The 288358-nt window shown below is 36.1% G+C and overlaps 3 protein-coding genes, 4 long non-coding RNA genes and 1 pseudogene across 72 annotated transcripts; 3 read left to right on the top strand and 5 right to left on the bottom strand.

The window, feature by feature from the left end:
• Positions 1-53631: 53631 nt before the first annotated feature.
• On the bottom strand, positions 53632-68280 carry LOC125779618 (uncharacterized). Its single transcript, XR_007423406.1, has 2 exons — positions 61935-68280; positions 53632-54196 (listed from the first exon to the last, which is right to left on the bottom strand). It is a non-coding gene; the product is annotated as an uncharacterized LOC125779618 (long non-coding RNA).
• Positions 68281-68306: 26 nt separating this feature from the next.
• Positions 68307-196781, bottom strand: LOC125779607 (uncharacterized). 3 transcript variants are annotated; one of them, XR_007423391.1, is made up of 5 exons: positions 196247-196781; positions 74997-75133; positions 74854-74926; positions 72228-74369; positions 68307-72174 (listed from the first exon to the last, which is right to left on the bottom strand). It is a non-coding gene; the product is annotated as an uncharacterized LOC125779607 (long non-coding RNA). The 3 variants fall into 3 exon arrangements; XR_007423390.1 differs by having other exon boundaries at positions 68307-74369; XR_007423392.1 differs by lacking the exons at positions 68307-72174; positions 72228-74369 and adding an exon at positions 74376-74775.
• Positions 76260-86005, bottom strand: LOC109579422 (uncharacterized). 4 transcript variants are annotated; one of them, XM_049460800.1, is made up of 7 exons: positions 85817-86005; positions 83827-83896; positions 83698-83757; positions 83585-83632; positions 83212-83492; positions 82994-83141; positions 82482-82912 (listed from the first exon to the last, which is right to left on the bottom strand). In XM_049460800.1, exons 1-7 carry the CDS (start codon positions 85823-85825, stop codon positions 82785-82787), a joined length of 744 nt encoding a protein of 247 aa, XP_049316757.1. In that variant the 5' UTR covers positions 85826-86005; the 3' UTR covers positions 82482-82784. The 4 variants fall into 4 exon arrangements, with proteins under 4 accessions (XP_049316756.1, XP_049316755.1, XP_049316754.1 ...); XM_049460799.1 differs by lacking the exons at positions 82482-82912; positions 85817-86005 and adding an exon at positions 76260-76714 and having other exon boundaries at positions 83827-83966; XM_049460798.1 differs by lacking the exons at positions 82482-82912; positions 82994-83141; positions 85817-86005 and adding exons at positions 76260-76714; positions 76796-76943 and having other exon boundaries at positions 83827-83966.
• On the bottom strand, positions 76994-79735 carry LOC125779569 (uncharacterized). Of its 2 annotated transcripts, XR_007423334.1 has the most exons (5): positions 79595-79735; positions 77596-77669; positions 77471-77530; positions 77358-77405; positions 76995-77265 (listed from the first exon to the last, which is right to left on the bottom strand). It is a non-coding gene; the product is annotated as an uncharacterized LOC125779569 (long non-coding RNA). The 2 variants fall into 2 exon arrangements; XR_007423333.1 differs by having other exon boundaries at positions 76994-77265; positions 77358-77530; positions 77600-77669.
• LOC125779593 (uncharacterized) lies at positions 80884-89321 on the top strand. Of its 3 annotated transcripts, none has more exons than XR_007423370.1 (3): positions 80884-81011; positions 81080-81197; positions 89142-89321. It is a non-coding gene; the product is annotated as an uncharacterized LOC125779593 (long non-coding RNA). The 3 variants fall into 3 exon arrangements; XR_007423371.1 differs by lacking the exon at positions 81080-81197 and adding an exon at positions 87300-87417 and having other exon boundaries at positions 89142-89315; XR_007423369.1 differs by lacking the exons at positions 80884-81011; positions 81080-81197 and adding exons at positions 87104-87231; positions 87300-87417 and having other exon boundaries at positions 89142-89314.
• LOC105230782 (bone morphogenetic protein 6) lies at positions 100121-117273 on the top strand. 9 transcript variants are annotated; one of them, XM_049460417.1, is made up of 6 exons: positions 102053-102155; positions 102229-102399; positions 106541-106812; positions 106901-108197; positions 114197-114630; positions 116428-117273. In XM_049460417.1, exons 4-6 carry the CDS (start codon positions 106904-106906, stop codon positions 116794-116796), a joined length of 2097 nt encoding a protein of 698 aa, XP_049316374.1. In that variant the 5' UTR covers positions 102053-102155; positions 102229-102399; positions 106541-106812; positions 106901-106903; the 3' UTR covers positions 116797-117273. The 9 variants fall into 9 exon arrangements, with proteins under 9 accessions (XP_049316377.1, XP_049316376.1, XP_049316375.1 ...); XM_049460420.1 differs by lacking the exons at positions 102053-102155; positions 102229-102399 and adding an exon at positions 100121-100138; XM_049460419.1 differs by lacking the exons at positions 102053-102155; positions 102229-102399 and adding an exon at positions 102023-102040.
• On the top strand, positions 123466-276428 carry LOC105230773 (twitchin). 50 transcript variants are annotated; one of them, XM_049459911.1, is made up of 48 exons: positions 123499-123607; positions 126928-126952; positions 127051-127500; positions 129780-129810; positions 129908-130070; positions 130631-130772; positions 144167-144302; positions 144980-145180; positions 146679-146980; positions 149408-149628; positions 155915-156317; positions 156412-157064; positions 157446-157766; positions 158326-158385; positions 159469-159582; positions 160374-160436; positions 160658-160756; positions 162513-162830; positions 163009-163134; positions 166286-166450; positions 166789-167016; positions 190294-190455; positions 191106-191141; positions 196497-196529; positions 197556-197597; positions 202754-202901; positions 206793-207166; positions 209025-209102; positions 212004-212129; positions 213253-213952; positions 214440-214793; positions 216214-217926; positions 221858-222757; positions 227287-228050; positions 228113-228248; positions 228439-229329; positions 229421-232093; positions 232154-232435; positions 232510-232809; positions 232896-242363; positions 244172-245150; positions 269348-269689; positions 270281-271323; positions 271789-271845; positions 273417-273562; positions 274473-274599; positions 274657-274959; positions 275269-276428. In XM_049459911.1, exons 3-48 carry the CDS (start codon positions 127188-127190, stop codon positions 275886-275888), a joined length of 26856 nt encoding a protein of 8951 aa, XP_049315868.1. In that variant the 5' UTR covers positions 123499-123607; positions 126928-126952; positions 127051-127187; the 3' UTR covers positions 275889-276428. The 50 variants fall into 50 exon arrangements, with proteins under 50 accessions (XP_049315886.1, XP_049315881.1, XP_049315879.1 ...); XM_049459913.1 differs by lacking the exon at positions 129780-129810 and adding an exon at positions 128664-128685; XM_049459906.1 differs by adding an exon at positions 123673-123752 and having other exon boundaries at positions 123592-123607; positions 126928-127500.
• On the bottom strand, positions 257463-257592 carry LOC125779846 (small nucleolar RNA U3; annotated as a pseudogene).
• Positions 276429-288358: the final 11930 nt, after the last annotated feature.

The following is a 288358-nucleotide window of genomic DNA, read 5'->3' as shown; positions in this document are numbered from 1 at the left end:
CTTCTCTTATTTGCAGCGATCTCTTCTTTTAAGCAATTAGTTTCTCAAGATTTTTACTTCTATGTACTGCAACATCTATCCCCGTAGCATGGAGGAGTTGCTCTTCTGTTACAGTTAAAACCTTTTCCTCGTACTGACCACCACCAGTCTTTTGTTTCGAGGCTTTTTTGAAAGAAAATTTCTTTTTTATATTGAGCTTTTGATTAGCAAATACCTATTTTTGTGTTTTATTAATATTTTTAATAATTTTATTCATCATTTCGTCAAAATTTAACATCTTTCATCGGTGGCCCGGCAGCATTAAGTTTTAGCGTCAATATAGCCCATAGCTTATTTAATGCAACTTTGCCTTGCCCACAATTAGGCAAAATATTATTTGCTAAGTTCTGATGCTGTAGCATAAAATTACTCATCAAATTTTTTTGATGCATATTTGTCCTTAATATTCGTCCTTAAATCATTACTTATAATTATAATACATGTGAAATAAACTCAATAAAAGAAAAATAACTTACATTTCACTTCCGATTATTTTTAACTGTTATATTCAATTTTTTTTTTTTAATTTGTACTATAACGTTTCTCAAATAGCTAACGAGTGAGATTTCGATTCTTTCGTACAAACGAGAACACGTTATCGAATGAGGAAATTTCAAATTTCGAAAGTGCGTATTCGATAGCGAGTACAACGATCCGAAAACAAAAAAATTTCATAAATTTCGCTCGTTAACGTGTGCCACGATTCGGGCCCTGGTTGGTGGCTTTTCGATCCGGAGACAGCCAGGTGGCTTGGTGAATTATAAATGGTCTGCAAACATGTCTTCCGTCTATCACCACATGATCGATCTGGTTGGTAGCTTTTCGATCCGGAGACAGCCAGGTGGCTTGGTGAATTTTTCGATGCTGGAATCTAGTACTACAGATAATCATATGTCAGGCCCCGGTGAAATCGGTCAGCCTCAACGCATTTGGATTACTTGGTCAAAGACCGGAAGTCGTGAGCTGCTTGAGCTAAACTGCTTATATAAGATTTAAGAAAGACCAAAATCATTATACAGAATCAGCCGGATATTTAAAAATGCTGTTAATGGTCATATGGAAGCTTGGTGAAGTTTCTCCCCAATTGTATTCATTTTAGGCACATTGATATACATTGATTTCATTGAAATAACTTAAATAGTGACGGATATATCCAGCATAAAGTCACCAGGAAATTCGAAAATCTTTATAATTAATATACGGGTGCTCAGGAGAGTATTTATCCGATTCCACCCATTTCAGATACACAAAATTACTACTGCAGGGGAAGGATTCTTTCTGAATTTCTATTGCATGTCTCACACATTGGCCAATATTTTCGAACAAACGTCAACTATAGGCACCGGGGTCCACATATTCGATACCTAGGGTCTGGAACAATTTTAGTTGGATTTGAATAATTTTTGGTCATAAAGTGGCATACACTAAAGAAATTATTCGTGCAAAGTTTATTGACATGATATTAATTGTTTCTTGATTTCTGTACTGAAAACTGAACGAATCAAGTGAAATTTAAAAATGTGCTACATGAAAGGTAGGCGTGGTTATTATCCGATTTCACATATCTTCATCGGTCAGTCGGGTCCCGAGATATGGGATTTCACCAAAAAGGGGGTGATGCCACGCTCATCGTCCAATTTTAACACGTTCCTTATAAATCCTTGTCATACCAACCCTGGCAGTGAGCTGGGTTTTCGTCCGATTTCGTCCACTTTACACCAGCGGTAGGAGTTTTTGTAATATTCGTGCTGAGCAAATTTGGTTGTTGTAGCTTTAGTGGTTCAGGAGATATGCACGTTAATCATATTACGGGGCGGGGCCACGTCCACTTTTTCAAAAGTTTTTATCCGCAGGTGCCCCTTTTTACTGCGATCTCCTGTCCCAAATTACAGTTTTATGTCTTAATTAAGTGCTTAGTTATGGCACTTTACAGGTTTTCGGTTAATGGCGATTTGTGCCTGTGGCAGTGGACCGATTACGCCCATCTACGAACTCGATTTTATTTGTACTAAGAAGCCTACATACCAAATAAAATATTATGTAATACTCTGTAGCAACTGGTTGCAAGAGTTTAAAAAAGGCAAAGAAAGAAATGTCAAAACAATACACAGCGACAAGGCGATTTAAATTGAGTTGAAACGAAAAATTAAAAAACTTGGATGATGCAAATGGTGAGAGGGGTGAAAAAAATTTCAAAACGTAAACAAGTATATGAAGCAACCATTCGCACCAATAGTAAAAAGGTAATCACAATAAGAAAAGTGGTTTCAGCCGTACGTTTCATGTTCGAGATGTCGCAGTTGATAAAGCAGAACGTGTCCTATATTGGGTGGACTATCACGTACAAAAGAGAATTCCTGTGGAAACCGAAACTATAAAAGCGAAGAAGCAGCAGTTTTAGATAACAATAAAAAATAAGAAAAGTCATCTCATTTTCATGCCAGAAATGGCTGGTTAAGAAACTTTCTGCGAAGTTATTCACTACATAAGGTGAAAATTAGTGAAGAGGGAGTCTCAGCAGGTGAAGATGCTGCAAGAAAGTTTCCCGAAGTATTCCTGGAAATAATAACGTTTAACAAAAATCTGAACCCTATGGCTTTAAAAGATTAGTAAGAATGTTTTTTTGTAATACTGTTATGTATTTTTAATTGGATAATCTGTTCCTCAGCTATCAACGAAACCAAGCATCCGGTGAACTAGATGGAAAATAAAAAGGCTTGGGTCACACCTTCATTTTCCAATTATGATTCTTAAATCATTTTGTGCCTGAGGTGGTAGAGTATCTGCGTTGAAGCCAAATTGATTTCAAAGTTTTGATGCTAATCTACAACACTCCTGGTACTCCAAATATTATTCACGAAAATGTAAAGTTAACGTTTTTTCCTCAGAATACGCCATCATTAATGGGTCAGGGAATCATTGCTGCATCTAAAAGTGATTATGCGAAACATTCGTTTCAACACATATCAAACGAAATTGACACAAATAACGAAAATACTGGAATTTGTGAGTGGTAAGCGATTTAAAGATGTCGTGGTAATGGAGACAGAAAATGATTCAATTGGTTCCAAGCGAAGCTAAGTCTTTCTCCATCTGGTCCTTCCTTACGGAGTGGAGGTCTTCCTCTTCCTCTGCTTCCCCGGCGGGTACTGCGTCGAATACTTTCAGAGCTGGAGTATTTTCGTCCATTTGGACAACATGACCTAGCCAGCGTAGCCGCTGTCTTTTAGTTCGCTGAACTATGTCAATGTCGTCGTATATCGCGTACAGCTCATCGTTCCATCGAATGCGATATTCGCCGTGGCCAACGCGCTAAGGACCATAAATCTTTCGCAGAACTTTTCTCTCGAAAACTCGTAACGTCGACTCATCGGTTGTTGTCATCGGCCAAGCCTCTACACCATATAGCAGGACGGGAATTATGAGCGACTTTCACGGGTCGGTTGTTGATTTGCCAAGTCTAAAGCCACATTGATAAGGTCCAATCAGTTTGTTGACGGTGGGCTTTAATTTTTCACACAATACGCTCGATAGAACCTTATACGCGTTGGAGCAATTTGTGGATTGGGCAGAGCACACTTCAATCGTTGAGCATGCTTTCGTTCGACCATATTTTACAAAGAAGCTGATGCATGCTCCTTATTAGTTCTTCGCCGCCGTGTTTTAATAGCTCGGACGGCAATCCATCGGCCCCGCGGTTTTTGCTATTCAGACGGGTAATTGCTATTTGAACTTCTTCATGGACGGGCAATGAAAGGTTTGCATCCATCTATCCCATCCCGCACGCAGTTTCCTTTCTCTCCGCTGCAACGCGGCACTCCTCGAGGTACCAGCTGTTCTTTTGCATTTCCCGAAAAATAATGATTTCGGTTGCAACTGGACGTAAGATCTTCAAATGCCGCCCCACAATTTCCTTATACCGAGTTGTTGACGAGTGCTCTCAGAAAGCAGGAGTGCAAGCCGAGTAGAGAATCGTTCGGCAATCTGTTGTGATTGCAGTTGCCGACGTCGAACCTTTCTTGTGTATGTTGTCGTGCGTTCTTTGCTGCACAGAGGCGGTTGCGAATCTGCAACAAGATAGTAGTCGGAGTCGATGTTAAGACCTCGGAGCGTACGCACGTTTACAACACTGGAGACGTGTCTTTCGTCTATCCCAACATTATCAACTGAGCAGCACCATAAGCAACTGAGCAGCACCATAAGCAGAGCTTACAAAAAACTAAAGCAGGAGAGAACGGCAGTCAACAACGGCACGCAGCAAACATGATCACACCAACTAAACAGGTACCAGCAAGTACGCAGGCAGCGAAGAACAACATAAAGCAAGGTGAGAATGTACCAATAAAAAAAGGCCAGTCTGTACAAACTGGCATTGACCGCTACATTAACATAAAAAGGAAATTAAGTCCTTCAAAGTCAGCGGTCAATCCCAAGAAATTTCAAGCCGGTACACCATTTAAGAATAAACCGGAAGTTTTAAATGGCAATAGGTTTGCCTTACTAAGCAATGGAACAGACGACGATGCCAAGGGTACCACCACAGTCGTTAATGCCAAACCACCCCAATATATTTGCGCGAACGTAGCAGTAATGCTCTCGTTGCTGAAATAAGTAAAATTGTAGGTACTAACAATTTCCATATAGTGCCTTTGAAAAAAGGCAATATAGATGAAACAAAAATTCAGTCCTACACTGAAAAAAGTTTTATGGACATAGTTAAATTTTTGTCAAATAAAAACAAAAATTATTATTCGTATCAACTGAAGAGCTCTAAGGGCCTAGTTGTTGTAATCAAGGGTATAGAGTCCGCCGTGGACTCTAGTGAAGTCAAAGAAGCATTGGAAGAATGTGGTTTTGGAATTAAAACAGTTGTAAATATATTTAATAGAAACAAAATACCACAGCCAATGTTTAAAATTGAATTGTTGCCGAATTCGAATCAACTTAAAAAAAATGAGACCCATCCCATTTATAATTTGAAATATTTGCTGCATCGTAGAGTAACTGTGGAAGAACCACATAAAAGAAACGGTCCGGTACAATGTACTAACTGCCAAGAATATGGGCATACTAAATCATACTGCACTCTACGCAGTGTTTGTGTGGTATGTGGTGATTTACATCCCACTTCTAAATGTACTCTTAAAAAAGAAGAGTTAAATAAAAAATGCAGCAATTGCGGAGGGAATCACACTGCTAACTACAGAGGTTGCCCTGTATATAAAGATCTGAAATCTAAGTTGTCACAGGGAATTCAAGCACGTCGTAACCAAATGTTACAAACGCCCCGTAATGAAATTATAGCAACCTCAGAAAAAAGTACAAATCCTATTACTTCTAACAATAATAATATGCAAGGAAGCTATGCAAATGTGGTGAAAGGCAACACTGTGCAAATGCAACTGCCGCAAAATCCTCCAAATGGAGGTATTGAAACTATGATTATAAATCTTACACAGTGTATGACACAATTTATGTCTACCATGCAAAACATGATCCAAGATTTAATAAAATCACAAAATCAAATGCTGCAAAATTTATTAAGTAAAAAATGAGCTTACTAAATATCTGCATATGGAATGCTAACGGTGTTAACCAACATAAATTAGAGATTATCAGATTTCTGTCTGAAAAGAATATAGATGTAATGCTTATTTCAGAAACTCATCTAACAAATAAAAATAATTTCAACATACCGGGATTTAGACTATATGTTACAAATCATCCGGATGGAAAAGCGCATGGTGGCACGGCAGTGTTGATTAGAAATCGTTTAAACCACTATGCTCTAGAATCTTATGCTACACCACAGTTGCAAGCTACAACAATATCACTAAAAAATCGGGGTTGTGACTTAAACCTTACGGCTATATACTGTCCACCTCGTTTTAAAATTACAGAAAGCGAATTTAAAGACTTTTTTGGAACACTAGGTCAAAGATTTCTAGCAGGTGGAGATTACAACGCAAAACACACGTACTGGGGCTCACGTCTTATTAATCCGAAAGGACGACAGCTGTATCAAACTGTTATAAATAGGCACAATAACCTTGAAATAATATCTCCTGGTAAGCCGACATATTGGCCTAGTGATCGGAAGAAAATACCAGATTTAATTGATTTTGCTGTAATCAAAAATATAGATAAATCGCACATAATAGCAGATACATGTACTGATCTATCTTCTGATCACTCTCCGGTGCTAATAAAATTATGTGAACAACCCATATTCGTTAATCCAAAAGTGGGTCTAACTTCTTATAAAACAAATTGGCTAAAATATAAAAAATACGTCAGTAGCCACATTAATATTGAGTATAAAATAAATACAGGAAGAGATATTGACGAAAGTATAAGAGAAGTCAATGATATAATAACCTGCGCAGCTGTCTTAGCAACACCAAACAAAAGCTATAAGCCGCTTGGTTTCAGAAAAATCTCTAATAGAGAAATAGAAATGCTTGTAAATGTAAAAAGGCGTGCAAGACGTGAATGGCAGATAAATCGTTCCCCTTCCACTCAGCTTCAATTAAAATCTGCTGTACGTAGATTAAAAAACGCGCTTAAACGTGAGGAAGAATTGAACACCGAAATGTATATAAAGAAGCTGTGTCCGAATTCAAACAAGCAAAATTCCCTTTGGAAAGCCCAAAAGTCCATGAAGCCACCAACTGACTCCAACATGCCCATACGAGACTTGGGAGGAAATTGGGCTCGAAGTGACGAGGAAAAGGCTAATTGCTTTGCAAATCACCTAGAAAAGGTATTTCAACCCAATTTGCCAAAGAACAACTTTAAGTTGTCAATCTTACCCAACACAGCTAAAGAGTCGCTCGAGCCTCTTATGACTTCACCTTCTGAAATCATTGGTATCATCAAAGAACTTAATCCAAAAAAATCGCCGGGACATGATAAAATTTCCCCAAAAATGCTAATTGAGTTACCAATTATTGCTGTAGAGGTGCTCTCTTTGCTCTTTAATGCAATTCTTAGTTTCGGATACTATCCAATTTCATGGAAAAAGTCGCAGATTATCTTGATAGATAAACCTGGGAAAGACTTAACACAGCCGTCTTCATACAGACCAATCAGTCTTCTACCCTGTCTTTCAAAAGTATTTGAAAAAGTATTACTATCAAAGATGTCTCCTTTCCTCCACGAAAATAACACAATACCAATGCATCAATTCGGATTTCGTGCGAAACATGGCACAATAGAGCAAGTCAATAGAATTACTAACGAGATAAGAAAAGCATTTGAGCACAGGGAGTACTGTTCAGCAATATTTCTAGATGTAGCTCAGGCGTTTGATAAGGTGTGGCACGAAGGTCTTTTATATAAGATTAAAAAAATTCTACCTTTAGAATTGTATAGAACCTTGGAGTCTTATTTAAAAAATAGAAAATTTATGGTAAAAGTGGGAGATTTCATATCTGATGAACGTCAGATAAGGGCTGGTGTTCCCCAGGGCAGTGTTTTAGGCCCAACACTATACATCATATATACAGCAGATCTTCCAACAGCTAACAATGTATTAACTTCAACTTTTGCGGACGATACAGCAATAGTGAGCCGTAACAAATGCCACATTGTAGCATCAAGAATATTAACGGAGCATTTAAGTTCTGTCGAAGAATGGCTAGCGAACTGGCGTATAAATGTGAATGAACAGAAGTGTAAGCACATTACATTCTCGCTAAGACCAAAGATGTGCCCGGCAGTAAAAATAAACAATATCTTAGTACCCCAAGCGAACGAAGTAACATATCTTGGAATTCACCTAGATAGAAGGCTCACGTGGAGAAAACACGTATCTAGTAAAATAACATGTATGAAGATTAGAGCTGCAAATTTAAATTGGCTTTTAAATAAAAACTCCAAACTTAGCCTAGACAACAAAGTGCTCTTATATAATGCGGTCATAAAGCCGATTTGGATGTATGGCATTCAACTGTGGGGTACGACCTGTGCAACTAATATTGATCTAATACAAAGGTTCCAATCAAAAATGCTTAGAACAATCACGTGTTCACCATGGTACATGCGTAACGAAAATATCCATAAAGACCTTGGTATTCCTATGGTAAAAAAAGAAGTAGAAGACAGCAGAATTAAATATATATCTAAACTCCGAGATCACCCAAACCCTTTGGCTAATGCTTTGGTACATTCCAGCGATCAAACACGACTTAAAAGAAGAGATATGCCTGCGTATTAAAGAGCGACGTAACACCAAAACAGCTCAATCACTTGCTTGAGTCTGTATAGTTTTTAAATAGATTTAAGATTTCATTACTTATTGTTAGGCTTTAAGAATACAATAAATAAATTAATTTTGAAAAAAAAAAAAAAAAATTATCGATCTGGCTGGTCGATCCGGAGACCGCCAGGTAGCTTGATGAATTTTTCTATGCTGAAATCTAGTCTAAATTGAGAATTTTGTTTTGGATTTCGGTTTTAAACTTATTTTTATATTTTTGAATAGTTTTCTGTTGTTTTTTAATATAGTTTGTGATATTTAATATTTTGTTTTCTATGGAATTCCCCAGATAATTCATTTCGTTTAGGGAGGTCATTGTTTCAGTCTTACTTTTTTCTAGAGTTTAAATTTTGTCCATAATTTCTTTTTCGTCATCACTATCCATTGTCCCTACTATAAATTTAAGTCCTTTCCCTATTGCGTTTATTAGTCCTCGTTTCTGTCTAAAATTTAATTTTTGTCCTACATATGTCCATGCTTTTGTTAACGCTTTCTAATAGAGGAGTAACATTTGTATATGTGTCCGAAAGTTTATGTATATTGTCTTGTAAAATATTTACTGTTTCAAAGTATTGAGTAGTGTTAATAATATGTATTATTCTTAAGTAGTTTTCAATAATTTCCGTGTCCTTCAGCTTAATTGGTATATAACCGTGGTTGTCTGTCAAGTCTTCAACTTCTAAGTATTGTGCTCCTGTGTCGAGTAGCACTGATGCGTAAAGTAATACAAGACAAATCATCTGAAAAGGTGATATGTTAAGAGTTTTGAGGTATTACGTTATTTAAAATTTGAAATTTTTTATTTCTTTTAATGTGTGATTTGTAATATTTATGTCCTCGATCTGTTATAACGTGCTCATTATTTAATCCGGTGACGGTTATTTTTCGAAATTTAGAATGGTTTTTACCTCCTCCAATTTCTTTATATTTCCTACTATTGATAAATACTGCGTTAGGGCTAATTTAAATTCTATCCAAGATCTATTTTTAATTTTAATTGCCTGCGCAAATTTCGAGAATTTGTCGATAAACGTTAAAAATAGTGTTTTCTGTAAACTATAAAAAACATCTACGTGAATAATTTCTCCAGGTTTCTCAGAAGTTTCAGTTATTTTTTATTCTTGTTTGATTGGGTGCCTGTCATATTTTTCCTTGTTACAAATATCGCAGTTATTTATATATTGGGTTATTCGTATTCTTAGTTGGGGGTGATAGATTATTGTTTTCAATTCAGCAAAGTTTTCATTTATTCCTCTGTGATTATTTCGTTTGTGTTCTTTTTCAGTTTTTTCTGTTAACTGATTTTCATCTGCGATACCTTCTAGTAGCTTTTTACATCTAATGATTTTGAATTGCCTATTTTCGTTAAAATATTTTTTGACTGTTTCATTGAAAATATTAAATAAAGATTCCTCTGTAATTACTATGGCATTAGTCTTATTAGGATTAAAATGGTTTTTTATTATGGTGAAAAGTGTTTGTTCGTCGAATATTTTTGCAGTTATTGTTTTGCTTTTATTTTTAAAAATATTTTTGTTTTTTATTTTTAATGATCCCGATACAGTTTTATTAAAAATTATTTGCCGTCGATAGAAATTTATTGGGTAATTAGTTTCTAAAATGGTATTTTCATTCTGAGTCATCTCGGCAGTTTCATCCATTTCAGTATTTTGGGTTTCTTCATTAATATTTATTTCAACTCTTGATAAGGCATCTGCATTACCATTTAAAACTCCTTTTTTATATTTTATTTCATAATCATATTCTTGTAAACGAAGTCTCCATCGGACCAATTTAGAATTCGGCTCTTTAATAGAAAATAGCCACGTTATGGGTCTATGATCCGTTTCTATCAGAAATCGCCTGCCGAACAAACATGGTCTCAATTGTTGAGTAGCCCATACAATTGCTAGTAATTCTTTTTCTATAATACTACAGTTTTGCTCATCATCACTAAGTGTTCTACTAGCAAAACAAATAGGATGTCCATCTTGGGACAGCACTGCTCCCACTGCAAAGTTGCTTGCATCCGTTTGCAAAACAAACTTTTTATTGAAGTCTGGATATGCCAAGACAGAGGAATCAGTTAATAATTTTTTAGAGTGTCAAAACTTTCTTTATAATCAGGATCCTTAATATCGGTTTTAGCGTCTTTCTTTAAATACTTTGTGATTGGTCGTGCAATTTTCGAGTAGTCTTTAATAAATTTGCGGTAATGGAAATTTTTGTATGCATAAAATTTTATCTGGGTTTGGTTTTATTCCTGATTCAGTTACTATATGCCCTTAAAAACTAGTTTCTCTTTTCATAAATTCGCTTTTATCTAACTGGATCTTTAAATTTACTTCTTTCAAACGATTAAATACTTTTGTTATAGATTCAAAATGTTCCTGAAGTGAGGTTGAGAATATTATTATGTCATCGCGGTCAAAATCGCGGTAATGTCCTGCGAGACCTTAGAATTGCTTAATTTGTTTTTGGGTTGTTGGTAATGGAAATTTTTGTACGCATAAAATTTTATCTGGGTTTGGTTTTATTCCTGATTCAGTTATTGTATGCCCTAAAAAACTAGTTTCTCTTTTCATAAATTCGCTTTTATCTAACTGGATCTTTAAATTTACTTCTTTCAAACGATTAAATACTTTTGTTATAGATTCCAAATGTTCCTGAAGTGATACGAGACAAATTTTATTAATAAAATCACCTAGGACATTATTCATCAGCCTTTGAAAAGTGGCTGGTGCTGTTTTTAGTCCGAACGGCATACGAAGGAACTCGTAGTGGCCGCCTTCTACGTTAAATGCGGTTTTTGGAATGCCTTTTCCATTTATTTCAATCTGATGGAAGCCTTTAGCAAGATAAAGGGTCGTAAAATATTGACACCTTCCCAATTTCTCAAAAATTTCTTCGATGGATGGGTGGCCGATTCATCTCGCGTGCCGCGCTGCGATGTAGCAGCGTGTGATGCGGCTTGTGGCATATTTGGCACAACCCTCGTGAGTCACACTCCGGAGTTAGATGTGTAGGTGACAGGCAGTTATGGCAATGCCCGTGTGCCTGTGCAACTTGTTGGCGTTGCACGGGTCGCATACCCCTAAATATCCCACAATGATGCAGGCGATGCGGGCGTCGACAGATAAGGCACCTTAGGGTCGGTGAAATCTATGATGGGTTTGGTGTTGGTCGAGTGCCACCACGTGGAGCGGAGGGAAGGACCGCTGCAGGCGGTACAGGTGGCGGCGTTGTTGCCGGTGCAGCGGCCGATGCTGCTTCAACTATCGTCCGGGGCGCTGGTGTAGGCCCGTTGCGTGGCACATTCGTAGCCGCGCGAGCGGTTGACGTATTTGCGGCTGGCGTATCTATATCCATGATAATATGTATAGAGAAGATTATTGATTATAAATTGCTTTCAGATAAGCAGACATGGTGAACGTGCCACGATATGTGGCATGAACGTGTCATCGTTTTGATCGACAATTTTTTGGCTAAGATTCTTGGTTATTTTATACGGCGTCTTAATTCGAACGGTTTATTACTTTTCAGCGGTTTGTTATTGGCATACTTCCCGTTTTAGTGTTAAATTGGGTGACTGTATTATATCGCGACATTATCGGTTTGGTTTTTTCGATTTTCAGATTCGCGGTCGTCGGTGGTTGGTAAAAAGCACAGCTTCACGAGCGGTCTAGTTAGTGTTCCGTTTTGCGTACGGAGATCCACGACCCGGATGTGACCGTCCGAGCCATAATGAAGCTTTTCGATTTAATAGAGATAGCGACTCCACGCCTGGCCCAGGAATGGCCAGGATGGGTGCTCCTTTTAGAAAATGCCCTGGAGTTAAGACGGTGAAATCTGAGGGGTCTTGCGATAGTACTGTATGTGGCCGTGAATTGAGAACGGCTTCAATTCGATTTAATAACGTCGTGAACTCTTCGTAATTGAATTTATAATTTCCAGCTATCCGTTTAAAATGGGATTTGAAGCTTTTTACAGCGGATTCCCATAAACCGCCCATATGAGGAGCGCTTGGGGGTATAAATTGCCAGTTGATACCTTGAGGGGCGTACTTTTGTACGATGTCGGGTGACACTTGTTTTAAATCCACAAATTGCTTTTCAGTGGCTCGTTGAGCTCCGATAAAGGTTTTGCCATTATCGCTCATGATTTTTGATGGGTAGCCACGTCGAGCGACGAAGCGAGCAAATGCCGCGAGAAAAGCCTCCGTCGTCAGATTACTACACAGCTCAAGGTGTACTGCCTTTGTCGAGAAACATACAAAGACAGCCACATAGCCTTTCATGAGAGTTGGATACCTTAACATGGACGCCTTTACCTGGAAAGGCCCAGCAAAATCAACACCTGTTGTGGTGAAAGGCAGAGCGAAATTGCAGCGCTCAGGTGGAAGTGCTGCCATAATCTGCGTTCGCATCTTCTGCTTGTGCATAGTGCAAATCTTGCACGTGAAGATGCACTTCTTGATTTGCGGCTTAACACGGGGGAGATAATACTCCTGGCGTACCATCTGTTGCAAGAGACGATGTTAGGCGTGTAGCATTAAGATGTGGATGTAGTGGAGGAACAGTGTGGCAAATGGTGACCTCTCTGGGATTATTATGGGATGGCGTTCGTTATATGTTAGGCTCGAATTAGCAAGCCGACCATTGGCACGAAGCAGACCTTTCGTGTCCAGAAATGGGTTGAGGACTAAGAGTGAGCTCTTTTTATCAATCGGCTTCGATTCTCTTAGTAGTGATATATCGCGGCTGAAATAGCGCGTTTGTGTATATGTTATTAGTGCGACCTTTGCCTTTTGTAACTCTAGGTGCGTCACTGTGTTGCATGGGATATTATGTGATCCCTTAACTTTGCTTTTGAGTTGTTCTATGAATTTGAACATATAAGCGACTACTCTGAGCGCTTTTGGAAACGAGGAAAATCGTTCAAGGATGTCGGCATCATCCAATAATGTGTGAAAGGTGGCGATTTTTCGACCTTCTGGGGCGATAATGTTGCGCATGGGGGATTGTGGCCAAGAATCAGGAGATTCTATCAACCATCGGGGGCCATTCCACCAGAGGGTGGTAGTGGCAAGGTGCAGTGGCTTGCACCCTCTTGTACCTAGATCGGCAGGATTGTCAGCACTAGCTACGTGACGCCAAGTGGCTGATCCCACTAGGTCAAGAATTTGAGACGTTCGGTTAGAAATATACGTCTTCCATGCATGTGGTGGTTTTTCCAACCAGGCTAGTACAATTTCTGAATCGGACCACATATATAGTTTGCATTTTGTCATATTTTAATGCATTTGCACCATGGCTACTAATTTTGAAAGTAGTAATGCGCCACATAACTCAAGTCGTGGGAGACTTATAGTTTTTAAAGTTGCCACCTTTGCTTTTGCTACTAATAAGTGGCTTGTGGTCGTGGTATCACTTTGCGTGCGCACATAGATAGTAGCGCAGTATGCCTTTTCTGAGGCGTCACAAAAGCCATGTAATTCGACTTTGTGTTCGGGGGAGTAGTTTACCCATCGTAGAATTTGTATCTGAGAAATATCATTCAGATTGTTTGCGAACTGGGACCATTTTTCTAAGCGAAGCGGTTTCACTTGTTCGTCCCAGTCGGTTCCATCTAGCCATAATTTTTGTATTAAGATTTTCGCTTGGATAATAATTGGCGAAAGCCATCCTGCTGGGTCGAAAAGTTTTGCCACCGAGGATAAAATCTGTCTTTTCGTTATGGCTGATAATGCGGATATGGACTCTGTCGTGTATGAGAACTGGTCCGATATCGCATTCCATTGGATGCCTAATGTTTTTGTTGTACTTTCCTTTTCGAAAATAATGAAATTAGTGTCCAACAAATTTTCTTTTGGTATATTTTTTAATATACTTGGGTGATTTGCCGTAATCTTTTTTAATGGAAACCCTGCGGATGTGAGGGCTTGGATTACTTGTGATAACGATTCGTATGCTTGTGGAAGAGTGTGACTTCCAGACAAAATATCGTCTACATACGTTTGAGTTTTCAACACTTCAGTTGCCAGAGGAAATTCTGACTTTGTGTTGTCTGCCAATTCGTGGAGTGTTTGAATGGCTAAATATGGTGCACAGTTAACGCCAAATGTAACTGTTTTTAATTTTAAGTCGCGTAAAGAATTAGTGGGGGATCTTCGGAACATAATACGTTGAAAATCTTGGTCGTCTTTATGTACGCCTATTTGCCGATACATTTTTTCAACGTCCCCATTGAACACGTATTTGTATATACGCCAATTTAATATCAGAAGCATTAAATCTGGTTGGAGTGTGGGTCCCGTAAATAGGATATCATTTAGGGAATTCCCTGAACTAGTGGTTCTCGAAGCATTAAAAACAACTCTTACTTTTGTTGCTTTTTTGTCTGGCTTTACTTCTACGTGATGTGGCAGGTAAAAGGAGTAGTATTTGCCGTTGACGATTTTCTCCCCTGGGTTTGCTTCCTTCATGTGATCTAAATGGAGGTATTCTTCTAACACACCATCATATTCAGATTTGAGTTCGCCTTTTTTAAGTAGGTTTCTTTCCATACTTAGAAACTGTTGAATTGCAGAGGTGCGAGAGTGACCTAAGGCGAGTGTGTTAGAAAATTGTTGCTTAAGTGGTAGTCGTACGACGTACCGACCATTTTCTGATCTAGTAGTTGTGGCTTTGTAAAAATCCTCACAATACTGATCTTCAGGGGTTGTGACTGATATGGGGGGGAGTTCTTCTAGTTCCCAAAATTTTCTCAATTGTGAATTGAGGTACTCATTTGAGACTTCCTCAACTTGAGTTGTCAATGTTGTAACTGGTTCCGCAACTAGTCCGCTTAGGACCCATCCGAAAATGGTATTTTGCGCCAGAAGTGTTTTGGTAATTTTCTCAATACCTTCGAGAATAATTTGTGGTATGAGATCGCTGCTCTATTTGTGCGAGGGTGTTGCAGTTTGGGTCTGCTAGCTTTAGGTGTGAAACCTTTTGCCAATGCTTGCTATTTATGTGATAGCTAGGTAACATGTTGGTTAATTGCGGTAGGGCAATAGCTTCTGCTTGTATGCGCTTATCCGCTTTGGGGGAAAAGAGGGTAATGGGGCAGATTTTATTTGAGTTTTGAACAACTCTTCCGCCCATTCCCGTGATTTCAAAGTTGGCCAGTTTTGTTGGTAACTGTAGCCTGTTTTGTGCCCTAGACGCTATAAATGATCGTTGTGATCCTTGGTCTATTAAGGCTCTGAGTTTAAACAGTTCTCCTCGGTGTTCGATGGAGACAACTGCTGCGGTAATAGTACCCTACTGTGATTTTCGCCATGTAGCGGTTGGGTTTTCAACGCCTTTGAACAGCATGGTTCTTCTTGGCAGTTTTCAGAATTTGTTGTGGCAACTAATCCTGTTGCTCGTTTTACGTTTGCATTGTTTGGGGGTGAGCTGGAATAATTTGTTATATGTAACATTGAATAATGTCTTTTATGGCAGTAAACGCAATTAAATTTGCTTTCGCAATCTTTAAGCGTATGCGCATGTGACAGACAGTTGGTAGATAATTTTTTCGTTCTTACGAAATTGTTTCGATCGCTAACATTCATTTTTTTGAATTTTTCGCATAATTTTAGTTTGTGACCTCCTCTACAAAGTTCGCATGACGTTTGTTTATATTGTTGGGATGTGAACGATTGATTTTTAAAAAAGCTTCTATTTAAATTATTGTGACTACTTGCTTGGGGTCTATTGAAGCATCTATTGAGGTCGTTATGAACGTTTTTCGTTCTGACTAGTTTTTTATCTACCCTTTCTGCAATTTCGTATTGGGTAGTAAGAAATTCTTTCATTTGCTGCACGTTGGGCACTTTCTTCGCGATAAAAGCGATTGCTCCCACAAAAGTAATGATTTTTCTGGTAATGCAGCTGTGCATATATTTAATCCCCAATTATCTGTGGGAATATTTTGCGTCGATAAAATCGACAGATAATTGGAAACAGTGGATTGAAGCTTTATGAACTCTTCACTTTTTTCTTTCTGAATTTTTGGTAAATTCACCTGTTTGTCAACCAATATTCTTTCGTTTTCATAACGTTCTTTTAGAGCTTCCGAAGCAAAATTAAAATTTTCGTCATTGAGAGCGAACTGTTTCACTATTACGCCTGCCTGACCTTCGGTTTTGTATCTGAGGTGATACAATTTCTGCGCTTGTGACAATTTGGGATGGTTTATGTACACAGCTGTAAACATGTCCCGGAAGGACGGCCACTGTTCATAACCACCATGAAATATATCTGTGTCGCATACTGGCACTTTTAGGTGAATGCCTGAACTTGCCTCTTGGGCTTGTCTTTGTGGTAGCTCTACTCTCGGTTGTGGAGTAGATGCAATTGCTCTTAATAGCTTTAGTCAGATCAGAAATCATTGCCTTTGTGTCTTCGAACTGGTCTAGGCAGTGCTCATACTTGGTGTATGCCGAGGATTTAAAATTTTCCGGTAGATCTGAGTCGTCAGATTCTACGATTGCGTCATATGCCGCTTGGAGACGTGTCCAGAAATTGTCTAAATTATCTTTTTTGATTTCTAAGACCTATTCAGAATTGTTTTGAATCGGTGAAGATGAGAATCGAGTGCAGTATCGTATCAAACTGTCACTCTCAGCAATGAATTTTGTATAAGAAATATCTTTATCCCTCTTTAGTTTTGTACCACCTTGCTTTGAGCGTGTAGCTTCAGCCGGTGTACACGGACTTTTTTGTCTGAAATCATTTTTGGAACTTTTAGCAACTGAGTTGTTTTAGATTCCTTTGAGTCTGAGCTCATTTAAAAGATGTATATGTATAATAAATCGAAACGTCTTAGTGAAAACTAGACTTGTAGCTGTTTAGAAAAAGTTTCGTATATAAGATGTTGAATAGAAGACTCTTTTGTATGAGAGTTTCAAACAAATAAATAAAACCAATGGCTTTTTTGATAAACCGAGATTTTAAAAATATTTTCGTATATATTTGTATTTATATATACGATCAGACGAGAACTCTTTTAAGTAAATAAGAGTTTTGAACGAAATTGATATAAATAACGCTTTACGTATTTGATAATATGTGTAATCGCGAACTCTTTTACGTTAATAAGAGTTTCCAAATGAAATAAATAATTAATCGCTTAAATTTGATTTAATTATTTATTAACGACCGGAAATATTTTATGTATTTTGATTTTCTATGTATATTTCTTTTATATATGCTTTATGTCCCAATGTCCTATAGGGTATACCTATAGGTGGATATTTTATTTGTTATGTGCTAATGAGCGCTCGCTGTAGAGATCACTGCACTTTGTACATATGCATGTATGTACATACTCGTACATATATATTACGCTTTGGTTTTTTACGCAATCCTGCTTGGTTTTGTTAGTCAAAATCCAAGGGGTGTCGCGGAACATATGGCAATGTGGACTTTGAAGCAATAAGCGTATCTACATACATATGTGACAGTACACTTTTGTACAAATATTTAATTATGAAAAGTTGTTATAAAAACCTTTTTTGTTATATAATTTGTTTGTAATTTGTCAATTGGGTATTTGTTCCAGTATATATTGACTATATTTATGTGCGCCCGTATGTGCATATATAACTATATACGCGTGTATATATATACCTACGTATATATTTTTTTACGAAAAACACCGAAAAGAGAATTAACCGATTGTAGGTAATTTTCTCAAGCTCGCTCGTTTTTAAGTATGTATGTATATATTTTTATACCTACGCCGCATATATGTATATGTATATGTATATACCACTGTTAATAAGCCGCGAAAAGAAAATTTAATAATCTTTGAATTTGATATATATGTATGTATATGTATTTGAAAAATATTGATGTGAATATGAGTAAATATACGTATCAAGTTGGTTAGAATAATAAGTGAGCAAGTTATGCTCTTTGGATGTTATAGAAATGTAGATATGACATATATGTATGTATGTATGGGATAAAATTTAATTCGCTAATACGCTTTTTTTTTGTTATATTGCCGTAGCTTTTTTTAAGCAATCCTGCTTATACTTGGTTAAGTATAAGGGGTCTTGTTGGAAATTTCGCAAGTAAATACTTGAATTTTTATATATATATTTTTTCGGGGTAGTTGTGTGTTATAACTAGTGATGAGCGATATTTCACTACCGGTGATTTTTTCACTGTGATTGAAAAATCGCAAATCGCAACTGCGATCACTTTTTATAAATAGCAGTTCGCGATCGCAATCGCAGTTCGAAACTGTGATCGCAGTTCGAACAAGTGATTGCGAACACAGTTCGAAACTGTGATCGCAGTTCGAACCAGTGATCGCAGTTCGAACCTGTGATTTACGATAGCAGTTCGAACCTGTGAATTACGATCACAATAGCAAATAGCAGAAAAGTAACAACTTTCTTCAGGGTATTGTATATGTACATATATCGTATATGCTATTTTGCGTCATAGCGGTTTGAATATTTGAGTGTAACGTTCTTATAATTTTTTATAATGGCAGGAAATGTATCAAGGAAAAGAAGTGAAGTGTGATATTTGAAGTGGTAGATGAAATATAATCAAAATGGAATATTTTAATTTGTTTTAATAAAATTTTTAATTTTACTTATTGTAAAAACAAAATTTGAAAGCTTTTTGTGTTGAAAACAAGAATTGTAACTAATTAATTTCAGAAAAAATATGGAATAAAAAAATTAGGGGTTTTTAATATTTTCCCAAAGATTAGGAAACTCCCGTTATTAATTTGGTCTTGAAAATATTATTAGCGGGTATTCAAAACATTCTGATGGATTATGGAGTTTATAGTTTTTCTTTGAAAATATTAAAAGCGGATCATAACCAACATACAAATGAACTATGCAATAAGCTCTAAGTTTCAGGTAGCCGAACCGCTCCAACATTTGCGAAAATGTAGTGAACAGAAAGGCGTAAAAACTTGACTCGAGTTACAGGAACCAGAAGAGAATTTACCGCCAATAACGACAAAAGGTTCAGTCGTTCCCACGACAGTCGGATGTACGTAACTGGACGGGACCCGGACTTGTATTCGGCCAAACACTGTCAAATCGGCAGAATCTGCCGCTACAACAACAACAACAAAAGGTCTCCGTTTTAACGTCGACTTAGTTGCGATCGCAATAGCAATATAAAATCACAGTGATTTAAAAATTGCAATCACTGAAATCACAGTGATTTAAAAATCGCAATATCGCTCATCTCTAGTTATAACACAACGGTAAAAATTTACCGGCAATCACTAATCTGTTATCTACAGTACCAAACTGCTTTGTTAGCGGTTTTCGGTTTTTACCGAAAAATAAACCGAACACCGAAAACAGCTTGGTAACGGTTTTCAATTATTTTTCGACCTGAATTTTGGTCTGAACCGTAAATTTAAATTTTAGTTTTTAAACCATACATATGTATATGAATGTGATATATAACAAGTAAGGAAGGGCTAAGCTCGGGTGTCAACGAACATTTTATACTCTCGCACGATAAAGTGATAATCGAGATTTCATTATCCGTCATTTACATATTTTTTTATTTTGCTGTAAAATTAATTAGAATTAAATTCTGAGAGATTTACCGATATTTTCGGTGAAAAATTAGGTTAGGTTAGGTTGGGCACAGAGTTCTTCGTGTTCGATATCAGGGACCTTGAAAAGTTATAGTCCGATCACAACAATTTTTCCACAAGGGATACCTCAGCTCACATACCGTATTTGAGTAAAGTTTTATTCCGCTATGATCATTGGTTTCTAATGTGTATATTATACAGAGAAGGCATTAGATGGAATTCAAAATAGCGTTATATTGGAAGAATGCGTGGTTGAGAACCGATTTCACCCATATTTATTATATGTCATCAGGGTGTTAAAAAATATTATATACCGAATTTCATTGAAATTGGTTGAGTAGTTCTTGAGTTATGGTTTTTGGTCCATAAGTGGGCGACGCCACGCCCATTTTTAATTTAAAAAAAAAAGCCTGGGTGCAGCTTCCTTCTGCTATTTTTTCCGTAAAATTTTGTGTTTCTGACGTTTTTTGTTAGTCGGTTAACGCACTTTTAGTGATTTTCAACATAACCTTTGTATGGGAGGTGGGCGTGGTTATTATCCGATTTCTTCCATTTTTGAACTGTATATGGAAATGCTTGAAGGAAACGGCTCTATTGAGTTTGGTTGACATAGCTATAGTAGTTTCCGAGATATGTACAAAAACCTTAGTAGGGGGCGGGGCCACGCCTACTTTTCCAAAAAAATTACTTCCAAATATGCTCCTCCCTAATGCGATCCTTTGTGCCAAATTTCACTTTAATATCCCCATTTATGGCTTAGTTATGACACTTTATAGGTTTTTGGTTTCCGCCATTTTGTGGGCGTGGCAGTGGACCGATTTTGCCCATCTTCGAACTTGACCTTCTTATGGAGCCAAGAAATACGTGTACCAAGTTTCATCATGATATCTCAATTTTTACTCAAGTTACAGCTTGCACAGACGGACGGACGGACAGACAGACATCCGGATTTCACCTCTACTCGTCACCCTGATCACTTTGGTATATATAACCCTATATCTGACTCTTTTAGTTTTAGGACTTACAAACAACCGTTATGTGAACAAAACTATAATACTCTCTTTAGCAACTTTGTTGCGAGAGTATAAAAATTTAAAGGAACGATACAACTCACTTTGGTTTCCGCCAGGGGCTTTTGGGGATAATATGAGTGTATGTGCCTGTGCTTTTGCCTGTGCTTCTGCTTGCGCTTGTGCCTGTGCTTGTGCCTGTGCGTCTTCCTCCAATCCTTGTGCTGGTGGTTATTGCTGTGATTTCCTTATGCTTTTTTTTCCGTTTGTGAGTTATTTTTCACTGCACCTGACTAACTATGCCTTTATTAACTTTGTTCTATTTTCTCTCTTTTTTTTCACAGCGCAATTTTTTCACCTCACTTAAGCACACTTAAGGTTTTTTTTTGTTATGTTTTCGGTCACTTTAGCCACTCCACGATCTCTCTTTAATTTATATATGCATACAAGTTAATGTTGCCCACCAATAATATCAACATGCACCTTTGCTGCTGGCAAAAATTGAACTCTCTTTATTCAACAAATTTACTTAGTTTTTATAATCAAATTTTGCTTACTTACTAAAAATTTACATATGTACGAGTTCTTACTAGCTAGAACTGATTTCTATACATCAAATAATCATAACGTAAGCTAAAACCAGTGCGAACCTCAGTTTGGTTGTGAAACGGCTCACATTGCGGCGGCACGGTTTCCGCTTCGGTTTCCGCTTGTTATAGTGCCGACGAAATGTGTTTTTGTTATTGCAATTTTTGGAAATTAATTTTATTTGATTTAATTTTACTTGAGCAATGCAAAATATTGCTGAATTAGATTTTACTTACAAAATTGTCTGTATATTTTATATGTATATGTGCTAACTTATATGTATGTGTATATCATACATTTTTTTTTCTTTTTCCACCGCACTTTCCTCCTTTTTTTTGGTTTTTTGCACTTTGCACGTTTGTTCACTGCTTTTTTTTCGCACTTTGCACTTTGCACGTTTCTTCACTGTTTTATATGTAATGAATTTTTATACATGTATGTAAAAATTTTTTGTCGTTTTTGCTAACTTTTGTCACCATTCGTTTATCTATATATATAAAAATGAAATGGTGTATAGTTGTAACGCTAAAACTCGAAAACGGCTGAACCAAATGAAATACTTCCTTTGGGGGATTTGTTTGTTATTACCACGCGCAGGTCATGTCTTAAAATCAGAATAAAATATTAAGGGGGCGTGGCACCTCCCATACAAATTGAATTTTTGAAGTCGAATATCTTCAAAAGTGTTTAAGGTAGGAACATGAAAATTGGTACAGAGCTACAGGATAACAACACCACTCTCACCTATAAAACCGGGGGCTATCGAATAAGGGGTCGTGGTACCTCTCATACAAACTAAATTTTTTAAGCAGAATATCTGTGAAAGGGTTCAAGGTAGGGACCTGAACATTGGTATAGACCTATATGGTATCAAAAGCCTTCTTACACATAAAAGAAAGGATAATCGGAAAAGGGGGCGTGGCACCTCCCATACAAACTGAACTTTTCAAGGTGAATATCTTCAAAAGTGTTTAAGGTAGGAACATGAAAATTGGTATAGAGCTATAGGAAACAACACCATTCTCACCCATAAAGCTTGGCGTTATCGAAAAGGGGGACGTGGTACCTCCCTTACAATCTTTAATTATTTTGGTTGTTAATCCACCATATATTTATCTCATTTTCCACCTAGCACGACATTTTGGTTGTTCTTGCTGCAGCGGTTATATGGTAATTTTGGTTGTGTTACGTGCTATTTTTGGTTTATGAAAATGGCAGTTTTATGAAACAAACACAAATTAAATTAAACGTCAATTTTGCTTTGCAATCGAACACGCAAAATTAAGAGGTCAATAAAAATGCGCCTTGCTTTACTGATATATTGATATATTTTGTTTTAAAAAGTGAAAGTGATTTAGCGTGTTGGCGAATACCGATTTATGTACATTGGAATTTATCATTCAATTGATCTGCTTCCTTAGTTTAATTCATTCATTTTTGGAGTTTTCAAAGGTAAGTTATTGGTCCGTAAAACCTTATATGAACTTTATGCAAATGAATGATCATTTCCAATTAGATATTTGTTAGGATGTCAAGAATCAGTACGTATGGTAACACTTCTCGGAGTTCCCAGGCCGCAAGGAGAACACGAAATAGCAGAGCACGTCAAAGGGAAAGTGTTATTGAGAGGGTATCACCACGAAATAGACTGCTGGAGAGTAGCACGCACCAGTTAGAAGATGTCAACCAAACATACAATCAGCAAGAACGATTGAGAAGAAGGGAAGTTCACAATCAGCAACAACGATCGAGAAGAAGGGAAGTTCGTGCTCGCCAAAGTGATGAAGTAAGATCACAACAAGCGATTATTCGACGACAACAGCGGCAACATCTTTCTTTTGTGAACTTTGAACGGGCAGGTTTTCGATATGATCCAAACATTCAATATAGCGCATCTGTTCAAATCGGTCAGATGTCAGTAGTTTGTCAATATTGCAATGCAGTCAAATTTAAAAATGAACCGTTGCCAGAATTGCTTCCACCACCACAGCCATTGTTCCAGCTGCTTTACGGTGAATCTCCTCACTCGAGCTATTTCTTAAAGCACACTAAAATGTACAGCGATTGTTTTCAAATGACGCCGTTTGGCGGTGAAATTGTAAATGAACAAAACTACAATCCAACGTTTAAGGTATTTTTGCCAAACAATATTCGACAGAAACTACAGAGCATTCCTCCAATTATACACGTTCATGGGCAAATGTTTCATCTCGCTGGATCGTGGTTGCCGCATCCAGATCAAGAACACAAATATCTCCAAATTTACTTTCTGGGAGGTTCACATGATGAAGTAAATCGGCGTTGTGCTATCTTCAATACAACGAAAAGAGAAATAATCGAACAATTGCAGCAAATGTTACACGAACACATTGGCCTCATTAAACTGTTTACGATTTCGTTGGAACGTATGCCAACAGATGATCATTGTATAATCATACAAGCGGACAAAAGACCAACAGGGACACATGAAAGACAATATAATGCACCTAAAGTTAGCGAAATATCAGTTGTTGTTGTTGGAGAAAATTTGCAGTCGCGTGATATTGTTATCAAACGTAGATATCTAAACGCACTAAAACGGATAAGTGAGACACATCTGTCTTACGACGCAATGCAATATCCGCTCATGTTCTGCCGTAGAGAAGACGGATATCACTTAGGATATAAGATGATAAATCCGGTGAAGACGGATATCACTTAGGATATAAGATGATAAATCCGGTGAATGGTTAGTAAAAAAAAATTTTGTTTGCTACTTCATATAGGTAATTTAAGCTTTTAGGTGTCGAGACAAATAAAAAAGTCAGTTCAATGAAGTTTTACGCATATCGAATGATGATTCGCTAAAACTATGACGACCATTTACTGAGATATGGACGGTTATTTCAACAGTATGCAGTTGACATGTATGTTAAAGTTGAGACAGAACGACTTAATTACATGCAATACAATCAGTCGAAGTTGCGATCTGAAGAGTATATTCACTTAAGAGATGCAATGAATAGTGATGCGGATATTACAGATATTGGTCGACTTTATATTTTGACATCGATATACATTGGCAGTCCTAGACACATGCATGAGTACTCCCAGGATGCGATGAGTTACGTGCGCAATTATGGACGGCCGGATTTGTTTGTTAGATTTACTTGCAATCCAAAATGGCCAGACATTACGAATCTATTGCATCCCGGTCAATCACCAAGCGATCGCCACGATGCTACAGCACGCGTGTTTAAACAAAAACTCAGATGTTTGATGGACTTTATTACGAAACAACGTGTATATGGCACTGTTCGATGCTGGATGTACTCATTGGAGTGGCAGAAGAGAGGTTTGCCCCACGCACACATTCTTCTTTGGATGGTGGAGAAAATTACACCTGACCAAATTGATGACATCATTTCCGCCGAAATTCCTGATGTTCAAATAGATCCAGAGTTGCACGAAGTGGTGATGGCCAATATAGTTCATGGGCCATGCGGAGAACACGATCCATCTTCGGTTTGTATGTCGGACAGTAAATGCAAAAAACGCTGTCCCCGTGCTTTTATTTCGGAAACTCAAACTGGAAACGACGGATACCCTCTCTATCGGCGTCGCCCACCCGCTGACAATGGCAGAACATTCATCACTCAATTGAAAGGAAAGAATTTCGTGGCTGATAACACATGGATCGTTCCATATTCGCCAATTTTGTCTAAGGCATTCAAAACACATATAAATGTTGAGTATTGCAGTTCAATAAAATCAATTAAGTATGTTTGCAAATATGTCACCAAAGGAAGCGATATGGCGGTTGATGGCGTTGAACGAGATGAAATTAACAAATTTCAAATGGGCAGATATGTGAACTGCAATGAAGCAATCTGGAGAATATTTTCGTTTGCAATTCATGAACGCCATCCTACTGTTGTGCATCTGTCAGCTCATTTGGAGAATGGCAAGCGAGTTTATTTCAACGCAGAGAACATAGTACAGCGAACGGAAATACCGCCAGCAACCACTTTAACAAGTTTCTTTGCAACTTGCGCCAGTGATCCGTTCGCGAGAACATTGCTTTACTCGGAGATGCCTCGGTATTATACATGGAATGCATCGTCTTTCCCCCGGCGCAACATAACCCTGGCGATTCATTTTTAAATTTGACTGCATTGCAATATTGACAAACTACTGACATCTGACCGATTTGAACAGATGCGATATATTGAATGTTTGGATCATATCGAAAACCTGCCCGTTCAATGTTTACAAAAGAAAGATTTGTAAAAATTTTGTTAAAGTATACACAATGAAATTAGGAAAAATCGTTCATATTCTATTAAAACCAATACCGGTGTAATTTTTGAAATGAAAAAAAAAATCTATTTTGGGCAGAACGAAGTTTGCCGGGTCAGCTAGTTTATTTATATATTTTTTTTCAAAAGATTTGTCACTGCCGATTTATTTCTTTTCTTCCCGTTTTGCCACCAACAGGTTTTTTTTGTCCCACTTTTTCACTACCGTTTTTTCCTTTAGTTTAGTTTTAATTAGTGTGTTTATAATTTTGTTGTCGCCGTGATTAATTTGTTACCGCGTGACCGTGATTATTTTATTATTTTATTATCGCGTGACCGTAATATTTTTTTTTTCACCACTTTGTGCCATCCGGTACGGCTCGAAGGACCATGTAAAAGTTCATAAAAGCATAAATGGAGGCACTCACCTTTAATGCCATAGCGTAGAAAAAAAGAAAAGACAAGTCGGTTGTAGATGCGAGCACGGATCGATCGAGTAAGAGACTGGGCGCCGTCGGCCAGTCCCTTTTGTTGATTGTGTTTGGTGTCCTCGTGTGTTGTGTGAAAGGTGTGGTGTAGATGATGATGAGTTGGTGTGTGTGGGATGAAAGATGACGTGTTGAATATAGTGTGTATGTGTGGGGTGTAGATGTGGTATATTAAAAGGGGGGCGCAGAAGCTCATTTAACCAGCAACATTTAAGACTTATAAAGAAATGAGTGAAAAACAGACTGATAAGAAAATAAAAATTTTGAGAAGCGATAATGGTAGGGAATACCTAAGTGATGAATTCGAAAAATATTTGCGTGAATACGGTATTCGGCGGCAATTGACAGTGCCGGATACACCGCAACAAAATGGTGTGGATTGCCAAACGCACGTTGGTTGAGATGGTACGAGTCTTTTTGGGCGGAGGCAGTGTCAACAGCGGTATATCTACGCAATAGAGCTGCAACAAAAACACTCGTTGATAAAACACCCTATGAAGAGTTTGTGGGTAAGAAACCAAGTGTTGCACATTTTAGAGTATTTGGTTCGTTGGCGATTGCTCTAAATAAAACAATTTCAAAAAAGTTTCGTGCAAAAGGAAAAGAAATGATAATGGTTGGTTATTCAGATATGGCTAAAGCGTATAGGTTGATGGATCCAGACACACATAAGGTGATAGTGAGCAGAGACGTTATATTTTTAGAAGATAAATATTTATAAAGGCAGTAATGAAACCAGTCATGACATTGTTGTGTTTGATGTTGGGGAAATTTTGCCAGATGCAGACAAAGCGAACATCAGTGATGAAATCGGCGAGGATGAGCAAAGCGAAGATAACGTTGAAGTAAGCAGCAATAAGGAGTCAATAACGTATGGTCGGGGTAGACCTAGAGTAGTTCGCAGTGGTAATAGTGGTCGTCCTCGAAAAGAGCGACATGCATTGAATTTCACCAAAAACATCGACGTCAAGATCCCACAATCAGTAAATGAGGCGCTTAATGATGACTACGCGAAACATTGGCGGGCATCTATGCAGAAGGAGTACGATGCATTGGTCAAGAACAAAACTTGGTCATTAGTAGAGTTACCATCAAACGAGAAGGCAATCAATTGCAAGTGGGTTTCGATATCAAGCGAAACGCAGATGGCAGTGTTGAGCGATTTAAGAGTCGTTTAGTGGCGAAAGGTTGTAGTCAACAGTATGGTATAAATTTCACCGAAACGTTCTCTCCAGTTGTAAGGTATGCGACAGTGCGTATGTTGTTAGCACTAGCATGCGAATATAAGCTACATTTGCATCAAATGGACGTATCAACGGCTTATTTAAATAACGATTTGCACTAAGTAGTCTACATGAAGGCTTTGTGGATAAGAAGTTTCCTCAGCGGGTTTTAAAATTAAATAAAGCCCTGTATGGTCTAAAACAAAGCGGCCGTGAATGAAATATGAAGCTTGATGAAGTCCTGAAGTCATTCGGGTTTACACCGTGCATCAGTGATCCTTGTGTTTACACACGAAATGTTAATGATAACTATAATATAATCATGGTCTATGTTGATGATTTAATTATAGGTTGCTCGAAGCTGGATGAAGTTGTTACGATTAAAGAGAAAATTTCTAGCGTGTTTGACGTAGTGGATGGCGGTCCGCTCAGGTATTTCCTTGGCATGGAAATTGAGCTCGAAGGTGAGACGGGAGCGATCACGATATGTCAGAAAAAATACATCACCGAACTGCTTTCTCAGTATAAGATGCAAGATTGCAAGGCTGCAGTTACTCCGTTGGTTGCTGGTTTTCAAGTCAGCTGTAATAGTTTAGACTGCAGGCGCGTAAATTCAAACAATTACCAGTCATTGATCGGAAGTTTAATGTACCTGGCTGTATCCACAAGACCAGACATTCTGCACTCTGTATGTAAGTTATCGCAGCAGAATATAGAATCGCATTCTAAGCACGAAGCTGGTGCAAAACATATTTTGCGTAATTTAAATGGGACAATCGATCTTCACTACAAATGGACGGGTGAAGCAATTAAGTGCTATGTAGATGCCGATTGGGGTTCCGATGCAGGCGACAGGAAGTCATACACCGGCAGTGCATTTATAGCAGCAAGCAGAGTTTTTTCATGGGAATCAAAGAAGCAAAGTGTTGTAGCGTTACGCAGCACTGAGGCAGAATATATTGCTTTGTCAACAGCCGCAAAAGAAGCGGCCTACGTTCGAAAGTTAACAAATGAAATGGGCTTTCGAGTCATTGAGCCTACTGTTATCAATAGCGATAATCAGGGTGCCATGCATTTAGTTAAGAATCCAGTGTACCATGCTAGGAGTAAACATATTGACTTAAAGTATCATCATGTTCGAGATATGTACAAAAACAATGAAATTAATTTGAATTATATTTGTACAGAAGAAATGTTTTCAGATATTTTTACAAAGAATTTGCAAAAAACTAAACATTGTAAATTTCGAAATAATATGGGTTTATATTAAATTAATTAAATGAAATATTTAGGGTATTCACAACACTGTTGTTGTTTCACATGCAAAATTAAAATATGACTGGTGTGGGTATGGTATGTTTCTTGAGTTCGCTATTCTATCAGCTGTATTTGTTTACTTTCTTATTAGTGGCGTTTAAGTGTTTGAAAATAATAAATTTCGTTATTAATATGGAAGGAAACCACGATATTCAGATAAATTAAGTTGAATATAAATGAAATATGAAAATATTTTGATGTTTATGTGGTTGCAAATCATTTTATTGCAGTGTAAACCAAAACGCCGCCATTTCAATCCGGTACATAAGTGGAATACGGCAGAAGAAAAAGCGCTAGTGGAGTTCCTAATGGAAAATAGAAGTTTCGAGGTTTGTCAATTTAATTTAAAAAAACAAAATAAAGTCAAATAATTTTCTTTTTTTTTAAAGAAACCAACGGCTCAAAGCTTTTATGGTCGTTTCATCGAAGACATGCAGCTGACGGTAGGATGGAAAGTAGTGCGCGCAAAAGTAGGCAATCTGCGCACTAATTATAACAAAGCAAAGGAGTGGGAAGGGTCGACAGGCGCAGGAAGTGTGGAAGGCGACACAATAAAAAGTAAATTCTTTTAAGGAAATCTCTTTTTTTTTTAATTGTGACCATTATTTTTTTCTATAGATACTTTAAGAAAAATGTGTTTTTTCTATGAAGAGTTGGACCATATTTTCGGCTGCAGATTAAATTAGTTTAGTTGAAGGTGAAGAATTACAAAGTCCTGCGTTGATCGACAATGTGTGCACTCGAAGGCAGAAAGGAATATATTCCAAAACTGCCTTGTCAAATATTTTGCAGGTTCATGGCGAGATCGCAAAAATAAGGAAGCAAAAGCTTAAGATGGATGTTGCAGCAAGGTAAAGGGAAATGTCAATCAAAGAAAAAGAATTAGAGTTTAAAGAAAAAGAAGTAGAATTGAAAAAAGAAAAATTAATGACAAATTAGAAATTGAAAAAATGAAATTACAAATGCAGTAGAGGTTTGCAATGGAAGAGCTTAGGCTAAAATATAAATAATCTTACAATGCACTTCATTTTTAGTTCACTTTTGTTATGAATTTATTTTTATTATTATGTGTTTTTTATGTTTTAAATGAAGTTTTTATGTTATAAATTTTGTTGTGATATTAACAGTTAGTGCCTTTTGAAGAATGCGAAAATGAAATGATAAATGTACCTAACCCAAAATGAAAGAACCAAAATCAAAAATATAGTTGGATTATAATTAAGCAAAATAATCATGCATTTTTATAAATTTGTATGATTAAAGAACAAATGCATATACATATGTGTATAGGTATTAAATATTTTGATTTTGTATATAACGAAGCAAGAAATTTCTCATATTATTTTCTGATGATAAAGGGAATTGAGGCATCAAAACTTCATTGCTGTTTTCATTATTTATATCGAACCTGAATAACATGTTGTGAAGAATACAATACACCATAATTCAGTCTTTGCATTGCTTCTTGACGTTGCATTATGGGTCAAACGAATGGTTTTTGAGGCAAGAAATCACAGGAAGCAGCTAGAGCTTCAAAATTTTGTACAGGTGACTACGATGGGCATCTTACTCTTCGATAAAAATCTCAAGTCGATCCGCCCTAACCACGCACACTTCTAGTAACTATATTGTTTACCACGTTAAAAATATTATAATGCCCACTTGCATTGACCGGAAAAGTAAGCTTAGCAATGGGAGAGTTAATAGAAAACACGGTCCTTGGATAATGGAGCATTCTGCTAGAAATAACATTAAATAAGTCTTCTTTTGCTAGTGATCGGCTTACAAATTAATTTGTGCTTCCAATGCCATCAAGATTTAATGCCACTAAAAAGAGAACATTAAATTTTATAAATGTTGGTATATTATAAATAACTCTTACTTCAAAATTGTCCGCTGTTTCATCAACTTCTAACTCTATATTAAAAAGAGATAGATCCTCTGCCTCCCATTCGAAATCAGAAAAAATTTCATTTGCGATGACATTTGACGTAGTCGGCAATTGATATTCAGGAACATCTGGAATCTTTAAAAGAGAAATAACTTCTCTTGGAAGTTGCAAATTTTTTTTTGCTGAATGACGGTTCTTTAGACAAATACTGGATAAGAATGGGTCAGAAGAATCCATGGCTCTGTTAAAAACATCAGATATATTGTGTTCTCTCGAGTCTTTTCGTGCATGCTCAATGCGGTCCTTTTTATAAAATTTGTTTCTCGCCTCAGAAGCACTTTCTCCAGCGCATCCAAGAGGCACGATTGAGGCTTGTACTATTTGTGGAGAATGTGCTAAAATTTTATGCAACGTAGCTGACATTGGGTACCATTCGTAATATTGAAAATATATTTCGGCAGTTCTATAACAAAAACTCTTCAAGTTTTCGACATTTAACTCAAAATTACAAGAAATTGCAATTAGTATGACTTGTAAGTGTTTTAAAAACTCGATTTTAACGTTTGTTATTGAAGCAAATAATTAATAAATAAATTAATTAATAAAGAAATAATAATGGACCAATAATTTGGTATCGTGACCCTGTACGGACGATACTTCGGAAGCAAGTTTTCGTTTTTGCCTCGCACTACCCTCGCTGTATCCAACATGAGGGCGACCTCTTTTGTTTGCGACATCACTCTCAGAAATTTTAAATTCAGTCACATTTGATAGCCATATACTTTCGTTGTTCTCAAATCTCTTCGCACATCTTTGGTTCTTGTTCCACTTTTGGGTAGCATTTGCACAAAAATTGTTAATTTTCTTTGATGCCATATATTCGTCATCCACACTTCTATTAAATTTCTAGAAAATCCAGTTGACAACAATCGTAGCATTTCGGTTATTATCTAACCAAAATTTAACATATCCGTATTTTTTATTTTTACGCAATCTTAAAAGGAAAATATAAATAATTTAGAGCAGTTGGGCTGCAGTTGAAATTACAACCACATGAAAGTACACATCATTACCTTTCCCCACATATATATTGTTCAACAAATACGTCCCAATAAACAAAGTACTACTCCAAGAAACACGAGGTCAATAACCAAAACTCCACAGTAAATACGACACACTTTGATGCAACAAAAAATTTACAACAACAACATTTTTATGAAACTTATTAATAATATTTTCTTTAAATACCTGAATTAATATTTTCCATTTTATAAAAATTGTATACAATTATAATATTTTGTTAAACAATGGATTAAATGTTAGGCACTATAAAGGTGAATGTCAGAAAACAAAACAAACCAAAAAAAACTACAACTTTGATAGCTTGGCTTTAAAACATGGGTTGCCACCTGCCTCTAATTTTTGTATTTTTGGGTATTTCAAAATGTTTATTTAAAAATTGATTTTTTGCGACCCACTGTGATGTCGACAAGAATCGTTCCGGACGCTTTGCTAGTAAACAATTTTAAAATATTTTCGCGTCATGTACACTGCCTGAGTAACCAATCGTCACCTGTCTTATGCGCAATTTATAGTCACAAATCGCTTGTAGTTTTACAGAATATTGAAGTTTACGCGAATAGTAAATTTCATGCTGCATAACTGGTGCTTTAGATAATTTTATTTCGGAACCATCGATGTAACCCACACACCCTGGCATTTCTTTCGCAGTTGCGGACACAATTTTCAGTCTTTCTCTTTCATTGGGCCAGTATAAAAACTCATTTTTTAATCGCAATATGGCTTTAAAAATTTGTTGCTTTACATTTTTAATAGTGCCTCCATCACCCACACCAAATAATAATAATACCCAACGGTTACCCTCCTCCCGCCCAACCGCCGCGAGGGGCGCAATCCGCGAACGAGCGGAATTAGCCGAGTCATAAAAGGCAAGAGAGTTTTAGGCGTTGCGATCTTAAGCTGCTCAGCTACAGAAACAAAAATTTCAACAGCCAAAATGAAGAATTAAATTAAAGTTTATAATTTTTAAATGTTACTTGTTAAGAGTAGATAAAATATTTTTTTAATTGTAAAGAGTGAGTCTGTTAAATCAAATGTGCTGGAATGAGAATTGAAATCATGACATATACGGCGGAATGGTTCGTTTAACTCAAAATTTGTTCTAGAAAATTATAAAAGTAAGTGTCTAAACTGCCTGGTAGAGCGAGCGGGAACGCTAAAATTAATATCAGATAAGAGAGACTGGCTACAGACTGACCCATTTATGAGTTTTACAATAAATATTATACCAACCATCTCCGTACGACTAGCGAGTGTCGGGAGATTTATAAGTTCTAAACGCTTAGTGTAAGGGAGAAGATTTATGCTGGAATCCCAATGCAAATGATTTAAGGCAAAAAGTAAAAATTGTTTTTGAACGGACTTATCCGAATGGACTTGGCAACTAGGGTTCCAAACCACAGATGCATACTCTAATATAGGCCTCACTAGAGATGTAAGAAGAACTTTTGTGGTAAGCGGATCTCTAAATTCTTTAGACCACCGTTTAACAAAACTAAGAGCGCCTTTAGCTTTAAAAACCGTGGAAGATGTGTGAAGATTAAAATTGAGTTTGGGGTCCATAGTTACTCCCAGATCAACAAAACTGCATACTTGCTGCAACCTAAAGTTTTGTATTGCGTATGAAGTAGGGTCTACCGATCTACGTGAAAAGCACATTGTTTTACATTTTTTAAGGTTCAATGGCATGTCATTTCTATCACACCAAGAAACTAGGTTGTTTAAGTCTGTTTGCAACTGGCATCTTTCGTTATTTGAAGTATACGTTTTAAAAAGTTTTACATCGTCAGCATATAATAAGACTTTTGAAAACTTAACAACAGATGATATGTCATTAATAAATAACAAGAACAGAATTGGACCAAGATGGCTACCTTGTGGAACGCCTGAAGGAACGTTGATTATGTCAGAAAAAGTATCATTAAATAAGACTTGTTGAATTCTATTGCTAAGATAAGAAGCAACCCATTTTAGAAATATTGGTTGAAAACCAAGAAGATCAAGTTTATTCAAAAGAATTGTTTGGTTTACTTTATCAAAGGCTTTGCTAAAATCTGTGTATAAGTTATCGCGGGTTGGTGGCTTCAGCTAAGTTAGGGATAATTATAAGTTTCACTTTATACTTGACAACTAAGCCGAGATGACGGCAAATAAAGTAATTTTGAATTAAACATTACATTTGAATAACTGGCGCCTAACGTGGGGCCCGCGAGTGAAAAGTTTAATAGAAAAATATAAAGTTCTTAACTCGACTCGTGTAACTACGACAGCTGGCTACTTAAAATCAACAACAATCAACTACTTGGACTCAACGTGGACTTAAAGAAAAGGCAACCTTTGGCCCGATCAACTAACCGGAAGAACCTGAACCTAATCTTAATCTATTCAAATCCAATGGAAGGGTAAGTGAGATGCTCGTTTCCTGGAATAAATATAGCAATAATTGTGAATAAAATAAAAGAAAGTGACAGAACAAAAATTAATGAGTGAAGGTCTGGAAGACCTTTTTAGAAATTTAAAGTTAGGAAGTCAGAAAGCAAATATGAACACAGAACAAATAAGCGAGTTAATTAAGGCGGAAGTTAGAAGTGCTTTGGCAGCACAAAGGTTGGAGTTCGATAGGAAGTTAGGAGCAATCCAAAACCAGGTGACGGGCAGCAGGCCAAAGGTAGAAAAATATCTAAAGGTATCTGTAAATCCAATAGTGACATGTGACATAACGCTTGATGCGATCAAATCACTTCCCGAATTTCATGGTCACATAGGCACATATGTGTCATGGCGCGAGGCGGCGCATAACGCTTATGAACTGTTCAAAAGGTACGATGGCAGTGAACGACACTACCAAGCAGTTACCATTTTGAGGAACAAAATAAGAGGGGCTGCCGATGTGGTCCTCTCATCATTTAGTACAGTTCTGAATTTTAATGCCATTATAGCACGTTTAGATTTTACGTACGCGGACAAACGTCCCGTATATCTTATAGAGCAGGAATTATCTACCTTAAGACAGGGTTCTAGGTCCTGTCTGGAATTCTACGATGAGGTAGAAAAGAAGCTAACGTTACTAGCTAATAAGACTATAATGTTTTACGAGAGTAGCGTGGCAGAAATTATAAACGAGAAATATAGGGCAGATGCCCTAAGAGTTTTCAGTTCCGGCTTAAGGAAGCCCTTATGCGATATTCTTTTCGCTTCACGGCCGTCTGACCTTCCGTCTGCTCTTACTTTAGCACAGGAGGTAGACTCAAACCATGAGCGGTATGCGTTCGCGGCCAATTTTGCTGCCAGGAACGTCGAGGGCAACCACATTAAAAAAATAATAATATAATTGCAAGCCAGAACAACCATAGGACAAACACTTACGATCCACCCTCAGCTCATAAGAGCCCACACTACTATAGTAATAGGCAGTACAAACCCGGACATGCACCTCATTTTACGGAAAATCAAAGGGTAAATAACGGACGTGACAGCGACAGACTAGTTAGAGCGGAATCAATGGACGTTGATCCATCCTTATCAAAATTTAAACACCAATCGTTTGACAGAGACCGAGGTGCCTATCAAGGAAACAGTAATAGAACGCAACAGGGCTATCAACAAAAACGTCACCAAATTCTGGACGTTACACAGGACCAAAGATCCAACGTGTTAATCATCTGGAGGAGGAAGTTGAGCTACAGAGTGAATCATTGTACGGTGCAGAAGCCGAACAAGCGGCGGATGACGTAAGTTTAGATCAACTTAATTTTTTAGGGGAAGGTCTCTCCTACCCTGGATTTCAAAGTCCCTAGGGGGGAAGGAAGTGAAACTCCTTATCGATACCGGTGCGTCGAGGAGTTATATGAAACCAACACCGGCTTTAAGGACACAACATTTCAGGGACACATTCTCTGTAAAATCTATTCACGGGGTTACTTCTATCATGGAAAAATTCTACATAAAAATATTTGGCGTAGTGGCAGAATTTTTCATCTTACCGGACTTAACATCATTTGATGGCGTGTTTGGGCTCGACATACTAAACAGGGTCCATGCGAACATTGACCTTAAATCGAACACAATAAATCATGATTTTGGTGAGGAGGAAATCTTCTTCATTTCCAGTCATGACGTAAGCCATCTTAGGCTTCAAACAAATCTAGTACCAACAGACGTTAGGGAAGATTTTTCTAGGATGATCAAAAGGATGAATGGGGTTTTTGCTGACCCCAATGAGGCACCACCATACAATACAAAAGTGATAGCAACAATTCGCATGGAGGACGAAACACCAGTTTACTCAAGATTATACCCGTACCCACTGAGTGTAGCGGATTTCGTGGACAAAGAAATCAAGGACTTGTTAGCAAATGGAGTTATCCGGCCATCAAGATCACCGTTTAACAACCCTATATGGGTGGTAAAGAAAAAGGGGGTAGACGAAAACGGACAGGCGAAGCAGAGATTAGTTATTGATTTTCGGAAGCTGAATGAAAAAACTATCGGTGATAAATACCCAATTCCTGACATAACAGGAATTCTTTCCAATTTGGGTGGTAGTAAATACTTCACCACTTTAGACTTAAAATCTGGTTTCCATCAGATTAAACTATTGGAGCGTGATAGGGGAAAAACAGCTTTCTTTGTCAAGAATGGCAAGTATGAATTTTGCCGGTTACCTTTTGGATTAAAAAACGCGCGGAGCATCTTTCAACGCGCCATAGACGACGTATTAAGAGAGCATATTGGGAAAAGCTGTTTTGTTTATGTAGACGATGTTATTATTTTTTCGGAAAACAGACAGCAGCATCTGAAAGTTATAGAATCAATTTTAAATGAATTATTTAGGGCCAACATGAGAGTGTCGGTTGAAAAATCCAAATTTTTTAGGACTGAGGTCGAATACCTGGGGTTCTTGGTTTCACAAGGAGGAATAAAAACGTGTCCAGACAAAGTCGACACAATACGAAGTTTCCCTGAGCCCACCACTCTAAGGGGACTCAGATCATTCCTAGGTTTAGCGGGTTATTATAGATGTTTTATAAGGGATTTCGCTAGAATATCAAAACCATTGTCGAGCATCATGAGGGGCGAAAACGGTCGAGTTACTGCGTCCCAATCAAAAAAAAATCAGAATTGATTTGACGGATGAACAGAAAAAGACCTTCGAAACAATTAACCCAGGAGGGACTGACGTTACCGTGTGGTAACACATAACATGAATTTGAAAAAAACGTCTGTTTGTGGCATTCAAGTTTTCCCAGTAGAAACCAAAGCTTTTATTAGAAACTTAAAGCTCCAAATTTGAAATTCGCAACGATTGCTGTTCCGTTGTTAAACGCAATTTATTGTGAGAGATCGTTCAGAAGTGCATTTTTATTTACGGAGCAAAAAGTTACAAAATGGCATCTGGGAGAAAGTAAGTTTCATTGCTATGTATTTATTTGTAAATATATTCCATAAATAATCACAAAAATCGGAAGTCAAATTACCACAGTTCACTCTCAGTAATTAGTTTTAAAGATTTCTGCACTTTTTGTATTATTTTTTGGTGGTTTAATAAATGTGTTACCATATGGTCATGTCAGGACCTACAGGGTACAGGTTTGCAAATGAGTTTCAAATCAAGTGTACTACTGATTCGATATTAATTTTGAGAAAAATTTTGAATAATTCGCCATTTTGTTGTAGAAAATCCACGCTCAAAGGTATTGCAGACTATTTGGATGAGTTAGACGACGATTACATATCATTTGGCCAACAAATAGACGGAATTTTTATTGAGCCACCTAATAAAGATGGAGAACTAAGTGGCGAAGACGATGCTAACGAAGATGACGGTGGAATTATTGACAATGTGTGTCGAAATCAATTGAACGAAGGGTGTGAACTTGAGCTTATAAATGGTGCGCATGTAGATTCTGCTTCAATGGTGGACTCATGTGACGTAGTGGGAAATATTGAAGCAGCTCTAGCGGATCTATTAGGTGATGGATCTCATAATGTAGAACAGCAGTTTTACGAGTATGTGAAATCAACCTGCCCACAGTCCATAAGCGCACAGACCACCAAGGAAAGTGCAGAAGGAAAACAATGACAGCTATCAGATGAAAATATTCCCATAGCGCCTCTATCCAGCAGGTTAAGAAGAGTAGAAGGTACCCCGTCTGAAAAACCTCTTCCGTTAGTAAATAAGGACACTGTGCTTAATTGATCGAAGGATTGTAGAAATGATCCAATACCTTTATTTCCGGAAGCAAACTACTTGTTTGAATTTTTTTTGATGACGATTTATTAGAGCATATCGTGCAATGTTCATCATTATATGCCACAAAGAAATTTGAAAAGCCTGTGTTGAATATCAATATTCGTGGTGAGTTAGTAACTTTATTCACTTTTTCCTCTTGACTTTTAATACATATTTATATTTTTACAGAATTGCGTACATTCATTGGTATACTCTTAATAACCGGCTACAACACCGCTGCTAATGTGAAGATGCATTGGAACAGCTCAGAGGACTTACGCAACGAACTAATTGTACAAGCCATGCGTCGAGACCGTTTTAAAGAAATTTGTAGGTGCTTACATTTTGAACCTACCCTGGTTGCGCCTAATGATAATGAAGACAAATTTTGGAAGTTGAGACCTATGACAGACCATTTAATGGCCAATATATTGAAGCACTTCCATCCATGCCACCAACTGTCTTTCGATGAGAGTATGATTGAGTACTACGGGCGCCATGGATGCAAGCAGTTTCAAAAAGGCAAACCTATCCGTTTCGGCTACAAAGTTTGGTCTTTATGCACTCCGTCCGGATACCTAGTCAATTTCGACATATATGTATGTACCAATGAAGAAATCCACGTTCAATACGAACGTATACGAACAGTGCTTTGGAAAGTGTGCAGCAACTCTCATAAACATTATAAATGATTTTGACGAAAACAACCTTTTTACAAGTTTTCCATTACTGACTTATCTGAAGACGATGGGGTACAATGGAACAGGAACGGTAAGAGAAAATCGAATTCCTTCCAGCTGCCCTTTGAAAACAAAAGTGGTAATGAAAAAGTTTAATAGATATTCATTCCAAACTGCTACAATAGAAAATATTGGAATAAAGCTGACTAAGTGGGTTGATAACTCTGTTGTGTGTGCCGCTTCAACTTGTTACGGTAGCTCGCCAATTTCATTAGCTTCGCGATACTGCAAAAAAAGCTGGGAAAAAGATCGCCATTCCACGTCCATGCGTGATAACGGAGTATAATAAATACATGTGCGGTGTTGATAGGCTCGATCAAAACGTAAATATGTACCGAATAGCATACCGGGGAAAGATGTGGTGGTCTTCAATATTTACTTGGCTTATTGACGTTGCAGTATCCAATGCTTGGCACCTTCAATAGAGTTCGAGCAAATAAGCGAGTTAATTAAGGCGGAAGTTAGAAGTGCTTTGGCAGCACAAAGGTTGGAGTTCGATAGGAAGTTAGGAGCAATCCAAAACCAGGTGACGGGCAGCAGGCCAAAGGTAGAAAAATATCTAAAGGTATCTGTAAATCCAATAGTGACATGTGACATAACGCTTGATGCGATCAAATCACTTCCCGAATTTCATGGTCACATAGGCACATATGTGTCATGGCGCGAGGCGGCGCATAACGCTTATGAACTGTTCAAAAGGTACGATGGCAGTGAACGACACTACCAAGCAGTTACCATTTTGAGGAACAAAATAAGAGGGGCTGCCGATGTGGTCCTCTCATCATTTAGTACAGTTCTGAATTTTAATGCCATTATAGCACGTTTAGATTTTACGTACGCGGACAAACGTCCCGTATATCTTATAGAGCAGGAATTATCTACCTTAAGACAGGGTTCTAGGTCCTGTCTGGAATTCTACGTTGAGGTAGAAAAGAAGCTAACGTTACTAGCTAATAAGACTATAATGTTTTACGAGAGTAGCGTGGCAGAAATTATAAACGAGAAATATAGGGCAGATGCCCTAAGAGTTTTCAGTTCCGGCTTAAGGAAGCCCTTATGCGATATTCTTTTCGCTTCACGGCCGTCTGACCTTCCGTCTGCTCTTACTTTAGCACAGAAGGTAGACTCAAACCATGAGCGGTATGCGTTCGCGGCCAATTTTGCTGCCAGGAACGTCGAGGGCAACCACATTAAAAAAATAATAATATAATTGCAAGCCAGAACAACCATAGGACAAACACTTACGATCCACCCTCAGCTCATAAGAGCCCACACTACTATAGTAATAGGCAGTACAAACCCGGAGATGCACCTCATTTTACGGAAAATCAAAGGGTAAATAACGGACGTGACAGCGACAGACTAGTTAGAGCGGAATCAATGGACGTTGATCCATCCTTATCAAAATTTAAACACCAATCGTTTGACAGAGACCGAGGTGCCTATCAAGGAAACAGTAATAAAGGGTGATTTTTTAAGAGCTTGATAACTTTTTTTTAAAAAAAAACGCATAAAATTTGCAAAATCTCATCGGTTCTTTATTTGAAACGTTAGATTGGTTCATGACATTTACTTTTTGAAGATAATTTCATTTAAATGTTGACCGCGGCTGCGTCTTAGGTGGTCCATTCGGAAAGTCCAATTTTGGGCAACTTTTTCGAGCATTTCGGCCGGAATAGCCCGAATTTCTTCGGAAATGTTGTCTTCCAAAGCTGGAATAGTTGCTGGCTTATTTCTGTAGACTTTAGACTTGACGTAGCCCCACAAAAAATAGTCTAAAGGCGTTAAATCGCATGATCTTGGTGGCCAACTTACGGGTCCATTTCTTGAGATGAATTGTTGTCCGAAGTTTTCCCTCAAAATGGCCATAGAATCGCGAGCTGTGTGGCATGTAGCGCCATCTTGTTGAAACCACATGTCAACCAAGTTCAGTTCTTCCATTTTTGGCAACAAAAAGTTTGTTAGCATCGAACGATAGCGATCGCCATTCACCGTAACGTTGCGTCCAACAGCATCTTTGAAAAAATACGGTCCAATGATTCCACCAGCGTACAAACCACACCAAACAGTGCATTTTTCGGGATGCATGGGCAGTTCTTGAACGGCTTCTGGTTGCTCTTCACCCCAAATGCGGCAATTTTGCTTATTTACGTAGCCATTCAACCAGAAATGAGCCTCATCGCTGAACAAAATTTGTTGATAAAAAAGAAAAGAACCGAACACTGATTTTGGTAATAAAATTCAATGATTTGCAAGCGTTGCTCGTTAGTAAGTCTATTCATGATGAAATGTCAAAGCATACTGAGCATCTTTCTCTTTGACACCATGTCTGAAATCCCACGTGATCTGTCAAATACTAATGCATGAAAATCCTAACCTCAAAAAAATCACCCGTTAGAACGCAACAGGGCTATCAACAAAAACGTCACCAAATTCTGGACGTTACACAGGACCAAAGATCCAACGTGTTAATCATCTGGAGGAGGAAGTTGAGCTACAGAGTGAATCATTGTACGGTGCAGAAGCCGAACAAGCGGCGGATGACGTAAGTTTAGATCAACTTAATTTTTTAGGGGAAGGTCCCTCCTACCCTGGATTTCAAAGTCCCTAGGGGTGAAGGAAGTGAAACTCCTTATCGATACCGGTGCGTCGAGGAGTTATATGAAACCAACACCGGCTTTAAGGACACAACATTTCAGGGACACATTCTCTGTAAAATCTATTCACGGGGTTACTTCTATCATGGAAAAATTCTACATAAAAATATTTGGCGTAGTGGCAGAATTTTTCATCTTACCGGACTTAACATCATTTGATGGCGTGTTTGGGCTCGACATACTAAACAGGGTCCATGCGAACATTGACCTTAAATCGAACACAATAAATCATGATTTTGGTGAGGAGGAAATCTTCTTCATTTCCAGTCATGACGTAAGCCATCTTAGGCTTCAAACAAATCTAGTACCAACAGACGTTAGGGAAGATTTTTCTAGGATGATCAAAAGGATGAATGGGGTTTTTGCTGACCCCAATGAGGCACCACCATACAATACAAAAGTGATAGCAACAATTCGCATGGAGGACGAAACACCAGTTTACTCAAGATTATACCCGTACCCACTGAGTGTAGCGGATTTCGTGGACAAAGAAATCAAGGACTTGTTAGCAAATGGAGTTATCCGGCCATCAAGATCACCGTTTAACAACCCTATATGGGTGGTAAAGAAAAAGGGGGTAGACGAAAACGGACAGGCGAAGCAGAGATTAGTTATTGATTTTCGGAAGCTGAATGAAAAAACTATCGGTGATAAATACCCAATTCCTGACATAACAGGAATTCTTTCCAATTTGGGTGGTAGTAAATACTTCACCACTTTAGACTTAAAATCTGGTTTCCATCAGATTAAACTATTGGAGCGTGATAGGGGAAAAACAGCTTTCTTTGTCAAGAATGGCAAGTATGAATTTTGCCGGTTACCTTTTGGATTAAAAAACGCGCGGAGCATCTTTCAACGCGCCATAGACGACGTATTAAGAGAGCATATTGGGAAAAGCTGTTTTGTTTATGTAGACGATGTTATTATTTTTTCGGAAAACAGACAGCAGCATCTGAAAGTTATAGAATCAATTTTAAATGAATTATTTAGGGCCAACATGAGAGTGTCGGTTGAAAAATCCAAATTTTTTAGGACTGAGGTCGAATACCTGGGGTTCTTGGTTTCACAAGGAGGAATAAAAACGTGTCCAGACAAAGTCGACACAATACGAAGTTTCCCTGAGCCCACCACTCTAAGGGGACTCAGATCATTCCTAGGTTTAGCGGGTTATTATAGATGTTTTATAAGGGATTTCGCTAGAATATCAAAACCATTGTCGAGCATCATGAGGGGCGAAAACGGTCGAGTTACTGCGTCCCAATCAAAAAAAATCAGAATTGATTTGACGGATGAACAGAAAAAGACCTTCGAAACAATTAACCCAGGAGGGACTGACGTTACCGTGTGGTAACACATAACATGAATTTGAAAAAAACGTCTGTTTGTGGCATTCAAGTTTTCCCAGTAGAAACCAAAGCTTTTATTAGAAACTTAAAGCTCCAAATTTGAAATTCGCAACGATTGCTGTTCCGTTGTTAAACGCAATTTATTGTGAGAGATCGTTCAGAAGTGCATTTTTATTTACGGAGCAAAAAGTTACAAAATGGCATCTGGGAGAAAGTAAGTTTCATTGCTATGTATTTATTTGTAAATATATTCCATAAATAATCACAAAAATCGGAAGTCGAATTACCACAGTTCACTCTCAGTAATTAGTTTTAAAGATATCTGCACTTTTTGTATTCTTTTTTGGTGGTTTAATAAATGTGTTACCATATGGTCATGTCAGGACCTACAGGGTACAGGTTTGCAAATGAGTTTCAAATCAAGTGTACTACTGATTCGATATTAATTTTGAGAAAAATTTTGAATAATTCGCCATTTTGTTGTAGAAAATCCACGCTCAAAGGTATTGCAGACTATTTGGATGAGTTAGACGACGATTACATATCATTTGGCCAACAAATAGACGGAATTTTTATTGAGCCACCTAATAAAGATGGAGAACTAAGTGGCGAAGACGATGCTAACGAAGATGACGGTGGAATTATTGACAATGTGTGTCGAAATCAATTGAACGAAGGGTGTGAACTTGAGCTTATAAATGGTGCGCATGTAGATTCTGCTTCAATGGTGGACTCATGTGACGTAGTGGGAAATATTGAAGCAGCTCTAGCGGATCTATTAGGTGATGGATCTCATAATGTAGAACAGCAGTTTTACGAGTATGTGAAATCAACCTGCCCACAGTCCATAAGCGCACAGACCACCAAGGAAAGTGCAGAAGGAAAACAATGACAGCTATCAGATGAAAATATTCCCATAGCGCCTCTATCCAGCAGGTTAAGAAGAGTAGAAGGTACCCCGTCTGAAAAACCTCTTCCGTTAGTAAATAAGGACACTGTGCTTAATTGATCGAAGGATTGTAGAAATGATCCAATACCTTTATTTCCGGAAGCAAACTACTTGTTTGAATTTTTTTTGATGACGATTTATTAGAGCATATCGTGCAATGTTCATCATTGTATGCCACAAAGAAATTTGAAAAGCCTGTGTTGAATATCAACATTCGTGGTGAGTTAGTAACTTTATTCACTTTTTCCTCTTGACTTTTAATACATATTTACATTTTTACAGAATTGCGTACATTCATTGGTATACTCTTAATAACCGGCTACAACACCGCTGCTAATGTGAAGATGCATTGGAACAGCTCAGAGGACTTACGCAACGAACTAATTGTACAAGCCATGCGTCGAGACCGTTTTAAAGAAATTTGTAGGTGCTTACATTTTGAACCTACCCTGGTTGCGCCTAATGATAATGAAGACAAATTTTGGAAGTTGAGACCTATGACAGACCATTTAATGGCCAATATATTGAAGCACTTCCATCCATGCCACCAACTGTCTTTCGATGAGAGTATGATTGAGTACTACGGGCGCCATGGATGCAAGCAGTTTCAAAAAGGCAAACCTATCCGTTTCGGCTACAAAGTTTGGTCTTTATGCACTCCGTCCGGATACCTAGTCAATTTCGACATATATGTATGTACCAATGAAGAAATCCACGTTCAATACGAACGTATACGAACAGTGCTTTGGAAAGTGTGCAGCAACTCTCATAAACATTATAAATGATTTTGACGAAAACAACCTTTTTACAAGTTTTCCATTACTGACTTATCTGAAGACGATGGGGTACAATGGAACAGGAACGGTAAGAGAAAATCGAATTCCTTCCAGCTGCCCTTTGAAAACAAAAGTGGTAATGAAAAAGTTTAATAGATATTCATTCCAAACTGCTACAATAGAAAATATTGGAATAAAGCTGACTAAGTGGGTTGATAACTCTGTTGTGTGTGCCGCTTCAACTTGTTACGGTAGCTCGCCAATTTCATTAGCTTCGCGATACTGCAAAAAAAGCTGGGAAAAAGATCGCCATTCCACGTCCATGCGTGATAACGGAGTATAATAAATACATGTGCGGTGTTGATAGGCTCGATCAAAACGTAAATATGTACCGAATAGCATACCGGGGAAAGATGTGGTGGTCTTCAATATTTACTTGGCTTATTGACGTTGCAGTATCCAATGCTTGGCACCTTCAATAGAGTTCGAAGATGCTTTCGCAATTAGAGTTTAGACGTGAAATTGCAGTATTTTATTGCAAACATTACGGCGAACCGCCGGTTCAACCTGGTCCGAAACGACCCTGGCTGCACGATGGCGTATATAGAAACATCCGCTTTCATCACACTGATCATTTTATTGAACCAATCATAATTAGACGTAGCTGCTTAGGTGAAACTTGTAAAAGTGTTGTGAGAACTCGATGCATTAAACGCAATGTACTTATGTTTATGCGTCAAGTGCTTCGCTCAGTACCAGATTGACGACGAAAACCAAAAATAGATATGTTTTTTTTAACTATTTCAATAAAGTTCATTATTTTATTCACATTACTTGGCTTAATTAACTTATTTTCTTATAGCACATTACATTTTTAAGGTAAATGTAAACCTGTACCCTGTAGGTCCTAGCGTTACCATATGGTCACAGGTCATTGTACCGTTATCTGATAAAGTATGACCACAAAAATTAATTTTTTAATACATTCTAACAACATTAACAAGCCCTCAAAATTTCATCTTCCTACTAAAAAAAAATAGTTATCGTCCCTGCTGGGTTAAAGAAATTTTAGCGTCAGAGGATGTAACCCTGACGTATCCAGATTTTAACAAACCATTTGACCTAACTACTGACGCGTCGGCTCATGCTATAGGCGCCGTCCTCTCTCAGGAGGGCAAACCGATAACCATGATTTCTCGCACTTTGTCCGGGAGCGAGGAGCATTACGCTACCAATGAACGGGAATTGTTAGCTATTGTATGGGCATTGAAAGCTCTTAGAAACTACATATATGGCGTAACAAAACTTAATGTCTATACTGGCCACCAGCCGCGGTTTCGGATAGTGTAGCAGCAATGCACTCACCTTTTTTAATGGTTTTCCACTTCACTAAAAGATTCAAAAAAAGCGCACTCAATAATTGAAAGGGGGTTTATGCCTTATTTAAGCGAATTATGTCAAAAATGAAAAGTAACTATGTGGTTGGTTTCACAAACGGGAGGGCGCGGATAGAGTTGACCGATCGCTGATTATGTCGCAAACGAACTGAACTTGAATCTGATCATCGATCCTTCTTTATCCCCGTTGGCGCTGAATAGGATGGTATGACTGTGTAGGATGGTATACGTGTGTGTGTAGGTGTGCTGCTCTCGTGTAGGATGTAAGCTTTAATCGATGTGATGTGGTGTAGTGAATGTTGCGTGTTAGTGATGTAAGTGTTAATCGATGTGGTGTGGTAATATGGTGTGTGTGTTGAGGCCGGGGGAGGATGCTCATTTGTACATCCTGGCCCCCCTAGGCGAGTGTCTAGCCTAGTAGCCTCTGAAGCCGTTGTAACGTGGCTACCACGTTGCTGAGGCCGGTGGAACGGCGCGATTGTGGCCTTGGCTGGCGCCTCGGGTTCGGTGTAGGAGAGCGGTGACGCCAGAAACGGGAGTTCTCCGTAGAGTAGGCCGGCCTGCGTGGTTGCGATCGCTGGGGTCCTCTGATGGCATTACGGCTGCGAGGAGCATTATGACGTCCGCCATCGAGTACGCCGGTGCGGTGTAGCAGCGTATGGTGGTGACCCATGCATACTTGGCACTGGTAGCCCGTTGTGCACTCCTGCGTACGATGGGTGGGCGCCAGACAGTTCAGACAATGCCCATGTGCCTGAGCGATCTGCTGGCGCTGCTGAGGGGTCATCCCCTTAAAGATGCCACAGCGAGGCAACCGATGACGACGGCGACATAGGGCGCATTCGAGTTGAGGTGGTTCCGGAGCCGTTGATCGCGTGTCGTTTTGTGGAGCCGTTGAAACTGCTCGGGGAGCTGCGGGGGCGATGGTGGTTCGCGGCGCTGCGACTGGTGCAGTCTTCGAGCGCGGAACAGTAACTGCCGAACGTATTGTGGGCGTGGGCGCAGTTGGCATCTCGGCATCCATTGTTATCTGTTAAAAGATTTTATTTTAGTTAACATATACATACATATATATTCATATAGGCATTGGTGCCACGAAATGTGGCACGAGTGAGTCGTCATGTGGATCGACTCTCTTTTCTTGGTTTTTGTTGCTAGTTATTGATATTGTAGCATTTTAGCATTATTTATTTTTCGTTTCTTTGTTTATTAATTACGGTTACGTTATTTTCGGTTTACTTTTCGGTTTTATCGGCGGTTGGCAAAAAGCATAGCTTGACGAGCGGCCTGGTTAGTGTTCCCGTTTGAGTGCGGAGATCGACTACGCGAATATGACGGTCGGAGCCGTAGTAGAGCTTCTCTATGCGGCCAAGCCGCCATTCGGTGGGGGGGAGACAATCGTCATTGATCAAGACACAATCTCCAAGCTTAGGCGCATTTTCTGTTGTTTTCCATCGGTACCTTCTGTGGAGGTCCTTTAAATAATCATCTTTCCATCGACGACTGAAGTCATGATGGAGAATTTTAATTCTTTCCCAACGGTTTAATAAAGAAAGCGACTCCACGCCTGGCTCAGGTGTGGCCAGAATGGGCGCTCCTTTAAGAAAATGCCCTGGCGTGAGGGCAGTAAAGTCTGAGGGATCTTGCGAGAGTGCAGCGAGAGGCCGTGAATTAAGAACGGCTTCAATTCTAATTAAGAGGGTCGTGAATTCTTCGTAATTAAATTTGTGGTTGCCAGCTATCTTTTTAAAAAGAGATTTGAAGCTTTTTACGGCAGACTCCCATAAGCCACCCATATGTGGAGCGCTTGGGGGGATAAACTGCCAATTGATACCTTGGGGTGCGTAGTTTTGTACGATGTCAGGTGATACTTGTTTAGAGAAATCGACAAACTGTTTCTCTGTGGCTCGTTGAGCTCCAATGAATGTTTTGCCATTATCGCTCATGATTTTGGATGGAAAGCCACGTCTTCCGACGAAGCGAGCAAATGCCGCGAGAAAAGCCTCCGTTGTCAGACTGGTACATAGCTCAAGGTGTACTGCTTTTGTCGTAAAACAGACAAAGACAGCCACATAGCCTTTCATGAGGGTAGGAGACCTTAGCATGGATGCCTTAATCATAAAAGGCCCAGCAAAATCTACACCTGCAGTGGTGAAAGGCAGAGCAAAATTGCAGCGTTCAGGTGGAAGTGCTGCCATAATCTGCGATCGCATTTTCTGCTTATGCATAGTGCAGATTTTGCACATGAAAATGCACTTTTTTATTTGGGGCTTCAGTCGGGGTATGTACAGCTCTTGGCGGACCATATGTTGCATGAGGCGATGTTCGGCATGGAGCATTAGTGTGTGGATATATCTAATAAACAACGTGGCAAACGGACACCTCTCTGGTATGATTATAGGGTGGCGTTCATTGTACGTTAGGCTTGAATTAGCAAGCCGACCATTCGCACGAAGTAAACCCTTCGAATCTAGAAATGGGTTTAGGACTAAGAGTGAGCTCTTTTTATCGATAGGCTTCGATTCTCTTAGTAATTCTACATCGCGGCTGAAGTAGCGCGTTTGGGTTGCAGTGATAAGAGCGACCTTTGCTTTTTGTAAGTCTTGGTGCGTCAATTTATCGCAATGGCTCCTTTAACTTTAAGTTTGAGCCGCTCTAAAAACTTGAGAATATAGGCAACTACCCGGAGGGCTCGGGGAATCGATGAAAATCGTTCAAGGATGTCAGTGTCATCCAATGTTGCAAGATAAGTGTCGATTTTACGACTTTCTGGGGCAAGTATGTTGCGCATGGGCGATTGTGGCCAAGAATCGGGAGATTCTGTTAACCATCGGGGGCCATTCCACCAGAGGGTGGAGGTGGCAAGATGCCGAGGCTTGCATCCTCTTGTACCTAGATCAGCAGGATTGTCAGCACTGGCTACGTGACGCCAAGTGGCTGATCCTACTAGGTCAAGTATTTCAGATGTTCGGTTAGAAATATAAGTTTTCCACGCATGTGGTGGTTTTTCTAACCAGGCTAGAACTATCTCGGAATCGGACCATAAATATAATCTGTATTTCGCCATATTTAAGTGGGTCTGCACCATTGAAGCTAGCTTTGCTAGTAGCAGAGCGCCACAGAGTTCAAGTCGTGGTAGACTTATCGTTTTTAGAGGCGCAACTTTTGCTTTTGCCGCTAATAAGTGGCTTGTGGTTGCAATATCGCTTTGTGTGCGCACATAAATAGTGGCACAATATGCCTTTTCAGAGGCGTCGCAGAAACCGTGTAGTTCCACTTTGTATTCGGGGGAATAGTTTACCCACCGTGGAATTTGTATCTTCGAGATGTCGTTCAAATTATTAGCGAATTGGGACCATTTTTCTAAGCGAAGAGGTTTCACTTGTTCGTCCCAGTCGGTTCCGTCTAGCCATAATTCTTGGATCAAGATTTTCGCTTGTATCATAATTGGCGAAAGCCATCCTGCGGGGTCAAAAAGTTTTGCCACCGAGGATAGAATTTGGCGTTTTGTAATGGCGGATAATGCGGATATGGACTCAGTCGTGTATGAAAACTGGTCCGATATCGCATCCCATTGGATGCCTAGTGTTTTTGTTGTACTATCCTTTTCAAATATAAGGAAATTAGTATCCAACAAATGATCTTTAGGAATATTTTTTAAAATATTTGGGTGATTGGCAGTAATTTTTTTTAAAGGAAACCCTGCGGTATTGAGGGCATTTATTCCCTGTGATAAGGTCTCGTATGCTTGTGGAAGACTGTGGCTTCCAGACAGGATATCGTCTACATACGTTTGCGTTTTTAAGACTTGTGTTGCCAGTGGAAATTCTGGCTTTGTGTCTTCCGCCAGTTCGTGTAGTGTACGAATGGCTAGATATGGGGCACAGTTTACGCTAAAAGTAACTGTTTTCAATTTAAAGTCGCGTAGTGGACTATTGGCAGAAAAAATCGGAAATTACCTGAGCTCGTGGATCGTGATGCATTGAATACAACTCGAACTTTTGTTGTTTTCTTCTCAGGCTTTACTACTGCATGATGTGGCAAGTAGAAAGAGTAATATTTGCCTCTTATGATTTTTTCACATGGGCTTACTTCCTCCATGTGATCTAAATGAAGGTATTCTTCCACGACACCATCATAAACTTGTTTAAGCTCACCTTTTCTAAGTAGGTTTTTCTCCATACTTAGAAACTGCTGTATTGCAGAGGTGCGAGAGTGACCCAAGGCGAGTGTGTCTGGAAATTGTTGTTTTATTGGTAGTCGTACGACATACCGACCATTAGCTGATCGAGTAGTTGTGGCTTTGTAGAAGTCTTCACAATACTGATCTTCTGGTGTTGTAATTGAAATGGGGGGGAGTTCTTCTAACTCCCAAAACTTTCTGAATTGTGAATTGAGGTACTCGTTTGAGATTTCCTCAACTTGAGTTGTCATGGCTGTGACTGGTTCCGCAACTAGTCCACTTAGGACCCATCCGAAAATGGTATTTTGCGCCAGTAGTGTTTTCGAAATTTTTTCAACACCTTCTAATATGATTTGCGGTATAAGGTCGCTGCCTATTAAGATGTCTATCTGAGCTGGCGTGTTGCAGTTGGGATCTGCCAGTGTCAGGTGTGAAATTTTATCCCAATGCTTGCTATTTATTTGATAGCTTGGAAGCATGTTTGTCAGTTGCGGTAAGACAATAGCATTTGCTTGAATGCGCTTATCCGCTTTGGGGGAAATTAGGGTAATGGGGCAGATTTTATTTGAGTTTTGAACAACTCTTCCGCCCATTCCCGTGATTTCAAAGTTGGCATGTTTTGTTGGCAGTTTTAGCCTATTTTGTGCCCTAGACGCTATGAATGATCGTTGCGATCCTTGGTCTATAAGGGCTCTTAGTTTGAACAGTTCTCCTCGATGTTCGATGGAGACAACTGCTGTGGGTAGTAGTACTCTACTATGATTTTTGCTGTGTAGCGTTTGAGTTTTTAATGCCTTTGAACAACATGGTGTTTCTTGGCAATTTTCTTTTGTTTCGGGAGTTGCTGTGGCAACTAAACCCGTGGCTTTTTTTGAAAAAGCGCTGCTATGAGATGTGTTGGGAAAGTTATTGAGATGTAACATAGAGTGATGCCTTTTGTGGCAATATACGCAATTAAATTTGCTTTCGCAAGTATTGAGATTGTGTGAGTGGGACAAGCAGTTTGTACAGAGTCTTTTTGACCTGACAAAGTTGTTCCTTTCAGTGACATTCATTTTTTTAAATTTCTCGCAAGCTTTTAACTTATGCCCTCCAGAACATAGTTCGCATGACGTGAATTTATTTTGTTCAGATGTGAACGATTGTGTTTTGAAAAAGCTTCTGTTTAAATTGTTGTTGCTTCCGGCTTGGGGTCTATTGAAGCTTCGATTTAAGTCTTGTTGAACGTTTTTAGTTCTGACTACTTTTTTGTCTACCCTTTCCGCAATTTCGTATTGGGTAGTTAAGAAATCTTTCATCTGCTGCCACGTTGGGCATTTTCTTCTTGATGAGAGCGATTGCTCCCACAAAAGTAATGATTTTTCTGGTAATGCGGCGGTACATATGTTTACCAGAATAGGATCCCAATTGTGAGTGGGAATATTTTGTGTCGATAGAACCGACAAACAATTTGAAACAGTGGATTCTAGTTTCATGAATTCTTCACTGGTTTCTCTTTGAATTTTAGGCAAGTTCATAAGTATCGTTACTTGCTTGTCAACTAATATTCTCTCATTTTCGTATCTTTTTCTTAAAGCTTCCCAAGCTAAATTAAAATTATCGTCATTCAATGCGAACTGCTTGACTATTACGCCTGCTTGACCTTTAGTTTTGTATCGGAGGTGATACAGTATTTGCGCTTGTGATAATTTCGGATGGTTTATGTACACGGCTGTAAACATGTCCCGGAAGGACGGCCATTGTTCATAACCTCCATGAAATATTTCCGTATCACACGCTGGCACTTTGAGATGAATGCCTGAACTTGCCTCTTGGGCTTGTAATTGTGGTAACTCTACTCTACTGTGGAGAGTAGGTGAAATTGACTTAATAAGTTTTAATTGATCTGATATCATTGCTTTTGTAACTTCATTTGCGGTCTAAGCAATTTTCGTATTTGGCGTAAGCCGAAGATTTGAAATTTTCAGGTAGATCTGAATCATCAGTTTCTACTATTGCGTCGTATGCAGCTTGGAGGCGTGTCCAAAAATTGTCAATAGATTTATTTTTTATTTCTAGTACCGATTCAGAGTTGTCCTGAATCGGTGAAGATGCAAATCGAGTGCAGTATTTAATTAAGCTGTCACTCTCAGAAATGAACTTAATATAAGAAATGTCTTTCCCCCGTTTTTGCTTTGTAGCACCTTGCTTTGAGCGTGTAGCTTCTGCAGGTGTACATGGACTTTTATCATCAGTAAACATTTTTGGAATTCTTAAGAATTCTGCTTTAGATTCTTTTGAATCTGTGCTCATTCAGAAAATTTGAATAAATAAAATATATGTGTATATTTTATTATAATAGAAAAATGTGGTATCGATAACTCTTTTCAATAAATAAGAGTTATTATAATATTTCCGAAAATTGAATTGTTAGAATATATATGTAACCGAAAGCTCTTTTAAGCTCTTTTAATTTAAGAATGCGTTATAGCTTTTAGTGCTCGCGTATTTACTTGCTTTTTTTTTTTTTTTTTTTTTTAAATCGGAAAAATATTTTTTACGGTTTTATCAGTATGCCCTTGTATCAGCGCTCTCTGAACACTAGGTCAATACCCTTTGTACATACATGTGGATTTTATGTGCATATAATATGCGTTAAATGAAAAATGTGCAATTATGCTTGTTCTTGTTTGACAAGTAACAAGAAAATGCTCGGAAATCGCCAAAATTGGACTTTCAATATTTGTATGTATGTATGTACAAGGGTATGTATTATGCTGATTTTTCGCACCGTTTATTTAACTCCTTTGACTTATTTTCTTGTATCCTACAGGTTGTAGGTATACAAAAATTTGAATATTTACGGCAATATATGTATATAATAGTTCGTGGTTAGAACGCTGCGCCGAAAGCGCTAATGTATATATTTGTATATAAGTATATGTATATACGTATCACAATTTGGTTAAGTATGTATATGTCGTTTGCGGATATGTATATATGTATGTTTGTATTCGTTATTTTTATGTTTTATTCTTTTCTCTGCCCTTGCTTACTTTTGATGCAATCCCTCTCACAGCTTAATACTCTGAAGCGGTATTGTCAATATAATTTGCAATTATCCCTCTCACGGCTGAATAATCTGAAGCGGTATTGCATTTGCAAGTATCCCTCTCACAGTTACTAAGCCGTAGCGGTATTGCCAGAATAATTAGCAAGTAAATACTTGAAAAAATATATTTTATATGTTTTATTGTTTTGTGGATTGTGTGTATTGTATACACGAAGGAAGTATTAAGGGCAAAGAATAATAATTTATTTAATTATATGTATGTATATGTATATTGCGGATACACGTGTATATATATATATTATTTTCCGTTTTGATATGCGATTATATCGGTAACTCAATTTACCGCCGAGCTTTCACTAACCGTTTTTATTAAACGGATTTAGTAGCTATCGGTTTTATGCTGTTGGCCGTTGGCGCAACGATACATACATATATACATATACTAGAGGACCCGTCCACGCTTCACTGTGGCTGATACATAGATAATACTACTCCTACCATCTACATATGTATATGTATATGATTTCTATTAGTTGGATTATAACTATTAGTTAATGAGATATAGCATTTTTGTGAAGCAACTTGTGTTAGTTTACAAAAAATGGATCATAAAACATTTCGTGTGTCAATAAAGCATTGTTTTTTTGGGAAAAATACTGTTGAATTTGGGCTCAGGGAAATCCACCGCTGAAAAGACATTTGCTAAGCTGGAAACAGGCGAAATAAACAAAGTAGGCGGCTCGCAAGTTCATAATCCAATAAAAACAACGAATAACTGATTCTGAGAAGTGTTTAAGTGCTCTCTAATCGGAATAAAGTGGGTAATAGAAACATAGCTCCATCATTTCCCACTGGAGTTCAATCGACAGTCATTCTAGTGGACTGCACATGATGAACCGGTTCTCAGGCGTGGAAAAACAAAAAGTCGGCTGGAAAAGTTATAACATCAGTCTTTTGGGAATCAACGACTGATTACTGAGCCAGTTATAATCTACTTCACTGCGTATTTGGTTGCAGTTCATTTCTTCTGTTCCAAATACTTAGCAATTGCATTATTTTTTAGAAGCTAAGCTACCTCTCCACCAATTTTCAGCCAAATCGGTTAAGTCGTTCTGAGTTATAAATGATGTAACTAACAACAACTTTCTTTTATATATATTGTTTAAATGACTTAAGCTTCCACCCCCTCTATCCGGAAAAACTGGCGCATCCTAATCCTAATCACCACAGATGATGAGTACAACACAACTAAAAACATTTGTACACCAACCCTGTCAACAAAAGGAATGGGCAACGGGAAGGCAGGCTCAATTCGATTCCCCACTGCGCCGCGGAAACATTCCTTTCGCTACTCATCGCTGATACACATTCGTTTACACACTGCGCACATCATCTTTTCGACACTTTATACATCGTGACACGCATCCGTGCTTACGTTCGCACTCAACTGAGTTTTCCGTGGAAAACACCCGTCCCGCCCGCTATAGTTAGCACTTCGGCAACAGCGATCTGGCGCGCTATCTTATTCTATCGTTGAAGTCGATAACTTAAATAATTAAAACCACTAATTCTAAGTAAACAATATTTGTAAAGCGTAAAATATTTCGTGTTAAATAAACTTATAAGTTCTAGAATTCAGCGAAACGGAGAATTTTATTTTATTTGTGCGGGATAACCATTTAATAGAAAAGGAAATAAAGACATACTGGCTACAAAGTTAATCATGGTCCTTCGAGCCATAGTGACAGGCACTATGGATTTAAAAATAAAAAATTAAAAACGACTAAGCTATTGTGTGTTGATTATAAAGGTGCTGTACAGTGGAAAAATAAATATACATATACAAACAAAATTCCATAAAAGTGTGCAGGACAAAAACAAAATAGTGCAGTGACTAAAGAGAACTAAAATGGAAAACCAAAACAAAGTATACAACAAACAGACAAACAAACAAAAAAAGCGCTAAGATTAAAAAACTAAAAGTGCAGTGACACCAAAAATAAAACACATACATATGTACATACATATGTATATATTAACATATGTATATAAATTTATACCTATTGATACATACATATATATTTGCGCACATACATATGTAACAAAAAGTGTGGTGATGAGAAAACAAAAAACAAACTTAAAAAAGTGCATTAAAACAGTATACAAAACAAATTAAAATATATTTATATGTAATACAAAAATTACAAAAAAAGTGCAGTGGAACAAAACAAAAAAAGCAAAAAAAGTGGTGACTCTCCAAAAATATATACATACATAAAGTGCCGAGGAGAAAAACAAAAAACCAAAAAAAAAAAAAAACAAACAAAGTGCAGTGGCTCAAACAGAACAATAAAAAAAAAACAAAAAAAACTATAATACAAAAGCAAATCATAAGGAAAATAAAAATATTAACAGTTCTAACAAAAAAAAGACAAAAGACAACAGAGAGAATATCGGGCGCGCAAAGCAAAACAACGCATAAAACGGGCGCGAAACCACCAACCTAAAAGTAAATTGTACATAAATACAACAACAACTATTCGGGCGCGAACAAAAAAAAACACAAAACGAAACAAACGGGCGCGAACATTAAAACAAATATACATACATACAAACAACCCCACAGCACAAAATAAAATAATAATTCTATTTCGCGCTCTCCTTCATACGGCAACGAATCTGTATGTGACGCTAAATAAAATCTCAACATACTGCATATTAACACATATTAGTACAAACAAAGTATTCAAAGTCCATATTGGCAACTATCCGGCAATACCCCTTGTTCTTTGCCAAACAAAAACAAGCAGGATTGCATGCAAAAAAGCGAATTGATCTCTCTAACGAGCTCTCAATTGCTTAAGAATATAAGAAAAAGCATAAGTACAAAGCATATTGATCTCTTCGACGAGCTCTCAATTGCACAAAAACAAGTACATACAAGCCAATTATTAGGGTGTACCTAAAAATAAAATATTTGGACATCAAACATTTTAATATATAAAAAACGCTGTGACTATTAACATTCACAATTCAAAATAACATATGAATAAAATTAATATTGTAATACCATTGCAACTAAATACAAAACGATATTAATTAAAAATACGTTTTACAGAAATAAAAAAGAGCATTCAATTTATTATACTTATCGCTTCAATTAGATACCATAAATCAGTTTCCACTGAGAAAAACTTTTAACCATAGTTTAATATTCAAATAAAATATAACAAAAATGGTTAACAACAACAATAATCAAAATACACCTGCAGGAGCTACACGCCCAAAACAGGTTGGTAAATTTATTTCAGAAAGTGACAGTTTAACAAGATACTGCACTAGATTTGCCTCTTCACCGATTCAAGAAAACTCTGAATCGTTATTAGAAATAAAAAGCCAAAATCTTAAAAATTTCTGGTCTCGTCTCCAAGCGGCTCATGACGCCATAGTAGAATCTGACGATTCAAACGTACCACAAAATTTGAAACAATCGGCTTACGCAATATATGAAAACTGCTTAGACCAATATGAAGAAACAAAAGCTATGATCTCCGATCAATTAAAGCTAATAAAAGCAATTGCACCTACTCCACATCCGAGAGTAGAGCTGCCACAAATGCAACAATATCAAGAGGCAAGTTCAGGCATCCAACTCGAGTTGCCCGCTTGTGACACAGAAACCTTTTACGGAGGTTATGAAGAATGGCCGTCCTTCAGGGACATGTTCACGGCCGTGTACATAAACCATCCTCAATTGTCACAAGCGCAAAAATTGTATCACCTCAGATACAAAACTAAAGGTCAAGCAGGCGAAATAGTTAAACAGTTCGCATTAAATGACGACAATTTCAATTTGGCTTGGGAAGCTCTAAAAGCTAGATATGAAAACCAAAGAATACTGGTCGATAAGCAAGTAACGACATTATTAAACTTGCCTAAAATCAAGAAAGAAACAAGTGAAGAATTTGTAACACTACAATCCACTGTTTCAAATTGTTTGTCGATTCTATCGACACTAAATATTCCCACAGACAGCTGGGACCCAATTCTGGTAAACATTTGCACCGCCGCATTACCAGAAAAGTCGTTACTTCTATGGGAGCAATCGCTCTCATCACGGAAAAAGTGCCCAACGTGGCAACAGATGAAAGATTTTCTCACCACCCAATATGAAATTGCGGAAAGGTTAGAAGAAAAAATACTCAAAACTAAGAAAATTAAACACGACCATAATAGAAGCTTAAATAGACCCCAAGCTAGAAGCAAAAACAAAACAAACATAATTTTTAACAAAATACAATCGTTCACATCCGAACAAAGAATACATACGTCATGCGAACTATGCACAAGAGGGCACAAGCTAAAATCTTGCGAAAAGTTTAAAAAACTTAATATAAACGAAAGGAACAACTTTGTCAGGTCAAAAAGACTCTGTACAAACTGCTTGTCCCATACACATAATCTTAAAAATTGCAAAAGCAAATTTAACTGCCTACATTGTCATAAAAGACATCATACAATGCTGCATTACAGCACATATCCCTCACCTCAAAGGAGCGCATATACAAAAAAAACCACGGGTTTAATTGCAAAAGCAAATCCCGAAAAACAAAATTCTAAAAACCGCCAAGAGACACCATGTTGCTCAAAGGCTCAAAAAGTTCAAACGCTACACAGCGAAATACAAAATGGACTAGTTACCGAACTGGTCACCACCATACCAACTCAAGTTGAGTATAATAAAAACAACTACCTTAATTCACAATTAAGGAAATGTCAAAAGTTAAGCAAACTTCCCCCCATAACTACTCAATCAAACAGTGGCCGGTACGTCGTACGACTACCACTAGAGCCACAATTTTCCAATACCCCACAAATTAGTATAAAAAATAAAGTCAGAGGTACCTCTGACGGTCCCTATATTAAAAGCTCATACAACTTTCGGCCCCGCAGGGTGGCTTTCGCCAATAATGCAAAAAAAAAAAAAGAAACAACAATGAACAAATCCTAGAGCGGTGGCGGGCTCCTACTTGCAAAATTAGTGCATACGCACATAAATATTAGTCATAACAAAATGATACAAAATGTCTAATCATAATCGCATCTACATAAGCGCTCCTCACATTGGTGATTAATGAGAATCAGCTATACAAGGCATTAATTAATTATGAAGAATTCTCTACCACGAATCGAAGCCGTTCTCCATTCACGGCCTTTCTCTCGCAAGATCCCTCTAATTTCGTAGTTCTAACTCTAGGGCTAAGGAGTACCCATTCTGGCCATACCTGTGCCAGGCGTGGAGTTACGATCCTTAATAAGCCGCTAATACAGAAAAGGCATATAATAAAAAACCGGTATACCAAACCGATGAAATAATAAATTGTAAAAAACCGCAAATAAAATAAATAAATGCAAAAACGCATACACTTTTTTACTATAATAATAAGTCGGATAAACCCGCAAATTATAGTTCCTAGCTATACGCACCTAAAGGTAAATAAATACCAAATACAATGTTTAAAACCAAAGGCATTTTCAGGATTTACAGCATGTATTCTGCGCCCTCGGCAACTCTACTAGCAGTACGCCGAAATACATGTAATAGCATATACATACGCATTACTAGGCAAACTATTTGCCTAGGGGGCCCAGGATGTTTAAATGACTTAAGCTTCCACCCCCTCTATCCGGAAAAACTGGCGCATCCTAATCCTAATCACCACAGATGATGAGTACAACACAACTAAAAACATTTGTACACCAACCCTGTCAACAAAAGGAATGGGCAACGGGAAGGCAGGCTCAATTCGATTCCCCACTGCGCCGCGGAAACATTCCTTTCGCTACTCATCGCTGATACACATTCGTTTACACACTGCGCACATCATCTTTTCGACACTTTATACATCGTGACACGCATCCGTGCTTACGTTCGCACTCAACTGAGTTTTCCGTGGAAAACACCCGTCCCGCCCGCTATAGTTAGCACTTCGGCAACAGCGATCTGGCGCGCTATCTTATTCTATCGTTGAAGTCGATAACTTAAATAATTAAAACCACTAATTCTAAGTAAACAATATTTGTAAAGCGTAAAATATTTCGTGTTAAATAAACTTATAAGTTCTAGAATTCAGCGAAACGGAGAATTTTATTTTATTTGTGCGGGATAACCATTTAATAGAAAAGGAAATAAAGACATACTGGCTACAAAGTTAATCATGTTAATTTTTTTTTTTTTTTTTATTCTTTATTCCCAAATGTCCTACAGGGTATACCTATAGGTGGATATTTTACTATGTGCTAATGAGCGCTCGTATTAGAGATCACTGCACTTTGTACATATGCATGCATGCACAGATGTATTACGCTTTGTTTTTTACACAATCCTGCTTGTTTTTGTTGATCAAAAATCAAGGGGTATTGCGAGAATATGCCAATGTGGACTTTGAATATATGTCATACGCAATCCTGCTTGGTTTTGTTAGCCAAAATCCAAGGGGTATCGCGGAGCATATGCCAATGTGGACTTCGAAGCAATTAGCGTATATACATACGTTACAATACACTTTTGTACAAATTTTAGATTTTACAAAAAATCTTTTTTTTTTTTTTATCTATATGTATATGTATTTATTGTTATAATTTGTACCCAATGTCGATTGGGTATATTTTTAGAGGATTTCGTATGTATATGTATGCGCCCGTGTATATATAAGTTTATGTATACGCATATATGTACATATGTATGTTTGTTCGCGGTACGAAGAAACCACGAAAAGAGAATTAACCGACGGTGGTTTTCGCAAATTCACTAGTTAGTAAGTATATAAGTATGTAATTGTATAACTGCGACGCATATACATACGTATGTATATATGTACGCAGTGAGAAGAGGCCGCGAAAAGAGAATATAATGATATTCTGACTTTAGAATATATGTAAGTATGTAAATGTATATATTTTGAGATATGCATATAATTTTAGCAGTAACTGAGCCAGTTATGCTCTTTATTGTTTTTACAAATATACGTGAAATATATATATAAATATGAAATAATATATGTATGTATGGTATAAACTTAAATTCTCACTACGCTTTTGTTTGTTGTTATCTTTTTTTTCTTTTTGATTAGCGTAGCTTACTTTTAGCAATTCTGCTTATACTTGGTTAAGTATAAGGGGTCTTGCTGGAAATTTCAAAGGTAAATACTTGAATTTGAATATGTTTTTTCTCGGGGTAATTTTGTGTTATAACACAACGGTAATCATTTAATCTGTTATATACAGTACCAAACTGTTTTGTTAGCGGTTTTTGGTTTTTACCGAAAAATAAACCGAACTCCGAAAACAGCTTGGTAACGGTTTTCAATTATTTTTCGACCTGAAATTTGGTCTGAACCGTAAATTTAAGTTTAGATTCTACCATACATATGTATATGCAAGAGATATATAAATTGAAAGGAACGATACAACTCACTTTGAATTCCGCCAGGGGCTTTTGGGGATAATATGAGTGTATGTGTCTGTGTTTATGTGCCTGTGTCTGTGCCTTCGCTTTTGCCTTTGCTTGTGCCTGTGCTGTTTTCTCCAATCCTTGCGCTGCTGCTTGCTGTGGTGATTCCTTGGTGACTATCTTTTTCGCCGTTTCTTTTTCCGTTTGTAAGTTGTTTTTCACTGCACCTGACTAACTATGCCTTTATTGACTTTGTTATATTTTCTATTTTCTCTTTACTTTTTGCTTTTTCACAGCGCAATTTTTTCACCTCACTTATGCACACTTGAGGTTTTTTTTTTTTTTTTTGCTATGCTTTCGGTCACTTTAGCGCCACTCCACTATCTCTCAGTGGTTTATATATGCATATATGTATGAGTATATCATAAAAAATTTTTTTTTTTGTTTCTTTTTCCACCGCACTTTCCTCCTTTTTGTTTTTTTTTTGTTGTTTTTTGCACTTTGCACGTTTGTTCACTTTTTTCTTCTTTTTGCACTTTGCACGTTTGTTCCTAGTTTTATATGTTATGCATTTTTATGCATGCATGTAAAAAATTTTTGTCGTTTTTGCTAACGGTTTTTTCCTTTTCTTCCCGTTTTGGCACCAACGGCTTTTTTTTTTTTTTTTTTAGATTTTTGCACCACCGTTTTTTTCACTTTTCACCATCACCAGCAATTTTTTTTTTTTTTTTGTTTAATATGTATTAATATTTCACGGTTATTTTTTTTTTTTTTGTTCTTACAGTTTTGTCACTAACGGTTTTTACACTTTTTTTTTTTTTCACCGTTTTTTTTTTTTTTTTTAAATTATAATTTTGTGCACATAGAATGCGCTTGTTTCCATATATGTATGTACCAGTGTACAAGTATGTATATTCTTTCACTGCACAACAATTTTGTAACTGATTTTATTGACCGCGTCGTCGCGTCACCGTGATTAAGTTAAAATTTTTTTTTTTTTTTTTTTTTCCGATTTTCAAAAGTTATCACTAGTGCCGTCCGGTACGGCTTCGAAGGACCATAGACAGGACTCAGAGGGGTTTTATATAAAAACTCGCGACACTTACCAGTGGTTTTAAAAATAACAAATGCGGGATAAGAAAATGCCGGTAGATGCGTATATGCGCGCGGATCGTGAGGTTTTTTTTTATTGTTTTTGCTTTGTTTTTTTTTGAAGAAATGAAATATTCAAATATGCCTACAAACATGAATTTCGAACAAATGCTTATTTGAAATATAATTTTTGTATTTATGAGTTGTATTAAACTTTGACATAAAGAGCTAAAAGGTATCCTATGTCATTAGCCTGGTTCTAAGCTACCTCTCCACCAATTTTCAGCCAAATCGGTTAAGCCGTTCTTGAGTTATAAATGATGTAACTAACAACAACTTTCTTTTATATATATAGATTATATAAAATGATAAAAATCAATGAGGAATGGATACACTCGCTTGTATTTTCATCAAGGGTTTTGGGGGGATGTATGCCAGTTCGGCAGAATCGGGTGGGTTTTAGCTTTCCGTTGTTTGTTCTGTTGCTGAGTCGCTGGTCGCTCCTGTTCCGCTGTGTTGTTGTTTCTTTTAATTTTAATTTTATTATATGTACATATATTAATTTAAAATGATTTTTTAAGTTTCGCGCCCGTTTTTATTTTGTTCGTAGCATTAGAAAATGTTGAATTATTGTGTTGTTTTTGACGTGGGGGGGTTTGTATTAGTTGTCACTGTTTCGTTTTTTCCTTATGTTTTTGCACTTGAATATTCTTCACTGCACTTTGCTTATTTTGGTTAGGTGACTGCACTTTCACTTTTTTTTTTTTGTTGTTGTACCACGATCTTTATCTGAATGCTTTGTACATATGTGTATATATGTATATATTTTCTTGAATTTTTTTTTTTTTTTTGTCACCAAGTTTAATTTCGTATTTTGTGTCACTGCAATTAACTTTCCGTATTTTGTGTCACTGCACTTAATTTTTTAACTTTTTACCACTGTGCCTTTCTGTATGGCTCGAAGGACCATGTAGCAGCAATGCACTCACCTTTTTTAATGGTTTTCCACTTCACTAAAAGATTCAAAAAAAGCGCACTCAATAATTGAAAGGGGGTTTATGCTTTATTTAAGCGAATTATGTCAAAAATGAAAAGTAACTATGTGGTTGGTTTCACAAACGGGAGGGCGCGGATAGAGTCGACCGATCGCTGATTATGTCGCAAACGAACTGAACTTGAATCTGATCATCGATCCTTCTTTATCCCCGTTGGCGCTGAATAGGATGGTATGACTGTGGGCGATGTACGTGTGTGTGTAGGTGTCGGTGTGCTGCTCTCGTGTAGGATGTAAGCTTGAATCGATGTGATGTGGTGTGGTGAATGTTGCGTGTTAGTGATGTAAGTGTTAATCGATGTGGTGTGGTGTGGTGAATGTTGCGTGTTAGTGATGTAAGTGTTAATCGATGTGGTGTGGTAATATGGTGTGTGTGTTGAGGCCGGGGGAAGATGCTCATTTGTACAGATAGGAATCCTAATTCGAAAATTAAAAGATGGAAAGCCTTCATAGACGAATGCAACGCAAAGCTAATCTACAAACCAGGAAAGGAAAATGTGGTGGCAGACGCTCTATCTAGGCAACATATAAATGCTTTAGATAACACGAGCGTCGAGACAATTCATAGCGAGGAATCATCAACCCATACAATTGAAAGATCGGAAAAACCGGTAAATTGCTTCCGCAACCAGATTATTGTGGAGGTAGATACAGAACCTCAAAGAAATTTATAATTTTTGGAAAGGAGACAAGGCATATCATTTCTTACCGAGAAAAAAAGGATTTATTAAAACTTTTACAGGAGGCCGTAAACACAACAGCAGTAAACGCAATACACTGCGATCTGCATGCACTTGCACAGTTTCAACACGAACTGGTCGAAATGTTTCCAACAGTTAAATTCAGACATACGGAGAAATTCATTAACGACATTACAAATCCGAATGAGCAGCAGGAAATTATCGCTGCTGAACATAACAGAGCGCATCGAGCAGCGCAGGAGAACACAAAACAATTTTTAGAGGATTATTTCTTTCCAAAAATGGAGAAAAAAGTTAAACAATTTGTGGGAAATTGTCGAACTTGCTCGCCGGCGAAGTATGATCGGCACCCAAAGAAGCAGCTTATTGCTCAAACGCCCATACCAACATATTGTGGAGAAATTCTTCACATCGACATATTTTCTACCGGGTCCAAGTTCTTCTTGACGTGCATCGACAAGTTTTCAAAATTTGCGATAGTACAGTCGTTGAAATCAAGAACGATAGTAGATGTGAAACCACAGCTCCTTCAGTTACTCAATATGTTTTTCGGTACTCGAATAGTTTATTGCGACAATGAGAAGTCGCTGAATTCACACAGCATCAAAGCTACATTAAAGAATCACTTCAATATCGACACTGCGAATGCTCCACCACTACATAGTACATCAAATGGTCAAGTGGAGCGATTCCATAACACACTAATGGAAATAGCACGATGCCTTAAACTTGACAAAAATCTTGATGATGTTGAGGAAATTGTCCTTTTAGCTACGATTGAGTATAACAGGTCCATTCACACAGTATTTCCGTATTTCGTTCAATTAAAGATGACAACCAAATACCATGCCGCTTAAGAAACGCACAGGAAAGAGAACTAACAAATCATAATAAGAACAGGGAGGATAGGGAGTTCCCTGTTGGAGAAAAAGTACTTGTTAAAAATAACAGGAGACTAGGCAATAAGCTTACGCCTCTTTATACTGAGGAAGAGGTGGAAAAGGACTTGGGTACAACAGTTTTAATAAAAGGGAGGAGGGTCCATAAGGACAACCTTCGTTAAACTTAATCTAGAACCTAGGTGTTTCTAATGATAAACAATTAACAAAAAGTTTCATATATATTTTTAGGATTTTCATAACTTTGGCCATATCAATATCGGCAACGACAGGAAGGTTAATCGACTATACCAGGGATGGGCACATTAGCCCTCAGTGGCATTTTGCCCGTGTGGGCACGAGTGCACATTTTGAGGGCTAGGTGAGGGGATCATCGCGGGCAAACATGAAGAGGGAAGTGAGAGCAACGTTTTACCACTCCATATTTACAAATGAGAGCAACGTATTTTCCCACAGCATGTTTACAAATGTTTGTATTCTATTTGTGTGCTTAGCCACTCTCAATCAATAATGTCATACCGCGCAAATATATTTTTATTTGATGATTCTTATATTTTTGAAAATATGTGTTCCCTTTCTATAGCGCGTATTATTATTTTAATACATTTCCAGAAGCAACTTAGATTTTTAAAATTTAACAGAACAATTATAAAAAAAAACTAAATTCTTTGAATATTTTGCTGAAACAACCAAACTGAAAATATCACAAATATTAATATATATATATATACATATATTTATATAAGCATTTTCATTAAATTATATATATATATATATTCATTTTAGTTACAATTGGGAAAGCTTTTATCAAGTTGTGGGCTTTTATACGTACATATGCAAGGCAGTTTTATATATATGCATATATAAAAAAACGATACTTGTGACCATAGTATATATATATATATATATTATATATAATACACACAACTTGATAAAAGTTTTCCCAATTGTAACTAAAATGAATTTTTACAACTGGCATCACCACCATTGACTGATCTATCACATGTACAGTGGTGTGAACAAAATAGAAATAACCATAAGGTGTTGTGAAGTTTTAAAATATGCTGTTTTCTTATTAAATAAAATTGTTTTTAGATACATAACATAACATATATATATTTTTTCCTAACAGTGATTAAAATTTCCCACCATGCAAAGGTAAATAAAAACAAATTTTAATGCGAAACTCTAAACTCTGCAATTTATGTTTACCCCTTTTTGTTCACACAACTGTACAATTCCGATATGAAGTAAACTTCCACCCTTAAATTTGTGTACAATGTCAGTATTGCCGCAACCACTCTGCGATGAACATTAAGTTCCGGAGGAATGTAATTCATTTTTTTCGCAATTTTTCTCAACTTGTTATGCCCTTCTCTCCGTAAACTGATATTCCCCTCATCTAGCCCCCGTGCGCACTTTGCTAACTTTTCGGGCTAAAAATGTGCCCATCCCTGGACTATACCAATGCAAGGTACATTCCGGTGGTCGGTGAGGACCTTGTAATTTGGGAGAATTCAGGACACATCAAGCATGTTACCAACTTGACACTTTACGAATTACTGAGAGACGAGACAATTAATGCCACAGACCGCTTTCCTCAGTCACATATGAGGAAGTTACTAGACGCGGACATAAACCAGATAAGTCGACTGATACAAAAGATAAACGCTCACCACAGACAGGCGAGAAGCCTGAATGCCCTAGGGACAGTCCTGAAATACATTACCGGAACTCCTGAGCATGACGACTTCAATAGATTAATGAACACAGAAGAACAGTTAATTAACTCACAGGACAGACAGTTTACCATAAACACTCAAGTACAGAAAGAAATCAATAACCTTACCATTACAGTAAATAAAATCCTGAAATTAACAAAAGAAAGAGAAATAAACACTGGCTAGAAACAGAGCAATTATTACGGAATTAAATAACATTATAACAGCTGTCACTTTCGCCAAAATTGGGGTCTTAAGTCCCATTCTCTTAGACAGTAACGAAATAAATTTCATAACAGGAGACGAGCACTTCACTGACCTTACCATGGCCGATGTTATGGCAGAAGCTAGAATTAAGATATTACAGTATAATAACATAATTTACTTTTTAATAAGATATCCGATTCCTATGTTTAGATGTAAGAAAATTACTATTTTACCAGTAGCTCATGTCCACCAAATCCTGCACCTTGAACAATCCATCTTAGCCAAGTGTTATAACCATACCGTAGCCGTAAAGAACTGCAGCGACACAACACCAACGTTTTGCTTACCATCTCCGACTACATCATGCGCTCTGCAGCTACTGACTCGCAACACCGCTAATTGCAGTACAACATTTAACAACCTCACACCAATTTCACCGATAAGTGACGGCCTTGTTGTGTTCAATGACCAATTGGCTGTCATCGAGGAAAATAATGAGGTCCCTATTACGGTCAACGGAACATACCTCGTGGTCTTCAAAAACAACGTAAAGATTAATGGTACGACTTTTTATAACGAAAATTCTACGTTTCCTCTAAAACCTGAAACTCCATGGGCTTCTACAATCAACTTGACGCAGCACACAGAAATATTAAGCGCTTCTTATCTTCACCATGTGAATCTAGAGAATGTTCAAAGGATCAATCACCTGCAGCGATCAATCCATTATGGCCACGTTACAGGTTTCTCAGCCTTTGGTGTCTTATTAATCATGGCATTCACTGTTTACGTCCTTCTCAGGATAAGAAGGACCAAGGGAGAGATTATCATAGCCAGGTCCGTTGAAACTGCAATTGAAACCGCTTCTTTGAGGACCGAGGACGTTCCCCATTTAGAAGGGGAGGAGTTATCGCGAGAAAACGACACACCCTAAAGTTATCGCGAGGAAACGACACACCCTAATTCCCGTCGTAATAAGAGCCTATCACTCTGCACATGTCGCTAAGTTAGCACATTTTGCGTGAGAACATTGGCCAGACATCAAAGTAAACTAACACCATGCACGAGGCGCAAGGTCAGTAAAACGTCAGCAGAGGAGCCACAACGCGATACGGGTTGGTGGCATGAGCTAAGTTAGGGATAATTAAAAGTTTCACTTTATACTTGACAACTAAGCCGAGATGACGGCAAATAAAGTAATTTTGAACTAAACATTACATTTGAATAATTTATTTAACATCAGTATTCTTATTCTCCCTAAAGCCCCTTGATACATGTGATACAAATTCAAGCAAATTAGTTATTGTAGATTTCCCTTTACGAAAACCGTGCTGAGAACAAGAAATTAGTGGAGAGATCCGGTAGGTTACGTCGTCTGTTATAATTGCTTCAAAAAGTTTAGGTATTGCAAACAACTTTGCTATTCCACTATAGTTTTCAATAGATGACCTAAATCCACTCTTACGAGGGCTGTCCGATAAATAACCGACCTAACCATGATGCACGCGACTTTTTCAATTTTTTTTTTTTTTGTTTTTCTACATAGTCTCCTTGTAACTCCACACACTTCTCCCAGCGATGCTCCTATCTCTGCAACCCTTCCAAATAGTACTTGGCGTCTTTGTCTGCAAAATACGAGTTCACGAAAGAGATTGCCTCCTCATTTGACGAAAATCTCTGGCCGCCGAGCGCAGTTTTAAGTTGAGGAAACAAAAAAAAGTCGCTTGGTGCTAGATCCGGTGAATAAGGTGGATGGTCCAGCAGTTCGAACCGCAATTCGTGGATTTTCGCCATGGCGACTGTTGAGGTGTGAGATGGTGCGTTGTCTTGGTGGAACAAGACTTTCTTTTTTTGCAAATGTGGCCGATTTTTCGAAATTTCTTCCTTTAGCTTGTCCAATAATGATGCGTAGTATGCTCCTGTTATAGTTTTTCCTTTTTCAAGATAGTCGATAAAAATAATTCCATGGCTGTCCCAAAAAACACTCGCCATCACTTTCCCAGCCGAATACACAGCTTTAGGTTTTTTTGGGGCTGGTTTCCCCTTTTCAATCCACTGTTTAGATTGTTTTTTTGTTTCGGGCGTATAATGATGAATCCAAGTTTCGTCTACAGTTATCAATCGGCGCCAAAAACGGGTTTTATTGCCTCTAAACTGAGCCAACAGAGCGCTGGAAATGTTCATGCGCGCACGTTTGTGGTCTAGCGTAAGCAAACGCGGCACCCAACGCGCGGACAGCTTTCTCATGCCCAAATCTTGGTTCAATATGTGACAAACAGTTTCTTTTGACATCTTCATAATCTCAGCTATTTCCCTAACTTTAATCCGGCGGTCGTCTAGTACCAATTGATGAACTTTAGCGATGTTATCGTTAGTGGTTACAGTTTTTGGACGCCCAGGACGTTCATCATCTTCCAAGCTCCTGCGACCACGTTTAAATTCAGCTGCCCAGAATTTTACGGTGGTAAACGATGGTGCAGAGTCACCATACACAGAGTCCAACTCATCTTTGATTTGTGAAGGCGTATTGCATTTCAAAAATAAAAATTTAATTACAGCTCGATATTCAATTTTTTCCATTTTGGTGAAATCTCCGAAATAGACTCACAAAAACGACTGTCAACAGATAATTGCGCAAGATAAATTTCTGAAATTTTGGCGAGTAGCTATTATAATATGCACAATTTGAAGTAGAAACTTTTTTTTCAGATGTGCCGCTAGCTTCACGTTGAGGTCGGTTATTTATCGGACATCCCTCGTATGTAAAGGAATTATAAATGACTTCTTCCATATGGATGGAAATAAACCTTGCATAAGAGATGTATTAAATAGTTTTGTTAGGGGTTGGTATATATATTTGGCACATTTCTTAAGAAAGCATGAGGGAATCATATCTGGGCCATAATTGTATGATTGTTCTAACATGTTCAACTGATATAAGACGTCTGCTTCGGAAATGGTAGGCGCATTAATGACAGAAATCGGACATAACTTGTGCTGATGCGGAATATTTTTGGAGATTTTGGAGAGTAATTGGACTTAAAGAATTCAGCGAACGTATTAGAAATGGTGTGATTGTCACTAGACATACTAGACTTATATTTCATAGCGGACGGAAAGTTAGAAATCCTGCGTTTGGAGTTGACGAAACCATAGAACAATTTTGGATTACGTATAATATTATTTTTTACTTTATTTATATAATTATTATAACATATTTTGTTAAGTTCAGTAAATTGTCGACGCAATTTAGAATATTTTGAATAGTCAGCAACTAATCCAGTTTTTTAAAAACTTTAAAAGCACGAGATTTTCTATTTTTTAATTTACATAATGCTTTCGAAAACCATAAATTAGAACTCCTTTTTTGAGGAACAACACACGTCGGAACATATTTTTCAAATAAGTTTAAAATAGTTTCATTAAAGTGGGAAGCACTAAATTCAATATTGCCACTGTAATCTGGCCAAGTTACTTTAGAAAGTTCGTAATTAATCTTCTTAAAATTAGCTTTCGCAAAGTTGAACCGAAAACAAAGGTCTTGTGTATTGTTAAGAACAAAGTTGGCTATGATTTCGATGTTAATTTCCAAAGCAGGATGATGCGGGTCCTCTGGCCGAACCAAAGGATCACATCGGACAACGGAGAACATTGAAGCGTTATCAACATAAACTAGATCTAAGAACTTACCAAACTCGTTTGAAATTAAATTAATTTGGTTAAGACCCAATTCCGACATTTCATCTAAGAACTCGTTAAAACATAAGCGAGTACTAATAGGAATGGTGTAATCATCAATAGATTTTCATGATACGCACGATAAATTGAAATCTCCCAAAAAAATTATGGAATCAGTATTATTAGCCATTGAGGAAACCTTATTTATTAATGAAGCATGCTGCATATATACAGATATGTCCGAGTGAGGCGCTATGTAAGATAAAGTTAAGTAGATATGGCCACTATTAGCGCAAATACGAATGCACTTAAATTCTATGAAGTCTGCATGCGAAACATCGACTTCAGATGGAATTGAAGAATGAACAGCAAACAAGACACCACCTCCTTTTCTATCCAGCCGGTCATATCTAAAGATTTCGAATTTGCTGATGAATATTTCATTATCAAAAATGTGAGGCTTTAGCCAAGATTCCGTGGAAGCAATGATTTTAAGGTTACAATGAATGCTGTTTAAATACTAATCAGCAAGTTTTGCATTAAGACCTCTAACATTTTGATAATAAATAATCAGCGAATTATTGTTCATTAATTTTTTGTAATCACGGAATTTCTTGGCAATTTGGTGATAACTACAGGGGGCTTATCACGTTTGTGCTCGAATTCGCGCACAAAGGCCCCAGATGGCCAGAATGAATTATCAAGTACCGATCGAAAACTGTCAGCGGATACGTTGATTTTTTAATATCTCTGTTGTATTTGAAGTTAAATTTACGGATGTCTGTATCTTCCGTTTTTAATTTCGACGAGATGCAACTTTTTATATCGTCGACTGTGGTATTCGCAGCAAGTCTCGAGATAAATATTGCCTTTTTCCGCGGTATTACCACTAAGTTTTTATTAGTTGATTTGGACGTATTTGCAGGCGGATCTTGGGAAGTTTTCCGCTTACTGTGTTCAGTAACAGTTTTCACTGTGTCTTGAGCAGACGGAATCTTCTCTCCTTGAGGACAAGGGGATGACAGATTAATAAGGCCAATAGTGGGTGGGAGCATTCGTTTTAAGGAAGATACAGTGGTATTTTCATCAGACGGGCGTTTACGTTTTGATGAAGGTTTTTGATTCTCTTCCTGAATATTTAGGCATTTAAATGATTGAAAAAGCGTTTCATAATGCCTAAATTTTTCAGTAAGGGTTTCAAGCTCATGACCAATCTCCTTGAAACCATTGCGCGCCTGCTTAAAAACTTTAAACAATTCAATTTCAGTTGGTCTGCATTTTAAGCAAGACCAGCGCAATCCCTTACTGTCAAGAATAGAATTCAATATCGTACCTGTCAGTCCAGCACATTTAAGATGGGCAAGCCCATCACAAAGCCAGCAAAAAACAAAGCGTTCCGACTCACCTTTTACAGAGCAGTTCGGAAAGTTACAAGTCATAATGAATAAGAAAAAAAATATTAAATAGAAATATAAAAATGTTAAATAACAAATGAAAAACGAGCAATGACAAAAATATTTATAACAAATGAATGCAATAAAAATTGATGGTTATCAACCAATGTAGCGAGCAGTTTGAGATGCACTGTAATACGCGAAAAGTAAAAAAACTCGCGAACAGCTGTGGACAAAGATGGAAACGAATAAAAACAAGAAAGATATTTAAGTAAGCAAAGTAAATTAACACTAACAATTGCACTGCTTAAAATGTAGCACAACAACAAATTTAAAATGACTCGGCGGAATAAATTAAAATTAGCCAACACACAATTAAAGTAAATATCAATTGATTCAATAGCACAATATAACGCTGATACTTATCTTAAAAGATCGCTTAATCCAGATATTTTCAAATAAAGTTTTAAATAAATTTAACAAATTCGCCAGAGCCCGAAACAAAGCACAGCTGTACACGAGAAGAGTTGCCAAAACCACCTTGCGAACAGATTGTCCATCGGCGGAACATCCCAACCGATACAGCACTATTTTGAGTTGCAGTTCGATTGGAAGTTGTGAAGAACTTGAACTTGTCTTAAAAACAGCGTAATTTTTAATTAATTCTAAGATACGTTCGCATTCCTCCGGGCGAACACGAAGCATCTGATTGAATCTGCTTTCGTCAAGATTCCTTAGCACATTTCGCTGCCAACTGGAACATTTTGGTAAGCCGAAATGAACGTTTCTTCTGTTGCTCAGCAAACAGCTCATGCTGATCAAAAAACTTTCAATAGCTTCGTCTTCTTCGTCACCTGGCAAAGTATAAATATTTGTATTTAATGAAGAAATGTATGAGAATACTCACTTGATTCAACTCCTAATAGAGCCAATGCATGATTTTCACATAAAGAAGCTATAATTTTATTTTTCTGAATTGCTTGTGGCATTTCTGTCTTCTTAATTTTTCACTATCAGCTGATTATGTGTAGAAATATGACAAAATATGACATACAACAGTTAAGGGTGCTCACAAGTGTCGTATTTTTTAAGAATATTAAAATATGACATAAGACATACAACAAAGCTTGTGAATTGCCTAATTATATATAGAGACGGAGTGTTGAAATATATTTGCCACTACTGTAAAGAGAGCTACATATAATATTTGTTATAACTGTACTTGAAACTGAAGCCAACTCTCTCAGTTATATTCATGAATTTCTTTTGTACCATTTGTCATTCGCAAATAAATGTTCTGGAAAATAAGACGTGTTGTATTCAGTTCCTCTAAACCGGCTGCGAAATAGACTAAATTACTTTTCTACAATAAAATACAGTGGCGGACAAAAGTCTACATACACCCCCTGTTTTCTTCGATGTGAGAGTACAAAAACTTTTTAGAAAAATGTGTTGATACAGTTTTATTCTAATCTTCTTTCTAATAACAACAAACTTAAAAAATCCATTAATTAATATAAAACTACAAATTTATGGAATAAAAACTCAAATATTGTGTTGACAAAAGTCTACATACAGTACAAAAATATCTTAGTTCAGTGCGAAAAACTGTAAAAAATGCTAGTTATTAAGACGTTTTAGTATTTAGTTGGGTCCCCATTGGTATCTATAACTGCTTGAAGACGCCGTGGCATTGATTCTGCTAAATTTGTCAACGCTGCAAATGTAATGCTGTTCCAAGGTCCCAATATGCGCTCTTAGAGTAGAGCAGAGCTAGAAATTTGGTGTTTTCTAATTCTACGCTCCAAAATCTCCCATACATGTTCAATAATATTCATATTTGGACTTTGAGGTGGTGTATTTAATTCATTTGGAGTATAATAATGCAACCAATCCTTGACAATTTGCGCCGCATGCATCGGATCGTTATCTTGTTGAAATATCCAACCGGAACCGAGCCCTAAATTATCCACCAAAGGCTTCAAATTATGTTGCAACAGAGACTTATACTTATAACCGTCCATTTCACCTTCAATAAAGTCCGAATTTCTAACTCCAGAGGCCGCAACAACTCCCCAAACCATTACGCTGCCGCCACCGAGCTTCACAATTGATACTACGTTCTTCGGTTCAAGCGTGGCGTTAGTTTTCCATCAAATTTTAGCACTTTCATCACTACCAAAAAGAGGGAATTTAGAATCATCTGTAAATGAAACTTTTTTCCAAAAATCCATTTCCTTTTCTTTGTGTTTTTTGGCGAACTTTAAACGAATTTTCCGATTTTTTCAGAAATAAAAGGTTTCTTCCGTGGTGTTCTACTGTGGAATCCGTTATCGTTTAGAGTTTTTTTTTTATTGTTCTTGGTTGGATACTCATTTGTGACGTACTCGTTCGGCTATATTTGGAGCATTTACTTTTGGATTTTGGTCTACTTCGTTGAGAATCAGGCTGACGTATCTACGAGATTGTTTTTTTGGGGGTCTACTGCGCGGTTAATTTTCGTTGGAACCATTATTTTTAAAGTTTTTTAGAATTGTCTGTACTGTTGCTCGACTCAAGTTTAAAATTTTAGAAATTTCACCATATGATTTTTTTTCTTTTCTTTCTTTTATCACCAAATTTCTTACATCAATTGATATTTCATTTCGCGGAGCCATTATAGCTATTTAAGTGTTTAAACCACAACTAAATTCAATAAATATCAAACAATAAACATATTGAAATAAAAGAAAAGGCTAACGTTACCTTACTGTTAATATAACAATGTACAAAGTATGAGATTTGAACTGTATGTAGACTTTTGTCAAAGCAATTTTTGAGTTTTTCTTCCATAAATTTGTTGTTTTATGTTAAATAATGAACTTTTTTAGTTAACTGCTATTATAATAAATATTAGAATAAAACTGTATAAATACATTTTTGTAAAAACTTTTTGTACTCTCACATCGAAGAAAACAGGGGGTGCATGTAGACTTTTGTCCGCCACTGTATATTAAATACAAATAGAATTTACTCTGAAAGCAAAGATTAATAAAAATAGTGATATAATCTGAAAAGAAAGAATAATTAAATAAAAATAATAATAAGAAAATATAAGTATTATTTGATCATTTAAAATATTAAACAAACATTTGTTTTCACATACATATGTATTACATTGGATTGTGTAGGCCGCAGTAAACGCATAAGATACATACATATCGCTCATTTGCTGCAAGACCGGCATAATTCAAAAAACGTGATTTTGGAGTTAATGCTGCAGAATTGTTCGTTATATCATACTTCATGTTGAGTCAAAAATTCATATGAATACCTCTTATATGCTCCGCTTGAGAAGAGGTGTAAGGTTGGAGTCACCGTGTAAGGTTGTAGTAAGTTGAAAACTTAAAACGCGTTTTCTGGCGAATCGATTTTTTTGACTTATGCCGGTCTTGCAGCAAATGAGCGATATGTACCTACATATTTATTTCTGCGTATTATATTGGACTGCGCAGTCCAATTTCAAACAACACACACTTTTTTCACATACTTACTAAAAAATTGATATTTGCTGCTCCTGATGACACTGCTGCTGCTGCTATTTCCAATTCATTCTAATTTCCAATGCTATAAAAACAAATGAAGTAATTATTTGCAAATTATTTAAAAAAAAATCACATAAACTTCACTTACTTACCTTCTTGTTTTACGAACCTCCTTTACGATGGTACGAGCACGAATGATATGCGTCTTTCAATCGTTTTTTATACCCTAAACAGGGTATATTAAGTTTGTCACGAAGTTTGTAACACCCAGAAGGAAGCGTCGGAGGCCCTATAAAGTGTATATATAAATGATCAGTATGTTGAGCTAAGTCGATTTAGCCATGTGCGTTTGTCTGTATACATATATATGTACGAACTAGTCTCTCAGTTTTTATGATATCGTTTTGAAACATTTGTCGGAACTGCCGATATCGGACCACTATAACATATAGCTGCCATACAAACTGAACGATCGGAAAAAAGTTCTTGTATGGAATACTTTCACATTCCAAAACGTATCTTCACGAAATTTGGTGTGAGTTATTGTTCAAAGAAATAATAAAATATCGGAAGAAATTGTTCAGACCGGCTTATTATAGCATATAGCTGCCATACAAACTGAACAATCGGAATCTAGTGCTGGTATGGAAAACTTTTAAATTTGACAAAATATATTCACGAAATTTGGTATAGATTATTTTCTAAGGCAACAATGTAATCTCCGAAAAAATTGATCAGATCGGCATATAGCTTCTATACAAACTGAACACATAGTTACTAAAAGAAATGCACCTGTGATATATTAGCATCGTTGCAGCCGAAGTTAACATTTTATTACCCTTTTTGGGATTTTATTTTGGCACTATTGACAATTATGTTTTCTCCTTCGCACTCATTCAAATAAATCAAGAAACTTTTTTTCATCGCATTTAGGTAAACAAAAAATAGTCCGAAAGTGTGCGTTGGTGTTAGTACATACCCTGCAAAAAATGCGACTAGTCCGGGATGTGTGCGGGATTAGTCGCAAAGGAACATGCCCACTTTACATCTCTTTGTATGGACTGAACTGTTCCCTTTTGTTCGAGCATGTCTTATGAAGAGACTAATTGTACCCATTTATACCCAAATGGGTATAAAAAGGGACTAGTCGCTTTGTAGGTCGCAATGGTAGCAGAATGAGACCAGTCGTTATAAAACCTCTAAAATCCCTTTAACAATCAAGATAAATTTTATCCGAAGCCTTCGTTTTAAAATATGTATTTTTATTTAATTGACTTTAAACACTTTAAATACAGCTTCTCTAACATAAATCTGACAAATCAAAATTTTTGCAAAACTCATGAAAGAAATTATCATCAAAATTTAAAAAAATGTATCTTAAAAAAAATCGTTTACGCAGTTTTGTACTCCACTCAAAAAGTTCGCGTTGATTTCTTGCTTTCATATAACGCGTGAACAAAATTTATTCTTTAAGAAAAAAAAAACGAAATAAAATGGGCTACAAACTTTTAGGAGAATATTTCTTGTGAGTTTTTAGCTGGGAAAATTTTAAAATAAATATTCGTTCTGGTTTCTTTACGAGTTTTATAAATCACATTTTTTAAATAATTTTATAATAAAAATTAAAAAAGAAAAATTCAGTCCAGAAATAAGAAGTCAGAATTTAAAGTCTGAAATATTACAACTTTGTACTATTGCAGTTTTATATTAAAAAAAAAAAAAACAATTGGAGGGGTAGTAGTTTAAGATGCAGAATTCTTCTTTTTTTGTCGATAAGCTTTCTTAAAGAATTTAGCTTTTTCGAAAGCAATGGCTTTGCGCAGCGCGTCCTCCGGCGACAATCCCTTAAATGGTAATTTGGCAATGGCTCCTAAATGAAAAGAAGATTTAATTTAACTTGAATTAAAAACATACATATGTGTAAAACAATGGTATGGAATATTTATCTTACCAGTCAATGAAGCATAAAAATTTGGGAAAGATTTTAAGCTTATCTTTCCATGTGAACCATCCACGTTTATTGACGCTATGACGTCCTTATTTAACAGCAGCCTTATATTTCTGAGATTGTTGCATAAAATAGCAGACATCGCAGATTCCTATAAAATATGTTTAAATAATATTTGTAAACTGAGCTATGATATAAATCTCTGTTCGTAGGGGTAATTTTTTCCTCCAACTGATGCATTTCTGGGACGTCACTTATTGGGAAATATTTTGTGATGGGTGCATTTTTTGATTCTTGGCGAATCAATTGCTCAGTCGCCACCTTTTGGACCGCTATTGCATCCATTATAGCAGTATTCTGTGCTTCGACTATCAATTGCAGGTCGTCTAATTTTTTGCCAATATCCTGTAACTGCTTTTCAAACGTGTTGCAGTGGCTGCAGCAAACAACTTCAAACACGCCTTGGTTGGATTCTAAAACAATAAATTTAAATGCTCCAGAGTACAGATTATCGAATCATAGACGAACATACAAATTCAAATTTACTATTACTAAAAGAATTTACCATTGGTATATTTAGTGGCCGACGTTGAAACGCTGATCCCACGTGATTCTAAAAATTAAGGCATTTTAAGTGTAATAGTAGTTTTCTAAATACATTTTCGAAGATGTCTTCACCTATAGTGCATTCACTGGATACACTAATGTTTTGTCCAAGGTGGGCAGTGTCAATGCCATCTGTAAAGCAAAGTTTGTTTTAAGTTTTTATGAATTACGGATTATAATTGTTAAATGATGGATACCTACATCTTGCCTTTTTCATTGGAATTGCTGTGGTCGACGTTTTGAGATTTGGTGCTCCATATTTTTTGAAATGCTCAAGAAAAAAAGAAAAATTAGTAATTGTTTCCATAAAAAAAATGATAAAAAATTAACTATTACAATAAACGAAGGTTACATGCAAGTATGTAATATTGGAATAAGAAGAACTTTCTCTAGAAGAGGGATACACATTAATTTATACTCTACATCATCCAGAGAAAACTCCTCTATATCAGATGACAGAATATGGTCCGCAGTACATATTCCCATAGTATACGAATCAATGGGCTCTGTGAAATAGCTTTCTAGGTGTAAAAATCTCTTTCCTTTGATAACTTTGCTGTTAATGTCTTTAAATTCCTCAATTCTTATGTACTGAAATGGTTTTACGGAACAGTAACTATTTGGGCTTTTATTAGATAACATAAATTCTTTAAAATTAAAACTCACTATAATGTTATTTTTTATTTTAAAACCAGTAAATTTTGGGGCCACCACAATTTCTTCATGTTTCATCATATTATGTATTTGTTGTAATATTTGTGTCGGTTTTTTCACATATGACTTCAAAATTTGTAAGTGGTTTTCAAAGGAATATGCAGAGTAACTGGATGGAATACCTAGCTCTTTAACGTCTTCTGAAATATGAAGAAGGGAGTGTACATTGTACGAAATACTGTTTTCCCCAAACACAACAGCAAAATTTTCCACGAATAACTTTAACATATTTCCCGCTACATCAATGTTAGAGTTATAGTTTTTTGGGCAGAATAATAACCTACACGCGCAATGCAATAGGAGGAATTCATAATATACATCACCCGGAAGCTCATCTTTGAAGACATAAATTCCATAATAAAAAAGAAACATGCGGAACTCAATCGCTTTCCAATTCGCTATTTCATCTACAGTTCTTGGTTTACGAACAAATTCCCTGGTGATGTACGAAGATAACTCTACTATTTGTTTGGATAAATACAATTTAGTTTCTTTTTTAAATTTGTAATTTGATTTATTATTTATTACTCGTAAAATAAACTTTCGCATGACCCCTAAATCGATTAAATGCATAACATCAAGAGGAACTTGAGAGATCATGTTAATATTAATTTTTTCCAGTGGAGATAAATTCTCTTTGAAAAGAGATAGATTTTTATTGGGGTACTTGCGATCTAACAAATCCCGATTGGATACTGTTACTCCGGCTTTCGTGCTATAGGTTAATACGCCATCCTTTTTCCTCCCGACTTGATTGCACTTCGGGCAACCATGTCTAGACGTGTGGCCAGGTATTCCACAAAGAAAAGCTTTTGCTGGAGCATCGCAAACAAATGCCCGTATTTTAAAAGCGATGTAACGCCCACTATATTCAAACCCATTAGTTTGAAGGTCACTGACTTCTTCAATAAATTCATTTAAAAATTCATCTATAGAATTAGGCTTACTGTTTCCTACATATATACCTGTGGCAAAAACAGATACATTCTGCACATTAACAACTCGTAATAAAATTGGCCACAATTGCATCCTACTACTACGGTACAAGGGTAGACCGTCAATATTTATATCTGCAATTATGGTGTTATAATCAAGCAATTTTTCCCCAATTTTATATAGCTGCGCCTTAATGCCAAAATTACAAAAACGTCCCGGGCTCATATTTTGCACCATTAACTGGGGCTTATTTCTTAATAGAGATTGTGCACTTTTAGGTACTTTAATATTTTCTGCTGCAAGAAGTGCAAGCAGTTCAGAAAGGCTTTTGTGGCTTATTTTATTACGAATTGACCACATTTTCAATTTCTGCTGAAATGGGACTTCCAATGAGCGACTTGGCACATATGGTAGAACCTCCTCTACATTTCCAGCAATCCTAGCAGTGGACACGGTCGACACAGCGTAATTTCTACCTAGTCTTAACTTTTCACGATTCTGTTTTCTTTCCCTACTTATTATTCTCCTTAGGTGACGCTTGCTTACCTTACTCATCTTGTACAAAAACTCCTTTTCTCACTTTGCTGCTATTCCTTTTTTCTTTTATTTGTTTTAATAATGTTGATTTAGCCAAACAGATTTCAGATTTCAGACTTTTCGCACTTCTTACTTTTTAAAAACCATCTGTTGCAAAACTAGTGGCCGCACATTACCGATTATACGGGAAATATTATCGATAGTACTGCCTTGGAACTATCTCGATACATACATTTACCCTCATTTAAACTTTTGCGTAATTCGAGTCAAATTGCGCTAAAAAAATTAAATAAATTAGTAAGTGTGTTTCGATAAAAAAAATGTGCGTATATTTACTCACCGGGTCATTAGTTTTCGTTAACTCTTTTTCTCCTTAATACATTTATTACCTTCTGCAGATATTTTGTTCTTCCCATTATTAACAAATTACCACTGGCAATAGTAATATGCACGCAAATCACAGTTCTAACTTATTTCTTTTTATATTTTATTTTATTGTAGTTATAGGTGTTTTATGTTATTACGCGTAAAAATGTTGTCAAGCACTTTTTTAGTTTACTTTCGCAAAAATAGTCAATGTAATATAAATACAATGCTGGAAAACATGTACACCACAATGAAAAAATAGATATAAACAGTGCTTATCAATTTGTTTAGATAAATAATCTCTTGATGTCGATTCCTTTTGTCTGCTCGCAATACCTTTCGATATAATAATGGTATAATATCAGTAGATAATTATCGATATAGAGACGTCGATAGGTTTCGACTTCTAGTTCTGCAACTGTGAAAAGAGTGTTGTTAACTACGTAAGACATTTTCGAGCTTAGGTTGAAAAGGCTCACAATTTTCAAAATGAATTGGCTTGAGTGGTTTTAAATCCAAATCAATAATTGTTAAAAATGATAATATGCTTATAAAATACAAGCTTTGCTCAGATCTACAGCTTACTAAATATTTGCAGAAACAAAGGTCTATGCTTAGAGAATAATTGACAGCATGCCTAATATCCAGGCTTTTACTTAAAGCAGTATTGTATCTTCTTATTGAAGAAAAAGCTATTATAAATAATCATTTCTTTGAACCATAAGTGATACAAAAAGTACAAAGATTGAGATTTCGTGTATAGCAAAAATATTCTCTTGCATATTAATTGTTTCTAACATCAGGTTATTAATCATTATAACCTAAATTTCACTTCGAATCGAAATGTAGGTAATAAAATCAAATCTCCAAACGTCTTAAATATTTATCTTTTAGGTTATATCATTTAGCTCGACGATATTTAAGAAAAAGTACAACGATGAAATTTCCCCTTTGTTTGTAAGTAGCAGAAAAAAAGGGAAATTTCCCTAACTTAACAACACTGTATTTAAATGTAAACAAAGTCGCAGAAGTGCAGATAAACAACCAAATGAAGCAATTGGTAAGTTTTTATTGAAATATAGTTGTGTAAATCTCACAATAAATTAATTATATTATGAATTATTGCAGCATGCAACTGTTTTGTTCTACGACTAATCACATAAGCAACCAACAGATGTGATAGCCGGCGCAACAGTTGGTTATTTCATCAGAGTCTGGAACGTTCTGCAGGGGATTTGATAATAAGGTATGTTGGTTTTTTTAAGTAAGCATTTATTGGTGGATTATATTGTTGCTCTTGAATCTATTATCAATGCTTTTACAAATCCAGATTTTATTAAAAACCAAGTATCATCATGGAAGCCTACATTTGAATGCCGCTCTTAAGTCAAATACGTACATGATTGAAATATAAAATTCTGTTAGAAAAAGCTATTTTTCATAAAAATGTTTGGAAATTGTTAATGTTAATGTATACTAAAAGAAAGATAGTTTAATTATCTTTTAATCCATAATGAATTAAAAAAAAATTCATTTATTTTGTAAATGCTTCAAGGCTATATTTATTGTTTTATGCAAGTCAAAAGTACATGTCGAAATACAAAATGTTGTTAGCATGGGCTTTGTTTTATAAGCATGTTTAAAAATATACAATGTTAACGCATATGAAAATGGAGATAGTTCAATTATCTTTCGTTCTGATTACAATTTCTTATAAAAATTTTTCAGTTTGTAAAAAGTTTCAATGTTTTTGTACATCGCCTCTTGCTAGTGCAAAGACATGTACGAAATTCATTACTTATGGTTTTTTTTAAATGTAATAGGTTATGATAATTGAATGGAAGGAAATTCAGTAACTTTGCTTTGAAATTTATGAATGTATTTTTGCCAAAATTCTAACTTTTTTCCCAATAGTACCCGATAGGGATTAATTGAGACTAATTGATCTCCAATTATACCCGTTTGAGACTAGTTGCGACTAATTAATACTCAATTGTTCCACATCGAGACTAGTCCCGGAATACTCTCTTTAGAGATTAGTCGCACAATTTTTTGCAGGGCCCTGCAAAAAATGCGACTAGTCCGGGATGTGTCCGGGATTAGTCGCAAAGGAACATGCGACTAATCCCACTTTACATCTCTTTGTATGGACTGAACTGTTCCCTTTTGTTCGAGCATGTCCTATGAAGAGACTAATTGTACCCAGTTATACTCAAATGGGTATAAAAAGGGACTAGTCGCTTTGTAGGTCGCAATGGTAGCAGAATGAGACCAGTCGTTATAAAACCTCTAAAATCCCTTTAACAATCAAGATAAATTTTATCCGAAGCCTTCGTTTTAAAATATGTATTTTTATTTAATTGACTTTAAACACTTTAAATACAGCTTCTCTAACATAAATCTGACAAATCAAAATTTTTGCAAAACTCATGAAAGAAATTATCATCAAAATTTAAAAAAATGTATCTTAAAAAAAATCGTTTACGCAGTTTTGTACTCCACTCAAAAAGTTCGCGTTGATTTCTTGCTTTCATATAACGCGTGAACAAAATTTATTCTTTAAGAAAAAAAAAACGAAATAAAATGGGCTACAAACTTTTAGGAGAATATTTCTTGTGAGTTTTTAGCTGGGAAAATTTTAAAATAAATATTCGTTCTGGTTTCTTTACGAGTTTTATAAATCACATTTTTTAAATAATTTTATAATAAAAATTAAAAAAGAAAAATTCAGTCCAGAAATAAGAAGTCAGAATTTAAAGTCTGAAATATTACAACTTTGTACTATTGCAGTTTTATATTAAAAAAAAAAAAAAACAATTGGAGGGGTAGTAGTTTAAGATGCAGAATTCTTCTTTTTTTGTCGATAAGCTTTCTTAAAGCATTTAGCTTTTTCGAAAGCAATGGCTTTGCGCAGCGCGTCCTCCGGCGACAATCCCTTAAATGGTAATTTGGCAATGGCTCCTAAATGAAAAGAAGATTTAATTTAACTTGAAATAAAAACATACATATGTGTAAAACAATGGTATGGAATATTTATCTTACCAGTCAATGAAGCATAAAAATTTGGGAAAGATTTTAAGCTTATCTTTCCATGTGAACCATCCACGTTTATTGACGCTATGACGTCCTTATTTAACAGCAGCCTTATATTTCTGAGATTGTTGCATAAAATAGCAGACATCGCAGATTCCTATAAAATATGTTTAAATAATATTTGTAAACTGAGCTATGATATAAATCTATATATCAAATTAACTTACATATACATCTCTGTTAGTAGGGGTAATTTTTTCCTCCAACTGATGCATTTCTGGGACGTCACTTATTGGGAAATATTTTGTGATGGGTGCATTTTTTGATTCTTGGCGAATCAATTGCTCAGTCGCCACCTTTTGGACCGCTATTGCATCCATTATAGCAGTATTCTGTGCTTCGACTATCAATTGCAGGTCGTCTAATTTTTTGCCAATATCCTGTAACTGCTTTTCAAACGTGTTGCAGTGGCTGCAGCAAACAACTTCAAACACGCCTTGGTTGGATTCTAAAACAATAAATTTAAATGCTCCAGAGTACAGATTATCGAATCATAGACGAACATACAAATTCAAATTTACTATTACTAAAAGAATTTACCATTGGTATATTTAGTGGCCGACGTTGAAACGCTGATCCCACGTGATTCTAAAAATTAAGGCATTTTAAGTGTAATAGTAGTTTTCTAAATACATTTTCGAAGATGTCTTCACCTATAGTGCATTCACTGGATACACTAATGTTTTGTCCAAGGTGGGCAGTGTCAATGCCATCTGTAAAGCAAAGTTTGTTTTAAGTTTTTATGAATTACGGATTATAATTGTTAAATGATGGATACCTACATCTTGCCTTTTTCATTGGAATTGCTGTGGTCGACGTTTTGAGATTTGGTGCTCCATATTTTTTGAAATGCTCAAGAAAAAAAGAAAAATTAGTAATTGTTTCCATAAAAAAAATGATAAAAAATTAACTATTACAATAAACGAAGGTTACATGCAAGTATGTAATATTGGAATAAGAAGAACTTTCTCTAGAAGAGGGATACACATTAATTTATACTCTACATCATCCAGAGAAAACTCCTCTATATCAGATGACAGAATATGGTCCGCAGTACATATTCCCATAGTATACGAATCAATGGGCTCTGTGAAATAGCTTTCTAGGTGTAAAAATCTCTTTCCTTTGATAACTTTGCTGTTAATGTCTTTAAATTCCTCAATTCTTATGTACTGAAATGGTTTTACGGAACAGTAACTATTTGGGCTTTTATTAGATAACATAAATTCTTTAAAATTAAAACTCACTATAATTTTTTATTTTAAAACCAGTAAATTTTGGGGCCACCACAATTTCTTCATGTTTCATCATATTATGTATTTGTTGTAATATTTGTGTCGGTTTTTTCACATATGACTTCAAAATTTGTAAGTGGTTTTCAAAGGAATATGCAGAGTAACTCGATGGAATACCTAGCTCTTTAACGTCTTCTGAAATATGAAGAAGGGAGTGTACATTGTACGAAATACTGTTTTCCCCAAACACAACAGCAAAATTTTCCACGAATAACTTTAACATATTTCCCGCTACATCAATGTTAGAGTTATAGTTTTTTGGGCAGAATAATAACCTACACGCGCAATGCAATAGGAGGAATTCATAATATACATCACCCGGAAGCTCATCTTTGAAGACATAAATTCCATAATAAAAAAGAAACATGCGGAACTCAATCGCTTTCCAATTCGCTATTTCATCTACAGTTCTTGGTTTACGAACAAATTCCCTGGTGATGTACGAAGATAACTCTACTATTTGTTTGGATAAATACAATTTAGTTTCTTTTTTAAATTTGTAATTTGATTTATTATTTATTACTCGTAAAATAAACTTTCGCATGACCCCTAAATCGATTAAATGCATAACATCAAGAGGAACTTGAGAGATCATGTTAATATTAATTTTTTCCAGTGGAGATAAATTCTCTTTGAAAAGAGATAGATTTTTATTGGGGTACTTGCGATCTAAAAAATCCCGATTGGATACTGTTACTCCGGCTTTCGTGCTATAGGTTAATACGCCATCCTTTTTCCTCCCGACTTGATTGCACTTCGGGCAACCATGTCTAGACGTGTGGCCAGGTATTCCACAAAGAAAAGCTTTTGCTGGAGCATCGCAAACAAATGCCCGTATTTTAAAAGCGATGTAACGCCCACTATATTCAAACCCATTAGTTTGAAGGTCACTGACTTCTTCAATAAATTCATTTAAAAATTCATCTATAGAATTAGGCTTACTGTTTCCTACATATATACCTGTGGCAAAAACAGATACATTCTGCACATTAACAACTCGTAATAAAATTGGCCACAATTGCATCCTACTACTACGGTACAAGGGTAGACCGTCAATATTTATATCTGCAATTATGGTGTTATAATCAAGCAATTTTTCCCCAATTTTATATAGCTGCGCCTTAATGCCAAAATTACAAAAACGTCCCGGGCTCATATTTTGCACCATTAACTGGGGCTTATTTCTTAATAGAGATTGTGCACTTTTAGGTACTTTAATATTTTCTGCTGCAAGAAGTGCAAGCAGTTCAGAAAGGCTTTTGTGGCTTATTTTATTACGAATTGACCACATTTTCAATTTCTGCTGAAATGGGACTTCCAATGAGCGACTTGGCACATATGGTAGAACCTCCTCTACATTTCCAGCAATCCTAGCAGTGGACACGGTCGACACAGCGTAATTTCTACCTAGTCTTAACTTTTCACGATTCTGTTTTCTTTCCCTACTTATTATTCTCCTTAGGTGACGCTTGCTTACCTTACTCATCTTGTACAAAAACTCCTTTTCTCACTTTGCTGCTATTCCTTTTTTCTTTTATTTGTTTTAATAATGTTGATTTAGCCAAACAGATTTTCAATTTTCACTTTTCGCACTTCTTACTTTTTAAAAATCATCTGTTGCAAAACTAGTGGCCGCACATTACCGATTATACGGGAAATATTATCGATAGTACTGCCTTGGAACTATCTCGATACATACATTTACCCTCATTTAAACTTTTGCGTAATTCGAGTCAAATTGCGCTAAAAAAATTAAATAAATTAGTAAGTGTGTTTCGATAAAAAAATGTGCATATATTTACTCACCGGGTCATTAGTTTTCGTTAACTCTTTTTCTCCTTAATACATTTATTACCTTCTGCAGATATTTTGTTCTTCCCATTATTAACAAATTACCACTGGCAATAGTAATATGCACGCAAATCACAGTTCTAACTTATTTCTTTTTATATTTTATTTTATTGTAGTTATAGGTGTTTTATGTTATTACGCGTAAAAATGTTGTCAAGCACTTTTTTAGTTTACTTTCGCAAAAATAGTCAATGTAATATAAATACAATGCTGGAAAACATGTACACCACAATGAAAAAATAGATATAAACAGTGCTTATCAATTTGTTTAGATAAATAATCTCTTGATGTCGATTCCTTTTGTCTGCTCGCAATACCTTTCGATATAATAATGGTATAATATCAGTAGATAATTATCGATATAGAGACGTCGATAGGTTTCGACTTCTAGTTCTGCAACTGTGAAAAGAGTGTTGTTAACTACGTAAGACATTTTCGAGCTTAGGTTGAAAAGGCTCACAATTTTCAAAATGAATTGGCTTGAGTGGTTTTAAATCCAAATCAATAATTGTTAAAAATGATAATATGCTTATAAAATACAAGCTTTGCTCAGATCTACAGCTTACTAAATATTTGCAGAAACAAAGGTCTATGCTTAGAGAATAATTGACAGCATGCCTAATATCCAGGCTTTTACTTAAAGCAGTATTGTATCTTCTTATTGAAGAAAAAGCTATTATAAATAATCATTTCTTTGAACCATAAGTGATACAAAAAGTACAAAGATTGAGATTTCGTGTATAGCAAAAATATTCTCTTGCATATTAATTGTTTCTAACATCAGGTTATTAATCATTATAACCTAAATTTCACTTCGAATCGAAATGTAGGTAATAAAATCAAATCTCCAAACGTCTTAAATATTTATCTTTTAGGTTATATCATTTAGCTCGACGATATTTAAGAAAAAGTACAACGATGAAATTTCCCCTTTGTTTGTAAGTAGCAGAAAAAAAGGGAAATTTCCCTAACTTAACAACACTGTATTTAAATGTAAACAAAGTCGCAGAAGTGCAGATAAACAACCAAATGAAGCAATTGGTAAGTTTTTATTGAAATATAGTTGTGTAAATCTCACAATAAATTAATTATATTATGAATTATTGCAGCATGCAACTGTTTTGTTCTACGACTAATCACATAAGCAACCAACAGATGTGATAGCCGGCGCAACAGTTGGTTATTTCATCAGAGTCTGGAACGTTCTGCAGGGGATTTGATAATAAGGTATGTTGGTTTTTTTAAGTAAGCATTTATTGGTGGATTATATTGTTGCTCTTGAATCTATTATCAATGCTTTTACAAATCCAGATTTTATTAAAAACCAAGTATCATCATGGAAGCCTACATTTGAATGCCGCTCTTAAGTCAAATACGTACATGATTGAAATATAAAATTCTGTTAGAAAAAGCTATTTTTCATAAAAATGTTTGGAAATTGTTAATGTTAATGTATACTAAAAGAAAGATAGTTTAATTATCTTTTAATCCATAATGAATTAAAAAAAAATTCATTTATTTTGTAAATGCTTCAAGGCTATATTTATTGTTTTATGCAAGTCAAAAGTACATGTCGAAATACAAAATGTTGTTAGCATGGGCTTTGTTTTATAAGCATGTTTAAAAATATACAATGTTAACGCATATGAAAATGGAGATAGTTCAATTATCTTTCGTTCTGATTACAATTTCTTATAAAAATTTTTCAGTTTGTAAAAAGTTTCAATGTTTTTGTACATCGCCTCTTGCTAGTGCAAAGACATGTACGAAATTCATTACTTATGGTTTTTTTTAAATGTAATAGGTTATGATAATTGAATGGAAGGAAATTCAGTAACTTTGCTTTGAAATTTATGAATGTATTTTTGCCAAAATTCTAACTTTTTTCCCAATAGTACCCGATAGGGATTAATTGAGACTAATTGATCTCCAATTATACCCGTTTGAGACTAGTTGCGACTAATTAATACTCAATTGTTCCACATCGAGACTAGTCCCGGAATACTCTCTTTAGAGATTAGTCGCACAATTTTTTGCAGGGTAAAGAAAAAATGTGTAGTTGTATTGAAATGTTTGACGCAAGTGGGCAGCCGTGGTTGGCAGGGTATGTAGATATTTATGTTTAGTAGACTATATGAGTTTTTATATATTTAGGTGTTTGATTTTGTATCCACATTTATGTTTTATAGTATCTCGGCTTTGCTGAAACTAGACAAATAAGCATGTTCAATTATATTCGAACACTGACGATGGGATTTTGCAAAATTTTGATTAAAACTATGGCAATGACAACAATGAGAATAAGGAAAAAGAAGATCATTTCAGCGTTGCTGGACTAAGTGAAACTTTGATCCAAAATTGGTTAGCAATGCCGAGAGAATTAGAAAACTATTTCATCAACTTGGACTCAAATACAGAACGGTCTGCAAGGTTTAAGTGGCAAATAAAAGAAGCAGTTGAACTAGAAAATCATTTCATCAACTTGGACCTAAACACAGAACGGTCTGCAAGACTTAGGGGGGTATTCTACTCTAGAATTTTGAAAAATTCGTTTTTTTCCTATATTTAAAGTTTAGAGCCTTAAGAGCATATTCTCCAAAGGATTTTTAAAAATTAAAATTTTTTTAGGAGCTACAGTTACTTTAGTAACGCAGTACCTAGCCCTTTTTTAAACGCGTTTTTCTGGAAACTACTTTTTTCCACACGGTACCGGCATTATCTCAAGTTCTATACAACCTATTTACTTGAAATTTTATGTGAACCTTCTTTAAATAATCCTTTCGTGTTAAAATTTTTGTTTTTAATATTAAAAAGAATTCAGGAATTTCAAAAAAAAGCGTAAAAAATGAAAATGCCATTTTTCAAAAAAAAAAAAATTTTCGTGTTCCTTGAGGTAGGGACTATAACAGCATCCTTACTGATTAAGATTCTCTTTTGATTTTTTTTTTCAGACCACCAGGAGAGTCAGGATCAATGTCACCGGGATGCGCCATTTTTTTTTTACACCTGTCTCTCCCCACACCCCCTCTAATTATTTTAATTTTTAATATTTTTTTGTAAATTTTTTTCTGTATTTTTAAGATATCAATAAAAACACCATAAAAAATGGATGGATATTTTTTGGTTTTTTTTTTAATAAAATTCAAAAAACTGCCCAAAATTTGATTTCTAGACTAGAATACCCCCTTAAGTGTCAATAAAATGAAGCAGTAGAATGCTACCGAAAACTGTTGGAAGAAGTAAAAACAAAAAGGCACAGCGATTAATAACATATTTTTTTAAGTCATAAACATCACATATTTACATGAACTTGGAAATGTATTACAGTAGAATGGTGCAAAAGTTAAATTTTCAGCTAAGTTGACCGATTTTGAGCGTCCACGTACCGCTCTAAAAAGTTAACTTTTGGTTAACTATTGTTATTAACTAACTAATCTATTTTTTCACACCCAACCGTCAAGAAAAACAATTGCTATGTATACCCCGAATTTCTATGTGAAAAAATATTGTCGATGTCGCGAGGTATGTATATACAAGGAGTGTTCCAAAGTAAACAGGACTTAAAAAAAACAACAAATGGTTTTTCGGGAAAATCAATTTATTTTAATCAAAATAGTCTCCTTCTGCTTCAATACAGATTTTTGCACATCCAAAAACATGTCGACCGAGTGTTTTAGCTCGTTGGCCGGTATGGCCGCTAGTATGCTGTTGAAAGCCTTTTGAATGGTCTGTACGTCTGCATAATGTTTTTCTTTCATGAGAAAATGCATTTTTCCGAAAAGGAAGAAGTCGCACCGTGCCATATCAGGTGAATACGGGGAGTGGTTAATGGTTAAAATGTGATTTTTGGTCAAATAATCGTTTTTTGAATGTTGGATTCTGAGCAATTTTTGGTCGTCAGTCAATTTGTGTGGAACAAACCGTGTACACACCTTTCGTAACGTTTGATCAAAATGCGATACATCGATGTTTTGAAGATGTTCAATTCCATTTCCATGAATTTCAGTGATTATTTCGGCTGATTTTTGATGAATTCACGCACAGTTTCGATGGAATTTCCGGTGATCACGGATTTTGATTGGCCCATATGTTGATCATCATTTATGTCCTGACGACCAGTTTGAAAACGTTGAAACCACTCGTGCACTCTGCTACGGGATAGGCAATCATCGCCATAAACTTGTTTAATCAATTGAAACGTTTGGGTAAAAGTTTTACCAATTTTAAAACAAAATTTAATGTTGGCTCTTTGTTCGAAGCTCATTTTCTCACCGATAACACAAACATAATGACACTTAAAACGCAATAACTTTACTTCCAATCAATGAAATGTCTTGAAATTCTCTCTGGATAATAGATAAAGATAGCAGATTCTAACTCACCAGTCGACATATAGATGGCGCCACCAGGAGATTCAAAAGGTTTACTTTAGAACGCACCTTGTACATTGTTTGTCATAGGCGTTTGAACTTGTGAGTAACCTGGCCGAAAAAAGCTAAGGATAGAATCACATTTATGTTGTGTGCGAGCGCAGATGGTTCGCATAAGATAAAATCATTGATAATTGGTAAATCCGCATTCCCCGTTGATTCAAAGGGTTTGAAAACCCATTGGGATCTTCTAAATTGCAAAAGGCTTGGATGAATTCAGATGACTTCGGGAGGTACAATCGTTATTGTCCAAGGTGGGTGGTGAAGAAATCGAAAATTGAAACGATGACCAAAATATGGAAGATGATGAAGATTTCGAAGTGTCTGACAATCAAGTTGAAGAACCAGTTAACGAGGAAGATATGCAACAACAGAAAGTGAGTTCTTCGGAGGCAGTTGATTGCATCAATACCTTGATAAAGTGGTATGAAAACAATAATAATGCAAATGAGATATCACGTCTTATTAATATACGCACGGCAATTGCCAGAAGCTATTACACAAGAGAAAAGAAACAAACAAGTCTCGACCACTTCTTTAAGCCATCCCTTACCTATTAATATGTACATCAGTATGTATGTATGTATGTATGTATAATGTGAAAGTACAAATTAAATCCAAGTTTCTGTTTTGTTATAAGTAAACGTGAGTCATGCTAATAAATTAAACGTATTATATCACCAAATTTATGTTTATTTCCGTGTTTTTTCCAAAGTTAATAATTCGGAAAAGTAAAACACTCTTGGGATATTTTGGTTAACTTATTCGCGATTCTACTGTATTTAAAAATATAATTTAATTTTTTGTAAAACGAGCTTTCAATCTATACGGACGTGTCTTGATGAGCTCCGTAAAAACTTTCTAAAAAAAATAAAAATAAAACAAAATAAGCAAATATTGAGAAAAGTGCATTAAGTGCAAGCGTTAGGCAATAACGCCGAAAGTTTTAATCAAAACATAAAAAAACACAAAACATTCCACCTTTTGCAAACAATAAAAATAGTAAAATAACAAATAAGTGCGCAACAAACAATAAATGAAATAAAAAACATGAGCGCAGCGCAGTTTCACCAACAAGGTCGCAGGCATTCTCTGAATGCCTACTTTAGCTTTGTCGAGCCTGCAAATTCAGCTCCTATGAAAAAACAAGGCAACGGTGAGAAGGATGAGTCATCACAGCGACCAATTGAGCAGCACCATAAGCAAAGCTTACAAAAGTTAAAAGCAGCAGAGAACGGCAGTCAACAACGGCCAGCAATAAACGTGATCACACCAACAACTAAGCAGGTACCAGCAAGCATGCAGGTAACGAAGAATAACACAACGCAAGTTAAGAACCTACCAATAAAAAAGGCCAGTCTGTACAAGCTGACATTGACCGCTACGTTAATATAAAAAGGAAATTAAGTCCTTCAAACTCAGCGGTCAATCCTAAAAAAATTCCAGGCGGCACACCAAATAAGAATAAAACGGAAGTCTTAAAAGGCAAAAGATTTGCCTTACTAAGCAATGCCTCAGGCGCCGATGCGTAGGGTACCACCACAGTTGTTAATGCCAAACCACCATATTTGCGCGAGCGTACCAGTAATACTCTTGTAGCTAAATTAAGTGAAATTATAGATACTAACAATTTTCAAATAGTGCCTTTGAAAAAAGACAATAAGATGAAACAAAAATTCAGTCCTTCACTGAAAAAAGTTTTATGGAAATTGTTTAATTTTTGTCAAATAAAAACAAAAACTGTTATTCGTATCAACTGAAGAGCTCTAAGGGACTAGTTGTTGTAATTAAGGGTATAGAGTCGCCATAGGCTCTAGTGAAGTCAAAGAGGCATTGGAAAGCATTGAAACCACACGTACTGGGGCTAACGTCTTATTAATCCGAAAGGGCGGCAGCTGTACTATACTATAATTAATAAGCATAATAATAATAGAGAGGATGGAGTCATGTGTAGAAGTTCGCGCAACTGAGGAAAGTTCTCTGATCGATATTCATTTGGGAGGGGCCAGAAACGATTCTTTTATATATGACTTAAGCAGCTCACGACTTCCGGTCTTTGACCAATTATCCTCTGGGTAGCCTAAGGACATCCGTTTGAAGGCGAGCTAAAATGAGAAGGGGAAACATCCCCGGCATAGGGTTGTGCGCTGGGTTTGGGACCCGCCACGTAAAAAAACACCCTCAATGAAAACGCGTAAACAGCCTCGGATGAGAAACCCCCCTCTTGATGACGACCATGGAAAACGAAATAAGGACTTCGAATTGAGGGCAAGCACCTGAAATGTCCAGTCCCTTAATTGGGAAGGTGCCGCTGCCCAACTGGTTGATGTCCTCGTAAACACAAAGGCTGACATCACCGCCGTCCAAGAAATGCGATAGACCGGACAAGGACAGAGACGAGTAGGTCCTTGTGGCATTTACTGCAGTGGCCATATAAAGGAGCATAAGTTTGATATGGGATTCGTGGTGGGAGAGAGACTCCGTCGCCGAGTACTATCATTCACTCCGGAGAATGAACGTCTAGCCACAATCCGCATCAAAGCGAGGTTATTCAACATATCGCTGATTTGCACCCACGCCCCGACGGAAGAAAAGGACGATGTGACCAAAGATGCCTTTTAAGAGTGCGTGGAACGCACTTATGAGAGATGCCCCCGCCACGATGTCAAAATCGTGCTTGGCGACTTTAACGCCAGGGTGGGCAAAGAAGGTATCTTTGACACTACGGTCGGTAAATTCAGCCGGTGCCCGAAATATGTTTATCTGTAGTACTAGATTCCAGCACAAGAAAATACATCAAGCTACCCGGCTGTCTCCGGATCGAAAAACCACCAACCAGATCGATCATGTTGTAATAGACGGAAGACACGTTTCCAGTGTTGTAAACGTGCGTACGCTCGGAGGTCTTAACATCGACTCGGACCACTCTCTTGTTGCAGCCAAGATTCGCACCCGCCTCTGTGCGGTAAAAAACACACGCCAACAAACACAAGGAAGGTTCGACGTCGAGAAGCTGCAATCACAACAGACAGCCGAACGATTTTCTACTCGGCTTGCACTCCTGCTCTCTGAGAGCACTCGTCAACAACTCGGTATAAGGGAACTGTGGGATGGCATTTCAAACTCCTTACGTACAGCTGCAACCGAAACCATTGGTTTTCGGAAAGTGCAAAAGAACAGCTGGTACGACGAGGAGTGCCATGTCGCAGCGGAGAGAAAACAGGCTGCCTACCTCGCAACTTTACGATCGACCACAACACCTGCGGAATGGGATAGATACCGAGAGTTGAAGAGGGAAGCGAGACGCATTTGTAGACAGAAATAGAAAGAGGCCGAAATGCGTGAGTACGAAGAGCTTGACAAGCTGGCCGACAGGGGTAATGCTCGAAAATTCTACGAAAAAATGCGGGAGGGTTTCAAGACCGGAGCATACTCTTGTAGAACCGCCAAAGGTGATCTAGTCACCGATGCCCAGAGCATACTTAAATTATGGAGGAAACACTTCCCCAGCTTGCTGAATGGCAGTGAACGTACAACGCCAGGAGAAGGCGAACCCGATTCCCCAATCGATGACGATGGAGCAGACGTTCCATTGTCCGACCATGAAGAAGTTCGAATAGCAATTACCTGCCTGAAGAACAACAAAGCGGCGGGGGCCGATGTATTGCCGGCGGAGCTATTCAAACACGGCGGCGAAGAACTGATAAGGAGCATGCATCAGCTTCTTTGTAAAATATGGTCGGATGTAAGCATGCCCAACGATTGGAATTTAAGTGTGCTATGCCCAATCCATAAAAAGGTAGACCCCACAATCTGCGCCAACTGCCGTGGGATAAGTCTCCTCAACATCGCGTATAAGGTTCTATCGAGCGTATTGAGTGAAAGATTAAAGCCCACCGTCAACAAACTGATTGGACCTTATCAGTGTGGCTTTAGACCTGGAAAATCAACAACCGACCAGATATTCACCAAGCGCCACCTATTCGCCGATTTCAAAGCTGCTTTCGACAGCACGAAAAGTAGCTGACTCTATGCCGCGATGTCTGAAGTTGGTATCCCCGCGAAACTAATACGGCTGTGTAAACTGACGTTGAGCAGCACCAAAAGCTCCGTCAGGATCGGGAAGGACCTCTCCGAGCCGTTCGATACCAAATGAGGTTTCAGACAAGGCGACTCCTTATCGTGTGACTTCTTCAATCTGCTGCTGGCGAAAATAATTCGAGCTGCAGGACTTACTCGAGCAGGTACAATCTTTTATAAGAGTGTACAGCTGCTGGCGTATGCCGATGATATTGATATCATCGACCTCAACACCCGCGCCGTTAGTTCTGCTTTCTCCAGGCTGGACAAGGAAGCAAAACGAATCGGTCTGGCAGTGAACGAGGGCGAGACGAAATATCTTCTGTCATCAAACAAACAGTACTCGCGGCTTGGCTCTCACGTCACTGTTGACAACTGTGAAGTGTGTTTAACGTAGGTTCCTACTGTCAAACAGCTTAAATCTACGATGCTCAGAAGCACAACGGATCAATACTCTGTGTGAGCAATGACTTAGAAATATTAATCGTAATTATTATCTTGGTATTCACCTATATAGAAGGCTCAGACCTTTTTTGTAGATCGGTAAATTTCCTATAAGAATAAGTGTTGATTCTCGCTTACCAATTATTTGTTTGTGTACATTAAAAATCCAAACAAAATAAACAAAATTTCCTGTGTTATTTATATGGGAAATCAAAAATGTCGATGAGGCATCTCTTAATATTAATATTAAGAGCTCAGGTCTTACCAGAATTTGTTTTTAGTCATGTCGGATAGATTTTCATGGTAACTAAGAAAAATAAAAATAAAAACTATTGCTGCTTTGGTGATACGTTGCTCCTTAGTACGCAAGCATATCTCCCATTTTAAGACGTGTTTGATCGCAGGAATGTATTAGCCAAAGGGTGTGGGTGATCTCGGAGTTTAGATATACAAGTGCATTTAATTCTGCTGCCTTATACTTCTTTCTTTGCCATAGAAATACCAAGGTCTTTACGGATATTTTCATTACGCATGTACCACGTGATTGTTCTACGCATTTTTGATTGGAATCAATATTAGTTGCACAGGTCGTACCCCACAGTTGAATGCCATACATCCAAATCGGCTTTATGACCGCCTTATATAAAAGCATTTTGCTGTCTAGGCTAAGTTTGCAGTTTTTATTTAAAAGCCAATTTAAATTTGAAGCTCTTATCGTCATGCAAGATATTTTACTAGATATATGCTTTCTCCACGTAAGTCTTCTATCTAGGTGATTACCAAGATAAGTTACTTCATTCGCTTGGGGTACTAAAATATTGTTTATTTTTACTGCCGAACACATTTTTGGTCTTACCGAAAACATATAACATTCTTACACTTTTGTTCATTCACATTTATACGCCAGTTGGCTAGCCATTCTTCGACAGACCTTAAGCGCTCGGCTAATATTCTTGATGCAATTATGTGGCATTTGTTACGTCTCACTAAAGCTATGTCATACGCAAAAGTTGATGTTAATACATTATTAGCTGTTGGAAGATCTGCTGTATATATCTTATATATAAAAATGAATCGCAAAATGTGTTGGTAAGCGCATAACTCTACAACGCCTGGACCAATGTGACCAATTCTTTTTTCTAAATGTTCGCTGAGGTTCAAAGATGGTTTTTACGGCAAGAAAAATTCGAATAATTGCCGGAAACCCCCTGAAAACAGCCCTTTTCTTTTTTCCTTACAAACGAATGAATGTTGGTTTATTAGTAACGCTAAGGGAACGACTGAACCAATCTTGATGAAATTTTCAGAGAATGTTCTGTGTGGATCGGGGAAGGTTTAGAAATAAAAAACTCTCTATGTTATTCGTGATGAAAAGCCGAAAAATTGGACAATTCCAAAAAGTTATTTTTTTCCATACAATTTTTTTTTTTTTAATTTTTTTTGTTTTGTTTTTCAATTATTTGAATCGTTTAAATTTGTCGTTTGCTTCAAAAAATTTCGAAAACTATTCAGTGAAAACGTTATGTGCATTGCACACAAAGTGATGAATTACAGATTGAAATTTGTTACGATACCACGAAGAGGTCGCGCTATTATCGGTCGGCGTTCTTTTTGGCATCAACATATATTAGCAGCCCAAGGCACATGACCGAGTACTCCCAGGATGCGATGACATACGTGCGGTATTATGGATTGCGGTCAATCAGCAAGCGATCGTCACGATGTCACAGCACGACTTTTCAAGCAACAGCTTCGATGGACTTTATCTTGAAGCAACGTATCGTATATATGGTGCTGTTAGATGCTAGATGTACTCTGTTGAGTGGCAAAAGAGAAGTTTGCCGCATGCACAAATTCTTCTCGTGTGAATGGTGGTTACACCAGATCAAATTGATGAAATCATTCAGTCATGCGGAAATTCCTGATGCAGAGAAAGATCCAATCCCACTTCGCTTTGTATGTCTAATAATAAATGCACGAAACACTACATATCCACTTGCTTTTCTTTCGAAATCGCAAACTGGAAATGATGGATATCTACTCTATTGTTGTAGCTCATCAGACGACCATACAACTTAGAGTAGTGAATGTTGACAACATATGGATCGTACTATATTCTAGACTGTTGTCTAATTCACATTCCAAACTCATATCAATGTATATGCATAGTATTACAGTTTGGTTTTCAGGATTTGTTTTTAGTCATGTCGGATGAGATTTTCATAGTAACTAAGAAAAATAAAAATAAAACTATTTTTGGTCCACCTTAATATATATATATATATATACTAGCTGACCCGGCGAACTTCGCCCCGCCCAATTTTTATTTTTTTTTTGGAAGTCATAGACTCGTATAACTTTACCACAAATAATATAAACTTCAAACAACGCATTTTCATTTAATGTTTTTAATGTTTGTAGCGCCATCTACTGTAACATACCGCACTCAATACCGCTCTTAGCGCCACCAACTGGTGGATAGCTATTTGCTAATAATAAACAAATAATTTGCAATAAATAAATAATGCGACTATAAGGAGAGTTATAAACTATCCTATCTTTCAAGTTGGACCAAACTGCCCACAGTGTTAAAAATTTCATTAAAATCGGTTCAGTAGTTTAAGAGTCCATCGCAAACAAACAATGTGACACGTGATTTTTATATATTAAGATAATAAGCGGCGTCTACGCCAGTAAAGAAGAAGATATAATATAAAAGTTGAGAATTCAACCGTTGAGACCTCATCTCCCGAGGTGTCTCACAAACGAAGTGCTCTTGCTGTGGACAGCATAACTTATTATTGGTTCATCTAGAATTAAAAAACACAAACACAACAAACTACTTTTTAAGCATCCCCCTCTATGGTTTTCATTTGCTGGGATCTTATTGCATAAATTTAGGGTGTGAGACACATACCACATTTGGTGGTGGTGTCTTTGTAATATATCACTTATTGCTCTTCTGATATTTGCGACTTTATCACTAGCTATCGTAAATATTTTGCGTAATAAATATTTGTTAAAAATTTTCTCTCTCACTCACCTCTTCACTCGAGTGTGTTAGCATGCTGACTTACACCGATTCTCCCTAGCCTACTCTTTCTAGAGGGGCTCAACGCCGAACTGCCTAGGACTGGGGTAGCAATCCGTTCACTGCTTTTAGTTGACAATGATTTCGTCGCCGTAAAAGTAGCAGTATTTTTGAAAGATAGAGTCAATCAACTTGTTTAAGAATCGACTTGAAAAATACTAATGTTTTGAAATAAAAGCACTTTTATACAACATACCCAGCAAACATTGCTGATCTCACAGAGAAAAATGTACAAAAATTAATCATAGAATTTACAAATCAAAATTACATCAAGAAACTAACGCCAAACAAGAATACAGACTACTTTCTTTTGGAAAGGTACAAAACATAATAGGAAATTTTGTCAAATTATCCTCTCAGAAATCTCAACGGCTTAGTATACTGTCTTAAGACTTACCAAACTGCTACACGAACTGATACAGCATCGTCTCCATAAACTTCGCAAATTCCATTGGTGGCTTGCGTAGCATTCTTCCCTTTTCATACAAAAATTTCAAACTATAGCGAATTTCTTCATTATTTTCATTCATTTGTGAACAGCTGTAACTTTTTCAACTTTCCCGAATGTATTTTTTTTTTGGTTAAATGAAGCTTAAGATCTTACATTTCAACACTATATGGTATGAGACAATGTTACTGGTAGCTATGGAGATATACGACTGCAACGACATCTATTGAAAAAATATGAAAAGGCTTTTTCGACTACCCAAGATAATAATTTCCTGAACTGCTTTTGTAAACCACAAAGAACATTATCATTGCGGTACTAAGATCATTTAATTTAACTTTAGAACCGATGGCTAAAATGATACTATTAATTAAAAGAATAAGACGAGGAAACGATAGCAAGAGCTAATGCAAGGTAAGAATAAAATGTAATTTTGTATTTGCCGGTTATTGCTTTTAAACACTGATTCTTCGAGACCTTATTTGAATAATTTTGGTACCCACAGTTAAGCCCTTAGCCATGCTTTTACTGCATTAACTTTTATGGTTGGATAATGTATTAGTCATTTATTCTTTGCTTTGGGGTTTTGGATTCATTTTTTTCTGCGGATTTTTTCACTGAAGTCGCCTATTACAAGGTCTTCTACTTTAATCTTATAAGGGTTTGTTTACATAGATATACACATCGACTTTTTATTTTTAGTTAAAAAAATACGTTCTAATTAAATGTTCCAAATTGTTCACCTATAGCAGCAATACTGTAGCACCGGATGGAAACATGACGAAATATTGGGCATCTATTCATTTCGTTGCACTGCTGTACTCGTCGCACTGCTGTTTCTCAAAATTAAGGAAGTCTAACCACATCACACTGACGGTGAAGGGAACAAGAAATGCCATTCGGGAGTTAAACAGTGCTTTTAGAGAGTATAAGTGAATTCAAGTAATGAGTGGATTTTCGGTGCACTGGTTTTAAGCATATCAAGAACACTGAAAAAGTTGATGAGGTTAAGAGTCTTTCAGTGCGAAAATAGCTGCCCAGATGTTCTATGATGAAGCATAGTATTAAGTATTAGGCGTGTTTTATTTGACCAGCAAATTAAGCTTATTTTGTATAAAAGACTTTGCCAAAATAATTATGTATGGATGAGTATTGAGTTAAAATTAATGGAAATATGAACACTTTACAAATTTGAAATTTCAAACTAAATTGTATATCAGTTGATTGTTCTTGTCGGCATTGCCAACACAATACATTTTTAAGCGAATATATGAAATAAGCTAAGTGCGTTTTATTTGTCCATGATTTAGCTATTAGCTTGTGATGGTCAAATAAAACACGGCTATTATTGCCAGCTTTGACGACCAGTCTTTGTCAGACTTACCAAGTGTTCAAATCACCAAATAAGACTTTGATGTTGAGAGAGAAAGCAAAAAGTGTTTTTAATTTCGAAAAGTGAGTCAGATAAATCAATTGTGATGGAATGAGAATTAAAATCAAACCATTTGCACACGATTTTAATCTTCCCGAAGTTTTGTTTTATTTTTAAATCCTAGTCAATTTAAGTTAAAACTGCTTATGTATATTCAACCTTGTATAAAAACTCACATGAAGTCATACTTTAACTCACTCCGAGCACAACTAAAACTAAAGTTCATTATATGTATATATGTATATACGTAAAGTTGGATGATAATAGGTGAAATCGATTTCGATCGTCATTGAGATATAAATTACTTAATGTTATCTCTGGTAGGAACAATTATAAATATGTATATAGTATAGGATGGGCCATATAAAATTTTAAATTTCGAAGATAGGGCGTAAAAGATTGAGTGTAGCGTTTGCTGTGTTGCACGTAGCGCCGCACATAGGTTTCTACTAGTGCATACTGCGGCTAAAAATATAAGGAGTTGTCGCAGGACAATGACATTTGGTACATCATTGTTTTGGATTCCAATCAAGAAAAAAATGAAAAAATTTTTTAAAAAAATTTTATTTTACGCCCACCTCCCATATAAGGTGCAACTTAATTTTTGACCTACAGCACTGATTTTTGGTACATAGCATTTTTATGACATTATATATGTTGGTGTTAAATTTCAATAATATCCGCCCACTTTTACGCCCACCTCCCATACAACTAAATTCTCTTTTATCAAGTCTCTGTCTCTTTTAGCAACTTTTTTACATCTTCGTGACATTCTGACATTGCTTTTTTCAAATGGGGCGTTTAGCTGAGACTTCAGGCTTTAATTCGGTATATGTATGTCGACAGCGGTAGACAGCGCTAAAAAGATGCACCACTTTGAATTTGAAGAACATTGAAATTTTGACGTCCAAATTATGTTGTTCCACAAAATTTTTTATGCATTATTTTTTTCAATGGATTTTGATGCAAATTTTTTCTTTGATACATATTATAAATGAAAAATAATAACAAAGTTGAATTTCAATAGTTGTTTTATTGTATCAATGATTTGACTTTTGAGTAAATTTTTTGCTAATTTTGATGTTCTCTACATTCACCAACTTTGGGTATTTCTGGACAAAAAACTAATGCAGATATAATCCTAATACTTTGGGAAAATAATGTATAAATAGTTGGTAACAAACTGTGAAATTTTCATTCAAATCAGACAACATGAAATTTTTGAATTTCGGCCACAGATATCCCAATGTGCGCCGTCCTGCCGGAACCAAATATTGTCCAAGTCTTCCTCTTCAATTTGCTTGAAGGAAAATTCGGTCAACATTGCGCGATATCGCTCACCATTGATGGTTACGGTTCCTTCTTCATTTTCGAAGAAAAATGGGCCGATGATTCGACCAGACCAAAATCCGCACCATACAGTGATTCGTGGTGGGTGCATTGGCTTCTCGACGATTACGTGCGGGTTTTCTGTGCCCCAAGTGCGAGAATTCTGCTTGTTAACGTAACCATCGAGGTGGAAATGAGCCTCGTCCGAAAAGATGATTTTTCGGTAAAATTGACCATCCTCGGTCAAACGATCTTCTGCCCAATCTGCGAACTGTAGAATAGTGAATAGCGACTCATTTCGTAAATTTTAGACTTTTTACTGAATATCTGTCACTTTCCGAATGGTATTTGACGTTTCCAATGTCGAAATATAGATAATTCAAATTTAAAACGTTAGATGACCCACCCGTTATATCTGTTCATAAAACTGTCGTAATCATACAGAATATAATATATACACACATTTGTCGAATATAAATTAAAGCAATCAACGCATATGACAAAAATTAACATTTACGCGCGTGACGCAAGTAACTATGCAACAATAGCCATGGCAACATATCGCAAATCGTCGGATATTTAAAGCTTACTAGTAGGTATGCTCTTCTTATGTATACAGTTTGATTTAGGTGTTATTTCTTATTTAAGCACACTAAGGCTTCGAATTTAATTCGAGAAAACTTTAATTGTCGTACATAAAGTAAAATATAAGTAAAGTTAAATTGGGAGTATAAACATCAAACAGCTACGATTAGTTATCGTTTCGTTTTTATGTGTATTACAGAATAAATGGTGTTTTTGTAAATATATTTGCATGTGTAATAATACAACACATCTACATAATAAGCTGGACGATCATCATTATAGCAATTTGATTTATATCATGAAAATATTCGCTTCCCTTTAATAGCATCCTAATATAATACATTTTCGTACATTGGAGCACTTGAAAAACGTAGGTACTTACGTACATACTTAACAGTCAACATATTTTTGTATTAGTACTATCAGTTGAACATGTTGCGAATATGAAAATTTAATATGCGAAACAGAATTTTAAAAGTGAAAATTTAATTCTTGCAAAATTAAGATAATGAAAAACTACTCACAACAAAAAGTTGCTAAGTTTTTGCTGAATCTTAAATTACCTTCTTATTCGGTTGTTTGTAAGATTGTAAAAGTGTGAAATACTAAAAGAAATTTTGAGAAAATTTACATCGAAAAAAATAGCATTCGCCGCTAGGACAAATTCTATCTTGGTTTAACATAGTCAAGGTTTTTACGAGTTTTAACTGTGTACATAGATGGACAGGAGCACGATATCAATTAATTTTGGGTAAGGTGTTATAATTAACCATTCAGTGAGCAAATCTGGTAATGCAGAAGAAAAAGTTAATACTTTTTTCGCTAGGAAAAATTGGTTAATAAACACCCCTGTGAAAGGTTCTCCAAATTCATAGATAGATATAGGATTGCTAATGCTCTGAAAGGACTCCTACTATTCTGAACACTTGAAAAATAAATATAAATATTGTTACAGGTATACTTATAACTAATTTTAATTTTTCCGCAACAAAAACAAAATATATGCGAATTAAAATGTCATCTAGTTAAAATTGTCAGCTCGTTCCTTGTTGTCAATGATATCATTTATCGTGATAAGAATAATAATGGAATAGTTAAATTGGCAACATATTATATATTTTTATTGACTTCGTAAATCACTTATGATGGTAATATTTTGTTCAACATTCATCGCATGCGTATGTAAAGCTTTGTGCATCCTATCAACAGTTTGAACAGTCAAATAGCTTAAGTGTCAATTTCTCTTTTTTGTCTGTGTCTTCCTGAATCTCACACCTTTTTTAAATACATAGAAATTATTCTTTTAAGTACCACTGGCTTATGTAACAAATGTTTTGTGCGTCATTAAAAATTTTACTTGCAAATTTCCTCTCTTATATACCACTTCAAAAACTTCACTTTTTATTGAAACACATGCAATGTGTCCCTGTGTTAATCATAATATAATTTGTAACAGTAGTTTTCATATTACAATTGCATATAATGCAATTTTTATATTAGCTCTTTGTGGACGGAGATATGAAGGAGATTTAAAATTCGATTGTTCACTATAAAATCTTGCTTATTTGTGTACATATTACATTTACTTGTAGAACTAAAATACCAAGTTAAGATATTTTCGAAGATCTGTACGTATATTTAAAATAGCTGGTACTTTTAAGTACCGTTAGGCTCTGGTCATTAAATTATTAAAATTTCAAACAATGCCATACAAATTTATTTGTATATGATAAGACGATTTATTAATATATTGAAGCGGTTGGTACTAGTTCATTCCATGGTATTTTGAAAAACATTTCTTTTTATCAATTTAACATAAATAAACTCCACAATTAGTGCATTTGGAGTAAGGTTTAGATTGCATTTTGCTTAAACTACAGAATTTACATCTTCCTGTACGTCATGAAAACTGCCCAATGCACACCGCCTAGAAAACTATCGTTACTTTTAGATTGCAAGCTTTTTGGTTCATCAACCCTAAACTAACAGATCTCCTGAATTGTAGCAGCGTACATTTCTCAAACGATTGACAGTAAATCACAAAGCTATTGACGAACGCAATTTCTAGCAAAAAATTTTATGCCACCACTTTTTCAATTTCCTGTCAAGGCCATAAGCAATTCGCAGTTGCTCGGCATTTAACAAAGTCTTTTTGATCTCTTCTTGGAACGGTCGTCGATTCTGATCCATGAAAATTGGATGTCGCTAAAACTTATGCCAGTAGAGGACAATCTAAAATCATTATTTACATTCGGTTGGCACGTGTGTACTTATAGTACCATAAGCTAAAATACTCTGCATTTTTACTTTTTCAGGAAGGTGAACTCATGTCAAGTAGTTATCAAAAAAATATATTTTTTCCCCATTCTATTATAGGCTTAAGTTTGTAAAGACTCTCCTTATTATCTTTCGGTATCATCGAATTATCATTAACATTTAAGTTTCTCAAAATTTTATCAAAGCTATTGCGAGTCATATTCTTTCTAATAATTGGCAAACAAACACGTGTAACGAGGAGCTGTAACTAATTTTTAATAACTGTAAATATGCGCGTATGGAATTGCCAGCTAGCAATGGGAAATTATGTATACTTACTTATATACCTATGGTGAAAAACCAAAACAAAGCGTCTTTCAACTTTATATGAGCTCGTAATTGTGATGGTACTTCATCGTACCGTCGGTCGAAAAGGGGTTGAGGATCTGTATGGTACTCAATTGGGATTCTTTCAACCGGGATTGAATGTATTGTTTCGTTTTTTGTTATTGAAGTGTCGTGGACTTGTTTTGAAAGAATTTCATTCAAGCTAAATAGTTCCACACTTATTACTAAAACCAGGCAAATTCAACATATATCGATTATTTCCATTAAATTTGCATTGCTTGCATTGAATCCCTCAAACAAAAAGAAATTTTAATAGAAAGAAACCAACGTGGCGGCAATAACCTCCTAATACGACTCAAATTTCTGCTCGGCGAGTGACTTTTTCACGTTTGAAAATAAAAAGAAGCGAACCCACTTTTTCTTTTCTGAAAGGTCTTTTTCTAAAAGTCTTTTATGCATTTTAGAAAATAATTATTACAAAGGGGATTTAAATTTTGGATATGCAGTTAAAGTGTAAAGCTTTGAAATTTACAGGGTTTGATCGGACCGGCGATGGAACTCAAGTCCTTTTATGGAAAACTATTTTGTTTGACAAGGTATCTTCACGAAACTTAACACAGATTATTATCTAAGGCATCGCTACAATGTTCGAATATATTGTTCACTATTGTATATATGTACATAGCTACCACACAAACTGACTGAGCAATATCTGGATAAAGATCTTTGTATTCCCTTTTATGCTATAAAAATTGTCCCTGCGAAGGCGTTATAGCCGAAGTTAACGGGGTTTCTTGTTTTAGCTATTTTTTGTTAAAAATGCGAGATATTTTTATTTTAAGTTTCCTCATAAAATCATGATATTTTATTCAAAGTTGTATTGTTTCTAGTTATAGGTTAGGAATATGAAGTTTATAGGTATTCTCTTGCACCGACCACCTAACAATAATATCGGAATGCACAGTGCCCAAAAGTTATTTTAAAATATCCAAACTATTGTTTCGTCAATGACATGGTTGATGAATCTTATAAAAAAAAATATTTTTGACAGCTCTCGCATCAAAGAGATTCGTATCATGTCATCCGTACTGCTAAAGAGAGAATAAGAGGTACTTTCAATCAAAGGAAGATATTAAAAGTTCATTAGTTTAGAGAGTAGTAGAGCATAACCTATCTTTATAAAAAACATTATAGATATAGAGAAAATCAAAAGTAATTGAATTAATATTAGTCGCCAATGCGCAACTGCTGTAATTGATGGAGTCTAAGTAATCGGAACGAACATAAATTTTTATCCTGCCGAGGCCTGTCAACTCGCAATTGCTTCAGGAATAATTTCTGTCACTACAACGACAACAAAAACACTGTAATTATGTCTCTAGATCTAAATTTAATATTGGCAGACCCAGTCAGAATTGGAAAGATGCAAATAAATCTTTTGGTTAATGAGAACAAGAGAAAATGGGTATCCTTTGTGTCATTTTGAAATGACGCCTAACTAATAAAACACTTGCGTGGTTTTACGTCAGCGGCCAAACTCGTCAAAGAGATTATAGAGCTTGTCAAGCAAAATACGAATTTAATTAAATTCCTCCACATCTATACTGCTATCACTATATTGAGGCCAGTAACGGCAACCGCTTGCTTTAAGATCCAATTTAAGCAGCGAAGAAAGTCTGCATTTTGCAGCTTAGCCAATAACTAATGTATTTATAATCGTATTTGACGTCTTGCAATATAGATGACGGTTCATTTTCTAAGCAATACATATGGAAAATAAACGAATGTTTAATCTACACAAGCGTCACTTGTAACTTGTAACTTTTAACTTTTATATAGGATATATTTCAGCACTACAATAAAATATAACTAAAACACATTGACTAACATTCCATTTCTATTTTTAGTTTAATACGCCAACAAAATGAGATCTACGGATCACCGACCACAAGGCTATAGCTTTGGTTTTACCATGTAACCGCTGGTATATTTGTCTATTTGAAATTACATGAGCTTGCATTGTGTATTATTAGCGAACTTTAGGAGGAACGAAATATATTGAACGTTTTATACGAAAATACTCGGATACGCAAATGAGTAAGTCGAGCTCTTCCGTTAGAAGGTCAAATTCAATGTACGTGTAAAACCACCACACTCGTTTTGACAATAATTAACTTAGGCAAGTACAATGTGTGAGATCTGACAAATAAATATTTGAGCGGGTATGCGATATGTACATATGTATGTTTCTACATTGTATTCTACAGAGTATGATTTGTGATGGCTACAGAGGTCGGCTGTATCAATTACGGCAGAAGGAATTGCCACGTCTGTGGCTCGCGGTTTTTACTTTTTTTATATTAAGGGATAGTATGGTTAACTCTGAGTTAGCAAGTGATATGGAGAATTACCAGTTTGTTAATAATGGCCGCTTGGATTATATGATGCGCCATATGGTACCACGTGACTATAATGACAGAGTGAACTCGAAATCCTTGACAAATTTGAAATGGCAACATTTTTCTAAAAACAGCTTTTCGTATAGCAACGAAGATGAAATACTTAGCAACACAATTATTCAGACACTAGCTTTGATATTAGAAAAACCAGTTATTTTACTAAGTCCAAAAAATGTGACACTTCATGATGAAACAAAACCAGTGATTCAGACAATTTGTCTGATGGCTAATGTTATTTCATCATCTGCAATACAAAGACATAAACTATCACTATACGCTAATCATATTCTGCAAGAAGGAGGTGTAAAACTATTAAATCGTGAAAGTTTATTTGAACACCACAGCCATACTTTGCACGACTCTGATGTTAAATCAACTCAAATTGTACCACCAACAAGTACACAATCCATTGTTAATGTTTGCGGATCATGTCAAATGCGAGAACAAGTGAAGCTCAAAAGCTTAGAATCAATAAAAAATCTTATTCTCATACGCTTACAATTACAACGCTTGCCAAATATAACCAAACCCGTTGCTGTACCTCATAACATTATTGACAAATTCTATAAAAACTTTCATGGTACAGTGAGAGACAACTTCGTCGGCAACAGTATGAACTCTGAGGCGCGAAATGCAGATTTAAATGGACTAGGGCAACAGAAAAACAGTAACCCAATCTTACCACAATACACAAACAGGATGCATAGAACTCATGACCTGTATGGGCAACGGCGTATCTTTGATAATCAAAATACACAAGGGCAATATCAGACAATCCACAGATCACGCAGTAAACCTTCGCTTCATCCTTCTGTTATTCACTCTCACGACAATTACGAAAAACTATTTGAACCAACTGAAAATATGCAAAACGATGAATATGTACAGAATGACGACCTCCAACCGCAATACGATGATCAACAAATGCTTAGTAAAAACAATCGAAGAGAACGAATGAATTACCAGCAAGAACAATTGTTTCCTCCAATTGAAAGTGATATTTATGATGGCTTACCCAATGAAAATTATGGTACATATGACCCCATAAGGGACGTAGATGATGAATCGTTCTCACGTGTTAACAGCATATATGTTTTTCCATCCGGTAAGTGACTTGCAGATAAGTCTAGTATGACCATATCTTTAGATAACAATTAGAGATGCAAAACTATCGGTAGACGGACCAATCAAAGTTTCGATAGTTTACAAAAATATTATTATCAGTATCGATAGTTGTTCACTTTATTTTTATGAAATAAACTTTGATTTTATTTATAAAACAAAACATGGTACATATACTCTGCTCCTAGAGTTATAAAACATTACATTTTTTATACATTTACTAATATAATATAAGTTCAAGAAACGTATACTTAAAATACGTTTCAGTAGAGTAACTTATTTCTCAATAATTCTCTTGTTTTTGATCAAAAATAGTAATTTTTGAACGTTTTTAATCTTTAGTGGTGTTATCTTATCAGATATACTTCAACTTCAGATACACTTCAACCTAGCTAAACATGCCTCAGGGTGTATGCATGTATTGTGAAATTCGATCATGAGAGAACATTCAAATAAAATTTCATAATTTTATTCTCCAAATTAATGATTTTAATTTGAATGGAGGTTTCTTTACAATTTATGCTTTTTCACGGTTCTTAATTCTTATTGAAAAACTAGAAAACCGTGGCCTCAAAAATTTTGAATTGCGACTGCATGTATGAATAAGTGTGGTTATGTACAACCGGCATTTCAGAACATAGGAATTCTTATCTAATTGTTAATATTGCCTCAACATTTCATCTAATGTCTCCAATGCCTAAATAAAATTTTGAAAATAGTTAAATTTAATAATTTGTATATTACTTTAAAAATTGTTTATACTTAAAAATTTGAAAACAAAGCGCGAGTTAATTTTTGCCAGAAGTAAAAATGAGTCAAAAGAATATATTTTGAGCAGCACCGAAATGTGTACTCTTTATTTATACTCTTAAGACTAACTTATTACATGGTTCTTACTTCTATTTATACTAACTAGTATGTTTACTTAACACTAATTGATAGTTTCTTTAGATACAGATTATATTATTTGTTTAGGTTTGTTTACATATATATTGTTTGCTTAGATACATTTGTTTTGTTTTAAGATAAGGTTGTTGTTTAGGATTGTTTGTTGTAGTGACACCGAATTTCAATTGTTCCAACTCAAGGTTGTTTTGATGTTTGTTACTATTATAAGGAATTCGTTCCTTAACTTTCCCCTATGTTAAAATGAAATGTCCTCATTTCAAAACATCTAGGCTTGAAGTCGGCTTATAATAATTAATTATTGTATATGTTTGATTAATTTTTGGGTTTATAATTGAGACCTTTTTATATTATATAGTAAATTATTATTTTTGCATGTTTCTTATTATGCTTTCTTTTCTCTTATAATTTAATTTTTAATTAGCTTCAAATTTCTACAATTCAACAACCACTTTCCTTTTTGGCTTGCCTTGTTTTTGGTGCCTTTTTTGCAATTATTAACTGTAATATTCCGTCATTTAACAATTGCTGAATTTTTTGTTTGACAAAATCGATCTGCGTCCATTGGGACTGATGGAGGTTGTCGATGTTGAGATTGATGCCAAAGATTTCTTTGTTGATATTTGTTTAGTCTTTTTTTCATACTTTAATTTGGTATGTAGTGATTCTGGTGTTTCCTCTTGGTGGGAATATGTTAACGTTGTCTGCTGTTTCAGGGTCTATTGCGAATCTTGGTGAAAATATTATCCACTGTTTCAGGACTTATACTTTTGTACCTTGTTCCACTTTTTCAGGAATTGTTGCTGTCCGCTGTTCCATGGTCCGTTGTGAATTTTGCTGAATTCGCTGTCCGTTTTTTCAGGATCTGCTTTGATTCATTCTGGATGTATTGTCCGCTGTTACAGGACCTATACTTACATTCATTGCCATTTGTTTCTGCACTTTTTCAGACATTTAGTGCTGGAAGTCCTACTTCCCGTGGAATTTTTTGATTTAATCCTTTCGGAATAAAATCTGACTTTTTGGATAGCAAATCAATTTGTCATCCCGGTTGAGCCCCCAGTTAATTTTTACCAGAAGTAAAAATGAGTCAAAAGAATATATTTTGAGCTGCACCGAAATGTGTACTCTTTATTTATACTCTTAAGACTAACTTATTACATGGTTTTTACTTCTATTTATACTAACTAGTATGTTTACTTATTACTAGTAGATAGTTTGTTTAGATACAGATTATATTATTTGTTTAGGTTTGTTTACATATGTATATATTGTTTGCTTAGATACATTTGTTTTGTTTTAAGATAAGGTTGTTGTTTAGGACTGTTTGTCGTAGTGATACCGAATTTCAGTTGTTCCAACTCAAGGTTGTTTGCATTCTGTTTACTGAAACAAAAGGTTGTTTTGATGTTATTATAAAGAATTAATTCCTTAACTCGCGCCACCAAGCCAAGAACGAAAAGATGGTTTTGAGACTAGCATCTCTGCAAGTCCTTCTTTTTCTTCTTTACTGGCGTAGACACCGCTTACGCGATTATAACCGAGTCAACAACAGCGCGCCAATCGTTTCTTCTCTTCGCTGCGTGGCGCCAATTGGATATTTCAAGCGAAGCCAGGTCCTTCTCCACTTGGTCCTTCCAACGGAGTGGAAGTCTTCCTCTTCCTCTGCTTCCCGCGGCGGGTACTTCGTCGAATACTTTCAGGGCTGGAGTGTTTTCATCCATCCGGACAACATGACCTAGCCAGCGTTGCCGCTGTCTTTTAATTCGCTGAACTATGTCAATGTCGTCGTATATCTCGTACAGCTCATCGTTCCCTCGAATGCCATATTCGCCGTGGCCAATGCGCAAAGGACCATAAATCTTTCGCAGAACCTTTCTCTCGAAAACTCGTAACGTCGACTCATCGGTTATTGTCATCGTCCAAGCCTCTGCACCATATAGCAGGACGGGAATTATGAGCGAATTATAGAGTTTGGCTTTTGTTCGTCGAGAGAGGACTTTACTTTTCAATTGCCTACTCCGTCCGAAGTAGCACCTGGTGGCAAGAGTAACCCTGCGTTGGATTTCCAGGCTGACATTATTGGTGGTGTTAATGCTGGTTCCTAAATAGACGAAATTAGCTATAACTTCAAAGTTATGACTGTCAACAGGGACGCTGTAGGTAACTCCAACCTGCTCATGTGGACTGGCCCCTCGGGTAGTAACGTGGTGGTTGTGGTTGTAGCCCAAATGCGGGAAGAACTGACTTTGTCAGTTGAATGTGGAGTTGCATTGCAACCGGGTGCCGGGCCCAAAGCACGGCAGAGGTTTTAGATTGGCCTCGAACCCGACCAAGGTGGTCAGTGTGTCCATTCCACACTGCCAATTGGTACTGAAAATGCTTAGCATTCTCAGGGCGCTGATCAGCGCATTGATTTGATCCGCTGTGATTTTGAGCGCCGTGGAGTAAGGCAGTACGTAACCACGTAAAACAGTGTCAACAGTGACGTGAGAGCCAAGTCGCGAGTGCGACGACTGTTTGTTTGATTGCAGGAGATATTTCGTCTTACCCTCGTTCACTGCCAGACCCATTTGCGTTGCTTCCTTGTTCAGTCTGGAGAAAGCAGAACTAACGGCGCGGGTGTTGAGGTCGATGATATCAATATCATCGGCATACGCCAGCAGCTGTACACTCTTAGAAAAGATTGTACCTGCTCGATTAAGTTCTGCAGCTCGAATAATTTTCTCCAGCAGCAGATTGAAGAAGTCACACGACAGAAAGTCGCCTTGCCTGAAACCTCGTTTGGTATTGAACGGCTCGGAGAGGTCCTTCCCGATCCTGACGAAGCTTTGAAATCGACGAAGAGGTGGTGTGTGTCGTTCTCCTTTCAAGGGTCTTTTCCAAAATTTGGCGCATGGTGAATATCTGGTCGGTTGTTGATTTTCCAGGTCTAAAGCCACACTGATAAGGTCCAATCAGTTTGTTGACGGTGGGCTTTAATCTTTCACACAATACGCTCGATAGAACCTTTTACGCGATGTTGAGGAGGCTTATCCCACGGTAGTTGGCGCAGATTGTGGGGTCTCCCTTTTTATAGATTGGGCATAGCACACTTAAATTCCAATCGCATGCTTTCGTCCGACTATATTTTGCAAAGAAGCTGATGCATGCTCCTTATCAGTTCTTCGCCGCCGTGTTTGAATAGCTCGGCCGGCAATCCATTGGCCCCCGTCGCTTTGTTGTTCTTCAGGCGGGTAATTGCTATTCGAACTTCTTCATGGTCGGGAAATGGAACGTCTGCTCCATCGTCATCGATTGGGGAATCGGGTTCGCCTTCTCCTGGCGTTGTACATTCACTTCCATTCAGCAGGCTGGAAAAGTGTTCCCTCCATAATTTAAGTATGCTTTGGGCATCGGTGACTAGATCACCTTTGGCGGTTCTACAAGAGTATGCTCCGGTCTTGAAACCTTCTTAAGTCGCCGCATCTTTTCATAGAATTTTCGAGCATTACCTCTGTCGGCCAGCTTGTCAAGCTCTTCGTACTCACGCATTTCGGTCTCTTTCTTTTTCTGTCTACAAATACGTCTCGCTTCCCTCTTCAATTCTCAGTATCTATCCCATTCCGAAGGTGTTGTGGTCGATCGTAACGTTGCGAGGTAGGCAGCCTGTTTTCTCTCCGCTGCGACATGGCAGTCCTCGTCGTACCAGCTGTTCGTTTGCACTTTCCGAAAACCAATGGTTTCGGTTGCAGCTGTACGTAAGGAGTTTGAAATGACGTCCCACAGTACCCTTATTCCTTTCATTGGGGGTGTTTTCTAACGAGGTGGGTCCCAAACCCAGCGCACAACCCTAAGTAGGGAATATTTCGCTTTCTCACTTTAGCTCGCCTTCAAACGGATGTTTTTAGGCTACCCAGAGGACACTTGGTCAAAGACCGGAAGTCGTGAGCTGCTTGAGTCATATGTAAAAGAATCGTTTCTGACCACTCCCAAGTGAATGGCGATCCTCACTTGTGTGAACTTCTACACATGACTCGATCCTCCTCTGCAAGTCCTCTATCGGTTAAATACATATAGTACATACATACTATCGATAGTCCTACCGGTTGTTTTGCAGTTCTTATAACAATTATACGAATAATTTTGTCATGTCTCTCCGTTTGCAAAATTGGCACACACATCTCTTAGAGGCCAAGCTGTTTTTCTGTTGCAAATGCATATTTACGTATTACATTTAAGGACAAAGGAAACATTATGTGTATTTATTTGGAGAGATTTTAATAGAGTTTGCAAATCATTGAGAACAAAAACCGAATAACCTGTAACCATTCCTGCTTTCTACATACATACATATATAACACAATTAGAGATTTTCTTTGGCATTTAATATTTGCGTATATGTATATTTTCTTTCTGATTTATGCGGCACATTTAAATAACATCCAGCGCACTCTGAAACCGTAGCTGTTATGAAAACGTTATAAATATGATATTTAATATCAAAATAAAGAGTATAAGGTTTTCTGGAGCTGAGTCGATTTAGTCATGACTAGTTTCTCAGCTTTTAAAATGTCGACCGAAAATTTTGCACACGTCCTCCGAAGTCACAATTATCCGAAAAAGCTGCTATCGAACAATTATAGCATCCAACCTTGTATAGAAAACTTTCGAAGAGATATCATTACGCTGCCTTGAATTATTATGCAAGGCATCGCTACAATTTTCAAATAAATGTTTCAGATGTGACCATTATAACAAATAACTGTAATTCAAATTGATCGATAAAAATCAATACAATTTTTTTTTGTTTTTATTATTAAGTAATCTTAAGCGGATTTGAGGGTTGTTGATATCAAATAACGTGGCTAGAGAGAACTAGCAAAACGTTGGCGGGCTACGCTTTTTAATTTAGTTACATATATAAGTATGTATGTATATAGTATAGTTAGTTGCTATAAAAAATGTACATGGAAAGAATATTATAGCTTCGGTGTAGTCTAAATTAAGATTTTTTCTTGCTTTAAATAATCTCATATACATATATACATAAGGTTTCGCCTGAATATTTCGATTTGAAATTTTATATATTTAAAGTTTCTCGAATGCGTCACAATCGTAGATGGGATGTAATCAATTTTAAATTTGATCACAGCCATTTAACAATAGTTCGTACGATTATTCATCTTTACATACGTGGTCGGGATTGGATGAGAAAACATTATCCCGAAATATTAAAACAAACAGTTGTTAATGGGAGGACTATGCGAAGTCGTGACTTAATAATCATGATCCATCATGTCGCGCGAGGTTCGCATTATCAAAACCGCACACATACGTTAAAATTAGTAGAGAGCCGTCATTACATACCAGCGGGTTTAGGACAATGGGTACAATTCGAAGTTAAACACAAACTACCATTTTGGCTGCAGCAAAATTATATTACCATGACGCTTGCAATTAAGACACGTGAGGCTTGGATGCGACCATTTTTAGTAATCGATTCGGAAGATGCACAAAATAATCAATTTGTAAGTATTAGCACAATATTTTAGGTAATACAAACCGATCTACAAAGTTATTCGTAGTTAAAGTCCAACAAAAAATTATAAAATATTTAATTTTTTGTAGATCGGTAAATTTCCTATAAGAATAAGTGTTGATTCTCGCTTACCAATTATTTGTTTTCGTACATTAAAAATCCAAACAAAATAAACAAAATTTCCTGTGTTATTTATATGGGAAATCAAAAATATCGATGAGGCACCTCTTAATATTAATATTAAGAGCTCAGGTCTTACCAGAATTTGTTTTTAGTCATGTCGGATGAGATTTTCATGGTAACTAAGACAAATAAAAATAAAAAATATTTTTGGTCCACCTTAATGTACATATGTGAGTATACTAGAAACTATACGTTAGTGTGTATCGATTTATGAATATGGTTTTTTCATACTGTCTAAAACATAACCATAACATATATTTTTTATATGATAGAAATAAAGTTTACGGGAAATTTTTTTTTTTCATTTTTGAAAATTTGAAATTTTTTTTTTAAATAAATAATAAAAATATAAAAAAAATCGGCCCACTCCGGGATTAGCAGGGATAGTTGTCAAATTAATTGAAGTTTTTTTGAGGAAAAAAAAAATTGGCGAACTTCTAAAAAATTACGAAAAAAACGATTATTTTATATAATTGATCGTGTTAAATTTTTTCGTGTATTTTTTTGAAAAGTTCTTTCAAAAACAAAAATTTAAAAAAATGGTTCCCACAAGTCAATTTCTACAAAAGTTATGGCTATTTGAAAATAAAGAAGCCATTTTTTAAAAATTCATAACTTTTTTGAAGTTGAACAAAAAATTTTGAAAAAATTCTCAAAAATGTTTTTCAAAGGGTAGAAAAGGAGGGATAAGTTTCAGCAAAATCTAAAGGGGTCGGGTTCAAAAGTGGTCCATTTGGTATGGAATACCCCAAATATACATACATACATATTAGACACTTTTTTTGTTATAAAGTAAATAACTTTTGTGGTTTTTTCCTATCCATTTCACAAGATGTATTGATATTAAATCAAAAATATCAAAATATTTTTTTTACCCAAATAAAAAATATTATTGCTAAAGTTTAAAATGCGCCTAATTCATATCAAAAAAGTTTACGTACACCAATGACTATTTATATAAATCAAAAGTAATTACAAATCTGTTGCTATTATTGTCTCTAGACATCAATGTATGCACCCCACTCAATTTCTAGTATTATGTATTTCCAGATATTTTGACCCACTAAGTCCATGATCCAGAACTAGGTATATGTAAACTCTACTGGTCCACTGTATAATTTCCAATAAGTAAAACTCTTACAGTTATAGTTAAACCGTTTATACGGAAAGTGTTAAACTGTTATGAAATGTCTTCACAATTAAATGAAATAGCTGATCTTAATTGTAATCGTGTAATTGCATTACATTTAAAAATTTTTATTTTATCAACAAAAATTGAATTTTGAGCCTGTTTTTTCGTAGGAATTACATTAAGCAATCTAATTTATTTCATCAGTTCCTCTATAAAACCAAATAATTTCCAAATTATGAAACGAATTCATAGAAATGGGTAATTTTCAATTATCAGTATATTGTAGACTGGTCACATGTTTGTTTTAACCAAGAATAGCTCAGACAAGCTTTGGCTTAAAAATTAAGATCAAGAAAATTATTTACCTATTTTCGAAATATGTTATAAATATTTTAAAGGTATTTTTACGATTAATAATTTCAAATATACATATTTTTTAATGCATGTACAAATATTTTGTTTTATTTATAGCCTCTACACATCGAAGCATTTATCAGACAACCTCGTCGCCGAAAACGAAGCACATCTTTAGATTGCCAAGAGAGTGACCATGAAGTGCGTTGCTGTCGATATCCACTAAAAGTAAATTTTACTAATTTCGGCTGGAACTTTGTCGTTGCGCCAACCTCATTCGATGCATACTTTTGTAATGGAGAATGTAAAGTTGGTTATTTGGAACAATATACTCATACGCATATTGCATCATTAACTACTTCTGCGACTCCCTGCTGCTCTCCAACTAAAATGAATTCTTTGAGTTTACTTTATTTCGACCACGACCATAATTTAGTTTTAAGCACGATACCTAATATGTCGGTAGAGAAATGTAGTTGTTCATAAATAATTACAAATCTCTGGCGTATTAATTTAGGAATATTAAATGCTATTCCATGTTTGAAAATTATTTCTATACGCAATAGACATAACTAGCATGACTATTGAATTTCGGGTTACATTAATATACAATAATAATAATAAATGCGTGGTATACGTAAGTATATTTGTATGTTAAGAATTGTGCCCAATAACCAGTTGTCAGTTCTGTGTTTGTTGATTTCAACATCCACATCGAAAAAAGATATATAGTAGAAGTAACATCAAATACCAAACAAAAGTTAAAGTGCTAGTTATATGCATATGACTTTTCGATCAAATTCAAACTTTCAACATCCTCGCCATTATAATGACTTAAAATAAAAGTATATTTTTAGCTGTACATCATCTTTTACATCTGTATAAAATAAAGTATTCATATATCGTGTCAAAAAAGTACCCGGGTATTGTAAATAAAACGCAAAGTATTTAATTATTCATCAATATTTTCGCCTTCAAAGTAATTCCCACCAGATGTGATATATTTATGCCAACGGTTTTTCCAGTTCTCACAAAACTTTACATAAGCACTTTTTGGGAGCTCCTTCAGCAAATTTTGTTTTATCTCTTCGATCGACTGAAAACGGGTTTCATGCAATTTCTGTTTGGGAAACAAGGAAAAATCACAAGAAATCTTGTGAATATGGTGGTTGATCCATGGTATTAATTGCGTTTTTGTGTTTGAATTCGGTAACAATCGTAGCTCGATGCGATGATGTATTATAATCGTGTAAAACCCATGAACTGTTCTTCCATAATTCCGGCCGTTTTCGACGAATGTCCTCACCCAAACGCCTCAATACGGTCATAAAGAACCTCTTATTAACCGTCTGTCCTTCCGGAATATGCACCAAACCGCGAATATCGAAAAATACAATGAGGATCACCTTCATTTTTTAGCGGATTTGTCGTGGTTTTTTCGGCTCGTTTTTTTCCCATCATTCCGATGATTTTTGATTGTTTATTTTTATTTTTCATCACTTTTAATGTTTTCATCAGTTGAAGAGGTCGAAGGTCGTCCAGAACATGGCATATCTTCAATGATCTCTCAACCGTCTTTGAAGGCTTTGTACCACTCACCTTTTCCAACATTCGCAACGATTCCGCACGCGGAATTTGGTTAGAAATACAAAATTGCAGACAAATTCTTTGTTTGATATTTTTTATTCATTATAAAAAACGCAAATCAATACTCCGATGTACCGACTAACCTGCAGCTATAAACAAACTGATTTACAGAATTACAGATAATTAAGAACAGTCTACTAACTTAGCAAAATACATTTGCTTAAAATATCATTTACCCGGGGAATTTAATTACAAATTTCGTGTGCTTTTTTGTTACAATGTATTTCCTAGAATTAAAAGAGCGTTTCCGAGCTATTTAACTAAATTCAGGTCGCCGTACTCAATTGAGTACAGTGTTGTTCAAATTTTTCTTACTTTATGTCCACGTACCAATAGTTATTTGTTCGTGGTCATTGAAACTGTGGATAAGTATTATTAAAAAATAAATAAATAAAAAGGGGGTATTTATTTCAAAACTTCAAGTTGTTTGAAGTAACGTTCCGTAGAAATGATTGAGGTAAGCTCATTGAGATTAAAATATTTAATTTATTCATAATATTTGTAAAAATCAATAGAATATCATTCATCATTGGTAATAAGTTTGATGGATATAGAAAGCTTACGTCAAGATATTTCCTATGAATCCGAATATAACTTTTCCATCATGCGGTACCAAATCCAAGTATGTTAACAGAAAATGTGAAAAGATTCGATGAGGATTTGGGGAGAATGTAAGAGCTCTGTCAAATCTGCTAATGAAAAAAAAAAAATAAATAAATAATGGGACGTGCTTGATGAAAAAGTATTCAAAGCTGAATCAATGGTGAAATAATGTGAACACCACCACACAAGTGGTTGCAGAAAATCAACTTTTGCTACAACGGGAACTTGGGAATCGCGTTTTGTGTACTCTTTGCTTGATACAGTTAGAAAAAATGCAGCCAAGGGTTTTTAATAATTTTTTACAAGTTGCGATCTTTACTGGACTTAAGAAGCTGGAATATTGCGCAATTGGAAAACTACGAGAGAAACATCCAAGAAAGTGTATTTTGAAGTGTGAGAAAAAACGAAAACGGTAGTGGAAGTTCAGACGACCACAGGTGTCATAAAAATATAAAACAAAATCACTCTACAGAATTGCTAGCCAAGGTAAAATGAGATAGTAGTCATTTTCAAACGTGGGGAGCTTATATGTTATGAGTAAAAATGTCCTTATAGATTAATTGATGTTTAGACGTTACCTGATACTATTTATGATAGGAAAACCAGTAATAGTCTTAGTGGTTCAAGATGAGGCACCGAAAACAAATTTCGGTGTGATGTACGTCATGCAGGAGTTCGTTGGTGTGCTAAAACAATTTTGCGTTAGGAGACCTCTTTTCGAGAAATTTTGTTTCTATGTCATCATTGTACTCAATGGGTTACATCCCCATAATTCCCATGGCTTGTGTGAAAAAATGTCATTTTATTTTTTTCTTCTTTCTTAAGCTCTTTATATTGGTTAAGAGCGCAGGGAAAGAGTTTGAAGCAACAAAATGATTTTCATTCATGTGTATTGACATTTTCCTTTCAAGGTGTTATATATATATTTGTAAAGACGTCCCCAAGCGTTTGAAAGTAGGCGGAACCGTAAGGTAGAGTGACAGCTGCGCTTTAAATGCGTTTTTCTCGAAATGTTGTTTTCAAAGTCGCTGAGGAATATTTCACCTAAACGCCTTGCCCGATCGACTTGAACTTTTCTTTTCACAGGAGTTTTGTGAGGTAATGATCGAAAGAATAATGTTTCGATTTTTGAAGTCACTTTAATAATGCGGAACCGCGTACTAAGCTGTCCATACCTATGGGCTGTTTCCCAAGCATCTTCCAGGCTGAAGTTTTTGCCATCAGTCAGTGCGCGGAAATCAACCTCGGCCGCAACTATCGCAACCAGCGCATAGCTATTCTTAGTGATAGTCAAGCGGCACTAAAAGCGATCCTATCATACGAGACCAAATCGCTTTTAGTCGAGGAATGTATAGAAAGGCTAAACCGCCTATCCGTGCGCAATCGGGGGCACTTAATCTGGGTACCAGGGCACAAGGGAGTAAAAGGGAATGAGAAAGCCGACGAGCTGGCCCGCACAGCAGCAGCGTCCAAGATGTTGGGACCAGAGCCATACATAGCGGTAGGACCCCACACTCTTAAGGAGCTGCTCCGCTCGGAGGAGAGAGAGGAAAGAGAGCGGCACTGGCGGCAGGCGGCAAGCATGCGCCGCGCTAAGCTACTTCTGGGAGGGTACAATCTCTCGAGGTTTAACGAAATAATTAACCTTCTTCTTCTTCTTTACTGGCGTAGACACCGCTTACGCGATTATAGCCGAGTCAACAACAGCGCGCCAGTCGTTTATTCTCTTCGCTACATGGCGCCAATTGGATATTCCGAGCGAGGCCAGGTCCTTCTCCACTTGGTCCTCCCACCGGAGTGGAGGTCTTCCTCTTCCTCTGCTTTCCGCGGCGGGTACTGCGTCGAATACTTTCAGAGCTGGAGTGTTTTCATCCATCCGGACAACATGACCTAGCCAGCGTAGCCGGTGACGCTGAACTATATCAATGTCATAGTATATTCGCCGTGGCCAACACGCAAAGGACCATAAAGCCTAAGTAGCCTAAGAACATCCGTTTGAAGGCGAGCTAAAGTGAGAAGGCGAAACATCCCCTGCATAGGTTTGTGCGCTGGGTTTGGGACCCGCCACGTAAAAACACGCACCCATGAAAAACTTCCAACAGCCTCGGATGAGAGACCCCCTTTTGATGACGACCATGGCAAACAAATTAAGGCTATGATTTGAGGGCATGCGCCTGGAATGTCCGATCCCTTAATTGGGAAGGTGCCGCTGCCCAGCTGGTTGATGTCCTCGTGAAAATAAAGGCTGACATCACCGCCGTCCAAGAAATGCGACGGACGGGACAAGGCCAGTGACAAGTAGGTCCTTGTGACATTTACTACAGTGGCCATATAAAGGAGCGCAAGTTTGGTGTTGGATTCGTGGTGGGAGAGAGACTCCGTCGCCGAGAACTATCATTCACTCCGGAGAATGAACGTCTAGCCACAATCCGCATCAGGGCGAGGTTCTTCAACATATCGCTGATTTGCGCCCACGCCCCGACGGAAGAGAAGGACGATGTGATCAAAGATGCCTTTTATGAGTGCTTGGAGCGCACTTATGAGAGACGCCCCCGCCACGATGTTAAAATCGTGCTTGGCGACTTCAACGCCAGGGTGGGCAAAGAAGGTATCTTTGGCAGTACGGTCGGTAAATTCGGCCTCCACGAGGAAACATCCCCAAATGGGTTGATTCCAGCATAAGAAGATACATAAAGCTACCTGGCTGTCTCCGGATCGAAAAACCACCAACAAGATCGATCATGTTGTGATAGACGGAAGACACGTCTCCAGTGTTGTAAACGTGCGTACGCTCGGAGGTCCTAAGATCGACTCGGACGACAATATTGTTGCAGCCAAAATTCGCACCCGCCTCTGTGCAGCAAAAAACGCACGCCAACAAACACAAGGAAGGTTCGACGTCGAGAAGCTGCAATTACAACAGACAGCCGAACGATTTTCTACTCGGCTTGCACTCCTGCTCTCTGAGAGCAGTCGTCAACAACTCGGTATAAGGGAACGGTGGGACGGATTTCAAACTCCTTACGTACAGCTGCAACCGAAACCATTGGTTTTCGGAAAGTGCAAAAGAACAGCTGGTACGACGAGGAGTGCCGTGTCGCAGCGGAGAGAAAATAGGCTGCCTACCTCGCAACGTTACGATCGACCACAATACGTGTTGGATGGGATTGATACCGAGAGTTGAAGAGGGAAGTGAGACGCATTTGTAGATAGAAAAAGAAAGAGCCCGAAATGCGTGAGTACGAAGAGCGTGATAAGCTGGCCGACAGGGGTAATGCTCGAAAATTCTACGAAATCTGTAGTACGAAAAGATGCAGCGACTTACAGAAGGTTTCAAGACCGGAGTATACTCTTGTAGAACCCTTCAAGGTGATCTAGCCACCGATGCCCAGAGCATACTTAAATTATGGAGGGAACACTTCTCCAGCCCGCTGAATGGCAGTGAACGCATAACACCAGGAGAAGGCGAACCCGATACCCCAATCGATGACGATGGAGCAGACGTTCCATTGCCCGACCATGAAGAAGTTCGAATAGCAATTGCCCGCCTGAAAAACAACAAAGCGGCAGGGGCCGATGGATTGCCGGCCGAGCTATTCAAACACGGCGGCGAAGAGCTGATAAGGTGCATGCATCAGCTTCTTTGCAAAATATGGTCGGACGAAAGTATGCCCAACGATTGGAATTTAAGTGTCCAATCCATAAAAAAGGAGACCCCACAATCTGCGCCAAATACCGTGGGATTAGCCTCCTCAACATAGCATATAAGGTTCTGTCGAGCGTATTGTGTGAAAGATTAAAGCCCACCGTCAACAAACTGATTGGACCTTATCAGTGTGGCTTTAGACCTGGTAAATCAACAACCGACCAGATATTCACCATGCGCCAAATCTTGGAAAAGACCCGTGAAAGGAGAATCGACACACACCACCTCTTCGTCGATTTCAAAGCTGCTTTCGACAGCACGAAAAGGAGCTGCCTTTAAGCCGCGGTGTCTGAATTTGGTATCCCCGCAAAACTAATACGGTTGTGTAAACTGATAATATGTATTTTTAATAGTTAAAATAAATTTATTGTATTGAAATATTTTAACAGCGGATATTTTTCGGAGTACAATGAACATATTGTTTAAGCTCTTATGACGTGCTTAAATGTTTTATTGTATATACCAACAATACTCTTATTAATTCAGAAATATTTAAACGGCAAATTTTCAGTACTTCAGATTCACCTAAAGAAAGTCATACAAAGACACTTCATAAAGATGCCTTGGGCACGGAACGGTATATGCGGTATAAAGTCAATCATATAGCCAGAATAATTACTGAAAAATATCACGATTACGACCTGAGCAACTAACATTGTCATAATGCCATACAGTTCAAAATCTTTAGAGCGATATCGGATTCACCATAGAAATTCACCATTCGAAATTAAAACATTAACAGTGATCTTGGTATTCCTATAGTAAAGAAAGAAGTAGAGGGCAGCAGAAAAAAATACAAACTTAATCTCTGGGAATATCCTATCCTTGGTACAATTTCAAATCGAATCCCAAAAGAAAAGAAGATATCTACCAGCCTTTTTTATTTGCAAACAGGCTCAAGCACAACCTTTAGCTCGTTAAGTTTTAAAATGGTTTAAGATTTCATTACTGTTTGATAGAGTTTAAATATGCAGATTGAATAAATAAAGAAATGCTTAAAACAAATGTAAACAAAAATCCTTGTACGGTTCCGTTCGCAAATGGCCGGTCCCATCGTATTATTTATTAATGTTTACGAATTTTTTCAGTAAAAAGTACAAACATTCAGCCGACAAAATTTTATTTTCAGAAATGTTCTAATTTTGTTGTTTTCTTTTTTTTTTGTCAGCTTTTTTTGGAATTTCTCTCTTTCACCTCCGATATTATTCACCGATGTTCTATTTTAATTTATATTCTATTTTAAATTCAGTCCGATAGATACTCATGTCCAGAGTATGTCGAAGATCGTGCAGCTGCTCGAATATCAATAAGTGATTTGAAGTGAAGAATGCAAATTTTATAGTAAGCAAGCTTTATTGCAAATTATTCGACGACAAGTGAAGTTCTGAATAGATAAATATTTATAGATACTCAATATAACTACGCTGACAAGAAAATAACTGCAGTTGATTGTGAATATTGAAATTAAGAGTTCATAAGTTGTGACGTACGAAAAAATTCAAGCTTGGAAGTATTTTACAATTCTAAATTACTTTTACACATATAAATAAACATATAAGTGTGCATTCATATATTCACAAATAGGTGTTTCAAATGGATTATTACGAAAACATCTAACTTTAATATATGCTATGCAAAAAAAGCATAGAAAATTTGCATTTTAAGGTTTACATATGCACTAAATTAAAATACCACAAAATTTTGTATTCCATGTATTTTATGCCTTTGAAATTTGAGTACGTACGAAAATACATTCAGCATATGCACATAAGACAATTATATACAAATATACATTTGTATGCAAACTAGTGTGCATGTGTTAAAAAATTAATATATAAAAGGCAGTAAGTTCAGTGAAAAGTAAAATTTATGAAATAAGTCAATAGCAACGTTAACATATTTTTCTTTGGGATACACTTAAACATATTTTGCTAGTGTAGATATTTTCAAGAATATTTTATGAGTAAGACAATGTATTTTTAGTTCGATTGAGTCAAACACAGTATAGAATTAAAAATAGTCTTCCGAAATTAGTTAGAAAAAAGATATATAAGAGAAAATATTTGGGCAAAACGTAGCAAAAAAGTACGTTTAACAATTACAACTTTTATATTTCCTTCGATTGACGTGCGCATGAATTCTTCGCTTTGTGGCTTTGTATTTTTTACTGTGCTTGTAGGCGTGTACATTCACGAGTGTATATAAATATAAGGAATTCGTACAATTGAACGAGTGAAATAGTTGAAATTAAAAAAAAATGTCGATAATATGTATATTGGGAGTAAGCAAATATTAATACGAAATTTAATATAACGATCGAAAGTATTCTCGCTGAGGTTCGCGATTTGATAAGATACTTGTGATATTCTATATATACATATCATCCAAAAAATCGCTCAGAAATAATTTTCTATCGTCATCAATGCAGCTACATTCAGTGCTAAAGAGTGTGTAAACGTTGACCACCATTAAAATCTTGAAAAGTCGCATAATAAAAAAACACATTCTTAAAATAATCTAAAATTATTTATGTGCTTGGAAAGTAGTACATATGTATATACATATATGTATATAAATTACGTGAAATAAATACCTGGCTAAAACATTTGTTTGTAAACTCCAAGCTAATACATAATATTATATATATAAATATATATTAATATATATATACGAAAATGTTAATGGTAACTCTTCAAACTAACGACCCCTAAAATGTGGAACTATCGATCAGCGTAAAATTCAAATTTGTTTTTATGATTATTATTATAACTAAAATTAAAGTACTGTTGCAGTATGAATTTTTTGTATGTATGAGCTTAATACAGATTAAAAACAAATATTACTCCTAAAAGTATATAATGCTTCAACGAAAATCGACTTTAACTAAACTTAATTACTATTACCAACTAACACTACTTCAAATTTATATTATTGGACAAGATATGTAAATTATATTCAATACATACATACATATATGTGAAAAAATATGTTGTTTATTCATAATTCAGGTTAAAAAGCAGCTACATATATCACTCGTCTTTCTGTTTTGCGTTATATCCCGTCATAACATTTCTACGTTTTGGGACGACTACATAGGCATTTGGATCCAAACAATTATGGACTCATTGAATTTGTCGATGTAGTCACATTCTGTTAATAACATTATTTTACAATCCCCTCTCTACTTAGTACACTAAGTGGGGTAAAAAACAATACATGTCTGTAGTGAAATACATCGATTTTTGTATCACCCTACGACCTAACCTAACCTAAGTTGGTGATTGTTCATAAGATTGCTAATAGAATAAAAAGCTGATACAGGCCAACGCATGACCAGGGGACGCTTCTGAAGTTGATTGTCTCCCTTCGAAAATATATTCAGAACAACTGGTGCAATATGTTTATGATTAAATAATCACCGTCGATCATTGTGAAATTTGCTTAAAAACACTCGAACTCGAAACTACTAAACGTGCGCTAACTCGTTAAGAAAATGCGTCAAAAGTAATAAATTTCACATCCGAAATGGCACGGAATAACTTCATAGGAGCTTGTGACAAAATTGAACAATGGGCGTGGCGCGATCGAGCGTTAGAAAAAATTTTATATTTCCCTTAACGTATATATATTACGGTGTGAAAATTAACGAAATCGGACAAACACCAAGCCTACTTTCCACTTAACACAATTTGAAATTTCATTAGCTTCTTTCACCTTCAATTTTAAATTCCATTATACATACGCAATGAATAAAAGTTCAAGCTCCCAGATATCAAAAATGTGGACTTCAGAGTCTATGGCTGAGTTTCTACCGGAAATTGTTGCCACTCTCAACTATATAATAAATAAACTTAGAGATCGTCTTGTGTCTTGGTACTGAAAGTATTTAAAATCAGGATATTGTTTCCCATAGCCCCCATATATAGTATAAATAAAATTTATAAATATTTTCAGTTGACTTTACGCCACACACATCGGCCAATAAGTGAGTTATCTTAATGAAATTCCAATAACAATTTATTTTTATGCTAAAAAAATATATAATTTGCCCTAGCTCCCATATACCTAATATTTTATGTGTATATCTGTCAAGATGTAAAGTCTCTAGAGAAAATATAACACTGAATATATTATAGTTTAATCCCGGAAATGTCTGAAATCAGTCCTCGAATTACGCATCTCTCGGTTACTAACTATAGTGAATTTGGTCATTCAGCAAAATTTATGTACAATATCTTCACAAAATTGTGATTTCGGATTTTCCACCTGACTTTAAACCGTTTATGTAGGTCAAAATGTGTGTGTTTTTTTAATTAAATTAAGTGCATAAGTTTGCTTAAAAATTATGTTTTGTCTTGGCCTTCGTCTAAATTTAGCCTCTGCGATTGAGTTTATGTCAGATATGTCCTATTTGAGGATTATTTTAACATACATATATTTCGCCAATTGGAAGTAAATTCTAATTTTAAAACACTTTTAATATATAACGTTTAATATAAGTTAATAAGATACAAATTTGATTGTGATCAATTTTAAAATTGCGAGAGTATAAAATATTCGGTTACACCCGAACTTAGTCTTTCCTTACTTGTTGTATAATGCAGTTCTATTTTGATTTCAAACACAGCTCACTGATTTTTATTTATTTTAAATATTTTCAGGTTGCAATAGCGTTGTTACTAGAGAGTGAGAGAACGTATAATTTAAGAGTAATCTGCAAATTATCTTTAGTTAAGGTCCAACCAAATTTATACAACCGACTTACGTTTTTTACCTGCTTCTAGAAGAGTTCGAAAACCAATAGCAACGCCTAAACACCTACTAACGAAAATCCAATTCTGTGCATACTACTTTAAAGGGCACATGGATAATAATTCATAATTAATTTGCAAAGGTGCTTCTGTTATTTTAAACGCTCAGCATGGGAGTTGCTGAAGAATTTGCTCCCAGCTTCGTAAAGAAGCCACAACTTCGGCAAGAGGATGATGGCAATCGGTTAATTTTTGAATGTCAGCTGTTTTCATCCCCCAAGCCTGACATTGAATGGTATCGCAGTGATAATTTGTTAACAGAAAATGAAAGAACTAAATTCAAAACACAACCAATTGCTGATAACAAATTCACAGTTATATTAGAACTTGATGATGTCATCGAAGCTGACGCTGGGCTATACAAAGTTAAAGCAAAAAATAAATCAGGAGAGGTTTCAGCATCAATAAACTTAAATTTCAGACGTAAGTATGCCTTACTATGTTATCTATATCTACAGCATATTTTGAGCATTTCTATAAACTATATTCGCTATCTTATATATATAAAATATATACTCGTTTATTCTTGTAGAAGGTCCTTACGGAGGACTCTTTTGCAAAATCATCGTCGATTTTGCAAATATATACATGTATATACATATTTATATAAAATAAAGTCGTGTTAGTTACACAATTAATAACTCAGGAACAAAGTAGATTATTATTGTCATGTTAAAATTCAAAACAATTCATGTATCAAAAAATTATAGTTCATATCAGGTGTTATATTGTTATACATATTATATTAATGTAAGAATCATTTGAATAAGAATATATTGATAAAATATATTACTTAAAAAAAAATACAAAATAACATCACACAGCTACAGCCAGGGTAGAGTAATTTTGCATACAAATATGGATTTCATATACTGATTGTAATTCAGTCTCCTTTTTCGCTGAGTATAAGAACCTTTCTAATATTACCAATGAGAGATCGCATTAGTTGCCTTCAATCTTTACTATCAAAATATTTTTTTCGAAAATAACATTCGATTTTTTAAAAAACTGATACAAAATATGAACATTTGAGGGGAAGCGTAATCTTATATTTGTATATACTTTTAATTCAAAAATTTGAAATTAAAAATTATATATTTTAGTTTTTAATTAAATAGTAAAAATTTTACATTAAATTTTTTATTCAAAAATAAGAATTGAACATTAATAAAAGATAAAACCTTGGTATGTATAAGTTTGCTTACCAGTACTCTAGAGTATTGAAGAAGATGCCTCTGCCTGAGGTTTAGTTCAAAATGGTGGAACATGAAAAACGCAAGCACGAAAAAATGTTAATTATTTCTTAATTATGTATGTGAGTGGAAATTTTTTCCATTTTTCGATCCGGCATCTAGTAATTTTTTTCACGTATTTGGGGTTAATTTTTCTTTTTAAGTTTTCAAAAAAAAAAATATTCAAATGTTATTTCAATTTGGTGTTTTAATGCATTATTTGCTACCCCGATTATAGCTCACTTATATTATGCAACTCTTATATTTGTGGTAATTTTATTAAAATCAAGAAAATTTATAACAAGTTTTCAATAATGACTTAACTGGTTTTGCATTATTTTTGTCCATGAACAGCCGCTGACGAACCAAAAGAAAAGTAAGCAACAGCCCATCTCATAAAAAATGCTAACTAATATATTAAACCGCATGTACAGCAAAGTATTCTACGAGTATGCCATTTGAGCGGTATCCTACTTGATAATTAATTGTTTTTATTCTTTCTAGTTACAATATGGTTTCAATAAAGTACATCCAATAAAAAATTAATTAATATGCTTTGAAGTTTTTGCTCATAACGCGCAACTATAGCATACCGCTTCTAATAAACTAAATATGTACACACTATAATAGTTATTCCCAGAGTTACATGCATAAGAAAGTTGTATCAAACCGATTATAGCTCACATTGATACAGATTAAGGAACTCTTGTTCTTAATATATTTACATTGTCATATATCAGGGATGGGCACATTTTTAGCCCGCAAAGTTAGCAAAGTGCGCACGGGTGCTAGATGAGGGGAATATCAGTTTACGGAGAGAAGGGCATAACAAGTTGAGAAAAATTGCGAAAAAAATGAATTACATTCCTCCGTAACTTAATGTTCATCGCAGAGTGGTTGCGGCAATACTGACATTGTACACAAATTTAAGGGTGGAAGTTTACTTCATATCGGAATTGTACAGTTGTGTGAACAAAAATGGGTAAACATAATTTGCAGAGTTTAGAGTTTCGCATTAAAATTTGTTTTTATTTACCTTTGCATGGTGGGAAATTTTAATCACTGTTAGGAAAAAATATATATGTGTTATGTTATGTATCTAAAAACAATTTTATTTAATAAGAAAACAGCATATTTTAAAACTTCACAATTTCTATTTTTTCACACCACTGTACATGTGATAGATCAGTCAATGGTGGTGGAAAATACGTTGCTCTCATTTGTAAATATGGAGTGGTAAACGTTGCTCTCACTTCCCTCTTCATGTTTGCCCGCGATGATCCCCTCACCTAGCCCTCAAAATGTGCACTCGTGCCCGCACGGGCAAAATGTGCCCATCCCTGTCATATATGATCCTGGATCCTGGAGTTATTAACATTATAATTTTTTTCTACAATCTAACATTTTTACATATTATGCTACCATCGCTCTTTGCTTTTCTTTTGTTAAATTTTTGCACAAAACCTTAAGATGGCCAATTTGATATCAGTGATTCGGATCGGTAAGTTTCGCTGCTTTTCATGTTAAATCGTTAAATTGCATTATTTTAGTGGAATTTCCAATGCTTTGTTTGTTACTTACATTTTTTATTACAATAGACAAATCGACGGATTCGCGCCGACTTTCGCGAAAAAACCCGCTATCCGACAGGAGGATGATGGAAAACGTCTGCTCTTCGAATGTCGCGTCAATGCAGATCCGATTCCAACTATTAGCTGGTTTCATAATGGAAATCCTGTTAAGGAAACGTCAAGGCATAAAGTAAGTATACGAGTATAGTATATAGCTAAACAATGTGTACGTGTGCAATATTATCCATCCATACTTTCAAATTTTATAACAGCTGTCTTCGAAAAAACTATACCAGATTCTCTCACTTGTGGTGCAGCCCTGTCCATTACTAAAGCAAGCAAGAAATTTTTCGTGTTAAAGAATGTTGCTGTAACCACTTTGGTTTTCTATAAATTATTATATTATTGAAGTCTTATATTTAAAAAATACGAAAAAAATGTATTTTTATTTCTCATTTCAACCATTTAAAATCGTAAAAATTTGCAAAGCAGAACTTGTTAGCATTGAAGATAGCAACTATACCACTTTAATAAGGTATCCGCATACTCTCTTGTACTAATTAAACTCAATAACTATTTTGTTGCTTTTACATGTATTTTGTTTGGACAAGAGAGCAGAAGCGAACAGAAAAATTGCGAATCGAAGTCAGCTAATTTGAGATAATCGTGTAATAACAATATCTTAATTATTTATCAATGTATCGACCGTATCGTATGATTCATTATTTTATGTTTGTTTACTTATTTCAGATGACAATTCTAAAAGATGTAAATTCATACTTTGCTTCCTTGGAAATTAAAAATGTTACTGTTGAAGACGCTGGAAAATACAAAGTAAATGCAAAAAATGAGCTCGGTGAGAGCAATGCCACCATAAGCCTGAACTTCGACAGTAAGTTACACTTTAATACAGTTAAGAATATTAAGCAAATAATTAAATTTTTATAATCACATATTGTGATGAATAAGGCATATTCGCTCTTTTTTAACATATAAATTAAAATTTTACGTTTCAAATTAAGTACAACGTTATCTTGTTTCGGTGCAGTTCAACTTAAGTTGTGTTTATTAAAAAAGCAAACACAATATCACTCCATCTCTTCCTACATAACGCGGCTTTACATTTTATACTTTGCAATTTAAGTTAGTGGTACTAATTTAATGTCACAAATTTGTCACATTTAGTGCAAACGTCGCACACAGTTTATTTTTACATGCAATTTATTTTGCGACAAAATTGCACCCATCCGATATTGTCACGGAGCGCTCATTTAAACATATTGCCACTTGAGACTGCGACCGTACCGAGAGATAAAACTATCATATACAATATTTTGATTTGGAGCAAACTAGACTCAGAGTTCTAAATTTTACTAAAATCAAAATCGGTTCAGTAGATGCAGTGTCTACCAATAGAGATGATGTCATTCTCACAGCTCGCGATGACATTGTTTGTCGGATTTTTGTAAAATTTTGCTAGCGCTCAGTAAGATTTGCTATTTCCTCGTATCACGTCCTCGTGTGGATGCAGGAAACTCAATTATCCTAAGTAAGCTTTTTTCTGGAATTTGATGAAATCGACACGGACGATATCTATTACCTACAAGCCAGTGCTTCGCATCTAGCTTTCACGTCTAAACATGGATACATTGTGTGCAAAGTTTGACGACTCGCTATTTTCGAAAAATGGCAAAGTTAAATAGCTGCCAAGATCATGCGATTTAACGCCGCTAGATTTTGTTCTTTGGGGATATGTTAAACCAAAGGTGTTAAAACACCCCTTAAACTCAAAGAAAAATATAAGTTTGTTGATAAAATTACATCAAATTATAAGCAATTATAATGAATCACAAAATTTTTGTTGTTATTCATATAATTCGAACTTTCTCTACATTTCTATCGCTGAAGCTCAGTGATTAGTTGAGGATTACACGGGATCTCACATTCCATGTTCCTAGGTTTTTGAAAGAATTCTTCTAGTATTTCATCAACTGACAGATCAATATCCCTATGAATATTCATTGATGCTAGACCATTAAGCCTATCTTGACCTGTCTCTTTAAACTTGGAAAACTTCTTTCCGGTGTTGCTATTGAAACAGACAATAACGCCAATATGCGTAAAATCTTAAAAACATTCCCAAAAGACGTTTTGTACACTGCTTCTAAAGCTTCGAGAGCATTTCGAAAATGCTTGCCTGAAGTTTGCTGTTTCCACATTTTCACCACCGCAAGAAAGTTTTGTTCTGAACAGTTGATCACCCTTTCATAAAACGAAAATATTTCGAGCTTTTTTAGTGTCAAATTCGTACTTTGGGAAAAATACACAAAAATTTTCTAACACTGATCTGTGGTCAAGAAAGCGGCTTTTCAAATGAGCAATGTAAGTATCAAGAAAGGGAATATAAAAAGCAATGCGATAGTATGCCTCAGCGCCGTTCGTTTTCAAATTGAAGCGATTCATTTGGCGACTACTGTAATGTGGTACCTTTATTTCTGCACCTAGTTCGGTGCATATTTCTTCAATGTTATTAAAAATCTGTTTGTTGTCGAGAGTTTTCATTTACTTTAATGCGACAACACCAGTGGATATACAAACATAATAATTAAATAAAAATAGTTTGACGACGTTTGAAATGATATTACGAAAGAAGCTTGGTTGCGAAAATATTCATCAACATGTCCTTTTTTAGTAATATAACATGCGCACTATAACCAGCCCCTGCACACCATTTTACGTAGTACATTGTCAACTTTGCAACCTCCTCATTATCACGTGCATAATTATTTGTCAAGTTGCATAACTCATTCTTTTCAACAGTATAATATGATTTTTCGCAATTCAACTATCCTTATACCCATTTTTGTGCACAAGACAAAACGTGTCCTATAATAACTGAATTTTCGCGACGGAACTGCTATATTAAAAATACGTTGAGTAATAAAACTTTTCGTAAAAATTTAGGATGTTCACACCTAACCGGGCCATAGCGGAATTGCAGGCAATTGCAAAGCTGATGAGTTAGCAAGGAAAGGTACCTTGGAATCATTATCGGTAGAATGGGAACGGATCGGTGCTCCTGTTTCTTCTTGTGGTCTACTACTGGATAGTTGGGCCTCGCAGATGCTCGTCCAACGCTGGGCCAGCACCGGCGCCTGTGCGGTTGCTAAAGCCTTCTGGCCCAGAATAGATCGTCGGAGATCCAATGAACTCTTGGCCCTCAGTAAGGCTAACCTCTCATTGTTAGTGGGTCTTTTAACAGGCCACTGCCCCATTGGCCTGCATGCGGTAAGAATGGGAATCTTACCGGATGCCGACTGCAGAAACTGTTTAGAAGAAGATGCGGTAGAAACAAGCCAGCACTTCCTGCTTGACTGTCCCGCTTTTGGGAGGTCAAGACTCAGACACTTGGGGACGCATACCTTTGGACACCCCACCGAACTGGCGGGTGTTGAAGTTAGGCGTCTGTGTAACTTCGTATTGGCTACAAAGCGTTTCGCCAATCTTTAAGTCCGAACACGGGAGTTCCTTTTCATTGGCATCACAAAGGACTAACTGTTAGTCTACGTGAGATCTTTGATCAGCCATCTTACCTAACCTAACCTAACCTAGGATGTTCACAATTTTTTCCTTTACAACAAGCGTTTTTATACTCTTACAACATGTTGCTAGATAGTATAATGGTTTTCATCACGTAACAGTTGTTTGTATCACCTAAAACTAATCGAGTTACATAAAGAGTTATATTTACATACGGACATGTATAAATGATCAGGATTATAAGACGAGTTAAAATCTGAGTGAATGCCTGCCAGTTTTTTCGACCGTCCGTCGATCCGTGCAAGCTGTAACCTGAGATATCGTAATGCAACTTGGTACATACATACATATGTATGCTCCTTGGCAAAAAAGCAAAGTTCGTAAATGAACCCCTGCCACGTCCATAAAACGCCATTAAAAAAAACATATAAAGTGCTATAACTAAGCACTAAATTAAAATATAGAACTATAATTCGGCAGAGAAGATCACGGTAGCAAGGGGCACCTGAGAGCAAACATCTTTTGAAAAAGTAGGCGTGGCCGCACCCTCCAATAGGTATAATGTACATATATCTCACACCGTTCAAGCCAAAGTAACCAATTCGATCAATATAAATCCTATAAGAAGTCCTATCGGCAGTGTGAAAATGTATGAAATCAGATCATACTGTTAAAAACTACTAAAAGCGCGATAAATCAATGACTAAAAACTTCAAAGGCATTCAATTTTACCGCCGAGATGGTAATTATTAGGCAGCTTTATAAGAGTCGGGTCCAAATTGGTCAACGCCCTATTGAACGCCCTCTTTCAGACTACAACTACACTTACTTCCCAAATAACACAATTACATTTTTTTTGATTATTTTACATTCCGATATACGGAAGTATGTAACGAGATAAAAAGTCCACGAATAGTGCCTTTATGTATGCCCCCTTACGACTAAAAATTGTCCAAATCGAACTAAAACTGTCAAGCCCTATGTACTGAGTATGCGGACTCCAGTACCTATCCGCGCGATTTTATACCACATATACTAGGGTTGCTATATATATTTCTGGCCTAATAATGAAAATAGGAATATTTATCAACGAAAATGGTTTTTTTTGTTTTTTTTTTTCGTTGGATTTGGCTCGTCTTGGAAGACCCACACGGTAGATTGATGTTTTGTTTCGGGCTCATACGCATAGATCCATGATTCGTCACCTGTGACGATCTTATAAACGTCTTTTGAAGCACCGCGATCGTATTTTTTCAGCATTTCTTTACACCAATCCACACGAGCCTTTTTTTGAGCGATTGTCAAATTGGCCGAGATCCAACGAGAACAAACATTTTTTACGGCCAGGTGTTCATGCAATATCGAATGTATGTATGCTGGTGGGAGAAATGCATAGGCATTATCAGTTCACGTACGGCATCGAGGTTTTCTGGCACAACGGCTGGACGACCTTCACGGAATTCGTCTTTGAGCGAGCGTCGGCCACGATTGAATTCGTTGTAACAGTTTTTCACAATGCTATAGGATGGTGCTTCATAGCCATACAAAGATTTTAGTTCATCGATGCACTCTTGTCGTGATAATCCACGTCGAAAGTTGTGAAAAATGATCGCACGAAAATGTTCACGAGTTAATTCCATTTTTTGGGCGAGATGAATTTTTTAATTCCCTGTAAATAAAACAATTCACGATTAAATGACAAAACGTTCTGAGTGATGTTATGCTAAAAAATGTCAAACTTTCAATTGGAAATGTCAGATTGCACCTGGCAACACTTAGTGTTGCCTAGTCCAGAAATATGTATATGTATATAGCAGCCTATGTATCTTTCAATATAATAGTTATCTTAATAGAATATAGAGAGCGTATTTTACTCATAAAAATATATCTTTGTGGCTGGAATTGATAAAATTGGGCGAAAACTTGACACACGGCTGATTTTACTCCGTATAATTGGTGATTGTACTACGAGTATATGTATGTATACGTGTGGAACCTTGACAAAACTTGGGAAGCATTTTATTAGTCTGTGATATGTTAATTGTATGTAGTTAGTCTTGGTTAAAATAGACAAAAAGCTGGTCAATACTATCCCCAACTCCATACTTATAATGAATTTCGTTATTCTAACAATTTTGTGACGAATCTTTCCACGTGTATTTGAACCGTTCAAGTTGGTCAAAAGGCATGACATTTTATATAAACTAAATGAATAAGTTTTTTTTTTAATTATGTGGTTTAGCGCTTAACTAGAATGAAATTGATCTATACCTAAGTCTAAACCTCAATATAAAGAATGATGATGACGTTTTCCACATCAAACATGTTAAATTTAGCCCCCTCGGTCCAGTTAACATCACATAGTTGTATATCTCATTTGAAGAGGTTTCTAGTATAATTTTAGATGACGCGAACTAAAATGTACCAATAAAACTAAATCTTAGTTTAAGGCCTTCAATATAAGGCAAGAAAATAGCAAATTTGATTGTAACCGGTGTTTCTGGATTAAAATCGGATTTATTGCTAACGCGTTTAGAACTTTGTCTTAGGCGTTAAGACAGTATAAATGTTCTTACATATCTACATATGCTAAAAGCTCCATAGTTTACATAGCTCAAAAGTTGGGAATACATACAGTGGACCAATAAAGTTAACATACACCTAGTTCTATTAAATTATGACACGTTTATTTGTTATAAAATGAATAAATTTTGTGGTTTTTTTCTATCCATTTCAAAAGATGTATATTTAACATTAAATTTAGCATATCAAAATATTTTTTTTTACACAAATAAAAAAATTAATGCTAAAGCTTAAAATGGATATAATTTATATAAAATGAATAAATTTTGTGGTTTTTTTCTATCCATTTCAAAAGATGTATATTTAACATTAAATTTAGCATATCAAAATATTTTTTTTTACACAAATAAAAAAATTAATGCTAAAGCTTAAAATTATTTATATAAATCAAAAGTAATTATAATAGTTTTAGCGGTTTTTGGCCTACATTTTGTTGCTATTATTGTCCCTAGACATCGATGTATGCTCCCCACTCAATTTCTTGTATTATTTCCGGATATTTTGACCCACTAAGCCCATGATGCAGCTTTTTGGTCTTATTTTAATGAAATTCGATGTTTTCAAATACGATTTTCCAAAAAGTTCCAGATATTTTGAATAGGATTAATGTATGATAATTGCGGGATCTATGGAGTTATTTTTAATTCCATAACAACCCTGCACGTACAAGATCAGACGGGGGTTTTGGGTCGTTATCTTGTTATAAATAGAAGTGGGCGCTATTAAAAGCCGATTTAAGCACACTTAAAATTTAAATTATTTTGTTAAAATGCTCAGAAACATATGCTTTTCCATCTTTTTACTAAAAAAATCAAAAAAAAACTATTGTAATTTCTTTATTTATTTATTTTTATTTATTTATCACCAGGATACAAAGTATATACATACATAGTATGAACCTATAGAGGTGTTACAGTTGACACCTGTTCATAGGCCTGGAAATCTAATTATTACAATTTTCTATCTTATTCCATACAAGTATCATTAAAATTATGCAATCACTTTGCGTTCTAATATTTAATCTATAGCGTTACAATCCACTTTACAATTTTTCTTTTATCGTTTTTTCTTTTAATATTTAGTGACTTTAATTCCATTGGTAATTTATTATAGTACTTAACTGCTATATATTTTGAGTTCTTATATGCTATATTCTTATTAATCTTTGGTAATATTAAAGACTTAGCTCTGGTTATACCCTTGTAGTTGTAATATTCTTTTTTACAGAAATCGTAATGATAGAATAATGATTCTACTATGAATTTATCTTTAGCATCTAGTATTTACAAATAGCACTAATTAATTTAGTGTTCATTACATATAGATTTATATAAATGATCATTGATGTACGTAAACTTTTTTGATATGCTATATTTAATTATAAATATACATCTTTTGAAATGGATAGAAAAAAAACCACAAAATTTATTCATTTTATAACAAATGAAAGTGTCATAATTTAATAGAACTAGGTGTATGTAAACTTTATTGGTCTACTGTACATATAATATATATGCACCTTTGATTTTAACTAATTTTATACAGTTGTTTGAGTTAGCTGTAGAGCTTCTGTGGTATTTGTTTTTTCCATTCTGGTCATAACAAGTAGATGAACCTTATATTTTCCGCATCCTTTGCAGCAGTTGCTGACTCTAAAAACGTATTGTGCAATAGATATATTTACGTTTTAAAATAATGATACTGAAGGTTAATAAGCACCCTTTAGATAATCACAAGAATTTCGTGTTTTCTTACCATAAACGACACGTAGGTTGTACACCTTCTGTGATACTTGTTTTTTCCATTTTGTTCATTATTTTGGTCATAACAAGTAGATCAACCTTATATTTTCCGTATCCTTTGTGGTAGATGTTGACTCTAAAAACATATTGTGCAATTGTTATGTTTACGTTTTTAAAACAACTTCATATCTGCATCGATTTGGTGAGTAGTGAGTAAAATTTTGATTTAGCACCAAATGACTTCTTTTTTCCGTACGTAACGTTTTTCGACACCTGAAGAGGCCGTTGATGCGTTCAGAACGGGAGGGGCAAAAGTGCTGCGAAAATTGGTTTAAACCAGCGTTGTCCACGGCCTATGCGCACAATAGCGCACGGACAGTGCCAGACACCTCACACCAACATGTCGCGACAAGTGTCTGTGAAAGCCCGATTGTGCTACTGTATTCAACTTCTTAGTCAAACAAAGCAGAAATTTGCGATCAGTTGACGCTAGAATAACCAACACAAGCATAACGTGCACACAGTCACGTTGGACAACACTGGTTTAAACGCATGCAAAGTACCACACATGTTATTGGAAAATACTATATTTTGAAAAACAAAAAAACGATTTTCGATGATTAAAATTTAATTCATTAATTCCGTTGTAAATACTCATTTTGCAAAGCAATAATAGCTTACTCAATTGTTTTTGCTTTAAGTATATTTATATTCGCCTAGAGCTTATATTCTAATAGGTGCTTTCTTTGTTGAGAACACTTCATTGTTTTATTAATGCAATTAATTTTTGATTAATGTTATGCTATTTTAATATTTCACTTTCTGTAATCAACTGAAAATATTTCTGTTTAAACGTAAACATTTTGTCCAAAACCGGGTTTAAATACATTATATAATACGAGTATAAGAGGATAGGAATGCTACACATTTTCATGCAAATTACTAAAAACAATATTGCCGGAGCTATTAAAAATGTCACATTATGTCATATTCTTTCTAAGTGATGCGAATTTTCTGATACTCAGTAGCAGAAATATTGTATTAGGTTTATAATTTGCAAAAGCTATGTATGCGTACATAAGTTAATATGTTATCTTTAATTTTTTAAGCAAAAACAGGTATTTTCACTATAATTTAAGAAAATAGCCAAATCATAATATATCCTAGCCCAAGTACTAGGTATTATGTAAAATTAAAAAAATATGAAACTACTGTGGAATATGGCTAGAAAGTAGTGATCGTATTGCATAGATTACCTTATTGGCGACAAATTTTTTACATGAATTTCGGACACGTAAACCTTTTTTCTACTTTTCAATGTCACATTCACAAAAAGTTGTTAAAATATAATGCATATGAAATTATCATTCCGTAACAAATAAACTTATTAAACGACTTATCTATGGACTTTTCAAACAAATCATTTGATATGTCTTTCATCTAAATGAGCGAAATAGGTCGGTACTATTTCTCACGTCCAGTGCACATAATATTATCTACGACCTTCCGATTAATTTTAAAACTTTAACAGTGACTATGTCTCAATTCTATTAATTGCGAAATTTTTCTTTCATATCTTATTCATTTTTATCCAAAACGTGCTCTAACTCTTCCTTCTGAACTAAGCTTGGTGAGAAGATTGTCTTTTAAAACAAAATGTATGATGACAAATGGAATGTAATCAAAAGGCTCTTCCGACATGACAGGGCTTCGACTCACACAGCGCCATTGTCAAACCTAAATTGTTCGAACTGGGCTCATCCACTGTATCCTCTAGATTTTGCTTCCCACGACTTCTTTTTTGTTTCGCCAAAGGTGTGGCTGCCGAGATGTTAAAACCTCAGTTTCGCAAAACGTGGACAGTGGAAGAAAAAGTACTTGGATGTTTCCATCTTACCTTCTTGCTAACAACTTCGACAACTTACGTCTAAAAAGATTTGTACCCTTGCCTCTTAAAAAATGTCCAGTAATAAATCCTACGATTGCGTAAGATGGACTTTATTGAGAGAAAATAGTTCAGTATATCTCCTGTGTTTTACTTTAGGCTCTAAGGATCTAGCAGTCGCACAGGGGCTGGTTGTCGATAAACTAAGCGCGCCGGATGGACCTCCATTGTCCTTTTGCGTTATAGTCCTCGACTAGTCTAACTCGCTCCCAGTTCGATTATCTTTATTAATGAGTAAGCTCAATGCTTGTATTGCCGCCGCTCTGCTGTCATAGTGGGTGCACACGTTCCCGAAACAGTCCGTACTTCGGAGCAATATACCTACAGGGTTTGTCCGGAAAGTAATAGGACTAATAATAGATCTAAACAAATTTATTGAACCAATCGCTACAGTCCTTTAAAAGCTTAAAAAATTGATTCCTTCTGCGTCGATGCAGCGCTGCCACCGCGTTTTCCAAGCATTAAAGGTGTTACGGAAGGCATTCTCCGGAATAACCTTGAGGCCCGAGGTGTAAGCTGCTTGGAGGATTGCCTCTTTGTCTCGGAATCATATTCAAAGGTCCATGACTCGTCACCTGTGATTACGTTATTCAGAAATGGGGGGTCACTTTCACATACATATGTTCACATTTTCTTGGCACGCTTCCACTCGCCAAAATTTCTGGTCGTCAGTGCGCACTTTTGGAACCATGAAAGCTTTCTATTAAGGATAAGCCCCAATTACCTCATCTTATCAACAAGTTGAAGTCATTAGCATTCGAATAGAAGGGGTCCGACTGGAAACCTATACCTTCTGGTAAATAAAACCATTTAATTTTTACTTGTGTTGACGGCTAAGTCGCTACTACCCTTGTATTGTCCACTGCAGTTGCATTCGTGTTATGCCATCAGGACCCGGAGACGTGATAAATTTGAACGAGTTCAATGCCCAGAAGGGGTGATGTTCGTTCAAAGAGTCCAAGAAGAATGCACAATCGCTTTCGATTCTTCCGATATGCAGCAAACGATCGGCGGGCATCGCCTTTGCATGCTGGCGATTAATTTTAAATATGTTTATCATCCAATTTCTTCTCTCCTTCTTATTAAGAAGTATTAGCATTTGCCGATATGGTTCCTAGATTTTCTCCAGCCCTCAGGTTTCTTTGATCACATTCAGTCATAGCGGCCGACATCCATTTCCATTGCTCGTAGAAGGTGGCACCATCTGTTCTGCTGCGGTCGTAACGGGTGATTTTTTTGAGGTTAGGATTTTCATGCATTAGTATTTGACAGATCACGTGGGATTTCAGACATGGTGTCAAAGAGAAAGATGCTCAGTATGCTTTGACATTTCATCATGAATAGACTTACTAACGAGCAACGCTTGCAAATCATTGAATTTTATTACCAAAATCAGTGTTCGGTTCGAAATGTGTTTATCGACAAATTTTGTTCAGCGATGAGGCTCATTTCTGGTTGAATGGCTACGTAAATAAGCAAAATTGCCGCATTTGGGGTGAAGAGCAACCAGAAGCCGTTCAAGAACTGCCCATGCATCCCGAAAAATGCACTGTTTGGTGTGGTTTGTACGCTGGTGGAATCATTGGACCGTATTTTTTCAAAGATGCTGTTGGACGCAACGTTACGGTGAATGGCGATCGCTATCGTTCGATGCTAACAAACTTTTTGTTGCCAAAAATGGAAGAACTGAACTTGGTTGACATGTGGTTTCAACAAGATGGCGCTACATGCCACACAGCTCGCGATTCTATGGCCATTTTGAGGGAAAACTTCGGACAACAATTCATCTCAAGAAATGGACCCGTAAGTTGGCCACCAAGATCATGCGATTTAACGCCTTTAGACTATTTTTTGTGGGGCTACGTCAAGTCTAAAGTCTACAGAAATAAGCCAGCAACTATTCCAGCTTTGGAAGACAACATTTCCGAAGAAATTCGGGCTATTCCGGCCGAAATGCTCGAAAAAGTTGCCCAAAATTGGACTTTCCGAATGGACCACCTAAGACGCAGCCGCGGTCAACATTTAAATGAAATTATCTTCAAAAAGTAAATGTCATGAACCAATCTAACGTTTCAAATAAAGAACCGATAAGATTTTGCAAATTTTATGCGTTTTTTTTTTTTTAAAGTTATCAAGCTCTTAAAAAATCACCCTTTACATGCCAAACTATACTAAGCTGGCGAGGTTTGCGATTTCAGTCAAACCTTTTATGTGACATAAAAGAAGGTCGGGTGTTTTTGGCGTAAGTTTTTTTTAATCAGAAATCGAATGATTACTACGCCCATATCCACGTATTGGTCATGACGGTAACTACTAAACTACGATAACTGTCTAACAAATAACGAACTGACTTTGTCAGCTGAATGTGCAATTGCATTGCAATCGGGTGCCGGACCCGATGGGCCTCGAACCCTACCAAGGTGGTTAGTTTGTCCATTCCACACTGCCAATTGGTATTGAAAATGTCTAGCACACCGGACGTTGTCTAACGAATAATTCCAGTAATGTCAAACTCTTACAATATTTACCTTTGGTATGCGCGATACCATCTTAACATTTTGTGGGCGTGTTTTGTTTAGTACAAAGTAGTGTACAAATAAAAATATAAAGGTATACGAAATGTACACCCAACTAGTTTTTACACGGTTTATTTTTACACGGATTTGAAGTTACACTGTAGAAAAAGAAAAAATTTTAATCTAGACGGTTTCAAAATCACTGTATTGTAATTATGTTTGTTTTTGCTGAAATGAACATACATACAAGGTGCTTTCCAAAGTAAGCAGGATTAAAAAAAAAAACAGAACAAATGATTTTTTTCGGTAAAATCAATTTATTTAATTCGGAATAGTCTTCTTCTGCTTTAATACAGCTTTTTGCACGGCCCAAAAGCATATCGAATGAGTGTTTTAGCTCATTGGCCGGTATGGCCGCTAGTATGGCGGTGCAAGCCTTTTGAATGGCCTCTACGTCTGCATAACGCTTTCCTTTCATGGCAAATGCATTTTTCCGAAAAAGATAAAGTCGCACGGTGCCATATCAGGTAAATATGGGGAGTGGATAATGGTTAAAATGTAATTTTTCGTCAAATAATCGTTCTTCGAATGTTGCATTCTGAGCAATTTTTGGTCGTCAGTCAATTTGTGCGGAACAAACCGTGCACACACCTTTCGTAACGTTTGATCAAAATGCGATACATCGATGTTTTGAAGATGTTCAATTCCATTTCCATGAATTTCAGTGATTATTTCGGCTGATTTTTGATGAATTCACGCACAGTTTCGATGGAATTTCCGATGATCACGCATTTTGAGCGGCCCACAAGTTGATCATCATTTATGTCCTCACGACCTCTTTGAAAACGTTGAAATCACTCGTGTACTCTTATTCCATCAATTGAAACGTTTCGGTAAAAGTTTTACCAATCTTAAAACAAAATTTAATGTTGGCTCTTTGTTCGAAGGTCATTTTCGCACCGATAATACAAACATACTGACTCTTAAAATGCATTAACTTCACTTTCAATCTATGAAATGTAATGAAATTCTCACGGACAATCGATAAAGATAGTAGATTCTAACGCACCAGTCGATATATAGGAGTTCGCTAGATTCAAAAAGTCCTGTTTACTTTGGAACGTATCTTATAGTAATAACTGGGAAGTCCCTTATTCGATAACTCTTACCTACACCTTTTGTTCACATGATATTTAGATTGCTGAAATGTGTATCTCCAGTGAAGATACCGACTTTAGTCCGGTTCGTCGCAAACAATTGAGCTTGCTATCAAGTAGCGAAGAATAATTATGTAGCTATGTAAATATTTTTTCTTTATTTCTATTCTAATTTTTCTGTTCTTAATTCTGGATTAACAGATTTCTTTTGTTTTTTGATTAATCTACCAATTTTTATCTGCATGAATTATGTATTTTTAGTTTTAACGGCGCAATAATGTGTCATATGAACATACAATTTGTATGCATATCTGAAATTTTATAGTTTACAACATTTTTTACAGGGTTTTTTTTACGGATTTCTGAGGACCGTATCTACCGTGTAAAAAAAGAGTTGGGTGTATTACTTTAGTTATTTTTCAAGCAAATTAAAATGCTCTGAAGCCTTTAACTTTTTCGATTTGAATGAGTCTCTAATGTTGTGATATAATGCTATAATGTGCTATATCTATAATTATAAGATTTCAATAACCTTGTACATGGTATGGTTGAGTATGATTTTTAATATTAAGTTATATATGTAATTAATTAATTAATGAGGGTAGTTATGCGTAAACTTTCAATCTCCATATTGTATCCGATTTCGCATATCCTATGAACACATAATATTATATAACATCACAAAAATTTAGTGCATAAATTCCAAACTTTTTATAAGTCAATATACGTAAGCTCAGTATTTTTGAATTAAACAAATGTTCAAAAGTTAAAGCCATCCAATCTATATGTATGTATAAATTTAGGCGATGAAGCACCGGTGCCTGAAGACGGCATTAAACCGACATTTACTGAACGTCCAGTTATACGCCAAAGTGAGGACGGAGGCAATGTAACCTTTGAATGCAGATGTGTCGGAGATCCAAAGCCAACTATAACGTGGTACGAATTTATAAACAATATATTCATGACAAAATTGAACGATAAACTCAGTATTGAAAATATGTACTTTACTTTCCTCAACACGAATAAAAAAGTAAGAATTTTAGTTATGATCCTTCAAAAATTCTAATTTTTAGCATGTACAAATGTAAATATGGATGGTACAAAACTAAATTTAGCGTGTTCGATTCACCGAGCGTTAGAGAAAGATGTTTAAATAAGCATTCAACACTTCCGGTGCAATTCTGACCAAACTATTCTCTGACACATTCATAATTATGTTGCGATCCACACTTTTTTGGAGAAACTATTCGTTCAGCTTAAAAAATGTTTTAGCAACCCTTTAGATTTGTTTCTTGTAAACAAATATAATTCGTTTTAAATTTTAAAACTAAAATTTTCAATTTGAGTCTTTCACACTAATAAAACTGCTCTATGCAAAACAAAACTTTATATCATTGAAGACAGCGGGTATATCTCTTTAAATATTAAAGATCTATGGTTTTTTTAATTTTAATGGTGTAAATAGTTCACCGTGGCAAAATTTTTGTTCATACATTAAACAAAATAAAAATCAATACGTTTCTGTTGAGATGAAGGAAAATACGTATTACATACTGAGCTTAAAAAGAAAAGAAAAAGCATTATTCGTCGTCCGATTTGTCCTTTTTAAAAAGGTTTCACGGCCAAAAGGAACTCAAGGAAGGCGGGAGATATAAAGTGTCCTTATCTTTGGATCAAAAACTATACCACATGGCACGATTAGAAATCAGTAGTGTTATTTCAAGTGATCAAGGAGAATATCGCGCACGTGCAAGAAATCAGCACGGCGAAGGTGTGGCTACAATCAACCTAAACTTTGAAAGCGGCTCAAAAAAGTAAGACAATTTGTGTTCATTTAAATAAAAAGTAGTTATACTTCGTGGTTCTGGTGGCAAACATTTTTACATACAAAACTACATCTATAACATTTCTTAAATTTATAATACAAAATACTTGTGGACCCGGCCACGCGTTGTTGTGTTATACATTTTATACTGTTATTCACATAATAAACTATTCAATACAGTGAAAATTTCATTTACGAATAAAGTGAAAACGTTTTTGTCGGTATAAGAATCCAGGGGGTTGTACTTCAGGTTTCATTTTGAATATGTTTAAACAAATAAATGTTAATGGGAAAAATAACGAATTTAAGGCTGTTTTCTCAGTTAGGTTAACAGCATCTGTCACTTATAGTTAAAAAAAAAGTTTTTTTTTTACCGAAAGAAGGAACCTTTGTTATGTTTACCAGAACTTTACTGACAAATGACTGCTAATCAAACATTGAGAAAATGGCCCATAAGATTTGGGATTTTACTGAAAACTTCAATTACAGTTGAACTTTCCTAATTCGAATAACTATAATCCACTAAAAAACTTCGAGTTATGGCGGGAAATTTTTATGCAATTTGACTTCTATTGCTAATTTAAGAGTTCGAGTTATGGAGAGCTTCGAGTTTGAGATATGGAAGTTCAACTGTAGTATATTTTTTTGGGAGATTGTGAATACATACCACTCGTTTGCATCAAGAATTTTATGTAAAAATTGGCACATATACCATGTTATATTAACATTTTGTTTATGTTGAATTATCATCGAATTTAGAAGGTGACGAACTTCAACAATAATTTCTCTCTTCAATGTGATCAAGATTAGTTAAGATTTATTTTTTACTATTAACAGGATAAGTGTCACGAAGTTTGTAACACACAGAAGTAAACGTCTGAAATACTATAAAATATATATTTATATGATCAGCGTGACGAGCTGGGTTGATTTAGCCATGTCCAACTGTCCATCTGTCTGAATATATACGAAACAGTCCTTCAACTTTTCGCTTTGAAATGTTGTACATGTCCTTTTGTTCTAAAGAAGCAGCTTATTTGTTGGATCAGCCGGCATCGAAACACCTTAGCTTATGATTGCCCTACAAACTGAACGAACAAAATCAAGTTCTTGGAGCTTTAAACTCTCTGATAGTTATTCTAATTTACTTAGTCCGTTTAACATAGTTCAATTGACAAGGTCTGCCTAATTGGTTGTAATAAAATTGTGTTTTTAGTAAAGAAACGTATTTCAAAACACAAATGAGACTAAGCATTGAAAGCATTAGTATTTTCTCATATAGTATGTATCATTCGTGACCTCGTTAGCATGGTATTTTTTTCATAAATAACTTTTTGTCAGCAAAATATGAAAATACATATTTAAGTATGTATTGTGAAAGTTATGTTTGTATGTAAAAAATCCACCATTTGTGTAAAAATGATTTTATACAATAAAATTATTTGAAATAATTAAATTAAGAAAACGAAATAAAATTATCAATTCAGAATTCCGGATGGTAAATCGCCGCGTTTTCCGAAAAAGCCAACCATTCGACAAGAGGAAGACATATTAATAATGGAATGTATATTAGAAGCACATCCAGTCCCTGACATAACATGGCATTGTGCCGATCAAAAAATTGAAGATTCAAAGCGTACAAAGATGTCAAGAAAGGCAATTTCTAAAGACATATATGTGTTAACATTGGAGATCCGAAACCCCACCAAGGATGATGGTGGAAATTACCGTTGCAACGCCGTAAATGTGTATGGTGAAAGCAATGCTAATATAGCACTAAATTTTCAAGGTATATTACAAAATATACGTCCTCTGTGGTACGTTGGATGTAACAACCTTATTATATTAGCTATCCAAAAATGAAAAACACAAAATTATCGTAGCGTATGAATATGTATGTTATATATTTTTGTATGTATGTATTTAAACTTTGTTGTTTATATCAGCTAGTTATAAAGAACTTTATACATTAGTTGTGTATCAGAAGTCCAACTAATTAGTTGACTGTCTCTCTCCATAAGCAACTGGTATTTTTTAAATATTGCCCACAGAAAATTAGCCATTTATAAAATAAAATCACTCATTGGTAAATCATTTTACAAATGGTACCAATTTGTGGGTTTTCTGTCTTGTTAGATTTCAGGAATTTCTTATTGAAAACTAGTGTATTTTCTAATCGTCTGGAAAATTGTTAAACGCTTGTACAGCTGAAGTGACTTATGACTGAAATGAATGGGTTTCAAATCATTCGTTCGTTTAAAATAGCTCTGCGATGTTTTGTTCCCAACGAGCAAATCAATTCATGTGAGCACCCAGAGCAATAAATGCAATAACATTCATGACAATTGGCTTTGTAAGCATTGTATATCAATTCACACTACATAAAATATAATATAATCTAAGTTATGTTATTCAATTCCACTGTTTAAAAAATATAAATATAGTATGTAATGGTATTCTAATTGTTCTATTATTACATATTACTATTAAGTTTTTTAAGCGCACTTCGATTATAAAAATTTACATCGAAAAGATTTTCGAAAATTTATTTTCCTATTTCCCATACATACATCATGCATGATACACTTATTGCTTTTTAGATGGGCAACGAAGACAATGTTTTATATTACATTGCCCTGCAAGCATCAAAAGAAAGTATTTACATACATACTGTTTGATTTGTTGTAAAAGATATCAAAAAATGTTAATGCAATAGGTCACTGGTTGTATTGGTGATATCAAGTGCATTAGTGCGTCAGTCTAATACTCGTACGTAGCAACATCTACAATAGAAATGTAAACAATTGGGGTTATTTTTATGCTTGTTTTGGTTTTAATATTTTGCATATGTAGATATAGTATCTGCCGTAAAGCTTAAGCTAATATAAAACTTATGAAATTCTTGATACAGAATGTATCAAAATTAACACAAGATTAAAATTTGCCATTATTTTAATTAATCTCTTCACAGTTGACGATGTTAAAACACTATTCCATCGATATTTTATATAAAATTTTCAACTGTGGCTGCCAGGCTTTAATTTTTATTTTGGAATATTGTGAAATAAGGAAGACACGTTTTTCTATCGTGTAACACTCTATTTTTACTAAGCTAAGATGTCAGCTATCGTTTTGTTTTTTTTTAGAGTTGTCAACACTTTACTACATAAATGGCGGCAAATGTAAATATTGCATAAATTTTGGAACACTCTTTATGTTTTTATGCGATGCACTGGCAGGTTAGGAGTTTGACTTTACATTTATAAGAATATTCAAATTGTAGGAAATACAATCAATAAACTATTTTACTACGTTTATTATGAATAATGTTATTTCATTCTTTTTATTTTTTAATTTTTTTTTGGTTTTTTTTCTATTTCATACATTTTTTTGTATGCCATTCATAAATATTTTTTATTCATAACACTTGTGTTCCTATCACTGACATATAATTATCAATTAATTTTCTGCAACTATCGTAAGGTTGGGAACTAAGTCACTAGCCGTTGTCGAGTTTTTTAAAAAAGGTTGTGACAGATTTTTTTTTATAAAACTACTCATTCAAAAGTTATACTTAGGTGAATTTTTATATCAAACGAGCAGAGCATTCCTAGAAGTGATTGGTACTACATGCAAAATACTATGGATACGGTTTTAATAGACAATAAATAGCATGATTACGTTTGATTCTTTTTATCAGTAATTCGTTCGTGTTATTATTTGGTAAAGTTAAAATAAAATATGGGACTATATTTTTGCAATCTGAAAGCAGATTAAATTTTAATTCATTACATTTCGCTCAACAATGTTTTGAACTTTTCAAATAACTCTATACCGGTTTCATAATTATACATTTCCTGTAACCTAACCTAACAGACCTTTTCCCTGCATGCCATGTTCATATTCATATATTATATATGTATATACTGTATATAGTATATATAAATTTTAGTATTGTAATATTAGTGTAAGAAAAATAATAGTAATTTTATTATGATTATAATATGCGTTAAAGAAATACCTATAATAGATATAAGAAATCCCACTGTGCCGCACTTTACTAATTTATAATAACGTTAATTTTTCTTGATAAGTCATTATGTAATTCCCGTATTATATACATACATGTATATGTGTATGTTACTAGCTGGTAGCAACTGCTCATCACAAGTAAATTATTTTAACATAAGCAAATAATGCTTAAATTACACAACAGGTACCAATGATAATGGATTTGCACCATCATTCATCGAAAAACCTCGAATTATACCAAACGATTCCGGAACTCTTATTACGATGAAATGCAGATGCAAGGCAAAACCCGAACCCACAGTTATCTGGTACAGAGGAACGCAATCGGTCAGTGAAAGTAAAAAAATAAAAATTAAGTCGACTCTGATTGCTGAAGACACATTCGAACTGACATTAGAGATCAAGGTAAAGTAAAATGTATTAATAAATATAAAATATATTAAAAACTTTCACAAGAGACCATGTATCAACTTCTCTAACTTTTTCTTCTTTATTGTCGTAAACACCACTTACGCGATTATAGCGGAGTTAACAACAGCGCGCCAGTCGTTTCTTCTTTTCGCTACGGGGCGCCAATTAGATATGTATTCCAAGCGAAGGCAGGTCCTCCTCCATCTGGTCCTTCCAACGGAGTGGAGATCTTCCTCTTCCTCTGCTTCCGCGGCGGGTACTGCGTCGAATACTTTCAGAGCTGGAGTATTTTCGTCCATTTGGACAACATGACCTAGCCAGCGTAGCCGCTGTTTTTTAGTTCGCTGAACTATGTCAATGTCGTCGTATATCGCGTACAGCTCATCGTTCCATCGAATGCGACATTCGCCGTGGCCAACGCGCTAAGGACCATAAATCTTTCGCAGAACTTTTCTCTCGAAAACTCGTAACGTCGACTCATCGGTTCTTGTCATCGTCCAAGCCTCTACACCATATAGCAGGACGGGAATTATGAGCGACTTTCACGGGTCGGTTGTTGATTTGCCAAGTCTAAAGCCACATTGATAAGGTCCAATCAGTTTGTTGACGGTGGGCTTTAATCTTTCACACAATACGCTCGATAGAACCTTATACGCGATGTTGAGGAGGCTTATTCCACAGTAGTTAGAGAAATTTGTGGATTGGGCAGAGCACACTTCAATCGTTGGGCATGCTTTCGTTCGACCATATTTTACAAAGAAGCTGATGCATGCTCCTTATTAGTTCTTCGCCGCCGTGTTTTAATAGCTCGGACGGGAATCCATCGGCCCCGCGGTTTTTTGCTATTCAGACGGGTAATTGCTATTTGAACTTCTTCATGGACGGGCAATGAATCCATCCATCCCATCCCGCACACAGTTTCCTTTCTCTCCGCTGCAAGACGGCACTCCTCGTGGTACCAGCTGTTCTTTTGCATTTCCCAAAAAATAATGATTTCGGTTGCAACTGGACGTAAGATCTTCAAATGCCGCCCCACAATTTCCTTATACCGAGTTGTTGACGAGTGCTCTCAGAAAGTAGGAGTGCAAGCCGAGTAGAGAATCGTTCGGCAATCTGTTGTGATTGCAGTTGCCGACGTCGAACCTTTCTTGTGTATGTTGTCGTGCGTTCTTTGCTGCACAGAGGCGGTTGCGAATCTGCAACAAGATAGTAGTCCGAGTCGATGTTAAGACCTCGGAGCGTACGCACGTTTACAACACTGGAGACGTGTCTTTCGTCTATCCCAACATTATCGATCTGGCTGGTCGATCCGGAGACCGCCAGGTAGCTTGATGAATTTTTCTATGCTGAAATCTAGTCTAAATTGAGAATTTTGTTTTGGATTTCGGTTTTAAACTTATTTTTATATTTTTGAATAGTTTTCTGTTGTTTTTTAATATAGTTTGTGATATTTAATATTTTGTTTTCTATGGAACTCCCCAGATAATTCATTTCGTTTAGGGAGGTAATTGTTTCAGTCTTACTTTTTTCTAGAGTTTGAATTTTGTCCATAATTTCTTTTTCGTCATCACTATCCATTGTCCCTACTATAAATTTAAGTCCTTTCCCTATTGCGTTTATTAGTCCTCGTTTCTGTCTAAAATTTAATTTTTGTCCTACATATGTCCATGCTTTTGTTAACGCTTCCTAATAGAGGAGTAACATTTGTATATGTGTCCGAAAGTTTATGTATATTGTCTTGTAAAATATTTACTGTTTCAAAGTATTGAGTAGTGTTAATAATATGTATTACTCTTAAGTAGTTTTCAATAATTTCCGTGTCCTTCAGCTTAATTGGTATATAACCGTGGTTGTCTGTCAAGTCTTCAACTTCTAAGTATTGTGCTCCTGTGTCGAGTAGCACTGATGCGTAAAGTAATACAAGACAAATCATCCGAAAAGGTGGTATGTTAAGAGTTATTTGTAATATTTATGTCCTCGATCTGCTCATTATTTAATCCGGTGACGGTTATTTTTCGAAATTTAGAATGGTTTTTACCTCCTCTTTCATCCTTTAAATAAACAGGGCCTGTCTGAATTTCTACATTTTCGCGTATTTTGTTGAGTTTATTAATAGCTTTTTCTTTATTATTAGTTCTTTAATTATTTGATATTCGTTTGGGTCTTTTTTTCCATTTCTAAAATTAATTGGTTTCTTTCCTGTACTTGAATGAATTGTATTGTTATAAAACATAATTATTTTATATATTTTTTCTTCTGTATTTTCTGCATCTTTATTAGGATCATGTTTTAAAATTTTAATATGTTCATTTATAGTGTTGTGTAACCTCTCTACATCTGAGTTATATGTATGATTATTATTTGACGTGTAATGTATCTCAATTTCTTGTTCGCTAAGAAATTCCAATAGAGGTAGAGCTTTAAAACCTAGTTCATTATCTACAACCAATTTCTTTATATTTCCTACTATTGACAAATACTGCGTTAGGGCTAATTTAAATTCCATCCAAGATCTATTTTTAATTTTAATTGCCTGCGCAAATTTCGAGAATTTGTCGATAAACGTTAAAAATAGTGTTTTCTGTAAACTATAAAAAACATCTACGTGAATAATTTCTCCAGGTTTCTCAGAAGTTTCAGTTATTTTTTATTCTTGTTTGATTGGGTGCCTGTCATATTTTTCCTTGTTACAAATATCGCAGTTATTTGTATATTGGGTTATTCGTATTCTTAGTTGGGGGTGATAGATTATTGTTTTCAATTCAGCAAAGTTTTCATTTATTCCTCTATGATTATTTCGTTTGTGTTCTTTTTCAGTTTTTTCTGTTAACTGATTTTCATCTGCGATACCTTCTAGTAGCTTTTTACATCTAATGATTTTGAATTGCCTATTTTCGTTAAAATATTTTTTGACTGTTTCATTGAAAATATTAAATAAAGATTCCTCTGTAATTAATATGGCATTAGTCTTATTAGGATTAAAATGGTTTTTTATTATGGTGAAAAGTGTTTGTTCGTCGAATATTTTTGCAGTTATTGTTTTGCTTTTATTTTTAAAAATATTTTTGTTTTTTATTTTTAATGATCCCGATACAGTTTTATTAACCCTCTATAACTCAAAACCTCCAAATTAACTATTTTTAGTGGAATCGGTTAGTTTTATGGGAAAAATATACAGAAATTATTATTTTTTTTTTTTACTTTTTTATTTATAACACATATAACACAAAAAAACAATGAGTAACAGTGATAAAGAAAGTGGGCAAAATTATGAGTAAAATGGAAATCCTTCAGGACAAATGAAAGTTCTTGAAACAATTATTGTTTTTGGTATAGCATAAAGCTAACCCGCACTTTTCACACACCGTGTGAGTGAACGCGGCACATTTCGGGAACTTGCATCGGATTTTTTTTCCGCACATTGAGGCCAGTGCCCGACTTTCACTGAAGAAAAAGCTTCATTGGAAAAAAGTAACCGCACTTAGTTTGTTTTGCTTATGCTTGATTAGAGGAATGGAGTGTAGACTACATTCTACATTGCTTGACAAGACGAAAAAAATTACTACGAGTAGAATTTAGGAAGGTGAAACGGTTTGTTGCCTGTGGTCTACCATACGTTATAGAGGGTTAAAAATTATTTGCCGTCGATAGAAATTTATTGGGTAATTAGTTTCTAAAATGGTATTTTCATTCTGAGTCATCTCGGCAGTTTCATCCATTTCAGTATTTTGGGTTTCTTCATTAATATTTATTTCAACTCTTGATAAAGCATCTGCATTACCATTTAAAACTCCTTTTTTATATTTTATTTCATAATCATATTCTTGTAAACGAAGTCTCCATCGAACCAATTTAGAATTCGGCTATTTAATAGAAAATAGCCACGTTATGGGTCTATGATCCGTTTCTATCAGAAATCGCCTGCCGAACAAACATGGTCTCAATTGTTGAGTAGCCCATACAATTGCTAGTAATTCTTTTTCTATAATACTACAGTTTTGCTCATCATCACTAAGTGTTCTACTAGCAAAACAAATAGGATGTCCATCTTGGGACAGCACTGCTCCCACTGCAAAGTTGCTTGCATCCGTTTGCAACACAAACTTTTTATTGAAGTCTGGATATGCCAAGACAGAGGAATCAGTTAATAATTTTTTAGAGTGTCAAAACTTTCTTTATAATCAGGATCCTTAATATCGGTTTTAGCGTCTTTCTTTAAATACTTTGTGATTGGTCGTGCAATTTTCGAGTAGTCTTTAATAAATTTGCGGTAATGGAAATTTTTGTATGCATAAAATTTTATCTGGGTTTGGTTTTATTCCTGATTCAGTTACTATATGCCCTTAAAAACTAGTTTCTCTTTTCATAAATTCGCTTTTATCTAACTGGATCTTTAAATTTACTTCTTTCAAACGATTAAATACTTTTGTTATAGATTCAAAATGTTCCTGAAGTGAGGTTGAGAATATTATTATGTCATCGCGGTCAAAATTGCGGTAATATCCTGCGAGACCTTAGAATTGCTTAATTTGTTTTTGGGTTGTTGGTAATGGAAATTTTTGTACGTATAAAATTTTATCTGGGTTTGGTTTTATTCCTGATTCAGTTACTATATGCCCTAAAAAACTAGTTTCTCTTTTCATAAATTCGCTTTTATCTAAGAATCTTTAAATTTACTTCTTTCAAACGATTAAATACTTTTGTTATAGATTCCAAATGTTCCTGAAGTGAGGTTGAGAATATTATTATGTCATCGCGGTCAAAATCGCGGTAATGTCCTGCGAGACCTTAGAATTGCTTAATTTGTTTTTGGGTTGTTGGTAATGGAAATTTTTGTACGCATAAAATTTTATCTGGGTTTGGTTTTATTCCTGATTCAGTTATTGTATGCCCTAAAAAACTAGTTTCTCTTTTCATAAATTCGCTTTTATCTAACTGGATCTTTAAATTTACTTCTTTCAAACGATTAAATACTTTTGTTATAGATTCCAAATGTTCCTGAAGTGAGGTTGAGAATATTATTATGTCATCGAGGTATACGAGACAAATTTTATTAATAAAATCACCTAGGACATTATTCATCAGCCTTTGAAAAGTGGCTGGTGCTGTTTTTAGTCCGAACGGCATACGAAGGAACTCGTAGTGGCCGCCTTCTACGTTAAATGCTGTTTTTGGAATACCTTTTCCATTTATTTCAATCTGATGGAAGCCTTTAGCAAGATAAAGGGTCGTAAAATATTGACACCTTCCCAATTTCTCCAAATTTCTTCACAAAAATTTTGCTTTTCACTACCTTAATTCTTTAAGGATAGTATATTTCACTGCCTTAATTCTTGAAGGAGTTTTTTATAGTGTATTTCACTACATTAATTCTTTAAGGATTTTATTATTATTTGTTTTTTTTTTTTTAATTTATTTGGTACGCGTTAATTATAGAAATAAAAAAGTCCTTGATTTTTCAAAGAAACTTTTCCGCGCATCCTATCCTCGTCGCCAATTAAAACATTTCTTCCAAGAAGACAATTATTAATTTTCTTAGAATAGCTCTTGCTTTATTGAATTAAAGAATATGACTGCCTTAGCTTACAAAAGTTCTTAATCTTAAATACGAAATCAATAGTAAAAACAGAAAGCAAAATACAATTAAAATTCTAAGTGCATCGCCTCTTAAAAATTTCGATCGTAAAAACATACTTAAAGCAAAACGGAATGCACTTAAAATTCTTTAGAATTTTGATGCAATTTCAACTATTTGATAAACAAATGAAATTCGATGTAATTCTTAATATCAAAATTAAAGAGCTCGCCTCTCATGAAAAATACGTTGCCCACAATTAAGTGGAAAACAACAAAAGAACTTAGTTTATTTCGATTTATGTATTAATGACGTAAGTATTATGTAAGCTAAATAAAAAGTGTTAAGTGTGTATGTATGTAAACATACATAGTAGTTGTTTATATTAATATTTTGGTGATGGTGAAGTGGATATCATAACTCTTTACTTCTTTACTTATTATCATATAATTATAAGACAGAAGAAGAGAATACCTCAATATCTTACATTTAACTTACATGCTCTCAAGCTCTTTCACTGGTTCATTGTGTTAAAATAAAATGATGACAGTGAAAAAAAGAAAAGAAAAAAACAAGAAGTGATTTGAGGTTAAAACTAGCCTATTATGTACATATATTAATCACACATAATTTTTTAATTTACAAATAACATATTATTAATTTTTAGACGGATATAAAAATTATTAATTTTGCCTTTTCGTGTAGGATCCTGGTGCTGCTGACGGCGGCACTTATCGCTGTAATGTTCAAAATGAGTACGGAGAGTCTAACGCAAATCTCAATTTGAATATTGAAGCTGAACCAGAACCCGAAGGGGAAGGTCCCACATTTGTGGAGAAACCACGCATAATTTCCGAAAATAAGGGAAAACTTGTAATAATGGAATGCAAAGTTAAGGCTGACCCAAAGCCAGATATAATTTGGTACCGTAACGGTCAAATTATTCAAGAAAGTAGTAAAATAAAAATGTTTATGGAGCAACGTGGTGACCAATACTACATTAAGCTGGAACTTATTGATCCACAATTAGAAGATTCTGGTCTCTATAAATGCAATATCAAAAATACACTGGGTGAATTAAATGCAAACCTGACGTTAAATATTGAAAGTAAGTTCTCTTTACACCCGTATAAATATTTTTTTATCTGCATAATGTATTAAGAACACATTTTAATCAAATTATTTAATTTCGATTCGTGCAGTCGTGCCTGTTATCAAAGACAAACCAAAAATTATCAAAATCATTAAAAAACGTTCTGTAGTCATTGAATGTACAGTAGCGTCCAAATTTGAGCCAAAATGTACATGGTACAAAGAAGAAGCGGCGGTGAGAGAGAGCCAACGCCACTTTTACCGTGTCGAACAAACAAAAGAGGGCGAGTTCGCTGTGAAGTTGGAAATAAATGAAGTGATGGAAACTGACAAGGGCTCTTACAAACTAATAGCTAGCAATGAAAAAGGAGAGGCAATTTCACAAGTAGTTCAACTTATAGATATTCCAGAAGAGGAGCGTAAATCTACTGTACTAGAGCTAGTTAAAGCTCTTTCAGATCAGACTGTAGTTGAATCAAAATCTTTCGAATTACATATCACATTGAAACAGAAGGATCGTAAATGTAAAATTGAATGGTATAAGGGAAGTATATTAATTCGTGAAACGAAAGAAATTACAACCACATTTGATGGTACAAATGCACGGCTAACATTCAGCACAGCACGCCAAGAGCATTCCAGCACTTACAGAGTGGTAGTCATCAATGAGACCGGCAAGATAGAGTCAACTTGTAAGATCACCGTCGTGAAGAAGCTTGCTATGAAAAAAGACACACAACCGGAAACTGAGGAGAAAATCAAGGTAATACAACTTTTATAGTAAACCGAGAAGTCGGTGCGTATAAGTAGGTACATATGCATATGTAGTTGTACAGGTAGTTTACCTGCCTACAAGTGTACCATATCTTAATTTTGATATTGGTACGAAAGTGATCCGATTATTTTAGCAACCTTCTTGACCATTTTATTGATATTATAATGGTTTAATAACTAATATAAAAGTAATTATAGTGTTTTTAATTATATATTTATAATAGCTATAAAGAATAATAGTAACGTATAGGAAACGACAATTTTCAAATGTTCCCATATATTCAGTTATGACTTTTCACTATTATCCTCCTAACCTAACAATACAACTTTTTACTCTTCATACAATTTCTAAAATTTATCTAAAATTCAGAAAGGTGAGGAAGAAACTGACAAACCGGATGAAAGAAAAGAAGAGAAGCAACTAGAAAATGTAAATATTGAAAAAGAAACGAAGCAGAAGGAAAGTAAAGTAAAGAAAATCGAAGAAGAGGTGAAGAATGAGGACAAAAAGATTGCTTCAGAAGAAGAGTCTGACAACCAAGAGAAGTTGGTTGAGTCGAAAAAGGAAATGGCAAAAGAAAATGAAAATGATAAAAATATGGACGAATCACAAAAAGAACCGAAAGAAAAGCCGAATAAAGTCGTTGAGAAACAAGAAAAACAAAAGAAACAAAAAGTAGACGAAAAGCAGGTAAGACTTATTAAAGCCGCCTACGTAACGACGATAACGACATTCTTGCATTTTAGCTGCATTAACGAAAAATATTATTGCATAAAGAGTTGCTTTTTTAAGTTTTTTTCCGACAGTTATATATATGTATAAGGATGGTTTGTCACCATTATCCAAGGGTCAATAAAAAACACAACAACAAAGCTACCAGTAAGACAAAAAATACTTCGACCCAAAACTAAACTAAGAACAAAACAATGTTTTCTATAGCTTAGTGAATACGAGCCAGCAGTGAATGAATGACCATAAGCGGCCAATTAATTGTGCTCTATAAATATAATATTTTAGGTATAAAACAAGTAATAGGCATGTAATATTTACCAAGGCTTTAGAATTGAATTAATCGAAAGTAGAAATTACTGTATGTATATAATGTTAATTACTATTAATATTGCAGTTATCCTTTAGTGCCTTAGTTCATCACATTATAAGTTTTTATTAACAATTAACAACAGACTTTTAAACAATATAATCAAGATTTTAATAATTTGTTTATACATAATTTTCTTTTAATAAACAGTCGGCGCAATCTCAACAGGGACAACCTGAAATAGCATCTGTAAGAAAAATAGATCGCAAGGTAAGTTATTCAATTAGCGACAAAATATTGAACAATTACCTATTACATTGGATAGTAAATCGCTAACCATACTTCTTTCAAGTGAGTGGAGAAGTTCGTATAAATTAGGGTGTCCGTAGTTTCGCAAGTTGATTTGATCCCATTTAAAGTATATGGTAATATGGTTGAAATTAAAAAGAGGAACCATTTAAAAAACAGATGGGGCGTGTGTAAAAAATTAACTTGAGAATAATAGACCCGTAAAACAATAAAACCGATTATGCCAGTTTGTGAGTTCATTAAAGTTGATTAAAAAGCGTCTTCAACCAAAATCTTACGAATCTACCCTTATTGAATCACCCTCTTGCAAGAATCTGCTGTGTAGTAATAGAAGACAATGACAAAATCGACGATGATGACTATTCCAAAAATTGTTTTTACAATAAAACTAAAATATACGACAGCAAAAAGGCCAAGTTTCTATATTTACATAAAGCTTGCCGGCTCTATAATAAAATGATAATATTGGTTACAACAATAATTATGTATAATATATGAATTTGATAATTGATTTTATTAAATTCTCTACAAATATTTTATAGCAATATTCTGTTGTAATGTTGCAAGAAGTATTCGCTGTTAGATTATCCCTTTACTCTACCGTCATCAGAACCCGATAATGTTTGAATATTTGTGTTTAACAAGTTGCAAAGACATTTTCACCACCAAAATCAACGATTGTTAAGAACGTATTCGGAGAGTTTCTATGGAAATTGTTCAAATTTAAGATCCAGACATTTAATTTTATTACAATAAAAGGATATTCGAACATATCAAATATACGAATAAGAAGAATTTAGATTTTGCTTGTAATTGTTTTGTTTCTGTGTTTGTTTATTCTTATGAATATATTTTCCACATATTGCTGTTAAGTCGAGATGTACTTCATTGGCGCATACATATAAATTTGTATGAATTTGAAACTTTTGATTGCGACGTACATTATCTTGTACCTTATAGTCGTTTGCTCATGCTTAAACTACTTCATTGAAAATAATATTTGTGCATCTGAATCTTACATGGCAACATATTTTAACGAAACAGGCTAGTATACAAGAAGAACAAAAATCAGAAATTCATAGGAAATCTGTAATCAAAACGCAAGAGACAACCGTCATAGATGGAGAAAAAATATCATCTCAACGTTCGTCAGTGGTGGTATGTACATATTTTAGATACTATTATACTTTGTTGCTTAAATTGCGAAAATATAATAATTGTTTGCCTTTCAAACTGGTAAATGAACATTATGCGCATAAATGTATTAAATCTGGAACTATAGTAAATAAGAATCTTGGATAACAAACATGCCTTTTTATATTCAATATAACATACGAGTATAAGGCCCCACAAAAATATTTCCAACATCAAGGGTAATAAATTTTAAAGTTGGTTGTCACTTTATAATCCTAACATATGGGTTTTTTTTATAGAAAACAAAACACCATTCTGGGGATTGGCATTTCTTTTCTTTTATGTCATTCGCCTTTTTCTAACTAATGTTGTACACACAGCTAATGAAAAATATACATTTTTTTCCGCCAAATACATTTGCCATAAATCAACAATATACTACTTATAACCTACTTGTATTTTATAAGTATAAATTTTTCCATTAATTTTTAAAAAGTGGAGTTTCTTCTAAGCAGTAATTTTTCCCTTGAATTCAATTTAGTTTCAGATTATACTATATATGTAGCTCAATGAATAGTCAAACATAATTTCAATTCGTTTATGGTTTAAAAGCCATATGGAATCGTTCTATGACTAATATAAATGTGAAATCTAAATGTTTTAATCTAATTGGATGTTAGACAGGAGTTCCTAGCTATAAACTGGTAGGTGCTTCACTGAGTGGCTATTATCATTGCATTTACACTTGCACACAAATATGTTATATTATATTCTATCTAGGTATATTAAGTACCATATATGTTTTGTTTTGGCAGCAACATGAAGAGTCCAACCAGGAATCACGTAGATTGCCTGTTATGGAGAAGACGGAACTTGAGGTAGCTAGAAATTGATTGCAACTAAATTGTATATTATTGTACAAATGATTTCCTTGTATAGCATATTAATAAAATTTTTATCGTATAATACTTAATTACAATTTATTCAAACATTGACTAGAAGTTAACGTTTAAATTATGCATGTATAGCCCTTTTTCATCACCTTAGTAAATATCCAAATCCTTTTGATATTTTCCAAAAATGTATGTAATTCTAAAAGAAACCTGAAAACAAGAAAATTGAGGCGAATAAGAATCCACAGCAATTAAAAGAGGAAATCCCGAAACTTAAGCCCGCTCTAAAACGACAAATACCAAAGGTGAGAAATCTGTACTCATTTTTTATGTTGTTTCAAGTATATATTTGGGATTTTTTTCTTTCTACGCCTATCATTTACCGATCTTTTAATCGTTTCTTATAAATTTTTTTCTCGTACACATATATATTCAATTTCTCTTTGCTATTGGTTCCTTCATATTTTTTGGTGATATATATAATAATTCAGCTCATTGTTTCTAAAAATTTTTTACCAATGTTCTCACTGGTTTATGTTTAAGAATATTCAATAATTACTTTTCCATTTTTTTAATTCGAATGAAAAACTCAAAACTGTTTCGCCGACATATTTCTTTTGTGGTTTTGACAATAATCCAAACCGAATATCGAGAAATATTTCGTAAAATAAAAAGGGCTGTATCAGGTCGTTAAGTTGGTATATCGAGGGTTCCGTCAAAAAAGCAGCTTCTTTGAGAGCAGAGAAATGGTCGTGTGGAAAATTTCAGATCAATATCCCAAAAACTAATTGACTAGTTCGCATACATATGTACAAATTGACACGTACATGACTAAATCGACTCAGCTCGTCATGCAGATCATTTATGTATATAATATATATAATTTATGAGGTGTTTCCTTCTAGGTATCACAAGCTTCGTGCCAATATGGGGTATGGAAATAATTATGAAGAGTCGAACAACACAACTCTTGTAAATTGCATTCTCTTCAAAATGCTTCAATTCAGTTTTTGTTTCGATTTTAATCTTCTCCTATTTGTCTTCTATTTGTCACTTCTAGTTGCATTTCCTTCCATTCAGATTCTTAATAAAAATGTCTTCTTACATACATATGAATTTCCGGCGAAGTAAAGTAAATTTTCGTGAGGGATGTTACCTTCTGGATATCATTGGCCAGGAAAGTTTATAATTTATTATCCCGAGAGCATAATCGGACAGAGAATTATACTATTAATTGCTATAATATAATATATAAAATAGTGGGAGTATAACCATGAAAAAACATTAGCTAATTCGCTTCTTACACATTGAAGTTCAGCAGCTAATAATGATGATAACACGTTACATATATATCGAGTCCTTGGCTTAAAATATATACCATGTAGAAGGCATATTACTTAGAGAAAAGATACTGGTATTCCACCCCTCTTGTTCTACCGAAATTCTCTGCTATTCACCAAGAATAATAGAAGCAAGATTGCACCATCATTATCATGAATTTTAAAAGGAGCAGTGGCAGAAAAAAGGTTGTCTCCTGGCTTGCAAATTTAAAACTGTTTCTCTCTACTGCGACTTCTCATTCTGAAATTCTTTACTTCACCGCCAGTTATTTATTGTTCACTCTTGTTTATAAATGTCGCAGCTTAAGACGGAAAAAGTAACGGTAAAAACTGAATGTAATCTTTATCGAATACTTATATGGGCTACTATTAAAATTAAGCAGAGTTTGCAACTACAACCCCATAAATTGAAAGTTCAAATGTCTTGCGTTATAATGTATAAAATGCAATTAATATTTGTAATATTGACTACATAAAAGTAAAGGTGGGCGAAATATCTTATAATTCATTCTGAACTTCTAAAATTTTGCTAAAGGGATCTTAAAACTATAATTCTTAGCTTATATTTTCGAATTAAAATTTGTTATTAACTTTTAATTTCCTGTTACTAATTAATTTCTAACAACTCAAAAATGTTTTTGTATTGTTATATGATGTTTCCTTCCTTGTATTCCTCCATGTTTTATGGTCTTTGTTTTCTTTGCATTGCATTCAATATCAGCAAAAACAAGAAGAAAAGACTGTTGTTGAAGAACTGCCAAAATTACGAAAAACTTCTATTACTACATCTAAAGAAGAACCAAAGCCAGAACCGCCTAAGCCTAAAGCCAAGGCTAAGGTTAAAGCTAAGCCGAAATATGAAGAATTACCAGAAATACCGGACTATGAAAGGCCTGTTTTAGAAAAATATGAAAAGTCTGAATTCGCTGCAAGTGACTTTAGTCGAGAACTTGATATACCTACGAAAATGCAAAAACCGGTATTAGATTCAGAGAAAAACGAACCAGAGAAAGGAATTCTGAAAAGCGGACCACCAAAGGTATGAAACAGCTCATATTTTGCATAAATTATTTAAAATGTATATATTAATGGGTCGTTTACTAAGTAATTTCGTTCGATGAAAACAGCTGCTAATAAGTAGAAACTCATTTATTATTTCAATGTACCATATAATTAAATGATAAATGCTGTATGCATGTGTTTACTCATGTTTGCAGAAAGAAAAGGCCGACCAAGTGTCAGCTGATGAATCCACTGACTTCAAAGTAGGTAAAGGAAAGATTCCAGAAGATGATACTAACATTGATTCTGCAAGTTTGCGTCCTGTGATTGTTGAGCCAGAGGTAAGTCATATATGAAGTAGAAATGCATTTTATTTTATTATGTACAAGTGTACGACATTCTGTGACGGATACGGAATTTTTTTCTGGGGGAGGTGGGTCGAGTTTTGAGTTTTTTGGTGGGTGGGGATTTGCCTTTTTCGTTCAACATATTTTGAATATTGATGTTACTTTGTAAATTCTTCTGAGCTTGAATTAAAATCTCCGATTTTGGGTGTCAAACAAACACTGCCACCGAATGCGCCCCTCCTCTTCGTAGATCCATTCTGACATTGTATTGTCTGAATTTTCCTTATACACCAGCATTTTGCATAAATACGAAATACATTTTTTAAATTCCTTTCATATTTATATTGCATTTCCCGACGTCCAAACCATTCTTAACTTAACTCATATGGAAAAGCAACATCCTCCCGTAACAATTTTGCGTTCAAACTAAGCAGAGGAAAGTACCTTTTGCTCCTATTGAGGTAAGTTAATCTGTAATTTTTATACTCCCGCAACAAAGTTGCTAAGGAGAGTTTATAGTTTTGTTCACATAACGGTTGTTTGTAAGTCCTAAAACTAAAAGAGTCAGATATAGGGCTATATATACCAAAGTGATCAGGGTGACGAGTAGAGTTGAATTCCGGATGTCTGTCTGTCCGTCCGTCCGTCCGTCCGTGCAAGCTGTAACTTGAGTTAAAATTGAGATATCATGATGAAACTTGGTGCACGTATTTCTTGGCTCCATATGAAGGTTAAGTTCGAAGATTGGCAAAATCGGCCCACTGCCACGCCCACAAAATGGCGAAAACCGAAAACCTATAAAGTGTCATAACTAAGCCATAAATAAAGATATTAAAGTGAAATTTGGCACAAAGGACCGCATTAGAGAGGGGCATATTTGGACGTATTTTTTTTGGAAAAGTGGGCGTGGCCCCGCCCCCTACTAAGTTTTTTGTACATATCTCGGAAACTACTATAGCTATGTCAACTAAACTCTATAGAGTCGCTTTCTTCAGGCATTTCCATATACAGTTCAAAAATGGAAGAAATCGGATAATAGCCACTCCCACTTCCCATACAAAGGTTATGTTGAAAATCACTAAAAGTGCGTTAACCGGCTAAAAAAAAACGTCAGAAACACTAAATTTTACGGAAGAAATGGCAGAAGGAAGCTGCACCCAGGCTTTCTTTAAAAATTGAAAATGGGCGTGGCGTCGCTCACTTATGGACCAAAAACCATATCTCAGGAACTTCGAATCTAATTAATTTTACAGCAAAATAAAAAAATATCTAAAAGACGGATAATGAAATCTCGATTATCACTTTATCATGCGAGAGTATAAAATGTTCGGTGACACCCGAACTTAGCCCTTCCTTACTAGTTTGATTTTCAATTACCTGTCAACATACATATTTTTTAATATCTACTGTGTCTTTATGTGTTTACATGTATGTATTTAACATCTGCCACTTGTCTCAGAGAGAATGTCAGAAAACCCATATTATATAATAGAGTTCTCTCGATTAATATATGTACATATAATATAATATATGCAGATGTAGAATATATTGCTTAATTTGTATGTGACATGTTTGCTCTTGTGAAGTTTTAAAAGAAAATGCATACGAGTTTTTATGCATCTAAATATATAAATTAAATAACGCCGGGCTGATTGCACCATTTAGAGCCCAAGATTGGATCGATAGTTATAGTCTAAGCGGTAGCAACGTTTTCGAAAGAGAATTTCAGGTAAAAAACTTCTTAGAAATGCTGTTTCTCTCAATCTTTTACTCTCCCGGATCCACGGCCTATCTGGCGGGAGAGGGAGAAAATTGAAATTCTTATTTTTTCGTTGTTGCTAGCTCTCGTACTATTACTCGTTTACTGAATTTGTCCCTTCTTCGTTTGTAGTTATTTTCTTACAAAGAGACAGTATGGGCGACCAATAGTGCTACGGATGAGGCCGCTTGTATAATATTATTTCGAAATTACTTAATTTAAATCGAAAAAAGCATAAATTTGAGCGAACTTTCAGGAAGTAGACATCGCTTAGTGGGAGAATCGTCTTATTTAGCGGCAATTTATAAATATTGGGTTGTCAAAAAAGTCTTGCGGTATTTTTATTGAATCAACTAGTGTGTGGCCCATACATGGAGCTTCTTAGTGACTCCAAGCTTCTTCAAATGGTTTATATCGGTTTGATGACTACTATGCCGGTCTCTTTCGACCAATTCAGCGATTTTATCGCAATTTTCGACGACAGGCCAATAGTTTCTGCGAAAATTATGCTTAAGTAAAATATTTTTGTTTCTAATATCGTATAGAACGTATTTTTTTTTCTTTACCGAAATCTTTTTTTTCATTTTCGTCTTTTTTAATACTTTTCTTTACCCTTTCTCATAAGTTTTGTTTTATTATTTAAAATATATATTTACATCTTTACAAAATTCGGAATCTGAGTCGAACAACTATATAATTTGAAAAAAGAAATTAATCTATGTGAGTAAGGCTCATTATATCTTTATCTATAGGTAATCTTTTTAGCAGCGGAAACTGAAGTTTTGCGACTGCAGAGTATCATACGTTGCAAATATAATTGCATTCCGCTGCAAGTGCATATAAGCCTTCTTTTTGTAACAAAAGTAGAATAATAATCAAGCTACGGCATGTTATGGCAATCCGCACAAATGTAGTTATAGATGGGTCTCGAATTGGATATTTTCACAGCGCGAAACATTAACTAATTAATAAAAAATCAAATTGATACCGAACCTCAGAGGTTCACGCTTTGAATGATTAGTTTCTTAGTGAACATAACTTGTTTTTGAAGGTGTATAAATATGTAATACTGTGCTTTGGGCCAAAACGCAGGAACAAGTCTATGCATCATCTCGATCTAGAAATACTCGTTTGTTAGTAAACCAGCACTTTTTCTCCTTAAACTTAAGAACTATGGCAGCTGCTTGTTAATTTATAGTTGTAAGCATTGCGACCGAGCAAATTACTTCTGATTATACTGAACGAAAATTAATATAATTTAATTCCTCTATAGTTGAAACGGTAAATAGTCAACGATACGACTCAGAACTTTTTTTAACATATTCTTTAGGGTTGTAAAGGAATTAAATATATACTGCTATGTTTTGTACTTATCCTTTTGTGCAGGGTAATCAATCTTTCAAGGAGCTCAAACAGCAACGTCGGCGTTCTTCAGTTAAAAATCTTATGACCAAAGAACCCATTGAAAATTTTTTGGGAGTAGTTTTGAAACCCGTAGTAAAAGATCCAAAAGATAAAGAGGTTCCACAGCAAGCCCAACAGATGTTAAAGGTAATTGAACAATGAAGCATTCTCTCATGCGCGGTCTTTCTGCCTCTATCTGTTTTCTCTCGCTCTAATTATTCTGTCAAATTTCTTGAGAAGCACCGTCGTCTCTTTGTTACTTTTTTCTAAAATCGAGAGCTAAATACTTCACTGACTGGTACTAAAAAGATTACAGCATTTTATTTTTATATTTTACTATTAAATCTATTTGATTTTTCTTGCCCCCTTTTTAGCAAAACTTTCTTTTCTCCTCATGCTTTTTTTCTTATTTTTTAATTAAAAAGTCCATTTAAGATTTGCATTAAGATATATACATATATCCTTATATACCCATGTTTTTTAAGGAAACAATGAAAGAAGGTGAAATCTTGATAGCATCCGATAAAGTAAAAGTTCAGGTTTTAAAAAAACCTGAAAGTTTACCAACAATCTTGGATTACTGCGAAGGTCCCGAATTAGAGAAATATACAAAATTTGAATTTGAAAAGAAAGTAAAGGCTAAAAGTGAAACACAGTTAACGGCTAATAGGGTTATACCGCAAGTCCAATCGCCTACAAAAGATTCGACAAAGGTAAGCTTTGTTTTTTTATTGAATTCAATTTTCACACCAACCATTATTGTAAAATGAGAAAAGTCTAAGAAAATGTTGCTTGCACTTAGGAGATGAATATTTATCATATATTTTTTTAAATAATAAACTATGTTCAATATTCCAAATAAGGATTAAAAAAAAACAAAGCATGGTGTAAAAACACATCACTAACGAACGTATTTACTTTTAAGATGAGTAATATAAGAAATTTTATAAGACTCCCTGCTGTTTCATACATACCGCAATTATGGTTCGAAAAATATGATGCAAAGTTGATACAGCAAATATATTTTGAGAAGTTTATGCATTTATTTAGTAAATATTCGAAAATCGTTTTCATCTAAAAGATTTATGTGTACTTTTATACAAAAAAAGCATTGAAACGCATACCTTTTATGAATATTTTTCAATGTGCTGTGGCGAGCAGACGGAGTGGATATTTTTAAATATGGTTGAAGAAAATTCTAAATTAAAAATATTTTCAAGGTACAATAATACTTCCTATCAACCAGACAGAGTTTTTATTATCTTACGTGAAAAGTAGAAATTCACAAAATTGTTTTGCGTGATATTCATCTGCTATTTTATTATTGTTACAAAAATAGAAACAAATTGTTGTTTCATTTTTGCCGTATAAAACATTATATCTATATTGAATTCAATGTCTACGATATGTCCAGAGAAACGAAAAGACTGAAAGGCTAAGATACTTTATTAAATACTGGGGCTAAACCCGCGACTCCGCTAGCGTAGAAGTGGGGAATGGCATACATATCTTTAATGCGTTTTTGTCAAGAATATCATGCACTCTTTTTAAGATTGAATATTTTTTCAACACTCTAGCTAAAATATAAATTAAAATGACAAATGAAATGATGAAATTCTTGGAAAAATCGGGTTTAGAGCCCCGTACTACCTCGCCGGTGTGAGTTACGACTTTGTTGCCCTGGGCACTTTTGTAGCGTGAACAATTCTGAGAAATATGCGTCTAAAGTCAAAGTGATGCCATAAAATACCTTTGATCTGTAGGAATTTAAAGATAAAAGCTCACGATTGTAGTGTATTCTCTATGGAAAATTTTTACAGGCCTTGGTCCAGTTCATAATTTTAATATTAAGAGCTGAAATTTTCGGGGAATTTTTTTTAAGGTATTTCCAAGGAAATTTCGTGACGGGACTAACAAAAATTAATAGTTCAATAAAAAGAAAACACCCTAATGTATATACATAAATTATTAGCATGACGAGACAGGTTAAAATCCAGGTGACTGTCCGTCCGTCCGTTCAAGCTGTAACTTGAGTGAAAATAGAGGTATCTTGATGACACTTGGTATGCGGGTTCCTTAGTACAAAAAAAGTACCAGTTTGTAGATGGGCGTAGGCGGACTACTGTCACGCCTTTAAAACGTCATTTACCGAAAACTTATAAAGTGCCATAACTAAGAACTAAATTAAGATAAAAAACTATAATTTGGTGCAGTGAATCACAGTAGCAAGCGGCACATGTGGGCAAAACCTTAAAAAAGGTATAAGTATAGAGTACCTAAATATCCGTGAGACATTAATTTTATCTCCGAAATGGTATCAGAAAACCGTGGCACCACCCTCTTTACGAGAATCATCGTCAATTTAATACGATTTTACGATATACCCTCTGTCGTCCCAAAATGCTTGCCTTTCATCAGCCCTTTCAGGCAAGAAAACAAAAAAAGTCCGGGCGTGGTGTGAGCCGGGGCGTTGTCGTGGTGCAACTTTCAATTGGCTGCGATGTTTGTCGGACCCGATCGACCCTCCGTATGAGTCTCTTGAGGACTTCCACGTAAAACTTGGCGTTGCCGGTTTATCATGGTGAACGATGCTTTTAATGTCAAAAAAGACAATGAGTATCGTTTTCACTTCGTCGCAGGTTTCCCAACTCGGTCTTCATTAGCGACCTCTTCTCGGTCCTCAAAAAAAGCCTGGTGCCACAGAAACACACCATTTCTTGCTAAAGCCCCATATGTTGCCTGCTTTATCATATCAAAGGTCTCTGTCGCAGATTTACCGAGCTACAGAATTATTCTTCTTTATTGGCGTAGACACCGCTTACGTGATTATAGTCGAGTTAACAACAGCGCCCCAGTCGTTTCTTCTTTTCGCTACGTAGCGCCAATTGGATATTCTAAGCGAAGTCAGGTCCTTCTCCACTTGGTCCTTCTAACGGAGTGGAGGTCTTCCTCTTCCTCTGCTTCCCCGGCAGGTACTGCGTCGAATACTTTCAGAGCTGGAGTGTTTTCGTCCATTCGGACAACATGAAATGGCCAGCATAGCCGCTGTCTTTTAATTCGCTGAACTATGTCAATGTCGTCATATATCTCATCGTTCCATCGAATACGATATTCACGTGGCCAACGCGCAAAGAACCATAAATCTTTCGGAGAACTATTCTCTCGAAAACTCACAACGTCGACTCATCGGTTGTTGTCATCGTTCAAGTGTCTGCACCATATAGCAGGACGGGAATTATGAGCGACTTATAGAGTTTGGCTTTTGTTCGTCGAGAGAGGACTTTACTTTTCAATTGCCTACTCAGTCCGAAGTAGCACCTGTTGGCAAGAGTAATCCTGCGTTGGATTTCCAGGCTGACATTGTTGGTGGTGTTAATGCTGGTTCCTAAATAGACGAAATTATCTACAACTTCGAAGTTATGACTTTCAATAGTGACGTGAGAGCCAAGTCGCAAGTGCGACGACGGTTTGTTTGATGACAGGAGATATTTCGTCTTGCCCTCGTTCACTGCCAGACCCATTTGCTTTGTTCCTTGTCCAGTATAAAGAAAGCAAAACTAACGGCGCGGGTGTATCAATATCATCGGCATACGACAGCAACTGCACACTCTTATAAAAGATTGTACCTGCTCGATTCAGTTTGCAGCTCGAATTATTTTCTCCAGCAGCAGAATTACACAGAATTTAATTGCGTATCTCTGCTCTAACAAACACTGCAGTTTCGGCTTACACCACTCACAGAAACACGTATCCGCAAATGTTTGTTTTGACTCTCCAGGTGCTCGGAGACAGCTGACTAGCCGCTCGTTCGTTAGCTAGGAACGCTCTCTACCGAACCCAGTCGATGCACGCACGCTCCGATACAGTCGCGACGGAAGAAAATCAGTCCTATTACTTTCTCGACAAACCCTGTATGGGCTTTATTAACCCCAGAAATTCTTTCTCATTATACCAACTCAATAACGAATCGTTTATTCGCACTTATTAATAACTAGCTGACCCCGCAGCCGTTGTTCTGCGTGAAATTATATGTTTTGAATCGAAAGGAAAGTTAAGTTGCATTTTCTTTTTCAATGTAACGCAGCTTGATAAACAAAATTTTTTGGTTTTTGTTCCGGTATACAAAAAAGATGGTTTTCCAACTCGTGAGTACGCCACGTATACCTGACCATGTGAAAAGCAGAGCATTTCCAAATTTATGCTACACACTATGCGACTATCCTTGTTTCCTGTTGATTGACATCTCAAATGCAATTTTCACTGGAAACGGAATACGTTTGAACTGAAATGGCAAATCGGTAGAACTCAAAGGAATTATTAGATTCAAGCATTCTGCCCCTTGTATTCGATAGCGCAGATTGCGGAACATATGAACGACAGATCCAACTTTGAGACGCAAATGATGCGGTGGCATACCAAGCCTGTCCAAAGAATTTAGAAATTTCACTGGATGAATCACGGCGTCGTCTTCATTGTCAAGACGATCGATCGATTTGTATGAGCTCAAGTCTCCCGGAATTTCACTTTGAATCTTCCAGTTTAAGTCATCAACATCAACATTTTTGGCAGCTATCATTGCACGTGCACTTAAGGAATCGTAGTCACGATAATTTGGCCAATGTCTGGTCATTTGTGATGAGTTCATCTTTCGTGAATTGATAACGGGAAGATGGAATTGATATCGAACCACCGGAAGCATCAACTGGAATTGACCCATTTCCAAGGTTTAGCGAAGACAATGTAAAATGTCTTCGGCAATGTTATTTTTGTTCGTATCCCATAATGGGTGCGGATTTGAAGGCTGATACGTCGAAATGATTATCGCGAAAAGTGTGCGAACTTCATTTGCATTCCAGTGATTGAAATTTTCCAGCAATTGTAATTGCTGGCTTACTTCTCCAAAACTCGCAGACACCGTACCATTCGCAGTACGCAATGACCCAAATGAAGTTGTACCGCGTTCATTAATCAATAGCAACCGAAGGTAGAAACAATCGTCGTTTTTCGGGTAGATTGTGTAAATTCGTCCTAATGCATTAGTTGATAACACACCTGGATGCCCATCTACTGGTTGGCCTTGCTTTCTGCGCAACTACTTCTTCGACGATGCATTCCAGGTATAATATCAAGGTATTTCCGAATAGAGCATTGTTCTCGCAAACGGATCATTGACGAAAGTTGAGAAAAAACTCGTAAATGTTAGTTTTGTTGCTGGTGGCTGTACTGTATTCCCTGGGTCGAAATACCCACTTTGGCCATTCTCCAAATTAACTGCGAGACGCACAACAGTCGGAAAACGTTCATGAATTACAAAAGTAAATATCCTACAAAGCGCTTTAGCGTATCGACCGTATCGTTCAAGACCAATAACCGCCATGTTGCTTCCCTTGGTGACGTACTTACAAACGCAATTTATAGATTTCACCAAACTGCAGTACTCAACATTGATATGAGTTTTGAATGTGAATTAAACAACAGTGGGGAATATAGCACGATCAATGTGTAGTCAACTTCGATATTCACTCTTCTAAATTGAATGCTGAATGTTCTGCCATTGTCGTCTGGTGAGCGACGCCGATAGAGTGGATATCCATCATTTCCAGATTGTGTTTCCGAAAGAAACGTGGATAGGGTTTCGTCCATTTATTATCAGACATACAAACCGAAGTGGGATTGTGGTGTTCGCAAGGTCCATGAACCATATTGGTTTTCATCACTTCGTATAATACTGGATCTTTCTCTGCATCAGGAATTTCCGCAGAAATAATTTCATCAATTTGATCTGGTGGAACCACTACCCACCATCTCAAGAAGAATGTGTGCGTGCGGCAAACTTCTCTTTTGCCAACAGAGTACATCTAGCATCTAACAGCACCATATATTCGTTGCTTCAAGATAATGTCCATCGAAGCTGTTGAAAAGTCTTGCTGTGACATCGTGACGATCGCTTTCTGATTGATCGCGACCCATAATACCGCACGTATGTCATCGCATCCTGGGAGTACTCGTTCATGTGCCTTGGGCTGCTAATGTATGTTGATGCCGAAAAGAACACCGACCGATATTAGCGCGACCTCTTCATGGCATCGTGACAAATTTCAATCTGTAATTGATCACTTTGTGTGAAAAACACATAACATTTTCACTGAATAATTTTCAAAATTTTTTGAAGCAAACGCCAAATTTGAAAGATTTAAATAATTAAAAAACAAAACAAAAAAATTGAACAACAAAATTTTTATGGAAAAATTAACTTTTTGGAATTTTTAAATTTTCTTTCCCGATCCACAACGAACAACCTCTTAAAATTTCATCAATATTGGTTCAGCCGTTCTCTTAGCGTTACTAACGAACAAACATTCAAGGGCTGTTTTTAGGGGTTTTCCGGCATTTATTCGAAAACCAGAAACCATCCCTGAACCTCAACGAACATTTTAAAAAAAGAATTATCAAATTTGGTTGAGTCGTATGAAAGTTATGAGCGTACATACATTTGGGCGATTCATTTTTATTTATATAGATAATGGAAATACAATAAATGATTAGGACAAAAGACAATTTTTTCCCCTTTTTTTGGGGTGGAAGGGCTGTCTTTATAGCAATGAAACACTGTGTTCAGTGCATTCTGCATGCTACTTTCAATAGTAGGAAAACTACCGTTAGAAAAAAAATTGTTTTTTACAGAATTATTTGAGTTACCATAGAGCTTTTAAATGACACCATTCAATTTTTGGAATGGAAACACATTTTTTCAGTATTTCACAGAAATAAATGTTTTTATAGCAATTAAACAAAGTATATATATGTATGTACATAAGATTTAAAAATCAATTTGTATTAATCTATGTTGAGACCATATGGTATTTACATATTTGAAGTTTTAAGAATTTTTATTAAGTAATGTGTGTTTATGATTAAGGCTCTTTTAAATTTTATTTGCGTTAAAGTTCTATTTAGAACCTTCAGGTTTACTAGCTGATAATTTTATTTCATTATATTATAATATATGGAAAATTACGTCAGTCCACAAAACCGATAAATTATGTGAAAAGTGTTGTATGTTCCTGAAACTTGGTACACGTATTTCTCAGCGCTCTGAAGAGGTTGCAAATTAGATCATTGCCAAACCCAAAAAATAGTAGAATATAAAGAGCTATAATATAATATACTATTATTACAGGAGCACAAACTACGAAGGATTTCAGTAAGGAGCAACATTAGCAGATGAACGTTGGGCCTCCTTCTAATAGAGGTATATCACACACTAGCAGAGAAATATCACCCGAACTTAGTGGGAACATTTATTTTCGAAATTTTTAATATAGTCGCAATAATCGTCCACCTCTGCTCGCTATTCGTCGAATTTTTCGTGCGTCAATGTCTTTACATATGACAAAGAACCGAAGTAATGAAAATAGTGTTGCCGTTCAGGCAAGTACTCCTCAAGACCGTAATTTGTCGATTCCAAGCCTGTCTCAAGAATTGGGACTGTCTCAAACCACAACCTGTCGGGTTTTGCATATAATTGTTCTCTTACTCAATTGAAGCCATTGCACCACTGTAAACGCGTGAATTTGCTGACTTAGTCTTGGAACAATTTCAAAAAGATAACCATTTTTTAAGAAAATCATCTTCACCGATTAGGGTTACTTTCATATGAGTGGTGCGATAAATAAACCAAACTGTCGATTCTAGTGCAAAGAAATTCGACAAATTATTCATTAACAACCATAACATTCCCCTAAATTAACAGTTTGATGCGGTTTTTGGTCTGGAATCATCCGTCCGTACTTTTTTCAAAATGAAAGTGATGACTCCGTTATTGTCTATTACAAAACCACTAATTTCTAAAAAATAAAAAACTTTTTTTTTTTAGTTATTTTGATGATTCACTGTTTTCAATGCTAAATTTTGAGTAGCATTGCTGAAGTTTGTAATTTTCACTTTTGTGCGGTTTTTGAAAGAAAATGCTCCTATGTGCGTCGGTGAAAAAGAAGCTAAGGTTTATCTTGTTTCTTGATTTTTTTCTAGTTTGATGCGGTTTTTGGTCTGGCAGAATAATCTGTCCGTACTTCTTTCAAAATGAAAGTGGTGACTCCGAAAGAAGTCGGGAGGTCATATGAATGAGTTATATTCAGAATTTCTTGAAATTATTGACTTCTTCACCACGTAAAATGTAAAAGCTTCGGCTGAAGTTAACGTTTTATACCCATAACACGGTGAGTTAAGTCAGTATATACTAGAGATGAGCGAATTGCGATTTTTCGATATCTGTGATTTCAGTGATTGCTATTTTTAAATCACTATGATTTTAGATTGCTATTGCGATCGCAACTAAGTCGACGTTCAAACGGAGATCTTTTGTTGCTGTTGTTGTAGCGGCAGATTCTGCCGATTTGACAGTGTTTGGCCGAATAAACGTCCGGGTCCCTTCCAGTTACGTACACCCGACTGTCGTTGGAACGACGGAACCTTTTGTCATTATTGGCGGCAAATTCTCTCTTGGTTCCTGTAACTCGAGTCAAGCTTTTCCGCCTTTCTTTTCACTACATTTTCGCAAATGTTGGAGCGGTTCGGCTTCCTGAAACTTAGAGCTTATTGCATAGTTCATTTGTATGTTGATATGATCCGCTTTTAATATTTTCAAAGAAAAACTAATGACGGGAATTCCATAATCCATCAGAATGTTTTGAATACCCGCTAATAATATTCTCAAGACCAAATTAATAACGGGAGTTTCCTAACCTTTGGGAAAATATTAAAAACCCGTAATTTTTTATTCCATATTTTTTTCTGAAATTAATTAATTACAATTCTTGTTTTAAATTAAATAATATTCGGTTAAACGAAATAATTATAAGAGCATCATAATAAAAGAATAAGTAAATATAAAACAGTAAAATTCACTGTTTCGAACTGCGATCGCAATTTGCAGTTCCTCAGTTTTTGACACATCCGTCAGAAATTTTGCACACGTCCTTTTCTCTCCAATTAGCTTTGAGTTTGCTAGTTTGTCGGAACTACTGATATCGGACCACTTAGCACATAACTCGCGCAATTGTATATATTTTTGGCAGAAAGATACACTGTTGTGAATAAAACATGATATATCCAGCATAAAGTACCCTAGAAGTTCTAAAATCTTTATATTAGGTATATGGGGCCTCACGAAAGTATTGACCCGATTAAAGACATTTTTGACACAATGAAATACTCTTGCCAGAAAAGGATTCTGTGTGAATTTCAATTTCATATATCACACATTGAACGATATTTTCGGTCAAAAGTCAACTATTGGTATCGGGTCAACATATTCGGTACCTAGGGGCTTGAACAGGTTTGATTGGATTTGGACAATTATTGGTTAAAAGGTGGCTTACTTTAAGGGAATTATTACCGCAAAATGTTTTTCCGTGGTATTAATAAATTCTTTACTTGTGTACCTGAAAATGAAAGAACCAAACGGAATTTTAAATTTTGTTATATGAGAAGTAGGCGTGGTTGTAGTCCGATTTCACTCTTTTCACAGAGTGACATCTTCTTCTTCTTAATTGGCGTAGACACCGCTTACGCGATTATAGCCGAGTTAACAACAGCGCGCCAGTCGTTTCTTCTTTTCGCTACGTGGCGCCAATTGGAGATTCCAAGCGAAGCCAGGTCCTTCTCCACTTGGTCCTTCCAACGGAGTGGAGGTCTTCCTCTTCCTCTGCTTCCCCCGGCGGGTACTGCGTCGAATACTCTCAGAGCTGGAGTGTTTTCATCCATCCGGACAACATGACCTAGCCAGCGTAGCCGCTGTCTTTTAATTCGCTGAACTATGTCAATGTCGTCGTATATCTCGTACAGCTCATCGTTCCATCGAATGCGATATTCGCCGTGGCCAACGCGCAAAGAACCATAAATCTTTCGCAGAATTTTTCTCTCGAAAACTCGCAACGTCGACTCATCCGCTGTTGACATCGTCCAAGCCTCTGCACCATATAGCAGGACGGGAATTATGAGTGACTTATAGAGTTTGGTTTTTGTCTGTCGAGAGAGGACTTTGCTTCTCAATTGCCTACTCAGTCCGAAGTAGCACCTGTTGGCAAGAGTTATCCTGCGTTGGATTTCTAGGCTGACATTGTTGGTGGTGTTTACGCTGGTTCCAAGATAGACGAAACTTCAAAGTTATGACTGTCAACATTGACGTGAGTGCGACTGTTTGTTTGATGACAGGAGATATTTCGTCTTGCACTCGTTCACTGCCAGACCCATTCGTTTTGCTTCCTTGTCCAGCCTGGAGAAAGCAGAACTAACGGCGCGGGTGTTGAGGCCGATGATATCAATATCATCGGCATACGCTAGCAGCTGTACACTCTTATAAAAGATTGTACCTGCTCGATTAAGTTCTGCAGCTCGAACTATTTTCTCCAGCAGCAGATTGAAAAAGTCGCACGATAGGGAGTCGCCTTGTCTGAAACCTCGTTTGGTATCGAACGGCTCGGAGAGGTTCTTCCCGATCCTGACGGAGCTTTTGGTGCCGCTCAACGTCAGTTTACACAGCCGTATCAGTTTTGCGGGGATACCAAATTCAGACATCGCGGCATAAAAGCATCTCCTTTTCGTGCTGTCGAAAGCAGCTTCGAAATCGACGAAGAGGTGGTGTGTGTCGATTCTTCTTTCACGGGTCTTTTCCAAGATTTGGCGCATGGTGAATATCTGGTCGGTTGTTGATTTGCCAGGTCTAAAGCCGCACTGATAAGGTCCAATCAGTTCGTTGACGGTGGGCTTTAATCTTTCACACAATACGCTCGATAGAACCTTACATGCGATGTTGAGGAGGCTAATCCCACGGTAGTTGGCGCAGATTGTGGGGTCTCCTTTTTTATGGATTGGGCATAGCACACTTAAATTCCAGTCGTTGGGCATGCTTTCGTCCGACCATATTTTACAAAGAAGCTGATGCATGCTCCTTATCAGTTCTTCACCGCCGTGTTTGAATAGCTCGGCCGGCAATCCATCGGCCCCTGCCGCTTTGTTGTTCTTCAGGCGGGTAATTGCTATTCGAACTTCTTCATGGTCGGGTAATGGAACGTCTGCTCCATCGTCATCGATTGGGGAATCGGGTTCGCCTTCTCCCGGTGTTGTGCTTTCACTGCCATTCAGCAGGCTGGAGAAGTGTTCCCTCCATAATTTAAGTATGCTCTGGGCATCGGTAACTAGATCACCTTTGGGGGTTCTACAAGAGTATGCTCCGGTCTTGAAACCTTCTGTAAGCCGCCGCATTTTTTCGTAGAATTTTCGAGCATTACCCCTGTCGGCCAGCTTATCAAGCTCTTCGTACTCAAGCATTTCGGCCTCTTTCTTTTTCTGTCTGCAAATGCGTCTCACTTCCCTCTTCAACTCTCGGTATCTATCCCATCCCGCACGTGTTGTGGTCGATCGTAACGTTGCGTGGTAGGCAGCCTATTTTCTCTCCGCTGCGACACGGCACTCTTCGTCGCACCAGCTGTTCTTTTGCACTTTCCGAAAACCAATGGTTTCGGTTGCAGCTGTACGTAAGGAGTTTGAAATGCCGTCGCACAGTTCCCTTATACCGAGTTGTTGATGAGTGCTCTCAGAGAGCAGGAGTGCAAGCCGAGTAGAAAAACGTTCGGCTGTCTGTTGTGATTGCAGCTTCTCGACGTCGAACCTTCCTTGTGGTTGTTGGCGTGCGTTTTTTGCCGCACAGAGGCGGGTGCGAATTTTGGCTGCAACAATATAGTGGTTCGAGTCGATGTTAGGACCTCGGAGCGCACGCACATCTAAAACACTGGAGACGTGTCTTCCGTCTATCACAACATGATCGATCTGGTTGGTGGTTTTTCGATCCGGAAACAGCCAGGTAGCTTGATGTATCTTCTTATGCTGGAATCTAGTACTACAGATAACCATATTTCGGGCCCCGGCGAAGCCGATCAGCCTCAACCCATTTGGGGATGTTTCGTCGTGGAGGCCGAATTTACCGACCGTAGTGCCAAAGATACCTTCTTTGCCCACCCTGGCGTTAAAGTCGCCAAGCACGATTTTGACATCGTGGCAGGGGCATCTCTCATAAGTGCGCTCCAAGCACTCATAAAAGGCATCTTTGGTCACATCGTCCTTCTCTTCCGTCGGGGCGTGGGCGCAAATCAGCGATATGTTGAAGAACCTCGCTTTGATGCGGATTGTGGCTAGACGTTCATTCACCGCAGTGAATGATAGTACTCGGCGACGGAGCCTCTCTCCCACCATGAATACACCAAACTTGCGCTCCTTTATATGGCCACTGTAGTAAATGTCACAAGGACCTACTTGTCTCTGTCCTTGTCCCGTCCATCGCATTTCTTGGACGGCGGTGATGTCAGCCTTTATTTTCACGATGACATCAACCAGCTGGGCTGCGGCACCTTCCCAATTAAAGGACCGGACATTCCAGGTGCATGCCCTCAATTCGTAGTCCTTGTTTCGTTTGCCATGGTCGTCATCAAAAGATGTGTCTCTCATCAGAAGCAGTTGCGAATCTTTCAATGGGGGTGTGTTTGTCGGGTCCCAAACCCAGCGCACAACCCTATGCAGGGGATGTTTCGCCTTCTCACTTTAGCTCGCCTTCAAACGGATGTTTTTAGGCTACCCAGAGGATACTTGGTCAAAGACCGGAAGTCGTGAGCTGCTTGAGTCATATGCAAAAGAATCGTTTCTGGCCACTCCCAAGTGAATGGCGATCAGAGAACTTTCCTCACTTGCGTGAACTTCTACACATGACTCCATCCTCCACAGAGTGACATAGGAATGTGAAAAGAATGTTAAGTTCCAAATTTTGTTGATCAGTCGGGTCCCGAGATATGGAAATTCACCAGATAGTGGGCGGTGCCAAGCCCATTGTCCAATTTTCTCACTGGCTCCGATAGAGCCCCCTTATACCATCTATACACCACCTGTATAGAATAATTTAACAGGATTTCAGTATTTAATAAAAAATAAATAAATAAAGCAGTACACATTTTATGCTAGCGACCAACCTAATTCAAAGCGGTTTTTTTAAAGGGGGGAAATGTTAAGTAGAAACCCTGTAGTTTAGAAAAAAAAAAATAATTTATAGCTCGACCTCCCCCGACTCTGTAATAAAAGCACTAATTTCTAAAAAATTAAAAATTTTTTTTAGTTAAATAATCAAAATTGATGACTGATTGAATATCTATTTTGTCCCCTTCAAAGTAATCCCCATGAGATATTATACACTTGTGCCAACGGTTTTTCCAATCTTCGAAGCACTTCAAAAAATCATTTTTTTTATCTTCTTCAGCTCCTCCTTCGTTGCCGTCTTTATCTCGTCAAGAGAAGCGTAACGTCGTCCTTTCATGGGTCTCTTCGGTTTAGGGAACAAGAAAAAGTCACAGGGGGCCAGATCTGGGGAATACGGTGGCTGCGGCATCATTAATGTGTTGTTTTTGGCAAAAAGTCGCGCGCAAGCAACGATGTGTGTGAGCAAGGGCGTTATCGTGGTGCAAAAGCCAATTTTTGTTCTTCCACAAATCCGGGCGTTTCTGGCGCATTGCTTTGCGCAAATTGCGCATAACTTGCAGTTAATATTCCTTATTGACCGTTCTTCCCTGTGGCAAGAACTCATGATGCACCACATCCCTGCAATCGAAGAAAACTATCAGTTACGATTGCGATACTTTTTAAACACACCTCGTACGGTTAATTAGGTACTAAAAAACTCAATTCTGAGTAGCATTGCTGAAGTTTGTAATTTTCACTTTTGTGCGGTTTTTGAAAGAAAATGCTCCTATGTGCGTCGGTGTAAAAGAAGCTAATGTTTTTCTTGTTTCTTCATTTTTTTTCTAGTTTTAACTAATCTAACCGTATGCGAAAAATCTGGGATTTTTTAATAAGCTGCAGATTTTTTGTTTGTCGTTTTTTCCCCTTTCCTTACATTCAACATTCTTTAATTAAACATTTCGATGTTTTCATATTTACGTCATATTTAAAAAACTTAAATAAAGAGAAACAAGTAAGTCAGGTTTATGTTAGCCGAATACCTGAAAGGGCCACAGACGGGTATAACCTCTAACGTGTTGGCAAAACATTATATTGTATTATAGTCCGGCTTCGACAAATTTTGTGCCAAAGGGGAAATACCTTAAGAGCACTATTTGTGCAAAGATGTTTGATTTGCATACTGTGAAGTGAAAGAATCAAATGGAATTTGCTTCAACTGTATGAAAGATATGGACATTAAACAATTTGACAGACAGGGCCACGCCTACTTACAACGCATCTTGCCATCCCGTTTAATCTTCTGCTTCTTTACTTGCGCAGACACCGCTTACGCGATTATAGCCGAGTCAACAGGTCCTTCTCCACTTGGTCTCCACAACCCTGAGTTGAATTTCCATTGTTGGTGGTGTTAATGCTGGTTCCTAAATATATGAAATTATCTACAACTTCAAAGTTATGACTGTCAACAGTGACGTGAGAGCCAAGTCGCGAGTGCGACGACTATTTGTTTGATGACAGGAGATATTTCGTCTTGCCCTCGTTCACTGCCAGACCCATTTGCGTTGCTTCCTTGTTCAGTCTGGAGAAAGCAGAACTAACGGCGCGGGTGTTGAGGCCGATGATATCAATATCATCGGCATACGCCAGCAGCTGTACACTCTTATAAAAGATTGTACCTGCTCGATTAAGTTCTGCAGCTCGAATAATTTTCTCCAGCAGCAGATTGAAGAAGTCACACGATAGGGAGTCGCCTTGTCTGAAACCTCGTTTGGTATCGAACGGCTCGGAGAGGTCCTTCCCGATCCTGACGGAGCTTTTGGTGCTGCTCAACGTCAGTTTACACAGCCGTATTAGTTTTGCGGGGATACCAAATCCCTGTTTAATCTACACTAATATTATAAAGAGGATAGATGTGTACCTATTTTTGTATGTTTGTAATGAATAGGCTCAAAAAGTACTGGGCCGATTTAAAAAATTATTTCACCAATAGAATGCTTCATTCTTCCAATTTGACATAGGCTACATTTCATTTTGAAAGAAAAATTACGGATCCTTTGTAAAATTTGAACAATGTAACCGAAGGTGTAGAAAAATGAATCTTGAAATGTCTTTCGTCGAATGCGCTGCCAAAACTATTAGTGATACGAGTACGAGTAGAATAAAATAATGTACAACAATATTGTAGAACGTCATAATGTCTACAAAAAACTCTGCGGTAGCATATGTACAACTATTGTAGTTAGTTCACTACAACATCTTTTTTCATTTTAAACATTAATGAAAATGCTAACCAAATTCAAATCATGCTATTTATGTGTTTATATTAATCCTTATCCAAATAAATTATTTTATGGTCAAGACTATTTAACTACCTATAAAATAGTTTTTAAATTATTTAAATTGGAGTTTCCATTCAAAAGATATTACGAATTAAAAAATTCAAACAGTAAACAAAACCGCCATAGCGCCGTGGCCGTCAAGTCAAGTGCTGAACACATTGAGCACGACAGACTGCAACCGACATCTGTCAAATATTAAAATACACACGTTCTTAGGGACACAGTTATGTAGTTGTGCAGCTGCCTCAATACCTGTGTCCCTAAGAACGTGTGTATTTTAATATTTGACAGATGTCGGTTGCAGTCTGTCGTGCTCAATGTGTTCAGCACTTGTATGATGATAGAAAATCCAAGCTGTGCCGAAAAAAATAAAGGAATGACCGCCTATTGACCGCTTCCCTTGCCGCTGTAAGAGCTTCGCCTACAAACTAGCGTAAATATGATTGCATATGTATGAGCTTGCATACATATCGACGCAGATTTTTGCGAGTCACGGAAAAATATTTTAGAATGGACAAATATTATAAATCGACAACTCCGTTGTTGCCACTTTTCTGACTTCTTTCTGTGAAGAAGCATCAGAAAGTTGTTCAATTTATGATTTTTAGCTTTTGCCATCGTCACGAAAAGACGCTTGTACTTTTATTTTAGTTTTTTAAATTGTTGGAAATCAGAATTATTTATTTTTGTTACGGTAAAATATATTTTAACATTTGTTGTTGCATTTCAATACGCATATTTTAAGGTGTTGAAACTTCATTGTCTGCAGTAATTTTTAAAAATTGCAGATCTCAGCCAAGCAATAAAGTTTAGTTATCATATTGACTCATTTCTATTATTCTACCCTTACCCTTTATCTTCCAAACTTATTTAATGGTTCCACTGCGGGTGAAGCCGCGGGTAAAAAGCTAGTATATTTATATAATAACTATATTTGTTTTATGTGATACAAACGAACGTTAGGTAAACAAAACTGTTACGCGCTGTAGCAACATGTTGCAAAGGTATAAAAATATAAGAAACATGATTTCGGAAAATACGCATGGAAATTTAAGGTTTTGCAAGTTATTTGCTCATCAACACATGGCATTTTTATAACATAAGCCATTACAGTTTCCATTCAATAAATCAATAAATTTTACATAAACACCAACATAGTTCTATTAATCTTTACACGCTCCTTTGTTTTAAATGAATATGTAACATCTAGTGGTTTTTAATTTGCATTTCAAAATATGTATATTTAGCAGTAAAATGGCTTATCAAAATATTATTTTTCCACAATTAAAGACAAAAGCGTAAAATGCGCTTAATTTATGTCAAATAAGTTTATATACACTGATGATTATTTATATATGTAAATCAGAAATAATTACAAAGTTTTAGATATGTACAGGTTCCTATTGTGTTGTTGGTTTTACTTTTGTAGCAATAAAGGTAAACGTCAGCGCATACTCCTCATTAAATTTCTGGTATAATTTCCGGATATTTTGACTCATTCGATAAGGCAAATTTTACGGCCTCTTTTGGTGAAACTCGATGTTTCCAAATACGGTTTTCCAATAAGTCCCAGATATGTTGAATAGGATTAATGGTTGGTGATTGCTGGGCCATAAGGAGTTGCTTTCAATTGTATAACAACCTTTCACGTACAAGATACGACGTGTGTTTTGGGACATTATCCTGTTGGAAGTTGCTGTTAAGCACACTTGGACAAATTTTTTTTTTTTAAATGCTGATGGTTTGGTAAGCAAGTGATACAATTTTCTATTGTATATAAAGGGTCCTCTTCTTTATATCTGCTAATACTTTGTTAATTGGCACCTAGACTCTGGTGGCGTAGAGCGTGGGTAGAAAGAAATTGTTCGCAAAAATCAGATTTGTTGTTTGTTGCTGCTACCCAGCAATGCACTGCGATTTGATATTCATAGAAATATACGCACCTAACGTAAATATGCCGATGGCCCACCTTTCTCTGAAACAAGTTTGGCACATTCAGACCGTTACCACATAACGGGTGATTTTTTTGAGGTTAGGATTTTCATGCATTAGTATTTGACAGATCACGTGGGATTTCAGACATGGTGTCAAAGAGAAAGATGCTCAGTATGCTTTGACATTTCATCATGAATAGACTTACTAACGAGCAACGCTTGCAAATCATTGAATTTTATTACCAAAATCAGTGTTCGGTTCGAAATGTGTTTATCGACAAATTTTGTTCAGCGATGAGGCTCATTTCTGGTTGAATGGCTACGTAAATAAGCAAAATTGCCGCATTTGGGGTGAAGAGCAACCAGAAGCCGTTCAAGAACTGCCCATGCATCCCGAAAAATGCACTGTTTGGTGTGGTTTGTACGCTGGTGGAATCATTGGACCGTATTTTTTCAAAGATGCTGTTGGACGCAACGTTACGGTGAATGGCGATCGCTATCGTTCGATGCTAACAAACTTTTTGTTGCCAAAAATGGAAGAACTGAACTTGGTTGACATGTGGTTTCAACAAGATGGCGCTACATGCCACACAGCTCGCGATTCTATGGCCATTTTGAGGGAAAACTTCGGACAACAATTCATCTCAAGAAATGGACCCGTAAGTTGGCCACCAAGATCATGCGATTTAACGCCTTTAGACTATTTTTTGTGGGGCTACGTCAAGTCTAAAGTCTACAGAAATAAGCCAGCAACTATTCCAGCTTTGGAAGACAGCATTTCCGAAGAAATTCGGGCTATTCCGGCCGAAATGCTCGAAAAAGTTGCCCAAAATTGGACTTTCCGAATGGACCACCTAAGACGCAGCCGCGGTCAACATTTAAATGAAATTATCTTCAAAAAGTAAATGTCATGAACCAATCTAACGTTTCAAATAAAGAACCGATGAGATTTTGCAAATTTTATGCGTTTTTTTTTTTTTTAAGTTATCAAGCTCTTAAAAAATCACCCTTTACATATGTATGTGCATATGTATATAACGGTGTCCCAAAATTAACGCAAGATTGGAATTAAATAGAAAACACAGTGTTTAATCTTTCGATTGTACTTTTTTATTAAATCATAAAGTACATAAAATATGGCAATTTCTACAACAACACATCGGGGAAATGGCCTCTACGGCCATTCATACTTTCATACAAATTTGAAATCCACACCAAATAATGAGACGTTGTGGATGCTTTTCTGTTTCCGGGAGCCAAGCTTTCATTATTTTTGAAATATTGTTCAATAATGAAGACACGTTTTTCTATCATGTAGTGCTCCACGCCAGTAAAATGCTTAATTTTTACTAAGTCCAAACTGTCAGTTGTCGATTATTTTTTTGTTACACTTTACTACAGAAATGGCGGCATTTATAAAATAAATTGTTTATCTGTATGTGTTTTTAAGGTACACCTAATACCATTAGTTCAGGTTAATGAAATTTTGTTGTTTAAATATTGATAATATAATATTGATATATATACCGTTCTTAAAACGTGTGGAGCATCGATCGTTCCGCAGTGCGCTCGTAAGCTCCCGGTATCTGTGCCGAAAGAAAAGCATAAGCGCAACGATCGCATATTGCGCAACGATCGAACACAATTATGTTGGCTTGTCATAGCTATCATAGCTTGTGTATTGAACTAGAGGCATTGCCAGTTCATCGTTTTTTTTTTCATTCACAATAGCAAGATTTTTTAAAGAAAAAAGTAGTTGACAAAAATATGAAAATATAAACCAACCAAAATTACAGATTTGTTGGATGAGTATTAAGTTAAAATTAAGACAAATATGAACACTTGTTTTCAGTTTTTTGTATTCTAGACCTCAAATAACTAAAATTAATATATTTGTATAGCATATTATTAATTTGAAATTTCAAACTAAATTGTATATCAGCTGATTGTTCTTGTCCGCATTGCCAACCCAATTCATCTTTAAGCGAATATACGGATTAAGCTAAGTGCGTTTTATTTGTCCATGATTAAGCTATTAGCTTAAGAATAAAAGAATATTAATCTGTGGGAAAGTCACCATCGCGCTATTTTTTTTTTTAAATTTGACAAAATGGCGGCGGTTTGAACAAAAAGTAGCGAATTTGGCTCTTTTTTCGATAGTTTTTCGTAGAAAAAAATGGAAGATTTCAAAAAAATAAAAAAAAAACTCGCCAGCGCGATAGATTATGACGTTAAAAAATGCTCTCTTCAAATTGGAACTATATATCTTTAGATTTTTTTATTTGAGAGTCGAAACCCGTTTAAAAAACACCATTCTGAGAAAAACGCGTTTAAAGTTTGGAGTTACGCTAATTTCCCACTTTGTTCCCTTTCATTTTTCAAACTTTGAGAGAATGTCTATTACAGTGTATACTATTCGATAATGCAACAAAGAAAAAACGATCTTTCACACTGCAACGATCCCTTAAAGAAAAATACTTCAAACTTTTCGATGGAAACAACAGTTGCCGCCTTGTAGCACTTGGATCGCTTAAGATCAAAAATATAGATACCAATTTATATAAAGGGTGACTTGTTAAGAGCTTGATAACTTTTTTTTAAAAAAAAACGCATAAAATTTGCAAAATCTCATCGGTTCTTTATTTGAAACGTTAGATTGGTTCATGACATTTACTTTTTGAAGATAATTTCATTTAAATGTTGACCGCGGCTGCGTCTTAGGTGGTCCATTCGGAAAGTCCAATTTTGGGCAACTTTTTCGAGCATTTCGGCCGGAATAGCCCGAATTTCTTCGGAAATGTTGTCTTCCAAAGCTGGAATAGTTGCTGGCTTATTTCTGTAGACTTTAGACTTGACGTAGCCCCACAAAAAATAGTCTAAAGGCGTTAAATCGCATGATCTTGGTAGCCAACTTACGGGTCCATTTTGTTGTCCGAAGTTTTCCCTCAAAATGGCCATAGAATCGCGAGCTGTGTGGCATGTAGCGCCATCTTGTTGAAACCACATGTCAACCAAGTTCAGTTCTTCCATTTTTGGCAACAAAAAGTTTGTTAGCATCGAACGATAGCGATCGCCATTCACCGTAACGTTGCGTCCAACAGCATCTTTGAAAAAATACGGTCCAATGATTCCACCAGCGTACAAACCACACCAAACAGTGCATTTTTCGGGATGCATGGGCAGTTCTTGAACGGCTTCTGGTTGCTCTTCACCCCAAATGCGGCAATTTTGCTTATTTACGTAGCCATTCAACCAGAAATGAGCCTCATCGCTGAACAAAACACGCGCGCGAAACACATTTCGAACCGAACACTGATTTTGGTAATAAAATTCAATGATTTGCAAGCGTTGCTCGTTAGTAAGTCTATTCATGATGAAATGTCAAAGCATACTGAGCATCTTTCTCTTTGACACCATGTCTGAAATCCCACGTGATCTGTCAAATACTAATGCATGAAAATCCTAACCTCAAAAAAATCACCCGTTACATAACTACTTATGCGCATACACATATGTATATCATGAATCAAAATTAATATATCCCTAAAATGGCTTAAGGGGGGAGCCTGATTTAGAAGCTTCAAAAAATCGATATATAAAGTCTACATTTCCTGACCGTGGAATTATTTTTCATGAATATCTAATTTGCATATTAATTTATATAAAATTTAAATACATCTGCATATTTAATACTGTGTATTTAGATATTTAAGTTGGACCCAAAAGGCATTACAACAACGCGATTCTTTATTAGACATAACTATACTATGACTTGCTATTTTTGTGATTTCATATGATTTTTGTTTGCTTAAGATTATTTCACCTTCTCTTTCAAACAAACGAGACTATAGCTATCGCAGAAAATTATTGTTTTTAATGAATTGACAAATGTAGACAAATGTAAATAATTATAAACATTTTAAGACTTTTAAAATCATTTATTGTATTATTGTGAACATATGTGTATAATTAACACGTTTCAATTGATAATTTTTGAGTAACTGAAGGCGCAGGCGCTTTCAACTCATTTTTCTTAAATATTATTAAAAAAATTGTCTCTAGAACATTCGTATTGGCCCTAGGTGACAGTTTTCATTACGTGGCCTGGCACATTAGATGTCTTCAAATGTTGTATGAATTTGGCTTTGAGTGATAATGGCCCGACACTCAAAAATATTTATTATTTTTTCAATAATAATTGTGAAGTGAAAGTTTTTATTATTAAATACAGCAACTGTCATATAAAGTTAAAAGAAAAAGAGAACAACATATATTGGGTTCTATGTATATAATGCCAGTAAAGAAGAAGTTATGGTGAAATAATATTTAAAGTTTATCAAGCAAAGGCAGCTCACACTTTGATAAAATGGCCACGATAAAAATAACACTGGCAACGGTTCGTATCAAATGTCATAACTGTAGTCTTTTTTTATTTTGCTTATATGTGCAGTGTGTGACATAAATAAACGCATTTCATAGTATTTGTGTACATGTTTATGGCAGATGCAATTTGTGCACTAATGTTCCGGCGAAATAATCAGAATAGAAAGTTTATCTTCCAGCAGTACGGCTGATAATTTCAATACCATTATAAAGCTCACACAGCTTATTATTTCCACAAGTAGTCACCGTTAATAATTGGAAAAATATAATAAAGTGGACTATGCTTTTCCTATACACACTTCTTCCTAAGAGCCGTCTGGTACACACTCAAGAATTTAAAAAATTGCAAGCCTTTTATATTGTTTAATCCACTCAGATACATACATATATACAATATACGAAATTATTATTATATCAATAGTGGATAATGATTTCCTCGTGTATATATGGTTACGTATAAGAGGATGGGAGGATTGGTGTTGGAACGATTTCATTCATATTTAACGCTTAACCCATTGCGGCCAAGAATACCGTATGCATACACAGAGTGTACAGCGAAGACATAAACCACTAGCGTTCCTCCTGCGCAAGAGAAAGTCGCAGATAGCACTGTGGTTTGTAATCTTGTTAAATATGGAGCCGCTATTTCCAAGTGGAAATACTCTGCAAGTCCCATCATTTGAAATCGCTAGTAGTAGCCCAATCCATTTGATTTATTTATTACCAAATGAAAGAAGCTGTTGGTAATAAAATTTTGTGGCGTTTTATAATGGTAAAATAAATGCTAAGGTTTATTGTAATTTATCGAGTAATTACTGCCGCACCATCTTTAATTCAAAATTTAATGAGTCTATAATATTTGTAGGCAACTCGCTTATTTTCACACTGTACCAAGAAATGCTAAAAGGAAATATAAATAAAGTTTGATTGGCATAGCTTTACTGGTTTGTAGAAAATAGTCATTAAACTTATTAGAGGTCGTGACCACATGCTCTTCACCACATCCTAATAATCCTACTGTGATTCTCAAATACAACTTTGACCGTACTTTAATTTTTTCACAGTTATATCTATTTAAAAATTATTTCTTAAAGGTAGAAAGACACCTGAAATTCAACTCGCTATTTTCATCATTTTTGTATCCATAACTTTATATCCTTCTCGACTAGTTTACTGTGTGCAACGTGTTGAGAAAAAACATCTCCCTTGACGTCTCAAAAATGCTCTTGCAGTGAACAGCATAACTCATTACTAGTTAATCCAAAATAAAAAAAAGAAAAGTTCGTTACTTTATTAATAAATTTCGTAATTCGACGAAGGGAAAAATTAATATTTGAAATTTTGACACGTTTCAACAAAAATTACATATTTGGTGGATGTATAGGAATACATTTTAAAAAACCGCTTAGCTCATCTGCTAGAAAATGTCATTTCAAAGATGTGTACAAAATTTGAAGAAAAGCGCTTCATAACTTTTCGAAGTCGTGTCCTTCTTTAGTTTTGCGATAAGGGTGGAGCCTGATTTAGAAGCTTCAAAAAATCTAATTTTTTTCTTGTTTAAATCTCTTTAAAAATAATCTAAGAATATGTCTCCAAAGTTTTAGATGGGAATTTGAAATATTTTGGAAGCTAGAAGGAAAAAAGTGACCGAGCCTCTAGCAGATATGTATATGAGCGATTGAGCAGAAAGCGAAAACTTTGACGCGCGATTTCTCGGTTTTTCATTTTTACGATTTTTCTTAATTGGCGGGCAGCATAGAAAAAAAACCTAAACGTCGTATTGAATTGGGGCGAAATGTATTATGTTTGGCATTAAATTATCTTCTATTTAAACTAAAAAAAACTAAGAAAATTCAAGTTTGAACATATTTTTAAAGAACATAAAGTAAAATTTTTTGGTCATAAACCATTTTTTTCAATTTTTAAAAAATGTTTGAATTTTTTTGTTTAACTAGAAGATAAATTATTAAAAAATATAAAGCTTTCTAAATTTTTTGTTTCCGATAGAAATTGCGACCTGCTTCCTGCCCGCCGTCCGACAAATGCACATGGGAGATGCGAGATGCATCGGGCAAATGCTTCCCAAAGGCAGAATATCAAAGATTTCGTATCCAAAAAATTTGTGAATGACGTTTAAATATATAACTATAAATTTTGCTTTAATCACTTATTTCTTTCCTTTCCGAAAAAATCCTCAAATAATCGATTTCTAAAGGGTTCGTTAAATACTTAAAACAAAAAAAAATAATTTTTCGAGATTATCGAACTCACCTAACCCCTTATTATTTAATTATACACAAGTATACTATTAATAATACCAATTTTTTCATAGGAGGATAAGCCAAAAATTCAGCCGCCTGTATCAGGAGAACCACCCAAGATTGAAGTTGTTCGTGAAAAACGCCCTTCGCTTGCACCAGAACCAGCTAGCCGACGGGGATCATTAGTGCCACCTGAAATGGGACGTCGACCGTCGCTTATAATAAATGATGAGGTATGTATTATTTTGATAGGTTTCAAACCAGAATTTTATAAAAGTGCTTCGCATATGACTTGTGACATGACATACGTATTTTTAAATTCACCCCATAAGTGGTATCTTAAAACACAATCCAGTGTTTAAATATTTTTCTCAAATTGTGTACATGGATAAAAATACTAAATATGATTTCCAGCGATAGAAATTGAAGCGAACTATAGAGTAAAAATAAAAACATCAAAAATAGGGTCGGGTATTTATATGAATTGGAAAAGTTGACATAGTTTATGTTCATGTTTTTCTGTCGTATTCATCTATGTAAGCTACATTCCTCTGTTCAACTTAAATTATGTGAAATGCTTTTTACCACTTTTAAAGATTTGCATCTATGTTATGACACTGAATAAAAATATATTTTGCTTTCACTTGTTAATTGAACCAAACAAAAAACTTCAAATCACCGCTACTTTCTCCAACATCTTTGTACCATCACGATATAATTACAAATCCAATCAATTTATCGCCCATCACAACACGTTGCCACCACACATTCGATACACTTAAAATACAAAATTTTATTTGAACCTACCATCAACACAACCGCATGTTATGTGACACATATCGCATATGAAAACCACAAACCTACACTTATCATCGGTTTTTAGAAGAAACTGCGACCCGGCGAAGTTGCGGATAGTAGGGTAAGTATCAGCCACCTACACAAATTTTAACTAACATTTTCTAACAATGATTCGATTATATGTGATTATAGCGCATAAATCTGTTGTTTTCAATAGTATTACTAAAATAAGATTATCGTTGAACAGATTCGATCACGAGTTGCTGTGGCTAAGGTTACACTAAATATTGTTACAATAAACTATTCAATATAGTAAAAATATTATTTACGAATAGAGGCGAAATCGTCATTGTCGGTATAATAATCCAAGGAATCGAACTTGAGGTCTAAAGTTAAAATGATCGAATTTTGACTCATTAGTAAAAATACTAAATTTTGAAAAAAAAAATTCAATTTGATATTTTTTGGCCTTGGAACTTATTTATAGATATAGTTAAGACAAGTCATTGAAATACTCTGCAACAGATCTATGGGAATATTTGTGGTGATCTTTTTGTTGTTACGAGATCTGACAGTAAAAAGACAATACCACCGATTCTTTTGTATGCTAAAAAATTTTACTATGGAAGGCTGCTAGGAAATATGTGTGCTTTCCACAACATTTCCGCTATTTTCATAATTTTTTATGTTACGTATTGCGTTTGTTTTGTTGTGAATATCCAATGGCAGTTGTCAAAGCAGTCACAGTTCCCGCCGATGCACTATGGGTCAAATGAATGGTTTTTGAGGCAAGAAATCACAGGAAGCAGCTAGAGCTTCAAAATTTAGTACAGGTGACTACGATGGGCATCTTACTCTTCGATAAAAATCTCAAGTCGATCCGCCCTAACCACGCCCACTTCTAGTAACTATATTGTTTACCACGTTAAAATTATTATAATGCCCACTTGCATTGACCGGAAAAGTAAGCTTAGCAATAGGAGAGTTAATAGAAAACACGGTCCTTGGATAATGGAGCATTCTGCTAGATATAACATTTATTTACTAATAAAATTATTAACATAAAACCATGAAATTTAATAAGTCTTCTTTTGCTAGTGATCGGCTTACAAATTAATTTGTGCTTCCAATGCCATCAAGATTTAATTCCACTAAAAAGAGAACAATAAATTTTATAAAAGTTGGTATATTATAAATAACTCTTACTTCAAATTTGTCCGCTGTTTCATCAACTTCTAACTCTATATTAAAAAGAGATAGATCATCTGCCTCCCATTCGAAATCAGAAAAAATTTCATTTGCGATAACATTTGACGTAGTCGGCAATTGATATTCAGGAACATCTGGAATCTTTAAAAGAGAAATAACTTCTCTTAGAAGTTGCAAATTTTTTTTTGCTGAATGACGGTTCTTTAGACAAATACTGGATAAGAATGGGTCAGAAGAATCCATGGCTCTGTTAAAAACATCAGATATATTGTGTTCTCTCGAGTCTTTTCGTACATGCTCAATGCGATCCTTTTTATAAAATTTGTTTCTCGCCTCAGAAGCACTTTCTCCAGCGCATCCAAGAGGCACGATTGAGGCTTGTACTATTTGTGGAGAATGTGCTAAAATTTTATGCAACGTAGCTGACATTGGGTACCATTCGTAATATTGAAAATATATTTCGGAAGTTCTATAACAAAAACTCTTCAAATTTTCGACACTTAACTCAAAATTACAAGAAATTGCAATTAGTATGACTTGTAAGTGTTTCAAAAACTCGATTTTTACGTTTGTTATTGAAGCAAATAATTAATAAATAAGTAATAATGGACCAAGAAATTGGTATCGTGACCCTGTACGGACGATACTTCGGAAGCAAGTTTTCGTTTTTGCCTCGCACTACCCTCGCTGTATCCAACATGAGGGCGACCTCTTTTGTTTGCGACATCTTCTTCTTCTTTACTGGCGTAGACACCGCTTACGCGATTATAGCCGAGTCAACAACAGCAGGCTGATTATTGGTTTTCATTGGGGGTGTTTTTTTACGTGGCGGGTCCCAAACCCAGCGCACAACCCTAAGTAGGGGATATTTCGCCTTCTCACTTTAGCTCGCTTTCAAACGGATGTTCTTAGGCTACCCAGAGGATACTTGGTCAAAGACCGGAAGTCGTGAGCTGCTTGAGTCATATGTAAAAGAATCGTTTCTGGCCACTCCCAAGTGAATGGCGATCAGAGAACTTTCCTCACTTGCGTGAACTTCTACACATGACTCCATCCTCCTGTTTGCGACATCACTCTCAGAAATTTTAAATTCAGTCACATTTGATAGCCATAAACTTTCGTTGTTCTCAAATCTCTTCGCACATCTTTGGTTCTTGTTCCACTTTTGGGTAGCATTTGCACAAAAATTGTTAATTTTCTTTGATGCCATACATTCGTCATCCACACTTCTATTAAATTTCTAGAAAATCCAGTTGACAACAATCGTAGCATTTCGGTTATTATCTAACCAAAATTTAACATATCCGTATTTTTTATTTTTACGCAATCTTAAAAGGAAAATATAAATAATTTAGAGCAGTTGGGCTGCAGTTTAAATTACAACCACATGAAAGTACACATCATTACCTTTCTCCACATATATATTGTTCAACAAATACGTCCCAATAAACAAAGTACTACTCCAAGAAACACGAGGTCAATAACCAAACCTCCACAGTAAATACGACACACTTTGATGCAACAAAAAATTTACAACAACAACATTTTTATGAAACTTATTAATAATATTTTCTTTAAATACCTGAATTAATATTTTCCATTTTATAAAAATTGTATACAATTATAATATTTTGTTAAACAATGGATTAAATGTTAGGAATTATAAAGGTGAATGTCAGAAAACAAAACAAACCAAAAAAAAACTACAACTTTCATAGCTTGGCTTAAAGACATGGGTTGCCACCTGACTCTAATTTTGGTATTTTTGAGTATTTCAAAATGTTTATTACAAAATGCCATTATCCTTTTTTTGAAATAGTACACTTTAAAAATTGATTTTTTGCCTCAAAAACCATTCATTTGACCTATAGTGCGATGAAACTGCCAATGCGATTTTCTACTATAATATCTTTTGTAAATTACTTTAGACCATCATCTACTCGAATATTACAAATAATTATAGACCTTTGTCATAAAATAAACAAATAATTTTCAATAAAATATACTATACATTGAAATAAAAACTATCCCACGATGCGATTGTTTGAGAGTTTATCTAAGAAAAATTAGGGAATTGTGCTAAATTATCACTCACATTTTGTTTTTACTAAAATTTCTGATATAAAAGAATTAAGGGAGCAAAACGGTTGATTTTCGCACACATTGAAGTACTAGCGGAGAATTATTTATTTCGAAATGCAATAATGCTGTTATAGCAAACATTTACATATCCAAGAGGTCTTTCATCATTTTCGGACACCTAAATAAACACTAAACCAGAAAAAACTCTCTGTTATGCAATAAATCAACATTATTAAAACCATAATGAAATAAAGATGTTATTTTATTTCTATTTGTTATCGAAGCAATACTTACAGCACATCAAAATTGAACAACGGCCAAATTTTGAACTCCCATTATTGTTTTCAATGATGTGATTTAACGCACAGATATTTGTGGCAGTTTGCATGTATTAAAAGCATAAGATATTTCACATTTTGACATTTAATAGATTCTGTACTGTGATACAGTCTCAAGTGTCTCAATTTGAGATTTTAAATTGGAGACAATTTTTGTCACTTGAGACGATTTTGCTATTCTGTAAATGACAGTCACAAAATCTATTATCTATTATTCAGAAATGTTTTTACACTTAAATGAAAATAAATATGTCGATAACAAATAATCAAAATTCTATAACATAGTCAAAAAACATAATTACTTCATAATATTTATGAAATTTATGTAAACATGATTTCTTTTTAACTTTTCGCGTTTGAGTTGCTTACAAAATATAAAACAAAGACAATCGATTAATATCTATGGTGATCTGCATTCAGTATATTCAAAATGCCACACAAGAGTTCATTTTAGTTTTGTGACCTGCTAACTATCAGGTCTCAAATTTTAGTCAATATTTTGACACTAACGCTAGAGACTATTTAATGAATAGTAACTAGTCACAAATTGAGACTTTACCTCAAAATGTCTCAAATTAGAGACTGCTTAGAGAGTTCCATATTATTTTAATTTGCTTCAAAAGCATGTTTTTTATTTGTGTTAACATGTGCCTCTCAAACTGTTGATTATTTTGTCACAATGCCACTCAAATATACATGTATTGTATATATTAGCGGTTTAGTACAACAGAAAAAAACGATCAACATAAAAACATACGTTCATATATAAATACAAGCATACAGGTGAGCTAATAAAGAAGTGAATACATACATACTAACTGTGTACACAAATTATATATATTTTTGTTTTTTATACGCACAATAGGGTATATTAAGTTTGCTATACAGTTTGTCACATCTAGAACGGATCTTTGGAGACCATATTAAGTATATATATAAATGATCAGCGTGGCGAGCTGAGTAGATTTAGGCATGTCAGTCTGTTTGTTTATATGCGAACTAGTCCTTCAGTCATTGAGATATCGATCTGAAATTTATTTAGATAATTATTGATTTGACATGAATTATTGTGTAAACCAACACTTTTATCTCCGAACTTTCCTTATTGAGAAACCCTTCGATATTTCTGTATATATGTATGTATACATGAGGTATTAAAAAAATAACGGAAATTTTCCATATCTCTTTTTATGATTCTATAGAATATTATTTCTATAAGTAATACACCTATGATGAGTGTAAAACGCACCTAATGTGCACATTGTACCATATATAAAATGACAAAAAAGTGTTTGAAACGAGGCGTGTTATGTTATACTCGTATACATGTATAATATTATATGTATACCATAGTAGCATACAAAAGTTTACGCCGAAGCATTAATGCAAATTATGTAAATTTATGTTTTAAATTCGAATTTTGTACGACAAATCGAATGTTTATATAATTTGATTTTATCTTAAAAAAATTTTGTGCTTAGAATAAAATTGAGTAAAGATACATATTAAATCCATTTAAACTATATTTGCTAATACGCATAGAAAGTTTTAAAATTTATATTGTAATATGTTGGAAATAATATAAAAGTGGGCTTACCGCACAAAGATCAAGGTCACGGGATCAATTTTCACGATTTTTTATAATGCTTCGGGTAGTAAAACAATTTGGAAGATGCACTGAACAAAATTATGTCTTTTCGTATTACAAATGTTTTTAGTTTTTGACTTTGAGGCTTGAACAAAGCACTACCACACACAAAGAACACTTTTATACAAATCTACATAAAAGCCCAACTTTGATTGTTTAAAGTTTTTAATTTGTGTTTTTGATCATGCACTAATTACAGTTATTGAGACCAGGCGAAGTTGGCGATGGACAGGTGAGAAAGTAAAAACAAGTTGCAGTATGCAAAAAAAGTGTTCTAGATTCGTAGCACTTGCTCATTTACAGTAGTCTGGTTTGAAGAATATATGCATACCCGTATTGCGAGCACATATGAAATTAATTAAATAAACATGCATGTCCACACCAAATTTGTTTCCATATGCTTCAACAGTAGTTGTAGTTAGTAGTCGCTGAGTCTCTTTGTAAAATTATTTAAAATGTTCTTAAAACTTTACATTTCATTGGCTTTGCGTTTTTATTAGTCTTACACATATGCTATTTAAGTAACTCACACGTGAAAATTGCAGCTCGCACACACGCGTAGAAATATTCACAAAGCTCATTATAATTCCACCCACTATGATATTATAAAAATTTAATAACAAGTGAGGTTTTATCGCTAAAGCTAACTATGAGCAGATTTGTACCCAACCGCCATATTCTATTCGCCACTTCTCTGCTAGCTAGATTATGCTCTGTTGTCAAACAATTGAATGGAAAAAAAAGTTAATTAAATTAGTTCGTTACATTTGTTAGTTGCTTTAGGGTACGTCTATTTCAATTTTTAAATCTGTCGTAGTTATTACACAACATATATACATATGATTAAATGATCAATATATAATATAGAGTTCCTATATTGAAGATATAAAAGAATAATCGGTTTGCAACAAAATAATCAAGTATATAACGCTAATCTACCAGAATCTAGCAATTAATATTATGGTCAATAATATGTTATTTCCTACTTGAAATAACTAAATATGAACAAAATTACACCATAAAATTTTAGTAACATTTACATTTTTCTGACTCCAATGCCATCTAACAGACTCAGGCCTATGAATGATTTCCGTATGTCTATTAATGTATCTTAAAATATATTAAGTTAATTTGTTTCAGGTGACTGAAAAGTTATATACACTTTCACATACCATACATATGAATGAAATAATATTTGTATATATGGTATATATAGATTTAGCACAGTCGATTAATTGTCTACCATATTTGTCTCTAGAAAAAGAATCAACGTCTTGGCGAAGTTGGTGACACTAAACAGGTTAAAACAATATTTATTTTTATTTATTGCTTCAATTGAAAAATATGCTATTCAAAAGTTTCCCACATTTCAAAGTTTATTTTCCGAAATAATTTTGTAAATAAAAACCAGAATTACGCCAAAAAATATTGGTTGTATATTACAAGTATATCGTAATTTCTCATATATTCATATATAAAAATAGATGTAAATATTTATAAATGCAACTTAATTAAGTTAAGAAAGTATTAAGTATTGCATAACTTGTTTGTATTTAAATACAATTGTGTAAATTTTGAAAATTAGTATCGCAGAGAAATAGAATCATTGAAGTATTCAGCTGGTTGAATTTAGCATGGTTTAGTTGTAACTATATATGTAGATGTACATATAAAAGTACTTATATTTTATATTTACTTTGTGACTAATAGACATATGCGTGCAGTTTCTTAGAAGTGTAAATTCAACCCTTTATCTATTTGGCATTCGGTGGAGTTATGTTTTAAACGGTTTTTATTTAACATGGTCTAAAAATCAATTTTTTACACTATTTTATTTCATTTATCTGTAATCCTAAATTTTTTTGTTTACATTTTATCTGTCAGATTTAATTTTAGTGAAATATGTTCATATAACATATTTAGAAGAATCCCTTTTTTTGTGGATACAGGCAAATTTAATGGTCGAGCAATTATAAATAGCACAAATTTAGGAAAATTCCTTTTTGTGCCTACAAACAAATTTAAAATGTGTTAAAGACATTTGCTTAGAATGCGTATCTATTATTCTCTTTAATAACAATTCTTGTGAAAATATGCATTATTTATGAGATTCAATAATAAAAAAACATTAATATTTGTTAACAAGAAAACTAAGTTAGCTTTTGACCCAAATTGGTCTTTGGTGTTGATGTGAAGAAGTGTAAGTTATTAAATGCGTGATGATGGTTCAGAAGCTAATCTGAATTTAGATTTTATTATTTATATTTATTCGTTTTTACAATCAGTAGTTGTAACAAATTTGAAGTTGTAATTTCTATTCTAATTTTTATTCTACTCTAATCCAAATTTTTATATTATCACTATTTGATTAAACTTCAATACATCATTTACAGCTATATCTGAACCCGTTGATCACCACAAGTATTTATATCAGAATTTACAGTCTTTTCATATGTGCAACTTGTAAAATAGGTGAAGTTCGGCATGCTTATATCAACAGAAAAAAACCCCGCAGTCATAGCTTTAAATAAAAGTAATTTATCCAAACGACAAATAACTCATGAAATTGCCATAAGTTACCATAAGTAATTCAAAGTTATACAAATATTTATTTATTAGCCCGAAAAACGTGCAACACACTGTCCGGAAAGTAATATGACTGATTTTCTTTCGCCCCTACTGTACTTCGGAGCGGGCGCGCACCTACTGGATTCGGTAGAGGGCGTTCTTAGCTAACGAACGAGCAGTGGACAGTTGCTTCCGAGCACTTGAAGAGTCAGAACAAACATTTTCGCGCGTTGTGTAAGTTGATAATGCAGTGTTCGTTAGAGCAGAGGTACACGATTATGTTCAGTGTGAAACTCAGTAAATCTGCGCAAGAGACGTTTGATATGATCAAGCAGGCTTTCCCAAATGTTGCTTTAGCAAGAAGTGGTGTATTTCGGTGGCACCAGGCCTTTTTGGAACGCAATGAGCAAAACCAAAGTGAAACGATGCTTATTGTCATTTTTGACATCAAAGGTATCGTACACCATGAATTTGTTCCTTCTGAACAAACCGTCAGCGCGAAGTTTTATGTGAACGTCCTCAAAAGACTCAAACAATCAATCGGGTCCGACAAAATATTGCACCACGACAACGCTCCGGCTCATACCGCCTTTCCTGTGAACAGCTACCTAACCAAGGCCGGCATCATAACGCTTCCACAGCCGCCCTACACCCTAGATGTGGCCCCCGGACTGTTTTTGTTTCCTTGCCTGAAAATGACGATGAAAGGCAAGCATTTTGAGACTAGAGGGGATCGAAGCAGCATGCACCTCGGCTCTCAAGGCTGTTCCAGAGAATGCCTTCTCTGACGCCTTCAATGCTCGGAAATCACGCTGGTAGCCCTGCATCGACGCAGATGGAGCCTATTTTGAAAGTTTTTAAAGAATTATAACGATTGGTTCAATTAATTCATTAAATCGACTCAATCTTATTACTTTCCGGACAAACCCTGTATATCTACCGAGATATTTCAATCTCAGTCTGGCAGAAGTCGGACAATAGAGGAGAAAGTGAGAAGATGACGCTGGAAATATAAATGTAACATTTTATGAAAATATTGGGTAAATATTACTAGTCATACTGTGCGAATTGCCATAAATAATCTGGAATTACAATCGCGACGAGCGGTTGGATAACTTATTACTCATTGGATTTTTGAAAAAAGATGTCCGGAACAGAAAAGTATTATTAGTCATATTAATGATTTTAGCTTCATAGTTTTAGTGTAATTTTTGTACCTATATATAAAATTGTTAACTCTTTTGTCAGTGATATTTAGTTTCAGTACCACAGTAAAAAATTATTATATTGTTAGTATGTATGTATTCTTCAAATAAAAGTGCAATGACCTTAAAATTTTACAAAAATATATAGATACATATGCCTACAAAATGTCCATGAATGATACATGATGTATATATTAATATTAAGTGAAATTAAATTTTATTAACTTGATTGCCAAATGTAATCCATGCGTCCCCACATTTATACATATTATCATAGCTACAATTGACCCGCTTTTAAACGCAAACAGAGATATTACAATTTTCAATGACAAACTCAAGCTTGATGCAAATTTTTACTTTACCTAGGTATTTCAAAAACTAAAACAAGTTAACAGTCGAATCATTTGAAAACTCATTATTTTTTTTCTACCAAATAATGCATTTTTGTATATTTTTAATCACAAGAAAGTTTCAAGCTCAAAATAGTATTACATCTGTTATTGTTATATCTAAATTTATTAATCCGAGATCTTATTGTATATATTTAGGTTTGGTTAGGTTACGTTATGTTCTTTGTAATGCCAGTGTACATATGTATGTATTTAAAATTATTTTATACTTGATACCTGACATCATTATATGAACAATTGTTTTCAAGATTTCGATGGTTAAGAAGTTAAGTAGCTATGTGACTGGCTATGTGAGAAACATAATGTTCAATTATCTCGCCTGAATTTTATTAATGCGTATTTTTAATCTTTGGAAGAAAATCACAAAGAAATTTGAAAAAAAAAAAAATGAATGTAAATCAACAGTACAGTTTGGTTGTCGATTTTTATTGTTTAGGTCAATAGACTCGTGGCGCGTATATTTTAGTTTCACAAACAGAAAAAAATCACAGTGAAATCTGCCGAATAAAGTAACTGCAATATGGCTCTCTTTTCGTTTTTGACTAAAAAGTCAGTCACAATCACGCTAGATTGTGTCGGTGCATTCAGTACTTTTTTTTTCTAATCTGCCATTGATACGCTTCATACTCATTACATTAAGAAAAATGTGTTAAGTACTAGTAGATCCATAACAACACTACGATTTTCAAGTACTGTTTCTTTAACTTTTATTTTATCGTCAATAATAGCAGTGGATGGACGACTCACTTGAAACATAGTGAAATACTTATATTCGTGATAAAGTTGACTCCCCAAAACATTTCTGCAACATAGTCATTCCATTGGAAACATAAAATTTGAAGCAAACGCGTTATTTTATTTTTTATACTCTCGCAACAAAGTTGCTAAGGAGAGTATTAATTATAGTTTTGTTCACATAACGGTTGTTTATAAGTCCTAAAACTAAAAGAGTCAGATATAGGGTTATATATACCAAAGTGATCAGGGTGACGAGTAGAGTTGAAATCCGGATGTCTGTCTGTCCGTCCGTCCGTCCGTGCAAGCTGTAACTTGAGTAAAAATTGAGATATCATGATGAAACTCCGCTCACTGCCACGCTCACAAAATGGCTAAAACCGAACACCTATAAAGTGTCATTACTAAACCATAAATAAAGATATTAAAGTGAAATTCGGCACAAAGGACCGCATTAGAGAGGGGCATATTTAGACGTATTTTTTTTTGGAAAAGTGGGCGTGGCCCCGCCCCCTACTAAGTTTTTTGTACATATCTCGGAAACTACTATAGCTATGTCAACTAAACTCTATAGAGTCGCTTTCTTCAGGCATTTCCATATACAGTTCAAAAATGGAAGAAATCGGATAATAACCATGCCCACCTCCCACACAAAAAAAAATCAGTAAAAGTGCGTTAACCGACTAACAAAAAACGTCAGAAATACTAAATTTTACGGAAGAAATGGCAGAAGGAAGCTGCACCCAGGCTTTTTTTTTAAATTTAAAATGGGCGTGGCGTCGCCCACTTATGGACCAAAAACCATATCTCAGGAACTACTATCTAATTAATTTTACAACAAAATAAAAAAATATGTAAATGACGGATAATGAAATCTCGATTATCACTTTATCATGCGAGAGTATAAAATGTTCGGTGACACCCGAACTTAGCCCTTCCTTACTTGTTTAAGATAAAAATCTCTAGATGAACTTTTTGCTTCACACAAGCATAAAAAATATTGAACAAATCGAGACAAAGTTGATATGAACCTGTCCAAGCCAAATCTTTGTTGTATGTATGTATTTATTGTGAATTTCAAAGAAATAAAACCCAAATTAGTGATATTTGAAAGCTTGGAGACACGAAGCGAGGGTACAAAAGGGCAAATGTTTTTGAAAATTAATTTTGTCTAAACATATATATATTTTTTAAATAAAACTGCTGTAGCGGAAAATATAATATATTTATTATCCAATAACAGTATATATTCAAAAGTAAGGAGTTCATAATTTTGTTTGTAGTTGACCTGTTATGTTGAAACTTGTTAAATTGTAGTTCTATATTGATTGTTGTATTGCATTGTTTTTTCACCCTTTTAAATATTTTAAAATTTTAGATTAACCCTTATATTTATATGTGAAACTGATTAACACCTAATGTATTAATATGATTATTATGTTTTTTTCAATTCATTTTCCTCCGTCAACAACATATATACAAATACATTTCTACCATGTACAATTCATGTTTGCTACATTCCTTTTTGGAATCAATAGCGTCGCAGAACGTCAATTGATGTACGTCGGCCCAGTGTTCAGGATCTTGAAGATCTGATTAATAAACCATCCACACCGTTACGTGAAGTCGGCGACGGTGGTCCACCACAAATTATTGATGTTCAGGAGTCATATTCAGTCGTTGAAGGTAAGTATAGAATAGAAACCCTACATATCATAGTAAACTTTCAATTCAGCCTACTTACATACAGTTTGATTTTATTATAAAGCTATTCGATAAATGTTTAATGAGAAAATTCATATTTCCTGAACTCCAATCACGTGCACCAACGCGCGAGAATATAATTGCACAAATTCTCGGGTAAATCATCTTCGATTCGCCACTTCTTAGCTCAAGTGTTTGTGCATTGTTTGCATAAAATCCAAACAAGAAATTAATTCTGCTACCTGACAGGTCATTCAATAAATCCATAGGAGAGCGAAAAAAGAGAATATCGATTTTCCAAATTTTCGATACCGCATATAGATATAATGCGATATCTCTTTCTAATCAAAATAATCATCAGTTTCAGCGATTGCTTCATTATTGGACTTGCATTTTTTTCTAACAAGCATTCTCTTAAAATCTGAAAACAGGAAAAAGTTGTTAGGGCTGAATATAGGAAGTACGATAGGTAGAAAAGCAATAAGAAGGCCAAATAATATTTGGTTTCCACTGCATTTTGTTTACCATAAGCAATGATTTTTCATAAGTCAAAATTCGCATTTTTTCTTATATCACCAATAACAAAAGTTGCTTCACACTGATGCCATGTCTTTGTCAAATTTATGCACGGATCATTTGAAGGTTAGTACTACATAAATTAAAATCATATGGAGTAAAATCTAGTAAAGCAATCGCCAGTCAAAATTCTAAACAATGTGATAATCGCTAGTATTTATTATTTTTATATATCTTGTATGTTTGAGCTTCATAAGGCGAAGGATTGGCATATTTTTACATTTAAAATACAAGAATACAAATATAACAATTTAGTTGTTTCATGTATAATCGTCGCGACCACTTCGAACTGCCAATACATATGTACTACTTACATAGAGCGATATTTCTTTCTTAGAAATACGAATTAGATACATTAAATGGATTTAAAAAATTATTGAAAAAAGACAAAACAATAAATATCAATCGTAATTTAGTTTCCGATTACTTATACTTCGAAAAATCTAAAACGTTCCAAAAGGGTAGTGCGGGTACCATGATATTAAATATAAATATTGTATCCTAACTTTGTGCAAATTATTGGTTGTCAAAAAAGTCTTGCGGTATTTTCGCTAGTTGGCGCTGAAAGCCCGTAGTTCTAGTTTTATTCGTCGCATCGGATATTTTTGGAAAATTCATTTCACGCGCTAACAAGTGTTTGATTGATTGTCGTTTCTTTTAAGTCGTTCGTGAGCTATAGCGTCGCAAACATGGAGCAAAATAAAGAGAAAATATGGCATATTTTACAGTACTACTACGATAAAGGCAAAAATTCATCTCAAGCCGCCAATAAAATTTGTGCAGTTTATGGACCCGATACAGTTTCCATTTCCACCGCACAACGATGGTTTCAACGTTTTCGTTCTGGTGTAGAGGTGGTCGAAGATGCGCCACGCTCCGGAAGGCTTGTCGTCGAAAATTGCGATAAAATCGCTGAATTGGTCGAAAGAGACCGGCATAGTAGTCATCAAACCGTTATAAACCATTTGAAGAAGCTTGGAGTCACTGAGAAGCTTGATGAATGGGTGCCACACGAATTGATTCAATAAAAATACCGCAAGACTTTTTTGACAACCCAATATATTGACGTAAACTAAATTTTGTAATATAATGATTCTAGATATACAGACGTTGAGCTAACTTACGCCAAACCGGATACATACGAGGTTTGACAATTAAGTAATGATACTGATTTTATTGCCGCGATTGTGGTAAACCTGTGACCTTGAAATTCCTTTTCTCTTTTTCTGGCATCCCTCCCCTCTCCTTTGATATACATATGTACCATCGCTCTAGCTTGTTTAGTTCGTGCTGCATCAAGTTGAGTAGACGTGTGTTTGTAGTGCTCGTCACGAAAATGGAAAAACGAAATCAAAAGCAACGCGTCGCGATAAAATTTTACGCCTGATTGAGCGAAACAGCTTCGGAAACGTACGCTAAAATTGTAAGAGTGTATGGTGATAGTGTTCTTAGTCGTGTCAAAGCTCACAATGGTTGTCTCCGCGCGCCCCACCCAAAAAAAGCTCGCATGAGCAAGTTGGAGGTGAAAACGATGATTATTGCATTTTTTGATAGCCGTGGAATCGTCCACAAAGAATTCGTTCCTCCAGGGAAAACTGTGAATCAAGTCTACTATTGCCAAGTACTCGAAAGATTGCGAAAACGAGTCAACAGGGTACGCCCAGACATCGCTCGTAACTGGATCCTTCATCGCGAAACGCGTCATGCCACACCGCCCTCAGCGTGTCCCAGTATTTGGCCTCTAAAGGGGTCGCCGTGTTGCAATAGCCGCCTTATTCGCCCGACATGTCACCCTGTGACTTTTTTTTTGTTTCCTAAAACATAATCGGTGGTCAAAGGAACCCATTTTGAGTCGATTACGGACATCCAGGCGGCCGTGACGGGAGTACTCGTGGACATCCCAGTCGAAGCGTTCCAGAAATGTTACGAAGCATGAAAAACAAGCTGGAATCGCTGTATAGCTGCCCAAGGGGACTATTTTGAAGGGGATGGAAGAGTTGTAGAATAATTTTCAAATCTACGGTTTTTATGGAATCAGTCTCATTACTTAATTGCCATACCTCGTACACTATCCGGGTTTTATATGTATTCATTGAGTATAGGATCATAGCTGAGAATGTTAATGAATAGAGAAGGCGCAAATGTTAAAAATTGGTAATTTGTAGAGGACCAGAGGAAACATCGAAAAATCCATTCGAAGCGTTTATATATAATAGAAATACACCACACAATGTGTGAAACAGAGAATGGGCTATAAATAGACATAAAATAGATTTTCTTATATGAATTATGGATGCACATACTTGTTTCCATTTCCATCATAAATTGTTTATTCAAATAAGAAATATAAACAAGTATTATTGGTAAAAATTTTAGAATTTATAATCTATTGGACCCAATAAACGTTATCCAGTATTAATGATAGCAATTTTGACCTCGGACCTTTTTTGTAGAAAATAAAATTTTCCCACAAGTTTTTGTGTACGTTTTTTCTATAGCTCTTGTCACTTACTAGATATATACAAAAAATGCGAATTTCGTGGAAAAGTCAAGTTTAGAGCACCGTACTACCTCGCCGGTGTGAGTTACAACTGTGTTGCACTGAGCACTTTTGTAGCGTGAACAATTCTGAGAAATATGCGTCTAAAGTCAAAGCGATGCCATAAAATACCTCTGATCTCTAGGAATTTAAAGATAAAAAATCACGTTTGTAGTGTATTTTCTATGGAAAATTTTTACATGCCTTGGTCCAGTTCTTAATGTTAATATTAAGGGCTAAAATTTTCAGGGATTTTTTTTAGAGTATTTCCAAGGAAATTTCGTGACGAGATTAAAAAAAATTAATAGTTCAAAAAACACTCTAATATGTACATATATAAAAATAAACATTTAAAGCCATATTTGTCAATCATTCGTGAACAGTTTTTAAAAGGTCAAGGATAACAAAGAAACAGTGCCTAAATCGGTAGCGATTTCACTATTGAGGGGGGTTAGGTCGTAAGCGTGAAGCAGTTAAACTCAATGCGACTACGAGCATTTACGTTCGAATCGAATCCATTTACATTTGCTTTTACGTACTGTATGTAAGTATGTTTTTTCATTCACACATACTTATATATATATATATTTTCCCGTAGTTCCTAGGTGGAACATAGGGCCTCATACTTGTTTACTTATTAATGTGTCTTTATATTAGTATACTAACTCGTTTATAAGTTCTTATCGTCATAATATGTTGTTTATGTATATTCAAATTGTTTTCCCATTGTTTGCACATTTTAATGTACCTAAATATAGACTCAACGGCTTATATGACAGTCGGTGTAGAAGGTAATCCAGCGCCAACATTTAGATTCTACAAAGGTGTCAGCGAAATCATTGAGGGTGGTCGTTTTAAGTTTCTTACTGATGGTCAAACAAATTCTATTACACTCTGTATGCGAAAATGTAAGCCTAATGATGAAGGCAAATATAGAGTAGTTGTTGCAAATATACACGGCGAAGATTCCGCCGAAATGCAATTGTATGTATCTGATTCAAGTGGCATGGATTTCCGGGCCATGCTCAAAAAACGTCGTTATCAAAAATGGGACAAAGAAGAAGAAGATCCCAATTGGGGTGAATTAAAACAAACTGAAAAACCATTGCCGACACTCAAAAAAGTAGAGAGGGTAAGAAGTGTTCGATACACAACATTCGATCATTGCAAATTAATCGTGCAAAATTACTAAATAATACTAACTAAGCTGCCTAATGATAATACTATGTATACTGTATACGCAAAATCATTTTGCTTTAAGTAAAATACTAATGTATTTTTTTTTGTTATAATTATTTTGGGAAATTTTCTGAAAAATCAGACTTCTGGTGTATATTTATAAATATTTCTGTAATTATTTTATGGTAATCAAATTTTCAATAATTTGTTCACAAACATTTCATATATAACATATATCACTTCAATATCAGCGAACAAAAATACTTTAACTATATTTAACGAACATAGCCTAGAATATTATTGAAATAACATAAGTACTTTATAAATCGTAATGTAAACTAAAGCCCTGTATCCGAAAATCAAAAAAACTTATTTCAAATGTGTAAATGCCTCTAAATCCAAAGCCGGATGACTGTTGGCAGTGAAATACTCTAATGTGCTTCACAGCTCATTCCAATGTATATTTTTGTTCAAAGTAAAACATTTCATAGCACTGTAAATCATGACGAGCAAAAGATTTTCGACACTTTTGCAAAGTTTATCTGATCCCTGTAACAAATACACTACAAGCAGACCTCTAGCTTTTAGTTACCAAATGTGATAGTCCTGCGGTTTACTTATCTTAATTCCTGCAGTTAGTAAGAATTTATGCATTTTTGGTATGCAAAAATTTTTTATTTGACAAAGTGTATTTATGAAATTCGGCATAGATTATTACAACACTCAACGATTTTTTTTTGCGGTGTTCTGATTACGAATTTCAGTTCGAAAACTCTTCATCATGTATAACTATTTTTATGATTTCAGTAAATGGTGGGTGTTTGATTTGTTCATCCCTTGACTACATCATAAAATGCTTTACGTGTTAAAAGATATTTAATTTCATTTTCGGTTTCATCCACTTACAATAAAGCAAGAAACAGCCTCTATCGTCACAGTCATCAAATGACTGTAAGCTAGTGTTATCGAAGACAACACCGAAGAACTATTCAGATCAGACTACTGGAGTATATAGCTGTCATTTAAACTGGCTGCTCAAAAGCAGAATAAGGATATTTGTATACCCTTTCATGCTAAAAAAATTCCCCTGTAAAGAGTATCATAACTTCGATGCAGCCGAAGTTAACGTTTTTTCTTGTTTTCGGTTCCTATTAACACCAATATCATTCACGCTATCCGTCCTTTTGGAAAATAATATTTTTAATTTGGAAATTTTTATTATAATTATAAATTATGCTTCGATTATGTTGGATAGCTTTTGCAGTTGCATAAAGATTAAATTTAGTTTGACTATTATAACATTTGAGATAATATTTTTGTGCTTATGGTTGGCTTAACGAACTAATCATGGTAAATTCAATTTTACAAAAATATTAAGAAAAGATTGAAAGATAGTTCGTTAAGCCAACCATAAGCACAAACATAACTTCTCAAATGTTATAATACTCAAACTAAATTTAATCGTTATGTAACTGCAAAAGCTATCCAACATAATCGAAGCATAATTTATAATTATAATTAAAATTTCCAAATTGAAAATATTATTTTCCAAAAGGACGGATATTCCTTTGACTAAACAAACGCTCTGCTCTTTGTATTAAACATATGCATACGGAATATATCCGAAGCCTACATTACACACAGTATATGAATTGAATACCTTACTCAAATGCATTAATTGAAGTGTTATACAAATTTTTAGACCATAAATGAAATCACACAAATCATACATATATACATATGATCCAATCTAAAAACTAAAATTTTAATATATTTTATTTTCTATAATGCAAAAACCCACATGTATATAGGCACCTCGATCACGTAGACCGTCCTTAGCTGAATTGATACCCGATTGGCCAACATTACACCCATTTCGACGCGAGGAGGTTCGACTCAGGCATTAGCCCTGAAATAATTTTACTATTTCGACAATTTTTTATATTCCTTACGAAAGAATTTTGGCACTCAATCTGAGTATTATTTAGTACTACATATTATATGTTGTCTATTTAAACGTTCTCTATCTCACATTTCCAAAAAATACTGAACAATATTCGTAGTAATAATAATATTAATATTTTTTGTAATCAAACTCAAAACTTCGGTTTCAATTTTACATATACATAAATGTATGTGCTTATTCATTTAGTTATTGTTTTCACTTAAACTTTCAGCGTTTTAAAACAGATTTATAAACTTAGAGCCGTACGCCAACACTTTTCTAACCGTTAATGAAAAATTTTTGTGTGTACAATTTTTATTTTCAAAAACAACTACTCTATTTCTTTACTCTTTGATTCTCAAACGTTAAGTTTTTTATGATCTATGTTTGATTGTGCGCTCGGTTTTTTCGTATATTTTTTTTTAACCTTTTAACACAGAAAATGAAAATTTTGCAATGCACTATTTTTTATCACACTGTAAAGGGTTTAGGCCAATGTCTACATTTTTAATACACAACATACATATTTTAACGATGTCTATTTATAGATGTTGTGCTAACACTTTTTGAAATTGTTCGATGTTTTCGACAATTTAGATTTGCACTCGTAAATGCCCAGCAGAAAAATATGACGATGCAAATTCTGGATTCGAAAATCTGCTGAATCCTTTTTAAATATTATATATTAAAGTATTCTTAAAAACTAACTTATCTCAACTTTTCGGGAAATGCTGTAAAAACTATCCCAGACTAAAATATAATAAAATCATCACCAACTTATGAATGAATTATTTATGTATGTATACGCTTGGCACGCTAATAAAATAAAATGGAGTTTGATCAAATACTAATTGGCATATTTTGGCTGCCTGTTTTTGCACATACGCACAGTCAGCAAAACAAGTTAACGTACAAGGTATTTTTGTGAAGAAATTCAATCAAATATTTAATTTCTTATATATAAAATAGCAAATTGATTATATAATTATAAAGAAATAAAAATCAGAAGAATAAAAAACAAAAAACATAAGGAAACTCAAATTTGAACATAAAAAAGTTTACGTAAAACTGTGGAACATTAAGTTACATTTTTTGTGATAAAATAATTTTGGTTGGTCCTTTTTTTGAAATAATTACTCCGACATTTGCTCGGAGTAACACTTACTGTACATATATGTAATTTCTTTAATTTTTCTCCCATTCAGCTTGTTTAAAGTCCCCTTGGATGATATTTGGATCCTGCGACTCAAACTGTGAAAGGGTATACCCTCCCCATTACGGGGTGCTAAATTTTGTATATAATCTTTAAGGCTGCATCATAACGTCGATGTCAATACATTGTCAGTTACAATGTCTGTTGTACATAAGATATGTACATATGTATATCGAGTTGGGCCAAGCGAACTCCGTCACGGTACACCAGCTCCTATCGATTGTTCCTTTCATATAAATTTTTAAACGTTTTAAACACAAATGGTTGATTACTGTTAGATTTACACGAAAAACGCAGAAAAAAATGGCAATAAAAATTACGTTAGCTTTTTTATGTGATTTTGAATGCAAACAAATTTCCAATTACAGTGTGCGTTAGTTGGATTTTCAGAATGTGCTTAAACTTTATTTGCTCACTGTACATACAAGTAATTATTATACTAACATATAAATGAAAGCATTTTATCTGTAGTGTACATGCAGTCAAGCATACAAAATAAATAACATAAAAATGAACACATAATAATATATTGTATATTGTATCTGCATTTAACTCATATTTTTAATACAAATGCGACCTAAAAATCACAATTAAATGCCTAAAAATCATTTGCATTTAGGTATATATGTTTCTATTTATTAATTATAATATAATTAGATTTGCTATAAACAGCATTAATATATTTATATGTTTTGTATCATCATGTGTCACACATATGATACATATATGTACCTATACAAAATGTATATAAAGCCAAAATAGTTAACATTTAAGCGCCTGCTCAAAATCATTAATTTTATTATAACAAGGTTGTTAAGTTGGCACAGCAAAGAACACAATTTCTAAAAATAAAATCCCTTTTTTATTTTGGTTTAGACGATATTTTCTCAATTAATTTAAAATTTTAATACAGTATTCTTAAGGATTTGTTTTATTTTGGATTATGTGTTTTGTTTTCTTACCAAATGCTTAACTTTTCCTCTAACTTAATAAATATCCTGTTGGAATTTTGTGTACTTATTGTAATATGTGTACATATATATATGTGCCACAAACTTCTTTCACATTCAAATACATCACAATTTGAATTTTTGTAAACTCCCAACTGAAAACGTAACACTTAACAAAAAAAGGTTATAAAAAGTTTTTTGTATCACATATATGTATGCGCCGTAGTATAAATATGAAATCTATATTCTGCTTGCATCTATACTTACCAAATAGCAGAATATGTACGTATTTTCAATTGACGTACATGCAATCTATCAGTTGGAAAGCGTTGTTAGTTATTTTGCTAATTTTTGCGGACACAATTTTGGTGTTGCCCGAACAAAATAAATATAATATGATGTATGACAATTGAAAAATTATTTATACAATATTATTTCTTTTCCCATTTTTGACAACGCAAACCTTAATTTCGTCCTACTCCCAAAAACAAACAAAAACGGCTGGCGTTACCGACATATAAACTAAATGGAATATAACAACAATTGCTGCGTTAAATTTAAAAATACGACATAAAATATTAAAAATTACTACGAAATGATCAATAATAAATTTAAATTAAATGTACACTTATAATAATCTAAACAAAAATTAACCATTCGATCAAACATATTAAAAAAACAGAAACAAGAATCCTTCTTAAGTCCTCTCATCGATCAATTTGCCAAGGAAGGTAAAGACAAGAAAGTTGTATTTGAAGCGCGTTTTAGTAAGCCAAATTGTAAACCCAAGTGGATGTTGCGAAAAGATGTAAGTATACAAAAATAGATAACTAAAAGTTTATATTAATAGTGTGGGATCAACTACTATATACAAATAATATATATTCAGTAAATTTTCTACATTTTAATAAAAATTTTTAAGCCAAGTATACATTTCTTTTTACCACCCACTACAATTAAAAGAGATATTTGGCTTAATAACTTAACCCAGATTAGGCTAAGTTAGACGGCTGATCCCTCAATATGGCGGCACTTGGATCGTTATGTACAGTCCTTTAGGAAGCCAGCTTAAAAACTCCTGCAGTTGGAAACCGGATATCAATAAACCGCCCTGGCCCTATGAACAACTGATGCAACTGGCGTCTAATAAAATGTTTAGTATTACCGGATGAATCCTGATCAGACAATGTCCAGTTAGAACTCTTACAACCATTGAAATGTGTGCTTTGTTGAGAGTGAAGAGTTGATTAGACCTCTTGCGATTTACATTGGGCCAGAAGGACCTTGCTACTGTATAGCTGCTGGTTGGTTTGCTGAGCTGGTCTGAGGTCCGACAATTCAGTAGTGAACCACAAGAAGCCAACGTCGTACCTACAAGTTCACATTTCGAAGTTATTGAGACTTAAGTACCTGACACAACAAACTCTCCAGCATTGCAGCTTCTTACAATACCACGATGGCACCCATATTTAAACGATATTAATCATATTCAACATGTCATACAGTTTAATTTTTTTTTCTCATTTAAACCAAAATCTGTAACTGCTAAGCTATTCGTTCAGATTCATTTCTGTCAATTTCTCTAATAAAGAAAATAAAATCGAATAATTACATACATATATCTATACCCTTAAGGTATGAGCACATTTTTATATACCTACGTACCTATATCTATAGAGCATAAAACAGCTTGAGTGGACACTGCTCCGCTAATTTCAACTTCTGAAATATTGCTGTCGAATATGGTTCACGCAACGCTCTCAATTAGTTACATATATATATGTATATAACATAGTTATACTTATAAATAGCGTCTTTTAAATACCTAAGAATATGTTTTAACATATATATGTATAGTTTCCCATCAATATTTTTTTATATGCTATAACAGTTGAATCGATATTTTACTAAAATATTTTATCCGAAAAAAGGAACTGTTCACTGGCAGCAAATACAAATTCAAGAATGAGAATGACACTTACCAGTTGATTGTCATGAATCCCAAAGTGGAAGATGGCGGCAAGTACACCATAGAAATCGGCGGCGTATCTAGCACTGCATTTTTGAACGTCGAAGAAGCTGATCCTAGCTATACATTTACTAAACCGCTTAAGAAGAAAATTGAAGGATTTACCCAACATGAGACCTCTTTGGAGTGTGCCGTTAGCAGTAGCATGGCCAACGTGACCTGGTTCAAAGACAATAAGAAAATCGAGTCCGATGATCCACGTTATCTAATATCAAAAGATATAAATGGAAACCTCAAGCTCATAATCAAAGATTCTGTACTCGAAGATACTGGTCAATATCGTTGTCAATTAGATAAGCAACCAGAGAAGACTGAGACTGCGGTGAAAATTGTCGAATACCCATATAAATTTGTGAAAGTACTAAAATCACTACAATGCATTGAAAAAGACAATATAACACTTGCGTGTGAAATTGATGACGCTACCGGCGAAGTACAATGGTGGCGCGGCGATGAAGAAATGAAAGGTGATAAACGCATACAAATTGTTAAAGATGGTCGAAAACGGAAACTGATTATCAAAGATTGTAAGGTCAGTGATGCTGGGCAATTCAAGTGTACAACAAATGCTGACAAAACTGAAGCTGAAATTGTAATTAATTGTAAGTTATGAAATTAAATTTAAAGTTAGAAGATTAATTATTCGCAATCATACCTAAGGTAATGGTTCAAAGCAAGGTTTCTTTACTTACTTGGTTTTGCTTACTGTCAATAAGTAACTGAAAAGTAGTAAAATTTAATATTTGTTTGAAGCGCTTCCAAGCGTCATTTGACAACAATTGATAGCTTATTTGAAGGCGATATTTGGGCACAGAATAGTAGAGTACATTAAAAAATCAAATACAGATGCGTTGAGCTTATATTTTATGTCGAAAATTTTCTAAAAGGCGACATCTAACCACGTTACGTTATACGTTAACCTTTAGGAAGACCAAATTTAATTTTTTTTTTCGAAAATTAATATTTAATACAGTCTTGTGAAATATATGGACATGAATTTTATAATATGTACAGACTGCACATATGTGCACAGATTTGTTCTGTAATAAATTTTTTATTGTTTTCTGTTGACTTGCGTGCATTTTTTAGATCAGAATCGTTTTAATAAAAAGCTCAAGGACACAGATGCTGTGGAGCGTGAAAAGCTGGTACTCGATGTTGAATTGCAAGATCAAACTGCACCTTGCGAGTGGAAAATCAATGGTAGTCCTGTAGAGCCAAATGAGCGTATTGAAATTAAAAATCTTGGTGGTGGCAAGCACCAGCTGATTTTCAATAATCTTGCCCTGGGCGATGAGGGTGAAATAACATGTGAATCGGGTAAATTGTCTTCAACTTGCAAACTAACAGTGCGCAAAGGTGAAAGTCGACCAAACATTGACTGTCCGGACGAATTCGTTGGTCCAATAAATGCGCCTGTGGTACTCGAAGTACCATACAAAGGTAATTTTGTTCAGAGCTTTATTACTCTTTAGAACTTTAAACTCCAATTTAAAAACCGTTTACTGTATTTATGATATTAATTGCATTTGATTGTAATATTAGGTTGTCAAATATCTCCCTTCCGCCTTTTCGTTTGAATTTCGCGGCTATGTATAAAGCGTTACAGAGCTCGTATCTGGCAATACTATACATCGTTTGACATAACCTACAAAACGACGTTATGCATGATTAGTTTGGATTTTGCGTCCAACAGTTATAGACGTGCAAACATGAAGTTCACTAACGCCGAAATTCCCGCTATTTTAAAGTTTACCTTCGTTAAAGTCAAATCCGCTAGAGATCCGTGAGATTAATTGTGGTTTGGGGGAGTGTACTCTATCACTTCAAACTGCGGAGGAATGGCTTCGACGATTCAGAGTGGGTGAAAACGACACCATGGATAAGCCAGCTGGAGGAAGACCTGTGACGACGAATACCGATCAAATCATGGAAAACATCGTGTTCGACCGGCATGTGGCATCTCGTGACATCGCCCAGAAGATGGAAGTTAGTCACCAAACCATTTTAAACCATTTTCAGAAGGCTGGATACACAAAAAAAGCTTGATGTTTGGGTGCCGCATGATTTGACGCAAAAAAAAAACTTCTGTACCAAATCAACGCCTGCGATATGCTGCTGAAACGGAACGAACCCGACCCATTTTTGAAACGATGATGATGGTGACTGGCGACGAAAATTGGATCACATACGACAATATCAAGTGAAAACGGTCGTGGTCGGAGGCCGATGAATCGTTCCAAACAGTGGCCAAGCCGGAATTGACACCCCGGAAGGTTTTGCTGTGTGTTTGGTGGGATTGGAAGGGAATCATGCACTATGAGCTGCTCCCATATAGCCAAAGGCTTAATTCTACCCTCTACTGCGAATAACTGGAGCGCTTGAAGCAGGCGATCGACCAGAAGTGCCCAGAATTGGCTAACAGGAAGGGAGTAGTGTTTCACCAGGACAACGCCAGAACACACACTTCGTTGATGACTCGTCAGAAGCTACGGGAGCTCTGATGCAAGGCTTTACTGCATCCACCATATAGCCCGGATATAGCGCCAAGTGATTACCATCTGTTCCTGTCCATGGCGAACTCCCTTGTTGGTGTAAACTTGAACTCAAAAGAGGCTTGTGAAAAGTGGTTGTCCGAGTTCTTCGCAAATAAGGAGAGGGGCTTCTGCGAGGGGAGTATTTTGAAGTTGCCGTCTAGATTGAAAGATATTAACGAACGAAACGGCGCATATTTGAACTAAATCCGATCACTGTAACACTTTTTATAAAGCATTGGCGGAAGGGAGATATTTGACAACCTAATAATTTATCTTCGTCAATGGGTGTAAATTAACCTAAAATATGATTGTTTTTATTCTTATAGTTAACGGTACAAGACAAACTCCCATAGAGGCCAAATTAGTGAAGGATGGTAAACCATTGCCTGTTAAAGAAGTTGAAGTGGCTGTAACTGAAGATAAAATAACATTTAAAATTAAGAAGCCAGCGCGTGACCTTTCTGGTCCATATGAAATAAAACTATCTAATGGTCAAGGTGAAGATATTAAGAAAGTAACAGTTATATTCCAAGATGTTCCGCAGCCACCACGAAATGTCGATGTAGTTGAAGTTTTCCAGACATCTTGCAAAGTGACCTTCGATAAACCCAACGACGATGGGGGTTCACCGATTATTCAATACATAGTCGAACGCCAAGATCTAAGCAAAAAGCAAAGCTGGGAAGTTGTCGCTGAGATTCAGCCACAAGAAAAACTCTTTAAGAAAATAGAGGACCTTATGCCAAAAAGACAATACAGATTCCGTATACGTGCTGTAAATAAGATTGGTCCATCGGACCCTGCTCCTTTCAAAAACATTGTATTAGCAAAAGATCCATGGGATGAACCCGGCAAACCGAAAAATGTCGATGTTACAGATTGGGATAAAGATCATGCTGATTTAAAATGGGATGCACCCGACAGTGATGGCGGTGATCCAATAACTGCCTATATTATTGAATACAAAGAAAAATTCTCTAATGATTGGGTAGCAGGCAAGAAAGTTTCTGGCGACGTTTGTGAGGGTACAGTAGATGGATTAAAAGAGAGACAACAGTATGAATTCCGAATCCGTGCTGTTAACAAGGCTGGTCCTGGTGAACCCAGCGACAAAACGAAAGCTATAATTGCTAAATGCCGATTTGTAAAGCCATTCATAGTTGGTGATTGTCTAAAAAATGTTGTAGTAAAAAGAGGTCAAACTATTCGTTTCGATATCAAATATGATGGTGAACCAGAACCAGAGGCTAAATGGTACAAAGGTACAGAAGACTTGAGTTTCGATAATCAACGTATTACACTTGACCAAATGGAACGAAATTCCTGCATAACCATTAAAAAGGCAGTTCGAAAAGATACTAGTATTTACAAGATTGTGTTATCCAATAGTTCTGGTACTATTGAAAGTGAAGCACAGGTAACTGTATTGGATAAACCATTAGCTCCTGGTGGTCCAATGGATCCTGAAGAAGTAAGAGCTGATCATATCAAAATGAAATGGAAGCGTCCACAGGATGATGGTGGTTGCGAAATAAGTGGTTATGCATTGGAAAGAATGGACGAAGAAACAGGACGTTGGATACCTGCGGGTGAAGTTGGTCCAGACGAGACCTCTTTCAATTTTAAAGGCCTTACTCCCAATAAAAAATATAAATTCCGCGTCAAGGCTCTTAATAAAGAGGGTGAATCTGACCCATTAGAAACCACCGAGCCTATTATTGCCAAGAATCCCTATGACCCGCCAAGCCCACCTGGAAAACCAGAAATTTCAGATTACGATAATAAGAGCGTTACACTTAAATGGAAGCGTCCACCATCCGATGGGGGTAGGCCCATATTGAATTACATTGTTGAGGTGAAAGACAAATTCTCACCAACATGGAGTGAAATAGCCAAAACTGAAGGTTCCACACCAGAACTTTATGTCGATGGGCTTAAGGAGAAAATGGTTTACCAATTTAGGGTACGCGCTGTTAATAAGGCGGGCGCCTCAGAACCTTCTGAACCAACCGACAATCATTTATGCAAACATAGGAACCGTAAGTTAACTCATATAGACTATTTACAGCTGTTGTTTCAACATGATAAGATATTGATGAAAAAGCTTAGCTTGCATTACTTTATGCTTTGAACTGATAAATATATTGGTAATGATATCTTAAAGAAAACATATATTTTGCTAAAGACATGTATCCTGAACGATATTGGTTCCATAAATACCAACCACATTCGTTATACATTTATGTTAAAACATCTACGTATACCTCGAAAATATTTAGTAAGACGCTCCAACTAATGGAACATTAACTAAGTATTTGTTTCTATGTGAACAGTGTAAAACTAGCCTGACTCTAAATATCATTATTCAGCTTTTCATATTGCGTGAGTATTTTTTTTTTAATATAAGTATCTAAATATTATAAAAAAAACAACAGTTTTTGGAGAAAATTTCATTTTACTTCAGCTAAAATCTGCGCGTATTATGTGTAAAATGCATCTGCAACTAACTTCAAATCGACAGATCTGAAAGATATTACCTCCCGTTATCTCGTTTTACTAATTCTATGGGATAAGCGATTTTTGGAACCTTAGAGCTCAGTTTTTTTTTCATATTTGCTATGTGTTGAAATATTCAAAGGTGTTGTGGAATCCAAGACAAATTTGAATAGTTTTCAGAATTGTAAACCACTTCTGATTACACTGGTCAACAAATTTGTATTTTTTTTTGACACATGAAAATTTATATCAAATTTTGAATATAGTAGGGCCACCAAATAATAACATATCAATGAAAAAAAATTTACACATCATGTCTTCTTGTGTCAACAAAACATATATTTTCGTAAAACGTACAAAATTCAGGCACATTTACAAAATTATTTCCTAATATCTAATAGATACTTGTGATTTTCTTGAATATTTGGCTTCCGGTAGGTCCTTTTTAAGTCTCCAACAATAGTCTGCTAGCATTCCTGGACTTCATTTCCCTTGATAACGCTTCTCCATTAAGGAAATGTTTTGATGGAACCTCTCACCTTGTGCGTCACTCACAGCACCCAAATTTGGCGGAAAGAAATACAGATGAGAGTCCAGCATATGTATTTTCAAGAACATATTACACCCTAAAGCTTTAAATGATATCATAAGTTCATTTATTAAATCTTTGTAATTTTCCGCTTTATGGTTACCTAGAAATTTTTGAACAACATTCACAAAACATTTCCAGGCGAGTTTTTCCTGATCATTCAGTTTTTCTTCAAAGCTCTCATCAAATACAAATATTCCCTCTTTGATTTTCGCCTCGCTGAGTTTAGAGAATATCTTTTTTAGATATAAAAATCCATTATCCATCCATTATCATGTCATGCTTTATGTGCAACGGTGGTGAAAGTATGTCATCAGGGTTCACTAGAGGACCATTTTTAACATTTTTATGGCCCGAAGGTAGTGATTCACGCTTGGGCCCACTTTACATGATCCTTTGGTTCCGTCCAAATCATTGGTATAGCAAATGACTAACGTCTAGGCTCTTATTTAGCCCAACCTAAAAGGAGCCTCACACACGTTTTTTTCTTGATTCCTCACAGAAAAACCAAAATAGTCTAAATAGCACTGTTCAATTAGTGATGTGAAATTTCGACGCTGAGATGTAAAAGTTAATTCTCCACACACATAACAAAAATTTTCCGGGTTGTTCAAACACTTTCGTGGCATATTTACGATCTAACTAATGTAAATAAAATGTAATTAAGCAAACACAATACTTACACAGTCGACTAAATGCAGTTATGTAAACAAAGAAACGTATATGAGGTCAGAAATGAATGTTACAAGAATACTGGATGTGATAAAAACAAAATTGTCATATATTTTTAATGAGGGTACACCAACAAAAATAAAAATCATAACAAAGTTCATCTAACAAAAACAGTGTTTACCAGTGTTATCAATGGTGTCGGAGAATCTGATTGAAAACTTTACTTGCACATATTGTATGTTCTCACGTATGAGCAAAAATAGTAAGACTTTGATCACAATTTTAAAATTCTTAATTTATTCTTCTTTTCCCCTCAAAGTAATCTCCCTTGGCTCCAATAAACTTGTACGTTTTTTCCAATCCTCGAAACAGTTGTTAAAGTCAATGTCCGGAATAGCCTTTAATGCGAGTAGTGAATCACATTTAATGCCTTTAATTGACTCGAAACGGTTTCCTCGGAGCGGTTGTTTGAGTTTCCTGAATAGCCAGAAGTCACACGGAGCTAAATCAGGCGAATACGGTGGTTGCGGTACGATATTGGTTGAAAATTTGACGAAGAACTCACGAAGAATCAATGCATGGTGCGAAAATCAAGAATTACCGGTCCATGATTCCATCCTCTTTTTACGAGCAGCTTCGCTCAAACGACGAATTAAACTCAAATACTATTCCTTGATGACAGTTTGGCTGGCCAGAAGAAACCAATGGCGCCTTCATCTTTCTTATACCCAAATGGTTTTCCAAAATGATTCTCACTAATCTTTTCGGTATTTAAACGATGACAGTTAGATCTCTTGCTGTTAATCGTTCGTTCTCAGGTATTTTTATTGACGTGTTGATCATCAGATTATGTTGATGGCGATCCTAGACGCGGTTCGTCGTTAACGCATTCTCGACCCCTTTCAATTATTTTACCAATCAAAAACACTTGCTCGGGGTAAAGAGTTTTCACCGAAGGCCTTTTCCAACATTCTGAATGTATATTTATGAAAAAAAATTCGGGTTTTTTTAAAGAATTTACAAAACGTATTGAACGTATTTTAACACCAAATGCGGCTATCTGAATTTTTTTATATTTTTTATAAATATTTTTTTATAAATAATTTTGGGTTTTGATCTTATGCTGTCCTCTATAGAGATGAAACTAAATAAATTTGTAATAATAAAATAAGTTGATTTCTTAACTTACACCTAAATCTCAGCGACCATCTTCTTGTGTTGTTTTTGATAGCAAAACCGATAAAATGGGTTTGCGTAACACCGGAAATTAATACAACACCCCTTATTTACTTTATATAGGAACATAATTAATTCTATATTTCATCCCATTAGATATTAATAAATGACAATCACACTATTCCGCATAATTGAAACAGCTAAAACTGCACTGAGAAGTCCTTTGTTATTACCTTTTTTCGCCCTATTTATGCATGCATTTATTCATACTTACATATATATGTATTTCGTAATTTTTATACTCTTGCAAAATGTTGCCACAAAGTATAATAGTTTTGTTCACCTAACGGTTGTTCGTAATAGACATGGAGTTATGAAAATTACCGGGATGACGAGACGAGTTGAATTCCGATTGACAGTCTGTCCCTCCAGCCATCTGTCCGTCTGTGCAAGCGATAACTTCAGTAAAATTGATTTATCTTCATGAAATTTGTTACACATGTTCCTTGACTCCCAAGATGGGTTGGTATTGCAGATGAACCTGCAGAACCGGCCTATTGTGTATGCCACAATACGCCATTAATCGAAAACATAAGTAAGCGCTTAATTATTAGACAAAAACTACGCTTCATTGCCACATAACACAATTTTAAACTCCATCTTATTCTTTTGCTTTCCAGTAAACAAATCGTTACCCAATTAATGTATCCGAATAAAACTTTGCACGAATAGTGCCTTTGAGGTGTGCCACCTTATAACCATAACTTATCCAAGTCGGACCAAAACTATTCAATTCGAATATATAATATTATGTTATGCCGCTTTCTATTGCGAACTTTTCACCGAAAGTTTGAGTCAACCTATCAGATATATTATTGAAATTCGAAATTTTTCGGCTTTGTTCCTTGCAAGTTGCAAGAGTGTAAAATGTTCGGTTACATCTAAACTTAGCTTCCCCTTATTTGTTTTTTTTTTATTTGGTGTATGATAAAAATGTCAAATTTCATTAATATTAACTTGCGCGTAAATTTCGGCAGTAAAACCACAAATCGATCGTTCAACATTTAAGAGGGTTATAATTAAAACTGGGCGCACCCACAAATGGTCAGTTGATGTCATTGGTGAACCGATTCCAACTGTGCATTGGAGCTGGAGAGATGATATACCACTCTCCACCGGCGATCGCATTAAAATTGAGAACGTCGATTATCATACCGACTTCGTTATAACGAATGTAGTGCGTAAAGATAGCGGAATGTATACATTAAAAGTTGAGAATCGCAACGGTGTAGACCAAGAGACCGTAGAACTGATTGTGCATGGGAAGCCAACATCCCCGAAAGGACCGCTAACCGTGAGCGATGTAACAGCGAATGGATGTAAGTTACAATGGAAAAAGCCTGAGGATGATGGTGGTGTACCAATTAAAGAATATGTCATCGAAAAAATGGACACAGCTACCGGTAAGTGGGTACGCGTAGGCCGTTCACCTGGTGAAAAGGAGCCGCCCAGTTTTGATGTAACAGGCTTAAATCCCGGATCCGAATATAAGTTCCGTGTTTGTGCGGTTAATGATGAAGGTGAATCTGAACCGTTAATCACATTGGTTGGTGTAGTTGCCAAAGATCCATATGATGAACCGAATAAACCAGGAACTCCAGAAATCACCGACTTTGATAACCAAAGCATTTCCATAAAGTGGACTCCGCCCAGCAATGACGGTGGTGCACCGATTGAAAAATATATAATCGAGAAAAAGGATAAATCGAAGCCTGATTGGGAAAAGGCTTTTGAAGTCCCTGGAAACCAATTGGACGCTTGCATAGATGGATTACAAGAGTATGGAGAATATCAATTTAGGGTTATTGCCATGAACAAGGCCGGCCTATCGCCACATTCAGATCCCAGCAAAGTTCAGGTCGCCAAATACAAAAAACGTAAGTATTTTTTTTATTTTTAGAAGTATAGAACTACAAAAAGTACTCAAAAATTATGGTAGCAATATGCAATAACTAAATTCCAAAAAAGTTCAAAAAACTACATTCAACTTATCTGAGTTAATCTGAAATAACCTGAATGAAACGTGCAATATGTATCTGTCCGTTTATTCTGCAACAAATGAATTGATTAAAAGTTCTTATACTCTTAAGCATAGCTAATGTATGCTGATGGCTGCTTCTTAATGAAACAACGTTTGTGCTTTTCGATACCACATGTATATACTCGTACTATAAAAAAAAATGTCTAGAATGGCTGAATCGATTTGTCTGAAAATTGTTGGTAAGACATTTTTAATATCAAAAGAAAAGATCGCATTGACAGGTGCTTTGGCAAGTCAATACGGCTACTTTGCTAGATTATGGGCGAACGACGCATAGACATTCTTAGCAAACCAAACTCAAAAAAATAGCGCAATAATGCAGTGTTGATAAAAAGTTCAATTATAATTTGAGATAATATTCTCAATGCATTGCAAAGAACATCGCAATAGTATAATTAAACGGCAACAATTAAATTTCTGGAGATGCTGTTCTACTACTGTCTGGTGATTGACAGCCCGGTCATTCTTCACTTTTCTTAAGCCAATGAGGTGAACGAAAGTTTGAGCAGTCGTTTTTATGTTGAAGTGTTGAAATGCTTCTATTGACCATAAAAATGGAAACAATTGCAAGCCAATCCAATCTCAGGAGTAATACAATACAATTGCTAGATATTGGGGGTGGTAGAATGCATCAATGGCTACGCAGTGCATTATAATGCCAAAAGACTTGCTATCAGATGTATTTTAAATTTAGTGTTGCTGATGAAAATGAAAACTATCTAGATATGCTCGAACTGGCATCACAAAATCTTCGGTTGAAAATTGGTGCACCTATTTTTTTCTGCGTAATTTAAATTTAATTATGCAATAGTAATAAAAAAAACTTACAGGAAATGTTATTTTAGCAGTAATTTCGACTGGAAAATCTAGTAAAAAAGAATGTACGATACAAATACAGTAAATATAATTGAATTTAAACACTAATTAATTAAAAACTACAATTAGGGTCAATCCATGTAAAGTCTGACACGAAATTTTCATTAAATTGAGAAAGCATAAAATGGATAGTTTATTGCACGGTATACTTATCAAAAAACATTTCTTGAAAGTTTCCCTCCCCCATTCCGTAGTTTGTTATTGTTATTAACAGTCAAACTTTTTAGCTCGATTTAATTGAAAAATTAATATCTCGAAAACCATGCGAGCGATATGAATGAAATTTTGTGGATTTTATACCTTAATTGTTTAAACAATTGAAATATGAATAAAAGTTTATTCAAAAAATTTATTATTAAAAATTAAGAATGACTTCTGCTATTTCATTACCTTAAATGTCATTAACTAATAATCTTGAAAATTACTCAATTGTTATAAATTTGAACATAAAGTTAATAAAAAAGAAAATCAACATTTTTTTTGATTTGTGATTAATAGCTACTCAAAGGAAATATGTATCAGTTATTTTCAAAGTAATTTCAGTGATTTCTTACTTCGGAATAACTTCTTCTTCTTTACTGGCGTGGACACCGCTTACGCGATTATAGCCGAGTCAACAACAGCGCGCCAGTCGTTTCTTCTCTTCGCTACGTGGCGCCAATTGGATATTCCAAGCGAGGCCAGGTCCTTCTCCACTTGGTCCTTCCACCGGAGTGGAGGTCTTCCTCTTCCTCTGCTTCCCGCGGCGGGTACTGCGTCGAATACTTTCAGAGCTGGAGTGTTTTCATCCATCCGGACAACATGACCTAGCCAGCGTAGCCGCTGTCTCTTAATTTTTTGAACTAAGTCAATGCCATTGTATATCTCGTACAGCTCATCGTTCCATCGACTGCGATACTCCCCGTTGCCAACGCGCAAAGAACCATAAATCTTTCGCAGAACTTTTCTCTCGAAAACTCGCAACGTCGACTGTTGTCATCGTCCAAGCCTCTGCACTATAAAGGAGGACGGGAATTATGAGCGACTTATAGAGTTTGGCTGTTGTTCGTCGAGGAAGTACTTTACTTTTCAATTGCCTACTCAGTCAAAAGTAGCACCTGTTGGCAACAGTAATTCTGCATTGGATTTTCAGGCTGACATTGTTGGTGGTGTTAATGCTGGTTCCTAAATAGACGAGATTATCTACAACTTCGAAGTTATGACTGTCAACAGTGATGTGGGCACCAAGTTGCGAGTGCGACGTCTGTTTGTTTGATGACTGGAGATATTTCGTCTTGCCCTCGTTCACTGCCAGACCCATTTGCGTTGCTTCCTTGTTCAATCTGGAGAAAGCAGAACTAACGGCGCGGGTGTTGCTCAACGTCAGTTTACACAGCCGTATTCGTTTTGCGGGAATACCAATTTCAGACATCGCGGCATAGAGGCAGCTCCTTTTCGTGCTGTCGAAAGCAGCTTTGAAATCGACGAATAGATGGTGAGTGTCGATTCTCCTTTCACGGGTCTTTTCCAAGATTTGGCGCATGGTGAATATCTGGTCGGTTGTTGATTTACCAGGTCTGAAGCCACACTGATAAGGTCCAATCAGTTTGTTGACGGTGGGCTTTAATCTTTCACACAATACGCTCGATAGAACCTTGTACGCGATGTTGAGGAGGCTTATTCCACGGTAGTTGGCGCAGATTGTGGGGTCTCCTTTTTTATGGATTGGGCATAGCACACTTAAATTCCAATCGTTGGGCATGCTTTCATCCGACCATATTTTACAAAGAAGCTGATGCATGCTCCTTATCAGTTCTTCGCCGCCGTGTTTGAATAGCTCGGCCGGCAATCCATCGGCTTCTGCCGCTTTGTTTTTTTTCAGGCGGGTAATTGCTATTCGAACTACTTCATGGTCGGGCAATGGAACGTCTGCTCCATCGTCATCGATTGGGGTATCGGGTTCGCCTTCTCCTGGTGTTGTGCGTTCACTGCCATTCAGCAGGCTGGAGAAGTGTTCCCTCCATAATTTAAGTATGCTCTGGACATCGGTGGCTAGATCACCTTGGGGGTTCTACAAGAGTATGCTCCGGTCTTGAAACCTTCTGTAAGCCGCCGCATCTTTTCGTAGAATTTTCGAGCATTACCCCTGTCGGCCAGCTTATCACGCTCTTCATACTCACGCATTTCGGCCTCTTTCTTTTTCTGTCTACAAATGCGTCTCGCTTCCCTCCTCAACTCTCGGTATCTATCCCATTCCGCACGTGTTGTGGTCGATCGTAACGTTGCGAGGTAGGCAGCCTGTTTTCTTTCCGCTGCGACACGGCACTCCTCGTCGTACCAGCTGTTCTTTTGCACTTTCCGAAAACCAATGGTTTCGGTTGCAGCTGTACGTAAGGAGTTTGAAATGCCGTCCCACATTTCCCTTATACCGAGTTGTTGACGAGTGCTCTCAGAGAGCAGGAGTGCAAGCCGAGTAGAAAATCGTTCGGATGTCTGTTGTGATTGCAGCTTCTCGATGTCGAACCTTCCTTGTGTTTGTTGGCGTGCGTTTTTTGCTGCACAGAGGCGGGTGCGAATTTTGGCTGCAACAATATAGTGGTCCGAGTCGATGTTAGGACCTCGGAGTGCACGCACATCTAAAACACTGGAGACGTGTCTTCCGTCTTTCACAACATGATCGATCTGGTTGGTGGTTTTTCGATCCGGAGACAGCCAGGTAGCTTGATGTATCTTCTTATGCTGGAATCTAGTACTACAGATAACCATATTTCGGGCCCCGGCGAAGTCGATCCACCTCAACCCATTTGGGGATGTTTCCTTGTGGAGGTTGAATTTACTGACCGTAGTGCCAAAGATACCTTCTTTGCCCACCCTGGCGTTAAAGTCGCCAAGCACGATTTTGACATCGTGGCGGGGGCATCTCTCATAGGTACGCTCCAAGCACTCATAAAAGGCATCTTTGGTCACATCGTCCTTCCCTTCCGTCGGGGAGTGGGCGCAAATCAGCGATATGTTGAAGAACCTCGCTTTGGTGAGGATTGTGGCTAGACGTTCATTCTCCGGAGTGAATGATAGTTCTCGGCGACGGAGTCTCTCTCCCACCACGAATCCAACACCAAACTTGCGCTCCTTTATATGGCCACTGTAAGTAGGGGATATTTCGCCTTCTCACTTTAGCTCGCCTTCAAACGGATGTTCTTAGGCTACCCAGAGGATACTTGGTCAAACACCGGAAGTCGTGAGCTGCTTGAGTCATATGTAAAAGAATCGTTTCTGGCCACTCCCAAGTGAATGGCGATCAGAGAACTTTCCTCACTTGCGTGAACTTCTACACATGACTCCATCCTCCGGAATAACGTTTACGATTTTATTCATGAATACAATTTTACTATATTAAATAGTTTATAATTAATGTATACCTTAGCCACAGCAGAGCGTGGACGGAATCCTGTAGTAGACTATACTGTGCATGAAAATATGACCAATTTACTATTTATATATGTTTATTAGTTAAACCGAGAATCGATCGTACAAATCTGAAGCCACTCTTAATACGTGCTGGTAAGCCAATTAAATATGATATCAATGTACGAGGAGAACCCGCACCAATCATTAATTGGTATCAAAATGACAAAGAGTTAAATACTGAGACGTTGCCTTCGAATTATGAGATTAAAAACATGCCGCATAATACTAAAATCTCAATTATTGAAACGGAACGCAAGCACACCGGTACCTACAAAATACATGCTGTCAACGAGCACGGTGAGGATGAAGCCGATGTTGAAGTCAATATTCTAGGACCGCCAGCTAAGCCAAAAGGGCCGCTTGAAATTAAAGATATAACGAAAGATAGTTGTAAGCTGAAGTGGAAGAAACCAGAAGATGATGGAGGCAAGCCAGTTACAGCCTATCAAGTTGAGAAGTTTGACAAGAAACAAGGGCGATGGGTACCTGTTGGGCGCACCTCCGGCAGTGATACCGAAATCGACGTCAAAGGCCTTCAAGAGGGCCATGAATATCAATTTCGGGTCAAAGCTATTAATGAAGAAGGAGAATCAGAACCACTTGAAAGTGAGGGTAGTATTGTTGCCAAAGATCCTTACACCACTGCTGGTAAACCGAGTGCGCCAAAGGTTGATGATTATAATGAACATATGGTTAAATTAAAATGGGAACCTCCTAATGACAATGGAGGTGCGCCAATCATAGGTTATGTAATTGAAAAGAAAGACAAATATTCGGCTATTTGGGATGAGGTGTTAGTAACAAACGTGAGTATAAAGATTTTTAAGTTGTACGAAAATATTTATGATCGGAATTTTTATTTCTCCAGACACCTAATCCAGAGACAACCGTTGATGGTCTTATTGAAGGCAATGTCTATCAATTCCGTGTGCGTGCTGTAAATAAAGCCGGCTCTGGTGAACCTAGTGCTGCGACGGAACCTCACATAGCTAAGCCAAGAAATTGTAAGGAAAATCAATACCGTTTCACGTCTACCACATCCCACGGCTATAAAATGCTTCTTGCTTTTTCAATAATTAACAATATTTAAACTACTGTTTTTCAGGAAATATTAATTGCTAAGCAAAGCTTTTTTGTTGAAATCTATATGTACTATTAATTGAAATTTATTAACAAACGTTTAATGATTATTAGTGATACCGCATATCAACCGCGATAAAATGAAGCCTGTAAAAGTGCGAGCAGGTCAAACAGTTAAATTTGATGTTGATGTAAAAGGTGAACCAGCACCAACACTTAGATGGATATTCAAGGAGAAAGAGCTATACAGCGACAACCAAGTGCGTTTGGAAAATGAGGAATACAATACGAAACTGACGATACTGTATACAACACGTGGCCAAACCGGAATTTATAAATTAAAAGCTGAAAATATAAATGGCGTCGATGAGGCAGAAGTCGAAGTGATTGTGCTGGACAAACCCTCAAAACCTGAAGGGCCGCTAGAAACATTGGATATACGTAAAGAAGGTTGCAAACTGAAATGGAGGAAACCAAAAGATGATGGTGGCATACCACTGACTAGTTATGTGATTGAAAAAATGGACACAGCAGTTGGTCGATGGCTGCCAGCAGGCTCTGTAGATCCTGAAAAGACAGAGCATGAAATTAAAGGTCTTCAGCCTAATCATCGGTATCAGTTCCGTGTTAGGGCGGTCAACGAGGAAGGCGAATCAGAGCCTTTAGAAACTGAGAATGTAATAGTGGCAAAGAACCCGTTTGATGTATCCGCACCACCTGGTTTACCAGAGTTAGAAGACTGGGATGAACATCATGTTAAACTAAAATGGGAGCCGCCAATTCGCGATGGAGGTGTTTCAATAACCGGCTATGTAATTGAAATGATGGATAAAGATTCTGGGGAGTTTATCAAAGCCGCGGAAGTTGATGGCCCAATATGTAAGGCCACAGTTAAGAAACTAGAAGAAGGACAGCAATATAAATTCCGAGTACGCGCCATAAATAAAGCCGGCACTTCTGAGCCATCTGAGCAAACTAATTGGCATACAGCCAAGCCACGCTTCCGTAAGTAATACATAATAAATATTAATTACTACTATTAAAATCTAAAAAGTCCTTTTACTTTGCGATATTTTTGAAATCTTCATTTTTTCAGTAAAGCCGCATATTGATCGTACAAATTTAAAACCAGTTATAGTAAAAGTTGGTCTATCCATAAGTTTAGATATTGCTGTTAAAGGTGAACCTGTGCCGAAAATTGAATGGTTCTTTGGCGAGCAACCATTGGTATCCGAAGCAGAAGGTATTAAGCTTGATAGTGTTGACTATAATACCAAATTCTTTGTAATGCGTGCTAAACGGCCACAAAGTGGAAAATATGTTATAAAAGCCACAAATGAAGTTGGCGAAGATGTTGCTGAGTTAGATATTACTGTTTTGGGTAAACCGGGTAAACCAAAAGGTCCGCTACAAGTTAACGACATTAATAAGCATGGTTGCAAATTGAAATGGGAAAAGCCTTTAGATGATGGTGGTGCTCCAATCGAATATTATGAAATTGAAAAACTGGATCCACATACGGGGCAATGGTTGCCATGTGGTAAAAGCACTGAGCCTGAAGCCAAAATAATAGGTCTGCAAGAAGGCAAACCATATAAATTCCGAGTAAAGGCTATTAATAAGGAGGGTGAATCGGAACCTTTGGAAACTGAGAAACCAATTATAGCGAAGAATCCATTTGATGAACCAGATAAACCTGGTCGACCAGAACCAACTAACTGGGATAAGGATTTTATCGATTTAGCGTGGGACCCACCACAAACTGATGGAGGTGCACCAATTCAAAAGTATATTATTCAAATGCATGACAAATCTGGACGTGGATGGGTTGACGCTGCTATTGTACCGAGAGATCATACAAAAGGTACTGTTACTAACGTAGAAGAAGGTCATGAATATGAATTCCGTATTGTGGCAGTTAATAAAGCTGGACCTAGTGAACCCAGCGATATTTCAAAATCAGTTGTTGCCAAACCGCGTTTTCTTAAACCACATATTGATCGTAAGACTTTACAAAAGAAAGTACTGCGCAGCGGCCAACTGTTACACATGGAAGCAGCTGTAAAAGCCGAACCACCCGCTAAAGTGACCTGGACATATAATGGCCAAGTGCTCAAAACAAATGATCGCATTAAAATTGAAAATGAAGATTATAAAACTACATTTATTATGCCAAAAGTTAAGCGTGCAGATAAAGGTATATATATTGTGACAGCTGAAAATGATTCTGGCACTGATACTGTTAACGTGGAACTGGAAGTACTATGCAAGCCGGGTAAACCCAAAGGTCCGCTTGCTGTTTCTGATGTAACAGCCGAATCAGTTCATTTGAAATGGGACAAACCCGAAGATGATGGAGGAGAACCAATTGAGCACTATGTTGTTGAACGCATGGATACTGAAACAGGACGCTGGGTACCAGTATGCACAACTAAGTTACCAGAAGCCGAGATTAGAGGATTGGTCGAAGGTAAACAATACATGTTCCGAGTTAAAGCAGTTAATGCAGAAGGTGATTCAGAACCTTTGGTTACCGAAACATCAATCACGGCTAAAAACCCATACGATGCTGCTGATGCTCCAGGGAAACCACAAATATCTGATTGGTCGGCTAGCCATGCTGATTTATCTTGGCGTCCCCCACAAAATGACGGCGGGGCGCCGATTATCGGTTACATTATAGAAAAAAAAGATAATAACACTGGAAAATGGCAGAAAGTTTTTGAAACTAGTACACCCGATTGTAAAGCACGAGTTAATGATTTAATCGAAGGTACGAAATACCAGTTCCGTGTAAAAGCTGTAAACAAAGCCGGACATAGTAAGCCTTCTGAATCGTCAGATCAGTTGATGGCAAAGGATCGTTTTTCGCCGCCTAAAATAGATAGAACAAATATAAAAGATATAATAATCAAAGCTGGACAGCATGTGCGTCTCGATATCAAAGTATCAGGAGAGCCTCCAGCAACTAAAACTTGGTTCCATAATAAAACTCGCATGGAAGATCAAACCGGTGATATAAATATCGATTTGGAGCATTATCGTACCAAGTTTTCTATACCTATTACAAAGCGTAAAAATACTGGAAAATATACAATCAAAGCAGAAAACGATTCAGGTCATGATGAGGCCACGTTTGAAATCATAGTTTTGGATAAACCTGATAAACCAGAGGGACCCTTGCGGGTTCAAGATGTACACAAAGAAGGTTGTCAATTGAAATGGAATCCACCATTAGATAACGGTGGTCTACCAATAGAGTACTATGTGGTTGAGAAAATGGATATGGATAGCGGGCGTTGGTTACCAGCTGCACGCGTTAAAGAACCTTTCGCCGAGCTCATTAATTTAGAAGCGGGACATGAATATAAATTCCGTGTAGTGGCAGTAAATACAGAGGGCGAGTCAGAACCGTTAGATGGTGAACATTCAGTTATAGCAAAGAACCCATTCGATGAACCTGGTAAACCAGGAACACCTGAAGCTGTTGATTGGGATAATGATCGTGTAGATTTGGTATGGAGGTCACCATTAAATGATGGTGGTTCACCAATTACAGGTTATATTATTGAAAAACGTGAGAAAGGTACAAATCGTTGGATTAAAGCAGCAGAAATACCAGCCGCACCAGGAATTGACGAGTGTAAAGGTACTGTACCAAATCTTGACGAAAATTATGAATATGAATTCCGCGTAAAAGCCATAAACAAAGCTGGCGCTGGAGAGCCGTCTGATGCAAGCAAGTCTGTAATTACAAAACCAAGGAAACGTACGTTATTTTACTAAATTTGCACGATAACAAACATTATATTTTTCCATTTTTTTACAGTGGCTCCAAAAATTGACCGTCGCCATATTCATACCTATAATGTAAAAGCCGGAGAACGAATCTACTTAGACATACAGGTTGCGGGCGAACCTGCACCCGATGTTACGTGGTTCCAATCCGGCAAATCTATAATATCCACATCCAGTAGACGCATTGAAAACATACCTGAGAGTACAAAATATTTTAACGAGTCTCCTGAACGTAAAGATACTGGCCTATACAAAATTGTTGCAACAAATAAATATGGACAAGATGAAGTTGAATTTCAGGTCAATATAATAGGTACATCAATTTCCTCAGGATAATAAGTAATTTAACATTTAATCAATTGGTTTTTGTTTAAATTAAATGATTAGCTAAACCTGGTAAACCTGAAGGCCCGCTCAATGTTTCAAATATACATAAGGAGGGTTGCAAGCTTAAATGGAATAAGCCTAAAGATGATGGTGGTGAACCTATTGAAGGATATTTGGTGGAAAAGTTTGATCCTGATACTGGCATTTGGTTGCTGGTAGGTAACGCTGAAGGACCTGAATTTGAAGTTGATGGTTTGATTCCTGGGCATGAGTATAAATTCCGAGTAAAAGCTTTGAACAAAGAAGGAGAATCAGAACCATTAGAAACATTTGGATCCATCATTGCGAAGGATCCTTTTGGTAAGATTTTTTTCAACTTTAATATATCCATAGATCCATCCACTTCTATATTAAGTACGAGTTTATTAATATTGGTTTATTTCTAGTAACACCATCACAGCCAGGTGCACCGGAGCCAAAAGATTGGACAGCAAACAAGGTTGAATTAGCTTGGCAAGAACCAGCTTCTGATGGTGGTTCTCCAATAACCGGATACATAGTCGAAATGAAAGATAAATATAGTCCAATATGGGAAAAAGCTTTAGAAACAAGTGATCCTAAACCCACCGCCATCATTCATGGCTTAGTTGAAGGCAATGAGTACCAATTTAGAGTTGTGGCCGTAAATAAAGCAGGCCCTTCGGAAGCATCTGACTCTAGTAGAACGTTCCTTGCTAAACCTCGTTTTCTTCCTCCGAAAATTGATCGGCGAAATTTACGTGACGTTACTATTTCTGCTGGCGCTCTACTGAAATTCGACGCTGTTATTACAGGTGAACCAGCACCTAAAGTTGAATGGCGCTTTAACAACTGTCCTTTGCAATCTGGTAACGCCGTTACAATTGAGAATCCGGATTATTATACAAAAATTGTCGTTAGGCCAGCAACCCGTGGAGATTCCGGTGAATATGTTGTAAAAGCTACCAACAGCTCCGGTAAAGATAGTGTTCAAATAAATGTCGTTATAACAGACAAACCTAGCCCACCAAAGGGCCCATTGCAAATTTCTGAAGTTCACAAAGACGGTTGCCATCTCAAATGGAAGCGTCCTGCTGATGATGGTGGCACACCCATTGAATATTTCCAGGTTGATAAGCTTGATCCAAAAACTGGTTGTTGGATACCGGTGTGCCGTTCTAATGAGCCGCAAGCAAATGTTACTGGACTGGAAACAGGCGGCGAATACAAATTTCGTATTTCGGCTGTAAATGCTGAAGGTGAATCAGCCCCATTAATAAGCGATGAGTCCATAATAGCCAAAAATCCTTTCGACCAACCAGGAAAGCCACAAGATCTTCGCGCTACTGACTGGGATAAGGATCATGTTGATTTAGCTTGGATTCCACCATTAGTTGATGGAGGTTCTCCAATTACAGGATATATCATTGAAAAGAAGGATAAATATGGGCAATGGGAGAAAGCAGCTGAGGTTCCGTCGGATCAATGCAAAGCGTCTGTACCTGACTTAATTGAGGGACAACCGTATGAGTTCCGTGTATCTGCTGTAAGCGCGGGGGGCATTGGTGAACCATCTGATGCTACTGTACGAGTTATAGCAAAACCCCGTAACAAGGCACCTTTAATTGATCGTACAAATCTAAATGAAGTGCGCATAAAAGCTGGTCAACCGTTCACATTTGATGTGAAGGTATCAGGCGAGCCTGCTCCACAAACCAAGTGGTGGCATAAAAAACGTGAAGTAACTTCAAAGGACAATATCAAAGTGACACACATTGAATACAGGAGCAAATTAAAAGTTTCCAATGCAACTCGTGCAGAGTCTGGTATTTTCACAATACATGCAGAAAATCCATCTGGGGAAGATTCTGCAGAAGTTAAGGTTATCGTAATCGATAAGCCATCTCCACCGAACGGCCCTCTGAAAGTCAATAATGTTCATGCTAAAGATTGTACACTTAAATGGAATCCGCCGGATGATGATGGCGGTCAACCAATTGACTCTTACGTTATTGAAAAGCTTGATGAAAACACAGGTCGTTGGACACCTGCTGGTGAAACCGATGGACCAAAAACTCAATTTGATGTATCAGGTTTGACATCTGGACATAAATATAAGTTCCGGGTGCGTGCCAAAAATCGACAGGGAATTTCAGAACCTCTAACTACACCCCACTCTACAGAAGCAAAGAATCCTTACGACGAACCATCTAAACCAGGTACACCTATCGTTAAAGACTATGATAAAGACTTTGTTGATTTGGAATGGTCAAGGCCGGAAAGTGATGGTGGCACACCAATATCAGGATATATTATTGAGAAACGTGATAAGTGTTCGCCCAATTGGGAAGAAGTCGCAAATATATCAGATGACGTTTGCATTGGGCATGTGCCCAATCTGACTGAAGGTGTTAAATATGATTTCCGCATACTTGCAGTTAATAAGGCAGGCAAAAGTGAACCTAGTGACCCAACAACATCACATCTAGCACGAAGCAAAAATGTCCCTCCTAATATTGACCGTAATCACATGTTAGACATTAAAGTACGTGCCGGACAAGCGTTTGAATTTGATGTACCAGTAACAGGAGAGCCTGTTCCTAGTAAAGAATGGTTCCACGAAGGAAACGTGGTTGTCAATAGTGATCGTGTAAAAATTATTAATGAAGAATATCGAACAAAGATTAGAGTAGTTGACTCGAAGCGTGTCGATACTGGCACTTATACACTAACTGCTCGCAATATCAATGGTACCGATCGAGCAACAGTTAAAGTAAAAGTATTGGACGTACCTTCACCCCCCGAAGGACCATTGCGTTCACAAGATATAACCAAAAATTCGATTACGTTAAGCTGGCGACCACCTAAAGATGACGGCGGTTCTGAAATTAGCCATTACGTTATAGAAAAAATGGATGCTACAACATTGCGTTGGATACCAGTAGGTGAAACTACGGATAATCAAGTCCGCGCTGATAATTTAATTGAGGATCATGACTATAATTTCCGCGTGCGCGCTGTAAATAAGCAAGGTGAGTCTTCGCCACTGGCAACCACACAGTCTATTACTGCTAAAGATCCATTTTCACGTCCTGATAAACCGGGACAACCACAACCGTCGGATTGGGGTAAAGACTTTGTTGAGCTTAAATGGTGTGCTCCAAAACGTGATGGCGGGTCTCCGATTACGGGGTACATTGTTGAAATACGGCCAAAATTTGGACAATGGGAAAAGGCCGTTGATTTACCATCCAGTGAAACTAAAATTTTGATACCTGACCTGTCCGAAAAAGGTGAATATGAATTTCGTGTAATTGCTGTAAATAAAGCAGGTCGTAGCGACCCATCCGATCCATCATCATTAGTAACATGCAAACCTCGTTTTTTGGCACCATACTTCGACAAAACGCTTTTGGAAGATATAACTGTTCATACAGGTAAATGCCTGGGTTGGACACTGCCCATTGAAGCTTCTCCAAAGCCAACTGTAAAATGGTCATTTAATGGTGTTGAAATTCAGCCAAAATCGGGCCTCGATATGAGTATATTCCAAAACGAATTGACATTTCAAATTTCTTCCGCTCTGAGGATAGATGAAGGTGTTTACACCTTATCTTTAAAAAATGAGCACGGAATATTTGAAGCATCCGCGCATGCAACTGTTTTAGACCGTCCAAGTCCACCAATTGGTCCACTGCATGTAACTAACATAACCAAAGGAGGTTGCCACATGTCATGGGGTGTACCGAAAGATGATGGCGGATCACCAATTTTACATTATGTTATTGAAAAAATGGACCTTTCGCGTGGTACATGGTCAGATGCAGGTATGAGTACACATCCAGTACATGAAGTAACACGCTTAACACACCGAAAGGAATATATATTCCGCGTTAAAGCAGTAAATGCCATTGGCGAATCAGATCCTTTGGAAATTCCTCAGAGTATTATAGCTAAAAACGAATTCGATGAACCGGATGCTCCTGGACGTCCACTGGTCACAGATTGGGATCGCAATCACGTTGACCTGTTATGGACACCACCGCAGTCAGACGGAGGTGTACCGCTAACAGAGTATATTATTCAAAAGAAAGAAAAAGGAAGCCCTTACTGGGTAAACACGCAGCATGTGCCACCAGACAAGACATCTGCCTCTGTACTTGGTTTAACAGAAAAGCAGGAATACGAATTCCGCGTTATAGCAGTTAATAAAGCAGGACAGTCAGAACCCTCAGAATCATCAGACCTTGTTATAGCAAAAGCTCGTTATCTCGCACCCAAGATCATAACCCCACTTCAAGATATTAGAATAAAAGCTGGTCTTATACTTCACATTGATATTGACTTTGTTGGAGAACCTGTACCAGAAGTTATTTGGAATCAAAACAATATTTCCTTAATCTCCAATGAGCGCTCAACCATTACGTCCGTTGGTCATCACACTGTTGTACATATTGTAAATTGTCAACGTAACAACTCAGGTGCATACCATTTACTAATTCGTAATGACTCGGGAATCGATGAAGGAAGCTTTCAGTTAGTCGTTTTGGATCGACCAGGACCACCAATAGGTCCCTTGGAATATGAAGAGGTTACAGCTAATTCAGTAACTATATCATGGAAACCACCAAATGATAATGGAGGTTCAGAAATTTCATCCTATGTCATTGAAAAACGTGATCTAACTCATGGTGGTGGTTGGGTGCCTGCTTTGAATTATGTCAATGCAAAATATAATCATGCTCTTGTACCTCGTCTACTAGAGGGCACCAAATATGAGTTTCGCGTCTTGGCTGAAAACTTACAAGGACGTTCCGATCCTCTAAATAGTGATGGACCTGTAATAGCCAAAAATCAATATACAGTCCCTGGTATACCAAGTAAGCCAGAACTTTCCGACAGTGAAAAAACTCATATTACATTCAAGTGGAAGCCACCAATTAGTAATGGTGGTTCAGCTATTTTAGGTTATGATATTGAACGTCGCGACTTGACAACTGGTCGTTGGGTTCGTATTAATGCTGAGCCAGTACCTAATACGGAATATACTGACGAACGGGTAAGTCCTGATCACAAATATCAATATCGTGTATCGGCTGTAAATGCAGCAGGCAGTGGAAAGCCATCGGAACACTCAATTACATTCAGCGCACGTCCTATGCGTGAAAAACCAAGATTACATCTCGGTGATCTTGTTGGTCGAAAGATTAAAATCCGAGCTGGGGAACCTGTTAATCTTAATATACCCATATCAGGAGCACCTACGCCAACAATCGAATGGAAACGAGGTAACCTTACGGTGCAGGAAACAAACAAAATTTCTTATAACACTAACTCGGAACGCACTATCTTTCGTATTGATGATTCTACCAGGCAGGATTCCGGTATGTATACAGTGATTGCTGAAAATGAATTCGGAAAGGATTCCGCAGACATTGTACTCATAGTCGTTGACAAACCAAGTCCACCTAAAGGACCACTAAATTACACGGAAATTGCCCCAGATCACATTAGTTTAGAATGGAATCCACCGGAAGATAATGGCGGTAGTGAAATCACTGGGTATACTATTGAATTCAGTGAATTTGGCGTAGACAATTGGCGTCCAGTGACTGGTTATTGTCCGAAGACTAATTATACGGTTAAAAATTTGATTGAAGGTAAAAAGTATGTTTTTCGTGTCATGGCTGAAAATATTTATGGAATTTCTGAGCCATTAGATGGCAAGTCTGTCTTGGCAAAATCTCCGTTTGATCCGCCAGAAGCACCCAAGAATCTGCGCGTGGCAGCCTATACTCCAAGTTCGGCAAGTTTGGATTGGCAGCCACCAGATTCTTGTGGCGGTAAGCCAATTACTGGATATATTGTAGAAAGAAGAGAACGGGGGGGCGAATGGATTAAATGTAACAATTACCCCACACCAAATACTAGTTATACAGTACAAGACTTACGTGAAGGTAATCGTTATGAGTTCCGAGTCACAGCTGTAAATGCAGCAGGTCCTGGAAAACCGTCGAAACCAACTGAACCAATGACTGCTCAACTACAACGTTATAAACCTGACGCCCCTGAGCCACCAAAAGCAGATCGCATCACTAAAGATGGTGTCACACTTTCATGGAGGCCACCACGGTTCGATGGTAAATCGAAAATCAAAGGCTACTACTTACAAGTACGACCCAAGGATTCAAAGGACTGGTTGCCGGTCAATGACCTCCCAATCAGTGAAACAGTTTATCATGTACCTAGTTTAAAGGAAGGCGACTCATACTCATTTCGTGTATTTGCTGAAAATGATGTCGGACGTTCCGATCCATCCAAGCCATCCCAGCTAATTGCTGTTGAAGAACAACCAAATAAACCACGTATGGATCTTGGACGTGTACGAGACATTATTTGCCGAGCTGGAGACGATTTCTGTATTCACGTTCCGTACATTGGCTTCCCTAAGCCCACCGCACATTGGTATTCAAACGACATACTTATAGAAGATGATGGTCGCCGAATATTCCACCATTTGACCGACGATGCTGCATCGTTCGTTGTTAAAAACTCCAAACGGGATGATTCCGGACAATATAGATTGCAACTAAAAAATCCTTCAGGTTTTGACACGGCTACAATTAATGTAAAAGTATTAGATCGGCCACAACCTCCAACAAATCTATGTGCAGATGAGTTTGCAGGCGATGCTTTAACACTTTATTGGACTCCACCTAAAGATGGTGGTGGCTCTCCCATCACCAATTATATCATTGAAAGAAAAGAAAAATCGTCAAACACATGGACGAAAGTAAATAGTTACTGCACTGTACCATTTTTACGTATACGTAATTTGAATCTAGGTAAAGACTATGACTTCCGCGCTTACGCCGAAAATAAATATGGCATATCCGAACCGGCTACAACTTCAGAACCCATTCGAGCTCGTCATCCATTCGATGTGCCGAATGCACCTGGCATACCCCAAGGCATTGACTCAAGTGAAGATAGTATTACAATAACTTGGGCTAAACCGAGACACGATGGCGGTTCGCCTATTACTGGCTATATTATTGAAAAACGTTTAATAAGCGAAGAAAAATGGACTAAAGCAATACACGCACATTGCCCAGATTTAACTTGCAGAATACCAAATCTGATTGAGAATGGAGAGTATGAATTCCGCATTTCTGCTGTTAATGCAGCTGGACAATCGCCATACAGCGCTTCTAGTGACCCCATCTATTGTCGTCGGCCACCACTTGCACCGAAGATAACGTCAGATTTATCGATTAGAGATATGACAGTTATCGCTGGTGAAGAATTCTGCATTACTGTACCATACACCGCGAATCCACGTGCTACACCTACATGGACAATAAATGGCCAAGAAGTCATCCAAGATGAGCGAATACGTTTTACTACATCTGATTACAGTTCCATTTATTGTAACAAATCTGCAAAACGTTTGGAGACTGGGTCATATTCTATTATCCTAAATAATAATAACGGTTCTGATACAGCATCTTGCCATGTCACAGTGGTTGATAAACCTAGTCCACCACAAGGTCCGTTATCAGTTTTTGATATAACGCCAGACACTTGTACATTGGCCTGGAAGACACCATTAGACGATGGTGGATCGCCTATAACCAATTACGTTGTCGAAAAGTTGGATAATAGTGGAACCTGGACAAAGGTTAGTAGTTTTATTCGTAATTCTCATTACGATGTTATGGGTTTAGAACCAAATCGTAAATACCATTTCCGTGTACGTGCTGAAAATCAATATGGACTTTCTGATCCTCTGGAATTAGACGATCCGGTGGTGGCAAAATATCAATTCACAGTGCCAGATGCACCAGGTCAGCCGAAAGTAATTGATTGGGACTCTGGCAATGTTACACTTATATGGGCTCGTCCATCTAGTGACGGTGGGTCACGTATCCAGGGTTATCAAATTGAATACCGGGATATTGTCAATGATTCGTCATGGAATACTTATGAATATTTAATTAAAGATACAAAGTATCAACTTTATAATCTCACAAATGGTTGCGAATATGAATTTCGTATAAAAGCTAAGAATGCGGCTGGTTTTAGTAAGCCATCACCACCCTCTACCAAATTTAAATTAAAGGGTAGATTTACGGTGCCCTCTCCTCCAGGTACACCTCAGGTTACGAAGGTCGGTAAAAACTATGTTGATCTCAAATGGGAAAGACCAACTAGCGACGGTGGTTCGCGTATTACAGGGTATATTATTGAACGTCGCGATATTGGCGGTGCAGTTTGGGTGAAATGTAACGACTACAACGTCATGGACACTGAATATACAGTGCTTAATTTAATTGAAATGGGTGATTATGAATTCCGTATTTTCGCAGTGAATGCGGCTGGTCGGTCCGAACCGAGCACCTGTACTATGCCCATTAAGGTATGCGAAGTGATTGGTGGTGTAAAACCAGAATGGGTTACTCGTTTACAAGATCGTATTGCGCCATGTGGTAAAGATTTCACAATGGAATGCGAGGCCTCAGGAAAGCCTCTACCAAATGCCAGATGGTTACGAAATGGTAAAGAAATTAAAATTGGAGGACGAATTGTATCTGAAAGTAAAGATGGTATATTCCGTTTACACATTTCTAATGTACAATCCGGCGAAGATGGTGACTACACCTGCGAAGCATTTAATTCTCTTGGCTTCGTACATACAACTGGACATTTAAAGATTGGTTCTCCCCCAGTTATCACACGTTGTCCAAACGAACTGCTGCTCACTGAAGGTGATAATACGAAAATCAAGATTTTTTATAATGGTGATCAGCCAATGAATATCAGTCTTAATAGAAACAACGAGGCAATTTTGGAAAAAGATGAACCACATATTAAATGCACTGTATTCGATGATTATGTTACAATCTTCATTCGTGATATTGTAAAAACTGATGCTGGACTTTATCAAATTAAATTTGAAAATGAATCAGGAACTGCCACAGGTCAGTTCGATGTACGTATTACTGGATTACCTTCTACTCCCGTCGGTCCCATGGGTGTATCTCATATCAATAAACATTCTTGCACGTTATCATGGCGTCCTCCATCCCACAATGGAGGCCTACGTATAACACACTATGTAGTTGAACGTAAGGATGTCACTTCACCGCACTGGATTACTGTATCCAGTTTTTGCAAAGACTTATCCTTTAATGTTCAGGGACTAATTGAAAATCAAGACTACATCTTCCGTGTCATGGCAGTTAATGATAATGGTTTGGGACCGCCATTAGAGGGTTTGAATCCGGTTCGAGCAAAAGCGCCCATTGACCCACCATCGCCACCAGGAAAGCCAACCATAACAGAAGTTGGTGGCGATTTTGTGCATTTAGAATGGACGAAGCCGGAGACCGATGGTGGTGCTCATGTACAAGGCTATTGGGTTGATAAGCGCGAAGTTGGAAGCAGCACATGGCAACACGTTAACATTACAATTTGCCTTACCAATCAAATAAACTGTTCAAATCTAATTGAAGGCCGTCAATATGAATTCCGAGTTTTCGCACAAAATGAAACTGGGTTGTCGAAGGAGTCCTCTAATTCATCCGCAATTAAAGTAATAGATCCACAGGCAGCTACTCCACCAATTATTGTTAAGCCACTCGGCGATGCTACGTGCATACAAAATCACAATGCTCAATTTATGTGCACCATTACTGGCCTACCACGCCCAGTTATAACATGGTACAAGGGGGCACGGGAAATTACTAATGGTGCACGCTATCATATGTATGCAGAAGGCGACAACTATTTCCTCAGTATCACAGATGTCTTTGGTGAGGATGCAGACGAATATGTTTGTCGTGCTGTCAATAAGGCTGGGGCTAAATCAACACGCGCTGCATTGGCTATTATGAGTAAGTTATTACTTATTTATGCTTTAATTTTTTAAAGCGCTGACTTTTATACGTACAGTGGCTCACAGCTTATTTCGTGTGCTCTTTTATTTAAAAGAAAATGTGAAATATTTTCCATACCTTATTTATTTTTAAAAAATCTTAAATGTACATTCAAAGCAAAGTTATTTTACATTACGAACACACACAAAAACATTCAAAATAATTTCTTCTTAAGTATATACAACAAAAACAAAATACAAGGTAAATCAGCGTCACAGCTTATTTCGTGTGAAAGCTATTACCGTTATTGGCGTCGGTATACCGTTTAGTAAGAATAGGCAAATTTGATTTGAATGGTACATTAGGTAATTTTTTAGTATTATTAGCACATTGAAAGTTGGTGGACACGGAGTTTAATTTGAATACAACGTAATGGGTCGTCGTACATCTATTGAAAAGCGCGAATTGGTGGTTTCACATTACAAAAATGGAAAAACACAAAAAAAATTGCTGAAATTGTGGATTTAAGTATTTCGACCGCCCAATACATAATCCAACGCTTTGTTCGTGAAAATAGAGTGGTTAACAAAGGTCGTAATGCCCCAAATAAAATTTTCACAGAAGCCGAAGAAAGGTGGATTATAAGAAAAATTAAAAAAGAACCAACTATAAGTGCTCCAGACTTGACAAAAGAGGTTGAGACAGTGCTTGGTAAGTCATGCCATCCTGAAACAATAAGAAGGATTCTACGTAAAGCTGATTTCCATGGCAGGACAGCTCGAAACAAACCGTTTGTTAGTGAGCGTAACAAAAAGGTCAGGTTGCGGTCTGCTGAAAGGTATATCAATAAAGACGAAACGTATTGGGAAGACGTTATTTTTGCCGACGAAAGCAAATTTAACCTCTTTGGTTCCGATGGAAAGTCTTTTGTATGGCGTAAGCTCAACACGGAGTTCGAACCGAAGAATCTACGTGGCACAGTTAAACATGGCGGAGGACACGTAATGGTTTGGGGCTGTATGACATCAGCTGGTGTCGGCAATTTAGTTTTTATAGACCAAAATATGGATAAAACCATTTATTTAAATTTACTGAAAAATAATTTGCTACAAAGTGCAGAAAAATTGGGCATTCGAGACAGGTTTAGATTCTACCAAGACAATGACCCGAAGCACAAGTCACAGTTAGTGCAAATGTGGCTTATATGAAACTGTCCCCATTTGGTAGAAACACCGGCACAATCGCCTGATCTCAACGTTATAGAGAATTTATGGAGTGTTCTCGAGAAAAACATTAGAAAGCATCATATTAGCAACCAACAAGACCTTAAAACAGCGTTGGTGGCGGAATGGGAGAAAATATCTCCAGAATACACTAAAAAACTCGTTGGCTCCATGCAATCCCGGCTAAGATCGGTTTTAAAGCAAAAAGGTTACCCTACAAAATATTAATTTCCAAAAAGTTTCATTTAGTTCTAAGAAACATTCATGTATTTTTAAGTTTCGTTAATCACACGAAATAAGATATGAGGTTGATTTACCAGGTATTTTGTTTTTGTTGTGTATATTATACTTAAGAGGAAATTATTTTGAATGTTTTTGGATGTGTTCGTAATGTAAAATAACTATGCTTTGAATGTACATTTAAGATTTAAAAAAAAAAATAAAGTATCGAAAATATTTCACATTTTCTTTTAAATAAAAGAGCACACGAAATAAGCTGTGAGCCACTGTATATCAAAATACTATTGTTCAGATGCAGGAAGTTAACCACCACAAGCTTCCTAAATATTGTCTCAAAATTGAAAATATTTTTTTTTTCTTAAGCTGCTCCAAAACTAAATGTTCCACCTCGGTTCCGGGATACCGCATACTTCGACAAGGGTGAAAATGTGATTATAAAAATACCATTTACCGGTTATAGAAAGCCAAAAATTACTTGGATACGTGAAGGTGAAACAATTGAATCGGGTGGACATTATACTGTGGAAACAAAGGAACGTCATGCAGTATTGATTATACGAGACGGGTCAAAATTCGACTCTGGTCCGTACGTTATAACTGCAGAAAATGATCTTGGTTCCGATACAGCCACAATTAGAATCCAAATAAGTGATCGCCCAGATCCTCCTCGGTTCCCATTAGTTGAAAACATCAGCACCGAATCGCTGTCCCTGAGCTGGAAGGCTCCAGTTTGGGATGGCGGTAGCCAAATAACTAGTTACCTAGTAGAGAAACGAGAACATCCAATGACATCGTGGATTCGTGTGGGAAATACCCGCCTTACATCAATGGCTTTAAATGGATTAACACCAGGAAAAGAATATGAATTTCGTATTTACGCTGACAATGTTTATGGTCGCTCAGATCCATCTGAAATCAGCACTTTAATTAAAACAAGAGATGTTATCAAAAAGAAGCTAGCCGAAAAACGATGGGAGATTGATGAGCATGGAAAAAAAGTTCGAGGCAAAGCGGACGGACCAATTAAAGATTACGACTCATATGTTTTTGACATATATTCGAAATTTGTACCACAGCCGGTAGAAATTTCACATGACGGCGTGTATGATAAATATGATATATTAGAAGAAATTGGCGCAGGTGCATTTGGAGTCGTACATAGATGTCGCGAACGTAGCACAGGTAACATATATGCTGCAAAGTTCATTCCTGTATCACATGCAGTTGAAAAAGATTTAATAAGACGGGAAATTGATGTTATGAATCAATTGCATCATCAGAAATTAATCAACCTACACGATGCGTTTGAAGATGAGGATGAGATGGTACTTATTTTAGAATTGTGAGTACATAATTTATTTAGGAGTAATATTAACACATAAATATATTTTTGTGTAATTGCCTAATTTTGTTCATGAATTTGTGCCGAAACTTAGAAATCCCACAGAGGAAAAAAATTTTAAAATTCTGAAAACATCCAAGGAAATAAAAAACTGAGTGCAAAAACTTCACTGAGTGTTTATTATCACAACATACTTAAACGGTACTAATTGTAATTTTTATATAATTGGATTTACAGAAGCATGGTTAAAACCTCACATTTTTGATAATTGGTGTTCCTTCTGAAGATATCCTCGTCCCTAGTGCTGACGCATTTGGATTTAAATACATTATACCTCCCCAAACGGACTTATCCCCATATATGTAGCATGCTTCTTTAATCGATAGCGCTATCTTAATGGCAAATAATTCAGATTTAATAATCGGTTTGGGAGATTTCAATTTACCGTCTGTCTCGGTTTTATTCTATCGATTTTCAATAGCTCCGAATAAATTTGGTAAATGTGCAGATGAAATATATGTTGATATCCCGTCGAATTGGTTTGGAAATAACTGTCGAAATCATAAGCAATGCACTGGATTGTAATCATCAAACTTCTGTACACGGTTCAACTAAGGCAAAAGTTAACTTTAAAAAGTTAAATAGGGAACTTTCTATTGTAGAAGTATGTTCCTATAGTAACTCTTAATTATGGGAAAATTACAAAACGTAAGAATTATATAAATTAAATAATAGAAATACTCAAGCTTTCAAAAATTGAAAAAACCGGTTCACTTATCGACTATTCTAAATATTCTGCTCAGATCGAACTTTTTAATCTGGTAATTTTACGTTATATTCAATATGTTTGCAGAATTTTTTAAGACAAACTACTGTACTAATTATTCTTAAATGTTTTCCTATCAGCACGTGCTCTGTCCGAATACTTCAATTAACGCTCTAATTATTTCTGAAGAAGGCGTCTTACTTAATTTAAATAAGCTCAAACCATATTTTAAGTATGGTCCAGATATGTTATATATAGTATATATATATCTAATTCCATTTGGCAAGGATATTTAATTTCTCTCTTAAACAAGGTACATATTTCCTTTAATATGGCATGAAAGTGGATTTAGGTCATACATTGACTACAATAGGCTTATTGCAAAATTATCAGTTATATATAGAGTTTTTGCATTTCAAACCATATAACTTTTTCTACGCCTACATTAATTTTTTCTTCTCACCACGGATTTCGTAAAGATAAATTTTTTTGAATTTGTAAACCATGTAACATGAAGTTTTAGGGAACACAAGCATACGGATGTTATATAAATTGACTTTAGCAAACCTTTCGATTCTCGTACATAAACTTTATTTCAGGACTTTTCTTAAGTGGGTATCTTTTTATCTTTATAATACAAGTAGAACACAACAAATGATATTTGAGGATACTTTTTCAGATTTAATTAAGGGGTTACATGGGTTTCCTCGGGCAAAAAACGGTCTTTTTTTCAATAATTTTTTTACATATAAAAAATGAAATATTTTAATGAAATTTTTTTTATTTAAAAGACTCATATTTAATAAACATTTCGAAAAATTTTCAAAAAAAAATATCAAAATGACAGTCATTACGACGGCATTTTCGGCAGTCCCTCGCATCCGCGTGTCAGCAGAACTTCTTTCAGGATCATCAGAAATAAAAATAAAAAATACGTGTTTTAGTAAAGACAATAAACTAGGTATTGGACGAAGAAAAAAAAATGAAAATTGGATTTTTTGCAGACGTTTTTATAAAAAAAATGCAAATTTCGATGAAAATTTCTCGAAATTTTTTTTTAATAGTTGTAATTAAAAAAAATCCTTCGTTCAAGACCTTGTAAATGATATTTCGAAGACCTGTGTAAAATTTCATCAAGATCGGTTGAGTAGTTCGCGAGAAATCTTGACAACCGACTTTGAAAATATAGTTTTGAGAAAAACGCGATTAAAAACTGCGCAGTAAGCTAGCTGCAAGCGCACAAGTTCTCAAAGGCTGTATCTCCGAAACTATTAGTCGGATCAACTTGAAAATTTAGGACAATATTCTAGAGATGTTATAGAATTTAATAAGACAAAAAAAAATTTAGATTTTTTGAAACTGTGAAAGCCATGTAACCCCTTAATGTCTCTCTAAGTGTTCCCCAAGGTATCTGGGACCAATTCTTTTATTATTATTTATTAACGATATCTCTTCTTTAAATATTAATAATTCTCTTCTCGACGTAAAGCTTTTTAAATCATATACTTAAACTGATGAAAGGTGGCAAACAGACTTAAATAATTTGGGAAATGATTTGCCTTTGAATCCAAAAATGAAAGACGATGTACTTTTCTTGTAGATCTGAGCACCCTTCTCTTTATATAATAAATTATTGTATACTATAGCAAGTTTTTAGCCTTGCTAATTTGGGCTAAGGACCAAAAGCTTATTGATACCATAGTCTTGAAAGCAAAAGGTATTTGCAGTTTTGTTGAAGGTTGTTCTAAAGAGCGTGAAGAACACTTAAAAAACTTCAATTGTTTAACAAAAAAATATGTAAAATATTATTATTTAAAAAAATGGATCATGAAAAAATATTTATAATATGACTTCACAAAAATTCATCGATTTATCTCCATAGTTTATGAGAAAATAATTTTACAATTTTATCCTTCTCTGAATTTAAACCTTCAATAACTTTAACAAAAAAATAATAATTTTAACGAATTATTTATATCACGGGGTATGCGTCTGGTCCCCTTCCTAATGAACTGCTAATTTTCAAAATCGGAGATTTTTCGAAATTTTCATGGACCACTTGACGTGGTTTGACCCATATACTACGATGAGCATATACTGCTATGAGCAAAAATAGTAAGACTTTGTTCATTATTTTAAAATTCTTAATTTATTCTTTAAAATCTATGTCGTCCCCTTCAAAGTAATCTCCCTTAAACCCATTATACTTGTACCAACATTTTTTCCAATCCTTAAAACAGTTGTTAAAGCCAATTTCCGGAATAGCCTTTAATGCGAGTAGCGATTAATGCTTAATGTCTTCAATTGACTCAAAACGGTTTCCCCAGAGGGGTCGTTCGAGTTGGCTGAAAAGCCCGAAGTCACGCGAGCTAAATCAGGCGAAAACTGTAGTTGCGACACGGTATTGGTTGAAAATTTGGCGAAAAACTCATGAATAATCAATACAGTATGCGACGGTGCATTATCGTGGAGCAACCACCAAGAGTACCGGCATCTTTTTACGAGTAACTTTTCGTAAGCGACGCATATAACTCAAATAATATTCCTTGTTGACAGTTTGGCCGGTCGGAAGAAATTCGGAGTGCACCATATCTCAATACAGTATGCGACGGTGCATTATCGTGGAGCAACCACCAAGAGTACCGGCATCTTTTTACGAGTAACTTTTCGTAAGCGACGCATATAACTCAAATAATACTCCTTGTTGACAGTTTGGCCGGTCGGAAGAAATTCGGAGTGCACCATATCTCGAATTGAAGAAAACGGGGTTTTTTAGGCTTCCGCTCACTTGTGCCACGACATTCATTGTCAACGCTTTTAATAATTACAAATAAAAACATTACCGAAGGCCTTTTCCAGCATTCCGAATGTTTCGGCACTGGAAATTTGATTCCGCACACATAATTTAATGGAACTTCTTTTAAAAATTCTTATTATATTTTGCTCAAAGTAGTACTTAATTTGCACTTGCATGAACAGCAAAACAAAATGAAAGGAATATTTTAATTATGGAAATTTAACAAACTTCATACATTTTTAGAATTATGCGCACATGGTCATATATTTTCATGTTTAGCACATAACCGCAAAGTATATCACATACTCTCAGTAAACGAATTTATTTTTGAATCATTGATAGCGGATATGAGGAGCCCAGTATCCATGTCAAACTTTATTTATCTAGTATCTAGGTGGAGTATATAAAAATAAATAATGAATATAAAAATGTTCGTTAATCCAATAAATGGTTCAATGTGTGAGGTGTCCAAATTAGTTTGGATTTATTTTTTCGAGCATATTTTAGTTCAATGTCAAAAGTAATAGCAAGAATTTTGCTCTAAACCCCATTCATCTAATAAGATGATTTCCGTGCCCTAGTTTGACTTTATAACGACTTTATACAAGTAGGTTAATACAATATGAATGTAGATATTTTATTAGCATTAAATGAATGTGAGATTTTAGACACAATGTGGTTTGGAAATAAAAATAAAATACATGGTCTAGTCTAGTGTTAATTTATATTGCTTCCTTCTTTGTTGTTTTTTTCGTTTCCATCTTTGTCCACAGCTGTTTGCGAGTTTCTTTTTTTTTCGTGTGTTACAGTGTATATCAAACTGCTCGCTACATTGGTTAAGTTACTTTGATAACCAACTATTTTTAATGCATTTACTAGAGGACCCGTCCACGCTACGCTGTGGCTGATATATGTATAGATAATACTAGTACTACCATCTATATGATTTCTATTAGTTGGATTATAACTATTAATTAATGAGATATAGCATTTTTGTGAAGCAACTTGTGTTAGTTTAAAAAAAAAATGGATCATAAGGCATTTCGTGTGTCAATAAAGCATTACTTTTTTGGGGAAAATACTGTTGAATTTGGGCTCATGGAAATCCACAGTTGAGTTGCAAAGTAGGTGCTCGCAAGTTCATAATCCAACAAAAACAACTAATTCTGAGAAGTGTTTAAGTACTCTCTAATCGCAATAAAGCCGAATTTTTGCGTCGGTGATAAAAATATAGCTCCATCATTTCCCACTGGAGTTCAATCGACAGTCATTCTAGTGAACTGCACATGATGAACCGGTCATCAGGCGTGGAAAAACGAAAAAGGCGGCTGGAAAGGTTGTGACATCAGTCTTTTGGGATGCACGTGGTATAATACATACTCAACGACTGATTACTGTACCATTTATAAGCTATTTCACTGCGTATTTGGTTGCAGTTCTTTTCTTCTATTCCAAATACTTAGCAATTGTATTATTTTTGAGGAAAATGTCAATGTTGTTGGAAGTGTTTCCGCTGCCTGTACAGTTTTCTCTGGGTTGAAAAACACTCTTTAGCCATTCTTCAAATGAACTGCGAGACGCACAACAGTCGAAAAACCTTCATGAATTGCAAAAGTAAATACCCTACAAAGCGCTTTATTGCAGTTCACGTATCGACCGTGGCGTTCAGGACCAATAACCGCCATATTGGTTCCTTTGATGACGTACTTACAAACGTATTTTATAGATTACACCAAACTGCAATACTAAACATTGATATGAGTTTTGAATGTGAATTAGACAACAGTCTAGAATATAGTACGATCCATATGTTGTCAACATTCACTACTCTAAGTTGTATGGTCGTCTGATGAGCTACGACGATAGAATGGATATCCATCATTTCCAGTTTGCGATTCCGAAAGAAAATCAAGTGGATATGTAGTGTTTCGTGCATTTATTGTTAGACATAGTTATGTATGTGTATATAAAATAAAACGTTTGTATGGGAAAAAGAAAAGGACTGTTTTTAGGCGTTTTCCGTCAACTTCCGTAATTTTTTCCTAATAATAACAAATACAAATACAACAAAAAAAGAATTAGTGAAATCGGTCCAGCCATTGACGCGTGATGCCGTGACAACGGAAAACGGGGTTCATTTTTATATATATAGATTTGTTAAAAATATTTTTGTTATTGCTTTTTATTTGTTATAAAATTTTTTGTCATTGCTCTTTTTACTTTTATTATTTAACATTTTTTATAAATTTTTTCTTGCTTAAAATGCAGACCAATAGAAATTTAATTATTTAAAGTTTAAAGGCAGGCGCGCAATAGTTTCAAGGAGATTGGTCGTGAGCTTGAAAACCTTACTGAAAAATTTGGGTCGGCTTTAGTATACCGTCCCAGGATTTCGGGAATAAAAAGGGTCGGATAGTAACACTGATTATTTCACAAATTTACAAATTTATTTTTACAAATGATGTCGATAAGGTAACACTGATTATTTGACAGTTTGTAATTCATTTGTTATTCTAAAATAATAATAATTCAACAATAATTGAAATACATATTAAAAGCAATTTTTGCACTATAGTATATAAAATAAATGTGTGCAAATGAAAAAGTGATGTGTTAGTGTATATAAAATTGAAAAATATAAGTGCAAAATTAATTTTATATATCGAAAATATATATATGAGCAGGATAATCTCCTCTATCCGACCATATCCTTTTTATCCTTGATATCTTGGGACGGTATACTAAATCCTTCCCAAAAATTTATACCACTACATTTTCCTTAAAAAGAATCCCCATCCACTATTGAGCTCATCCATCTTTCATCCCCTTGTCCTCAAGAAGAGAAGGTTCCGTCTACTCAGGACACAGAGAAAACTGTTACTGAACATGGTAAGCGGAAAACTTCTCAAGACCCGCCTCCAAATATATACCTGCATGTCAGCTAATAAAAACCAAGTTGTAATACCGCGAAAAAGGCAATTTTTATCTCAAAACGTGGTATCACAGTCGATGATATAAAAAGTTATCTGTATCTCGTAGAAATTAAAAACGGTCGATACAGACATCCGTAAATTTAATTTCAAATAAGCCCGCTATAGTTGTCACTAAAATGCCAAGAAAACCCGTTGATATAAAAAACTGATTAACAATAATTCGCTGAGTATTTATGTATTATCAAAAAGTTACCGGTCTTAATACAAAACTTACTGATCTGTATTTAAATAGCATTAATTGTAACTTTAAAATCATTGTTTTCACAGAAACTTGACTAAAGCCCCATATTTTTGATAATGAAATATTTAACAGCGAATTCGAAATCTTAAGATGTGACCGGCTGAACAGAAAAGGAGGTGGTGTTTTGTTTGCTGTTCATTCTTCAATTCCACCTGAAGAAGTCAATGTTCCGCATGCAGACTTCATAGAATTTAAGTGCATTCGAATTTGTCATATATACTTAACTTTATCTTATATATCGCCTCACTCGGATATATCTGTATATATGGAGCATGCTTCTTTCTTTAAATAATGTTTTCTCCATGGAAAGTAATACTGATTCCATGATTTATTTTGAGAGATTTCAATTTACCGTGTGTATCATGAAAATGTATTGATGACTAGCTGACCCGGCAAACTTCGTTCTGCCTAAAATAGATTTTTTTTCATTTCAAAAATTACACCGGTATTGGTTTTAATAGAATATGAACGATTTTTCCTAATTTCATTGTGTATACTTTAACAAAATTTTTACAAATCTTTCTTTTGTAAACATTGAACGGGCAGGTTTTCGATATGATCCAAACATTTAATATATCGCATCTGTTCAAATCGGTCAGATGTCAGTAGTTTGTCAATATTGCAATGCAGTCAAATTTAAAAATGAACCGCCAGGGTTATGTTGCGCCGGGAGAAAGACGATACATTCCATGTATAATACCCAGGCATCTCCGAGTAAAGCAATGTTCTCGCGAACGGATCACTGGCGCAAGTTGCAAAGAAACTTGTTAAAGTGGTTGCTGGTGGTATTTCCGTTCGCTGTACTATGTTCTCTGCGTTGAAATAAACTCGCTGGCCATTCTCCAATTGAGCTGACAGATGCACAACAGTAGGATGGCGTTCATGAATTGCAAATGAAAATATTCTCCAGATTGCTTCATTGCAGTTCACATATCTGCCCATTTGAAATTTGCTAATTTCATCTCGTTCAACGCCAATAACCGCCATATCGCTTCCTTTGGTGACATATTTGCAAACATACTTAATTGATTTTATTGAACTGCAATACTCAACATTTATATGTGTTTTGAATGCCTTAGATAAAATTGGCGAATATGGAACGATCCATGTGTTATCAGCCACGAAATTCTTTCCTTTCAATTGAGTGATGAATGTTCTGCCATTGTCAGCGGGTGAGCGACGCCGACAGAGAGGGTATCCGTCGTTTCCAGTTTGAGTTTCCGAAATAAAAGCACGGGGACAGCGTTTTTTGCATTTAATGTCCGACATACAAACCGAAGATGGATCGTGTTCTCCGCATGGCCCATGAACCATATTGGCCATCACCACTTCGTGCAACTCTGGATCTATTTCAACATCAGGAATTTCGGCGGAAATGATGTCATCAATTTGGTCAGGTGTAATTTTCTCCACCATCCAAAGAAGAATGTGTGCGTGGGGCAAACCGCTCTTCTGCCACTCCAATGAGTACATTCAGCATCGAACAGCGCCATATACACGTTGTTTCGTAAAAAAGTCCATCAAACATCTGAGTTTTTGTTTAAACACGCGTGCTGTAACATCGTGGCGATCGCTTGGTGATTGACCAGGATGCAATAGATTCGTAATGTCTGGCCATTTTGGATTGCAAGTTAATGTAACAAACAAATCCGGCCGTCCATAATTGCGCACGTAAGTCATCGCATCCTGGGAGTACCCATGCATGTGTCTAGGACTGCCAATGTATGTCGATGGCAAAATATAGAGTCGACCAATATCTGTAATATCCGCATCACCATTCATTGCATCTCTTAAGTGAATATACTCTTCAGATCGCAACTTCGACTGATTGTATTGCATGTAATTAAGTCGTTCTGTCTCAACTTTAACATACATGTCAACTGCATACTGTTGAAATAACCGTCCATATCTCAGTAAATGGTTGTCATAGTTTTGGCGAATCATCATTCGATATGCGTAAAACTTCATTGAACTGACTTTTTTATTTGTCTCGACACCTAAAAGCTTAAATTACCTATATGAAGTAGCAAACAAAAATTTTTTTTTACTAACCATTCACCGGATTTATCATCTTATATCCTAAGTGATATCCGTCTTCTCTACGGCAGAACATGAGCGGATATTGCATTGCGTCGTAAGACCGATGTGTCTCACTTATCCGTTTTAGTGCGTTTTGATTTCTACGTTTGATAACAATATCACGCGACTGCAAATTTTCTCCAACAACAACAACTGATATTTCGCTAACTTTAGGTGCATTATATTGTGTTTCATGTGACCCTGTTGGTCTTTTGTCCGCTTGTATGATTATACTATGATCATCTGTTGGCATACGTTCCAACGAAATCGTAAACAGTTTAATGAGGCCATTGCGTTCGTGTAACATTTGCTGCAATTGTTCGATTATTTCTCTTTTCGTTGTATTGAAGATAGCACAACGCCGATTTACTTCATCATGTGAATCTCCCAGAAAGTAAATTTGGAGATATTTGTGTTCTTGATCTGGATGCGGCAACCACGATCCAGCGAGATGAAACATTTGCCCATGAACGTGTATAATTGGAGGAAAGCTCTGTAGTTTCTGTCGAATATTGTTTGGCAAAAATACCTTCAACGTTGGATTGTAGTTTTGTTCATTTACAATTTGCTTTAAGAAATGGCTCGAGTGAGGAGATTCACCGTAAAGCAGCTGGAACAATGGCTGTGGTGGTGGAAGCAATTCTGGCAACGGTTCATTTTTAAATTTGACTGCATTGCAATATCGACAAACTACTGACATCTGACCGATTTGAACAGATGCGCTATATTGAATGTTTGGATTATATCGAAAACCTGCCCGTTCAAAGTTCACAAAAGAAAGATGTTACCGCTGTTGTCGTCGAATAATCGCATGTTGTGATCTTACTTCATCACTTTGGCGAGCACGAACTTCCCTTCTTCTCAATCGTTCTTGCTGATTGTATGTTTGGTTGACATCTTCTAACTACTCTACTACTCTCCAGCAGTCTATTTCGTGGTGATACCCTCTCAATAACACTTTCCCTTTGACGTGCTCTGCTATTTCGTGTTCTCCTTGCGGCCTGGGAACTCCGAGAAGTGTTACCATACGTACTGATTCTTGACATCGTAACAAATATCTAATTGGAAATGATCATTCGTTTGCATAAAGTTCATATAAGGTTTTACGGACCAATAACTTACCTTTGAAAACTCCAAAAATGAATGAATTAAACTAAGGAAGCAGATCAATTGAATGATAAATTCCAATGTACATGAATCGGTATTCGCCAACACGCTAAATCATTTTCACTAAATAACTCACTTTTTAAAACAAAATATATCAATATATCAGTAAAGCAAGGCGCATTTTTATTACCCTCTAAATTTTGCGTGTTCGATTGCAAAGCAAAATTGACGTTTAATTTAATTTGTGTTTGTTTCATAAAACTGCCATTTCCTTAAACCAAAAATAGCACGTAACACAACCAAAATTACCATATAACCGCTGCAGCAAGAACAACCAAAATGTCGTGCTAGGTGGATAACGAGATAAATATATGGTGGATTAACAACCAAAATAATTGAAGATTGTAAGGGAGGTACCACGTCCCCTTTTTCGATAACGCCAAGCTTTATGGGTGAGAATGGTGTTGTTTCCTATAGCTCTATACCAATTTTCATGCTCCTACCTTAAACACTTTTGAAGATATTCACCTTGAAAAGTTCAGTTTGTATGGGAGGTGCCACGCCCCCTTTTCCGATTACCCCTTCTTTTATGTGTAAGAAGGCTTTTGATACCATATAGGTCTATACCAATTTTCAGGTCCCTACCTTGATATTTTGCTTAAAAAATTTAGTTTGTATGGGAGGTACCACGCCCCCTTATTCGATAGCCCCCGGTTTTATAGGTGAGAGTGGTGTTGTTATCCTGTAGCTCTGTACCAATTTTCATGTTCCTACCTTAAACACTTTTGAAGATATTCGACTTGAAAAATTCAATTTGTATGGGAGGTACCACGCCCCCTTAATATTTTATTCTGATTTTAAGACATGACCTGCGCGTGGTAATAACAAACAAATCCCCCGAAGGAAGTACATATTTCATTTGGTTCAGCCGTTTTCGAGTTTTAGCGTTACAACTATACACCATTTCATTTTTATCTTAATATATAAAAATCACGTGTCACGATGTTTGTTTTCGATGGACTCCTAAACTACTGAACCGATTTTAATGAAATTTTCAACACTGTGTGCAGTTTGGTCCAACTTGAAAGATAGGATAGTTTATAACTCTCCTTATAGCCGCATTATTTATTTATTGCAAATTATTTGTTTATTATTAGCAAAGAGCTATCCACCAGTTGGTGGCGCTAAGTGCGGTATTGAGTGCGGTATGTTACAGTAGATGGCGCTAAAAACATTAAATGAAAATGCGTTGTTTGAAGTTTATATTATTTGTGGTAAAGTTATACGAGTCTATGACTTCCAAAAAAAAAAAAAAGGTGCGTGGAGTCCCTACGCGCGGATGAAGTTATACTTCTTAGTGATATTCAGAAATGCATATCATTTTGTATGAAAGAAAACTAGAAAACTTAAATTCACATTTTATAAATTTATTATGCACATAAAATGAAGAATAAAGCAAAGTCTAAATGAATGAATTTTGACTCAGAAAGTAGTTCCGTCTCTTCGTTGCAGAAGAGAATATGCAGCGTAATCATCTCTCTTTTGTTCTCTGCCAATTTGGCTGCCGGATTGACTTGTGAAGATCAATTTTTTGTTGGTGACATATTCATATGTGTACGCATATGTATGTTTGTATGCTTGTGATTTATTTGTTCGGCAATGTATGCAAATATATGTACATATAAGTATATATGAATGTATGAACATGCAAGTCAATGCGCGCACATGCGTATACATACACTCATATGAGCATGTGCAGATACACAAGATAGGATAGAAGATGTATGCATTTTAACATCGTATACTATACAAATAAATATTTTTCTTACTAATAGAAATTAAAATAAAGAAAAATATTTATTTTTATAGTATACGATGTTAAAAGCAAAAAATTAAAAATTTATTCTGTCGGGATTCGAACCTGGGACCTGTGTTAGCATCTTGACCTTCCAAGCGCTTACCACCAACACCACCATTGACAATTAGGTTGCGCTGACTTAAGTATGATGTGGTTATGAATGCAAGAAACATACGATGGTTCTAATAATTTTGTTTAAGTATAGAAATATACATACTTTGTAGAACATTTGCTTTCGCAATAAATTTATCACAGCAATACATATGCATAATATGTATATACATATACATAATATTGTTATGATGCCCTGAGAAGTATAGTCTTAATAAATTTATTTTTAATTTTTTGCTTACTAATAGAAATTAAATTTATCCAGCAATATTATGTATATGTTTATGTAAGAAAAAAATATTTATTAGTATAGATTTCCAAAAGCACAGAAATGATTCTGTGAATTTATTCATTAAAATCGCCACTCAGAAGTCATTTTATCCCTTGTAAGCGAGCGATTTTCTTAAATCTCACGCTCCCAGATAAAACCATATACCTCGTCCTCGTGGGTCAGTTTCAAAAACCACAGAAATGATTCTGTGTGATTCTGAAAGGCCAACGCAGAGTATTTCAACCAAAACATACGTAAAATAGTTGAGAATTCGCAGAAATGAAAGACAAACGAAAGAAAAAGAAGTATAACTTCAATAATGCACAAGCATACAAACATACATATGCGCACACATGTGAATATGTCACCAACCAAAAATTGAAACATTGTTCTACAAAAACAACAACAGCATAAGCATGGAACATTGTGTTGTGTTGTTGTGTCGGCCGAGCTGTGCCGAAAGAAACGAACAAACGATCGCCGATTGTCACCGCTTCGCTTGCTGCTCGCACATCTTCGCAGACAAGGTTGCGTTACATTCATATGGATGGAGCGAGGTTGCGCAACTTTGCGTTACTTTTATATGGAAGGTTGCGCAACCAGAATCTATCGCAACCTTTTCCGGCGTCGTATAAGAAGTATAACTTCAATAAAAATTGGGCGGGGCGAAGTTCGCCGGGTCAGCTAGTATACATATATAGATTACACCGTTCCTATTAGTACTCGCTTATGTTTTAATGAGTTCTTGGATGAAATGTCGGAGTGGGGTCTTAACCAAATTAATTTAATTTCAAACAAGTTTGGTAAGTTCTTAGATCTGGTTTACTTTGATAACGCTTCAATGTTCTCTGTTGTCCGATGTGATCCTTTGGTTCGGCCAGAGGTTTCGTATCATCCTGCGTTGGAAATTAACATCGAAATCATAGCTAACTTTGCTCATAATAATACACAAGACTTTTGTTTTCGGTTCAACTTTGCGAAAGCTAATTTTAAGAAGATTAATTATGAACTTTCTAAAGTAACTTGGCCGGATTACAATTGAATATATTGAATTTAGTGCTTCCCATTTTAATGAAACTATTTTAAATTTATTTGAAAAATATATTCTGAAGTGTGTTGTTACTCAAAAAATGAGTTCTAATTTATGGTTTTCGAAAGAATTATGTAAATTAAAAAAAAAAAATCTCGTGCTTTAAAACTTTTTAAAGAAACTGGTTTGCTGACTATTCAAAATATTCTAAATTGCGTCGACAACTTGCTTAACTTAACAAAATATGTTATAAAAATTATATAAACAAAGTAAAAAATAATATTATACGTAATCCAAGGTTGTTCTATGGTTTCGTCAACTCCAAACGCAGGATTTCTAATTTTCCCTCCGCTATGAAATATAAGTCTAGTTTGTCTATTAATGCATTCATTGAAAACTATAGGGGAATAGCAAAGTTGTCAGCAATACCTAAACTTTCTGAAGCAATTATAACAGACAACATAACCTTCCGGATCTCTCCACTAATTTCTTGTTCTCAGCACGGTTTTCGTAAAGGGAAATCTACAATAACTAATTTGCTTGAATTTGTATCACATGTATCAAGGGGCTTTAGGGAGAATAAGAATACTGATGTTATATACACAAATTTTAGAAAAGCTTTTGATAAAGTAAACCATTCAATTCTTTTGAATAAACTTGATCGTCTTGGTTTTCAACCAATATTTCTAAAATGGGCTGCTTCTTATCTTTATAATAGAACTCAACAAGTTCCTCAAGTTCCTGTTCTTGTAATTTATTAATGACATATTATCTGTTGTTAAGTATTCAAAAGTTTTATTATATGCTGATGGTGTAAAACTTTTTAAAACATACACTTCAAACAGCGAAAGATGTCAGTTGCAAACAGACTTAAACAACGTAGTTTCTTTGTGTGATAGAAATGACATGCCATTGAACCTTAAAAAACGTAAAACGATGTGCTTTTAACGTAGATCTGTAGACCCTACTTCATACGCAATACAAAACTTTAGGTTGGAGCAAGTATGCAGTTTTGTTGATCTGGGAGTAATGTTTCAAATTTATAAATCTCCCGACACTCGCTAGTCGTAGTTCTTGTAAAACTCATGAATGGGTCAGTCTGTAGCCCATCTCACTTATCTGATATTAATTTTTACGTTTCCGCTCAGTCTACCAGGCGGTGTAGACCGCTTACTTTTAAAATTTTCTAGAACAAAATTTGAGTTAAAGGAACCATTCCGCCGTATATGTCATAATTTCAATTCCTATTCCATTATATTTGATCTAATAGACTCACTTTTTACCAATAAACAAATTATTTTATCTACTCTTAACAAGTAACATTTAAAAATAATAAACTTTAATCTAATTCATAATTTTGGCTGCAAGAATAAAAGGGAAGGGAAGGGAAATACCTTACGACGTAAAACGTCAACCAGTGGATCGAAATCTAAGCAATTTTATATATACATATACTATATATAACTTATACGCTTACCAATATATTCGGCATAAGATTTGTTAGAAAAACCAAAACCATTATCTACCTGATTTCATCCATTTTCAAACTGTCGGTAGTAGTTCTTACAATATTTGCGCTGAGCAAATTTGGTTATTGCAGCTTTATTTACAGTTTTATATCTCAATTAAGTGCTTAGTTATGGCAGTTTATAGGTTTTCGGTAAATGAGAGACGGATTTCAACTTTTCTTGTCATCCTGATCATTTATATATATATAACCTTATATTTATCTCGTATGATTTTAGGTAATACGTACAACCGTTAGGTGAACAAAATTATTATACTCTGTAGCAACTGGTTGCAAGAGTATACAAATAACAATGTAGAGCTAATCATCTTCTTCTTAATTGGCGTAGACACCGCTTACGCGATTATAGCCGAGTTAACAACCGCGCGCCAGTCGTTTCTTCTTTTCGCTACGTGGTGCCAATTGGATATTCCAAGCGAAGCCAGGTCCTTCTCCACTTGGTCCTTCCAACGGAGTGGAGGTTTTCCTCTTCCTCTGGTTCCCCCGGCGGGTACTGCGTCAAATACTTTCAGAGCTGGAGTGTTTTCATCCATCCGGACAACATGACCTAGCCAGCGTAGCCGCTGTCTTTTAATTCGCTGCACTATGTCAATGTCGTCGTATATCTCGTACAGCTCATCGTTCCATCGAATGCGATATTCGCCGTGGCCAACGCGCAAAGGACCATAAATCTTTCGCAGAATTTTTCTCTCGAAAACTCGCAACGTCGACTCATCCGCTGTTGACATCGTTATAGAGTTTGGTTTTTGTCTGCCGAGAGAGGACTTTGCTTCTCAATTGCCTACTCAGTCCGAAGTAGCACCTGTTGGCAAGAGTTATCCTGCGTTGGATTTCTAGGCTGACATTGTTGGTGGTGTTTACGCTGGTTCCAAGATAGACGAAATTACAACTTCAAAGTTATGACTGTCAACAGTGACGTGAGTGCCAAGTCGCGAGTGCGACGACTGTTTGTTTGATGACAGGAGATATTTCGTCTTGCCCTCGTTCACTGCCAGACCCATTCGTTTTGCTTCCTTGTCCAGCCTGGAGAAAGCAGAACTAACGGCGCGGGTGTTGAGGTTGATGATATCAATATCATCGGCATACGCCAGCAGCTGTACACTCTTATAGAAGATTGTACCTGCTCGATTAAGTTCTGCAGCTCGAACTATTTTCTCCAGCAGCAGATTGAAAAAGTCGCACGATAGAGAGTCGCCTTGTCTGAAACCTCGTTTGGTATCGAACGGCTCGGATAGGTTCTTCCCGATCCTGACGGAGCTTTTGGTGCCGCTCAACGTCAGTTTACACAGCCGTATCAGTTTTGCGGGGATACCAAATTCAGACATCGCGGCATAAAGGCAGCTCTTTTCGTGCTGTCGAAAGCAGCTTTGAAATCGACGAAGAGGTGGTGTGTGTCGATTCTCCTTTCACGGGTCTTTTCCAAGATTTGGCGCATGGTAAATATCTGGTCGGTTGTTGATTTGCCAGGTCTAAAGCCACACTGATAAGGTCCATTCAGTTCGTTGACGGTGGGCTTTAATCTTTCACACAATACGCTCGATAGAACCTTATATGCGATGTTGAGGAGGCTAATCCCACGGTAGTTGGCGCAGATTGTGGGGTCTCCTTTTTTATGGATTGGGCATAGCACACTTAAATTCCAGTCGTTGGGCATGCTTTCGTCCGACCATATTTTACAAAGAAGCTGATGCATGCTCCTTATCAGTTCTTCGCCACCGTGTTTGAATAACTCGGCCGGCAATCCATCGGCCCCTGCCGCTTTGTTGTTCTTCACGCGGGTGATTGCTATTCGAACTTCTTCATGGTCGGGTAATGGAACGTCTGCTCCATCGTCATCGATTGGGAAATCGGGTTCGCCTTCTCCCGGTGTTGTGCTTTCACTGCCATTCAGCAGGCTGGAGAAGTGTTCCCTCCATAATTTAAGTATGCTCTGGGCATCGGTAACTAGATCACCTTTGGGGGTTCTACAAGAGTATGCTCCGGTCTTGAAACCTTCTGTAAGCCGCCGCATCTTTTCGTAGAATTTTCGAGCATTACCCCTGTCGGCCAGCTTATCGAGCTGTTCGTACTCACGCATTTCGGCCTCTTTCTTTTTCTGTCTGCAAATGCGTCTCGCTTCCCTCTTCAACTCTCGGTATCTATCCCATCCCGCACGTGTTGTGGTCGATCGTAACGTTGCGAGGTAGGCAGCCTGTTTTCTCTCCGCTGCGACACGGCACTCCTCGTCGTACCAGCTGTTCTTTTGCACTTTCCGAAAACCAATGGTTTCGATTGCAGCTGTACGTAAGGAGTTTGAAATGTCGTCCCACAGTTCCCTTATACCGAATTGTTGATGAGTGCTCTCAGAGAGCAGGAGTGCAAGCCGAGTAGAAAATCGTTCGGATGTCTGTTGTGAATGCAGCTTCTCGACGTCGAACCTTCCTTGTGTTTGTTGGCGTGCGTTTTTTGCTGCACAGAGGCGGGTGCGAATTTTGGCTGCAACAATATAGTGGTCCGAGTCGATGTTAGGACCTCGGAGCGCACGCACATCTAAAACACTGGAGACGTGTCTTCCGTCTATCACAACATGATCGATCTGGTTGGTGGTTTTTCGATCCGAAGACATCCAGGTAGCTTGATGTATCTTCTTATGCTGGAATCTAGTACTACAGATAACCATATTTCGGGCCCCGGCGAAGTCGATCAGCCTCAACCCATTTGGGGATGTTTCCTCGTGGAGGCTGAATTTACCGACCGTAGTGCTAAAGATACCTTCTTTGCCCACCCTGGCGTTAAAGTCGCCAAGCACGATTTTGACATCATGACGGGGGCATCTCTCATAAGTGCGCGCCAAGCACTCATAAAAGGCATCTTTGGTCACATCGTCCTTCTCTTCCGTCGGGGCGTGGACGCAAATCAGCGATATGTTGAAGAACCTCGCTTTGATGCGGATTGTGGCTAGACGTTCATTCACCGCAGTGAATGATAGTACTCGGCGACGGAGTCTCTCTACCACGAATCCAACACCAAACTTGCGCTCCTTTATATGGCCACTGTAGTAAATGTCACAAGGACCTACTTGTCTCTGTCCTTGTCCCGTCCATCGCATTTCTTGGACGGCGGTGATGTCAGCCTTTATTTTCACGAGGACATCAACCAGCTGGGCAGCGGCACCTTCCCAATTAAGGGACCGGACATTCCAGGTGCATGCCCTCAATTCGTAGTCCTTATTTCGTTTGCCATGGTCGTCATCAAAAGGGGGGTCACTCATCCGAGGCTTGTTGTTCCTTTTCATGGGGGGTGTTTTTTTACGTGGCGGGTCCCAAACCCAGCGCACAACCCTATGCAGGGGATGTTTCGCCTTCTCACGTTAGCTCGCCTTCAAACGGATGTTCTTAGGCTACCCAGAGGATACTTGGTCAAAGACCGGAAGTCGTGAGCTGCTTGAGTCATATGCAAAAGAATCGTTTCTGGCCACTCGCAAGTGAATGGCGATCAGAGAACTTTCCTCACTTGCGTGAACTTCTACACATGACTCCATCCTCCAAAAAAAGAGAGCTAATGCGGGAAAAAAATAATACAAATATTGGTAATGGTCAAACACTCCTCAGATTCAGCGATTCGTTATTTTTGTTGAATTATAGATTTGCGCGGCATCCACTTTGCACAGAGCTTTTTATGGTGTCAACTGCCATCATTTTCCTCGGAGCTCATTTCGCCTATTTCCAACTTAAAACCAATCTCTTTACAAAGGTATTTCCTTGATGCAGAGCCCAAATTCAATAGTATTTTTCCCACAAAAAGCAATGCTTTATTAACACACGAAATTCTTTGATCCATTTTTTTACTAACTAACACATGTTGCTCCACCCAAAATGCTTTAGTTCCTCAGTTGCCAAATTTGTATAAGTATCTTAAAGGTACGGACTGACTAGAAATCATATAGACGGAATAAGTAGTACCATCTATGTATCAGCCACAGTAAAGCGTGGACGGGCCCTTTAGTATATGTATGTATTTTATTTTTATTTATTTATTTAGAAGAGAAATAAATATAAATAGTTATTCCACTTATATATATGTAAAGCACTGGCTGCTAGGGCCTTCGGCTTGATTAATATTTACAGATTAAGTTATTACCTTTTTTTTACTTACGACTAAAGCAACTTAAATATTAGTTTGTACTTCAGTTTCTTATATATTAAATAATTAATTTACATATGTGCATATATTTTACAAAGAGATTAATGTTATTGTCATCTGTCCGATCGAGTAAGTCAGATGGTTTGTTGTTACCAAAAATCAAGACACTTTGTTGTTGTACGTGTGCGCAGTGATCGAGGATATGAAGTATTGTGAAATCTTCCGAACCACATAAAGAGCATATGGGTTTGCTTGTACCATTCAACAGGTGTCTATGTGTCGCAAGTGTATGTCCAATCCTTATGCGTGTGTATGTTTTTATATTTTTACATGTGGTTGTATTGGATTAAGGGGGTTTTTGGCCTAATGGATTAGCAAGTTTATAATAGTGGTTATAGTGTCTCCAATCGTTTAGACAACAGACCGATATATGTTGTTTAACGTATTTCTTAATATCCTTTGTGGTGAAGTATCCTGACGTATGCAAAGGTTCTTTGTTTGCTTCTTTCGCTCGTTTGTCAGCCATTTCGTTTCCTTGAATTCCTGTGTGTCCAGGTATCCACATAATTTTGATAATATTTTTGTGTTGAAAAATAAGGTTTTTTATTTTTGTAATCAGGTAGGAATCGTTTGATTGGTTAAAAATGGCATCTATGGCGGATTTACTGTCGCTGCAAATAATAGCTTTCTTTCCATTACTAGCGGCAAAACGAACCGCTTCCAATATTGCAGCTGTTTCGGCTGTAAATACCGAGCAGTACGAAGGCAAAACAAAAGCAGCTAGGGTGACACCGTTCTTGTTTGTCAAAGCAAATGAGGTGCAGGTATCACTTTTAGATCCGTCTGTAAATATAAACTCCCAATCATTTCTATAAGGTTGAATAGTTTCTTTATATAGCTGAGCATATTCCGTGTTACTGGTAAATTGCTTGCGATATTGTTGTGTAACACTGATGCAACTTGAAGATAATGTCATGGAAGGCGGAATTATTGAAGGTTCAACCACTGTAGGGCACGTAATTATCCCGAGTTCCTTGGAAATGGTTAGACAACGCATTATGGTGATGGGTTTGTTGTATCTGCGTGGACATTGGAGAGTGCTATTTACATTCGTGAGTGTTAACTCGTTTCTGCATAGTAGCAACTTTGGAATGAGTAGCTGTGTGTTATGTATGGTCCTTTGCTGAATATCTGGTAACCCGGATTCTTTTAAAATAGCTTTGATTGGTGATGTTGGGAAGGCACGAATGCTCCTTCTCGCTGCCGCATGGTAAGGTGCATTTAAGAGTTTGATATGAGTTTTGGCACAGTGTCCGTATATTGCAAGTCCATAGTCAATTTTTGATAACAATAATGCTCTTGTCACATTAATGAGAGTGTTTGGGTGACACAAACAATTTTTTGATGATAAGTACTTTATAATGTTTAGTCTTAAAAATAAGTTTGATCGAATATATTTACAATGTTCTTTATAAGAAAGAGTCTTATCAAATATTAAGCCTAGAATTTTTAAGGTATGAGTGTGGGGAATTTGTGTATTTAAAAAGGTTAAGGTAGGAAATGAGCATTTATGTTTTCTACAAATATGAAATGTGGAGCTTTTGTTTAATGAAATTTTTACACCTGAAATTTCGGACCATTTGTTGACATCATTTAAAATTTTTATAAATGCATGATTAACTTGTCTTAAGTCTTTAATTTTTGTAAAGATCACGATGTCATCTGCGTAGATAAAGTGTTTTATTTGTGGGTTAGTGCTAATTATGGAACTGACTTTATTAAACGCAATGATGAAGAGAGTTGCCGAGAGTGGTGAACCCTGGGGTATACCATTGTTCAACTTGAAAACCTGTGATTGGCATTTATTGGCACATACGATAAATTTTCGTTGATATAAGAAAGATTTTATAATGTTAAACATTTTGTTTCCAATTTTCCATTGCTTAAGTTCACTGAGTACCATGTGAGCTCCAACCCTGTCGAAAGCTTTTTCTAAATCCAGGCTTAGAACTGAAACGTGATTACGGGATGTCAAGTTAGTGGAAGCGAAGTGTTCAAATTGTAACAGGGGGTCTATTACTCCTAATCCTTTTTGAAACCCGAATTGGTGCGGACTTATGAGTCGATTTACTTTTGTATACCACATCAGTCTCGAGGAAATTATTTTTTCTAATATCTTGGACATACAGGGTAAAAGGGAAATGGGTCTGTAGTTCTCGATGCAGGAAGAAGGTTTATTAGGTTTAAGGATGGGAATGACTAAGGAAACTTTCCATTGTTGAGGATATATACCAGAGTTTAGTATTTTATTATAGAGGTTCACTAGTCTTTGTTTAAGCGAGGATGGGAGATTTTTTAAGATGGGATAGGATATTTTGTCTGCACCGGGTGTTTTTCCTTTTAAGGTCGAAAGTGTCGTATCGAATTCGTTAAGTGTAATATCAGCTTCAATATGAAGTGCATTTGGAGACGGTGACGAGTTAGAGTAGGTTTCATTTTCTATTCGTTTTTTAATTGCGTTAAATGTAGGAGGAAAGTTTGTTTCAGAGGAATATGATGACCATGTTTCTGCAAATTTTTCCGCGATTTCTTGGGATGTGTAAATAGGTCCTGAAGGCGTGTTAATGTGGGATATACTGAGTCTGTGTGTGGATCCTGTTAGCATTTTTATATCGGACCATATTTGTTTCGGCTTCGTATTTGGGTTTATATTGGCTGTTATATTTTCTAATGATTGCCTTTTAGCCAACCTTAACTCCTTTCTAAAGTTAGCATTAGCCTTTTTATATTCAATTAAATTATCGTCAGTTCTATTGTGTTTGAATGTTGCCCACAAAGACTTTTTCCTATTTCGGAGAATAGATAATAGATTAGACCAATACGGTAATTTTGCTGAAAACCTTTGGGTGTTATTTTGAGGAATGGTTAAATGAGCTGCGAACGAATAATAGTCTTAATAGCAGATGCTTCAGCATTTACGTTTTCTCTAGAGCTCTTAGTATTGGATAATCTTGTTGAAATATTGATGAATTTTTCCCAGTCTGCCTTTTCGGTTAGAAATTTGGATCTTGGCTTAACATTGTACGTTTTAGGGATGGAGAGGGATGTGACTATGGGAAAGTGATCGCTACTGTGGAGGTCATCGATTGTATGAGAAAGGAGTTTGGGTGCTATTGTGGATGAGGCCAGGATAATGTCGGGATGTGTGAAGGTGTTATGTGTAGAGAAGTGAGTTGCTTTACCATCGTTTAGCACGATAAGATCATTTGAAATGACTAAATCTTCAATGATTTCGCCCCTTTTATTCACTGTCGATGATCCCCACAATGGACTCCATGCATTGAAGTCTCCCATTATGATAATTGGAGTAGTAAACTGGTTTATGATATTTACGAGTTCTCTATAAGTAAAATTTTGATGAGGTGGTATGTAGCAATTGATAATTGTAAATTTGAATCCAATTTCTATTTCAATAGCTAAACAAGAAATGTTGCTGACGATTGGGATTTGCTTATGATTTACAGATTTCTTGACGAAAACTGCAATTCCTTGTTTGGCGTATAAGTTTTGTGGGCTATTGTGGAAATAGCTATGATATTTATTAGGTGGGTATACCTTTTTATTGTAAGGGGTGTGGGTTTCTTGGAGTGAAATAATTTCCGGACAAAATTCATTAATAAGGATATTTAAATAAGGGTAGTTATTAAGTAAGCCATTTATATTCCACTGTAAAATTCGCATTATTTACTCTATCATTTCATTATCTGTTGTCAGAGCGGGGAGTATTGTAGGTTGAGGTGAGTATATTGTAGGTGTTGTTAGTATAGGAGCTGTAAGGTGAGAAAGCAATGATGAGATCATTGCGTGGGTTTGAGAGTCATCGACTGATACTGTTGTTGTTGTGTTTGCTATATTTGCTGTGGTGAAATTGTTTTCGGTTATTTCTTTTTCTTGTGTTTTTTGATACATATTGTTGGTAGGTTTGTTGTTTGTAATAGAAGGAATATTTTCTGTAGAAGAGATTTTTGAGAGTTTGTTATTTTCTATTAAGTTGTTGGTAGTATTTTTAGCTATACTAGCGAATGTAGCAGAGTTTTCACTGAGTGCAGGAGTGAACTGGGTTTTTTGTATTTCTACTGCTTCTCGCATGGAGCACTTTTTGTCAGTTTTTATTGTTATTATTTGTTTCATTTGTATAAATTTGGGACATATTTTGTCAGAAGATGCGTGATTACCTGAACAGTTTATGCAAAAGGAGCGAGTACAAGGGGATGGTTGGTGAGGGGGGAGAGCGCACTTGTCGCAAACAGCGACTTTAGTACATCGTTTTGTTGTATGACCTAAAAGTTGGCAGTTTTTGCACCTCATAGGGTTTGGATAGTATGGCCTTACCTTAGTTGTGTACCATGACACTTCAATTTTTTCAGGTAGGTGATATTTATCAAAGGTCAGGAGAACGACTCCACTAGGTACTGGCTTTTGATTAATGTATTTAGGGAATTTGAAAATTGATACAACTCCCTGTGGTTTTAAGTGTTCAATGATTTCATCGTCTGAGATTTCGTTGAGGCATGGTGCGTAAATTGTTCCTTTTGTGTAGTTAAGGTTGTTGTGAAGTTTTATTTCTACATCACATATGCCATATAAAGTTTTTGTTGATATGAATTTTTGAGCTATGTTGTTATTTTTAACTAATAATAAAAGTTTTCCGTCTCTAAGTTCTGATATGCTTATTATTTCGGTGCTTATATTTTTTAACGCTTTGTGCACAGCAAAACACGAATATTTGTTTATGGGTTTTTGAGAGTTCGTTGCACTTAGCACTAAATATCTTGGGTTATCTTTTGTTGTTGGAGGAAGGCTTGGGAAATCGTTATTGGGAAATGCTTGAATTTTTTTTCTTTTTGATTTGGGACTTGTTGATAACAGAGAGAACCTGTTATCATCAAGAGAGTGTCCCCCTGGGGGCATGTTTCTTGTTGTTCACTATACTATAATATATACACTCTTTAACAGGTGCTTTAAATGAAAGTTATTGGAGTTAGAATGCACTTACGAAAAAGGTGTGGGAGAATAGCAAAAAACCACCAATAGCACAAAATCACAACCGTTCGCTTTAAGTGTCAGTCGATGACTGTATATGTATGTATATTTGTAATTAGTAACGCGCAATGCACCTTAAAACAGGTGATAAGTGATAGTGGTGAAAAGTTGAAATTGAAAATTTAGTACACTAATTCCTGCAAAAGTAATTAATATGTCTAATAATTATATATACGTTTAATTAATTTTAGTTTATCTGGAGGTGAATTATTCGAGCGTATAACAACTGAGGGTTACCGTATGACTGAAGCGGAAGTTATAAACTACATGCGCCAGATTTGCGAAGGAATACGGCATATGCACGAAAAGAATATTATTCATTTAGACATTAAACCAGAGAATATCATGTGTCATACTCGCTCTAGTACTAATGTAAAACTGATTGACTTCGGTTTGGCTACTCGTTTAGATCCAAATGAAGTTGTCAAAATAACCACTGGCACAGCTGAGTTTGCCGCACCAGAAATTGTTAATCGTGAGCCAGTAGGTTTTTACACAGATATGTGGGCCACTGGAGTACTTGCCTATGTTCTGTAAGTATTTCAAATTTTTATATATATTCAATACTTATTTGACCATCACAAGCTAATAGCTAAATCATGGACAAATAAAACGTAATTATCTTATTGCATATATTCGCGTAAATGTATTGGGTTGGTAATGCGGAAAAGAACAAGCTGATATACAATTTAGTTTGAAATTTCAAATTTGTAAAGGGAATAATATACTATGCAAATATTATATATTTATTTTAGGTATTTGAGGTCTATAATACAAAAAACTGAAAACAAGTGTTCATATTTGTCTTAATTTTAACTCAATACTCATCCAAAAAATATGTAATTTTGGTTTGTTTACATTTTCATATGTCAAAATTAGGTTTCCCGCTTTGCCAACTACATTTTTGTGGAAAAAACCTTGCTATTGTGAATGAAAAAAAGCAATGAACTGGCATTGCCTCTGGTTCAATATACTCATACAAGCTATGATAGCTTATGACAAGCCAACATAGTTATGTTGGCTAAGTCTTACATAAAAAATAAGCTAATAGCTTAATTTGCTGGTCAAATAAAACACGCCTTTTATTGATCATTTTTCGATTTATAATTTATTTCTTCTAATAGGTTAAGTGGATTGTCACCATTTGCTGGCGATAATGATATCCAAACTTTAAAGAATGTTAAAGCCTGTGACTGGGACTTTGATGGAGATGCTTTTCTCCACATATCTGATGAAGCAAAGGACTTCATCAGGAAACTCCTTCTTGCAAATAAGGAAAAACGTATGACTGCTCATGAGTGCCTATTGCATCCCTGGCTTAGCGGCAATTATGGTGATCGTTCTGAGCAAATATCTCGGGATCGCTACCTTGCGTTCCGTGATAAACTTCGGAAAAAATATGAAGATTTCAATAAATATTTACTGCCAATAGGACGTTTATCTGAATATTCTTCATTGCGTAAATTACTCATGGAAAAATATAAAATGCACGAAACTTCCTTTGATCGTCGGCAAGCAGCACCAAGATTTGTCATCCGACCATCATCACAATTTTGCTATGAAGGTCAAAGTGTTAAATTTTATTGCCGTTGTATAGCTGGTGCTACTCCAACTTTAACATGGTCTCACAATAATGTTGAACTCCGGCAAAGTGTTAAATTTATGAAACGTTATGCCGGTGATGATTACTACTTTATTATTAATCGTGTCAGATTGGATGACAGAGGCGAATATATTATTCGTGCAGAAAATCACTATGGCTCGCGCGAGGAAGTCGTATTTTTGAATGTACATCCATTGCCGAAAGAACCACCACGTTATCGTAGCGAATCAACGCCAATGCGTCGACGTGATCCTTTACCATATACTTTCTGGCAAGAAGAATCAGAATCGGCACCCAGCTTTACATTCCTCTTACGTCCGCGTGTTATGCAAGCACGTGATACATGTAAACTATTATGTTGTCTCAGCGGCAAGCCTGTACCAACTGTTAAATGGTATAAGGATGGAAGAGAGCTAAGCAAATATGAATACTCAATGTCGGCTTCAGATGGCGTTGTAACAATGGAAATCATTGATTGCAAACCTTCAGATTCTGGCAAATATACTTGCAAAGCAACCAACTGTCATGGTACCGATGAAACCGAATGTGTAGTAATAGTTGAGGGTATGTATTAAGCCAAATCATCATTATAATTAGAAATAAAATAAATCATTATTGTGGTATTTCTATAATTGTACAACACTCGCCTGGTTTGAAGCGAACCATGTTTTTTGAGAGATTTAGTCATATTTAATTTATCGGTGTTTGAAACTCGCGTCCAATGTCGAAATATTTGCTTCCAAGTTTCGAAATTTACCTTATTCAAAAAATTATTATTGATTTTCCTTTTATATAAATAGTACATCACTCCTTTGAATTTGGGTAAGATAACAGGTCCTATAAGTGGTCAAAGTCAGATTTTCAAAAAAAAAAAATAATAACTATGTATTCCGTACTTAATTATAATACGATTGTAATTTTTTCTCTCAAAAATATACTTGATAATTAGATTTAATAATCATTATACGTAATAATATTAAGTTAAATCTTTAAACTTAGTAAGAAATATTAATTCGACTTTTTTCATAGGAGAATGGGTAACACCTGAGCAGGCAGAACTTGCTCACAATTTACTACATTCTGGAGGTAATATATAAATAAAACTTGTTATTCGTTTATACATAAACTTTTGTTGATACCTGGTTTTTTCTTTGTATATTGAATTCCCTTTAATTTTCATTGTTAATAACCCAAATTATTTCCTTAATTAAAAATAGCTCTCCATATTTAGGTACGTTCATCCCAATACAAATAAACACCGGCTTATTTTAAATCTATCAACTGTATATGAAGTTTCGGTTATGCATGTGATTTAATTTAACGAATACATACTTATACCATGAACCCAAAACGTTGCTGCTTTTGTCATACTTTAGATACTTTACTATTGTAAGGGTAACAAAAATTTCGGTTTAATATAATAAGGTAGTGGAACCTGGAACGAATATATTTTCAAAAGGAGCTTTCGACAACTTTGAAAATTACTATAGTAGTAATAAATAAATTTTGGATGCTTTATGATTCTTTTTTTTATTATGTTGTTACCAACTCAGCAAATTTTAGAGATTCAAAACTTCTCTCAAATTATACTTTTCAACACCCACACCTCAAAATTGTAATTAAAATTCAGAGGACTTTAAATCAATATTAAAATTATGTTAGAAGATGAGATTTATAAAAAATATTGATTTTTTTAATTTTACCTTTACTAAATTAATTAAATTTATTAAATAGGAACCTTTAACAATTGTTGATATTGTTACTAATTGAAAACCTATCCGCTATCCATTTACGCTCACTGACCACTGATGTTCTAATTATACGAGTATTTGCACTCACATGTTCCGCCTTCTGAATGTGTCCATCGTGAGTAATAAAAAAACAGTATCGTAAATGACAATCAATTTTGATTTAAAGAAATGTATTTTGGGTTGCAAAAGACATGTACAACAAAATAACACTATTCCTGCATTGGTAAATTTTATCACGTATATATGCCATGAACAGTGTTTGTGTATTTACGCATACATTTTTTTGTGTACATCTTCAATAAAGGATTTAATCGATACATACCCAATTCTGTAACTTTCCTTAAAAATTGGCAACAGATGATTTGCTGAATCCTACTTTATCAGCAATTTGACGTACGGACAATTTATGCTGCGATAGTGCGCCAATTTTTCCATTAACGACATTACCGATTTGCTTCGACCTTGGTATATTTTTTATATAAACACTTGTCACGAGTCAACTATTTCACTTTTTGATTTAGTGAAGATACAAATATATTCAAAACTGTTATAGTATATACACAAAACAAAGCTACTTGCCGCTAAAAAGATTCATACTCAAGTTATGGGAGCTTTAATTAGGGATAATTTAACTGTATGGTTTTTTTCGAACAGGACTGTATATATGTTTATAATTATTGTTAATATTAACTAATTAATTAATTTCAATATATTCAATCAAACGAGCCGCGTATCCAATAAATAAAAAAATATTTTTACGTTAATAAATTTATTAATTCTAATTTGTGCGTTGACACGAAGTCATTTGAGTAAATTCAGTATTGATTAGTATTCGTTTTAAAAAGTTGAACGTCTCATATTTAATAAAATTTGCATTAATGTGTCTCTTCTAACGTGCGGTAATAGATCGGAAGTATATAGAACACCCACTGAAGCCAGCTCCGTCCCCCATCAACGCGATCCGGAAATTCACATCCAGCTCCTCCTCAAATCAATACAACGACTCTTCTTCTACTGTACAACAGAGTACAAATTACTCTTCCACCAGCCAGGTAATTTTCAACTTAATTACGGAATATTTTGTAAAACACTAGATGCACTTATAACTATTCACCACATACTTGGAGGTTATCTTTAATATGAGTATCTATCCAAAATCTTGGTCTGAAGCAAGTGTGCACGATTTAACCATATCAGTATCTCTGTATATATGTGAAATAGTTCTTTAGATTTCGAGATATCGACCTGAAATTCTGAACACGACTTTTTCTTCCCAAGAAGCTAATCATTCATCGGAACTGCTCTAGCATACAGCTGCCATACAAACTTAGCAGTCGGAAACACGTTCTTGTTAGGAAATTTTTTATTTGACGAGATCTGTCACGAAATGCGACATGGATTGTTGTCATAGGTAATCGTCAGACAAATCGTACGATCGGAATCAAGTTATTGAAAAGAAAACTTTTTTATTTGACAATATTGCTCAAGGCAACGGTACAATGGCCTAACAAATTGTTCAGATCGGATTACTAACCATAGGAACTCGATTTCGTTTGCATGGCCACCATGGGCACGCTTGCAGAAGTCCAGACTCTGAACCCAATTTTCGACGGTTTTCAAGCATAAATCGGGCGATACTGCTGCCATTTCAAAATAGTATTTTTTTCGGGATGCAATGCAATGGTGTCTCATGAAGTACGTACGAATGTACTTTCACAGGAAAAAAAACTTCATTGATATTAAAAAATCCGCTCTTAAAATTGAGGCCACTGACTCCGAATTTCGGTAGTAAATTTTAATAATTTCGACCTGTTGAGAGCGAGAATAAATATGGCGTCATTTGCTGTCCTTATCGATCTACTTTTTTAGCGTTCCTTTTGAAAAACCCACCGCCACTTTTACAAACGTTATTATGATGTAATTTGATTTCGCAACCGCAAATAAACTATATACATATTTCAGATCAACATTCACAATTCAAGCTCCATCAACTCCACCAGTACCAGCTATAAAAAGAAATATAACAGCAATAGCTTAAATACATTAGGAAGCCCATCTAGATCTCGCAGCGCTACCAAGGAGCTAATTTGTGAGTTTAATATAAACCGTTTGGATAAAATAATTATTAAATTAAAAATACTTTTAGTGCCTCCTGATGATGCACTTATGTGCAAGCCCGAGTTCACGAAGTTGCTACAAGATCTTACTATAAATGACGGTGATAAGTTGTTTTTAACTTGTCATGTTAAAGGGGACCCTGAGCCACAGATAACGTGGGCTAAAAACGGCAAGCTTATTTCATCATCAGATATTATGGACCTAAAATACAAAAATGGGGTAGCAACGCTTACTATACATGAAATTTTCCCAGAAGATGAAGGCATATTTACATGTACTGCTACGAATTCTATTAGCGCTGTTGAAACTAAATGCAATTTAACTGTTAAACGTAAGTAGAAAACAAAGATTTGATTGCATTATATTAAGATAAGCCTAAATACGATGGAAATGTCAAACGTTTGGCCCCCGGATAATTCCATTTTAAAAGTTGCACAATTTTTGATTCAATCAACCGACACGCGGAACAGAAACAAGTCATATTACTGCATATTGCTTTCAGATATTTAGAGATGGTTGCTTACATTTTTAAAATGTTAATAGAAGCCTGTATTTCCTTAACATACGACATATTCCTTAATTCTTACAAAAACTTGTTTAATTTCGAAGTCTAAATTCAACATAATATTTCTTTCTACAGCCTTAGATAAAAATGCCAGTAAACGACAGATAAGCAGTTCCAAACCACCAAAAATTGTAAGCCACCTGGAGTCACGTTTTGTGAAAGATGGTGAGATGGTAACACTAGCATGCCGTATTATAGGCGCTGAACATTTCGACGTAGTTTGGCTGCACAACAACAAGGAGATCAAACCAAGCAAAGACTTCCAATACACCAACGAGGCTAATATTTATAAGTTACAAATAGCTGAAATATTTCCAGAAGATGGCGGGACGTACACATGTGAGGCATTCAACGATGTTGGCGAATCGTTCAGCACTTGCACTATAAACGTACTCGTACCTGGTGAAGAACCCAAACAACCCATATTTACAAAGTTTCCAAGTTCAGTAACAGTTCCGGTAGGTGAAAGATGTGATTTCGTTTGTGAAACCCAGGTTGAGCCATTACAGATAACATGGTTCAAGGATGGCAAACCAATAAATGAAAACAGCACAAAGTATAGCTTCATCAAAGACGGTAATCGTTATAAATTTGTTCTTGAAAATTGTTCCATGGATGACGTGGGTCAATATCAAGCAAAGGCTATTGGTAAAAAGAGTGAGACTTTCAGTGCTTTCTCTATTAATGTCGACTGAATAAAAAACAATAATAATGTAACTAAGTACCTAGTTTTAGAAAGAAACGAAAACTAAAAATATAAACCGAAATGTTAGTTCAAATAAGTATATTTACCATATAACTGAGGCATAGGTAAATAGCATCAATTAAATCCCTCTCTTTTTCCATCGCAACCTCGTTACAATGTTTGAAAAATATCGACTTTTGGTAATTTAAAAATCTTCCAATACCTATGTCTAAGATGCACACTGTACGTATGAATAATATGCATTTTGTATATACATACATGTGTACATATATATACTTTTACGCAAATATATCATGGCGATAATGTGAACTAACATTGCTCCGAACAAACAAATTATTATGTATTTATATTTACAAACATATATAAATAGCACAATAATAATTTAACGATGCTAAAAGATTTATACACTGCCCTCGAACGAAAAAAACACTTTAACAACTGTGAAAATAAAATCTAACTGCGTAATAATAATAATTACCTACGTAAGATCTAAATTATACATTATATATGTATATACAATTATACACTGTCATATACGTGTACTACATATTTACACATATGCGGTTTATCTTGCAACCTACATATGTATATATACATATATGTATTTGCTTACTCTTACAACTTTTCCAAGACAGTGATTAACTGAGTTAAAGTCTAGAATGTTTTTATGAAAATCGGGTTGTATGCTGAATTGCTTTACATGCCTAATATATTTAGTTTTTAAATCTATATATTTTGTTTGACTTACGCTTTAGGTATGCTCTTAAAAATTTAAGCTTATTAAAATAAATGGAGAAAACAACATAAAAACTTCTTTTATATTTCACAAATTATAGTGGGCACACAGACAAGTAGTATCACATCTGGCAGCACTGTTTGTCAGTTATTCTATTATTTCTTTCTCTTGATATTATTTCTGGAAATTTACAGCTTCAACTGAATTCTTAGTTTTTAGTTTTAAGAATCGTCACTTCTTGTACAGACGCCAACAAGTTTATTAAACAAAGCGTTTTAATATTGAGTATTTTATTTCGCCACATAATTGGTGACCCCTACGGTTTAACAAGACACGTTAAATGGACCAAAAGCAAAATTGTACAACGAAATCAAGCGATAAGTGCCCAGGTTCGCAAGACGAAAACCCCTCCGAGGAATTTTTTGAAGCAAACACGCCTTCCGAGCTCCCACCACTGCAAACTACGCACATCGACCGATTTGAACGAATCGAACTGCCGCCGTTTTGGAACCCGCAGGTTCAATTGTGGTTTGCTGCCGTCGAAGCGCAGCACCAACTCAGAAAAATCACAACGGACGCAACGAAGTACTATGTAGTGATAGCTCGCCTCGATCAAGAAACACTCATCGTTGTTGAAAACATCATTTCCAATCCGCCCGAGACAGATAAATATATCATACTTAAGGAAGCACTGCTTAATCATTATGCCATTCCTCAGGAACGCCGTTTCAAAATGTTGCTATCCGGCGTCGAACGACGTGATCTACGGCCGTCTGAACTGTTGGCAGAAATCCACCGCCTGGGAGGTAATCATTTAGATGCAGCATTTGTGCGCACTATTTGGTTTGACCGTCTTCCTCTACAGATACAACTAGCAATTGCTGCCACTGGTGCAGAAAACAATGCTAATCTCGCGCGAACAGCACATCGCCTCATGGAAGTTCAGCGAGGACATGGAGATCTCGGTATAATGGCTGTGACCCACAAATCCGCTGCTAATAGTGACATAAAAAAGCAACTTGACGAGTTGGCAAGGCAAGTCGAAAAGCTGGCTCAGAGACTCGACAAAGCATCATTCAACGGAATCAGTCACAGTAACAGTACGTCAAGCCCATCACAGGCCAATGCTACAAGCACACCATATTATTATGATCGGAGATTTGACCAACGTGCCAAAAAGTGCGCACGGCCCTGCATGTTTCAGGGAAACACCCAGCAGACACGGCGGATGCAGGTGGCAACATAACACATCGCCGACTATTCGTTTACGACCGCATATCGGGTACGAAATTCCTCGTTGACTCTGGCGCGGATATTTCGGTTACTCCACTTTCACGTAAAGGCAAAAAAATACCAACCTCTTTTAGACTGCAAGCTGCAAACGGTAGCGAAATCGCACCTACGGAGATAAGGCACTCACCCTCAACATAGGTCTACGGCGTCCGATTCATTGGATATTCTGTATATATATACCCAATCATCGGTGCAGATCTCATTCAAAAATTTGGATTAGTTTTGGACCTCAAACGTGGTCGCTTGGTAGACCCTAACTCAGACTCGCACAGTGTAGGCCGCTATGCAACCGCCCCTACCACCGGGCCACCGTGTATGCAACGTGTTCGACCGTTATGTCCTGAACGCCTCAAAGTGGCCAAGAAGGAATTTGAACTACTAATCGATTTGAGTCATGCCAGACCGTCAAATAGCCCCTGGGCTAGTCCCTCACACATGGCCAAGAAGAAAAATGAAGACTGGTGACCATGTGGAGACTGCCGTAGACTCAACGAAAGAACTATTCCTGACCGGTACCCAATCTCGCTTCTTCATGATTATGCCATAATATTAGCAGGAAAGAACATATTTTCTACAATCGATCTCAGACGTGCGTTTCATCATATTCCGATGGCCGAGGAAGACATACCAAAAACCGCCATAATAACCCCGTTCGGGTTATTCGAGTTCATGAGCATGCCATTCGCCCTCCGCAACGCGGCACAGTCCTTTCAGCATTTTATCAACGAAGCACTCACGGGCCTCGATTGCGTATATGAGACCTGCTGATAGCATCATCCAGTGAACAACAACACATAACACACCTCTGGCTAGTGTTCCGGCGGCTCAGGCAATATGGCCCGTGCATTAATGCGGAAAAATGTGTTTTGGATGTTTCCGAAGTCAATTTCTTGCGATATTGAATTTCGAAACTAGGTTCCGCACCACTTCCAAGCCGAGTCCAGGCGCTACGGGATTTCCCAAAACCTGAAGCAATTTTAGAGCTAAGAAGATTTCTCGACGCAATAAACTTCTACCGACGACACATCAGAAACGCTACCGCTGCCCAAGCACCCCTTAACGAGTTCTTAAATGACTCGAAGAAGAAGAACGATCGCAGACCAGTACCTTGGACAGCAGAGTCAGAACAAGCTTTCATCTACATCAAGAAACAACTAGCAGCCGCAACTCTCCTAGCTCATCCATCACCAGCCGCCGGACTTCAGGTTACGTGTGATGCATCTTGTACTGCGGTGGGAGCAGTGCTAGAGCAGAAACATAAAAACGTTTGGAAGCCACCTGGATTTTTCTCGAAGAAGTTGTCACCCGCACAGATTAACTACAGCACATATGATAGAAAATTGTCGGCTGTATACGAAGCCATCAAGTACTTAATACGCTGGGTTGAAGGTCGTGAGTTTGCTGTCAGGACAGATCACAAGCCATTGACTTTCGCGTTCCATCAACAATCGAATAAATCCTCACCTCGCCAGATCAAACAGCTAGAATTTATCAGCCAATTCACGACTAACATTGAATACGTCCCCTGTTCAGACAACAACGTCGCTGACATCTTTTCACGCGTTGAAACTATGCATCTACCAGCAGTTATTGACTACGATTAGCTGTCCCGAGCGCAGGCCTCGGACGAAGAGCTGCAGCAACTTCTCGCACATAACGAAACATCATTAAGGTTCCAAACGCTTACCTTTGATCCCAACGGGCAGACGATTTATTGTGACGTTTCATCAAATAACATCAGATCATTCGTGCCAGCACCGCTACATCAAAAATTTTTTGAAACTTTACACAACCTCGCACATCCCAGCGGCAGAGTGACAGTGAAACTCATCGCTCAGAGATACGTGTGGCCATCAATGAACAAAGATGTTACGCAATGGGCTCGAGAATGTGTCCTATGCCAACGCTCCGAAATAGGTCGCCATGTACACGCAGCACCCGCCACATTCTCTATTCCGGACGAGAGATTCGCCCATGTCCATTTAGACCTAGTCGGACTCTCACAGATTCAAGTATTGCATGACTATGGTCGACCGATTTACGAAATGGCCAGAAGCGGTACCCATTAAAGACATAACGGCAAGCCCAGTTGCTAACACATTCTACTCCCATTGGATTGCCCGCTACGGATGCCCTAAGCTGCTCACTACCGATCAATGTACCCAATTCGAAAGTGCGCTTTTTACAGCTCTAGCACGGCTAGTCGGCGGCTGTGTATTCGCACCACGGCAGTGTATTCTTTCTGGTAGAAAGGTGGCACCGCACACTCAAAGCCGCCATCATGTGTCATCAAATCTCTCAGTGGACTCAGGTTCTACCAACAGTATTATTGAGATTGAGAACTTGCTACAAGGAAAACTTAAAAGCATCACCCGCAGAATATCTATATGGGACAACACTCCGGGTTCCTGGCAAATTTTTCTCAGATGAAGATCCAACGTGATACTCCCAAATTTTTCCTTGAAGGTTTTCGCTCATATATTAGGAAAATCAGACCAGTTCCTTCAACCCACCATTACCGTCAGGAAACGTATTGTTTCAAAGAACTGTCAACATGCACACGCGTATTCCTGAGAATCGACTCAACTAAACGGCCACTTGACCAACCACATTCAGGCCCACACAAAGTGATCAAAAGACTTGATGAACGTGTTTTTGCCATCGAAGTTAACGGCAAGATTATAAATGTAAGCATCGAGCGGCAAAAACCAGCCCATTTAGCCAATGACGAAGTATTCGACAGTACGCCACATAGCCGTATTTGAAACATTTGCACCCGCGCTGGGATCTGATAAAGGACCTCAACCTCAAAAAACGTTCAGCAAGACTTTGTTTAGGTGGAGTACTGTGAGCACACAAACAAGAAGTATCACATCTGGCAGCACTGTTTGTCAGTTATTCCATTATTTCTTTCTCTTGATATTATTTCTGGAAATTTACAGATTCAACTGAACCCTTAGTTTTTAGTTTTAAGAAGCGTCACTTCTTGTACAGACGCCAACAAGTGTAAAAGTGTTGAACAGCTTATTAAATAAAACGTTTTAATATTGATGTGGTATTTTAATTCCCCACATTATTGCTATTTTAATAATAGTAATTTACAGTTATTTGACAGTTTTCCATCAATTATATAAAGCTTGAGCTGTAGATCCTTAAATGATATGAAAATATTGAATTGAATCTGTGGACATTGCCGGCAGGTGCATTGCTGCGAAGGGCACTCTAAGGCTCAGGGAAGCCGACAGGTCAAGAAATACGAACAAGAACACGACGAAATTTTCTCCTTCTGCAACTACAGTCTTGAATACTTGGATGACTGTGCTGCAGAAACTACTCGTTTCAGTTTTTCCTCTGCCCAAATACCGATAAGGGATATGTTAATGGGGAGAAGTCGCTGGAGAAGAGGCGTAGGGAACTTTGCCACGGATAGTGATGGTACATAAGTGTAACATCATATAGTGTATAAGTGTAACTTTTATAAAAAATTTTGACAACAAGCCGTAGAATATATTGAAGAAAACAATCTTACCTTTTATAAGCACTAGTTTTACACTTTTATTGTTCTTACTTTCTGACGTACAAAATTCCGCCTACTTAATGGATTGGTCTGCTTTCCTATATATAGGCAATTTTCCTGTAGAGCTTCTGAGTGCCTCTCTTCCGACTTGACATTAAAAGTTGTAGAAAACAATTTACAAAAAAAATTTACAATTTATAAGTGAAATGATAAGTTCCTCTTAAAACTGTGTTAGAAATATTACGTTATAATCTGACCATAGAATAGACCGAATTGTACCTTTGAATATTGTCGAAATTGCTGTGAGACCGTCATGTTATTTATAGTGAAAGATGAATTTTACCCTTACGAAAACGCATTGTGAATGAACTTGTTTCACGTATTGTAGACTCAGAAGCCTTAGCTTAAAAACGCCTACAACTCAAGTTCATAAAGGGTGATTTTTTAAGAGCTTGATAACTTTTTTAAAAAAAAAAACGCATAAAATTTGCAAAATCTCATCGGTTCTTTATTTGAAACGTTAGATTGGTTCATGACATTTACTTTTTGAAGATAATTTCATTTAAATGTTGACCGCGGCTGCGTCTTAGGTGGTCCATTCGGAAAGTCCAATTTTGGGCAACTTTTTCGAGCATTTCGGCCGGAATAGCCCGAATTTCTTCGGAAATGTTGTCTTCCAAAGCTGGAATAGTTGCTGGCTTATTTCTGTAGACTTTAGACTTGACGTAGCCCCACAAAAAATAGTCTAAAGGCGTTAAATCGCATGATCTTGGTGGCCAACTTACGGGTCCATTTCTTGAGATGAATTGTTGTCCGAAGTTTTCCCTCAAAATGGCCATAGAATCGCGAGCTGTGTGGCATGTAGCGCCATCTTGTTGAAACCACATGTCAACCAAGTTCAGTTCTTCCATTTTTGGCAACAAAAAGTTTGTTAGCATCGAACGATAGCGATCGCCATTCACCGTAACGTTGCGTCCAACAGCATCTTTGAAAAAATACGGTCCAATGATTCCACCAGCGTACAAACCACACCAAACAGTGCATTTTTCGGGATGCATGGGCAGTTCTTGAACGGCTTCTGGTTGCTCTTCACCCCAAATGCGGCAATTTTGCTTATTTACGTAGCCATTCAACCAGAAATGAGCCTCATCGCTGAACAAAATTTGTCGATAAACACATTTCGAACCGAACACTGATTTTGGTAATAAAATTCAATGATTTGCAAGCGTTGCTCGTTAGTAAGTCTATTCATGATGAAATGTCAAAGCATACTGAGCATCTTTCTCTTTGACACCATGTCTGAAATCCCACGTGATCTGTCAAATACTAATGCATGAAAATCCTAACCTCAAAAAAATCACCCGTTATAATCAATATGAAAGGTATCAAAACTAGACGGTACCAATGCACATTTAAACGAACTTCTCAAAGGACTTTAATTATTATTAATACGAGGTGTGTTCAAAAAGTGTCGCGTATTTTGTTTTTTTTTTTTAAATTATTTATTTATTCATGAATATCTATTTTGTCCCCTTCAAAGTAATACCCATGAGATATTATACACTTGTGCCAACGGTTTTTCCAATCTTCGAAACACTTCAAAAAATCATTTTTTTTATCTTCTTCAGCTCCTCCTTCGATGCCGTCTTTATCTCGTCAAGAGAAGCGTAACGTCGTCCTTTCATGGGCGTCTTCAGTTTAGGGAACAAGAAAAAGTTACAGGGGGCCAGATCTGGGAAATACGGTGGCTGCGGTGTGTTGTTTTTGGCCAAAAGTCGCGCACAAGCAACGATGTGTGTGAGCAGGGGCGTTATCGTAGTGCAAAAGCCAATTTTTGTTCTTCCACAAATCCGGGCGTTCCTGGCGGATTGCTTCGCGCAAATTGCGCATAACTTGCAGGTAATATTCCTTATTGACCGTTCTTCTCTGTGGCAAGAACTCATGATGCACCACATCCCTGCAATCGAAGAAAACTATCAGTTACGATTTGCGATACTTTTTGAACACACCTCGTACTATGTTCGGACCGACAATGTTTCAACCGACTGAAAACCAGTTTTCGCTGAAAACTATAGGGTGATTTTTTAAGAGCTTGATAACTTTAAAAAAAAAAAAAACGCATAAAATTTGCAAAATCTCATCGGTTCTTTATTTGAAACGTTAGATTGGTTCATGACATTTACTTTTTGAAGATAATTTCATTTAAATGTTGACCGCGGCTGCGTCTTAGGTGGTCCATTCGGAAAGTCCAATTTTGGGCAACTTTTTCGAGCATTTCGGCCGGAATAGCCCGAATTTCTTCGGAAATGTTGTCTTCCAAAGCTGGAATAGTTGCTGGCTTATTTCTGTAGACTTTAGACTTGACGTAGCCCCACAAAAAATAGTCTAAAGGCGTTAAATCGCATGATCTTGGTGGCCAACTTACGGGTCCATTTCTTGAGATGAATTGTTGTCCGAAGTTTTCCCTCAAAATGCCCATAGAATCGCGAGCTGTGTGGCATGTAGCGCCATCTTGTTGAAACCACATGTCAACCAAGTTCAGTTCTTCCATTTTTGGCAACAAAAAGTTTGTTAGCATCGAACGATAGCGATCGCCATTCACCGTAACGTTGCGTCCAACAGCATCTTTGAAAAAATACGGTCCAATGATTCCACCAGCGTACAAACCACACCAAACAGTGCATTTTTCGGGATGCATGGGCAGTTCTTGAACGGCTTCTGGTTGCTCTTCACCCCAAATGCGGCAATTTTGCTTATTTACGTAGCCATTCAACCAGAAATGAGCCTCATCGCTGAACAAACCACGCGCGCGAAACACATTTCGAACCGAACACTGATTTTGGTAATAAAATTCAATGATTTGCAAGCGTTGCTCGTTAGTAAGTCTATTCATGATGAAATGTCAAAGCATACTGAGCATCTTTCTCTTTGACACCATGTCTGAAATCCCACGTGATCTGTCAAATACTAATGCATGAAAATCCTAACCTCAAAAAAATCACCCGTTATAATCAATATGAAAGGTATCAAAACTAGACGGTACCAATGCACATTTAAACGAACTTCTCAAAGGACTTTAATTATTATTAATACGAGGTGTGTTCAAAAAGTGTCGCGTATTTTGTTTTTTTTTTTTAAATTATTTATTTATTCATGAATATCTATTTTGTCCCCTTCAAAGTAATACCCATGAGATATTATACACTTGTGCCAACGGTTTTTCCAATCTTCGAAACACTTCAAAAAATCATTTTTTTTATCTTCTTCAGCTCCTCCTTCGATGCCGTCTTTATCTCGTCAAGAGAAGCGTAACGTCGTCCTTTCATGGGCGTCTTCAGTTTAGGGAACAAGAAAAAGTTACAGGGGGCCAGATCTGGGAAATACGGTGGCTGCGGTGTGTTGTTTTTGGCCAAAAGTCGCGCACAAGCAACGATGTGTGTGAGCAGGGGCGTTATCGTAGTGCAAAAGCCAATTTTTGTTCTTCCACAAATCCGGGCGTTCCTGGCGGATTGCTTCGCGCAAATTGCGCATAACTTGCAGGTAATATTCCTTATTGACCGTTCTTCTCTGTGGCAAGAACTCATGATGCACCACATCCCTGCAATCGAAGAAAACTATCAGTTACGATTTGCGATACTTTTTGAACACACCTCGTACTATGTTCGGACCGACAATGTTTCAACCGACTGAAAACCAGTTTTCGCTGAAAACTATAGGGTGATTTTTTAAGAGCTTGATAACTTTTTAAAAAAAAAAACGCATAAAATTTGCAAAATCTCATCGGTTCTTTATTTGAAACGTTAGATTGGTTCATGACATTTACTTTTTGAAGATAATTTCATTTAAATGTTGACCGCGGCTGCGTCTTAGGTGGTCCATTCGGAAAGTCCAATTTTGGGCAACTTTTTCGAGCATTTCGGCCGGAATAGCCCGAATTTCTTCGGAAATGTTGTCTTCCAAAGCTGGAATAGTTGCTGGCTTATTTCTGTAGACTTTAGACTTGACGTAGCCCCACAAAAAATAGTCTAAAGGCGTTAAATCGCATGATCTTGGTGGCCAACTTACGGGTCCATTTCTTGAGATGAATTGTTGTCCGAAGTTTTCCCTCAAAATGCCCATAGAATCGCGAGCTGTGTGGCATGTAGCGCCATCTTGTTGAAACCACATGTCAACCAAGTTCAGTTCTTCCATTTTTGGCAACAAAAAGTTTGTTAGCATCGAACGATAGCGATCGCCATTCACCGTAACGTTGCGTCCAACAGCATCTTTGAAAAAATACGGTCCAATGATTCCACCAGCGTACAAACCACACCAAACAGTGCATTTTTCGGGATGCATGGGCAGTTCTTGAACGGCTTCTGGTTGCTCTTCACCCCAAATGCGGCAATTTTGCTTATTTACGTAGCCATTCAACCAGAAATGAGCCTCATCGCTGAACAAACCACGCGCGCGAAACACATTTCGAACCGAACACTGATTTTGGTAATAAAATTCAATGATTTGCAAGCGTTGCTCGTTAGTAAGTCTATTCATGATGAAATGTCAAAGCATACTGAGCATCTTTCTCTTTGACACCATGTCTGAAATCCCACGTGATCTGTCAAATACTAATGCATGAAAATCCTAACCTCAAAAAAATCACCCGTTACTTGAAAACTTACATTCCACTCATTATAATCGGTGCCTGCTCCATTCCCGTAGCCAGCTTTTCATTTCGGAGGGGGCTGAAGTAAAAACATATATAAACTTTGAATTTTCTGTTTATTAAAAAAAACAATATAAATTCATATACGTATTACTTAAATTATTTGGTAGTTGTAACTTAAATAAGTAATATTTTTCTTTTCTTCTTGTTTGCCATATCATTAATTACTTCATCTGGATCTATTTTAATATCCCAGTGCACTGCAATAACAGCAAGTGCACTCAGCCGCTCATTGCCCATCACACTGCGTGGTAAAGTTTTTATTCTTTTTAAGGTTGAAGAAGTTCTTTCGAAGGTAGCGGTCCTCACTGGAAGAGTTGGTAAAATTGTAAGCAGGTAGTGAATATTTTTAAAATACGTTGCATCGCAATGTTGCAGTAATTTCAACACTTCTATGGTTGGATCTATTGTTGATAAGCAATCGATACTCTGATTTTAATGCTGTCATTGATATTTGCTCCTCGAAGTAAATAGTTAAATTTTTTAATTCTTCGGCATTATCAATTGCAGCAAAACCTGGGAGTAGAATTTGAAATGACGAGAGTATATCCTCATTCACTAATAAACGTTCTGTCATGTTTTGAATCAGAGCATCAACGCATGGAATAAATATTGTAACTCTGAAGTGGCTTTCAGGGGTTGTGCAAGGTGGATTAGCACTAGTAGTTTGACGCGAAGTCACTCTAGGCACTACAAGATCTATGTCATAAAGATCTTTAGACATTTGTGATGCTGTTTGGAAAATATCGTTGAAAAAACCATCCGCTGTTTCTCTTATCTGGTGCAGAGTTCTTATTAATTCTTTGGCTCGGTTCATTGCTGATACAAAATCCATAGATTTTTCTTGGAGTTACACAGACAGTGGCAGCGTTAAGCTGAACAATTGCTCACAGACGAATAGACTAAGCAAAAAATCGCTTTTCTCTGCCGCTGCTAAGAAGGCTGATGCTTTAGACGAAATGGACCATGTCTTACTCGAAATTATTTCCAAACTTAGTACAATGAATTTGAAAAGCTCCACAAAGCTTATAATGCTTTCATGCCTTTCTATAAACCTTGTTTCACAAAGGCGAACAAGTCGTCTTTTTTTGCTTTCTGGTGCGTGCTTCTGTATAACGTCCTGGAAAGTTGTGTTTGCATTTGAATGGTTTCTAAATAAATTTGCTATTTCACTGACAATACCAAGGCAGTTCCGTATTGAAGGTAATGACATAGTATTAGAAAGCGCAAGGTTCAATCGGTGACTAGCGCAATGAACATATCGTGCTTTTGGATACAGTTGTCTTATCCTGGTTTGCACTCCACTTAAATGCCCTGATATGTTTGCTGCTCCGTCATATCCCTGGCCAACCAACTTCGCCATATCAAGATGGAGATCTGTACAACGCTTAAGTATGACTTTTGATAAGTTTTCAGTCACCGTCTAGTGTAGTTGCGTACGACTGTTATAGGTTTGAGCTGAGTTGTGTATAAGAGTTTCAAAAGATTCAGTCAGTGATAAATCTTTTTTATTTGCGATTTATTTAAAAAATTTCCTTATTTCGGGGGGGCTTCAGCCCTATTGCGCGCAAAACCACAAATTAATATAAAATAAATATTACATTGTTTATATAGGAATGCTTAAGCACAATTATTATATAGTAGTCCAAAAATATGAATTCTTATTTTTCCTAGAAATACATTTGTAAGAAAGGATAAAGATCCTTTTTTTATTTTCCACATAAAATATTAAAGGAGTTCAAAAGCTCAAAACGTGCGCTACATCAGCTACCTACCCTAAACCTTTGCGCAAATGATTATAATATATTATGATAGCAAACAAACGGATTGGACCTTATCAGTGTGGCTTCAGACCTGGTAAATCAACAACCGACCAGATATTCACCATGCGCCAAATCTTGGAAAAGACCCGTGAAAGGAGAATCGACACTCACCACCTATTCCTCGATTTCAAAGCTGCTTTCGACAGAACGAAAAGGAGCTGCCTTTATGCCGCGATGTCTGAATTTGGTATCCCCGCAAAACTAATACGGCTGTGTAAACTGACGTTGAGCAACACGAAAAGCTCCGTCAGGATAGGGAAGGACCTCTCCGAGCCGTTCGATACCAAACGAGGTTTCAGACAAGGCGACTTCCTATCGTGCGACTTTTTTAATCTGCTGCTGGAGAAAATAGTTCGAACTGCAGAACTCAACAGAGAAGGTCCCA

The sequence above is a fragment of the Bactrocera dorsalis genome, chromosome 6, assembly GCF_023373825.1.
Source record: "Bactrocera dorsalis isolate Fly_Bdor chromosome 6, ASM2337382v1, whole genome shotgun sequence".
Taxonomy (NCBI): domain Eukaryota; kingdom Metazoa; phylum Arthropoda; class Insecta; order Diptera; family Tephritidae; genus Bactrocera; species Bactrocera dorsalis.
The sequence above is the reverse complement of the archived record's forward strand: the minus strand, read 5'-3'. Positions and strand labels throughout refer to the sequence as shown.

Bases quoted from the DNA above. Each gene is read 5' to 3' on its own strand.
- LOC105230782 (XM_049460414.1), top strand. From the start codon at position 106,865: ATGTACATATGTATGTTTCTACATTGTATTCTACAGAGTATGATTTGT. The intron at 108,198-114,196 runs GTAAGTGACTTG...ATATATTTAAAG, and splicing joins CATATATGTTTTTCCATCCG to TTTCTCGAATGCGTCACAAT. The intron at 114,631-116,427 runs GTAAGTATTAGC...TTTTATTTATAG, and splicing joins ATGCACAAAATAATCAATTT to CCTCTACACATCGAAGCATT.
- LOC105230773 (XM_049459911.1), top strand. From the start codon at position 127,188: ATGGGAGTTGCTGAAGAATTTGCTCCCAGCTTCGTAAAGAAGCCACAA. The intron at 197,598-202,753 runs GTTAAAACAATA...TGGAATCAATAG, and splicing joins AAGTTGGTGACACTAAACAG to CGTCGCAGAACGTCAATTGA. The intron at 271,324-271,788 runs GTATGTATTAAG...CTTTTTTCATAG, and splicing joins ATGTGTAGTAATAGTTGAGG to GAGAATGGGTAACACCTGAG.
- LOC109579422 (XM_049460799.1), bottom strand. From the start codon at position 83,932: ATGGAAACAATTACTAATTTTTCTTTTTTTCTTGAGCATTTCAAAAAA. The intron at 83,758-83,826 runs GTAGGTATCCAT...TTTGCTTTACAG, and splicing joins TCCAATGAAAAAGGCAAGAT to ATGGCATTGACACTGCCCAC. The intron at 83,493-83,584 runs GTAAATTCTTTT...TTATTGTTTTAG, and splicing joins GGCCACTAAATATACCAATG to AATCCAACCAAGGCGTGTTT.